Source organism: Zalophus californianus, chromosome 2 (assembly GCF_009762305.2).
Source record: "Zalophus californianus isolate mZalCal1 chromosome 2, mZalCal1.pri.v2, whole genome shotgun sequence".
Classification (NCBI taxonomy): domain Eukaryota; kingdom Metazoa; phylum Chordata; class Mammalia; order Carnivora; family Otariidae; genus Zalophus; species Zalophus californianus.
Window position 1 is genome coordinate 58,970,582 of NC_045596.1, and position 288,358 is coordinate 59,258,939.

The following is a 288,358-nucleotide window of genomic DNA, read 5'->3' on the forward strand; positions in this document are numbered from 1 at the left end:
TAACACATCACATAGTGATCGTAGTTGATAACGTTGTGCTATATAAATAAAATTTGCTAAGAGACTAGAATGTAAATGCTCTCACAAAATTGAAAGAAAAAGATACATATGTGAGGTAATGGATATGGTAACTAACTAAATAGAAGAAATTTTTTACAATGCTTACATATATCAAATCACCACAATGTACACTTTAAAAATCTTACAATTTTATTTGTCAGTCATATCTCAATAAAGGTGAAAACAAACCCAAAAAAGCCATTATGTTCTTAATCCAATAAATTGTTTTAAATTAAAAAAAAAGAAATGGTTCTCATATATATTTAAATGTGCTCAAAAACATCTCCTCTGGCCCAAAAAAAAAAAAAAAAAGTGGTTTTCTCTCAGTCCAGTGAGAACCAACTCCTAAGAATCTTCTGTGCCTGCAAGTTCTATAAATAGTGAAGCCCAAGAAAAATCAAGAATGAAAAAGGAAACCAACTAAAGGGGGGAAAATGTCCAACGGATCTCAACAGAGGGCAACTGGATAGCAGAGGCTATAGAAAGGGGGAGGGAATAGGGGAGAACGTTTATACAGAGCGGAGAAGGATTACATGTAGTAGTGTGTTTTTTGAAAGCAGCTTTCAAAAAGAAAGCCCAGATTTGTAGCATCTGCTAATTTCCATGGTGCAAACATTTCCACTATGGCCAAATTTATGCTGCCAAAAATTAACAACCGGCTAACAGAATTTTCAATGATTTAACACTCAGCTCTTAGAATGATATGAGCTGATTTGAGGACAGCAATGACTGTAAGTGACACTGGGAAAGACTCGCTGACTAAGGATGAGCTCCTATGGGACCCTTGGGATGATAACTCTCCAATTACAGAAGACTTTTCTTTTAATAAAACTATGACTATGTTTTACGCTAGGACATCAGTGTGCATATCCTGTGCATCAAGAGGAGTTTTTTGAGCAAGGGATTGAATAAAGTAAAGTGGTTTTACCCCTCAAATGCTGGGCACCTCTGTTCTCTGGTTTCAATGACAACTGCTGTCCATTTAGTGAACTCTAACCACTCAGAGGTGGAAGGAAGAGTGGGAGAAAGAAATGGAATATCAGGGAAAGTGCCCTGTGTTCTCACCCTGCCCTTTCGCCTCACCCCCTCACCCCCCACCCCCTCACTCCCGGCCCTGCTTGTAAAGCCTTGGCCTCTCTGTGAAATAAACACTACTTGGCCCTGTCTTGGAGGAAACTTGGAAGAGCTAGGCTCTAAAATAAACTAATTTTATTCACAGTCTAGGACAAAAACAAAACAAAAAAAACAGGAAACATTTGGCACAAAGAAGTTGTCTTTGAGAAATTATTTTCCATGTTGTATTTGCATAAATTTGTCATGGGCCTGCCATTTCAATAGAAGAGGAAAATGGCCTGACCTTGAGTTGGCTGACATCCTGTTGTCCTTCTTCAGCCAACCAAAGTCAGACTATTTTACAATCTGCTTTATTTCTGTTCTTCTTAGTAGACTCAAGCCTGGCAGATCTGACGCTGCAGACTGAATCCTACTGATTTTTCCCCCAATCCTGTGTGCTCTAAGTAATGCATATTGGGCAACAAGATTTCATTTTGCTGATTCTTGGTTTGTTGAGCCATGAGTCGGACAAGTTGTTCAAACCGTGAAGTAGCATTTCCTGTGGCAGTGCCAGTCAGAGAGAAGCTGTGTCCAAAGGTCAAGTACCAAAGATGCACGTGGCAAGACCACCTGACTCCACAATCTTGCTCTAGAATCCAAATTCCTCACTACCCAATATTGTTCCTATGAATTTCAAATGAGGATCAGCCAGCTGACAACATATCCCAAGGCATGATGACCAGTTCAGACTTCTGCCCTAACTGTGAAAGTCCTCCACCAGGAAATGACAATTGCTGTCCCGCTGTTAACTCATGAAGAATTTGAAGTCTCTTGAGTAATAAGAAGTTGAGAAATGAACTTCCTGCTGTTGAAATTCCTACACCTTGGAGTACTTCAATCAATGGAAGTAATTAGTGTTTTTTCTTTAATAATGAAAAGAGATTTGCTTAAAACAAAACCAAACTAACTGTCTTAGTACAAGTGCATAGAATCAGTTAGATTCTCCAACCACTGAAAAAAATAAGGCTGTCTCTCATTGCATAATTTTCAAGGATAGTTTGAGGCACCACTGAAGACAAGATGATAATTCTTTGCTTTTTCTAATAATGCCATGTTGTGTTATGTTATCAAGATTGATTATAGTTAAAATAGCATTTTACTCATTGGTCAAGAAATTCTACTTGAAAGAAAACCATGCATTTCATCACTTAATGTGGCTTTCCCCATCTGGGGTCTTAACCATTAAAATTTATGATCTACACTCCATTTCTCTTCCTTCCCAAGAACATCTTATTTCAAGTTATTTAGCACCATTGCATTCCAAGCACTATAAAATGAACTCTGTGTGTAGAAAACATAGATGGAAAATAAATAATTTTTTTTTCCAAAAAGGAGTAAATCCTCTAGGGGTTACCAAAATAAGCACAAATTTAGATACATTATAAAAATATTCAACTTTTTCCCAAAATTCATCTCCCAGTCATCTGTTTTAGGATGCCTTTCCAAAATTCCTTCCCCAAATGCACACCCCCAATATCCATGAACTCAGGCCTATATCTAACAGTCGTGAGGTCTTAGGGGAGAGTTCAAAGAGAGACCAACATTTCTCTGTCTAAACGTTTAAAACTTTCTAAACAAGCTAACAAAATGTTAAGAGAATATTTCTATCCTCCTACCTTGACAAATATACCTTGATAAATATATATCAATAACATTTTAGAAATACATAAAGCTATGGATTTCTTTAAAGATTTTATTTATTCATTTGAGACACAGATACAGAGAGAGAGAGAACATGAGCAGGGGGAGAGGCAGAGGGAGAAGCATGCTCCCTGCTGAGCCAGAGACCTGATATGGGGCTCGATCCTAGGACCCGGGGATCATGACCTGAGCCAAAGGCAGATGCTTAACCATCTGAGCCACCCAGGTGCCCCAAAGCTATGGATTTTATATGATGAAAGTAAACAAGAGAGGTGTGCCTGGCTGGCTCAGTCAGTTAAGCGTCTGCCTTCAGCTCAGATGATGATTCTGGAGTCCCTGGATAGAGCTCCATGTCTGCCTCCCTGCTCAGTGGGGAGCCTGCTTCTCCCTCTCCCTCTGCTTCTCCCCTGCTTGTGCATGCTTTCTCTCTCTCTCAAATAAATAAATAAAATCCTAGGAAAAAAAGAATAAAAATTTTAATAAAGAAATGAAGAAAATAAGGAAAAGATCGAAGATAACTAAATTTAATTACTCCATGTATCTGGGTGTTTTGTTATTATGAAGGCCATATTTGAATGTGTATAAAATAAAGACATACATACTTTATAATTAATGCTGTATATATGGCATAAAATTCATTCTTCCTGGCTACGTACATTTCAGCAAAATCAATTCTTAAGTTTTCATAATTGAAATTTGTGTTCTATAGACAGTCATGCAAAACTAGATGTTATTTGAATCATTAATCTTTAGATAACTTTATTATTAATTTAAATTTGGGGGCTTCACTCTGCTAAAGTAGTGACTTGAGTTGTTAATAAGGTTCCTAAAACATTACTTAGATTCAGAAATGAACCATGAATTTCACATCATGTTCATATATTGTAATGAGTTGCCTATGACAAACTACCTAGATACTGAGAATAAATGAGAAAACATACAATGGATGGATTCCTTAGGGTTTATTAGCTGTTATTAACTGATCTCTGAATGAGAGGACAGGGAAATTATTGGTCATAAGGGTACATGGCCCTCTTGACTTCACCCAAGCTTCTTAGGTCAAGTCTGCTGTGAATATTCTGGATTTATTGTTGTTGCTGTTTTAAAGTTGTTTTGGTTCTTTTTTTGGTAAAGATTTTATTTATTTGAGAGAGAGTGAGAGAGAGAGGACACAGCGGGTAGGGGCAGAGGGAGAGGGAGAAGCAGACTCCCCGCTGAGCAGGGAGCCAGACATGGGGCTCAATCCTGGGACTCTGGGATCATGAACTGAGCCACACAGGTGCCCCTTGTTTTTGTTTTTTTTTTAATACACCTCCACCTCCTCATATGTATTCCAGGACAGAAGAGACTAGGAAAAAGCCTAACTGCCACTTTTATTTTTCATTAGCCTCTCCAGGGCTTGGAACACTCAGCCTTGGAACTAAACTTTGTTAGTCAAAAGAGTAGATATTTAGGGTTAAGGATGTTTAAGATGTTAAGGGTCATTTGATGCCCACACAGGTCACTTGTTCTTCACGTGGCAGAGGTGCTCTTATGTTCTCCAGTACATTTATTTTTCTACATGTTTGTAATAAAGAGGTCTTCTCACACTTTGGCTAAGGAGAGAGGGTCCTTCTTCCCTAAGTCTAAGGCCATGTAGAATTTGCCTGATACAATTTTTTTCCTCTTTGTCTATTCTGTCTTTAAGAATTTAAGCCCTGAAAGGATGGGGACAGTATTATACCCCTCTTTCTATCCCTATTTCTTTACTTATATAGTATCTGGCATATGTATTGTGTTATTATTGCCTCTTGACTTCCCTATAGCTCTTGAAAAGGAAGGAATAGATATTTTGATTTCTGGATCTCAGCGTGTCCCTCAATTCTGGAAACACGGTCGCTCTTTAATAAATGAGTCCATTGATTAATGTGTGTGTAACCTTAGAACTGTACCCTTACTGTGGAAGAAAGGAGACAGAATAGCCCATGTCCCACATAGTCTTATTAGTTTGGAAACCAAACACCCAAAATAGGCAAGAAGAAAATATAGAAGAAGAAGAACACTAGAATACAGAAGTGTCTCCTATCTCCATTCCACAATTTGGCTACCTTCAATTTCATTTTCTGTTTCATAGTCACCATTCCTGAATCTTTTATTCTCTTTTTCTTTTTGAATTCATCATCAACCCTCCAACTCCACCTAGTTCCCTGCTGGATACCACAAGGATAGAAGAGCCGGAAGGGAAAGGGTTGTCACAGTGTTTTTTACACATTGCCAAGATCAACAATTTTTTTCCTTCTCTCAGCTCTCTCTTTCCAGGAAGGTAACAGGACTATGGAAGAATGGCTGTAATCTGTACTTGGAAGACTAGTAAGCCCTGGTATTACCAACTTTAGCAACAATTTCTGTGCTACAGAACAGAAAGAAAGCTACTCAGTGCTGCATCTCAAATGACCATGCCAATGTTTGTCCTTTTATAGAAAATAAGCTCAAGCCAAAGCCCAGGACATTCCTAGATGTTTTGCTTTGAATAAACCCCTTGCACTATAAAGAAGTACTGTCAAGGAGCCATTGAAATTAAATAATTTTCTCCATGGTGGAATGAAGGCACAAGGTCACATTTAATCAGTTTTAAAGAAAATAAATTTAAATGCTCCTGAACATATAAGAGCAAAATTCAGACTCACCATCCAATGTTTGAAGACTCAAAAAAGTTACTTGAAGAACAGTAGAAAGTGATTTTTTGTATAAGGACAATTGAGAATTTAAAATATAACCACTGACTTTGCCTTTGTTTTAATTGTGATTATCATAAGAATACAACAGAGTAAATTGCCTCTTACCTCATAAAGAGTTGCCTATTTTTCATGTATTTTTATGATGGAAATGCATGCAAGATACAGGAAAAAAATAGCTATAAAGACGTGACAGAAAGAAATTTCATCCTAAATAAACATATTACTAAAGAAATTCTTCTGTAATCCAAAGATTTTCAACTTGTTTCCAATGACAATTTATGTATAATTATATTGACTTTAATAAAGTTCTATAACAAACAGAGAATATCAACATATTTATTATTTTATGGGATTAAAATTTGTCCTGAAGAATTCAAAGCACAATTTAAGCTCAAAAGTAGAATTCTCACAAAGATATTGCCTTAGTGCTGGGGTCAAATTATTCCTTGCTTAAAGGGTATTCTGAATCCATGCTAAGAAATTTAAAAATGAAGCCTTGAAAGTATCAAACTGATCCTTTGTAGCCTAATTGCATCCCAGAGCAAAGTGCAAACATATTTAAAGTAATATAAAAATATATAATTTAAAAATCCATTCCCAACATAAAATTCACAATATTTGACACCCAATAAAAAATTACTAAGTAATCATAGAAGCAGGAAACTATCACTCTAACTAGAAAAGGAGAAAGACATGAGAATGGCACAGATAATAAATTAGTAGACAGAGATGTTAAAACAGTTATTATTAATATAATCCATTTTTCAAGAAAATAGAGGGAAGGATGAGCATAATAAGGAGAGAAACAGAAAAAATAAAAAACACCCAAAGCAAACATTTAGAGATTAAAAATAGCATAGCTGGAATAAAAATACACACTGGATGATTTACCGGCAGATCGGACACTGAAGAAGAAAAATCTAGTGAACTTGAAGACATAGCAAAAGAACCTACAATATGAATTACAGAAAGGAAAGACTTTTAAAAAACAAACACCTTCGGGCGCCTGGGTGGCTCAGTTGGTTGGGCGACTGCCTTCGGCTCAGGTCATGATCCTGGAGTCCCGGGATCGAGTCCCGCATCGGGCTCCCTGCTCAGCGGGGAGTCTGCTTCTCCCTCTGACCCTCTTCCCTCTCGTGCTCTCTATCTCTCAGTCTCTCTCAAATAAATAAATAAAATCTTTAAAAAAAAAAAAAAAAAAAAAAAAAAACAAACACCTTCAGTGAGCTGTGGGACAATATCAAGCAGCCTAGAATACATAGAATTGTAGTCTCAGAAAATGGTGAGGAGGAAAGAGAGCCAGAAAAATTATTTGAAGAAATGATAATCAAAAACAATCTTAAATGTGTAATGACAGTTGTTAAAAATATATTTTTGGTAAAGTCAAAATTAGCTAATGTCATCTATGTAAATAAAATTTCAGTAAAGCTTATGAAAAAATCCACAATTCATTGATCATAGTTTCATTCATATGCAGTGTTGAATCCATCCTATGTTCTTTCTAAAAGCTAAATAAATGTAATGTTCAGTGAAGTTTATTGTGTTTCATCTTCATTTGATTTTCATCCTGAGTATCAGACTGCTCCTGCTGATTAAGCAATGAATGTTACAATCATCAACTCCTATAGGTCTGCCCATATAACTTTCAAATATTTATCCATTCTCTCTATTACTACCCCAGGATAGTAATAGACAAATAGTCTGTGGAAGGCATCGCATATTTACAGAAGAGTTTATCATTCTATGTAGGTGTAATATATGTGTGGGATGGGGCAGAGATATACTGGAGACAGTAGTAATCATTTCTTGAAGAATTTTGCCCACATTTTGTGTTTCCCTCTTAGCATTTCACTTCAATGCCATGAGAATCATCTTGTTAAAATACAGATCCAATAATGTCACTCATCTATGTACAAACAGTCAAGGTTTCTATTTTTACACCAGTGGAAGGTCCCAATTTGTAAGCATGGAACACATGCCTTATTTCCCTAAACTTTGAAATGGGTATATTTTGAATATCTATTTCTTGGGTTACTATAAGGAGATTTTACACACACACATGCACACACACACACACACACACACACACACAATCTCAGCCCCGTGTCATATATAAAAACATATAAAATTGTGTGTTTTTACTGTTAGTGATTATTAATAATTATAATTGTTATGTTATTATCATTGCTATTCTTTGTACTATCATAGTCCGGTGGGTTGAATTAAACATTTAGCAGAGATGTTTCAGTGAAGATCAGCAAAGAGTGTTGAAATTGAAACACAAATATTTCAACAAAGTTTTTGGAAAAGTTAACATAGGAGGAAGTGGGGTGCAAGTGGTAAGGTATTATGGTTTTACTTTTTTCCTTTATCTCTCTTCTGATGTTTGCCACAAACATCTTTAGTTGGATATTATAATCAGTAAGTATGACCCAACAGGCCAAGAGACCAGAACAAGTTCTGCTCACTTTACTCTTTGTTTTAGATTAACTCTACTGAGAGCATTGTTAAGGCTGTTACCTTATCAGCAAGAACATCTAAAGCAGATTTCTGTCGGGAAAAGCACAGGTTGTATTGCAATTTACTGTAGCTCCCTGTTGTGCAAACTTTCAGGGAGTGATGAAATTAAAGTGGCATTGCTTCAAATTTTTTTTTCTTTCTCACTGAAAATTCTTAGCAGATAGTACTTACAAACTAAGAACTTGTGTGGTCACAACCTGGATTAATGAAACAGAATTACTGAAGGGATATTTTTGCTGGCGGAGGTCTATTTCCTATACCTTGTGCATGGAGGATTTAGTTTTATAGTGACCCATGTATATAAGCAACAAAAGCTTCACGAAATAAGACAAGCTGATTATATATGATGCATTATGGTATATTTTTTATTCTATCCTATTGTATTTAATTCTGTTATATTTTCCAATACTAGTTATAACCCACAAGATTGATTTTGCAACCTACGAATGCATCATGACTTATAATTTAAAAGCATTGCTATAGTTTCTTAATGGCAGAGCCAAGCTTTGACAGTCCATGGTAGAGTCGACATCCTTATTAGCACTTTCCCAGATGTTAGAAGAGTCAGTACAGGTAGAATGCTTAAAGTGGCTAGGCCCTTTGCACACCCTGCTTATCATCTACCTCCAGATTATATGATTTGCAGATCCTAACCTAGGGTTGGAAGTCTCTGGGCCCTCCATGGGACAAAGCATTTGGAGCTGAGATGGCACAGTAAGTAGGAGAATCTCTGGGCTGTCGAAAATCTGGTGGCTAGTAGTTGCCATTACCCCAACATTTCTGTTTGGTTCCTAGTGCAAACTAGATTGAGCATTTAAAAATGCACTGTTGGGGCGCCTAGGTAGCTCAGCCGGTTAAGTGTCTGCCTTCGGCGCAGGTCATGATACTAGGGTCCTGGGATCCAGCCCTGTATCTGGCTCCCTGCTCAGCAGGGAGCCTGCTTCTCCCTCTCCCTCTGACCCTACCCCCGCTTGTGCTCTCTATCTTTCTCTCTCCCAAATAAATAAATAAAATCTTAAAAAAATAAAAATAAAAATGCACTGTTTTCCGGGGCTTCTGGCTGGCTCAGCTGGAAGAGCATGCAACTCTTGATCTCAGGGTCATGAGTTCCAGCCCCACGTTTGTTTTAGAGATTACTAAAAAAAATAAATAGATGAATAAACTTAGAAAAAAAAGGACTCATAGGTAAACTTTAAAAAAAATAAATAGAAATGCAATGTTTTCTAAGAGAGTTTATGGAATGAAATACACTCAGTAGACTTAACATTTACGTGGTCTCCTTCTTCCCAATCTGATTCTTTCTTGGTGCAGAGAAAAGCCTGGCTTTGAGCCAGTGTGCTTCTAAGTCAGAGGGTCCTTAGTTTTACTTTTAACTCCACTTTTAAGATCTTCTATCCCAGTTTCCTTGTCTATAAAATGAGAATAATAATATCAACCCCATAGCATTCTTGAGATAATTAAAAGAATATTATAAAGAGCTCACGCACAGCAGCTGACCCAGAATTTGGGCCTAAGAACTATTACTCTTCTTCTCTTCCCTTGATGCTTACCCCCAGAACACATATTTCCAAACAGCAGTGACCACATCCCTGAGCCAACAAGCAACCCACTAAGGGTACACCACAGGCAAGCAAGAATTTTCTTCAACAGAACCACAAGCCCAAAGCCGGGGTGCTACAGTCAGCAAAGAAAAATGTAGCACAATTAATATAAACCACATTTCCCCCTAAATCAAATAAAAACCCTGCAAAATTTATCAACCACTAAATTTATAAGACTATAAAGTATACAGAGTATCTGGTGATTGAGATCTGGTCCTAACTTTCTCTTTGGTGAAAAAAAAAATAAGAAGAAATAAACATAGCATGTAATCATGTTAATTATTTATTTCTTCACTGAGTTAGACACAAAAAGGGATTATAAAAGTATCCAGTTTTATGTGGGTGGCAGTAAAGCTTGAAAGCAAAAGGAGTCACCAAACCTAAACAGCGTTAGGACTATCAAGTCTTAATTATGAACAATGTTGGGTAATTTGTCTTTACTCGATGATTTCAAAGCACTATATCCCAACCTCCATCAGCTCTAACTCCAAAATCTAGTGTAATTATTTTCCTTCTGATTTGTTCCTCTAGAGGAGCAAACTTTATCCCCTCTAGTATATCTACATTCTAGAAAATGCCAACCACAATAAATGCTAAAAACTATTTTTCAACTCTGAATCACAGGGAGGAGAACAATGTGATTACTGTAAAAGTTTTGGAGAAGGACTTTTTTTTATTGCTGAGATAAGCAACTCAACTAACCAAGAATAACACAAAAGTGCTCACTAAATGACATTTAGTTGTATAAGTACATGTTTAATGTAGAGTGTATCATATGTGATATATAACCAAGCCATCTTTCCGTCCCCTTTTCCTCTATATTTTCCACCCATCTGTCCTAACGGGATCTCATGGTGCTGTAACCTCCTTTACTTCAGACCATTCGAATGCCACTAGCTCATCAGCCACAAGCAGAACCTTGTCTTTGTCGTCATCATCTTCAGAACAATGCCACAAGATTATAGATGATGAAAGGCTCTTCTGAGACCACAGTCTTTTGTCCTTCTAATTCTCCTCCTCTCAAACTTAAACTGAGCATGCCCGGCATTCCATGGGGACTGAAAAGTCCCTCAAAAACCCCACCACCATCATTCGTTTCCGTATCTCACACCTTATCCTGTTTCGTTCACCTTCCAGCTCAGCCTGGACTCCATGGCTAGTCATGTCTGCAAATTACTCTCTACATAGTTCATACCAGGTTAATCCCTCATTCTTCTCACTCCCGTTGTCTTTTTCTGCTACAAAATATTGCAGAAGAGATGAAATCCTGTAAATTGGTATCAGTATAATTTAATGCTTTCCAGTTCTAGGTGAGTTTTTCTGATATTTTACAATGCTTTTGTTCCTTAAAGTGAACTACCTTTGGACTTCCACAGACTGTGGTCCCAAACCCTCATCACTTCCATCAAATACCCAGCCCTGTCTTTAGCCCTGGCCACTCAAGAAATGACCTGTCCTCCCACTTTACTATGATGATCCCTAAACTTAGCTCCCTTCATCCTCAATCCCTCTGGATCTTTACCTTTTTCTCCTTCCGTCTCCTTGGTATTAAAGAACGTTAACCCCATCCCGACCCCACTTGCTAAATATAAGCAGTCAAGAATACTAATTACTTAGCCTTAACTATGGAAGTACAAAGTTTTGTACAACTTACTCACTTTACTTTTAAAAGCCACTCTTAATTTTAATTATTTCATTATTTTATTATTTTTTCTTTATTTAACAATATTTTATATAGAATTTACTTTCTGGCACATTTTACACATGCAAACCGATTTGCTTTTCATAATAATCCTATGAGGACTCTTTTCAAGACTTTAAAAGTAGTGCAAATATTTAGGTTGGCTAAGCTAGTGGGAGGCAGAATAGACAAAATATGAAGCAGACACAAAGAGAAACGCCATAATGAGAGATTGCATGGTCCAAGAAAAACAGAGAGAATAAGCTCTATTCCTGAATTTCTACTTCTCAGGTCCAGCCCCATGTAATAATTTGCTATTTCCTGCCCTGGCCAGTAACTGACTGCCTTTTGGGCCTGCTGTTTACACCAAATAAACCCTAAATACCACCACCACCCTGGCACACAGGTTTTGTTTTTTGTTTTGTTTTGTTGGCTTATGTTGGTTTGGTAGGGTTTCAACTACTTGTTAGCAATCACATGTATGTATGCGCATCTCTGCGTGTCTCTATAAAAAATACATGCACAGAGTCAAGAAGAATAAAAACAAAAATAAAAGCATTTCTGGCGAAAAAATACGTGAAGGTGTAGTGAAAAACATTGAAAAAAGTACTATGGACAACATTTAAAAATCAAATTTTTGACTCTTTATTCATATTTCTTCTAGCTAAAATATATTGTGTGACACTGTGTGTGACACTTTTCATAGTGGTTTATACAGTCATCTATCAACTTCCTAAATTTGCTTCCATAATGCTAAAGTCATCATGATGTTTTTATTCTCAAAAAAACATCTTCTGATTACATAAACTATTTCCATGAGGAAGTTTCCCTTTTCCTGTGTTTACTTCCCTTTTGTAAATTTGTCATACCACCATTTCTTCACGTTGCATTATATGACCACAGCAGTATTTACTTAATCAGGATGACTTCCGTAAACATTTACAAAACAATTTTAAGAAAATAGAAGTGAAAACCTAGTTTAGGGCAATTTTTAAAAATCCTTTAAAAATCCTTTTAAAAATCCTTTAAAAATTGCCCAAAGTTAGTATTTTTTCATGTTTCTTGGTGTAACTCGAAATGATTGTAAATAATTGCAAATTGCTCAAATCATCAGGATCTTCACTACATGTGCAGCAACAACAGAAGTTAATTAAGGGAGTATATTGGATAGATATTAAAGAATGTCAAGCCAAGAGTCTGGCATTTACCCAATTTTGCATCTCTTGTAAAACCTGTCCTAGCACCTTCTACACCATGAGTGCTTAGTAAAGGTCTATCGAATATCCACTAGCTCCTCATTTCCTGCCACATCCTCTGATTTCTCATCACTCTGCATCCCACACACCATTTAGTAAATGGTGATTTTGTGCACATACAGTCATGCACACACCTTCAGATGAATTTAAGAGCATTCCAATGGAGGTAAAAACTGAACGGGTTTCTGAACAAGTAGGGTCTACACACAGCCTTCAGTGACTAGGTCCTGCCTCCATCGGTCCCCTCTCCCTGCCTCACAGGTGAAACTCCAGATGTATAAACCGCCGGGTGCTCCCAGTAGACACAATGCTCATTCCAGCCTCTATGACTTTGCATATTTGGTCATGTTGTTCTAGAATGCTTTCCCCACCCTTCAGTCTCCCCATTCACTTGGGGAAATCCCTCCTTTCCGACCCTAGAGAGACTTCTCCAAAGATCTCTGAGAATTCAGCCCACTCCAATAAGAAGCAAGATTAGGGGTTCCACGTCCATGCTCCTATCATATCCTGGACATACTCTATCATGTCATTTACCAGGCTTCTTCATAATATTCTATTTATATGTCTACTTCTCCTATTAGACTGAAAATTTGGTAGCAATACAATGCATCTTATACTTTTTTTGTATTCCTGGGACCTAACTTGATTCCAAATTCATAAATGCTAACTTATAAATGAATAGATGGAGAAACGAAGGGAGGGAAGGATTTAAATAGTGAAGAAATCAATCTGTGGCTGATAATTTTAGCAGCAATATGAAAGATGGGGGGCATCTGTTTGGCTCAGTTGGTTAGTCTTCTGCCTTCAGCACAGGTCATGATCCCGGCCCGGGTCCTGGGATCGAGCCTTGCATCAGGCTCCCTGCTCAGCGGGGAGCCTGCTTCTCCCTCTACCACTCCCCCTGCTTGTGTTCTCTCTCTCTCCTTCTCTCTCTGTCAGATAAATAAAATCTATTTTAAAAAATATGAAAGATGGAAGTATTTTTCAGGACTCTTTTATTCTAAGCAATGGCAACATGACTCCAATTAGCTTAATAAGGAAAGAACATCAACAGCTCTATCACAATGAAAGTCCATGGATTAAGTCGGGCAAAGCTAGATTCAGGTGCCCCAACAATGTCCCAAATAATCCTAGGTCTGCAAACGCCCGTGCCTTCCTCCGTGGCAGCTCCGTTCTCAGGCAGGCTCCCCCAAGCAATGGCAAGACTCCAAGTTTCTATCTTACCGATTTAGCAATCCCAGCAAGAAGCAAAAGCCCCTCGATTCTCTTTTTTCCAGCACAAATGGCATCTTCTCTGACTCGGCCAATCTTAAATCATTGGCTCCACTCTGGGCAAAGGCACAGGCAGGAAGGAGGGACCCACACTGCCAGAAGGTCACAAACTCCCCTCCGGAGCTCAAAAGCCAAGTTATCTCACCTTAATCGTGTGGACTGATAAGGGCAAGGATGAGGGTTCCTGAAGGAAACTAGGGTTCTGTTTGAAGGAAGAACGGGTGCCAGACAGGTAGAAAGAGCAGTTGTAGTAGAGACTGGAAGGGGAGGTTAGCACAGATGTGCAACCGAGTGCCCTTAGGTGGGGGGGGGGGGGGAGTAGCCAATCTCAGGAATTAGTGACACGCTCCCTTCAGAGCAGAATCATCATCCAACAAGCTAAAGCTGTTAGGAAATGGGAGGGAGAAGCGTGGCAATTATGCCAGCACAGCTCTCAAGGCATGCCAGGGTAAAGCAGAGCCACACCATTCCTTCTTGGTGGCTGATGAACAAGATCCGTGCCCAGCGCAGAAGAGCAACCCAAGCTTTTGCAAGCAGATTGCAATGTATTAGTCAAATCTGAAAGATACAGTACCAATTACAGGGTAAAGTGAAATTTAGTACACTGAATATATATTTTAGAGATAACTTCATTGGGTTAGTGATTGCATGGATTTACAGCTTGCACGTACAAAAGTAGCATTCAGCACATCTCAAAACAAGAGGCAGTTTGTTTATCGTGGTGGGCTTTATAACACTGGTGCTCCTAAAATTTTCTGGAACTTAGTAGGGGGTGAATTAAATGAATTAAATAATGGAAAGTGATACATTATGAAAAGAAAAAATACCTTTCTACTCACTTCCTGAACGCCAATAATTCTGATTAAACGAGTCTTAGGAGGAACACTGTAGATAATTCCACAGATAATGGGTTAATTCTTGAATGTGTCATCCTTTTGGCTGCTACTATAAGTAGATTGAAATTCCCCTCTTCCTGCGTATTTGCTAACGTCAGTACTTTGGGCTGGGTCTGGGAATCATTACAGCTAATACTTTCTATTGTTTGAGCAGCCAGCTCTTAATGCCCAAGGCATAGAGATAGTCATAACTGAAATGTTTTCCCATAAGTGGATTGGGGAGAATTTTTACTTTTATTCCCATTTTATATAGGAAACTCAAATTTCAAACAAACACTGGATTTTAAAAATCTGTTCTAAGATCTCGAAAGAATATAGATGCCCCCTTCTTTCACAATTCCTGACTCTGAAAATTTTAAAAGACAAATTAAAAGATGTTTTTCCCCCTGTTTACATAGGGATTCACCACAGAGTGTTCTTGTTCAGGTAAGTGTCTTCATCAGTTCAGGCTGCTAAAACAAAATACCATACACAGGCTGGCGTAAATAGTGAACATTTATTCCTTATTGTTCTGGAGGCTGGGAAGTCTAAGATCAAGATCTGCAGATTCAACATCTGGTGAGAACCCTCTTCCTGGTTTGTAGGTAGTCACCGTCTTGCTGTACCTTCACATGACAGAAAGGGAGAGAGAGATCAAGCTCTCTGGGTGTCTCCTCTCATAAAAGCACTTAATTCCATCCTGAGACTCCCACCCTCAGAACCACATATAGACTTAATTACCGCCCAGAGTCCCCATCTCCTAATACACCATCACAATGGGGTATATGGTTTCAACATTGGAGTTTGTGGGGGGCATATTTAGTCCATAACAAGAAGGTTTTAAAACACTACTTCTATTTTATTTAACAAATATTTATATTCCACAATATGTGCTGATGTTTTACAAATGTTAACACTTCTAGTACTTGTTAACAACCCCGTGAGGCAGGCATTACTTGCTCTCCTTTAGAGAGGAAAACCGGGAGCCCAGAGAGATGAAATAAATTGCCCACAACCAGAAGGTCATGGGGCCAGAAAGGATGTAGCTGTGTCCAATCTTCAGGGCTTTACCACACAGTCTCTGTTCAGGAGGCAGACCAGCTCCCTCCGCCTCCAGCCCTTCTCAGGGCAAGTAGGATACCAGAATATCTCCCGCATCAGTGAGGTCTGTGCTACCCTGGAGAATCTATTGAAACTATCCATTTTAATCCCAAAACAGATATCCAAAACTCATGCTGAAAAGTGAATTGCCCCAGGGAGACGTCCTCAGTTACACAGACTGCAAAGCTTTATTGGCATTCTTAGAAAACTGAAATACTTGGCCGGTGTTTCCCAAGAGGATCAATTCAGGAGGCAGATAAATTCAGATGACTGTGCAGTGGAATAGCCTAGTAATCTAGTATTTACATACTTGGAAACACATCTGTTTGCGACTCAGAGGAGTAAAGGTGGAAGTTCGCCAGGTCCTGGCTCTCTGGTGTCCATGATCCCTTCTGTCAGTCCTAGAAAAGGTGGACCTCCCAATCTCAACACAGCCCTCACTGCTCCTGAATGACTGTCGTGAAAGGAAACACAGTCTCCTAGACAACCAACAGTGGGGCTCCAGGAATTACTAGAGTGTGGGAAGTCCCAGAAAAAAAAGAAGACAAGAAATACGACAGGTTACCAACTGTATCCTAAAATAAACCCTGACTTAGCCTGAGGCGCCGTCTGTCCCCTTACCCTCCCGCCATGCCCCACTGCGCAAAGTGTGGTGTGATATATCTGAGCTGATAACACGCCAGAAATAAGACAAACGTTCTTACAAATAATCTGAGATGACTGACACTTTTAAACAGAGCGTTTATTCCGGAGATGAGTACAAGCTGCAAAACCCAACTTAAAGTGAAAGGATGTATATAGGTAAGAGAGGCTGCCATTCCCGCCTCAACTCTTCTTGTTGCAGCTGCTTAAGTGTCTTTGAGAATCAATTCTCTCCCCTAAAGGATCTAACTAACGGGTTGGACCAAACCTGGGCGCCCATGGTGCCCCCGCGGGGGCAGCTGCAGCGTGACGGCCACTCACGCCCCCTTTGGGGATTCCGGAGGAAGGAGAAGATCCCCGCCTCGGAGGGACACGCGGGGGCCGGGCGGGGAAGGGGGGGCGGGTCCCCTTCACTGCGGGGGCGGGGCCGCGCTGTCCTTTCCGACCCGGGAGCAACCTGCGGAGCCGGGAATTTCCCCGGCCCCGGGACTGCTCACTTCCCCGCGCCCGCCAGGGATAAAAGCGGTTCTCCCGGCTCCGGGAGCCACAGAATCCGCTCCGCCAGCTCGCGCTGCAGCTCGCCAGCTCCAGGCCCCGCCGCCCCGACTCTCCGAGCTGAGCCCCATGGCCCGCGCCGCCACCGCCGCCGCACCCCGCGCTCTCCGCCTCCTCGGCGCCGCGCTGCTGCTCCTGCTGCTGGTCCCCGCCGGCCGCCGCGCCGCAGGTGAGACTCGGCGCGCCCCCAGCCCACGGGCGGGACGGGGGGGCGCTGGGCGCCCACCGCGGGGCCGCCAGCTAACCCGGTCTGTTCTCCCCGCAGGGGCGCCCGTGGCCGCCGAGCTGCGCTGCCAGTGCTTGCAGACCTTGCAGGGAATTCACCTCAAGAACATCCAGAACGTCAAGGTGACGCCCTGGGGACCCCACTGCCCCCAAACCGAAGTCATGTAAGTGATGCCCCACACCGCTGCGGCGGCTCGCGTCCTGGTGGCCCCCAGCGCCCTGATGCCCGCCGGCCCCCCGCCCCGCCCCACCTCCCGCCAACGCGGATTCTGCCTTCTCCCTGCAGAGCCACTCTCAAGAATGGGCAGGAGGTTTGTCTCAACCCCGAAGCCCCCATGGTCAAGAAAATCATCAATAAGATGCTAAACAAGTGAGTTGTGCTTTTTGTTCACACGTGGGACTAGAGTCATTGGTCACTAATACTGGCAAATGCCTCCAGAAAGTTTTACCAAGGAAACCCAGGGTTTAGCTGAAGGACTGAAAATCATTATTATTTCACAATGAAATCTGCTAGTAAGATCATTCATCTGTTCTGGTGCCAGAAGGATATTTCCAGTACCCTCCATGCCCATGCAAATGAGTGTGGGTAAATGTGTGTTCCTAAAAGATGAAGTAGATTTGGCCAATGATGCCAAAGTGCCCCCTACCCATTAAGGAACAAACAGTACTTACCTCCATCCCTGATGGGCTTCAGCCTTGAGAAGTGGAACCCCTGGCTTTGGACAACATGGACCTCTGAAGCTTTGTTGTGGAGAGCAAGGACTCTGAGACCTCCCTAAGCTCAAGTCTAGGAAAGTTTTCTAATGGCTTTGAGCCTCAGCAAAATGGGATAAATAATAATAGCTATTTCATGGGTGGTATGAGGTTTAAGTGAGGTCTTGCATGTAATATTTTAACCCAGTGTGACAGTGAGCGCTATGTTTTAGCTCTTTCAAGTCAATAAGAGAGTTTATTCCACAGCCCCGCTCCACTCCTCCTCAATAAAAGAGCCAGTTCCCTACTGTGCAGGGCAGTGGGTACTGTGGGACCTTGTCTGGGCACAGGGCTGGGCCAGGGTCTGCATACAGAAATCCCTCCAGCCTCAGGGGCCAGTGTGAGAGAATAGCAGGGTTCCTTAGCCCCTGTACCAGTAACCCTTTTCTTTTCATTGGGGCAGCACCAACTGACCTCAGACAAGTAAGAAGCTCGCTGGTGGTGGTTCCTGAAAGACCCTTACAGGAACTGAAAATGAAGAGAACTGGCTTCTGGAGACTTCTAGAAAGGCCTTAAATATGTTTGACTATTATGAGTTCTATTTATTTATGTTTGTATTTATTTATTTTTCAAAGTTCATATTTAATATTTTACATGTTAGTATTTAAAGATGTGAATGTGTTTAATCAAACTCAGTCCTGATTGTTATTTAATCTGAAGATGATGGGTTTTAAATGTCTCATGAAACCAGTGTTTCCGGGAGTTCATCAAATGCCCGGGGTACGTTGATGGGTTGGGGCCGGGGGGGAGGGAGTCGAAGCAGTTAAACAGTGTGTACAGATCTATTTTTGTACTTGTTTAAAAGAATGTCAGTTGTTATTTATTGAAATTATTTCACATTATGTGGTCAACATTTTTATGTTGAAGCTTCCCTTGGACATTTTATGTCTTGCTTGTAGGGCATAATGCCTTGTTTAATGTTCATTATGCAATGTTGCTCTGTCTTGGAACAGAGAAGTTAAAACTACTGTAATGTTTTTACAAACAATAAGACAATAAACGTTTTGCAAAAAATAACACGCCTGGGTTTTGTTTTATTTTTCTCGATTTTTGGTTCCTACTAGGTGCCCAAGGTATTAAACAGTTAGATTGTGGTCACACCTAAATTTATGCCTGCTTCTAGTTTTTACTTTCCTTACCTTTCTCTCATTTAGGGGATATTTGACACACTACTATCCCCAAGCACCTTGAGAATCCTAGTTTTACACAAAATATTGCTGCTTTTCACACTGATTCAATATTCAAAATTTGTTCTTTATAAACTTCTGGATTTTTATAAATATTGTAACAAGAGCTCCTATTAAAGGCTTTGAGTAAGTGGATTTCCAAACAATTATGTAATTCTTTCCATTTTGATGAGGCTGGGACCAAAAAGTGGAAAAGTGGATTCTTCCTAAGAACTTGAACAATTTGTGTAATTTAATAAAAATAGTGACCTACACTAATACTTACTAAAGCAAAAAAAAAAAAAAAAAAAGAAGAAGAAAGAATGATCTACGGAGATAAGTACATGCTATAAAGTAAAATACATAACAAAAATAAAGGATAGGTAGGAAGAGAAATGGATTTAGAATATAATACACGTCTTCAATTGTTGGACAAAGTATTAAGTGAAGGAAAATTGTAATGTGGCAGGAATATAGATTGCAATTTTTAAGGTAAACACTAAAAAGGAAATGAAAATTTTGGATTTAAAAAAATCTGAAAAGGAGATAAAATGGAATAAAAGAAAATATCTGAATTATACAAAATAAATTAAGGAATAAAGAAGCAAAACAGCAGATGGGATAGGGGGAAAAGGGAAAAATCTTCCTTATAGAAGAATGACTAATAATACAAGTCTTTCTCCTTCTGAAGGTGAGTTTTAATTCCCCTCCCCCCATGGATACGGGCTGGGCTTTGTGACTTTCTTCCAAAGAGACTAAGAAAAGGGGGAAAACAACATTATAGTGGAGAATCTGGCAGATCCCACCTTAACCAAGTGATGAAGGTTATTATGACCAGTTGTGTCAAGTGTATATCAGGAACACCTCCCAACATGATATGGTAAGAAGGGCACTTTGTCTCCATCATATTCTTCCCCAAAACCCATAAGCTCAGTAGGATCATGAGAAAATCATCATAAAAATCCAAATTCAGAAACATTCTACAAAATACTTAATAAGTATTCTTCAGATCTGTTGAAGTCATGAAAATCAAAGCAATAATGAGATTCTGTCATAGATCAGAGGAGACAAAGGAGACAGGCTGACTAAATCTAACATGGGGTGTGAGCTCATGACCCTGAGATCAAGACCTGAGCTGATATCAAGAGTCAGACGCTTAGCCAACAGACCCACCCAGATGCCCCAAAGATTAACTTTTTTTAATAAAGATTGATGAATAAGACCAAAAAAACCTATGTTTCTTAAAAGAGACACACTTTAAATATTGGGACCCAGGTAGGGGCGCCTGGGTGGCTCAGTCGTTAGGCGTCTGCCTTCGGCTCAGGTCATGATCTCAGGGTCCTGGGATCGAGCCCCGCATCAGGCTCCCTGCTCCGTGGGAAGCCTGCTTCTCCCCCTCCCACTCCCCCTGCCTGGGTTCTCTCTCTCGCTGTGTCTCACTCTGTCAAATAAATAAAATCTTTAAAATAAATAAATAAATAAATAAATATTGGGACCCAGGTAACTTGAAATTAAAAGAACTGAAAGTGTTATATCATGCTAAAGCTAACTGAGAGAAACCTAGTGTGGAAATACCAATGCATTACTTGTTAATAAGCGCTAATGTATTATTAAGATAAATTTTTAATACATTGGTTAATAATTGATACATTAATTAAGGTTTAATATATTAGGACTTAAGGAAAGAAGTAAACTTAGAGATTAAAAAAAAAGACTGACTCAAAATAAAAAGGAGTTACTTCTACAAGAGACAATCCTAAAATTCCATGAACTTAATATTTATCAAGATATATTAAGAGAGAAACTAGAAGGAGCAATGCATGAAACCATAATCATAGTTAAAGATTCTAACAAGCCTCTTTCAGTACTTAATAGGCACAGCAGTAAAGAATCAGTAACAGAATAGAAGGGTAAAGGAACAGGATCGCCCAACTTGACCAGAGTGCTGGTAATCCGGACATTTCACTCAACAACTGCATAAATCATACATATTTTTTCAACACACAAGGAACATTTTACAAAACAGACCATATGTGAGCCATAAAAAATGTATCAGCACATTTCCAAATGTTGAAATGTTACAGAGGATATTCTCTGATCAAGTTTTTTACGATTTGTCATGTTCCTAGTTGACTATGTATCCACACAGATGCGTAATGTGTTTGCTGTGGTTTCTAGTTCATCTCTTAACTTCCCAAATTTCACTTCCATAATACAAGGAAGCATCAAAACAGGGTCATCATGTTGTTTTCATGCCTGTTTTAGCCAAATGTATTAAATAATACATTTCCTCATTTTCCGTATTTATTTCTTGACATATCCTTTTGTAACCTTGGCATTTCTGTATTTCTTTGATTTGTAGTATATGTAATATAATTTGATAACTCATTACTACTGCCACAAAATTTTTTAAAAAATTGTTAAGAAAATGGGGCGCCTGGGTGGTTCAGTCGATTGTGTCCAACTCTTGATTTCAGCTCAGGTCATGGTCTCAGGGTTGCGAGTTCGAGTTCCGCATCAGGCTCTGTGCTCAGCAGGGAGTCTGCTTGAGATTCTCTCCCTCTCCCTCTGCCCCTCTTCTCTCTCTCTCTCTCTTTAGAATAAATAAATAAAAAAAACTTAAGAAAATAGAAATACAAAGCTTAGATTGAAATCCATTATTTTTAAAGTTTTGAATAAATGCCCAAATCTAACATATTGGATGGTTCTCAGAGTTAATTGAAATGAACTTAAATAATTATAGATGGTTAAAATCATCAGGATGGCCTTACCATGGGGACAGAAGGAAAGACTGACTATGTTGCAGAAGAAAGTATGCAGGTTAGTATTGAAGAAGAACTTCACATTTGCAGTTTCAGTTTTATCCACCATACATCTTTTGCAAAACTGACCACAGTCCCTTGTACCTTGCATGTGCCTAGTAAATGTCTTTTAATTCAATATCTACGACCTTTTCATTTTTTTTGCACATATCCTGAATTTTAGGTTATACCCCACCCACCCTATGGGAGATAGCCAATAAAGGTCATAGTGTGGTCTGTGCAACAGGGCCATGGAAACATTTTGAGATGCCTACAGAGGCCTCCCAGTTGAGATACCATCAATGCCGGATGCTGACCGACAAACAGGGTCCTACCAGCACATGGGCCTCCAGTGTCAGATGCCTGCCACCTCCTTCTACCTCAGTCTTTCCTCAGTCTCTGCTCACGGAGTGAGTTCCAGCTTGCTGCTCTTAAGACTCACCATGCTCTATCCCAGTGCTAGGCCTCTGTTCAGCTGGCCCTCTCCTGAATGTTCTCTGCCCATCAGTGTTCTCTGTTTACCTAGAAAACTCCTCATCCTTAAGAGTCATGTGAATGGTCAGCTCTTTCAGGAAAACTTCTCTCACAAGTTTCATAAACCCCCTCTGTAAGAGTTGAATTAGGTGCTCTTCCTCACTCCTAACACCTTGGGAACAGTTGGCTGTGGTAAGTACAGGCTTTTCTAAAAACTTCTATTTGTACATTCATTTCCCCTATTGCACTGAGAGTCAGAGGACAGCAGAGTATTTTTCCTCTCAATATCCCTGGCCAAACTTCATTCCCACTTTACACATGCTCGGTAAATGATCAATGACAATGTTGAAACAAAGGGAGAAAGAAAGGAATTCAATTCGAGTTGAACCACCCTTTTGGTTGGAAAGGTAATTAACAATAAGTGGAATCAGTAACAAAAGACCAACTCAAAATGGCTTCATGAGAAGGCGAATCATTTGACCTGTAAAAGTAAAAGACTGAGGGGCACCTGGGTGGCTCAGTCGTTGGGCGTCTGCCTTCGGCTCAGGTCATGATCTCAGGGAGCTGGGGTCAAGCCCCGCATCAGGTTCCCTGTTCCGCGGGAAGCCTGCTTCTCCCTCTCCCGCTCCCCCTGCTTGTGTTCCCACTCTCGCTGTGTCTCTCTCTGTCAAATAAATAAATAAAATCTTAAAAAAAAAAAAGTAAAAGACTGACAAGCTGCAGTTCAAAAATTCTGTTTAGTAATTAGTCTCACTCCCGCTCAGGTGGCTTTTCTCTGTGCTCACTTTACAAAGCTCTCCTCAAACACTGACAAGGTTTCAAGTTTCTGTTCTAGTAGTTATAACCCCACAGGAAGCAAAGGCTTGTTTTTCCAACCATTTCCTGACAAAACAGACTCCAGGAAATTTTTCTGACTTGGCCAGGCTTAGGTCACTTCCCTACCCCTGTACCTATCAGAACTGGGCTGGGGGGTTAGACCCAGACTGGAAGGACTGACCAATACTACTTTGGGTCATCAGCCCAGTCCTGGAGCTTTGGAGCAGGGTCACCCTACCTGAACTACCCAGATTGGAAGGAAGAAAGGAAGGTCCCCAATAGAAAACCACAGTTCTGTAACCAGAAGAAGGAGGAAGCTCACGCCAGGTAGAAATGACCAATGTACTAGAAACTGGATCAGGTTTATGACATTAACTCCGGACAAAATGCTCTGGACTGAGGAAGTGGGTGGTTCGAGGGATTTCATGTCACATTCAGACATCTCCATTCTTCTCCCCTTGGAGCCAGAGTCCTTCTACCTGAAGCAGGCATTGCAACAAAATAGGGGTGGCAGTTGTGACGGCACGATTTCCGGAGGCCAGTGGGAACAACAGAGCCCATTCCTGTGGCTCCATCATCTCTGGAAGGCAGCACCAAGCCTGGACTGTAAAGGCAGATTAGATGGTGTCAATCCAATCTGCAAGATGCAGTAAATATGGTAGCTCGAAATGGGACTTAGTCATCGATGTTTTTATTTTAGGGATGCTCTATTCTTTTAAGATTGGTGATTGCATTCGTTTAAAGTTTGGGCATAGAAATCTGTCATTCAGCTCATAAAATGAGTAATTAGTTGGGGAAGATGCTTGGAAAAATAAAGAATTGGATTATTTTTTAGGCTTAGGAATACCACTGCCCTTTAAATTATCTGAAAAAATAAATATGGGACTGTTAGGGATTGGATTAGGAAAATTGATATACTAAGGCAGAAATAAAAGGCCCTTTCTTTTGTACTTCATTTTGTAAGCAACTGATGTTTATCAAGCAAGTCTTAGACATAAAATTATAGATAATTCTATATCTATGAGGCTAATTCTTGAAATGCTTCAACTCTTCGTTCACTGGTATAAATTTTTTGATGCCCTATTCATTCACCCTGAGTATTTATTTATGCGAATACTTTGGTTTGGATCTGGAAAGCATTAGAACAATATTTTTCTGTTTTTTTTTTTAACTTATAAAGAGAGTAACATTCTGGGTAGAGTCTTCTTAATGCTGAAGGCAATATAGTTCCATTATTAAAATATGATAAAATACCCAAACTGAATCAAACAGAAAACTGTGATCCTTATTTCAGCAAATAAGAGCTAAAATGCCCAGTTCCCTTCTGGGAAACTCTGAGTAGAGTGTTCATCCCACTGACCTGATTTTGGAAGTGTAAGTCCATTGATGTGGAAAATCAGAGAAATAGACAAATGTAGATTTTATTGAATTTAAGTATATCTTATTCATTCCACAAAAGAAACTTCTTGCTCTTAGTGAAATAAGATACTGGAGACTTTTCAGCAGTTTGCTATTTTTAAGCTTTAGGAAAGGTGAAGTTTAACTATTTAATCATGAGAATAGCAAAATACTTAAACCAACTAAAACAAAACAAACCTGCTCTCCTGAAACTATCTATTACTTGTCTTAGGGAAAAAAAATTTTTTTAACTTGTGGTGGCTAAAGCAGCACTGGCTAGAGCTCAAATTGTGAATTTTATTAACTTCGAGACCTTGGCAAATTACCTAAATTCCCTGCCCCTTTGTTTCCTTGTGAAGAAAAGCTGTGGAGACAAAGTTGAGAAGATTAAATGGGTTTTATATATACAAAAGGTTTAGAACAATGATTATTAAAGTGCTATATTATAATACTTTATGTTTACTAAGAAATCTTTTAAGCACATAAACACATGTAAATAACTATGGATGTTGAAAAATAATGGGCAGATCTGCTATAGATTGTTTCTTGGATAAAAGTCAAAAAGTCTTCATAATCTCTTCGTGTTTTCTGTCCTTCATAATTTTTCTATAATAAGCAGCTACACAACGAAAATCAGAAAAATAAAACCATATTTTTAATATTTAAAGAACAGCTATTATAATTCTGAGCTACTGATTATCTCAAAAAAATCCCCACAGTATTTTTAATTGAGAATCCCAGAAAAATAAGGATAACAACAGTAGTATCTACACAAATTCTCAATTATTGCTAAGTTACTAATATTTTATAAACTCTAGGTCATCTTTCATTTCCTACTTCTTTTAAAAAATTTAGATTTCTTGGGGTTTTTTGCAGGATTGTACTGATGATTATTAAAAAAATATAAAGACAAATCTTTATACTTTAGTCATTCATAATCTTTTCTAATAAGATGGATCATCTTTAGTTTTAGTCTCATTGTGTAGTTGAAATTAGAATTATAAAATTAATGAACAATTAAACTAGCCAACAAAAAATTCATTCTGAGTTTTCTCTTAAGAAAAAAATAGTACAAAATTTTATATTGGTTGAAGGAGGTGTTTTCTTTTTTAAATTTTTTTCCCAGGTAGTTTCAGTTTGGCAGTGAGGAAAAAGCAATTTCTATTTTATTTAAAAATGATTTAGAGCATATTGTATGTACTGGTGTTTTATAAATGTTAACACATTTATTCATCAGCCCTACCTGTTGAGGTAGATAATAACTTTAATCTCCATTTGACAGGTGAGAAACTAAGGCAAAGACGGGTTAAATGTCTGACACCTGTCGTGGGGAGAACCGAAATTCCTGCCCTGTCTGTGTGGAGCAGAGTGATGCTCTGTGCCTCTGTGCATCTCTACAGCAACTCCTCCCACCCCCTTCCTTCTACACACCGATGCACTGGGTAACTCCCACTCTACTCACAGACCTTCATCCAGAATCACACGCAAATCATCTGAAACCTACACGTAATCCAAAACAAAACAAAAACAAAAAACAAAACAAAAAAAAACAACATTAAAACTAAGGGTGAAAAATGAGCTCCTGAATGACAAACGCTAGCGTTAACAGCTTGACATGTCTTATTAGAAATCAGTAAAAAACAAAATATGACTGCAGTTATTTCTCTACAGAGGGTATCAGGATCACTGGAGACAAGAAAGTCCACATAACATGGAAATGAAATGAGATTTGTGAACATAAAACAAGGAAGTGCGATTAGATTGGTGATCTAGCACTTAAATGTTTCACAGGAACACCTCTTTTTTGCTGTTTCGGCAAGCAAAGGGTGCTACTCACACTAGGTATCAGCTCCTGGTTCCTCTGACCCTTTTGTGTTTGGACAAAACTAGAAACTGTGGACCCCGTGAGCCCAACGCAGCTTTCCTTCCCCACAACAGCTCTTACGTGACTACCCGCGCCTTACTTCACGGATTAATCCACGCCCTCTAGACCAAAAAGATGATGTTCATGGATTTACTCCGGCTCTGGAAGTTCCAAAATTGCATAGAGGAAGGGAGGTATGTAGGGTTAAGACACTTTATCTTAAATTAAACACTGAATTAAACGCTTGACACTGTTCGTCCCCTCACCCCTTCAGGATATGACACAAAGTATGATTTATTTGTGATTGTAAAATACCAGGAACAAGGAGAACATTCTTATGTCTAGTGTGAGATGACAAAGCTATTTTAACACAGCGTCTACTTAATGCAGGCATAAGCAAAATCATCAAACCAGAAGACATTTATGCGTTAAGTAACAAAGAGAAAAGCATGTCACCCCTCTGCCCTGGCCTTATTCCCCCAATCCAGATAACTAACGTTCAAGGAGCCTGTCTCCAGTAAGTGGCACATACCCAAGCAAGGCCACTCACGCCTCCTTTGGGGATTTGGGCGGAAAGAGGACATCCCCGCCTCGCAGGGACACGCGGGTGGCCGGGCGGGTCCCCCTTCACTGCGGGGGCGGGGCCGCGCTGTCCTTTCCGACCCGGGAGCGACCTGCGGAGCCGGGAATTTCCCCGGCCCCGGGACTGCTCACTTCCCCGCGCCCGCCAGGGATAAAAGCGGTTCTCCCGGCTCCGGGAGCCACAGAATCCGCTCCGCCAGCTCGCGCTGCAGCTCGCCAGCTCCAGGCCCCGCCGCCCCGACTCTCCGAGCTGAGCCCCATGGCCCGCGCCGCCACCGCCGCCGCACCCCGCGCTCTTCGCCTCCTCGGCGCCGCGCTGCTGCTCCTGCTGCTGGTCCCCGCCGGCCGCCGCGCCGCAGGTGAGACTCGGCGCGCCCCCAGCCCACGGGCGGGACGGGGGGGGGCGCTGGGCGCCCACCGCGGGGCCGCCAGCTAACCCGGTCTGTTCTCCCCGCAGGGGCGCCCGTGGCCGCCGAGCTGCGCTGCCAGTGCTTGCAGACCTTGCAGGGAATTCACCTCAAGAACATCCAGAACGTCAAGGTGACGCCCTGGGGACCCCACTGCCCCCAAACCGAAGTCATGTAAGTGATGCCCCACACCGCTGCGGCGGCTCGCGTCCTGGTGGCCCCCAGCGCCCTGATGCCCGCCGGCCCCCCGCCCCGCCCCACCTCCCGCCAACGCGAATTCTGCCTTCTCCCTGCAGAGCCACTCTCAAGAATGGGCAGGAGGTTTGTCTCAACCCCGAAGCCCCCATGGTCAAGAAAATCATCAATAAGATGCTAAACAAGTGAGTTGTGCTTTTTGTTCACACGTGGGACTAGAGTCATTAGTCACTAATACTGGCAAATGCCTCCAGAAAGTTTTACCAAGGAAACCCAGGGTTTAGCTGAAGGACTGAAAATCAAGGACTTTGCCGTGAATCCCTGCCCTAAGTGTAATTTAGGCTCCACATTTTATTATTCCTGTAAGCCCAGGGAAAGTACTGAATCTCTTTAAGTCTCAATTGTATGGAAAAATAGAAGTAGCTACTTCCAGGTGTTTGCTATGAGGTTTAAGTGAAGTCCCGAATGTAATTTTTTAGTCTACTGTGACATTACATTCTGGCTCTTTGAGGCTAATAATACAATTGGGATCACAGGCCCCTTATTCCTGATTAGACAGCATCCAGGAGCCTGGCATTTTCTGCCTCATAGGGCAGTGATGTAGGTAGTGACCACATGGCATGGGGCTATGCCATCAGTTTATGGAATCCTATTAACAGCAACCATTTTCTCCTCACAGGGGCAGCACCCACTGAGCTAGAGAGAAGGCAGACGCCTGTGACTTACTGTTGCAGCCTTAGTGAAGTGGGAGCAGAAGAAGAGAAACAAAAACCTCCTGAGACCCCCTGGACTGTGTTTAATGTATTTGACTCTTGCCTAGGAGTATTCTTCTATTTTTTGAAACATATTTATTTATTTATTATTTATTTATTTATTTTCTCAAAGCTAGCACATTAATGTCCTAGCTAATATTTAAAGATATGAATTTGGTAATTTGCTGTACTATTGTCTTAAAAGGTCATTTTTATGTTCCATCAAAGTTGGTTCAGTTCTATTATTTAATTTGTAGATGACAAGTCTTAAATATTCTTCATTCATTAAATTATTATTTCTTGGGGGGATGGTGGGGGAAACCATGCCATATCAGTCACCATGATGAAGGCTGGCGATAAATAGTGTGGGATCCAAGCAAATAAATCCCTGTTAAGGTCATGGGATGTATGTGCACCTCTGTTTTTGTACTGTTGAGAAGAATGCTGGTTGTTATTTATGGAGAGAATTTCACAGTATGTGGTCAACATTTCTGATGTTGAAGCTTTAAAAAAACTCCAATGTTTTAAATATCCCTTGGACATTTTATGTCTTCCTTGTAAGGCATAGTGCCTTGTTTAATGTTAATTATGTGGTGTTTCTCTATGTCTTGGAATAGAGAAGTTTAAATATTTATCGATGTATTTTTACAAATAGCATGAAAATAAAGCTATTTACAAAAGTTCCTTGCTTAGTTTGTGTGTGTGTGTGTGTTTCCTTCTTGATCTGTTGTTCCTCCTGAATACCCAAGCACTGTAAGTTTCTAACGGACTATAGGTCACACCCACTTAGAGACTGCTGCTAGCGGCCATTCCTTAGTTCCACTCCTGTTCACGAAGGCATATTTGATGCTCTTTCCAAATTCTTGCAGCCCCTCACCCTGAGAATCTGTTTCATGTAAAATATTCATTTTGTTTCAGTATAACCAACTATTATTCAATTGGAGCTCTTTAAAATTTTGCAAATGTTTATACATATTTTTAAAAGAGCTCTCGTTTAAGTTATCTTGTGGAATGGTTTTTCAATTATACATTCTTTTCCCTCTTAATGAATCTGGGAGCTAAACTGTAAATTGCATTCTTCCTTAGAACTCAATTGTTGTAATGGGGGAAAGAAGCAGAAAAAGTGAGTTGGCTGAGTGTTTCATCTGCCTAAAGGTCTAAATGAGAAGGTGTTTAATTTCTAATCTCCATGGAGCGATAACAGTCACCAAGTGTAACACTGTTTCAGTGCTTCACAAGTAAGATGGTTCAAATGTTTCTAAACCTACAAATTTGAATTTAAACGGCCCCAGGACAGTGGGAATACATCCAGCTTCCACAATAGAAACAAAGGCTCTCTTCTGATGATGGAAAGATCTGAGCCACCTGGAAGAGAATGTATTCTAAATCTGAAAGGGAGGAGAGTTTGGGCACCTGTGGGGAAGGCCAGGTAGGATGTGTGCCTGTCTCTGATTCAGGACCCATTCCCGGGCACATTTATAGCCTTCAGCAGGAGGAAGAGGGAGGCACATGCCCATATTTGTCCTAAGTTGCTGGGTAACTGCAGACAAGAAACAGCTACTCGGAGCATCTATATCCTCCCCTGAAAATTAAGTATACTAGTCTCTTCATAACTCCAATGGTACTTGCTCAGAATGAAGGAGATAAGATGGAACAGCACTCTTCAAATTGTATCAAGGTGAACACATGCAAACCATTCTGAAAGATCCAGAAATGCCAGCACTGAGTCCTTCCTTAACCCCAAGTCAAGGGCAATATATTTTAGGCTATGGGAAATAAAAATTCTTTGGGTTTCTCAGTGTTCTTGTAAAAGTCCTCGCCTCTTCACATACCATGAGTATTAAATCTGTCATTTGTCTAGTTAATTGCTCTGATCCTAAGAGACGATAGAATTTTTCTAATCTCCTGAAAGAGGACCCAATGTTTACATCCAGGCACAGGTGTCAGGTTAAGCATCAGGGTGGTGGGGAGACTGGAATGCTAGCTCTCCAGGTATTCACATGTCAAAATAGATAAAGCCACAGAATTTAAGAGACACCCATAGGTCCTACCAGTGGAGACCAGGGGTAATTTGGCTCTTGGAAAGATTTACTTATATAACACAGGGTTAGAGCTGGGATTTAGTGTTAGCAAATTACCAAGGAGACCCTTTCAGGAGGGCAATGGATCAAAGTCCTCCTTCCCCTTTATAAGCAGAGACCATTGTGTTTCCCACAGCCCCCCTTTTTGGAGTGGGACAGCTGATCTGCCTTTCATCACATTACCCCAGGAATAAGGCCTGAGGCAAGCAGGAAGTGACACTCACTCACCGGGAGGTAGTTAATAAGAAATCTGTCTGATGCAGAACATCTCCGTGTGCATTCAGGATAAAATTTTATTTTACTTTTTTAAAGATTTTATTTATTTATTTGTCAGAGAGAGAGAGGCAGCACAAGCTGGTGGGGCGGGGGGGGGGGGGGGGCAGGCAGAGGGAGCAGCAGGCTTCCTGCTGAGCAAGGAGCCTGATGTGGGGCTTGATCCCAGGACCCTGGGATCATGACCTGAGCCGAAGGCAGACACATAACCAACTGAGCCACCCAGGTGTCCCCAGGTTAAAATTTTAAAATACGAATATGAAAAGCTCCACATAGGCCTTGTTAACTTGGTGACTGAAAAGAAAGATGCAGAAGCTTCAGCTCGTTCATACGTTGATTGAGAGCACAGGCTGTGAAGAATGAGACAGGTCTGACAGGGGCTTTCCAGTCCTAACACCTTCTGTGTGGCTCAAGGTCAAATTTCTTGATTCATCGAAACCTCCTTGCTCCTTTCATAAAAGGGGAACAAGAAAAGAATCTCCTCTATGTAGCTGTTACTAGAATGGAGCATTATAATTTGAGTAAATTGCTAAGCCGCGCCAAAAAGCTGCCGGTGGCCCCTGCATTTCTGGAGAAGAGGGGGAGCAATCTGACCGAAGGGGGGAAGCAGTGCACCAGTGTTCTGTTGCTGTTGCAGCAAATTATCACAACTTTAGTAGCTTAAGGCAACACAAACTTATTCTCTTACAGTTCTGGAGGTCAGAAGACAGAAGTTAATTTTACTGGACTAAAGTCAAGGTGGCCTCAGGGCTGGTTCCTTCTGAAAACCCCAGGAGAGACTACATTGCCTTGATCTTTCCAACTTCCAGAGGCCATCAACCTTTCACAGCTCCTGGCCATCTTCCCGCAACTTCCTGGCAATCGGCATAGCCTTCCCAATCCCTTTCTTCCTGTCCTTCTGTTCTGTCACCTCCCCTTCTGTCTGATTCTGACAGAATCTTTGTGATTATATCAGACCCACCCAGGATAATCCAGAATAATCTTCCCATTGCAAGATCCTGAATGTAGTCATATCGACAAAGTTTATTGTACAATGAAGGTAAAAGTTACGTACAAATTGCATAGGTTCTGGGGATGAGAATGTGGACATCTTTGGGGAACCATTATGCAGCCTTCTGCAAGAGACCTGAATTTCAGTGTTCAAAGCACTTTTTATTAGGCTAACAAAACACACTTATTGCAGAAGGGGAGTTCGAGATTGTGGGAGGAACCAAAATGGTACCAACACTAACTAATGGTCAATAAATGCAACTATTGTTAATGTTCCTAAGTTAAACCAAAGGAGATTTAAGTCTTTTTCTCCAGACTGCTACTACTGGAAAGTTTCAAAGTGAACCCAAATATATTTATCACACAACTGGAGGGAAGACATGAATGACCGGAAGAGCAAGAGGAGGGTCTGGCTCTGCATTAACCATTGGTCCTCTGGCTTGCTCTTGTGAGACTGTATACAATTTCTGGACAGGAGCAACTCTGCTTCGAAGCTCCATTTTCCTTTCCAATGAACTTTTGAACTGGACAAAGTAACTTTTAAACTGGGCCGGTCAGGGTGATTGTTTTGCAAGTAATTGCTGGTAAAACCAGCAGGGCAGTTGGTGGCCAGGCCATAAAACTGCCAGTTCAACTTTCTGAGAGCAGTTAATTAGTGCATACCAAGAGTGGTCTCATCAGACAACACCGATATATTTGATCAACGTGTAAACACAGATGGCTCAATCTGTTAGTACCAGTCATGACTTTTTTTCCTCTTCCTACTCCCTAATTCAAGTCGTGTGACTGCCCCTCCCCCCACCCTTCTTCCTCTCATAAAATCTCTGTTCTCTTAGCTCAGGTGTGACACTTTCCTGGTTACACTGGTATCTGTGCTCCCTCTGGAATTGCAATTCCGAAACTCTAAGAAAAAAGGCCTTTTTTTTTTTTTTTTCAGTTTCGCCTCCTTTCCGTTGTTGACACTCTCATAGCTATGAAAGCTTTCCTGGAGCAAACTGAAAAGACAAGAGAAGGTATCACATTAAATTGTCCACAGGAAGTTGAGATTTGGAGTACAAGACAGCTTTCCATTGGGAGCATCAAGATAGGAAGTAGAGGACAGAGTATTTGAGGGGATGATCACAGGTTGATGAGGGCAGGAAAGATGTTCTTTCTTCAGATCAGTCTTAGAACACTGAGACGCAGTTGACCGACTGTTGACTTTGAGAAGCCATCAGGAAACAGTAACGGCAGCAGTGCCTGAGGTTTCCTGGGCAAAGAAGCCAGGGCAGAAGAAGAGGAATGATGGATGATCCCACTCTGTGAACATGATTCCTTATTTGAGAGTTCTTCTGAGATATCCCTAGAGAATTCCAGAAACTGACGGGCTGTGAGCCATCCGAGAGATGGAGGTCCAGCAATGTCAATGTGGGGTAATGGTTTCTCTGCTGGAAGAGAAAAATTATAAGATGAGAGTCCTGCTTTATCTAAAGGTTTCCATAAAGCAGAGCCTGAGGCAGAAGTCTTCGTGGTAGTGCTTTATTAAGTTGGCCAGCCCACATCCGGGACCTTCTCTTCCCCTGTGTGTGTGGTGTTCCTGAGGAAATATTTCATCCTCTGCCTTCAGAGTGATAGCGACAGGTGACTAGGATTGTACCTTTTACTTTTAGCAGTCCTCTGAAAAGAAAATGCGGCTGAAACTGGGCAGTTGTGAACAGATCAGAGGGACCCGGACCCGTAGCAGCCAATTAGAATTCAGAGAGGTTTACCCTTTGGACCACAAAACACCCAAGGGCACACACCACCTATCTCAGTGCCCTCAGAGAGATCTAAGTATGAAACAAGGAATGGTAAAACATGAGAATTTGATTATCTTAGAATATTAGGAGTCTAGAATTCATTGCAAATGTACTATCAATCTGGCATTGGGCCAAAGTTCTCAAATTAGAGACCCATATTTGAAAGGAAAGTTCCCTGAAAATCTAACCACAATGACTTTGACAAATTCCATAATAACTAGGTGGGTTTTTTTAAATTTTTATTTATTCATTTGTCAGAGAGAGGGAGAGAGCGCACAAGCAGGGGGAGCAGCAGAGGGAGAGGGAGAAGCAGGCTCCCCACTGAGCAAGGAGCCCTATGCGATGCAGGACTCAATCCCAGGAGCTTGGGATCACCACCTGAGCTGAAGGCAGACTCTTAACCAACTGAGCCACCCAGGCATTCCCCATAATAACTAGTTTTAATTCCATTAAATCCTAAACTGTAATTCCATGTTAGAAACTACTCCTTTATTTTGATTCCTCACAGATTTTTTTATCTTATATTTGTGTATGTATTTTCTTATCATCATGGTGATTACAAACGTTAGTAACCCACATTATAATCACCACTACTTTGACATAGAGAATTGAGACTCAAGATTATATTCGAATAGTGTTTCTGATTCATCAGAGGTGGCTTTTCATTTGGTATAAAGTCCAAGAAGCCAGCAATCAGTTGAAAGTTATAAACTCGTTCCATCTTATTGTATGTGGACACTTTTCCATCATAAGCCATCCCTGTCACAAAGCTGTGCCTCTTGGAGCATGATTCTGTCTACAGTATTTATCAGCTTTTTTCCTGTATGCTGAGGTTTTATCCATCTTTATAGACACAATTCAATGACACTTCCCCTTGATTATTGAGGTTTTGCATATGGTGGTACTGTATCAATAACTGTATAATTCAGTTACAGCATTTGATTTATTGATGCAGAAAATAATGTGCTAAATATGATATAACTAAGCCATTTAACAAAACAATGAATAGAATTTGAGCTCATAAAGCCACTGTCAGTAATTCAATTTTGAGAACTTTGAGGCTTAACATACTGCTCTTGACAGGACAAGAATTATTAATTTATCAACTGACGGGAGATTCCATTAAGACCTTAAACATGATTGGGCAAGTAGACATAAAAGGCAAGGATACATGAAAGCATATTCATTTCCTGCTTTGTGCAAATGTGGTTTTTAAAAAAGATGCACAGACTTTCTCATGACAATATTCTCTAAATCATCATTAGGTGAAAATGGCATTGGATCTGCTAAAAAACAAAATTCAACTGAATAAATTTGAAGATCTAATTGGCTTCATTAAATGATTAATGAATCAAGCAGCATTCCATGCAGCAAGTAGAGGGGAGCTCCACTGAGCAAGACAACAAAAAAGGTTCTTCTTTTAAAAAAAAGATTTATTTATTTATTTATTTATTTATTTATTTATTTATTTATTTATTCATTCATTCATTCATCTTAGAGAAAGGAAAAGAAAGAGAGCGCTCCATCTCACAACCCTGAGATCATGACCTGAGCCAAAATGAAGAGTCTGAAGCTCAACTGACTGAGCCTCCCAGGTGCCCCCAACAGAAAAGGTTCTTAAAGGTAGAGAGAGAGCATCAAAAAAAAGGAAGGGTTATCAAACTCAACACCCAAAGAACAAATAATCCAATCAAGAAATGGGCAGAAGACATGAACAGACATTTTTCCAAAGAAGACATCCAAATGGCCAACAGACACCTGAAAAAGTGCTCAACGTCACTCGGCATCAGGGAAATCCAAATCAAAACCTCAATGAGATACCACCTCACACCAGTCAGAATGGCTAAAATTAACAAGTCAGGAAATGACAAATGTTGGCGAGGATGCGGAGAAAGAGGAACCCTCCTACACTGTTGGTGGAAATGCAAACTGGTGCAGCCACTCTGGAAAACAGTATGGAGGTTCCTCAAAAAGTTGAAAATAGAGCTACCGTACAACCCAGCAATTGCACTACTGGGTATTTACCCCAAAGATACAAATGTAGTGATCCGAAGGTGTATGTGCACCCCAATGTTTATAGCGGCAATGTCCACAATAGCCAAACTATGGAAAGAGCCAAGATGTCCATCAACAGATGAATGGATAACAAATTGTGGTATATATATACAATGGAATACTATGCAGCCATCAAAAAAACACGAAATCTTACCATTTGCAACGACGTGGATGGAATTAGAGGGTATTATGCTAAGCGAAATAAGTCAATCAGAGAAAGACCTGTATCATATGACCTCACTGATATGAGGAATTCTTAATCTCAGGAAACAAACTGAGGGTTGCTGGAGTGGTGGGGGGTGGGAGGGATGGGGTGGCTGGGTGATAGACATTGGGGAGGGTATGTGCTATGGTGAGCGCTGTGAATTGTGTAAGACAGATGAATCACAGAGCTGTACTTCTGAAACAAATAATACATTATATGTTTTTTAAAAAAGAATATAGTAGGAAGGGAAAAATGAAGGGGGGGAAATCGGAGGGGGAGACGAACCATGAGAGACTGGACTCTGAGAAACAAACTGAGGGTTCTAGAGGGTAGGGGGCTGGGGGGATGGGTTAGCCTGGTGATGGGTATTAAAGAGGGCACGTTCTGCATGGAGCACTGGGTATTATACGCAGACAATGAATCATAGAACACTACATCAAAAAAATTAAATAAATGTAAACAAAAAGGGAGGGAGGAAGGGAGGAGGGAAGGAAGAAAGGAAGGAAGGGAGGGGAGGAGGGAAGGGAGGGAGGGAGGAAGGACTGCATTAGGAAGGAATGCATTGTTTAGACAAAGAGTCCTGGAAGGCATCTATCAGTAAATTTCCTAGTATTGATCAGGAGATTCCATTTTGAGTGGTTAAAGGTCACATTCCTCTGGGAATGCAGTTGAAACTGCATTTAGATAAGGTAGTAAGTTTGGTTTACTGATTTGGGGTTTTAATCCAAGCGAGGTCATGTGGGTTTTTTTTGTTTGTTTGTTTGTTTGTTTTTTAACAGATCTTTCAAAGTTGCATATTTCCATTCCCAAAAAATAATAAAGCAAAAAGTTGATATCTCTGTTAACAAATCTATTACACTCTGTACTCCCCAACCCTCCGAAATAAACAAACTAGAAAAATAGATTATACTTCCTTATTGACTTGTAACTGATAAATACCGCTCTGATAATCTTCTCCTTTCATTCCTCAACAGGGAAAGAGAAAGCAATAAAAATTCATCTCCAGATTGCAGTGCATAAAGAACATTATTGGGCTGAATCCACTGAGGTCTGAAATCAAAGGTGCCTACTGAGATCTTACAAACTTTTTTTATTTTTTCCTTTTATCCACTGGAGTGTTTCATAAAAAAGAAACTAGATCTAAAGAGATTTTTTTTTGACTTTAAGCAAAATAAAAACTGTGAAATAACTAAAATTAAACCAGACATACATGCAGATTGTCAAGTGTCAAAGAAGTCTATGTAGAGGCAGAACAAAATCTATGTAAATACCTTGAAATACTGACTACAGTGGTTTGTACTTCTCTTATTAAGGATGATAGTAGTAATATGGCTGCCAGTCAATCTCGGACGTTTATTTTAATGTTGGGTGGCAGATGAAATTATTATATTCATCTGAGATCTCACATTTAATTATCATATTAATAAATTCAGAATGAAACAGTTAATTTTATGCTTCCATAAGTTATATTGATGACAGTGTAGGAGCCAAGGGCAGGCTGCCCCTAAATGTGCCACTTTAGCATATGATTATTTAAATAAAAGTTACTTAGGAGACAGCGTATGCAAGGACACTCAGTCTCTCCTCTGTCCCCCTCAAAGCAGGGAGTAAATCTTCCCACGTGAAACATACCCTCCCTGCCCCAGTAAGTGAAGAGACCTCCTCATCACCAGAGATGGGAAATTCAGGGCCAAGAAGGCTGTATACACATCAACTTCATCAAGCAATGCGATTTTCCAAATGGTTGTACTAACCTAGTCCACCTACAAGCAATTTATGAATGTTCCTCTTCCTCCCCCTACTGGCCAACACTTGTTTTTGGCAGACGTTTAAAATTGTTGACTAATAAAATGGTATCTTAGTGTGGTTTTAATAGGCCTTTCTCTTATTACAAATGAGATCGAATATCTTTTTGCATGATTATGAGCCATTTGTATTCGACCCTATGTGAAGTTTTTTTTTTGCCCATTTGTTCTATTTTGCTATTTGTTATTTCATAAAAGCTTTTAAAAACATGTTTTGTATACTAATCGTTTGTCATTTACACGTGTCAAAAAGTTGTATCTGTGTTGTTTTTTAAAATACATTTTTATACTATAACTTTTTTCTTATGTCTAGTCTTATCAAAATCATAAAAATATTCTGTATTGCCTTCTAAAAATTGGATAGTTTGTCTGTTATCCTTAGAACTCAGAATTGATTTTTCTCTACAATGTAAGGTAGAATTCACTTTTTATTTTTCACATAGGGATAACAAATTGTGCCAGCAACATTTATAGAAAAGTCCATCATCTTGCAGTCTCTGCCATAAATCAAGATAACATATATGTAATGGGTTTGTTTCTAGACTGTCTTTTTCCTCATTAAGGAAAGAAGACCTCAATATGTTTTTATCTACGCCAGTGCCATACTGGCTTAACTACGATAGCACCATAAAAGTTCTTGATAGGACAAGAACTTGGAAGCACAAGCTCCCCAGCATTACTGTTCTTCTTCAGGAGCGTCTTAGCTCTTCTTAGTTCATTTGTATATACCTTACAATCATCAGTTTGTCAGTAAGGGAATTTCCAGTGCAAGTGCATTGAATTTATAAATCGTCTTGGGTAGGGGTCATTGATGTGTCTTTAAAATAATTTTAATTAGTTTGCATCTTTCACATAGGCCATGATGTCATCTGCTTCTAATGGCAGGGTTTTTTTTCCCCGTTCATTAAAAATTTTTATTTATTTTTTCTAGGCTTACTGCAACTGGTTAAAATTTTCAGTGCAAGCTTGAATAGAAGTGATGATAGCAGGTACTCTTGTTTTGCTCTCAACAAACCTCTTAAACATCTTGCCACTAGGTATAATACTTATCATAGATGTTTTACAGCTTTCTGAGGTTAAGGGAGTCACCTGCTATTAATAATTTCTGAAGAATTTCTTTTTTAAACCAGAAGTGAATACTGAATACGCTACTTTTAAATCCTGGAATTTCCACTCTGAGTTCAAACTATGGTGAGACAGTCATGTCTGGACTTAACGAACTTCTGGACTCTGGAGATGCAGGTGGAGCCCCGTGGTCTGTGACCAGGCGCGGAGACCTCAGAATTAATTTAAATGGGAACCTAAATAGGGACACAGAACACATTCCTTGTGATTTAGACAACACAGGCTCTCCTACTCAGTGATAAATGAGATTTTAGTGAGATTCTGAAAGCAGAACAAACAAGCAAACAAAAATAGACCAAAAAAGACTGCTAACCAATATATGGAGGATATTCTATGGTGGCAGCTTGGGAGATCCATGTCCAAATCACCAAACACAGAACCTTGTGCATAGAGCTACATGTGTTATGTGCATATTACATATATAGTGATAAGTGCTTCCTGATTGGTTTATTGCTGAAAGGATTCTATTTTACCTTTTAACTGATATTATTCATAGTCAATGGTAGAAAATTGTGGTAGTACATACAGAACATTGTATCCTAAACATATGGTTGCTGTAATGCCTGAGACAAATTTATTTTGAAATATGTGTATTTTGTCATTTTTTTAAACCAATAAATAATACCAAGTCACTTTAGAATCTTAAATAAACCATTTTTTTAAAGGTAGTACTCTCATTTTTAGTAATCCAAGTGGTCTCCTTTCAGAGTTGCATTGAAAGATGGAAAATTAATTTGCTTGACTCCTGAGGATGTATTATTAGAAAGATTGAAGACAGGTACATCACATGCCAAACGTCCTGAGGCAAAAGGTTTTCTTCTTAAGCAGATTGACATTTGAATAAAAGCTGTGCTATAGACTTGAATGAATCGTGACTGTACCTTTTATGTAATGTGGAATGTCCTGTTATAATTATCCCTACTAAACATGGAAGTGATTAAAATGGCTTATGTTATCTTACGCAGATGAAAGCATAGTTATTTTAGCTATGAGGAATTTTGAGAAAAATTTCCTTTTTTTCCTCCCCCTTGGGAGGAATTCCTTTAACTACAAGAAGTGTTGCCGGAAGTCCAACTTCAAGCACAGTTGACAAATCCCTGGGGAGAACTGGGAAAATGAGGGCAGCCTAGGGTTGAAGTGCAAGTACGCATTTGGGGGGGTGGGGTGGGGCAGCGGAGAAGTGTAGGAAAACAACAATGAGACACGAACACCACCAATGAAAGGTACACTGTTAAGCCAGCTGCCACCCTGAGACATCGACTGAGCTCCTCCAGCAGGTGCTACTGGACGAAGATCTGAGTGATGCACCCCCATGGTCATCAGACAAGAAGCACCAGATTCGGGAATCCCAGCAAATCCCAACCAATCACATGCAGGACAAACAAAAATGATTCCTAAACTTACCACGTTGTAGCAGAACATTAGAATATGGAGGACTAAGAGAAGATCTTATAATCAATGTGTGTAATCTTCTGTGGATCAATGCTCCAGGGAAGAGGCACAGACAGACCAGTTCATCCAGTCTCGGCATAGTACATAACACAATCACCCAACTGCCAAGTCCATTATAAAACTGGAGTGATCTGGATCTGGGTTTTATTTTGTTTGTAAAATAAATGCAACTACTGTGACTTTTTAGAGCTCATCTTCTATTTAGTGAGTGGTAAGTTTACAATAGAAAACTGATCATCAAAATCTTGTGTTAGTCACAAAATCCGTTTTGAGATGGTTTCTCTATTTTCTGGAGGACTAGAGTGGAAGCAAGGGTTAGTAGGCTGTTGGTTGAATTATTTGACTAAGTTTAGCTTACTTGCTTTTGTGGTGTAATTCTGTATACCTAATGATCCTTGTTCTAACATTCTCACCTGGATTTTTCTATTTAAGCTTAAGTACGTATTCACTCTGTAACTTTCTAAACACGTTAAGAAATATTAAGCCTGTATCACCCTTGGCAATGGTCTTCTTTTTGTATAGTGCTATAGGGAGGTTGTATAGGATTAATAGTTTAAAGACTTATTTATTTATTTGAGAGAGAGAAAGAACCCGTGCTGGGGAAGGGGCAGAGAGAGAAAGAGGAAGAGAGAGAGAGTTCTCAAGCAGACTCCCAGCTGAGCGTGGAGCCTGATGAGGGGCTTGATGTGGGTATCTATCCCACGACCCTGAGATCATGATCTGAGCCGAAGTCCAGAGTTGGACGCTTAACCGACTGAGCCACCCAGGCACCTCTAGGATTAATGATTTAATTGGTACTGGCATGCTGGTACAGGAATGCTGAATTCACAGATCAGAATTTTAATTGTTATGTGACCTTGAACAAATTACTTAACTGCTTGCAATTTCTGTTTTCTCACTTCGTCCCGATGGAACTCCATGCTCTAGATATATCAAACCACTTCTTGGTTCTCTGAAAATACCATTTTCTGTTCGGGCTCAGGGTCTTATAGATGGTGCTCCTTGTCACTAGAACATCTTTCACTCCACACCTCCTCGCCATTTCTTCTGGTTCCTTTTTTACTCATTCTTCAGCTCTTAGTTTATAAATCATCTCCAGGAGGCTTTTTCTGAGGCCTCTAAGTATTAATTAGCTAATGATTTGTCGTAATAACGATCACTTCATTTTTACCCTGATTTGCTAGTGAAAGGAAAGAGAAGTCAATTGACTTGCCCAAGGTTATAAAGCCTGTTTGGGGCAGAGCCAAGGCATAGTGCCAGGATTGTTCCATCCCTTTCCTGTCATTACTTCTGCTTCAATTATCATGGCCAGCTCCACCCTGATTGCACCCAATCTGCGGAATGCCGAGCCTTCCCTCTACAAAGAGACCCTCTGTGTGTTTCTGGGTGAGGTGCATTTCTACTCCATGACATGGTAATTCATCAGGTGCCTCAAATATCCTGACTGCTACCCCTTGCCAGTTCTATGAGCCTTCTTCCCTCACTGGGTCGTCAACTGCTTTGATCTTAATCTGGATTGATGCCTATCTCCTGGAGTTTCTCCTTGCGATTGGTGTTAACAAGTCACCACCATAATTCAGTTAGCTCTCCCCAGAGTTCACATGGGGAGCCCACTGCTCCTTTGATTTTCTATTTTGCTTTATAAACAATTTACTTAGGGGCACCTGGGTGGCTCAGTCAGTTAAGCATCTGCCTTCAGCTCAGGTCATGATCCCAGGGTCCTGGGATCCACCCGGCTTTGGGGTCCCTGCTCAGTGGGTTGTCTTCTTCTCCCTCTACCCATTCCCCCTTCCCCCACTCGTGCTCTCTCTCTCTCTCAAATAAATAAATAAAATCTTTGAAAATATATATAAACAATTCACGTAGCTGCCTAAGCTAGGGACATCAGTTTCATCACAGACTGACCCTCTCTCTCTGCTTTGCATCCAACTGGTCTCTGGGTCCCATAACTTCTACCCCATTAACAATTCTCATATGTAATTCTTCCTCTCGCTTCTCTGTGAAAATGCCTGAATTATGCCTCTCATCAGCTTTCACTGCACCATTGATATAACTTCCTAACTAGTCTCCCAGACCCCTGGATATCCCTTCCAATTGATCTTATTCACTGCAAAATCATTGTTCTAAAGAGCAGATCTTAAAAGGTCATTCTCCTACTTGAGATTCTTCAATGGCTGCCTATCACCTGCAGCCAATATCACTGAGCTTAGGTTGAGTATTACTTTGCTGAGGCTGCCATAACAAAGTACCACAGACTGAGTGGCTTGAACAACAGAAATTTGTTTTTCTTACAGTTCAGGAGGCTAGAAGTCCAAGATCTAGTTGTCCTCAGGGTTTTCTTCTGAAGCCTCTCTCCTTGGTTTGCCGATGGTCATCTTTTCTGAGTATGTTCACATGGTCTTCCCTCTGTCCGGGTCTCTGTCCTTAATCTCTTTTCTTTTTTTCTTTTTTTTAAAGATTTTATTTATTTATTTGACAGAGAGAGAGAGACAGCAAAAGAGGGAACACAAGCAGGCTTCCCACTGAGCAGGGAGCCCGATATGGGGCTCGATGCCAGGTCCCTGGGATCACGACCTGAGCCAAAGGCAGACGTTTAACAACTGAGCCACCCAGGCACCCCCTTAATCTCCTTTTCTTATGAAACCACCAGTCATAGTGGATTAGGCCTACCCTAATGACCCCATTTTAACCTTATATACCTATTTATTTATTTATTTATTTATCCCACTGAGGCATTTTATTTCCACGTATGTATTACATCCTTAGAAAAAGAATCCCAGGATTTTCCCTCCTGTGGGTTTCGTCTTGCTTCTTCACGGTCCATGATGCCAGCTGAGATTGTCAGTACAGTGAAACCAAACTGGTGGGGTGGGAGCTGGTTATTCTGCCATTTTTCTAGATCTTTCAGTTGTACATCAAATCTGGGGCTGATCACTCCACACTTGTTTAACCATCCCATGAGGTTCACAACAATTTTCCCAGCTCTGTGATCATCAGTGATTTCAAATTTGCCAATGTAACATGCTTCATCATCACAGTGAGAAACTGGATGATGACTTTGGAGCATGCAAATAAGAACCTGGCATTTGCCTCTCCTTTCAGGAATGTTAACGCTCTTGAGAACATCTGCTGGGTCATTCATGCGCACCATTATGGTAGCACGGAGAGATGGCCCAAAGAACCTTCTTACCTTTTTAAAGAGCTTATCTCCAAATAAGGTCACATTCTGAGGTACTGACAGGACTTCAACCTATAAATTTTATCAGGTTCAAAATAACAAGTGGCTTACTCATCTGATTATAAAAATTCTTATTATTTGTACTCATGATTGCCTTAAAATACATAAAACACTTAGTTGGCCCAAAAACTGGCCCAGTCTTCCTTAAACCTTTCAAAATTTAATACTCCTCTGGCAGAAAGAGATCTAAATTCCAAACCACTTTTATAATCATTCCATAAATACTTTACTCAACATGCTGTTCATCATTCAGAAGCTAACCTTTACATCATCGAGTAGGTAAACTGGTTATACTTAATTACTGAAGAAAAATATGTGCATGTTATAAAAATGCAACGGGTAAAAAGGGTTACACAGTAAAAAACAAAACAAAACAAATCTCTCCCTCCTACTACAGATCTTTGTTTCTCCTTCCAAGAGCCTATTAGGATTACTAATTTTCTGTGTGTGGATATCTTGGAAAAAAACAGTCTTTACCAGCATACATGTGTGAATGATGTACATATGCACATACACACACACACACTTCTTTTATGATACACATGGGGAAATACCATTTATACTGCTCTGCACCTTGTGTGCCTTATGTAAAAAATGTTTTGGTGTATGTTCAATTTCAGTGAATATTTTCACATATTTCCCTACAGGTAGAGAGATGTGAGACATGGCGTTTTATTGTTGGAATGTATCATGATTTGCTTAAAAAGTTTTATATTGATATAACTGTGGGGCTTCTAGTCTTTTGCTTCTTTTGCTCTAATTACTATCTCATTTCTTTTCCTTGTCTAATTGCATTGTCTGGTCGTATTATATAATAATGTGTTCTAGACATTTTTGTCTCAATTTCAGCCTATTAGCCTGTTTCTTCTATTGTTCCATCGTTAGGCATGATGCTGATTTTGACTCCTCTTTGTTGTTTTTTTTTTTTTAAAGATTTTATTTATTTATTTGACAGAGAGAGAGATAGACAGTGAGAGAGGGAACACAAGCAGGGGGAGTTGGTGAGGGAGAATCAGGCTTCCCGCGGAGCAGGGAGCTGGATGCAGGGCTGGATCCCAGGACCCTGGGATCATGACCTGAGCCGGGGCAGATGCTTAACGACTGGGCCACCCAGGTGCCCCCTTTGACTCCTGTTATATGTGTAGGTTGTTACTATCATTTTTAATATTTTAGAAATATCTATGGGAAGAACACACTTCCAGCCCCATGGTTCTTTTTAAATTGAACTAGCTCAATTTGCATAACATTCCTAGTCTTTACTTGCCCTATTTTATGATTCTCTTGGGAGGATAAATCACTTATTTGGAAAGAATGAATCAAACCTGCTTAGTTCAGTACTCTGGTTCTCCCCTTGGAAGCAAGTCCTCCATGTGGATGAAACCCCTCTGGTTCAAAATGTGCAGTTGACTTAGTGGTTGCTGATTTGTGGCATTCAGTTCGCAGTCTATTTGACTCATACACTAAGCTGCATCTTCCAAAGTATTTGTAATCAATATTATATTAAATACTGGTTTCTTATTCCATACACCACTAATTTCCCATTTCACTTTTTTCTTTCCTTTTTCTTTTTTAAGTGTTCAGGTGTTTTCTTGAGTTCTTTAGATATCCCAACAACAAGTTTGTGATCATATTTTATTAAAAGTTTTAAAAATCTAGGGGTGTCTGGGTGGCTCAATCAGTTGAGTGTCTGACTCTTGGTTTTTGCTCATGTCATGATCCCAGGGCTGTGGGATTGAGCCCCTCTTTGGGCTCTGTGCTCAGCACAGAGCCTGTTTGAGATTCTTTCTCTCTCTCCCTCCCTCTGCCCCTCTCCCTGCCTGGGTGCTCTCTCTCTCTCTTTCTCTCTAAAAATAAAATAAATAAAATCTTTTTAAAAAAGTTTTAAAGATCTAGAATGGATGGTTAATCCATTTTTAACAATGACTGTGGACAATTTAATTAATTGCCCGTTTATTGATATAGGCACATAGTATGTGCTGAATAAATAATTATCTAATTACATTTTAAATCACTGTATTCATATATTCATAAGTAAATGCAACACTGTCTTCATGTTATGTGCTTTCAGGTCTGATTCCCCAAATTATTCATTCTCACACCATATCAGTTAAAAGCCTTCAATAAAGAGCATCGTGGGGATGTGGATTATTCTCTTCTAGTTTTAGAGGCTAAGAAAGGGTTTCATTTCCACTCAAATATGGTACCAGAAAGCTGTCTTATAGAACAAATTAATATACTACAATTATCTGTGTATACTAATAATGTTCCAGCTACCAAAATATAATAGCCTGTAGACAATGAAAAAGATAAAAATCGTAAGTACAAGAGCAAACCACTCCTCACATCGTTATTTAATAAAGTAGTGAATTTAAACCAAGAACCTCATCTGTGGTTTGTATTAGGAGTAAAATTGCCCTTTGGAGTTCTTTTCAGGGACTGAAGTTCTATCAGTTCTTTTAAATTAATTCTTTAGGGGGGTGCCTTGGTGGTTCAGTCGTTTGGCATCTGCCTTCGGCTTGGGTCATGGTCCCGGGGTCCTGGGATCAAGGCCCGCATCTCATTGGGCTCCCTGCTCCCCTGCTCGGCAGGGGGCCTGCTTCTCCCTCTCCCACTCCCCCTGCTTGTGTTCCCTCTCTCGCTGTCTCTCTCTAAATAAAATCTTTTAAAAAAATAAATTCTTTAGGCAGAAGTTTCTTTGAACACAACATGATGATGGTAATAAAGTACTTTAAAGTAGAAAAAAGAAGTCCTACTTTGAAAGGTTTTATAAGTGAAGTTCCTGGAAGGAAGAGTATTAGGGTTAAGGGTGTGGTTATTACAGCCAGACTATGTCTTTACGAACCTCAGCTTTGGCACAGACTAGCTGTGTGACTTTGAAAAATTTACTTGACTTCTAAGAGCCTCAGATTCTGTATCGGTAAAATGAGAAGGAAAATAGTAATTCCCTGTAAACCCTTATGAAATTATTGTAAGGATTAAGTAAAGGTAATGCATGTAACAGTACCTACAGTAGCAGCAATATAATGTTTTCAATAAATATTAGTAAATACTATTTATTTTAAATATAATTATTGACATTCACATTAACTCTCTTCCCTTTATCCCTTCCATCAGTTAAATCTATACACAATTTTACCATCCATTTAATTGTCCTTTCTACTTAAACATGAGCACATTATTATGTGGCAAGGAAAAGCTGAATTGGAATGTATGTACAGTTTCTTTTTTCCTTGGAAATGTACCATGAACACAGTGCGTCAATAATCCAAAAAAATGTTCTTTTCACCTGAGACTTTTTACTGTTCATAGATTACATATTTTTCCGCTAACAAGTTAAGTGGGGATTATTTGCGATAAGGAAAAAAGGATTCTGCTATCCAATGTCCACCCCTTTGCGGGTGTAATGACTCAAGTAGATTTTCCTGCATAAGGGAGATTGAGCCACCAAAGAAAAATGGACAATTTTATGGGACTACCAAATATTAGTAACATTTTATTCTAACCTTTCTAGTTGAGTACCATTAAATTTTTGAACACTTCAAAGGAACATAATTAATTATGAAACATTCTACATTTTAAGTATTTAATTTATACTTCATTTTCATGGCTAGAGATCAAATAGTGGTTAAATTCTAACATTTTGTTATATGTGATTACAATCATATAAAAATAATATATAAATGAAATCTCTGGGCCCGTATGCCCAAATGTTGACAGCATTCATGACAATAGTGGCTCCTCCTGATTCTTCTCCTCTTCCTCTGCTTCCATTCAGTTTTTCTGTAACTTCCACATTTTCTATAATGAGCATGTAACCAAGAATATAACCTTTATTTAAAAAGAATTCCAAGGTTATGTCTAAATGACCCACAACATCTAGATGAAAGTCAACCTTGAGTCCACTATTTAGATACACTGATGAAAGAAGCTTCATCTCTTCCACAAGCAACACTTTTATTTTCTGTATTATTACGGCCAAAAAAGGTTTTAACAAATTTTATTACTAAATTCTTACAAACCTAATGAAAAATTTTCATATGTATTATTCTTTTCTGTGCATTTACATCCATAAATGCTATTTATTTTCTTTCTTTCTTTCTTTTTCTTTTTCTTTCTTTCTTTCTTTCTTTCTTTCTTTCTTTCTTTCTTTCTTTCTTTCTTTCTTTCTTTCTTTTCTTTCTTTCTTTCTCTTTCTTTCTTTCTTTCTTTCTTTCTTTCTTTCTTTCTTTCTTCTTTCTTTCTTTCTTCTTTCTTTCTCTCTCTCTCTCTTTCTTTCTTTCTTTCTTTCTTTCTTTCTTTCTTTCTTTCTTTCTTTCTTTCTTTCTTTCTCTCTTTCTTTCTTTCTTTCTTTCAATTCAGTTAGCCAACGTATAGTAGTACATCATTAGTGTCTGATATAGTGGTCAATGATGTGCTTTTTAAATCATTGCCAAGCTTTGAGTTCATGAAATATGGGTGCCCTCTAGAGGCTGAATTACTTACAGAAAAAGTGATACACAGTACTCTTAGAAAAGGGGCTTCTTCATTAGAGAGGGATATGGATTACATCTAAAGAGAACCAACAAATGTTTCAGTCCTGTGTTTTATCAATTTTGATTCAGTTTAATTTACATAAATAAAACATACTTGTTTTAAGTGTGTAATTTGATGCGTTTCACAATTGTATAGACCATGTACTATACCACGATCAAAATATGGAACATTTCTATCAACCTCAAAAGTTCTTTTGTACCCCTTTTAGTCAGCCCCAGATGAGCAGTGCAATATGGAATAGAAATGGTGAGAAAAGACATCTTTGGCTTGTTCTTAATCGTAGGGGTCTTTCATCATGAACTAGAAGGTAAGCCGTGGGTTATTCCTAGATGTCCTTTATCAGCTTGATGAATGTCCCTCTATTTCCAGTTTTCTGAGAGTTACTTTTATCATGAATAAATGTTTAATTCTATCAAATACTTTTTCTATGTCTGTTGAGATCATCACTGTTTTTTCTTCTTCAATCTGTTACTATGGTGATTACATTGATTATTTAATGTTGAACCAGACTTACATTCCCAGAATAAACCCCTCTTGATCATGATGTATTACACATATTTATACATATTGCTATTAAGTTTGCTATTGTTTTGACGATTCTTGTTACTACATTGGTGAGGGATCTTGGTCTGTAGTTGACCTTTCTTGTAATGTTTTGATATCAGGGCAATGGTGGCCTTATAAAGTGAGTTAGGAAATGTTCCTTCTTCTATTGTCTGAGAGATTTGCATAAGATTGTTATTATTGCTTTCTTAAATGTTTGAGAGAATTCATCAGTGAAGCCTACTGCCTGAAGATTCTTTGTCACATGGTTATTAATTACTAATTTGTTTTTAAAAATCTATAGAGTTATTAAATTTTTAAATTTTGGGGGTCAGTTTTAGATGATTTGTGTTTTTAAATAAACCTGTCTATTTTATTTTAATAGTCAAATATACTGCATTAAAGCTGTTTATATTATTATTTTATTAATATTTTAATGCCTTTAGCATCTGTAGTGATATCCCCTCTTTTCATTCCTTATCATGACCATCTGTGAGCTTCTGAGGGAGTTAATTTTGCCCTACCTACTTTCTGCTAAGTTAGCCTTCCACAGTTTGGTGAACACTTACAGAAGACATGAGACTCCTGGACAGAGACAACGAAACTTGTTATGGCAAAAGTAGTTGCTAAAAATGACCAGTCCAGAAGGGAAATGAAGAAAATAATTTCATTTATAATGGCACCAAAAAGTTCATATGAAATACATAGTAATAAACCTAACCAAGGAGGACTTATACACTGAAAACTACAAAATGTTGCTGAAAGAAATTAAAGACACAGATAAACGGAAAGACATCCTGTGTTCATGGATCAGAAGACTTAATGTTACTAAGATGCCAATATACCCAAAGCAGTTTACATCGCTAGATTTAATGAAATGCCTATCAAAGTCCTAACAGGCCTTTTTTTTGCAGAAATAGAAAAACCCATCCCCGAATTCATATGGAATCTCAAGGGACCCTGAATAGCTAAATAATCTTGGGGGAAAAAAAAGAACAAAGTTGGAGGTCTCACATTTTCTGATTTCAAAACTTATTACAGGGCATATTGTTAACTTGGATTTGTGTATATTGTTTTATATTCCAATACTGTGTTAAGCTATTGAGAAACTGCTGTTCTTATCTACATTCCTCTGTACTTAAAGTGTTTTTTCCTCCTCCTGGCTCCTTTAAAAAATTTGTTTTCACTTTGTCACTGGTTTTGAGCAATTTGATTATGATATAATTTGGTATAGTTTTCTTCATGTTTCTTCTGCTTTGGGTTCACTGAGCTTCTTAGACCTGTAGGTTTATACTCTTCACCAAATTTGGAAAATATTTTGCTGTTATTTCTTTAAAAAGATTTTTGTTCTCCATCCCTTCTCTTTGGGGAACTCCAGTTATATTTGGTGCATTGAAGTTGTCCCAAGGCTTACTGATGCACTATTATATTTTTTAGCCTTTTAAAGAAAACACATTTCACCTTTGATAGTTTTTAGTGTTTCCTAATCTTTATTTCTGCCCCATCATTTTGCCAGCTGGAGGAAGGGACAGACTTATGGCCATATAGACAGCCCATACAAGAAAGAAGTGGAATTGTAGATAAGGAGGAATGAATAGACTAGTAAAAAGTGCTTTTGGTTCAACTGGTTGTACATTTTTTTTTAAGACTTATTTATTTGAGAGAGAGAGAGAGAGAGAGAGAGCGCACCTGAGCATGAGTGGGGGATGGGGCAGAGGGAGAAGGAGACTCCCCACTGAGCAGAGAGCCCCGATGCTGGACTTCAGACAGAGGATAGGGCAGAGCAATGACCAATGTATCTCCATATGAGACAGTTACATATTCTTCACAAGGCCAGATGACTAAAGAAAGCTTTGAAGTGATGTAGTTATGTTTTGAAATGTGGTGGTATAAATGGATTCCTTATAAACCTTCATAAACTACTTTTTAAGAAATTACTGAACACCCACTCTTTGCTCAATGCTATGCTAGGTACAATGGGGATATAAATGAAGTGGACTAAAGGGCATGCCTTCCTCCCCCATCTAGAGCACAGAATACTGCCTATGTTGCTAGACTGATAACTACTCCTGGGCTGGAATCCTTCCTATAGGGTAATCACTCCTGGCTGCTATCCTAGCCTAATCAGACTACAACTACCAGGGACCAACCTATAGCAAGACGAATGTTAGGACAACTGGTTCCTTGTAATGAGACTGCATACCAGAGGAACCCAGAAGTGTCTCATCAATTAGAGAGATATAAGGTTATTGTAAGATTTGGGGAAGGGTAGAGGTTAGGTGAAATTTACATAAAGCAATATTTTGGTAGGCTCAAAGCAGAAAAGAGCTGTGTGTAAAGGGGTCAACATCAGGTTGGACTGCAAAGTGGACCCAGGGGCCTATTCCTTGGAATTGATAAAGGTAAGATGGATGTGGAATGTGTTCAGAAATCCCTCATCTGAAGCTTTTTAGGTAGGTTGGAAATAAAGGCTGCTTCTTTTTTGAAATTGACTTAGATCATGCAGAATAGGATGTTTCATTCTTATTCATTTTTTTTAAACATCAAATTTTCTGACAGTTACGATTTTAGAGAACAAGGATTCTAAGTAAGAAAGCGGTGGTCAAAGGGACTGTGATGAAAATCACAGCTGCAGCCTGATCGTGAGAGAAATATTCTTTCCTTTCCCCTCGGCAGCTGGTTTTATCTGTCTCTTATCTGTGTCTGTTATTTGTAAAAAAAACAAGATAACAGGTCCAAAATGGAGTTGCTTATGCTAAGCCCCACTTCACCAAACTGAGACTTAATGAGTGTAGAGGCCAAGTGTCGGCCAACCCAAGATGGGCCACTTGGGCATGAACATTATTTTGCCTTAAAAACAATCCAAACCCAGCAGATTCAGAAAAAATTTTTCACTTCCCCCTCAACTGCCTGCTTTACCAGGAAGAGAGCTATTAATAGAGATTCCTCTTTACCTAAGAAACTTATCTGCATAATAGGGCACCTTTGTTTTCCAAACATCTCCTTTCACCTTCCTGTTAGTGGTCTCTCTCCCTTTGTATCCTCAGACCCCTACCCCTCTCCTTAGCTCATATAAGCATCATGTTACCTGTCTTTGGAATTTCCAGGTCTGTGTGGATTCCCCATATGTATGCTATTAAATTTGATTCTGAGTCCCTGTACATAAGGTATTAAATTTGATTTTCTCCTGTTAATCTGTCTCATGTCAATTTGGTTTTAAGTCTGTCTAGAAGGACCTCCCTAACTCTTCCTCCCCATTAGTTTCCTTTGTCCTAGATATGGAATCTTAAACCAGCAACCAGGAATCACCTGATCAGCACTAGTTAGGTATTGTGACTGATAGATCCCTGCCATCCCCTAAAGGAAAGTAATTTTGCAATAACAAACCCACTTTTTTTGCTAGTGTAACTTTCTTGTTCTTCCTCCCTTCTGCCCAGAAAAGTCTTTCATTTTGTACAGCTCCTCAGAGAGCTTTTCAATCTGCTAGGTTGGATGCTGCCTGATTCAAATTGATTTTTGCTCAAAGAAACTCTTAATTTTTAAAAATATGCTTCAAATTGTCTTTTAACATATTCCAGCATAGTGAATCGTCAGTCTGACTTTTACTTTTTCAGAGGGAGTTGATATTTTGCTTCCTCCTTCGTTGTCAGTTCACCACACAATGCAGGCTCCTAAGCTGTGTTAACTTGGTCATCAACTCTGGAAAATAAGAAACATTGGTCATTTTTTTCCTTCCAAAAGGGGAGATAAGGTAGAGCCATAGAAATCCTAAAGTTCACTCACACTCACACCTTTGTTTCTCTCTCCAGCTCCCAGGTATCCCAAGATGGTACTAAAGGTGTAGGAAGCAAAGCGGTTAACCTGCTTCTGGCTTTAAATCAATTCCACGTAGCCTCGGAGGTGGTAGGACATTTCTGGCTGGGGTAAAAAGAGGCATGCTGCTTGGACTGATTAGTTTAGACACCTTACCTGTGTCCTCACTGTAGGAAGATCAGAGGTGTATTGGGTGGGTGAGAAGTCGCACCGCTAACAGCCAGTCTCAGGGACGCACCCTTTCCCGCACCCAGGAGTCCGGCTCCCCATCCACGATCCTTTGCTCAGCCAGGGGCTTAGGTCCTGGCCCCGCCCCTAACAGTCCCGGAGTTTCTTTGGCCCCGCCCCCGACCGGCTCAGAGCTCTATTTCTGGCCCCGCCTCCCGGCATCCTGTAGACCCCGCCCCCAGCCCTGAGCTCGGCTCCCGGCCCCGCCCCGGCATGGCGCCCAAAGCCGGCTGCGGGAGGGACCGGCTCTCCGGCCCGGCCGGGTAGGGGCGGAGCTCAGTGTGCAGCTGCGACTACGGCAGCTGCGGAAGGTGGAGCCTCCGCCCGGAAGCCAGCGATTCGCGGCCATGGCAGTGCTCGCCCGCGGCTTCTCCCTTCTTGGTGACTGTGTGAGCCGCATGCTAGCGCAGGGCGGGAGCGCCGTGCTGCAGGGGGTCCCGGGAGCAGTCAGGCGCGTGTTCCGGGGCTTTCGGAGCAGCGGCGTGAGGTACGAGCGCCCGGGACGCTCGCTGTTCTCGGGTGTGGGTGCCGACGAGTGCGGAGCTGCCGGCTGCGGGAGGGGCGGCGGGGCGTGGGCCGCTGGGGCCTGCCGAGCTTTCCCGCGTCAGGCCAGAGGCTCGGGCAGCCGCGCGGCGCGGCCCGGCGCGGCTGGGGGCGAGGCCTGCCTAGGCTTCGAACTGGGCCTTGCGGGCAGGTCGCGTCGACCTCAGTTCGGGCAGCCCGGATGTGGTCTGCTTTGGGCTCTGGCGCCAGAATATTCCCGTTTTGCAGGAGGTACAGTGGAGTGGTTTAGGAAGACATTTGAGGCCCTCAGGAAAGGCGAGGTGGAAACAGGTGGTCTGTGTGTTTCAAGTAGTTGGTTTTGTTTTGGTTATTGTTGTATTTCGTAAACAGGAGTGAGCGTTGTCTGGATGGTTTACTAGTGTTTGAATTTCTGAATTCCTTTGTTGATGGTAATTCTGAGGTCTTTTCCAACTCTAAAATTCGTAATGATTTCACAAAATCAGATACTAATCTTGATTTCTCAGTTTTTTTCTGTATGGCTCTTCCCAAACCTCTTCAATCTAAGATTGAAGTAATCAGTCTTAGAATCATTGCATCTCTTTGGACCCCATCGCTGGCTAGTACATTACACGGACAAAACATGGTATGGTTTTAACTTCTGCACAGTGGCGCCCCGAACTCTTCACTTTTCCGCCATCTACTTGTTGAAGTTGCAAACTCAAACCTAAGCATCTAAAAATATATTCCCTTGACCCAGAGCCAGTGAGTCCAGAAGAGATTCTGTTTTCAAGACTTTCAGGACTTCCAGTAACACGTCTTCACTGCAGTTCTACGCGCTCAGAGATTGTGTCTTTTTCATCTTTTTGTATCACCAGTGAGCAGCACAAGTACCTGGAAGAAAGTAATAATCAGTAGCGGGGACATAGCTACTGCTTATTTAATTTAAATTGGTTGGCTCCTATTTTATATATGTATATTTAGTTCTCAGTCTTGAGTGACTAAAATAAAAAGATACCTATTTCCAATAGGGTTTACATTAGATGTAGTTTCTGTTGATTAGGTCTTGCACGAAGATATGTGAGACTGTAAGTGATTCTGAGTTCTGGTTAATGAAGCTCTCTGGTGTTTGAAAGAATTTGCCAATTGGTTTGGAATAACCAACTGTACTATCTAGGAAAAGCAGATTGTGTAAAATTCTATTTGAATTGCAGAATTAAAGGTATAATGTACTATAGTAACAGTATTTTTTGGATTTCAGTTGTTTTAGGGCTTCTTTCCAGAGTGAGGATAGCCTTTTCCAGATTGTGTAAGTTGACGAATTTCCCTTTGTCAGCTTGATGTAAAGAACCCATCACCTCATCCTCTCCATATACTTTGAATGGGAGTCAACAGTTAGAACCCAAACATCTCCTGGTAGCCACTTGCCTCCTACGTACGTGGCACAAGCAAAGGGATAATTCAGAGCTTTTAAATTGTATTTCATGGTCTCTTTATAATTTAAAAGATGAATGCAACTGTTTTGGAAAGCTTTTTATAAAAGATTTTATTTATTTATTTGTTAGAGAACGTGAGCGTGGGCAAACAAGCAGGGGGTAGCAGCAGGCGGAGGGGGAGCAGGCTTCCTTCTGGGCAGGGAGGCTGACTCGGGACTCCATCCCAGGACCCTGAGATCATGACCTGAGCTGAAGGCAGATGCTTAACCGACTGAGCCACCCAGGCGTCCCTGGAAAGCTGTTCTTAATATAAAGAAGTATTACTTTCAACCCAGCTGCTTTCAGCCCCATTTGATATAGGTTATGACTATAAAAATAAATAATACTTTTGGTAGTTTTATTTTCTTAAGGCAATGCTAATCAAGTTAGGTTAGGATGGTGTTTTTGACATACTCTTGGCACTGAATACCACATATAAAGGTGAGGTTGGCTGTCAGGTTGAGAAACACCTGTGGACTGTTGGGTCTCGGGTGGGGAGGAACTCGGACAGTGTGTTGATGCTTATTGGTGTCTCTTTTCTCTTCTAGGACCAGCAGAGAGAAGAGATTCCATCTTCCAGAGGTCGCCACTGTCTGCCTCCCCACTTGTCCCCATCCTCAGTCATCTTTTTAAATAATGTAGTTACACATTAGTTGTCTAGTTCTTCATAGTGAATGTGGTTTAATCAGACATCAATCCTGTTGACTTGAAATTGAGCCTTAGTGTTGGTTTTTTTTTTAAAGATTTTATTTTATTTATTTGACAGAGAGAGACACAGCGAGAGAGGGAACACAAGCAGGGGAAGTGGGAGAGGGAGAAGCAGGCTTCCTGCGGAGCAGGGAGCCCGACGTGGGGCTCGATCCCAGGACCCTGGGATCATGACCTGAGCCAAAGGCAGACGCTTAAGGACTGAGCCACCCAGGCGCCCGCCTTAGTGTTATTTTTATTGAAAATTGTCTTGAGTTTGATAAACTCTTTTAAATTAACAGATTTATTGTCAGAGCCTTAAAAGAAAAACGAAAAAGCATTTTTGATTATTTTTCATATTTTTGACTAGATACCTATAGTAATGGAACATATAAGTACTTCTTTAATGAAATATTTAATTGGAATTTCAAGAAATAATCTTTGGCAGAATTTGAAAATTACAAAATGTTGATGTATCATTTAAGCTTTCTCTCATTTTTAAGATTTACAGTGAGTTTTTTTCTTATTTCCTCATGAGAAATTAGATCTTATTAATTGGAAGAAAATATATTTACTGTCAAAGAAATAAATAAGCCCTTATATTTGTTGCAGCTTATTGTTTTTTTTTTAAGATTTTATTTATTTTTTTTTAAGATTTTATTTGTTTATTTGAGAGAGAGAGAATGAGAGATAGCACGAGAGGGAAGAGGGTCAGAGGGAGAAGCGGGCTCCCTGCTCAGCAGGGAGCCCGATGTGGGACTCGATCCCAGGACTCCAGGATCATGACCTGAGCCGAAGGCAGTCGCTTAACCAACTGAGTCACCCAGGCGCCCCGCAGCTTATTGTTTCTTGAAATGAATTATCTAAATAGCCAAAAAGTTAAAAATAAAAAAAATTATAGTGATTAAATTTTTACTATTTTTGCTTTTTTGTGTGAGTTTACAAATGAAAATGTCACTGGATTATAAATATCACATGAATCTTTGGCCCATTGTTTTCAGTGTATGGAGCTAGGCAGCAGCATTTCCCATTTGGAGGGGATGTTACACACTGTATACGTTAATGCTGTGCTCAAAGCAGATTTGCAGATATCCTACAACAGGGACTTCCTAAAGCTGCATCCTACCTGAACTTATTTTCAGTAATTAAATGGATATCCTAAGCGTTTGTTCCATGTTTATCCTGTTGAAAAGTGATTCCCAAAGTTGTTAATTTGGCAGATTCTCTTTGTCCCTTCCTCCTGATATGATGCCTTTTAGTATTTGTAAAATTTTGTGTCTGGCCTACAGCTCTTGATGGAAACCTTCTCACCTTTCTTTATGTCTCATTGACAATGGCTGTGTAATTTTTGCAACTAGACCAGCATTTAAAGAAAGAAAACAAAAAACTACAATTTTGGAGTTATTAAAAAATACTGATTTATGTTAACTATTCATGTCTTGCAGAGGGAGTAGTTGGAATTTTATAATTGAAAAAAGACCAAATTTCTTCAGTAAGGCTGTTCATTTTTATTCAAACTCTCCCCTCTAGTAGTCATTCAATATTTCTGTCTCTGCAACAGAGTTATTTGATGTAAAGATCCTTTTATCCTCATGTGAAGCTTGAAGGACCCAGACTCCAGTTAGGACCATTACTAAAGCTGATTTTTCATAGACTGATTTCAACTTGATACGAGTTAGTTCCGATGACTAACAAAAGCAGTTTCTCAAAATCATATTTTGTTGGGAAATGTGATAGTGTGGTTTTCCTATCTTAATGCCTTACCTATCTAATGAGATAGCTATCTGGCTACAATGTTGATTTCTAAGCAGTTCTTAATGTCATTTTAAGTATAGAACCTACATATTTTGCCACTTAGTGTTTCTGTATCTGAGTTTTATGTCTGTGTCCCAGCTGTTCAGAAATAATGGGTTCTAATGTAATGTCTCCAGAATCAAGTTTTCTGATTAAAATGGGTCAATAGATGAAAAAAGACTAGTATTAGATGAACCATGAGAGACTATGGACTCTTGAGAAATAAACTGAGGGTTCTAGAGGGGAGGGGGTGGGGGGATGGGTTAGCCTGGTGATGGGTATTAAAGAGGGCACGTATTGAATGGAGCACTGGGTGTTATATGCAAACAAATGAATCATGAAACACTACATCAAAAACTAATGATGTAATGTATGGTGATTAACAACATAAAATTAAAAAAAAAAGACTAGTATTAATCTCAGATCTTGTTACTCAAGTCATGATGTTAGGAATAATTAAGCAGTTTCTTTATGACCTGAATCTTTGTTTTTCATATGTTATCTTTTCATGTTAATACCTTGATTGGATGATTAAAAACATCAGGAAAAAACAAAAATGCCACATAATTTTCCATGGTAATATACTCTCCTGGAATTCTGTGGAGCCCAGTGACAGGTTTGAAAATAGTTTGGCTTGGAGATGATTAAGTTGTGGAGGGAGGTTTAAAGAGCTTGGAATTTGGGAGAAAATTGAACTGTCAGTGAGTGGGATAAATTAATGATTAATAATAAATGAGATTTGCTATTAGGTGCCTTTTGGACCAGATAAAAAATACTTAAAAGATAGAAAACTTTGTGGTCAGAATGAAGATAGAAAATTTTGTGGTCAGAATGGAACATAATCTAAACCTAAATTAGTGTCAGAGAACTCAGGGTTGGGTGTTATCCAAGAATGCTTATCCAAGCTGCTCCACTTAACATTACATCATGTCCATTTTCTGTGTTGCTGTTGTTTTTACTAATATTTTATTGGTTGCATTATATTACATTAAGTCAATTGGTCATAACTTACATAACCGTCTTGGTATTGTTCAGTGTCTAGTTCTTAAAACATGAAATAATTTACTCTCAGATTTAGGTCATGTTCTTGTCAACATCATACCAACAGGGTTTGTTCACTTAATGATCTGAAAATGATCAATGATCTATGTAGGTTTCTGTAATTACAATAGAGTGCCTAGAACCAAAAGACTAAAGATTCATAATTCTAAAGTTAGGGCATATATAGTTTAAAATAGATGACCCTCTCTTCCCCTATGATCCTCTGTTTTGTTTCTTAAATTTCACAAATGAGTGAGATCATATAAAACAAGAAGAAATCAGAGAGGGAGACAAAACATAAGAGACTCCTAATCATAGGAAACAAACAGGGTTGCTGGAGGGGAGAGGGCTGGAGCGATGGGGTAACTGGTTGATGGGTATTAAGGAGGGCACATGATGTAATGAACACTGGGTATTATATAAGACCAATGAGTCACTGACCTCTACCTCTGAAACTAATAATACATAATGCATTAATTAATTGAATTTAAATTTTAAAAATTAAAAAATAAATGTCCCCTCCCTACTTTGGTTACTTATGAATAACTAATGAATATCATCTTGCCTTTAATACACTTGTGTGGTTGAAAAATAAATTCTTACTAGTATTCAGTGAACTTTACTCTGTGCTAAGCACTTTGCTGAGGTTTTTTTGCATAAGTATATCCTTTTATCCTCACAACAGCTGAAGTAGACTATTACTATTCCTAATAGATTGGGTGATTGAAGCTTAGAAAAACTAAATTTAACTTTCCCAGGCTAACAGTAAATAAATGGTGAAGACAGGGTTTGAACCTTAATGATCTACCCAGTGCTTTGCTCTATAAGCAACTTATAATTATTGACATATCTCACTATTGTTCCTCTTCTTGAAAACATTTATTAAATCTCATAGAACTTTTGTGAATCAAGAAAGCTAATTTTGCATATAAATCTTAAAAATTATATTGTCAGATTCCCTTAATGAAGGGTATTTCTTTTTTTTCTTTCTTTTTTTTAAAGATTTTATTTATTTGACAGAGACACAGCGAGAGAGGGAACACAAGCAGGGGGAGTGGGAGAGGGAGAAGCAGGCTTCCTGCTGAGCGGGGAGCCCGATGTGGGACTCAATCCCAGGACCCTGGGATCATGACCTGAGCCGAAAGCAGACCCTTAACCGACTGAGCCACCCAGGCGTCCCATGAAGGGTATTTCTTAACCTAAGACTTTATGGACAGATTTTAGGGGATCCATAAACTTAGATGGGAGATCACTATCCTCTAACAATTTTAGCATTTTCTTCAGTTGTAAATGTTGGCAACAAAGCACAGTAATATTAGCAGTATTTGAGATATTGCCAGTAAAACCTCAGATACTTAAATATTACAGTTGATGCAGAGATTCAAAACATCATATACACTCATCATTACTTTATTATGGTAGTTATTAGACCTGCCACTAGATGCTGTTCTTTAATGCTTTAAAAACAAAAGTGATAGCCATATTTAAAAAAAAACTGGTTTCCTTGTAAACCTGTGTATTTTGTATGAAACATTCAAAAAGATTGTTCTGAGAAGCTCTCCAAGGGTTCTTGTGGTACAAAACTTAGCATCTAAGATTCTGAAAAAAGCATGAATGTTGTTTAAGTAGCTACTGATGTTCTAATTTACAGGTTAGGGACCTGAAAGAGATGAATTGCAAAATTGAATAACAGAATTACGCAAAATGAGAAGAACTTGCTTTTAGGTTTTGTTTATATTGATTTACAAAAGTATAATTTCTGATAAAATAGGGTATAAGTGTAGTATTTAGGATGTGAAATGAAATGTTTTTAAAATTACATAAATTTAACACTCCTAAGTATTCATTCACTTTCAAAAAATTTATTTACTTCAAAAGGCTTCCTAGTACTAGTAATTGGTTTTATTGGATATATAATTTGTGCTGGTTCCCTGGGGTTTCATTTCTGTTGTACTAATTCAAACTCAAAATCTCCAAGTGAGGCCCTAAAATACACAGCAATTAAGCTGTATGACCTGCAGAGAAATCTGAATTGCTAATGATTGTATTAGGCTTTTTTTTATCTTTATAGATCATAAAACAGTCCATTGCAGCCCTAATTAAAGTTGTGGTTGAAAATGAGATTGAAAGCTAGATGCAGAAGTGGGATGCCAAGTATACAAATTAAATATACTGCTGATCATGGGTAGATTTTATTTGTTATTTTACTATTTTATAAAGGAGTATTTTAATACCCAAGAAAAGTAGTGATTTATTTACTACTTTGCTTTAGATAATTAAATACTACATTTTGTTCTAGTAACCATAGGTTAGGATGGTTACAGTTTATTTCCTGGAAAATACAGAGAAATAAACAAGCTCATGGAAGCAACACTAAATGATGGCTTTCTGGTCTCATATTGCTTCTTGGTTATTTGATATGTCACCATCTGTCACTTAAAAGAGCTATTTTTACAAATCAGCCAGTCAACTTTTAGCCAAATCCCTTTCTGTAAGTTAAACAGAGAACATTCCCATTATGTGGATAAGGAAATTGCATTCCTTTCAGAGCAGTTACGTGAGTCTCAGATTCAGGTAGAAATCTGACTCCTGTTCTGAGGAAGACAAAAAGGGGACAGAATTATAAAGGCTAAAGTTCACAAGTGCAGTTCTCATTTAGGTCCTCAATGCAAAACAGATTGAAAGTAGGTTAACTGAGATTGGTTGGGTTAATATGCAAATGAGGGATTCAAGGTAAGGCTAAATCTAGGCTGAGGGTGTGTAGCTGGCAAAAAGTTCAGAGTTCCTCCAACGAGGACCTGCATAATTTCCTTCCTACAGCCTTTGCACACAATTTGAAGAGACTTAGGCTTGCTTGCTCCATTTTGAAATCTCCTTTTACACTATTAATGGTGAACCAGGGCTGTTTTCTGGCTGGGGATAAGTAATTTGTAATGTATTATCCTGCCCTACTACTGACCACCCCCACCCCCACTGTGATTTATTGCTTTTTAATGAAGCCACATTTAGTGCCAGCCCAGCAATGGGAGGAGAATACTGAAAGGGAGAGCTCTTTGTCCTGCCTTCTTTGGGGGTCACTTGCAACATTACCTATTCAGGAAATTACACCTGAGCAAGTAATGACAGGGTGCATTGTGTGAAAAATATCTTAGGGGTCAAATTGACTGCACTTTATTAGTGGCAATGGGAATATATAAGTTTTTGACCAAACCACATTTTTAAGAGTAAAAAGAGATGTTAAAATAAAATTTGATGGGGTGCCTGGGTGGCTTGGTTAAGTGTCAGCCTTTGGCTCAGGTGATGATCTCAGGGTCCTGGGATCCAACCCTGGGTAGGGCTCCCTGCTCAGCATGGAGTCTGCTTGTTCCTCTCCCTCTGCCCCTCCCCTTGCTTGTGCTCGCTCTCTCAAATAAAATTAAAAAAAAGAAAAAATTACATATTTGGAATATTTTACTGACTTATAAATATTTTAGGACCTATAAAAGAGTCCTGTTCAAAGCTGTTTTCAAAATTAATATTTTAAAAGGTAATTTATATCCTTATACATTAAAACAATTGAAAAATTTTGATCTTTATATTAATATACTCAATTTTTTATGTTGATTATGGGACTACTAACTTTCAACACATGCTGACTTCTTGGTACATATTCTTGGATCAGTTTCTTAGCCATATCTCTAATACCTTGACACGGATCATTTTATGGAAAAAAAAAAGATGCTTAATTTAAAAATTAAATTTGTTGCAGTTTTTTTAAAAGTTGCAGATTATTCTTTTCTTTAGACATTGTATTTTTAGTTTTCAATGTACTTTCTCTACAGATGCTAAAGCACCTGTTAAGCTCAGAGCCAACTGCTAAATGGAACATAGTCTCAATTCTAGTTTTTTTCATATTGAAATGTGAAGATATTTTAGTCTAAATATTTTCACAGTTGCTGTCTTTGTGTCTCCTTTCAGAGTACCTTTCTTTGACAAATACTTATGTTAAATGTCATCACAGAAGTTGTTTCTGTTTAGGACTTTTAAAATATTTTGCCTTATTTATTTATCCATGTTTAGGTGCAGTAAAATTATAGATCTTTCCAATTATATGCCATTACATTCCAAAATATAAATGTAGTCAGTGAAAAATAGCTCCATCAAAAGATTCTTCCCACAAATTGGAATATTATAAATTAGGATTATAGATTTGTTTACTAAGGCTGCCACAAACAAAGTACCACGAACTAGATGGTTTAAAACAACAGAAAATGAGCCTCACACTTCTGGAAGCTAGAAGACTGAAATCATGGTATCCGCAGAGCCTTGCTCTCCTTAGTTTTCCTTGGTCTGTAGCTGCATAACTCCAATCTCCGCCTCTGTGGTCACGTGGATTATTGGATTAAGGGCCCACTCTACTCCAGTGTGACCTCATCTCATCCTACATCTTAATTATATTTGCAAATACCTTATTTCCAAATAAGGTCACAATCACAGGTGCAAAGAACTAGGATTTGGGAGACAATTCAACCCACAACAATAGACCTTCAGAATTGCTTTTATATTGTTTAAGCCATTCTTGCTCAATTAGTTCTTATATTGTTTCTCCTGCTTTTAAAGGGATAAATTTCTTCCTTTGCTTTTGAAGGGATACGATTTCTGTTTGTAAGTTTGGTTTCAGTGACTGCAATTCACTAAAAGCTTCAGATCCCAAGTCCTCTTTCCAGTGTCCTTAGTGTATCTTTTGAATGTGTTGATTAGCAATTTCCAACAGATTTTGAACAAAATGCAACAATTTTAGGCCTTTTAGGCTAATTTACAAAATAAATTTTCAAACATTTATTTTTAAAATCTGACATAGGCAGTGAGGAGAGTACATTCTGCCATGATAAAATATTTTTTTTTTGTATTCAAAATAAACCTAATAAGGCTTGCAGTTGAGTTACAGTAACTGGGTTTATGTGTGCATTATTTGCTAGTTTTGTTTTTGATTCACACTTTAGCTAGTAGTAGATTATAGCTTGTTTGCACACCGCTCTAAGGATTTCGGGCACATATGCTTCACAGGTTTCTTCACACTGAACGGGACTGACCCCTTGTCCGGAATACTAGAGTGGGCATTCCTGCTCTGAGAGTGATGGGGGCCTAAGGAAGTGGTTCTTCACTGAGGCTCGAGAACTACTTTACACGTGCGTGAATACAATACTGTGGGATTTTAAAATCTAGTCTATAAGAGAGTGTTCCTGGCAATTTCTTAGCCAGTTTGTTTCAACAGCTGAGTCCTGTTGTATTCTATGACAGGAATTTTGTCAGAGTTTGCACTTTTTGTGCAAACCAGAGGCAAAAATGTTTGAGTTTTTCATTAGAATTAAGAACTTTTCATCCCCTGTAATCATAAACTAAGTGAAAACACAAGCCACATAATGGTGATAGCTGATACACAGACCTAACTGATGATATAAGATTAGTGTTCAAAACGCATAAATAACTACTCCAAGTTAGACACAGACTAATAATTCTTTAGAAAAATGGTCAAAAGTGATGAACAGGCATTCCGTCGAAGAGGAGCTCCAAATGGCCAATTAACCTGTAAGACGTTCAACCTCTAGTAAATAGGGACATGGATATTACAAGCACAATTAAATGCCATTTAGCTAATTCGTTTAGTTAAAAATTTTGACAATATCAAGGAAGTAGAGCAATAGAAACTTTTATACACCATTGGTGGATTTGTGAACTAATGCAGCAGCTTTGGAAAACAAGTTGGCATAAATCGAACACCCATGTGTATCCTTTAATCAGCAATTCCATTCTGGTGTATATACCTTTAAGAAACGTGTATATATTTTATTTTATATATCATGTATGTTATAATATCTTTAATGTTTAGAGTTACAAACATTGGATGATAAAGAAGAGCAATGGAATTATAAGCCCACATTTCAGGACAGTGCTCAACTCTGGGAGAGGAGAGGGTTTGGGTAGAGGAGGGTTACAAGATGATTTTGGTGATTATGGTGATACCATAAACTGGGTGATAAGGTTGTTAATTATTATTTTTCCTTTTTATATGTTTTATACATATTTTCTATCTGTTCTTAATATAGTTCAAGAAGATCTCTTCTGATAACATTTAAAAAACATTTTAAGATGGGTAAATATCCAGAATACTGCCTGTCTCACCATTTTATGTTACATATTCCTTTTTAATCTTTAGCCATATGCAGGCACGTTTTAAGTTAAAATTATGTACCTACAACTTTTCATCTCACTTTTTCACTTAACTTTATGAAGAATATTTTCACATATTGTTGTTTTTATAGTTACTGTTTTCAGTGGCAGCATAAGAATTCCAACAAATTATAATACAATGAACAATTTAACTCTGATAATTCCACAGATATTTAGTAAACATATACAATGTGCAAAATACTCTGGTATTAAGGACATTGTAGTAAATACAAATTTCCTGCCCGGCACAGCTTCCATTATAGTGTGGAGCAGTGGTTTCGACAAGGATTTGCCATACCACAGCAGGGTCAGAGTGGGGTGCTCTGGGGGCTCATAGCAGAGGCAGTTCCCCAGGGAGAAGGGGTCAGACAACATTTCCCAGGGGTCCTTCCAAGCTGACACTTGAGAAATGTGTGGGAGTGAAGGAGGAACAGACTTGCTAGGACGTTGGGGAGGTCAGAAGGAGATGGAAGAGTGTTCCAGGAAGAGGGAGTAGTGTATGTGAAGGTCCAGAGCAACAACCTGGCCCAGTGGATAAATTGAAATGCAGCTGCGTGTAATGTGGGACTTGGCGAGCATCGTGTTCCTTAGCAATGAGGCAAAGTAATAATAATATCTTCAAGCTTGTAAGCTTCAGGAAATTTGGATTTTAGTTAGAACTCCCTTTTCTCAGTTTTTCTGGCCAAAAATTTTGGAGTCATATTTGACTTCTTTTCCTCATCCCCTACATCTAGTCTCAGTAAATCCAGTGGCTTCATCCTCCAGATTAACTCAGAATCGGACTACTTCACGCCTCCACTACTACCCTCTTTGTCCAAGCCACCCTATCTCTTGCCTGGGATACCACACTAGCCTCTTATCGGTGCCCCCACTCCCTCCTCGCTCCCACAGTCTGTCCTCCACATTTTCCCCGGTGATTGAATAATGAAAATTGGGTCATAGCCCTCCACAAAACCACCAGATGGCTTCCTTCCTCCCAGTAGAAGCCAACATCCTTTTGAAGGTCTGCAGGGCCTTAGGTGGTCTGATGTTCCATGACTTTTCCGATTTTGTGTCCTGTTCTGGTCCATTTGTTTCCACCACAGCCCCTGCCCTTCTTGCTGTTCATCAACCATACCAGACACACTCCTGCCTAAAGTACTTGCTCTGCACTTCCCTTGGCCTAGAATTATTTTGTCCAGATAGCCACAAGACATATTCCCTTCTTTTATAATAAAATATCACCTGATTAATAAGAAAAGAGACACCTAACCCATCCATATAAAATGACAACTCTCTGGCGATGCCTGGGTGGCTCAGTCGGTTAAGCATCCAGCTCTTAGTTCCAGCTCAGGTCATGATCTCAGTCTTGAGATCGAGTCCTGCATCAGTTTGTGCTCAGCACAGAGTCTGCTTGAGCTTCTCTCTGTCTCCCTTTGCCTCTCCCCCTGCTCATACTCATGTGCACATTCTCTCTGAATGAACGAATGAATGAATGAATGAATGAATGAAATCCTTAAAATGACAACTCTGGCTTCCAGATATGCCCCTTCCCTCTATCACACATGATACGTTAAATATTTGCCTTTTAAAAGTTTGTCTTCTTTAAAAAAAAAAGCTTATGTCTGTCTTCATCTAGAATATAATTCCCATAAAAGTGGGCAGTTTGTTTTGTATACTGTTACTTTTATTTCCTAGAATAGTGCCTGGTAGATAGGAGGTTTTCAGTATGTGTTAATTAAATTAATAAACAATGAGCTTGAAGTGAGGAGTTTTAACAGGGAACTGGCATGATTAAATTTGGAAAATCACTCTGGCTGCAGTGTGGAAAATGGATTGGCAGAGATTGACGAGCCAGGGAGAACTCTTAGGAGCTGTATGTTTCTATGCCAGAATACTTGCACTGTTATGGATATTTAATATTTTTCAACAATACACATGTTGAAAAATCTCATTTATTTATGCACTAGAGACTATGTGAGCTAGATAATGTGTGTGTTTACTGGTTCATCCAGCATATGGACTGATAGGGGCATCCACCCTTTGGGCCTCCACTAATTCCAGGCTGCTTCATTTCCCCTTATATTTTATCTCCCACAGAGCCAGGCTAGCTGAGGCTCTGCAGGGACTGAGTGAATTGATGGGCTGAGCCTGCTGCTACGAAAAATCCTCAAAGTTCCTATTTATATTTGGGTGTTTACCCATAAACGCCAACTAGGCCAGGCTGTAGCATCTCAGCTATAATTAGCAAGCTCACTTAGCACATCAGTGCTATAAAATAAGCCCTGTCACTCTCCCAGATCCCAACATACAGCATGCAGTCAAATTTAATCTGTATATAAATTGTCTGTCTATGGAAGCCAGGATTCTGTTTATGCCACTGCCAACTCTGACATTCTCAGGGTCCCACAGCTTTGTAATATCTAAGGCATAATTATCCTGGATTATGTTCAGTGATTGCCAGTTTCACAGTAGCCTATGAACAAATTATTGTGTGTGACAGATAATCAATTAACAAAACATGTCAGCGGCAGCATTTCTATGCATATGCTATAAAATGTAACATGGAGCTCAGGTGATTTTATAATTTAAAATACAAATGCATGTTTTTTATTATGAAAGTGAATTCTAGTATATTAGCAGGTAAACCTGCTTCTATAGTATTTTACCCTAACTGAATATTGTTGACATAATTTAATTTATGGAAAGTATTTATTTTTTGCCACCTCATAGAAATGAATCCTGCTGGAATAAGTTGCCATATCTGCAGCCTGTAGTATTTTCTAATGTAAGAGGACCTTGTTCTCTTAGAATTAAAAGATCACTTAAATGAATTAGTAAAATATGGGCACTGGAAATTCAGTTCCAAAAACATTTGTTATCTAATCTTGAAAGATAAAATTTAAACTCAGAAGTATTTTATCTTGATTTAGTCTGTAATTATAATTGTGTACTAATCATTAGAATGTACAAAGACACAAACTATAAAAGCTCACTCAAGAAATAATAGATAGCCAGAATAGCCCTCTATATTAAAGAAGTGAAATTTGTAGTTTTAAACCTTTCCACAGTGAAAGCTCCAGGACCAGACATTTAAGGAAGAAATAATACCAATTCTGCACAAAGTCTTCTGGAAATTTGAAGAGGATGGGTTATTTCCTAACTCATTCTATGAGGGCAGCATCACCTTGATACCAAAACCATACAAAGACATTACAAGAAAACTACAGACCAATACCTCTCATGCACAGAGATACAAAAAAATTTAACAAAATTTTAGATGAAGTCCCCAATATCTGGAAAGGATAGGCAATGAGGTTTATCCCAGAAATGCAAGATGGGTTTAACATTTGAAAATCAATCAATGTAATTCATCATATTAGCAGACTAAAACCAAAACCATGTGATCATATGATTATCTCTGTAGACACGTAGAAAAGCATTTGACAATATCCTGATATAAAGTCCCATCAAACTAGGGATAGAACTAATCATAGAACTAAATGTGTAACCTGAACCCATAAAACTTCTAGGAGGGAACATTAAAGAAAACCTTTGTGACCTTGAGTTAGGCAAAGATTTCTCATACACATCACCAAAGACATGCTCCATGAAAGGAAAACTGAATGAAGAACATCAAAATCGAAAACTGATCTCCCAAAGACACAATTAAGAGAATGAAGAGGCAAAGCACAGACTAGAGAAAATATTTCAAATCATATATTGATAAAGGACTTGAACCTAGGTTGTATGAAGAACTCTCAAAACCCAATAATAAGGAAACAACCTTTAGAACAATAGGCAAAACATGAAATCACACAATTCGCAAAAGAATAGAGGCAGATGATAAATAAGCGCCTGAATAGATGCTTAACATTATTATTTATTATGGGAATGTAAATTAAAAGCACAGTGAGATACCACCACATAGCCAGTTGAATGTCTGAAATTTGAAAGACTGGCCATACCAAGTTATGGCAAGTATGTGGAACAACTGGAACGCTCATATACTGCCGGTAGAAATGTAAAATGGTGCAACCACAATGGAAAACAGATTGAGAGATTCTTAAAAATGTAAACATACCGATCATATGACCCAGCCATTCTGCTCCTAGGCATTTGCTTAAGAGAAAATGTACCTGGCTTGTACATGAGTGTTTATTACAGCTTTATTTGCCATGACTAAAAACTGGAAACAACCCAAATATCCATCAACAACTGAACAGATAAACAAATTTTGATATGTCCATGCAATTGAAAACTACTCAGCAATAAGAAGGAATGAACTGTCGATACATGCAGCAACATGAACGAATTTTAATCATGCTGAGTGAAAGTAGCTAGATAAAATGGAGTAGGTAGTGCATGATTCCATTTTTACAAAAGTCGTGGTAATACAAACTAATATATAGTGACAGAAAGCAGATCAGTGGTTGCCTGGGGATAGGGAAGGGGGTGTGGCAAGGACAGCAGAATGGTGAGATTACAAAGGAGCACCAGAATTCTTCTGAGGGTTTCATTTGCTTGATTGTGGCAATAGTTTCCCAAGTATATGCATATAATAAAACATCAAAAGGCACACTTTAAATATGTGCAGTATCTTTTATGTCATTTATACTTCAATAAAGCTATTAGAAAATTAGGACAGTGGAGTAAGATTGATACACTGATTTGCCATGATTTTCCTTGTCTTGAAAGCTGTGAAATTTTTGGTGAAAAGTAGATAAATTAGAAACAAAAGTTGAGTTTACTTACAGTTATAAAGTTGTACTGTCTCATCAGTTTATTTCCTCAGTTAATTGTTTACCTATGGCAATGATTATTTTTAAAATATACTTTTATGTTGAAATGAAGAAGTGGTTTTCGAACATGGTCATGCACAAGAATATCTGTGGGGATTTGTTAGACATGCAGATTTCCAGGCTGTTCTGAATCATGGGGGTAGGAAGCTACAAGTTCGGCAAGCTTCCCAGGCAATTTTGGCGTATGTAGCCATAGACCACATTTCAGAATCTTGGTAGAACAATGTTCATGTCAAAATTGTATGAAGTGGGATGGACACTATGGACCACCGGTGCCAGAATGAAATGGAATATTCTTGATATATACACGCATATACACCAACCTCTTAGAAAGGGCAGTTGACTTATTCGAAAGGGGTAGCAAATTTGCATTTTGTTTGTGTTGGTTGATATTCCCGATGCCTGCCCCCAGGTGCTAGAAAGAATTCAGGTGCTATAAGGTTTCCTTTTCTCCTTTTTCTCTTCTGCTTCTTCCCTCTCCTCCTTTTCCTTTCTTCATGATAGTCAATGACCTGCCTTTGGTGTGTGTATAATAATCATGTGCTACATACAAATACTGCTTTCACTAGTCCTTTCAATAGTGAAAGGACAGGGGCAGGAGGAAGAAAGAACCATCTTATACTTTATCGGGTACCTTAAAAAAATGAACACACAGTAAGAGCAACCTTAATTCACCACTTTTAACTTTGAGATCATGGAGAGCAAGAAAGCCTTTTCAATACATGCATTTCTTTGTGCCTTTCTAGGGACTGATTGATGGTCGCTCACTTGGACAATCATAGATGTGTAGCTCACACTTGGACCTCGTACCTTTACGTGACTGAATGTCCCTTATTGTCTTTTTAGTACTCTGCTTATTCTTTTGTTTTCCACAGACATGATGCCATTATTATCTCAGGAACTGAAATGGCCAGACAAATCCAGAAAGAAATACAGAGAGGTGTGGAATCATGGATTTCCCTTGGGAACAGAAGACCTCACCTCAGTATCATTTTAGTGGGCGATAACCCAGCAAGTCATACGTACGTCAGGAAGAAGATCAGAGCCGCCTCTGCTGTAGGTGGGGATGCGTTTTAGTTGTTCTTGTTACTAAATCATGTGTTCTGGTTTTACTTCAAAGTGTGGTCTTATCCGTGATAATTGTCAAATAAGTGCGATTTGAATAACATTTATTATTATTAGAAATTAGTTACCAAAGCTTATGTTCATTTCTTAATCTTTGTCTTCAGCTTTCTTACTGAATTAACTCAACGTGATTTCAGATCCTATGGTGACATGTCAGAGGAACACTGCACATTTAAAGGGCCCATTTTTAGGCACAGCATAGGGAATGTAGGCAACGGTGCTCTAATAGGGTTGTACTGTGACAGGTTGTAGCTACACCTGTGATGAGCACAGCAAACAGAATAGACTTGTCAAATCACCAGGTTGTACCCTGAAAAACTAATGTAATATTGTATGTCAACTGTATTTCAATTTTTTTAAAAAGGCCCATTTTTATTATATTTGCTCGAATCAGATAATAAACCTGGCCAGTTCACTCTGCTGAACTCGGCCTAATAGCAGCGGCAGTGGTATTGGTATCTTCATTCAACCCACTAATAGTAGCTTATCACAAATAAATGCAATGGGATACCGGCCCAAAAAAATGCACGTGAATCATGACAAAACATCTGTGCTATTCGAGAAATCCCTTTGATGTTGGTGATGGTGCTTTGAACATCATTTTTGTAGGAGGGCCTTTCCTTCCAGTGGGACAGGAGCAGAGGAAACCAATTGCACACCCTGTAAGACACCATGAATGAAAAAAACCACATCTTTGTTAGTCCAGTGACTTTCTGTATTTGTTTTTCTTCCAGGGATCTGTAGTGAGATCATTCTAAAACCTAAGGATGTTTCACAGGAAGAACTTTTGGACATAACTGATCAATTGAATATGGACCCAAGAGTCAGTGGTATATTAGTTCAGTTGCCACTGCCAGGTACAAAAGGTTCTTCTATATGTCTGCTTTGGCTTTAGGTTAAAGGGCATCTTTTGACATTGTTTCAAAACACCACAAGTAATTTAGAAAATATGTTCATGAAGGGACTGTTAGACTGGCATGTCATTGTTGACAAATCCCAAATGACTTATTGCTTACAATGACTGAAACTTGTGAAAGAAAAATTTAGGCAAAAATTACATGCAGTCCTCACTTTACACAGTAGTGCAAGACCATAAAAATGAGTGTGTAAGGCGAAACCTGATAAAGGGATCCTAAAAATCAATGGGAAAAATAACAGTTGTAATGTGACCTTTAAAATGTTCTCCTCAAACATTAAAAACTCTTACTGTGGTTCATAAATATATAGGGAAATGAAAAAAAAAAGTAAAACTTATATTTGTTCAGTATACTATAATTTAAAACATTAAAAACAATGAGGGGCGTCTGGGTGGCTCGGTCAATTGGGTGTCTGACTCTTGATTGTGGTTCAGGTCATGATTTCAGGTTTGTGAGATCCAGCCCCACGTCTGACTCCCCGCTGCGCATGGAGCCTGCTTAAGATTTTCTCTTTCCCTCTTACTCTGCCCCTCCCCACTCCCTCTCTAAAACAAACAAACAAACAAAAAAACTTAGAAACATTGAGAATTAAAGTTATTTCTTGCAAAAAACCTTGATCAGAGGAGTTTGAACAGTAACTTGCCTTCTTCTCATCATATAACTTACAATATGGCACAAGCATCTTTTCTGTGCCTTGGTGAATTGAATTATATATTCCTTTCTAAGTTTGGATCAGCTTCCATTTTGTCCTTTGTAATCATTTGCTGAGCAATCTTCTTGTGGTTTGTAGTTTTTTCAAAGTTGTGAAGTATCCCTGAGAGTTTCTTTAACGTGATGCTTTATGCGGGTGCCACTTACTCTGGGATGTTGTCATCCTTTTTGTCACAAGAACCTTCTTCATTTGTGTGAAACAGTTGGCCTTCACTAATCTTCTGCGGCTCACAGCCGCATTGCTCCAAAGCGCACAGCGTCAACATTCCAGGGTCACCTAGTTCTTGGACAAGCCGTTTCCATTCAATCAGAATCCTCCCATAGTGACCTAATCTTGTTTTCTGCGTTCATAGTTCTTACCTTCCCGCAGGCCCGGGCTTCTGCTGTCTTTGCTTTGTTGTCGCCGTTTTCAGACCTTCTGTTCACATCTTAATTTCACTTCCAGAGTCACCGCATTTTCTTTGCTGCCCTGTCACCTTTACAGGTTAATTCCCTTTGTCAGTGATCTACTTTGGTGAAATGTCATGTGAGCTGGTCACTGGGAGACAAGGAGGAAGGATGATTTGCCATTTATGTTTGAGCTGAATTAACGAGTGTGCAGTGACCAATCATCCACAGACTTGTAAAGAAATGACATGTTGCTCACTGATCCTGATGCTCATCTTTAATTACATAGTGATTTGTGGACCAGAGGGCTTGCAGCTCTTACATAATTACTCACAGTGAACTGACACCATAACTGACATTTGAACTGTGTTGTTGGACAGCTGGGGTTATTTAACTAAATGGTGGCTCTGAAATTCATGCCTATTTCAACTAAGTACAGTGAGGACTTCTGGCTGAGTATAGATGACAGTAGTTTTGAGTTCTGTAAATTTTGCAGAAAGCAAAAGCTGAATGGTGCTATTGCATGGGTTCTTTGTATGGTATTAATATGATACTTTATCCAGCAAAATAACTTAATGCCTTAGTATATAACTTTTGCACTGTCTAAATTGTACCAAAAATTCACATTTCTAATTCTCTTAGGCATTTATTAACATCCCAAATCTGTCCCCAGAAATTTGGCAGTGGGCTTAAACCCAGTTGTTTGGCTCATTTTTCTACTGTATTTGCCAAGCAATCTTCTTGTGGTTTGTAGTTTTTTAAATTTCTCCCACCTGTATTTGTACTGAATTTAAATAGTTGTAAAAAATGTCACAAATTTATAAATTTACAAATCTAAAACATTAGATTAAGTTTGTCTTAAAAATTAAGTTCCTATCTGTAGAAATTTTACCCTTTTAGGGCAACCTTTCTCATTTGGCGAATTTATTAGAAAATTGCCACTAGATGGCACTGTTGATCTGTCTGTACTAAAATTGCTTAGTTCTGTGTTCATTTTAGACAGTGAGACGCGTAGAGGCAAAGGGACTGTGGTAATAACAAATACCTGGATGCTCTAAGAAAAGACAAGTATCTATCTTGCTGAAAAGCCAGTAATATACGAAATAATACTGGCTAAAACTTATTACATTAAGGATTTATTATGTCTCGGGCACTTTACATTTATTACTTCATTAAGTCCTCACAATAATCCTTGGGGGTTGGAGCTATTTATGTATATTTTACTAATGAAGGATTTGAGGCACAAAGTGGTTAAGTAACTTCCCTTAAGGTCACTGGAGCTAGTAAGTAATTGAGCTGGGATGTGAATCCAGGAAGACTGGTTCCTCATGCCATTACTTTTAACTATTATGTTACCCCTCACCAGCACATCAGTGTTAGTTAGTGAGTAATGTATCATACTGTGTGGCAAGTATTCCTTTATATGGATGGTTTTATCTAATCCTCAAGGCAGTCTTATGAGTAGGGATTATCTTCTTTATTTTATATATGAGGAGACTCGTCTACATTATTTACCTACTTAATCTACATTATACTGGGACATACGGTTTGTTGATTGATAGAAAAAGTCGGTTATCATAAAACAATGCATATTTACCTTAAATATTGTATTATAACGTAAATCATTTAAATATTCATTCATCAATCTTTTGATGGGGATCCACAGCTCTTTGGAACCTACTGATTAGAATTTTGAATCATCTTCTGGCATTAATAATACCTGTGATTCATTGCCTCTCATTTTCAGTTTGAGATGAAACTATCTCAGTGAAAATTCATATTGATTTTTAAAATATCTCCCAATCTGGGGCACCTGGGTATCTCAGTCAGTTAAGCGTCCAACTCTTGATTTTGACTCAGGTCATGATCTCAGGGTTGTGAGATTGAGCCCTGCTTCAGGCTCTGCACTCAGTGTGGAGTCTGCTTGGGATTCTCTCCCTCTCCATCTTCCCCTCTGCCTGTTTGTGCTCTCTAAATAAATAGATAGATAAATAGATAGAGAGATAGATAGATAAAATATTTTTTAAAAAATCTCCCAGTCTTCATGATTGTCTTGTCCGTATCTAAATCCTTACTAACTCGGGCACCTGAGTGGCTCAGTTGGTTGGGCGACTGCCTTCAGCTCAGGTCATGATCCTGAAGACCCGGGATCAAGTCCCGCATCTGGCTCCCTGCTCAGCGGGGAGTCTGCTTCTCCCTCTGACCCTCTTCCCTCTCGTGCTCTCTGTTTCTCATTCTCTCTCTCTCAAATAAATAAATAAAATCTTTAAAAAAAAATAAATCCTTACTAACTCATTTTAGTTCTCAAGGTCTTTCCAAACATTCATTGTAGTTTTTATAGAAATGGCTTCTTCTTCTCACACTCCATTGTTATTATTATATTTTCTTGTATTTTATTTATTATATAGTTTGTTTATACCATTTTTAATTAAATTACGTATTTACTGTGAAAGAACTAGCAAAAACGTTTAAGAAATACACACAATTATCTCTTGAGTATCATGAAAGTCAACTGGTATGAGCAGGAGTAGTTTTTTTAACTGCTTTCTGGTTTCTTCAGCAAGCCCTGAGCATCAGCTTCCATGTTTTACAGAAGAAATGGAACTCCTTTAGTCATTTTGGTAGGTTGGCATTGTGGAAGTAGGTTGAGATAGCCCCTCGCATCCAGGTCTTAATAAGATGGTTAGGACAAATCAGTGAAACAATGAGCAACTTGACAAATGAGATGATTCTAGTTGATCACACCTCCACTTGTCTATCATTCGGTTAAAAATTTGGATTCCAAATTATGTCATGATTAGAAATGGGAGATTATTTCTCACAGTTAGGGCAATATCTTGAGTAAAAGAAATTCTGACTTAGAATTATAATTCTGATGTTGCCGGACAAGTTTGCATAGGATTAATCAGAGCGTACAGACAGCTTCCATGCATCTCATTTAGATAAAAACCAAGGAAATGAGATAGAATTCTGCCCTATTTGGTGGTAATGAGTCTGTCTCAGCCCAGACCCCCTTTTGTGTTCAGAAGCTGTGCAACTTTGGTCAGGATTGGAAGCATTCAGGATAGAATTGTGTGTCTGCAGTCATGCGGCCTAGCTGTTTTTCCTGAAGCTGATCCACAAACTACAGAGAAATAAAAACAACCACATGTGATGCTTCCCTACTCCTATCCTGACTGTATATCTGTCAGTATCAGTAAGTGGTCATTTTGTCAAGGCCAGAAAGATGTCTGCTATTTGTGTTCTATATATTTTTTCTCCTAATCAGGTATTATTTGCTTTTAGCTTTTATTGAGTTATATCTATTGAAGTGATATTATATTAAAAGTTATATCATTTGTAGAGTATGTATCAGTATGTAATGTGAAAAAAAGGGTGAAATAATGAGCTTTAAAAAGTGAGAGCCATTCTTTTCTAACTAAAACAAAGAAAGAGAAATTTTAATGTCTACAAGCTTAAAGTACCCTGGAAATTTGCTGTAAATATTTGTTATAGTAGGGGATTTGGTACAGGAGAAGTTTGGTTTCAATGGATTTCGATTATATGAACTGTATGAAAGCATTCAGATGTAAGCCTATAAAACAGCAAGCACTAAATGATCTTTTAATGTGGTGTCTTACTATTGCTTTATGACAACTTCTATTACTGGTATCCGTAATTGCAAATATTTACCATTTACTATTGCCAGGCACTGTTCTAATGTGCTTTCTATGTACTAAATCATTTAACACTCACAACAACTCTTGCCAGAAGGTGCTATTTTTTTCAATCTATGGTGTATAGTTAAGGATATTAAATGAGCTGAGAAACTTGTGTAAGTTCTGGGAGGTAGTGAGTAGCAGAGCAATGCTAGGAGAAGCAATGATACTGTCCTTTCAACCATAATCCCCGTCCTACAACAGAGACTGCAAGGCAGGTGCCAAGAGAGATGCTTGCTCATCTCCTCATGTTTTCTTGCTTTCTAAAGTCTACTTTTCATCTATTCTAAAACAAAATTATTAGGTAGAATGGGAAAACTTATTCCATCTTATCTATCTTTTTCTAAAATAGTTTTCCAAATGTTTCCCTTTAATTATCAAGGTTGAAGTCTTTGAATATTAACATCTTCTAATTTATGTAAGGGGATTAAATAGAGAAATTAGACTGAAATATAGGATTAAAGGATGAAATCTGGAGGGATTGAGTAAGAAGAGTTAGAGTTTACTGTGTAGATTTAACAAAGATAAGCTTTTCTAATAATTAGTAGGCATAAAAATGGGGATATTGACCTAAGTAATAAGTATATAGATATATGCATTGCCTAAAACTTAATTCTTCATTTGGAGAAAAAATTTCTTGGCCATAATTGCTTTTCCTAAGAAATTATGCAATTTATGTATACAGAATACTTATTGCTCTATTTTTAATGTTCTTAACAAGAATGGGAAATTTTCATCACCCTGGACTTCTTCATGTTTGTAGAGCCATTTATTCTGTTTATTTCTAACTGATTTCCAAATTTTGACCTGACCTTTGTTACAACATCTTCCCCTCTTTCTTTTTTTTTTTAAGATTTTATTTATTTATTCATGAGAGACAGAGAGAGAGAGAGAGAGAGAGGCAGAGGGAGAAGCAGACTCCCAAGGATCAGGGAGCCTGATGCGGGACTTGATCCCAGGACCCTGGGATCATGACCTGAGCTGAAGGCATACGCTTAACCATCTGAGCCATCCAGGCGCCCTCTTCCCCTCTTTCTCTAGGAAGAAAGCCCAGTTCTGTGTTTGAGGCTTCATAAAATATTCCATGTGGAATATTTTATAGTAATATTTCCTCCACTAGACTAATAGTTCCACCAAAGTAGGGAGAATTGCAGGTAACATTTTATTCTGAAATCCACTCTGTATCATGGTAGACTTTTAGTAAATGTTACTGATGGAATGAATGAACTCTGTAGTTTCCCAGCGACTGCTTTTTTTGTTTGTTTTATTTCAAGTCTCATCCTGCATGTATTCTAAGAGTGGTGTTTAAGTTCTGACACTGAGGATCTTCTATCTCTGTACTCCCTGAAAGCTTCCTACAACTATAGTATTTATTTATTTGCAGTATTTATAGTATTTATAGAAGACATGCCAGGATAATGCACATTTTATTATTTGAATGGGGCTTTAGCCTCTGACCTCTTAACTATATTATTCTTTCTCAAACATGCCAGATCTCACTTCTTTCTACCTTTCAGGTCTTAGCTTCAATGCCATGGCCTCAGAGACCTTCCCAGCCCACACCCTCTGAAATATTTTAATTCTGTTATTCTCGGTTTTAGTGCTTTTTCTGTGGCAGAAGAAGTTCTCCAGTATCCACATGCTCCCTCTCATGTCCCAGCTTCTCAGAGCAACGAGGTTGGGGCCATGTGACTACTCTCCACTGGATTGTAAGGGGAAGTGACTTTTTTTAAGCCATTTCTGGACTGAGAATGACTAAAAGCTATTGTGCTCCATTGCCACTACTCTTTTTGTTGCAGTCATCATGGAAGCAAGGTGTTATGAATGATTTCAAATTATAAGAAGGAGGGAAGTGGGATTCTTGTGGAGCTTTACATGAATAAGTATTAAGTATCCTTTCATAAAGTGACTCACATTTCAGATTAAAACACATATGCACACACACACATGCACACATGCATTTGATGACAGCTATAAACCCACAGATCTAAGAAGCTCAACAAACTCCAAGCCAGTGCAATATGAAGAAAACTATAACAAAAAACATCATAATCAACTTGTTCAAAAACAGTGTGATAGAAAAATATTAAAAGTAGCAAGAGGGGGAATAATCACATTAACTTATAGAGGAACACAAAGAAGGAATAGAACAGATTTCTTGTTAGAAACAATGTAAGCTAGAAGACAAGGGAATAGCTTGATCTTTAAAATATTGAAAGAAAAAAACCGCTGTCAATCGTGAATTCTATACTCAGTGAAACTTTTTTTCTGAGTATATCTTTTTATTTTATTTTATTTTATTATGTTATGTTAATCACCATACATTACATCATTAGTTTTTGATGTACTGTTCCATGATTCATTGTTCACATATAACGCCCAGTGTTCCATTCAGTACATGCCCTCTTTAATACCCATCACCAGGCTAACCCATCTCCCCACCCCCCTCCCTCTACAACCCTTAGGTTGTTTCTCAGAGTCCATAATCTCTCATGTCTTTTAAAACAAAGGCAAGATAAAGTATTTTTTTCAGAAATTTAGGGAGGGGAGAATCCAGACAGAACTGAAAACAATCACCAGCAGACCCATACTGCAAAAAAATGTTAAAGGAAGTCCTTCAGACAGAAGGAAGTGATACCAGATGAAAATATGTATCTATCCAAAGGAATGAAGAGCACTGGAAATGGTAGCTACTCGAGTAAATACATATGGTATTTTTCTTATCATTCAAATCATCTTAGAATAGAATTGATGTTTAACCAAAAACAAAATCCATGTAATGTGTGGTTTGTAACATAAATAAAAGTAAAATGTATAACAATAGCATAAAAGTTGGGAGAGAGGAAATGGTAGGGTATTAATGTTAGATTCTTATACTGTATGGGAAGTGATATATCACTTGAGGGTAGACTGAGATAAATTAAAGGTATATATAATAGAACCACAAGTGACCACTAAAAAAAAAAAAAAAAAAAACACAAAATCAAGAGTTATAGCTGGTAAACCAATTAAGGAGATAAAATGAAATCACTAAAAATACTCAATTATTCTAAAGGAAGGAAGAAAAAGGGGGAAAAGACAACAGTGAAAACACATATAAAAATGATAAGTTTAATTGCATAAAATGTAATGTTGTAAATAACCAAATAAAATGTCAGAGGTTGTCAGATTGGCTAAAAACAAGAGCTAACTGTATGCTACATATGAAAAACACACTTCAAGTATAAAGGCACAGAAAGGTTATTAGCAAGGATGGGAAAGGTATACCATGCTAACACTAATTAAAAGAAAGTTGGAATGGTTATGTTAGTATCAGGCAAAGTGTATTTCAGAGCAATGAATATTATCAGGAATAAAAAAGGTCATTCCATAGTAATAAAGGGATCCATTTATCAAAAAGAAATAACAATCTTAATCACTTATATACCTAAGAAGAAAGCTGCAATAAAAACTAATAGAATTGCAAGAAAAATAGACAAATCCAAAATTATAATCATAGATATCAGTATGTGTCTCTCAATAATTGAGAAAATAGAAAATCAATAAGGATATAGATTTGACTTAATTGACATTTGTAGAACACTATCCCAGCAAACAACAACAGAGTACACATTTTTTTTCAGATTTACACAGAACATTTACCAAGAAATAATGTATTCAAATAACACACTTCTAAATAACCCATGCATTGAATAAAAAAATAAAAGGGAAGTTAGAAATTATTTTTAACTTTTTATGAAGACATAGCATATCGAAATTTATGGTATGCTGCTAAAGCAGTATGTGGGGGAAATAAATAGTACCTATAAATTTAATAATACCTACCTTAGAAAAGAAGAAAGATCCCAAATCAACCTCAGCTTCTGAGAAAAAAAGAGCAAGTTAAAGACAAAGGAAAGACAAGAAAGAAAATAATAAAGATCAAAGCAGAAATTAATAAAATAGAAAACAGAAAAAATGAAGAAAATGAATGAAACAAAAGCTAGATTGATCAAGGAAAAAAAGATACAAATTACCACTATCAGGAATGAGAGAGGTGACATCACTACAGATTCTAAGGCAATTAAAAGTATAAAATGGAATATTTTGAACAACTTTATGCCAAGTAATTTGACAACTTTGATGAAATGAACAACTTTCTTGAAAGACACACACTGCCAAGGTGCATTCAAGAAGTAGGTAACGTGATTAATTCTATTAGAAAGTTGACTTTGTAGTTAAAATTCATTCCACAAAGAAAGCTCCATGTTCAGATGGCTTCACTGGTGAATTCTACCAAATATTTAAGGAAAAAGTAATGCTAAAAAGGAAGGAATACTCCTGAACTCATTACATGAGGCTACCATTACCCTGATATCAAAAACCAGGCAAAGACATTATTAAAAAGAAAAGCCATAGACAGTATCCTTTATGAACATAAATGTAAAAGATATTAACAAAATCTAACAATGTATAAAAGGGATCATTCATCATGACCAAAAGGGTTTTATTCCAGGAATGCAACTTTGCTTTAAAATTAGAAAATCAAACATGTAGTTAATCACATTAACAAAATAAATATGAAAAATCATATGATCATCTCAATAGGTACAGATAAAATATTTGATAAGATCTATCACTGATTTCTGATAAAAGGCTGTCATATAACTAATAATAAAAGGGAACATCCTCAAGCTGATTAAGGGGCATGTATGGAAAACTTACAGCTAACATAGTTGATTATGAAAGACTGAATGTTTTCCTCCTGTAATCAGGAAGAAGTCAAGGATGTCCACTTCTACCATGTCTATTTAACATTGTATTGGAAATTCTAAGCAGCACAATAAGGCAAGAAGAAGAAAAAAAGCAGATAATATGACTGTCTATGTGTAAAATCCAATGGAATCTAGGGAAAAAAAAGACTACTAATACCTAATAAGTGATTTTAACAAGGTTGGAAGATATGAGATTAATATGCTATTTTGTATATTAGCATCAAACATCAGGTATTGAAATGAAAAAAAAATAATATCAAAAAATAAAATCATTAGGCATAAATTTGATAAAAGATGAGAAAAACCTGTACATTGAAAACTGCAGAACATTCCTAAGAGAAATTAAATAAAACCTAAATAAATGGTTTTTATAATATATATTATATATATTGATTTTATGTACATAATATATACACATATGTATATATAATATATACACACATATATAACTTATATACAGTTTTGTATACAATATAATATTGATTTTATAATAATACACTATGTTCATGGATTGGAAGACTAAATATTGTTAAAATGTCAGTTATTTTTACATTGATTTGTAGATTCAAGGCAACCTCAATCAAAATCCCATCATACTTTTTTGTAGCAGTAGACAAACTGATTGTCAAATTCATATGGAAATATAAAATACTTAGAATAGCTGAAACAGCTTTGAAGATGAGTAACATGGTTAGAAGATTAACACTACTCAATTTGAAAATTAATCAAAAATCTCAAAATCAAAAGGTACAAACTTCCAGTTATAAAATAAGTAAGTCATGGGGATATAATGTGCATCCTGTCCTAAAATTAATAATACTATATTGTATATTTGAAAGTTACTAAGACTTTAAAAATTCTCATCGTAACAAAAAAAATGGGACTGTATCGTGATGGATGTTAACTAGATTTGTTGTGATCATTTTGCAATATATGCAAATAGGAAATCATGTTGTACACCTGAAACTAATATAATGTTAGAGGTTAATTATACCTTAATAAAAACAAATTTTATTTTATATATATTTTTTAAGATTTTTTATTTATGTAGTTGAGAGAGAGAGAATGAGAGATAGCACGAGAGGGAAGAGGGTCAGAGGGAGAAGCAGACTCCCTGCTGAGCAGGGAGCCCGAATGTGGGACTCGATCCCGGGACTCCAGGATCATGACCTGAGCTGAAGGCAGTCGCCTAACCAACTGAGCCGCCCAGGCGCCCTAGAAACAAATTTTAAAATAGACGATAAATCTCTAGTAATCAAGGCAGTATAGTATTGAAATCACCAGATCAATAGAAAAAATTAAAAGTCCAAAAATAGATTTATATCCATATCAAGATCTGATTTTTGACAGGGGTGGGAAGACAAATTAGTACAGAAAGAATGTGTTTTTCAACAACTGGTGCTGGAAAATTGGACTACTTATGGATATGAAACAACTTGATAAATTAGACTTTATCAAAATGTAAAACTTGTCTTCTTCAAAAGATACTGTTAAAAGAATGAAAAGATAAGACATAGTCCAAAAGAAAATATTTGCAAAGCATATATCTGACAATGTATGAATATACAGGATATATAAAGAACTCTCAAAAATCACTGTCAAGAAAATAAAACAACCCAATTAAACAAAGCCCAACTTCTAGCCAGAATAATATAAGTTCTTTTGTCTTTACAAGAAAAAGCTGAACAAACTGAAAACCAATCCGTTTCTTGACCTATCAGAGAACTGAGGTTGTAGGGCAAACCACCATCCCAGAATCTGGAGAGAGGCAAATCCAGAGAGTCACAACCAAGATCTACTCACATTGAACAGAAGCTACTGGAGCTATAAACTGATAAACTGACTCTTAAATGGAATTTTGATGAGTTTTTGGAGGCCAAAGGTATGCTGGCATAAGAATGAGAAACTCCTGGGCCCATAGTTTTGGGTGTGGCAACAACAAAAAAAATCACAAGGCATGACAAAAGGCAAATGAAAACAGTTTGAAGGGACAAAACAAGCATCAGAACCAGATTCACGTATGACACAGATTTTGGAATTAGTGGACGGAATTTAAAATAACTGATTCATATATTAAGGGCTCTAATGGAAAAAGTAGATAACATGCAAGAACAGATGGACAATGAAAGCAGAGAGATGGAAACTCTCAGAAAGAATCAAAAAGAAATGCTAGAAATCAAAGCTACTCTAACAGAAATGAAGAATGCTTTGGTGGGCTCAGTTGTAGACTGGACATGCCAAGGATAATATGCTTGAGAATATGCCAGGAGAAACTTCTCAAATTGAAATGCAAAGAAATAAAAAAAGGGGGGGGAACCCTGGAGCATCCAAGAGCTGTAGGATGTTTTCAAACGGTAGAACCCCCATGCAATTGGAATACCAAGAGAAGAGAGAAACATTTGAAGTAATAGCGGCTGAAACTTTGCAAAATTAATGACAGACACCAAACCACAGAGAACACCAAACAGGATAAATACCAAAAATGGTCAAAAGATTTGAACAGACACTTCACCACAGAGGAAATAATTATGAATAGATAAATAATTACGAATAGAAGAAATAATTACGTGAATAGATACTCAACATAAATGGAAACTATAATAGGATACTATTGCACACCCGTTAAAGTGGCTGAAATTAGAAAGACTACTGACCATACCATATATTGTTGAGGATGTGTTGCTGTTGGGAATGCAAAATGATTCCCTTTGAAAATAGTTTGGTCATGTCTTAGAAAGTTATATGTATATCCATTGTATGGTGCAGCCATTTCATGTCTATATATTTACCTAAAAGAAAAGCAAACACATATTAATATGAAGAACACATACTAATATGAAGACTTGTATATGCATGTTCTTATAAGCTTTATTTCCTTATAATTTCTGGAGGCTAGAAGTCTGAAATCAGAGTGCCAGCATGGTCAGATTTGGAGAGAGCTCTCTTCCTGGCCTTCAGACAGCCCCCTTTTTTTCTGTATCCTCACAAGGTGGAGAAAGAGAGCAAACTCTCTGGTATCTCTTTTTATAAGGGCACCAATTCCATCCTGAGGGTTCCATCCTGATGACCTCATCTAAACCTAATTACTTCCCAAAGGCCCCATCTCCAAATACTGTTACATTAGGAATTGAGGCTTCAGCATATACATTTGGGGGGACACAGTTCAGTCCATAGCAAGTGGTTATTGGTGATTGGAGGTTTTATTGCATTTACTTGTATTCCTAATACAAATAAATGCAAATCCATATTAGGTTGGAGCAGGGAAAGGGATGGCTTAGTGGATGTATTGTGCGCTTGAATAGAGATTATTATCAAGGCCATAACTTTTGTTTTGGGTGGTGGATTTGCATCTGCCTAGCTTATTATGAAAAATAATTAATTGTTTAAAATTTGACTGTGCTTGGACCAATATTGAAATTGTGTCACAAGCCATGAATTATGATGTAACCAATTTATTTGAGGTTTACTCAAAGAAAAAGAGGCCATATTTCAAACAGAATATTTTGTTCAAATCCTTTGTGACATCATTTGAGTGTTTACACAGAAACAAAGCCATCCCTGTGATAGCATTTTCCCACTTTAAAAAAAAATTTTCTCTGACAGGTAACATTTTTATCAAAGAATTTTTATTCAAGGCGAACAAAGTGGATGATGATTCTCCTGCATGTGGTTATGTTAACCAAGGGGTGGCAGCACTGAGCAAGCAGTTTTTTTTGTTTGTTTGTTTGTTTTTTAAGGCTAATGGTTTATAGTGGAAGTTGAGTAAATTACTTTGATATGGTTTACATATTAGTAGGATTGGTTGGTCCCTGTAGCCCCGTATGTCTCTCCCTATTTATTCCCAAGTGGAAACCATCCCAAGGTCACCGAGATCTATAGAATTACCTCTTTTTGAGCAATTGCTCCCATAAACAGGTTATATCATGTAACTCAAGATGCCTGACTGACTACTCAAAGTATCTTCAAGATCCAGAATTTCCTGGAACCACAGTGATTACTTCTTTTCCTTTTCACCTTTTTTCTTTTTCCCTTACCATGATGTCCTAATCTATTTTTTGAGTGCATTCTGCATTGATAAAGAATTTACCAAAATCCAAAGGCCCTTCAAAACATCTGACTATTTCTTTGTAGAAAGTCTTTTAAAAGATCTGTTCATATGGTTGCCTTCTGACCCTCTTTATTCATTTACCAGTTCAAACAAGATTTACCAATCTGCATATAACTCTCTTCCAGGCCCGAGGGGAATGAGGTCGTTAGGACACAGTTGAAACTAACTGTCCTTGGAAATTTGCAGTCCCCCAAACACAACATCTCTTCTTTTCCCTGTGTGTTAGAGAAGCTCATTAGGATAGACATGCTTGCTCATCTGAGGGTTCTCCTCTATAGAATACACACTGCTTGGAGTGCAGTATAGTACATTTGACAGAAGTCACTGAGTCTAGTGCCTAGGAAACCAAGGGCTTAATAAACCAGGATATTTTCAATACTCTTTCTGAAGAATAAGGCAACTTTTAGATCTCCATGTACTCTTTAAGTCACTCAAGAGAATTATGAAGGGCAAAAGCAGCAACCTTTGTGTTATGCGTAGGTCCCTACTTCCCATTAATTTGTTTTTTTCACAGCCTTTAAAATAGGTCTGCCTAGGAATGTCCCGTGCAGTTTCTGTGGCTACAGGACAAAATGGCTAAGGAAGGGTGGAGGGCCAGATCCAGCCCTTCCTGGCCTAGACAACACCTCCTACTCCACCTCCAAGCTCTACTAATTCTCAAATTTGGGGGTGGAGTAGCAGAGTGAGATTAGACTCTCTTCCCATTCCTTTTTTGTCCCCTCACTCCTCGATGATGAAACAGCTCTTAAATGATGTTGGGCAAGTAATAAGCACCTGGTAAGTATTTTCTGTCTCAAAACCTTGATGTAGAACCCAAAGGGTGTCATTTAAATATTACTTATTGGCTTGAGAACAGGAGACACAGCTTCCAAAAGTATCTCACTTATTTACTCCTATAAAATAATTAACTCATTAAGAGACTATAGCTGAATAATTTGATTAGGCAGACATTTTTCTCCCATTTTTCTGAAATAACGATTCCATTAGAATGTAGGCTCCAGAGGGTAAAAATTTCATCTGTTTGGTTCACTATGTATCCTAAATCTTTAGAACAATACTGGGCACATGGTAGACACCCAGTAAATATTTGTTGAGTGAATAAATGAGCACATTTTCAAGGGCATGTATTCATGTTCAGAGTGTGGACTTTAACCTATAAGCATAAAGCTTTGCGTTAAATTTCTGACTTTTCAAGTCCTGTTTGAAAAACAGACAAACATGAATCTTTTACTTCAAATTTATATTGGAAGACATAAAAATGCCAGATATATAACAATATAGATGCACAGATACTGACAAATAAAGATTTTAATGAAAGCCACCTTTGGTTTTTCATTTTATTTTTAAAGGATGGATGTCAGAGGTTATATAGAAGAATCAGACATCTTTTCCTTATGGTGGCCTCTTCTAATTATTTCTGGTTGTCCACTGATTTTGTCTAGTTTCTTCATCTATAGGCCAGGGGTAATAGTAGTCATTTTCCAACAAATATTTATTGAGTCCCTCCTGTCCCAGGCACTGTTCTTTGTGCTAGGAATACATCAGGGAAAAAAAGACAAAAATTTCTGTCCTTGTGGAGTAACAGGAGACACAGACAATAAAAAATAAATGTAATAAATAAATGTATAAATAAATAAAATAAATGTATAAATACATTTATATTTATTAGAAGTTGATGTGCTATGAGAAAAAATGTAGAGCATAGTAAAGAGGATCAAGATGTTGGGGGACAGGTTGTATTTTTGTTTCTTGAACATTTTATTATGAAAAATTTCAAACATACAGAAGAGTTAAAAGAATGGTACAGCGAACACCCATATAATCCCAACCAAGGTTCCATAATCATTAGCATGTTGCTGTTTTGCCTTGTCACATATCTATCCATTTATTCATTCATCAGTCCATTTTGTTTTTGAGGCATTTAAAGGTTAGAACATACAATGTATCCCTAAAACTTCAGTGTGCATATCATTAACTACAGATCAATATGTATGTTTTTAGGTGAAATTTATGTTGCATTGAAATGCACATATCTTAAGCCTACTATTACATAAGTTTTGAAAAATATAAACTCTCATGTAACTTAAACCCCTATCAGAATAACGAGTGGGTTTTGTTTGTTTGTTTGTTTGTTTGTTTTAAATCAATTTAGAGAGGTTTTTTTTTCATGTTCCCTCCCAGTCAATCCCTGTCCCTACCTTCATCCTCAGGGAACCATTGGTCTGGTTGGTTTTGGTTTTGTTTTCTGCAGGCATATTGCCCATTTGAATACCTTCCTTTGTAAAATACCTGCTTATATATTTAGCTCATTTTTAAAAACTGAATTATTTGTCTTTTTAAGATTCAGTTTTGAGAGTCCTTTATATATCTAGATACAAGTTCTTTGTCAGATATGTGTTTGCAAATATTTTCTCCCAGTCTTTGGCTTGGTATCCATTTTGTTAATGGTGTCTTTGGATGGGCATAAGATTTTAATGTTTCTGAAGTCTAATTGATCAGTATTTTTCTTTTGTGCTTTATGTTTTATATTCTAAGAAAACTTTGCTTGTATCTAGCACATAAATTAAAGTTTTCACCCAGAAACTATTCAGTTTTAGCTTTATGTTTAGATTTATAATCCATTTGTAATTGAATTTTCTGCATGCTATAAAGTAGAGATTATGGTTCACTTCCCCTCCCCATGGCTATCAAGTTGTTCAAGTACTTTCTGTTGAAAAGATTTTCCTTTCTCGATTGAATTGCTTTGGCATGTTTGTAAAATACCAGATGACTATATAAATGTGACTCTAAAGCTGGGCTCTTTTTTCTGTTCCATTGATGTATTTGTCTGTCCCTACACCAGTACCTCACTATCTTGATCACTGTCGCTGTATAGCAAGTCTTGAAGTCAGGTATTGTGAGTCCTCTAACTTCACTCACTTTCAAGATTGCTTTGGATATTCCTGTGCCTGGTCATATAAATTTTAGAATCAGTCAGCCTCCAGCAAAAAACCTCATAGAATTATGATTGAGATGATATCGAACCTATAGATCAATTGGGAAGAATTGACATCATAACACTATTGAATCTTCCAGTCCATGAACACAGCATACCTTCCATTTATTTAAGTCATCTGTCAGCAGTGTTTTCTAGTTCTCATCATAGAGGTCACCCTCAAACTTTAAAAAATTAATCCTAAGTGTTTTATGATTGGTAAACTATTATAAGATGTATTTTTAACATTTCATTTTCAAGTAGTCGCTGCTTGTGTATGGAAATACAATTGATTTTTTTTAAGATTTTACTTATTGATTTGTCAGAGAGAGAGAGAGAGAGAGACAGGGTACAAGCGGGGGGAGCAACAGAGGGAGAAGTAGGCTCCCTGCTTAGCGAGGAGCCTGATGTGGGGCTCAATCCCAGGACTCTGAGATCATGACCTGAGCTGAAGGCAGATGATTAACCGACTGAGCCACCCAGGTGTCCCAACAATTGATTTTTTGTATTGATTTTGACTTTGTACTCTGTGGTCTTGCAAAATCCACTTTATTAGTTCTTTTGTTGTTTTGTAAATTCTTTAGGATATTCTGTGTAAATAACCATGCCATCTGTGACTAGTGCATTTCAATTCTTCCTTTCTGATCTTAGGCCTCTTTTTTCTTTTCCTTGTATTATTGCATTAGCTAGGATCTCCAGTAAAACACTGGATAGAAATGGTGGGAGTGGATACCCTTGTCTTCTTTTCTTAGGGAAAAAGATTCAGTATCCCATTATTAAGTATAATGTTAGCTGTGAGTTGTTTTGTTTTGTTTTGTTTTTTCAAGATTTATTTGAGAGAGAGAGAGAGAGAGAGCAAGAGAGAGCGAGAGCAGGGGGAGGGACAGAGGCAGAGGGAGAAGCAGGCTTCCTGCTGAGCAGGGAGCCCGACGCAGGACTTGATCCCAGGACTCTGGCATCGTGACCTGAGCCAAAGGCAGATGCCTAACTGACTGAGCTACCCAAACACCCTATAAGTTTTTTTGTAAATGCTTATCATATTGAGGACTTTAAGCTTTGCTTTGCTTTGCCTTTGCTGAACCACAGGTGCAATCTCTGTGTAGTTCTCTGAGCCTTGGATGGGCTTCTTGGAGTTTTTCTCATGTGTGTTTTTCAGGGGTCAGAGAATTGGGCAGAATTTATAGATACACTTTGAATCTCCACTCTGTGGCTTTCTCCTTTTCTGGATATATCCCTTCAATTTTCAGCTGCTGTGGTAACCTCAAACTTTGTGCCTTGATTCCTTAAGCAAGTAGGACTGCAGATGTCTACCCAAGTTCTAGCTGTCCTGTGTCTAGGAAAGCCTCCAAAATGAGAAACTCTTTGAGTGACCTTCCTGTCTTTCAGATGTTCACTGTCCTCCAAATCTGTCAGTGTATAGTGACTCTCCAGTGTTTTTCAGATAGCTTTTTTTAAATAGTAGTTATTTAAAATTTTTTTTTATTGAGGTATAATTGTCATATAACATTGTATTAGTTTCAGGTGTATAACACAGTGCTTCGATATCTGCATATGATCACCACAGTAAGTCTAGTGAACATGTCACCATACATAGTTACAAATTTTTTTTCTTGTGATAAGAACTTTCAAGATCCATTCTCTTAGCAATTTTCAAATATGCAACACAATGTTATTAACTATAATCATCAAGCTGTACATTACATCAGTAATGTACATTACAACTATAGGTCATTGTTTTTTATGTATGTTTTCCAGTGTTTACAGTTATTGTCTGTGAGAAGTTTGTCCAATATAAACTACTTCATGATGATCAGAAATGGAACCTACTTTAAATAATGTGGTCAGAATAGTCCTTACAGATAATGTAGAATTTAAACAAAGATTTGAAAAAAGGGAGGGAACTAGCTGAAATGACTGTTTTAAAGTCCCCAGGCAGACAGAAGAACTATAGCCAATTTGGGAAATGCCTGATATGTTTGAAGGACAGCAAAAAGAGCAGAATAATGCCAATTAGAATAAGATGAGGGAAAAGTAACCAGTGATGAGATCAGACAGATAACTAGAGTTTTGGAGCAGTACAGATCATGTAGGGTCTTGTTTGCCATTGTAAGGAAATAGGAAGCATTGCAGGGTTTTGAAAAGAAGACTTTTGTGATGTAAAATGCATTTCAAAAGTATAACCCTATTGCTATTTTGTAAATAGATTGTATGGGTGCAAATATACGGATGCAAATGTAAAAGCAGGGAATCAAGGAGGAGGCTGTTGTTAGAATTCATAGGCAAGACAATGGCCACTCAAACCAGACTAGTATCAATGGACACGGTGAGACTATTGAAGTACTAGATCTATTAAAAGAGGCAATTCAACAGATTTTCCAATGGAGTGGATGTTGCGTGTAAGTCAGAATGGCTCCATACTTTTTTGGCAAGCAGCTCAGAAGGATGGAATTGCCATCAACTGAGATGGAGAAAGCTATGGGTGAATCGGTTTAATAAGAAAAGATCTGTGCTCTAAAAGGTTCACACTCATGAGTGAGAGAGACAGTTAAATGGCAAATGTTGTCAACTAACTGAACTAATGTGCTAAGTACTTTTTATAGCAGTTTTGTGGAAGAGCAGAGGAGAAAAATAACATTTCAATTTATGATGAAGGAACAGGTAGCAATCAATCAATGTGTTAAGGAATGATTAGGGTGGGAAAGAACAGGGAAGAAGGAATTAGTTATGGAAGAGTCAGCATGCATTTCATGAACAATAGCACAGAAATGCAAAGTTAATGTTAAGGGAATGAGGGAATGGGACACTGCTTGATATACTGGAGAGAAGGCGATGTGATGATGGTGGATGGGAAAGGGAGGGAGCGCTTGGAGAGGAGACTATAGGAAAAAGGTATAACCAGGTTGAGGACAGTATTATTTACTACGCTAATGAGCTTGCACTTTTCCAACAGCCACTGAGGCAGTGGAAGGGGGTACTTTTAAACAGTAACAGAAAAATCTTTGGATGGAAAATAAACCAATAATTTGTTCTTTTTTTTTTCCTGTTCTTTGTCCAAAGGCAATTAAACATTAACTATATGTATATATATATATATATATATGTATATATACACATACACACACACACACACACACATATGCACACACAAACATACATACAATCATACACACAGTGGAGTAGTTGCACAGAGTGGTCTCTCAAGGCATTCCCTGCGCTGTTCTATTGCAATGTTACGGTTATAATTTGAAGGCTTTTTTTTTTTTCTGGCATGATTTAATGACCTCTCAAGATCATAAGTAGAGGGGCAACACAAAGTGAATAATGCCAGTTTTCCCATTCATTTGGGTAGGATATTAACTGGTTATTTATTTGCCAATGTATTCTGTGGGTCAAAAATGTTTTATAACCACTGTGAAAAAATTGATGCTACTGAGTCTCGTGATTATTTCTTCAAGTCATGGCCCCAAGAGTGAAATTTCAGGGGACTTTCAGTAGCAGTCAGTCATACGCACAAAATGTATTTATTTCCCTTACTCATATAAGAAAATATGCAGTGCTTTTCTGCACGGATTTGGGCATGTTTTAACCTAGGAATTGTGTTGTATTTGGAGGCCTAGAAGAAACAGTGCATTCCTTGGCATATGTTAGGATTATCAAATGTCTTGATTAGAAGGGATGGGGGGGCCCCTTCTGATTTTAGCTTTTTAAAAAAATATTTTATTTATTTATTTATTTAGAGAGGGGCGAAGAGGGAGCATGAGAAGAGGGAGGGGCAGAGGAAGAGAGAGAGAGAATCTCAAGCAGCCTCTATGCTGAGCCCAACACAGGGCTTGATCTCATGACCCTGAGATCATGACCTGAGCTGAAATCAAGAGTCAGACAGTCAACTGACTGAGTCACCCAGGCACCCCCAGTTTTAGTTTTTGAATGGTATTTGAGATGATTGATATTTATGACTTCTATATACAGAAGGAGAAACTGACTTTAGGGCAAAAAGATGTAGATTTTAATTCTGGATCTTCCTCTTAGTAGTGGTTTGAGGTTGGCTGCATCTCAAATTCTTTGAGCTTTGTCTTTAAAATGGAAATGATAATACCTTTTCCATTTTAGCCCCTAGTAACTATGAATATCAAAAAGGAAATGGATGTGCTAGTAACATGAACATTGTAAAATTCCCTGTAAATGTAAGTTGTGCTCATTTGCATTATTGCCATTCACTGTACATTACATAATAAAAGGTATATCTTTCGTGGCAAAGGATGCAAGTGAGATTTAATTCACTGCTGAGATAACATAGAATTATATAAAAATGTATATATGTACATATGATACATGAATTGGTTTCCTTGATTCTTATGATCTTAATTTTTTTAAATCTACTCATATAGGTTCTTTTCCTTTTAGACTAAATAACCTCAGTTTTCATGGACTCTCTATGTCACACCTTTGTATGTCCACACATCTATCTTTTAAACACCTATTACTAAAGTGGCTTAATTAAGAGAAAATTGTTTGGAAATGGTGGCCTGATTATGAACTGTGCTGCCATTTAAGAAGTACCTAAGAGGACAGGTCTATAATCACCAGTCTCTAGTGCTAGCCTCCACATTCTCACATGGCTTACAAAGCTTCTTAAGAATTTTAGTTGTGGGGGCGCTTGGGTGGCTCAGTTGTTAAGCGTCTGCCTTTGGCTCAAGTCATGGTCCCAGGGTCCTGGGATCGAGTCCCACATCGGGCTCTCTGCTCAGCGGGAAGCCTGCTTCTCCCTCTCCCACTCCCCCTGCTTGTGTTCCCTCTCTCACTGTGTCTCTCTGTGTCAAATAAATAAAATCTTTAAAAAAAAAGAAGAAGAATTTTAGCTGTGGGGCACCTGAGTTAGGTCAGGCATCTGCCTTCGGCTCAGGTCGGGATCCTGGGATCGAGTTCTGCATCGGGCTTCCTGCTCAGCGGGGAGTCTGCTTCTCCCTCTACCTCACCCTACTTGTGCTCTCTCTCTCTCTCAAATGAATAAAATCTTAAAAAAAAAAAAGAATTTTAGCTGAGATTTGTTACAACTGCAGTGTTATTTTAGTGAATGGAAGAGCACAGACCAGTAGATGGTGACATTCAGTGTAGCTCAGGCTTATCAGTAAGAGGATGGCTCTCCAAACCTGCGTTCTTTCCATCAGTGGCTAGTCCATGCATACATTAGCCAATTTTAAACCTAGAAATGAATTAATTTAAGCCGTAGCTCAATAATGGAGATCTCAAATGCAATTGTTTTTCTTTTCATTTACAAAGCTTTTGATCAACTATAAAAATATCCTTGGCATGAAGCTTCTGCATGAGTGGTCAATGTCTAACAAATGAATTATCAATATCGTCCAGATTAAAAAAGAAACCACTGTTTTTGTCCTCAAATAGTAAATTAAACATGTGATTTTTAAGAAGTTTTACTAGAACCTATACAATCATCTGGTTTCAGAGAAAACAGATGGAGACTTACTCTGCTAGAACATTATAGAATAAGCACAGTTATTGAAAGTGAACAACTGTTGATTGGAGAGACATTCCAAAGACCTAATTTCTATATGAACATAATTCAAATTACTACTTGTATATATGTAAAAGACTTTGGTAGTTTAATGCTGGCAAATTGGATTTAAAGTAAAATGGCTGTAGTATTCCATTTAGAATACAAAAGATCTAAGGTAAAAGGCATAGCTCTTTTTTTTTTTTAAAGATTTTATTTATTTGACAGAGAGAGACACAAGCGAGAGAGGGAACACAAGCAGGGGGAGTAGGGGAGGGAGAAGCAGGCTTCCTGCTGAGCAGGGAGTCCGAAGTGGGGCTCGATCCCAGGACCCTGGGATCATGACCTGAGCCTAAGGCAGATGCTTAACAACTGAACCACCCAGGCGCCCCAAGGCATAGCTCTTTGAAAGCAATTTGGACTTGGGCTTTGATAATGTTTTTAAAAATTATATCTAAATGACATCCATTGTGTGATGAACAAAGAAACTTTTATGTAGCAAATAATACCTTTATTTCAGTATATTAGGCACATGGGCTAATCGTTGGGTTTAGGGGAAGTCTTATTATTTTTACTTATTACCTTTCAAAATGAGATGATGATTGGCATCTCCTATCTCTTTTGATTAGTTTATTACTCTTATTATGTTCTTTTCCTTCCAAATAGAAACCAAAATGATATTTTAGATATCGATGTGCTAGTGCTTCAGAGAAAGGAGTGTGTGTGTGTGTGTGTGTGTGTGTGTGTGATTTGCTTTTTTGTTATGTCATTTGGGAGGAAGTTAGCCACACTAATGATGTTATAATTATTTTAATACCAACAAAGTCCTTTTAATCTATAATGCTGGAAATATTTAATAGAAGCCGAATTGTGGAAATGTCTTATATGGGAAAAACATAGATTTAAACTACTAAGTAGGTAAACTTATTGAGGCAAAGACTTAGGACCTGGCTGTTTCCAGGTCTCATTGGCATTGTTTTATTTCACACATTTTTCCCTTTCACCGGGCCAGCCATTTCCGGCCCTGCAATTGTCTAAACTCTTATGGTGGTTAATTATAGCCATCATCCAAGAGCACTTTGACTATTTTGGTGGAAAGAAAAAGGACAGAGTAATGATTTTACACCTTTCCTGAAGCCGAATCATAATGTAGGTCTGCAGATTTCAAGTAAAGACCTCCAAATAAATGACCATTTTAAAATTAGACCAATTTTATTTACTTTTCAGACCATGTGGACGAGCGAACAGTGTGCAATGGAATTGCTCCTGAAAAAGATGTAGATGGATTTCATATTATCAATATTGGAAGATTGTGCCTTGATCAGCATTCTCTCATACCTGCCACTGCCAGTGCTGTTTGGGAAATCATCAAGAGGACAGGTTGGTAACTTGAGGTCCATGGGACGTGGGTGCTGAGGGCCACACTGAGCATTTGTGCAGTGCCCTGATGGAACCATTTCACTACTGAGTGAAAGAAAATGATAAGCCATAGAACTTCAGTCCATAGAAAGTTGTAAAGTTATAGAAGTCAAAGAATAACCCAAAGTAAAATAAAATGAAAAATGCATGCCAGGTACAGGTAACTGCCGTTGCACCTTGTAGGAGTGAATTTTCCCAAGAGTAGGTTTGTCTCCCTACTTTTAAATTATACACTTAATGTGCATTTTCCAAAAATGAATTGTAGTTTTCCTTACCTTTAAAAACAAAATGCGGTGATCATATTTGAGCCATCTCTAATGACCTAGTTTTTTTACTATAGACATTTACATTTGAATTGTGCTCTAAATACAGTAATACTCTCTTGAACCCTTGAGGTGTATAGAGAAATGTTTATCTCCACGTTAATCAATTCCATACTGCTTTTATGTTTGTGATCATCCTGCCTCCCTGACTGTCCCTTCCATTTCTGACAGCATCTTCTCCTTTCAAATCTGCTGTTTTCTAATGGAAGGAGAAAATTTCCAAGAGAAAGCAGATCCTAGAACCATCCTTTTAGGATATTACTACTTGTAAAAACCTTAATTCTAACTTCTTCATTTTACTTATGAAGCAACTGTGCCCACACAAAGTAGAGTGTGTTATATTTGCAAATTTTATCTTTCAGACCTTTTTGAGTCCCTGAAATTCAGCACCTCTTTCCTATGGGGTAAAGGGCATGAGCTTTGTAAAAAAATACACTTTTACCCACTTCATTTTGTTCCAGATTTGCTAAAAGTTTGATTGCCAATTAAGCTCGACATTGTTGTACTTTGCTTACTTTATAATTAGTAGTTAATATATTTTAAGTCTTTGCATGTCTAACTCTTCATGTGAATCTCCATGTTTACAAGTAATTTAATGGCAACTTGAAAATGTAGTTTTTTAACAAGGACAATTATAGAGGAAGTGACAAAGCCAAGAAGTGTAAAAAGAATATTTATAAATAATGTGGGCACATTATAGACAAGCCACACAATAACTCAGATTTCTTTTTTTTAAAGATTTTATTTATTTATTTATTTGAGAGAGAGAATGAGAGAGAGAGAATGAGGAGGGGAGGGTCAGAGGGAGAAGCAGACTCCCCACCGAGCAGGGAGCCTGATGCGGGACTCGATCCAGGGACTCCAGGATCATGACCTGAGCCAAAGGCAGTCACTTAACCAACTGAGCCACCCAGGCGCCCAATAGCTCAAGTTTCATTAGAAGTTTTTAAAGAATGCTTTAGTTGGCTGTTCAAATGTTTACTCTGCTTCTTGTTGTTGATTCTTCATTTAAATCAAACTCTGTGTTTTAAGGAATTGAAACATTTGGGAAAAATGTGGTTGTAGCTGGAAGATCCAAGAATGTAGGGATGCCCATTGCCATGCTTTTACACACCGATGGAGAGCACGAACGGCCGGGAGGTAGGTTGGACCTTGATTCCATATACTCTTGCGATTTTCTTCGTTCTTAAAATCATCAGGTCAGGATGCTTGGAAATGCGACTTGGTATATTCATGGGTTTATGCAAATAAAAGCTTCCCTTCTTCCTCATCTAATGACATGAGCACCTTGAAAGTGAATAAAGAATTGCTGGAAATACATGGCCCCTTTGCCCCTACCACTATAATTTTAGCCATATACACTTCCTTTAAATAATTGACAGTATAAACATTAAGAAAAAAGTGGAAAGCCACTAAATACATAACAGTCACATGTTGATAGACTTCTGCATGCTCACACCCACACCCACACCCACACCCACACCCACACCCATAGACACTCACAAAGCCCTATGGAAAAAGAAACCCAGTGATGACATATCACTTATCTAAAACGATGAATGAGATTTTTGAATATTGCTTTCTCCTTCCTGGGCCTAAGAATTTAAATATTGCCACTAATCAAAATGTATGTGTGGATCATAGTAAATTAGGGCCTGATGATGACTCCAGGTAACTTTAAAAAGCCTTAGTCTTGAGGAGCTCTTTGAAAGGCCAAATCTAGTAATATGCACACAGTTTTCATAGTGAACATCTACAGTTCTAGTGTTACTATTCACTTGTAACTTAATCTACTAGTGTTTATCTGTCTCTTAGGATATAATATATTGATTCATATTTGCCTTTATGCAGTAATTTCTATGTTAAGCAAGTTAAAATAACCAGAAATGTTTACCTAGGTATACCGTTTTTGTTGGAAAATTTTGACTTGGTGTCAGTGTGTAATTTTTTTCTTCATTTTCAGCATTTTATTTTCTTATCTCATCGATAACATAACAACCAGCATTATGTCACTCCACGACTTGCATGGTACTTTCTCATAAGCCATCTTATTTCATTCTCAGTCATTCTGGCATATATTAATATTACTTGCATTTTGCAGCTAAAAGAAATGATCTTTAGAGAGTTCAGGTGACTTACCCAAGGCCACACAAGGAAATGGTGAATCCAGAGCTGGCAGCTGGATGCTGACTGTGTTTAGGAGGATAGACTTGGGGCTCAGACCCCTCTCCTGCCATGCCCTGTGTCCTTGGATGAGACATTTATGCCATGCTAGTCACCTCTTCCCATATCCATAAAGTGCAAATAATATTAATATCTCCTTCACTGGGTTATTGTGAAAATTAGATGAAATATGGACGTAAAGCTCTAATTATAGTGCCTGACATATTAAATTAAGTAAGTGCTTGGTAAGTGTGAACTGTGGCTATTACTATTATTTCCATTATATGCTTAACTTAATGATCTATGGCCATATTAACCATAAGGTGTGGAATAACATGATCCAAGGCTGATGATGTATTCTTTACCTTCATTTGAAATTTTATTGTCTTTTTCTGGTGGTTTTATGTTTGCTTTTTTTGGATTAAATCTAGTCTTTGTTGCAATAATTTGCATAAACATAGAATTTATGAAGTCTGTAAAATATTTGATTAGAAATATGATGTCATAATATTCCAAATCATACTTTCTGTTGTACTTTTCTTATAGATATCAATATATTGTATGCTAATTTCTTGATAAGTTTCCATTGTCTTAAGTACCTAAGTCTAAGAAAATCAATTTATCCCTTCGTTATGCAATTTTAAATTAGACATCCCTATGTCATAATACATATTAATTTTGTAAATATCTTACACTTTGTATTATAAAATATTCTCATGAATGCACGTTAAAAATTAAATAAAAGTGGAATTAGTTATAATACTGGTCACTTAGAGGTTAGGTAGTTAAATTTCCATTTATTATAGCAGCACCTAGGTGCCGTTATAATTACAGTATCTAAAAGGTAATAAATTATATTAAAAATGATGTTGAGCAGTTTGCAACATGAGTGGTGTTTAATCTCATGCATATTTAATGGAAGTGTGGTGACATACATGATTAATATAATGAATTGTTGAGAGCTGCTTACTGAAGATTTGGAGTCTGTGGGAAAGTTAATATTTCAAACGTCCCCGTCTGTTAGAGCAGTAATTATGTTCAGTGACTACATGTGCATTGTTAGCTAATGGAGATAATGAAGGGGGATTAACTCGGCAAATTCATATCTATAGAACTGTTCTGATGACACTCACAATGTTGAGCATTCAGCTCATACTGTATTTCTTTGCCAGAAGAGATTCAGAACCCTAATGATTCATTTGTGTCTTAAAGCCAAAGATAATTGTGCTAGAAGAAAAACGGCCATACTGTAATTTAGCTTGATTAATATGTGTCTTACTCTTGGCTAGCTTTTAGTCCTGATTATTTAGGACATAAATTCCAGCTGTTTGGTGAGAAAGAGCTTCTTTTAATTCCTCAAGGGCTTGAAATATTTAAAGGACTGAGAATGTGCTAAAATCTTGAGACAAAAGGTAGTGCTGATGCTCAACACAGCAGGATGCTGCAGGGAGATTATGTTCTCCTGAGGACATGTCATCGCAGAAGGCTTTGTTGCGGACATGGCATTTGAGCTACTCTGTAGTTTCTAGAGAGTAGTTGAGAGATGGTTCTTGTCTTTCAAGAGCTACAGTGTTGGTGGTAAAGGCGGGGGGGTGGCGTAGATACAGAGGCACATGATATACAAGTATGGGTGTTTTAAATTATAGATAGTCAATGGCACAAAATAAAATCTGGCATCTCTAAGCAAACATTGCATTTGCTTAGGGAAGCCTGTGATTAATTGAGGGGATGTAAAGATACTGACAATGGAGAATCTCTTCTCTTGAGCTCCACTCCTTTTATGGATGTTTGAGGGCCATTGTGACCACCTAGAGGACACTGTGTATTCTTTTAACTTCTTTGTATGTGGTAACCTACCCAGTTTCACCTTTTTTCAGAATGGAAACTGAATACCATTGGTATCAGCCCAATGTCTTTATTTTTAGCTTTATCGTGAGGAAGTAAGAGAGAAGTTCTTGAGTTTCTCTAAAACAGAAATTCCTGCAAGATAACAAAGTACCATAATGACCAGGTGTTAAGATTATTACTTGTCATCAAAAGAATAAAGAATCTGATTTTATTTCAAGTTATCTTAGAGTAAATGTCTCTTCATATTTTATATTCTTATGTAGGACATCGCATCTAAACAGATTCCCCCTAAACGGCCACGACATGGAGTTACACGCTTCTCCTTTAGCTGAAAGGTTGTGGTATCATTGTAGTCCCTGCATTGATGCAGGGACCTTTTCTTTTTTAAAGATTTATTTATTTATTTGAGAGTGAGTGTGCTCACACATGTGTTAACGGGGGGGGGGGGGGAGGGCGGGAGGGAAGAGGGAGAGAGAATCCCAAGCGGATTCCCCACTGAAAACAGAGCCCAACATGGGGCTCAATCTCACAACCCTGAGATGGATCATGACCTGAGCCAAAAACCAAGAGTCAGACACTCAACCAACTGAGCCACGCAGGTGCCCTGGTGCAAGGACTTTTTCAAATAGCATTTTGAAAAGGACAGCAACAAGGTCTATGGGTTCAGGGATCTTCTTGAATTCACTCAGACAATATGCATTCAGTACTTAATTCTCTGTGAAACGCTGTGGGGAACAGTGGTAGAAAAGGCTTAGTTCTCTGTTTCTGGAAGATGACTGTCTGCATCTGACCTCTACAGAGGTCATCTTTGGACACAGTTTTCTCCAAACACTGCTTCTGCATTGGTGTTCAGCTTTTGAATTCAAAGCTACCCTTCTGCCATACCTTTCTGTCTATCAGGTCATTTTTATTCAAGGGGCAACCTATCTAAATGGAAAACCATAAGACATTTTGCCAAGAGAATGCCCTTCCTTTGAGAAAATTGGCTCCAGGTATGAAAACACTTTTGCCAGACTGGGAACATTATCTCTCACCTGCAGGAGGTGCTGTCAGGAGGTAACACAGGAGTGGAGGTTCCAGGTAGTGCAACGTGATCTGAGTGGTATGTGTGATTAAGCTCAGCCCAGTGCCAGGTTGGGCCAGGCATTCTCGGGTTTCAAAGAGAGGAGCCAAATAGGAACGCCTAGGAATGCAGGAGTCATGCAAAGGCTCACGCCACAGGGCCTGAGACTTAAGTCTTGTTGGCAGCAGAGTGGAGTGGGATGTTTGCTACCTCCATGGAATGAACCATTGTCAAACTGGGGCAGGGAGGACGGCAGGCATTTCGTCGCTGTTCCTCCCATCCCATGACCCCTAAGTTAGAAGGCCCCCAATAAGATATTGGAGATATTATGTCTTATGATGCCTCCGTGTCCATTAGACCTCACTGAATTCCAGTGCTGAGTTTGCATAGTGGAAAGTAATAGAAAAAAAAAAATGCTTGTTCTAGTCTCCTTTTCTTAGCTGAATAATAAGAGTACTGCTTAATTTTTTTTTTAAGATTTTATTTATTTGAGAGAGAGCACGAGCTGGGGGAGGATCAGAGGGAGAGGGAGAAGCAGACTCTTCATTGAGCAGGAAGCCTGATGTGGGGCTTGATCCCAGGACCCCTAGAACATGACCTGGGCTGAAGGCAGACACTTAACCACCTGAGCCACCCAGGCACCCCCAGTACTGCTTAATTTTTAACATCTCCTAAATTCAGCCAGCTCTTATCTGGAAAGCACTGTACCTGGAAAATAGCATGTATTCTTACACCAGGCAGCTGGGACTATTACACTCTTGCAACTAACATTAACCATTATTTAAAATGTAATGTGACATCTAAGCCTTTCTCTTTCCTTTTCATTTTCTCTCTTTCCCCATGACTTCAGAGTACAAGGCATTTGTTTTATTACTGGCACAGAGCATCCCTTTTCTAGTGTCTGTAAGCCTGTGCATTCGAGGTACCACTCGTAAGGTTATTGTGGTCTGCTCCACACTGCCCTTCAAGGCATTCCTCCTGCCTCTTTCTTCCTGGGACCTGATGCTGAAGCTCCATAGAATCCCATGCTGGTCTTCAAACATGCCATGTCTTCCACGCCTCCTTGCCCTCATGTACCCTGTTCCCTGTGCATGGGACTCAGCGTCCTACCTCCCACCCGTCTTTCCAGATGCAGCCCAAATCTTCTGCTTTATGCATGTTGCATATGCTGCGATCGCAATACTAATCCTCTCACATGTTGATCACCTACTTGTTCTTTCCTACACATGCATAGTGAACTTGAACTTCTCAATGACAAATATGTGTCTGGCTTTTTTGTATCTCTGAAATCTAGCACAGGGCTTGGCACGGAGTAATGCAACCAGCCAGTCCATCAATAAAAGTTTTTTTAGTGTTTCCTATGTGCCAAGTACTGTGCTAGTATTGTAGAAAGTGAGACTACAGGCTGGAAATTTAAAATAAAACTGTCACTTACTGAAAACAAAAAATGCCTGTATATTGAGAAGGAAGGGGAAGAGGGAGAGAGAAGTAGCTAGGTGCTTATCACACACTAATTCCTTCATATTTTAAAATTACAGGCATTTATATAAAAGTATAACTTAAGACTCCCCTTTCCCCAAGAATCAGATCACAGGTGAGGAGGGTGGCTCATGATTGTCAGAGGAAGGGGAGAGGAGATCTCAGGACACTGGGAATGGAGGGGAGGATGCTGCTGGCAGCATTAATTGAAAGAGGTCACAGTGTTTTCCCAGTAAAATGCTTAGGATCTCTCCTTTTCTTTAGGCTAACTTTGTTTTCCCCTCAACCTGCTGATAGATGTGGGTGTCTTGTTACAGAGGGGCTGATTTCTTTTTCACTAAGCGTGGGGACTATGATGGTGAATATATCAGCTCTTGCTCTGTTCTCTTGAGCCCACAGCCTAGTAGGAAAGACAGCCAGCCATTAAACAGTTAGGTAGGAAGGATTAATCACCACAATCGTGCAAAGAGCTGCAAAAGACGTAGAGCTTTCCGTAATAAAGAGTTTAGCTATAGGAAGGAATAGTTTCTAAATACAGTTATAGATGAATGTTATGCCTTCCTGTTGCCCACGTCCTGTTACTATTCTTCACTTCAGACCAAAAAAATCCCACCTAATAGGCAAAAACAAAACTATATTCTACTTGAAATTATGAAAAATTCTATCTACGGCCATACCACCCTGAAAGCGCCTGATCCCATATGAAATTATTCGTAATTCCTAAAATCTGGAAGAAAACATTTCACTCTCTACAAAATAAATAGTTCATACCATAAATATAAATGATGATTTAGTGATTTAAAAAAATAAAGTCAGGGGCTCCTGGGTGGCTTAGTCGGTTGAGTGTCCAACTCTTGGTTTTGGCTCAGGTCATGAGCTCGGGTTCGTGAGACAGAACCCCACTGGGCTCCACACTCAGCGGGGAGTCTGCTTGAAGATTCTCTCTCTCCCTCTCTCTTACCCCTCCCCCTGCACACTCGCTTTCTCTCCAGAATAAATAAATAAATCTATAAAAACAATAAATAAAGTCAGTGCCAAGAGTGTTATATATAAAGGTACTAAATGTGCTTCAGTAGTGTCTGAAGTTTCTTCTATTTTTTTTTTTCTTCTTATAATTTGTTGCTTTTCTTATTCTGAGGTCTTTTTCTATTTCCCATTGTGAATATTTCTGAAGACCTTCAGGACATCCCAGTGCTGCTTCTCTTTGTCCCCTCCCTCGTTGTTCTGTTTTAACCCCTCACCTGTCATCCTACAGCGTTGTAGATAGGAGTGTTCCCTCTTACTCACGTCTTATATGTCAGCTCAGATATAACTTCTCGAGCAGGCTTCTCTGATTGCCTGTCCCACCCTCTCACACACACCATCACGGACACACTGAAGAACTTTTCCTTCACATCATTTATCCACTCGTGATTAGCATTTCTTAGTGTCATTATTTGATTAATGTTCATCACACTCACTGGACTGTTAACCCCACAAAAGCAAAGACCACATCTGTTTATCTTCCCATTTTATCTCCTGCACCTCACACAATAGCTGTCCAGAGAGTCTTTGTTCAACAAAGGAATGGGTAAATTTACTTGTCGACCAAGAGTATCATGAAAGATTTAATACAACTGTTCATTAGCAACACCAATGTACCACAAAATCTTAAGTGGGTTTGATTTAAAAAGAAAAAAATGGGAGAGGAGTTGTTCAAATAAGTTTGGGAAATCTGGATTAAATAAAATTGAACCTATAACTTGACTGTGATATTTCTCAGACTTTAATGTAGTATTATAACATAGCCTTTAACACGGGAAGCACTGTGAATCTCTGAGAGGGTAATAATATTTAGTATTTGACTCTGAAAGTTGGTTTTTGATTTTTGTTTTTTCCCTAACAAAATACATATATTTGTATTTATATTTGCTCTATTTGCATCTAGATATTTGCGGTTTGTACTAGCATATCCCCAGAAGTCTAGTCTTTTTCCACAGAGAGGATGAATAGAAGGGCAGTAAGCAGTACAGTGTTCTTTGAGAAGTCTGCATATTTCACTCTCAAATGCAGGCAGAAACCTTGGAAATACTTGTTTAGTATTCATGTATGATCTTTTAAGCATGTTTGCAGAATAAGACTTTGTAGTAAAGTCCTTGAGTTTATTTTCCTCTGTTAATCTTGGAGAGCAGAAAGTAAATGCAAAAATTATATAAAGCTGTAACAAACAGACCCCTTCTGCACCAACACACACACACCCCTTCTAGCCAAAACAACTAGAAAGGAAAAAACAATACTTTGGCTCATGTCAGCACCCCTTGTCCCATGCCTAAGCTGGCTAGCTCATTTTGGCTAGGATTTGGAAGGGTCTGATTGCTTTAGTCTTTATAGCTTAAAATCTGTTTCACAATCAGAAATTCTGTCAATCCTGATTTGGCAATTTGGTACCATGGGGAATTTGGTCACCTGAGGAATTGATTCACGTAGATGACTTAAAACATTTCATCCCCTTAACAGGAAAATAATCCTAGAAATATAAGGTTTCAAAACCAATATCTTATTTATGATTGCCATATTGTTCACACCATAGCTGCAGTCTTGAATGGTGAAGATTGACTCCTAGAGCAGGAAAACCTAGTGTCAATGAGCATAGACTCTTTGGTCCTATTGCCTGAACACACATTCTCTTCCTGCATGTCCCTGTGAGATCAGGGCATGCGTGGTTGTTAGGAGAATTAAGTGAGCTGATCCCTGTAAAGGATTTAGTATTCACACATGGAGAGTGTTGAGTACATGTTACCTATTACAGTATATTTATTCTAAAAAGTATTTAAGGTGGGCCACAGCAATAGTTGAAACACAATGCCAATGTGAAATAGTTAAAAGGGAGAAGCAAGGCCTCGAACTAAAACAGAGCCAAGAATAAGGCTATTAAAAATAGGCATATCATTAAATCCTCATGGATGTATTACCACTGCCAAGCACATTGCTTTTCATATACTAGTGCTGAATATATGTTGGGTGAATTTGTTTGAGTCTAAACTATACTTTATGATTGGGTCACTAATTTCATCTTGAGAGCTCTTTCCCCAGAAAAAAATGATCGGTTACCCAATTAAGTGTCTTTAGAATTAAAAATAAATAGGGCGCCTGGGTGGCTCAGTTGGTTAAGCGACTGCCTTCAGCTCAGGTCACGATCCTGGAGTCCTGGGATTGAGTCCCGCATCGGGCTCCCTGGTCAGCGGGGAGTCTGCTTCTCCCTCTGACCCCCTTCCCTCTTGTGCTCTCTCTCATTCTGTCCCTCTAAAATAAATAAATAAAATCTTTAAAAAAAAAGAATTAAAAATAAATACATGCTCGGGATAAATAAAACATTTTTTGGTGTTAAAACTGAAAAGTAATTTCTCCTGAGGGTTCATATAAGCAGGAAACTATGTAATGAACTGAGTAATATTCATAACATGCTTTTTAATTTAATGAAATGGCCACATCATATAGGGCTATTTCTGTTATTGCTTAAGCACGGATTAAAGCTAGCACTGGTATGCATTTCTTTTATTTCACCAGCTATTTCTTCTCATTCTCTGTTTCTGGGTCATTCTAGTCTTCCCAACTTCTAAACCAGTGGTTCTCAACCTTAGCTGCCCACTAGAATCATTGAGGGGCTTTTAAAAATATGGTTGCCTGAGCCCAACACAGAACAATTAAATCAGAATCTTTCAAGTTGGACCTGAGTATCAGTATTTTTTAGAACGCTTCATAGAAGATTCTAATATGGTCAAGGTTGAGGACAACTGCTCAAAACATTGGAATAAGCCCAGGGTTTCACTTCTCATTCCAGAACCATTTCTAGGTCATCTTTTCTAGTCCCAAAGTCTTAAATATAACCCTCTGTTTTTCCTAGGTGTTGAGACCCCTGGAACCACTGTCCACTTGACAAGTCCACTTGGATGGCCAATAGGCACTTCAAACTTACCATATGCAAACCTTCAATCTTAATTTTACTCCCCATAGTCTGTCCTGTCTTAGGAAGTAGCACTGTCAGTTCACCCTTGCTCTGTTGTTCAGGCCACCCTTGACCTCTCTTTCTCTCACACCTCATATCTTACCCATTAGCAGTCTGTTTAAAATATACCCATGCTCACATCCACCAAAAAGATCCAAGTTGAGACAGCCATCGTCTTTCACTCGGAGCACTATGAAATTTACAAGCCAGTTTCTCTGCATCCACCCTTGTCCCTCTCCCATATGTTCCACACGGTGGGTCTCAATCACCCATGGCTTCCCATAACACTCAGCACAACATTACATCAGAATAAAGTCCAGATTCCTTCATGTGATATGCAAGACCTTACAGGAGCTGGCCTGGGCTGCATCTTTTTACTCGCTTCCTACCATTCTCACCCTCCATCACTGCCCCCCAGCCATGGCTGCCCTTTGCTTCCCTAGAACACACATCATACGTGCTCATGTGTCAGGGTCTTTGACTTGGTTTTCCTTCTTCTGGAATGCTCTTTTTTGAAGTTATTTACATAAATTATTTTTCTGATTTCCTTCGGGTTTCTCTCCAAATGTTACCTCCTCGGGCTGTCCCTCGCCACCTTCTCAAAATAGCACCCATGCTATTATTCTGTATTCACTGACTCTGCATTCCTTTCTTCATAACATTTATTACTACATAGAATTTTATTCTATGTGTATTTTTTTCACTTGTATATTCTCTTTGTTGAATAAATGAATCTGTGACTTCAATAATTTTTGGCCAAATAAAGGGGCAGATTTTTAAAAATACCTAGAGACACTGGTGGTGAGGACTCAGTCCTCCCTAATAATACTCTTTGTCTCAAAGGTACTTTGAGATAGTTGTTTAAGAGGAGTGAGCTTGAAATGGTATTTGACTAATTAAAAATGAAACCACATTCCTTAGTTGTCATCCTCCTAGTGGCTCAAGTTGTTTGGAAGATAACTGAAGGACTGATCTACAGCAAATCAGACCAGCCAGGTCTTGACCAGATACAAACGCATTTAAAGCCTGGCCCATTTTAAGCATGAAAAGAAGGCTTAGCTCTGAGTGCTCTATAACTACCTCTGTTATTTAAGCGATTTAATCCAGAAAAAGCAACTCAAGTTGAAATAGAAAACTTACAGCGGCACCTGGGTGGCTCAGTGGGTTAAGTGTCTGCCTTCAGCTCAGGTCATGATCCCAGAGTCCTGGGATCGAGCTCCACATCGGGGTCCATGCTCAGTGTGGAGTCTGCTTCTCCCTCTCCAGACTCTGCCACTCCCCCTGCTTGTGCTCTCTCTCTCCCTCTATCTCAAATAAAAAAAAAAAAAAAAAGAAAGAAATGGCAACCTTACAGTAAATGGAATTCAGGAGTCAGGAGAATGCAGTACTATCCTGGGTGGCTCAGTCGGTTAAGCGGCTGCCTTCGGCTTAGGTCATGACCCTGGGGTCCTGGGATCGAGCCCCACGTCCGGCTTCCTGCTTAGCGGAGAGCCTGCTTCTCCCTCTCCCTCTGCCTGCCACTCTGCCTACTTGTGCTCTCTCCCTATCTGTCTGTCAAATTAATAAATAAAATCTTAAGAAAAAAAGATCTGGGAAATGGCCTCTTGATCATTTCACAAATGGTAAAAACTAAAGCTAAAATCGTCCTTTTTGTATTAGAGGCACATGTGTTTTCTGCCATTAGCTGGCCTCTTATCAGTACTGCTGGTGTACGTCAGATGGGGTCTGAAGGTAGAATGTATACCAGAGGAAAAAGAAGTGTCATCCAAGATCCCTCAGTGGCTTCCTAAAAGAGGCAGGGCGATTGTCCAGAAATGCTGTTCTGCCAACTGACGTGACAACATTGTGGTTGCTGGCCCTGAATTTGTAACTCTGAACCCGGGCAGTGCCGCTTCTGACTGCCCAGTGTGGACGGAGGCTGTGGAGCGCCATGATTAGGAGCTTGGGCTTTAGAGCCAGACTGACTTAGTTTGAATTCTGGCTCTTAGATGGTTTGTATGACCTTGGAGAAATTACTGGACTTCTTGTGTCTCTTCAGGTTCCTCATTTGTAAAATGCAAATAACATTAGTTTCTTTTTTTAATTGACTTATTTTTTTTGACATAGTGTTCCATGATTCATTATTTGCATATAATACCCAGTGCTCCATTCAACACATGCCCTCTTTAATATCCATTAGTTTCTACCTTATAAAAAATACTCTCATGGTATCTTGTGAAGATTGTGTGATAGGAAAATGTGTGATAATATGTGTAAGGTGCTAGAACAATGTTAGACGTGTAGTATGTTCTTACATAAGGGTCATCTTAATCACGTATGTTTAGGCTCTGTCCATTTAGCTGCTACAGAGAATTTCTCTGTAGAGAGGTTTTTGTTTGTTTGTTGTATGCTACAAGATGCAATCACAGCTTACAAAGAGAATAAGAAACATATTCCAGTCCAGAATCTTTAGACCTCTGGAGGCATTTGTCCAAAACCAGAACTCAGGCTGCTTTTCTCCTTTGGATGCTGTTCTGGTGATGAATACAGAGTTTTCCTGCCTGTGCTTTCCTCAGTGTTTTGCCTTTATCTTTATCTCTCTCTCTCTCTCTTTTTTTTTTTTTTTTTGAGAGGGAGAGGGAGGGGGTGGGGCAGAGGGAGAGAGAGAGTTTTAAGCGGGCTCCACACCCAGCACAGGGCCCAGCACAGGACTCAGTCTCACAACCCTGAGATCATGACCTGAGCTGAAATCAGGAGTTGGATGCTCAACTGACTGAGCCATCCAAGGGCCCCTCCTAAACCAGACCATGGTATGAGTTAATGTATCAGGAATGATTCCGTTTTCTCTTATCCAGAGAAAGTGACAAATCAAACGCCTGTATGTGAGAGTCTACCTCCTATTGGATTTGCCATTTTGCTTCATCCGCAAATGCAGGTTCAAGCTGGCATTTAAAGATTTGCCTCATGGAAAAGGAAGTTGAGACTTGTTCTATGTTGCTGTCAAAGACAGATGTAGAATCATGGTAAAAGTTGCAAAAAGGTAGACTTTGGCTCTTGCAAAGAAGTTTCTAACTGTCTGGGCTAAATAACATGCCCTTCTCACATTTTTATGGAAAATATTTTATCGTTGGGCAAGGATGGTGAAAGCATAGGGGGATTGAAGCGGAAGCAAAATAAATCCTACTCACATCAAGAATCTTTCTGCCCTAAGACCTTTAGCTGCACATGCGCTGTTCTCAGCTAGAGGAGATGTGGTGCTGTCTATACCCACACTGGGACTTATACCGCCTTTTAACGTGGACCTGACCACACTGTATTCTCATCCCAATTTACATATCTGTTTCTCACGTGAGAGTGTGGAGTTGTGTGTCTCCATTGCTTAGCATGGTTCTGGGATTATTTCTTGCTTATTGAATAAATGAAGCCAGGGATGACCTCGAAACACCCAACAAAAATAAACTCCTCATTTTAAGTCATTTAAACCAAAAAAAAAAAAAAGGCTACTCTAACATGAAGCATATAGTGCTGTTTGTTCTAGCGTCTTTTTAAGTAGCAAATATTTTTCTCCTCAAACTGGCACTCTGTGTTAGTTGCCAAAACTCTTTGCTACAATCTGCAATCTTGTGTAAATTACAGTATAATAATAGCCTAGAAGACTGCTCAGACAGCTCCCAGTAGACAATTCTTGATTGACTGTGGACTTTTATATAGCAAGAAGCATATCTTGCCCAGCAGTTAATTATTAAGTTCTAACAGAACTCTCAGATTCCAGGAGATAGGTTCTAAGTTTTTTATTCTTGCTCTATCTTACAAACATGATGTAAAGCACTGGGCACCATGAAGTTGCTTAAGACTCTGCTTATAAAAGTTTTTATCTGGGTCTTTGTGATAGTTAGAAAAATTAGGCCCTCGCCCAGGCTGGTATCATGTGCACAATAAGAGGGTAAAGCCGAGTGTGGGAAAAAGTCAGCTGAGGGTCAGAGATATGCATCATTCTGCAGAGTAGCTGCTGTGACTTGTTAGTTCTGGTTACCCCAGGGAAGCGCTGAGGAGTTAGAAAGGATTAGGTGCAGCAAGCCAGAGGATTCGCGGAAGAAAAGTAAGAGGGCACCAGACCTGAAAACAGGAATGACAAGAATTTTCACAGGTTAACTAAGCAGATGTTTGCAGGATAGCTAGCTCTCAGCAGCAGGAACAGGTATCAAGGTGCTCATCAGCAAGGGGCAAAGGCAGAAGAGACTGAGGCATGATTTGAACACATTTGCCTTTAACTCCCTCGATGTTCTTCTTTTTTGCTATCAGCCTCTGGTCTCCTGAATAATAGACTGAAAGCCTCTCCATGGGTTGATATCATTATAATAAGAAACTTATCAATCAAGTCTAAATATGACTTTGATATTTCCCATGGGTTTCACGAGTCAGACTCACTGAGGGGTAATAACAAGTTAACTGGATATTGAAGGGAGGGTGGAGTTGCCTAAAAGAGCTCTCTGTGCTTATTGAAATTCATCTTAATATTTTTTCTTTTGCTCTAAACTTTATAGGTTATGTGTATATACAACTCGGTGGATGATTATGTATCTCTCAATTCCGTGCTGAAATCATCAGTGCTGAGGAAGTGGGAGGTTTTTGTTTGGTCTTGATTTTTGTGGGCGTTGGGAGGCTCTCATTCAAGAGAACATACTCGCATGGGTCGCTAATGTCTAAGGGGACCTTTCTGCATATGGGGGGACTATAACTAAGGTAGAGATGGGAGGATGCTTTGTAGTTTTGCCTTGGGATAGTTCCAAACATATACTCTACATTTACTGATGGTGTATAGCAAGTGAAAGAAAGAGGAAACAGAAGGGAGACTCTTGGACTTCTGCTCTGTATAGCTGGGCAGAAGGTGGTACCGTTAACTGAAATAAGACTGCTATCAAATACTTCTAGGTCGGTTGCGTCTCATTGTTCTTCCTTTTCAAAGCTGTCCTCGTTATTGTCTTTTATTTGCCCTTACTAACTTTAGGATGAAATTATATTCTTCCAAAAAATAAAATTCACATCTACCAGTTTTTATTGGAATTGTATTAAATTTGTAGTGAACATAGAATTGTTAATCTTTATGATATGGAATCTTTTATCCAAGAACATGGTTTATCTTTCTAGTTCTTCAGTCTTAGCTATGTCTTTTGGTGTTGTTCTGGAGATTTTCTTTTATCAGATAGACTTTGTACATTGCTCATTAAGTTTGTTTCTGAGTATTTTACCTTTTGTATTTACCTTTTATAATGGAGTCTTTTCTTTCACTTTTTCTTCTAATGTGTTGTTATATATGAAAGCTATTTATTACTGTTTATTTTTTATACTTGGCAATTATTGAATTCTCTCACTGCTTATAATATTACAGTTTTTAGACTATTTAATATTAACACCTTACCTTCTAATTTCTTTTGTTTCCTTTTTGTTCTTTAACTTTTTAAAGTGATTGATTTGCTTATTTTCTTATTTTTATTTTACTGATACAATAATTTAGATCTGTGAGTTTTCCTCTGTGCTTTACCTTTATTTTATAGATTCTAATATGTAGTAATTTCATTATAAATGTTTCTAGAAACTCTGCACAGTTATTTTATGTTTTCTTTTTGACCCAGGAATTATTTATTATTTATTTATTTTTTAAGATTTTATTTATTTATTTATTTATTTATTTATTTATTTGAGAGACAGAGAGGCAGAGGGAGAGGGAGAAGCATGCTCCCTGCTGAGCAGGGAGCCCAATGTAGGGCTCTATCGTAGGACCCTGGGATCATGACTTGAGCTGAAGGCAGACACTTAACTGGCTGAGCTACCCAGGAGATCTGACCCAAGAATTATTCAAAGTAGGGTTTTAAAAAAATTCCAGTGGAAGAAACTTGTAATTTCTGATTTTTTTCAGTAATTATAACTTTATTGATTTGTGATCAAAGAAAATATCTCAAGTTTATGTAGCTGTCTATTTTTTTGGTATTAATTAAAAATTTCTTTGTAGTTAAAATCATACTACTTCAAAAATATTCTTTGGTCACATGAAAGAAAATATATGTTCTACTTTCAAAATGTGATATATTACAATCAGGCACATACCATTAATTATGTTAGTACATTTTCTATATCTTTGATCTGTTGTGCATTAAGAAAGGCGAATTAAATTCAGCAAATACAATGTGTTTCTTTTTCTATTTGTAGTCCCTGTAATTTCTGCTGTATGAAGTATATTTCTCTTTTATATGTTACTTATATATTTCTCGTTGTGCGCTCATTTGAATCATGTCTTTGCATTATAATGTGTACTTCTTTGTCCTATTTAATGCTAAATTTCTCCTTATTTGACAATAAGAACATCTTATCTTTTTTTGTCATTTTCCTGGTACACGTTTGCCCATTTTTTATTTCTAACATTTCCAAACAGCTTTGTTTTAGATGTACCTTACATAAAGTAAAGAATTAGATTTTGTTTTTGCTTTGTGAGCCAATTTGAAATATTATTCTTATAAATAGGTAACTTAGGAAAATTTATTATGATTATAAATATGAATGAACTGAACTGTCTGGCATATTATTTTCTGTTCTGTTTGTTGTTTTTATCGCTTTGGTTCATTTTTTACTTTTTTTTTCTTTTTGTATATGGTTCTTCTGATACTTAGGAAGGTTTGTTGTTACTCTAATAGTTTTAACTTTACACAGTACTCTTAGTTCTCTTTTCTTCATATGGTATCTATGATACTTTAATAAAAAAACGATAAAAATGCTTTCTTTTCCTTCCCTGATTTCATTTCTTTTGTCTCCTACTTAATATTTGCCAATAAAAATGATCTTTTAATGTTTTTACCTTATAATGCTAAATATTCTTATGCTTCTATTATTTGATTGATCAGCTTTAAATGTTTTCTACTGATTCTAGTCATAGGATAGTAGGTGATCAGCAAACTTTCTCGTCTTTGCCCTTTCCATTCTAATTTTGTTAGTTGTACCATTTCTCCATAATCAGAGCAAATAGCACTTACATTTTGTCTATCATCCCAATCCTCATATTTTTTAAGTCTTAGTTTTATGACTAAATATATTCCAAACTCTTTCCAACAGTCGTTTTGCTAGTTTCCTCAGGTATATGATATTTAATTTATTAAAGTTAATCATTTAGCAAGTTCCTCAGGAAAAACACATGGGAACAATATTCCCTGAGGCCTTACAGTTTCAAAATTGTAACCTTTAATTTTGGAGGATGATTTTACTGGATATAAAATCCTTCCCTCCCAATTTTTTTTATATGAGCCTCTCATTCTCTGTATTTCTTTGCTGCCTTTCTTCCTGTGTGGTATATGCTAACTCAGCCAGTCCTGGGTAACTCTCACATATTTTTTGGAGTCTATGGAAAATATGTCTTCTAATTTTGCTAAAAATGGAGATCATGGAGTTTTTGTTGTTGTCATTAAGAGTGTAGCATTTGTATGTTACCTAGGAGGAAAAGAGAGAAGGCCCCGTCCCACACAGCTGTGGCCTCACGGGAAGTCCTTCTCTGACTCCCCTCATTCCTGCCTTTCTTTCACTCCTCTTCCTTGGCTCACACTTGAAGCACTGCAGACCCCTCAGGCTGCTAACTTCTCTTATTCATACATCAGTTCCTTAAGACCTGTATGAATACTTCCTGTTATATCTTACACCTCTTTGTCATTTCTTAAACACATAGCTTCAAAATTAGTCCATTTTTTTCCTGTTATTCTGTTGGTTTGGAATGCTCTTTACTTCTTTCCCTAACTAGTATACCCTTGCTCATACTTTGAGACCCCAAAACAGTATACTATCTCCTTTAGGAACCCTTCCTAGACACCCTCAAAAGAGGAGACAGAATTAATCTCTCAGCTGTGATCCCACAATACATTGCCCCATTTTGGGTGCACTTATCTTGCTGTTTTCAGTATTTATATACCTTGTTATCAGGCCAATGAGTATCCCCTGCATTTACATATTAACCCGTCAATACAGAACTTTCAAATGCTGGGTTTCTGGACTCTTACTTACAGCTCTTTTATGATGGTCAGCACATACTCTCATTTGGTCTTAGTTGATTTTCCACTGGTTAATTGAAGGGTACAATATTCTGGGTCATCTAGGTTTTCTTTCTTTTTTTTTTATTTGAAAGTTCTGATTATTTTCTTATCTGTAAAATGAAAACAAAATATTAATGTCTTCCTCATAACACTATTGTAGACATTAAATGAACTAATGCAGGTGAAGTCTTAAACACAATACCAGGTGTGGAACATGCAACAAACTTAGCTATTATATTTTGATGAGCTGTGCCTCTGAAAAATTGAAGAGCCATGAGAAGAAATAGTACCATAACACCAGTAGAATTCTTTTTTTTTTTGATGTAGTGTTCCATGATTCATTGTTTGCATATAACACCCAGTGCTCCATTCAATACGTGCCCTCTTTAATACCCATCACCAGGCTAATCCATCCCCCCATGCCCCTCCCCTCTAGAACCCTCAGTTAGTTTCTCAGAGTCCATAGTCTCTCATGGTTCATCTCCCCCTCTGATTTCCCCCCTTCATTTTTCCCTTCCTACTATCTTCTTCTTTTTTTTTTAAACATAATATATTATTTGTTTCAGAGGTACAGGTCTGTAATTCAACAGTCTTACACAATTCACAGCGTTCACCATAACACATACCTTCCCCAATGTCTATCACCCAGCCACCCCATCCCTCCTACCCCCCACCACTCCAGCAACCCTCAGTTTGTTTCCTGAGATTAAGAATTCTTCATATCAGTGAGATCATATGATACTTGTCTTTCTCTGATTGACTTATTTCGCTCAGCATAATACCCTCCAGCTCCAACCATTTCATTGCAAATGGCAGGATTTTATCCCTTTTGATGGCTGCATAATATTCGATTGTGTGTGTGTGTGTGTGTGTGTGTGTGTGTGTGTGTGTGTGTGTGTGTATACACCACATTTTCTCTATTCATTCATCTGTCGATGGACATCTTGGCTCTTTACATCATTCGGCTGTTGTGGACATTGCTGCTATAAACATCGGGGTGCACGTACCCCTTCAGATCCTGTCTCACATTTAGGTCTTTCAACCATTTTGACTCTATTTTTGTGTGTGGGGTAAGGAAATGGTCCAGTTTCATTCTTCTGCATGTGGCTGTCCAATTTTCCCAACACCATTTGTTGAAGAGACTGTCTTTTTGCCATTGGATATTCTTGCCTGCTTTGTCGAAGATTAGTTGACCATAGAGTTGAGGGTCCATTTCTGGGCTCTCAATTCTGTTCCATTGATCTATGTGTCTGCTTCTGTGCCAGTACTATACTGTCTTAATGATGACAGCTTTGTAATAGAGCTGGAAGTCCGGAATTGTGATGCTACCAGCTTTGCTTTTCTTTTTCAACATTCCTCTGGCTATTCGGGGTCTTTTCTGCTTCCATACAAATATTAGGATTATTTGTTCCATTTCTTTGAAAAAAGTGGATGGTATTTTGATAGGGATTACATTAAATGTGTAGATTGCTCTAGGTAGCATTGACATCTTCACAATGTTTGTTCTTCCAATCCATGAGCATGGAACATTTTTCCATTTCTTTGTGTCTTCCTCAATTTCTTTCATGAGTATTTTATAGTTTTCTGAGTACAGATTCTTTGCCTCTTTGGTTAGATTTATTCCTAGGTATCTTATGCTTTTGGATGCAATTGTAAATGGGATTGACTCTTTAAGTTCTCTTTCTTCTGTCTTGTTTTTGGTGTATAAGAATGCCACTGATTTCTGTGCATTGATTTTATATCCTGCCACTTTACTGAATATCTGTATGAGTTCTAGCACTTTTGGGGTGGAGTCTTTTGGGTTTTCCACATGAAGATGATATGATCTGCAAAGAGTGGGAGTTTGACTCCTTCTTCGCCGATTTGGATGCCTTTGATTTCTTTTTGTTCTCTGATTGCTGTGGCTAGGACTTCTAATACTATGTTGAATAGCAGTGGTCATAGTGGACATCCCTACCATGTTCCTGACCTTAGGGGGTAATATCTCAGTTTTTCCCCGTTGAGAATGATACTCGCCGTGGGTTTTTCATAGATGGCTTTTATGATATTGAGGTATGTACCCTCTATGCCTATACTCTGAAGAGTTTTGATCAAGAAAGGATGCTGTACTTTGTCAAATGCTTTTTCTGCATCTATTGAGAGGATCATATGATTCTTGTTCTTTCTTTTGTTAATGTATTGTATCACATTGATTGATTTGTGGATGTTGAACCAACCTTGCAGCCCAGGAATAAATCCCACTTGGTTGTGGTGAGTAATCCTTTTAATGTACTGTTGGATCCTATTGGCTAGTACTTTGGTGAGAATTTTTGCATCCATGTTCATCAGGGATATTGATCAGTAATTCTCCTTTTTGATGGGGTCTTTGTCTGGTTTGGGGATCAAGGTAATGGTGGCCTCCTAAAACGAGTTTGGAACTTTTCCTTCCATTTCTATTTTTTGGAACAGTTTCAGAAGAATAGGTATTAATTCTTCTTTAAATGTTTGGTAGAATTCCCCTGGGAAGCCATCTGGCCCTGGGCTCTTGTTTGTTGGGAGATTTTTGATCACTGCTTCAATTTCCTTAGTGGTTATAGGTCTGTTCAGGTTTTCTATTTCTTCCTGGTTCAGTTTTGGTAGTTGATACATCTCTAGGAATGCATCCATTTCTTCCAGGTTATCTATTTTGCTGGCATAGAGTTGCTCCTAATATTTTCTTAGAATTGTTTGTATTTCTTTGGTGTTGGTTGTGATCTTTCCTCTTTCACTCATGATTTTATTTATTTGGGTCATTTCTCTTTTCTTTTTGATAAGTCTGGCCAGGGGCTTATCAATCTTAATTCTTTCAGAGAACAAGATCCTAGTCTCGTTGATCTGTTCTACTGTTCTTTTGGTTTCTATTTCATTGATTTCTGCACTGATCTTTATTATTTCTCTTCTCGTGCTGGGTTTAGGCTTTATTTGCTCTTCTTTCTCCGGCTCCCTTAGGTGTGGAGCTGGTTGTATATTTGAGAACTTTCTTGTTTCTTGAGAAAGGCTTGTATTGCTATATACTTTCCTCTTAGGACCGCCTTTGTTGCATACCAAAGATTTTGAACAGTTGTGTTTTCATTTTCATTTGTTCCCATTAATTTTTTTAATTCTTCTTTAATTTCCTGGTTGACCCATTCATTCTTTTTTTTTTTTTTTTAAAGATTTTATTTATCTATTTGAGAGAGAGAGAACGAGAGATAGAGAGCATGAGAGGGAAGAGGGTCAGAGGGAGAAGCAGACTCCCTGCTGAGCAGGGAGCCCGATGTGGGACTCGATCCCGGGACTCCAGGATCGTGACCTGAGCCGAAGGCAGTCGCTTAACCAACTGAGCCACCCAGGCGCCCCGACCCATTCATTCTTTAGTAGGATGCTCTTTAGCCTCCATGTATTTGGGTTCTTTCCGACTTCCTCTTGTAATTGAGTTCTACTTTCAAAGCATTGTGGTCTGAAAATATGCAGGGAATGATCCCCATCTTTTGGTACTGGTTGAGAGCTGATTTGTGACCTAGGATGTGATCTATTCTGGAGAATGTTCCATGGGCACTAGAGAAGAATGTGTATTCTGTTGCTTTGGGTTGGAATGTTCTGAATATATCTGTGAAGTCCGTTTGGTCCAGTGTGTCATTTAAAGTCTTTATTTCCTTGTTGATCTTTTGCTTAGATGATCTGTCCATTTCAGCGAGAGGGGTGTTAAAGTCCCCCACTATTATTGTATTGTTGTCAATGTGTTTCTTTGCTTTTGTTATTAATTGCCTTATATAATTGGCTGCTCCCATGTTAGGGGCATAGATATTTACAATTGTTAGATCTTCTTGTTGGATAGACCCTTTAAGTAGGATATAGTGTCCTTCCTCATCTCTTAGTATAGTCTTTGGTTTAAAATCTAATTTGTCTGATATAAGGATTGCCACCCCAGCTTTCTTTTGGTGTCCATTAGCATGGTAAATGGTTTTCCACCCCCTCGCTTTCAATGTGGGGGTGTCTTTGGGTCTAAAATGAGTCTCTTGCAGACAGCCTATCAATGGGTCTTGTTTTTTAATCCAATCTGATAGCCTGTGTCTTTTGATTGGGGCATTTAGCCCATTTACATTCAGGGTAACTATTGAAAGGTATGAATTTAGTGCCATTGTATTGCCTGTAAGGTGACTGTTACTGTATATTGTCTGTGTTCCTTTCTGGTCTATGTTACTTTTAGGCTTGCTCTTTGCTTAGAGGACCCCTTTCAATATTTCTTGTAGGGCTGGTTTCATGTTTGCAAATTCCTTTAGTTTTTGTTTGTCCTGGGAGCTTTTTGTTTCTCCTTCTCTTTTCAATGACAGCCTAGCTGGATATAGTATTCTTGGCTGTATATTTTTCTCATTTAGTGCTCTGAATATATCATGCCAGTCCTTTCTGGCCTGCCAGTTTCTGTGGATAGGTCTGTTGCCAATCTAATGTTTCTACCATTGTAGATTACAGATCTCTTGACCCGAGCTGCTTTCAGGATTTTCTCTTTGTCTCTGAAGACTTGTAAGTTTTACTATCAGATGTCGAGGTGTTGACCTATTTTTATTGATTTTGAGGAGGGTTCTCTGCCTCCTGGATTTTGATGCCTGTTTCCTTCCCCAAACTAAGGAAGTTCTCTGCTATAATTTGCTCCAATATACCTTCTGCCCCACTCTCTCCTTCTTCTGGGATCCCAATTATTCTAATATTGTTTTGTCTTATGTTATCACTTATCTCTCGAATTCTGCCCTCGTGATTCAGTAGTTGTTTATCTCTTCATTTGGTCTTCTATATCACTAATTCTCTCTTCTGCCTCATTTATCCTAGCAGTTAGAGCCTCCATGTTTAATTGCACCTCATTAATAGCCTTTTTGATTTCAACTTGGTTAGATTTTAGTTCCTTTATTTCTCCAGAAAGGTTTTCTCTAATATCTTCCATGCCTTATTCAAGCCCAGCTAGTATTTTTATAATCGTCATTCTGAACTCTATTTCCAACATCTCACTAGTGTCTGTATTGATTAGGTCCTTGGCAGTTGGTACTGCCTCTTGTTCTTTTTTTCGAAGCGATTTTTTCCATCTTGTCGTTTTGTCCAGAGGAGAATAGATGAATGAGAGAACCAAATGCTAACAGGGTAACAACGACCCCAGAAAAATACACTAAACAAATCAGAAGAGATCTGAAACCGGGGGAAAAGAAAGGGAAAGAAAGAAAAAAGAAAAAAAAAAGAAAAAGATTAAAAAAAAAGAATATGATCAAATATGATCAGGCTGGTGCATAGATCAGTGCCACACACTAGATTTTGGGCATATTTTAGTCTGTTAGAAGAAAGTGCCTCCCAAAATTTTAAAGAAAGAAAAGCTTATATATGTACAAAAATAAGGGTAAATACTATGAAGGGATGGAATATGACTGTAAAGATGAAAATTATAAAAGATTTTATAAAAGGAATTGATAAGATAAGAAGTTGTTTGAAAAAAGAGAGAAGAGGAATTAAAAAAAAATAGAGGAGAGAATGTGACCAGGCAGGAGACTAGAACAAAGCCATTCACTAGAGATTTAGGGTATATTTTGGTCTGTTAGAAGAAACTGTATCCCAAATTTTAAAGAGAGAATAACTTATATATATATATATATATATATACAAAGAATAAGGTTAACTACAACGAACAGATAGAACATGACTCTAAAAAATGAAAAACAAAAAAGATTTTTTAAAAAGGGATTGATAAGATGTTGGTTGAAAAAGGGAAAAAGAAAAATTAAAAAAATAGAAAAAGAAAAAAGAAAATTAAAAAAATTAACTTTGAAAGACTGAAGAATCATGGGGAAAAAGCCATGAATTCTATGTGCAGTATTCCCCTAGCGCTAGAGTTCTGCTGTTCTCATTGATCGGTAAACTTGGTCTTGGCTGGCTGTTCTTGCTGATCTTCTGGGGGAGGGGCCTGTTGCCGTGGTTCCCAAATGTCTTTGCGGGAGGTGGAATTGCCCCGCCCTTGCCAGGGGCCAGGCTAAGTAATCTTCTCGGGTTTGCTCGGGAGCTTTTGTTCCCTGCAAGCTTTCCGTACAGCTTTGGAGGAGGAGAGTGAAAAAGGCAGCCTCCCAATCTCCTACCCGAGGAGCCATGAACTCGGGGCCCCACTCCCCAGCGAGCCCCCAGAGAAAAGCAGTCAGTCACTCCCATCTCCCCGGTCTCCGGCTGCACTCTGTGCTCACCCGGCCTGTGACCGAGCGTTTCTATGTCTGGCACCCGACCCCCTGTGGAGTCTCCAAACCCAGCAGATCCCTGCCGTGCGCTCCCGCGCCACTCCTCCCAGGGGAGGAAGGGGAGTCTCCCCGGATCTGCCACTTGTTGGGTCCCTGCTGGAGGAGCAGTGGCCTGACTGTGCCGTGGATCACAGTTTATGGCAACCTCGAGCTGAGAGCCCACTCCTCAGCTCCATCTGTATAGCCAGCTTCCCTGCTCCGATACCTGGGAGCTGTGCCACATTCAGGCACCCCCGGTCTTCCTGTGACCCCGAGGGTCCTGAGACCACAATGTCCCAGTGAGGGTTCCACTCCCCCCCCGCCTTAGCCACTGGAGCAACCTCCCTCAGCGGAGTCTTCTAAAAGTTCCAATTTTGTGCTTCACGGCTCTATCACTTGCCGGTAGCGGCTGATGGAGGCCTCCTCCCATGGTCTATCTTCCCAAATATTGCCTTGGATTCACTTCTCCACACATCCTACCTTCCAGAAAGTGGTCGCTTTTCTGTTCAGAGAGTTGCTATTCTTTTCTTCGATCTCCTGTTGCACTTATAGGTGTTCAGAATGGTTTGATCCCTATCTAGCTGAATTCCTGGGACCAGACGAAATTTAGGTCCCTACTCCTCTGCCATCTTGCTCCTCTAAAACCCTCATCTAGGTTTTCTTATCTTGCTTTTGTTCTTCATTTCAAAGCAATTTTCCTCCTCTTACGATGTCACTGAATCTCCTCTAGAATTGGAGCATTCATAAATTTTGGAAAAGCTCAGTAACCATTAATGGAAGTTCTTCTCCATTCCAGGTGATGCAACGGTGACCATAGCTCACAGATATACTCCCAAGGAACAACTGAAGATCCATACTCAGCTGGCAGATGTTATCATAGTAGCTGCCGGTAAGTCTTTAGTGGCTGTTATTTGGTGGAGTATCATCAGCAGAGTAATTCCTGCCCCAATTGCTGACATGTCTGTAAAGACAACTGCTTGGGAGAGTTAGGTATACCTACGACTCACTTCCATCAGCTGGATCCTGTCTCTTGGCAATTATTATATTGGCTCGTTGTGCCTACGTCAACATTTGTCACTTCATTATGGAAAACCCAAACAGCCTTTGGAATGACAGATGAAACACAGGAATGAACATGTACATTGCCACCTCCTTCACAGACACGGTTGATTCGAAATATGAATGAGTTATGGGGAGATGGGTAGGAAATGCTCTTGAAGAGATAGCCAGGGCTAGCTCGTGGAGGAGCTTGGGAAGGGCATTGATAGAGGCCAAGGACAGCTGAGAGCAGGAGATTGACGTGGCCTGGCTTATGGTTTTAAAAGAGTGCTTAAACTAGGTCAAGGAGTGTGGACTCCAGAGCAGTGAGAGGAGAACAGAGAAGAGATACTGGGTTTTCATTTATGGGATCTAGGATTTGTCCTAATTTGTTTTATATTCGAACATACAAAATAATTCTACCCTTTACTTCTACCTCTCCTCTTGCCACATAGTATTTCTACATTGCAGACAATTGTGACTCTTCTTGCTTTATTCAAGGCTTGAATGAGAGCCTTTCTCATTTTGTTTTTCAATTAGATATTATTGGTAATTTCTAGACTTTACATTTGAATCGCTGGGTGGTTACAAACGGTAAAAGGAAGAGTCAAAGTTCCAGAAGAAATTGAGTTTGATGATGAGAATAATGATAGTTTAAATTAGTTTCAACCAAATTTAGTTTACTTTCTTATTCTGATATAGGCCCTTCTCTGGAACTGAGGATATATATATATGAAGACTCCAGGTAGAGTAATTTGCCTCCTGATAGAGTAAAAATACAAATGCTCCCTTTTCTGGAAGTCCCCAGTAAGCTGGTACGGCTAACCACGTTTCCGGTTTTTCTGAGAAATATATTCAGGTGATATTAAATGCAAATTTTTGAATGGGATTGACAGAAGGAGACAGACATTTAGAGAAACAATAAACTTTTTCAGACCAAAATAGGAGCCAGGAGGTACTCGGGCCATAGCAGCCATCCCAGGCAGGTCATCCTGTGACCACCAGAGGGCACCAGGCAGGTGACAGCTATGGTAGACAGCCACACTCCATCCCCGTCCTGGAAGGAGGACATTTTGAATGACAGTAGTATGAACAGGCCTTGTATTCCAGCCCTAATGCCTGTAACTAGACACAAAGGTATGCTGAATGCTGGAAAACAGCCCTGTAGATAACCCTGCAGTCGTCCTGAAGAAATAAATAAATATTTGGATAATGGGAAATTTGGGGGGAGAGAATTGAGAATTTATAAGAAATAACTAAAGATTGCCCATTTCCACGTCTTTACTAATCACCTGGAGAATTTAAGGATAAAATATGTCGATATCGGTAAGTTACAGTGAAATTAAATGGACAAATTAACATAAAAAAGAAATTCCGTGTCACCAGACAATAGGACTGAAATCTTACTAAAATGAACCACATCATGCATTCTGTGTGGGAAATAAACAAATACAATTAGCAGTGGGTATTAAAGAAGGAGATAGTGATCTAATGGCAGAGGTAGCTGGAACAGGGAGGGCTGGCTCGTTGGCATAACTAGAATGTCAGCATATATGGAAGCAGTCCCATCGAGGAGTCAGGAAGAGTAGAAGGAGGAGTGGTGCATGATGTATCCGAAAGATCGATAATGTCTTTTGATAATGTCTGAGGGATGACAATGAAGAATGTAGTGATGAAATCTCAGAATGGGCTTGCAGAAGAAAAAAGTAAAAAAGGAAATCATTGTGTAAAGATCCTGAGGCATGAATAAAATTAGCTTATGTTAATGTTCATCTCACCCCTCCAGTTTCTCAAATTCCCATGGTCCCATTCTTGTAAGTTTAACTATGTATTGCTGCACATTCAAGATTTAGATTAATTTAGAAGCTCAAATCTGAAAGTAAGATCCTGTCAAACTACGCATTTAGAAATAAGAAATTCAAGTTTCTCCTCAAAACTACTCTCTGAGTTCACAGAGAATGAAGCTGTTTCTGGGGACCGTGGTTATGGCCCTTAACATCTGTTTATGACTGTCCATCACCTTCACTAGCCTATAGCAGGAACGGGACTGATATATATATATTTTTTAACATGGTATGTAAGTGCTTCAAACAATATCTGACAACATAGTGAGTATTCAATTAATGTGTGTTGTATTCATTTTGAAATTACAACTGGGGCAAGGACTTCACATTGATACAAATTTAGCTGATGAATTTTTAAGCATATAAGTTTATTAAGATGGAACCATTTTAGTTATTGGTTGACATAATGGTACATTATTTTTATAACTACTAAACATTCCTAGCTTGTCACTGTAAAGTACGTTGAAAAAGTCATAAAGGTGAAAGGTTTGTTCATACTAGAGTAGTTTGTATCATTAAGTAGATGATTTAACTGCTATGATTTGAAATAATAAGGTTAAGAAATTCTGAGCAGGGTGATGAAAGAGACTGTTATAGACGTCTAAAATACAGTAAGAATATTAAACAGTTGAATTGAAAGTAGTTTCAGGGAAGACTGCGTTGGCTTTGTGTGAGGCTAGTGATAAAGAAGGGAAAGCTAGGGACGCCTGGGGGCTCAGTCAGTTGGGTGTCTGCCTTCAGCTCAGGTCATGGTCCCGGGGTCCTGGGATCAAGCCCCACGTCGGGCTCCTTGCTCAGTGGGAGCCTGCTTCTCCCCCTGCTTGTGCTCTCTCTCTCTCTCTTTCTCTCCCTGACAAATACATAAATAAAATATTTAAAGAAAAAAAAAAAAAAGAAAGAAGAGAAAGCTAGCCAGAATAGGGCACCAATGCTAAGAGTGTATTAGAAGACCCTTTGATTGACTTCTGTCTCATGTTTCCAGGACACTGGGGGAAATCCTAAGTCTGTAAAAGTTCTAGGAATCTTCATTATTCAAGCAGAATAGGTAGGTTTTTTTCCAGACACTGTCTGAAAGACCCTCCACCAATATGAGTGAACTGTGGAACTAGCTTCCTTCAGAAGATGAGCTGCTGAGTCAATGCCACTTGAATATTAACCTGTGGGTACAGGGTGTCATAGGTGGTGAAAGCTGCCATTTTGTCCACTAAGCCATCCCCTCCAGCAGGATGAATGGACCTTTACAGTTGCAACTCTAGCGTCTCTATTGCAACACTTTTAATGATAGACACTGTAATATAAAACAGGATAAATAGGCAATTCAGTAGAGTAATTTGGAGTATTCATACTTACTCGTCATAAAATAAAGGTGACCAACCAACTTCTTTTCGTGACCTCTCCCATCATATCGTCAAGTTTTGGATACACTCCCATCAAACATCATCTTAGGTTCTCAATAGTTTTCCTTCTGGTGGATTTCCTCTTTCTCAGAGCGAAATGCCAGGACACTGAGAAATTCCCAGGGGTGGGGCCTGGAAATCGTCGGCTCCACCGTCCACAGCTCACGCAACCTGGGAGTGGAACTTGCTCCCTTACAGCCCTGGGTGCTCTCTGAGTGGATGCCAGCACATTTCATGGTTTCGCTAATGCTGTTGTTCTTTGCATATCCTATCTCTTATTTTTCATCTTGTCCCTTTGGCCTCTGTTTCTCCACTTAGAAGTCCTTCTTGCCTTCCTAAATGTGTCATTTGTCTCAAATTTTATCAGTTATTTTATAGAGTAGTGTAAATACACAGCCCTTGCTAGAGCAAGAATCCCAGAATTTAAATTCCAAGTCTGCCACTCGCTGATTGTGTAACCTTGGTCAAGTCATCCCATCTCTGAGCCTCAATCTCTTTGATGTGAAGAATAATAATCTCTAATAGAATTGGTAAGCCCGCCAATCCAGGCAAAGAACATGGCACAGTGCCTAACACATTGCAAATACTCAAGAAATGTTATATGCTAATATGTAATATGTTACTCCTTCTTAGGCCATTGCAGGTGAATTTAAACAAAAATTTTGAAACAATACATCAGTTGATAACTAACCTAAACCTTCGATGTAACTAAAGGAATATACTTTTGGTGACTTTTGATATTAACATAGTATCAAAGTTGACTGGTCATCATAAACATAAATAAATAAATAAATAAACAAATATATAAATAAAGGAAGGAAGTGACTTACAGGTAAGAGACCAACTTCATAAAAGCTTTATTTTTACTTAAGATTTGTGGTTTCTCAGGATGACACCCACTTTTGTTTATAGCTGTGTATTCTCTTGTCCCTGGATGAGTCCCTCGTTGCCACTCTCTCTTTTGAAACAGTCTGACTTTGTGAGGGGTGAGGGAAGGGAGAGGTACTTAGGTGAAGCAGTTTGTTCTCACCTTTTCCCACCCTCTCAGTCTCCCTCTTCCTCTCTCTACCTCTTCCCCCTCCCCCACTGTAGCCCCCACAGTCCATCCCCAGAGCCTGATCCACAACCCATAGGCTTCATCGGTGTATGAGAGGGTGCTTAACTATTGATTATTTTCCTGACTATTGGTTATTTTCTACATCCCTACCATAAAAACCTAGCAAACATGCACAATAAGCCAACCAAAGCCAACCACAGTTAACAGTTTGATGTTGGGCCTTCCACTATTTTATATTTACATGTAAATATACATATATACACATTTCTTTTCATCCTATGCAGACTGTTTGTGTTTTATGGCTCCACACTGTTGTACGTTTCCTCATAAAACGCGTTCTTCGAAAGTGTGGTCTCTACTGACTTCGCAGTAGTCTAGGCTGTAGGTATCATTTATTTATTCAGTTCTTGATGGTTGGACATTTAGGTTGTTCCCAGGTTTTTACCCTATTATAAACATTGCAGTAAACAACTGTGGACATCTTTGTAAACACCCATGATTATTTGCACAAGGAACCTATAGTATTTATTAGATTGGTCTTTGGTTCTTTATTTGCTAATGAATGGTTACTTGTATTCTCAAAAACAAAACTAATATTTAAAGCTTTGCGCATAACACACATGGGGCTCCCTGCTCAGTGTGAGTCTGCTTCTCTTTCTCCCTCTGCCCTGCCCCCACTTGTTCTCGCTTTCTCTTTCTCTCTCTCCAATAAATAAAATCTTTAAAAAAAAAAAAGGACTCTTTTCCCCCTCCCTCTGCTCCTCCCTCCTCCCCCAGAATAAATAAAATCTTTAAAAAATTTTTAAAAAGTAAGGAGGATCTGGGTACAAATTGAGTTTTACTCTTAAAAATCACATTTAATTCTCTGGGCTGCATTTTCACCTATTGTAAAAAGGAGGTAATAATACTAATGGTACAGGCTGCTGTAAGAATTAAGTGCCTAGCACATAACTGGTATGAAATAAATATATTTCCTTCCCTTCAGTCTGACATTGTATTGTGACCCTCTGACTAAAATTACAGTATGTTTTAAATGAAAATACATGAAAATTTGTCATCTAGCACCAATAGGCTTATTTAAGTTGCCAATAATTGGATATATAGCCTGTAAAAGGTGCATATGAACTTGTACATTTTTCCTTGATCTGTGTTAACCTCAAATAAGCAAAAACATCCCCCTCTTCCCCCCGCAACTGAGCACCTAAGAGGCATCCCAAGGCTTTATTTCTTTTTCTTAACTTGTTATGTATATTTTTTCTTATAACTGCATGGACTTGTGAAAAAGGGGTTCTAATCTTTTCGTCACCAAGTGTTTTTACTTGATATCATTATGTGGGAAGCAGAGATTGATTTTTTTTCTTTGGCGGGTCTTCTCTTTACACATATATCTACTTCCTTTCTTGAGTAAAACAAGTGTTCAACAGCAGTATCCAAGAGAACTTCAGTAAAAGGCAGTTAGATCAAAGATCTGTCTTTATTATGGGGGAAATATAGATTTCCTTTGAAATATATTTTAAATTGTTAAATGACATGTTAATTATGGCTAATTCTACTTGGTTGCATATGTGTGTATCACAGGGAGGAAGAGCCCTTTCAAGATAATGTCTCTAGCAATTGGCTTTATCTTTGTGATGTTTTTATGGCCAGATCTTTAAAAATTTACATGACAAAATATTAAAAATGCACATACAAGTGAGCCAAAGAAGAGTTACCACCTACACACCTACCAACCAATTTGTCAAATCTGAATATCATTATAGATATTTTTAATTTCTACACGCTGTACATTTCTGCAAACTTATTTTGTTCTGATTAACATTATGTTTTAGGGATTTGTTTATGCAGATGCATTTAGCACTAGCTGTATAATACTCAGATGACTGAGTGTCCATTTTCTGTTGATAGATACAAGTGTTATTTCTCATTTACTGCTGTTATAAGCAGTGCTATAGCATGTAAGTGTGATATTTCAACAGATATTAATTTTGCCACCACTTATATTAGGCCCTACATCGGGTGCTGGAAAACAAAAATATATAAAATATAGTTCCAGCTCTTGAGAAGTTCAGAGTCTAGCAGAGAAGAAGATGATATGCAAACCAATTAGTGTAATATGGTTCACTAATACAGTATTAGAGGTGTGTGTGTGTGTGTGTGTGTGTGTGTGTGTGTGGCTATTTATCCATCATCTAGAAAGAGGGACAGAGAGACAGAAACCAAGAAGGACAAAGACAGAGAAAGAAAACAAAGACACAGAGACAGAGACCAAGAGAGTTGGAGACTGAGACCAAGAGAGATAGAGAGACCAAGAAGGATGGAGACACACCCAGAGAGGGAGAGAGACAAACAGAGACAGACACAGAGAGACCACGACCAAGAGAGACAGAGAGCGAGAACCACAGAGGAGGGATGACCGGCCCGCTTCACTGCCTCTGAGGATGAAATGGTGGAGCTGGGTCCCAGCCCACAGAATGAACAGAGTCACTGGACAGAATCCAAGGAAAGGCGACTTCTGGCAGCTTAGAGCTGTAAAACACTGCTCACGTACCAGAGAAAATATTAGACGCCTGTCAAAAAGATAGATGCCTGTCTGTGGGTGGTGAATGATTAAGCTGAGTCTTTAGGAAAGGCCAGGCAGCAGAAGAAATGAAGAGATTTGGATTTTATCCTGTAGGCCAGGGGCAACTATTTTAAATAGTTATAAGCATTGGAATAACATGATCATATTTAAATTCTAGAAGGGTTACTCTGGTAGCCTCTGGGCAGGGGTGAGGCTGGAAGTAGCACTCACGTGGCTCTAAACTAATACAGGGGGAGTCAAAAGTGAGACGGAGAAACAGAAAGTAGACTAGAAAGACTTTCTGGCTTTGCATCCTGGGTGTATGGTGTGAGCACAGACAAGGAAGAGCCCAGAGAAAGGAAGCAGGTGTGGGAGGAGTCGAAGATGGGTGGGTACAAATTTTGAAGTGTAAGAAAATAATAAAAGAGGAGAAGCAGGATGGAAAACCAGAGGACCTCGATGAGATATGTGAGAATTACAGGGACAGCATGGAGGCGACAGCTTTGACGTGACTCCCACGGCACTGTGACCTCCAGTAGCCAGGACCGCGTCTTATTTACCTTTGTATTTTTGGAAGAACCTGGCACTGGGGACTAGAAAATGCTCTGAAAGAACACGCATCCTTCTTTAGACTGCAGGTGCTTATCTTGGGTTCAGGCTTTTTTCCTGGAAGTTGAGGAGGGGCCTTCCTAGAAGCAGATGATCTCTTTCAGGTGCCCTCAGCCTTCGACTCTCCTTCATACCATGTTTGGAGCTGTACCACTTCACGAAGGCTTAATATGGCATTGCGTCAACATCATTGACTCAGACCTCACACCTGCAGGGTTCGGAGGGAAGGCAGGGAGGCGGCAGAGAAACAACCGAGAAACGATGACTGTCTTCAGTGAGAGGACAAGAAAATACCATAGCTCTCCTGTCTAGTGTGGGTAAGAAGATGAGCCCTCCTTTGGTGAAGTCATCATTCCTGCGGTAGATTCAGAGCATGTGGTGCTGTGGGTTGCCTCTTCCAAGCGTGTGTTGATTGGCATGAAGTGAAATATTTCATTAGATCTGTAGCCAGTCATTATTGGTTGCGGCTTTGCAATAACATCCATGCATCTCATTCAACTCCAGGAAAATTGAAAATTAAAAAAAATGGGGGGATCAAAATGTCACATATCAACACTTGTGTAATAATCTGCACAGAGGCGGTGTTTGCAATGCGCCGTGGAGACTCTGACTGTGCAGCTGGCTAGCTGCGTTAGGTGTGGCTCTGGTTCTGAAGGAGAGCACTGAGAAGTAAGGTGTGTTGGCATAGATCTCCTCAGGCAGCTTTCTATGAAAGTCCTTTCTTTTTACCCCTTTCTTATAGTCAGAGAAAGGTTTCTGGCTCTGGCTCTTCATCTTACGCATCTAAAGTGCATTTCCCCCAAACTGATTTCTGATTTGGCTAATTAAATTGCTTATTTTAGAATGACTTACCTTTGTTACAAAACCCGAGGATTAATGAGTACTATGCATGAATGTGGGCTTTATGACTGTGGTTGGAACAAATTCAAATAAATCATAGTTCTTCTCTGAGTGTGCACATTGCAGGCAGTTCACTCTTAGGAGCCTAATATGTGCCCTTTAAATCGAGATGGTGATCAATATCGGGGATCAGATATTTCACTGCAAAAAAAGGCAGGTGCATTTCAATAATGTTTCTGTTGAGTTTCTGTTGTGTTTCATAATTCACACTTACACTTATTTTTAAAATAACAAGGATGATTCCTTTTCTTTAGAAAATACACACACAGCACATAGACACACACACAACAAAGGATACATTATTTTTTTTAAACATTTTATTTATTTATTTGAAAGAGGGAGAGAGAACACAAGCAGGGGGATTGGCAGGCAGAGGGAAAGCAGACTCCCCACTGAATAGGGAGCCTGATGCGGGGCTCGATCCCAGAACCTTGGGATCAGGGCCTGAGCTGAAGGCAGATGCTTAACCACCTGAGCCACCCAGGTGCCCCCAGAGGATACATTATAATATACATTCTTCTCAGGGTAGTTGGTCGGGATATTTGTGGTAAAATAACGTGGCATACCATGTCAGAATGAATGAGAATTGCTTTTTATATATTAAGAGTACTATAAGTTCTTTTAGGTCACTGAGATATCACCCCAAATTTACTTTATTTGAATAAAAAACTATTTGAAGGAGTTTCCCCTTCTATGATAAATTTTCTGGCTTTGTAGTGGAAGATCCATGAAGGAGTACTGGGTGGCTTGGAGAGAACTCAGAAAATGGCATTCGTTTATCATGGGTGCTAGATTAGATAGTAAACTGGAGTAAATTTCTTCAAATACAAATAAATATATTTAAAAACTTGTTTTGGATATAAGCTTGTGAACAGACATTATCTCAGTTCCCAAAATACTGCATATAGGAATTTATCCTAAAGAGAATTGTAGGGCCACCTGGGTGGCTAAGTTGGTTAAGCGTCTGACTTCAGCTCGTCATGATCCTGGGGTCCTGGCATTGCCCCCTGCCTTGAGCCCCTGCATCAGGCTCCATGCTCAGTGGGGTGTCTGCTTCTCCCTCTCCCTTTCCCTCTGCCCCTCCCCCCACTCATGCGCACGCTCTCTCTCTCTTTCAAATAAATAAATGAAATCTTAAAAAAAAAAAAAAAGAATTGTGGGGCGCCTGGGTGGCTCAGTTGTTAAGTGTCTCCCTTTGGCTCAGGTCATGATCCCAGGGTCCTGGGATCGAGCCCCACGTCGGGCTGGCTCCCTGCTCTGCGGGGAGCCTGCTTCTCCCTCTCCTACTCCCCCTGCTTATGTTCCCTCTCTGGCTGTGTCTCTCTGTCAAATAAATAGATAAAATCTTTAAAAAAAAAAAAAGAATTGTAAGGAGGTTTACAGAGACCATATTCAAACCATCACAGATTCATCTATGATAGCAAAAAGTTGGAAACAGCCTAAACATCCAACAACATGGGAACATTTACTGTGAATGATGGTGTAGTTATAAAAAGGAATTCTATGGCTAATTGTATTTGAAAATAATTACACAAGATTCCATCTGTGGTAGAAATCCAAATAGGAACACACACACACACACACATACACACACACACACACACACACACTGACAAACAGAAAAACAAAGGGGGGAAGGAAAAATACAACTTGAGAGGAGTAGTTACTTCTGGCTAATGGGTGATAGCTGATGAATGTTGATTCCTTCTTCATCTTCCTCTGAATTCTCCAGGTAAATTCTCCAGGAGATATTTTATAATTATGAAATGAAATAAAAAATATTAAGATGATTCATTCCCTGTTCCTGGCAAGATTTTGCCTGCTGTCCATTTGTCTTCTGAGGCTGTTGACCTTTTATTATGGAGGAGCAGAGGAGTGTGGGACAGGTTTACTAAACTGAAATGGCTCATCTCCTACCAAGAACCACATATGCTAATTAAATGGCTGTTCTTTTTTCCATTGGTTATTTTTCCTGGTTTGTCAAAGATTAGTTGACCATAGAGTTGAGGGTCCATTTCTGGAGTCTCTATTCTGTTCCATTGGTCTATGTGTCTGTTTTTGTGCCAGTACCATACTGTCTTGGTGATCACAGCTTTGTAATACACCTTGAAGTCAGGCAATGTGATGTCCCCAGCTTTGTTTTTCTTTTTCAACATTCCCTTGGCAATTCGGGTCTTTTCTGGTTTCATCTTATACCATACACAAAGATAAGTCAAAATGGATGAAAGACCTCAATGTGAGACAGAATCCATCAAAATCCTGGAGGAGAACAGAGGCAGTAACCTCTTCGACATCAGCCACAGCAACTTCTTTCAAGACATGTCTCCAAAGGCAAAGGAAACAAAAACAAAAATGAACTTTTGGGACTTCATGAAGATAAAAAGCTTCTGCACAGCAAAGGAAACAGTAAACAAAACTAAGAGGCAACCCATGGAATGGGAGAAGATATTTGCAAATGACACTACAGACAAAGCACTGATTTCCAAAATCTATAAAGAACTTCTCAAACTCAACACTCAAAAAACAAATACCCCAGTCAAAAAAATGGGCAGAAGACATGAACAGACACTTCTCAAAAGAAGACATACAAATGGCTAACAGACAAATGAAAAAATGCTCAACATCACTAGTTATCTGGGAAATACAAATCAAAACCACGATGAGATACCACCTTACACCAGTTAGAATGGCAAAAATTAACAAAACAGGAAACAACAAATGTTGGCGAGGATGTGGACAAAGGAGAAAACTCTTGCAGTGTTGGTGGGAATGCAAGCTGGTACAGTCACTGTGAAAAACAGTATGGAGGTTCCTCAAGATGTTAAGAATAGAGCTACCCTATGAACCAGGAACTGCACTACTATTTACCTCAAAGATACAGATGTAGTGAAAAGAAGGGGCACATGCACCCCAGTGTTCATAGCAGCAATGTCCACAATAGCCAAACTGTGGAAGGAGCTGAGATGTCCTTCAACAGATGAATGGATAAAGAAGATATGCTACATATATACAATGGAATATTACTCAGCCATCAGAAAGGATGAATACCCACCATTTGCATCAACATGGATGGAACTGGAGGGGTTTATGCTAAGTGAAATACAAGTTAATCAGAGAAAGACAATTATCATCTGGTTTCACTCATATGTGGAACATAAGCAATAGCACAGAGGACCATAAGGGAAGGAAGGGAAAACTGAATGGGGCGAAATCAGAGAGGGAGATGAACCATGAGAGACTGTGGACCCTGGGAAACAAACTGAGGGTTTCAGAGGGAGGGAGGTGGGGGGATGGTGTAACAGTGTGATGGGTATTGAGGGCAGGGGTCGAGATAAGCACTGGGTGTTATACGCAACTAATGAATCATTGAACACTATATCAAAAACTAATGATGTACTATACAGTGGCTAACTGAACATAATAAAAAAATAAAAAATAAATGGCTGTTTTGAGGAGAAAAGAAGAAATGAAAAGAGATGTGACTAGTTGAATTGTATGGGGTATAAATAACGTCTCAGTAAAGCTTATTTTAAAAAGAGAGATGGGAAACGGAAAGACCTAGGTATGCTGAAACTGAGGGCAATTGCGGCTTTTGAGTTCATTTTCCAAAAATATAGTAGAAACAAGTCATCTAGATTTCAGTTAGCACCAAGAGGATGGAGTGGGACAAGAATATGAGGGAAAGAGATAGGAAAGGGAAATCTCTAACTGCTTTCCTTTGAGTTCCTGACCTCCACCTTTGCCCTTCTATCTCGAACATTCCTTGCTGTTGCTGCAGCTCTTCTTGCCTCACGCCCCAGGGACTATGCACGGGTCATTAGTGTCTCCTTCTGCTACAGTCAGCTGGGGGCAAGTCCAGATTTGAACTGTGGCAAGCTTTGTAAGAAATAGGAGCACATTCATTGTTTTGTTTTGTTTTTTTTTTGCCCTTACATAAACATTTTAAACATTAGGAAAACCTATTTAATTTCAAATTTATCTGATTTATCTCCAGCACTAGCTAGTTCTTATTATCTCTTAAAAAGCATGTACAGGGATATTAACAGGTTTTTTTTTCTATAACAGTAAAGAATTAACACGTTCTCATTTCTGAATATGAGATTTCTTTAATGTAGTGATTATCAAGCAGATTTAAAATAATCTTTGAATAGAGAGTTTTCAGTATAGGCACTTCATTATTTTATTTATTTAAATATCAGTAGTCCTATTATTTATTCTATTTTTTTTAAGATTTTATTTTTGAGTAATCTCACCCAATGAGTACACCCAATGTGGGGTTCAAACTTACAACCCCAAGATCAAGAGTCACGTGCTCCACCAATTGAGCCAGCCATGTGCCCCAATGTTCATAATATTTATTTTAATAATAATAATGACAAATATTTATTTAGCATTTCTGAAACATTGTATTATTTAAATCCCACAGAATCCCTAGGAGGTCAGTAAGGTTATTATCCTTATATAATAGATGCATACAGTTAAGCCTTAAAGTGAATTGATTTGTCCATGGTCATATAATGAAGGGCTGAACCAGGACTGCAAACCATGTCTTACACTAGAACGATTTCTTGGTTCTGCTTTTGGCCGTTCCTGCCATGATTTGGGGAAGGTGGGATGTGCTTTTATCTTGCTTGTTTATTTGCTTTATCTTATGTGCAAGTGTTATAATAATTGAAAGAGCAGGCATCAAGCATGCATAACTGTTCCTCAAGACTTTGTAGTTATGTTCATCACATTCCACATTTTATTAGTAACACTTTTTAATAGAACCAAAGGAACATATTTAAGGAAGACAAAAAACTAGCATGAGTTTAAATTTGCAAAGCTTGCAGAGTTGTGACTACAGTTGTAAAACTCTCCGCCAGTAAATAACATTTCACAGTCATGTATTCATATAGCAAAAAAACTTGGCATTTTCCTCAGCTGAGTAAGGTATCACTATATTTTTATTCTGGTTCTGCTTTTCTAAAACACAGCCTACCATGTGTGTCCCTTTCATAATGTGTGACCATGAAGAGCATACTCTCACAGAGTGATGCTGACATTCTTGAGGAATTAATAATCTGTTTTAAAAAAGGCAAAATTATCCCTTCATCTTCATTGTTTTTGGTCATAGACCCATATTTGTTTCTAGCAAAATACATGTTTCAATTGGAAAAACTTAAGCTCCTGGGACATTTTTTGTATGATTCTGATGGCCAAGGATTTAACTTGTAAGTTGAATCAAGATTTTTTTAGGGTGCCTGGGTGGCTCAGTTGGTTAAGCCACTGCCTTCGGCTCAGGTCAGGATCCTGGAGTCCCGGGATCGAGTCCTGCATCGGGCTCCCTGCTCAGCGGGGAGTCTGCTTCTCCCTCCGACCGACCCTCTTCCCTCTCGTGCTATCTCTCATTCTCTCTCTCAAATAAATAGAATCTTTAAAAAAAAAAAAAAGATTTTTTTAAACCTATTGTTTATTTTTGCATATTCATTAAATATTTTCTTATCATCAAATGTGTCTCATTAGGGATTCTGGTCTATAAACTCTATGTGAAAACTAGTTGGTACTCTGCTAATCCTAGAATAATTATGTAAAGAAAAGAAAGCTTCCCCCTCAACACTCAAAGAGACAGGTAAAATCAGAGCAATTTTAGTTCATTTATATGTGATCCTTTCAGCCAAATTTGTTTTTTACCTTACAGTAATAGCTAGAGATATTCATAAACTAAAATGAATTGCTAAGATTGCCAAAAGGAGATTAACAATGACATTTATTTGTGAAAATTAATTATACCTTGATTTTTTTGGGGGGGATAAGAAGAGGTTTGAAGTGACTTATACAAAAAGACAGACATTTTAGTTACATAGAAAGAAGGTCACTTTCAGTAACTTATTAGCAAAACTGTGTATGACACAAGATTCCTATTGTGTTTGAGATTTTAATTAGAAAACTGAGAAACCAAAGGCAATTGTCATTCATCAAATGCTACTGTATTCAATTACCATGCTCTGTGCCTTCCTATATTTAATTTTACTTCTACAGCAAACCTAGGCCAAGAGGTAGGAAGTGTTCTTGTGTTTGTTTTTGTAAATGTGGGATATAATCTTACTATTAGTGTAAGATCACACAATTTATAGTTGTCAAGGTGGAGATCTGTTTGCCTCCAGAGTCCAAGTTCTTTCCAGTGAGTCAGATTGCATGCTTGTGCAGACCAAATGGCAAAGCTGCCTACCCTATGGGGTAACTGCTAATTCCCAATGTAGAGTTGTCAATATCATTCTGTTCTCGCACGTGAAGAATTACTCAGACCTTACTTAGTCCTGTCATACCACACGGGGCAGAATAACTGGTACACATGGGATTTGGAACTCTTGGAATTCCTGCTCACTTCTCTTTCCCCTCCTGCTATCCTTGCTTCTGTGGCCAGGTCAGACACTCCCAAGACCTGCAGGTCCCAAGACCTTAGGGCCATGTCGAGCCTTCTTGTTCCTTCTTTGCAGCCCTGCGGTGCCAGCCAAGTCAATTACATTATAAGGCACAAATGAGAGGAACTTTCAGTGTTCACTGTTCTCTTGGAGGCTCTTTCTTTTGCACTACCAAGAAAAAAGAAACTTATCTCACAAAGACTATTTCAGATCCATTGATCAGAATTGTAAGGATTTATCTGTTATCTGAAGATGTCCAATATGTGATTATCAAACTGGATTCAATTGCCTTCTCATATTAACTCCTCTTCACCAAGTTTGAATATAGAGGACAGAAGCCTTGATAATTCTCCTATTTTCCTATGGGACTCTTCCTTTTGTCTTTCTCCCAATTAGATTAATGTGCCACCTCTAAGGATTGACACATCAAGCTGGTCTAAAGCTACATACTACCTCCCTCCCTTTATCAACCTCACACATTTATTGAGCACCTGGTAGTGTCAGTAACTGGGTTAAGTGCTGGTTGTACAATGAGACTTACTTAGTTTCCACCCTCATGGATCTTATGGTCTAAACACATATTAATCAAGTAATAACATGCAAATGTAATGGCAGAATTTGAAAATTGGTAGGAAAGTGCAGGGCCATGGACGCATATATAGAGAGGGACTTGACCTCCTATCAGGATTGGTGCAGCCCCCGATGACCTCCCAGAGGAAGTGGCTGTTTGGCTGCCATATGCTTTTCAAGGGTTTGTAAATAATTGGCAAGAAAGACCTTTGCAGTTTTTTTTCCCTTTGTGACTTTTAGCGAGGCACCTTGCATACATCTGGTATATTTTTATGACAGTGCATTTCAGTTTTACAAGTCTGTTCCACACAGTGCATTCGAGTTCCCCAAAGACAGGGGCTCCATCCGTCAGTGACCCTCAAACTCGCAAATGTCAGCAGACCTCCTCCTTACATCCTGTTAGACCACGTGCGGAGGGGTCGTGATGGCAGGACACAAACTCTACCAGGAAGTCTGGAAGCTTTCTCAAACCCACTTTTGTGGATTTTGTTCATTTTTAAAAAAATATGCATTGGCCTTTTTTGGTATTTATTGTTTTTTTTTTTTTTTAATGAGCATTTTTTTATAAACATCAAACTATTCCTGTGATTTCCCTGCTTTCATCTCAGGCCTCTTCAGAGTTCCATGCTCTGAATACTTTTGGTGTTTCCAAATGAATATGAATGTGTTGCCCTTATTTTTTGTTTGGTTCTTAGATTGCGAAGCATGTTATAAACAACTAGTAATTCTCCCAAAACAAAGCTGTAGGCAAGGTAACAGAGCCACCCGTTAAATCCCTAAGAGAACAGAGAACTTTCTTCATTCCCTCAAAGTGCCCCTTCTTTCCTGACTTCAGCTTACACACTGAGCTCAACAATGGCAGTAGACTCTATGAGGTTTGGCCTTAATCATTGTTTAATAATACTGTTTTAATGATTTATGGAGGACCAAAATTAAGAAATAACACCGTTCAGTTTGTTGATAGGTGTGACAGAACAATCCTCTTGTTACTATTTGTTTCAACGGTTGTTACGTGATTATATGTTCAAGGCCACTCCTTATTTGTGGGGGGTGGGGTCTCAAGTGAAGAGTGAGATCATTAGTTCTATTTATCACAGTCTTTCCAATCTGCTGGGAAGTGGTGTGATCTTTAGACCAGAGTGATCGATGGCATGGAGAGGTCTGTGCCTACTGGTAGGGGTAGATCCTTCTGTTGGCTTTGAAGGAAATGAATCAGAGTGCTCATTTTGGTCTGCTTTTGTCAGTGGAAAAGAAGATCTCAAAACAAAGACTGGTAGTGGGTACAAAAGGCACCTGGGTAAGTTAGGGTAGACATGTACTAGCCCTCTGGGTTAGGCTATAGTTTGATTTCAGTCAAACAGCTTCCCAGTACTAACGTTTTGTTTTTTTTTTTTTCTCATGAGATCAATGGTGATATTAACAGATATGATTTTTTTTATTGTATAATGATAGGTGATAGCATTTGGAACATCTGCATAACTCAATGAAGAGATGTTTTCCAAATAAGCAATGCATGATGTCACCAAATCCGTTCAAAATGCAAGACAGACCAATATTGGACTTTATCATTGACATGGCTTCGAATTCCACATTTTGCAACTAATCTTTGAGAAATTATTGCTTGTCAAGTTTTGGTGTAGATTCAGAGAAACATAACCCCATTTTTTTAGAAGGCTAGTACAGTACTTCTTCCTTTTCCAACTATATATGTGTGTGATGCTGGATACAGAAGCAGATTTGAGAATCCAGCTGTCTTCTAGTAAGCTGAACATTAAAAGATTATCAAAATTGTAAAACAGTGCCTCTCTTCTCACAAATTTTTTGTTTTTGTTTGGAATATATAAGTATTTTAATTAAATTGTATTTTTTAATTTTAACATGTAATAGGTTTTTTATTTTTTTCCAAAGAATTAAATAGATATTTAAACAATCTATCAGTTTTAATTGCTTATATGGTAAAATCAATGGATATAAGTTGCATAAGCAAAGCTCTTTTGGGTCTTCACTAATTTTTAAGAATGTAAAGTAGTCTTGAAACCAAAACGTTTCTTAAACCACTCATTTGCGTAGTAACTCTTTTTCATTCATGTCTCTAATCAAATGGCCTATGTTTAGAAAGGCCTATCTAAAAATAGCAGCCTTTTATTTTTCTTTCTGAAAAATTATTATCAGACATTGTATTATGTATTTTTTTACTAGCTATCTTCTCTATGAAAATGTAGGCTGGGGGGTTAGGAAAGAGATTGTTGTCTGTCTTGTCCATTACCTTATCTCCTTCACCTACTATAGTACCTGGCACATAGTGGCTATTCAGCAAATAGCTATTGAAATAATGAAAATATTTCCTATGTGGATATTTTCCCTGCAGTGCGAAAGCTTTAGAGATTCCATGTGGAATTCTTTTTAATTATGCCTCACACTTAGGCTATTACTTTTGGGTCTCTCATGGGTTTTTATACTACCTACCACATCCAGTCAGTTTTCACATGGTGTTCCCCAGCACACTCTCCCCACAACATATTCATATGGGTATCAGATTCCATATTTCCTGCCAAGAACAGCCACCACCATGGCCGGACACCTTCACTTAACTACATACCCCATCCTAGATGTCCTGGAGCCCTCAACAGAACTGCATGAAGTTCTATTGTAAAATGGGAAAGAATGCCCCTTCGTGGTATTCTCTTCTTAGAGGGGCACAAAGCATGCTCTAGAATTTTTAAGGAAAGCCCTTGCCATTGTTTATTTGTGACTTCTCCCTCTCCAGTGACCCTGAATGGACTCCATGGGAGAATGTAGAGCCCAATCTGAGTTGAGAACACTAAGATCTACAAAGACTTTCTCTCCCCTAACAATGAATACTATGCTGGTGTAAGCTCCTTACATACACCTGACCTCTTTCATCAGAGCAGGGTCTCAACCTTGGCTACACATTTGAATCCACTGAGGCACTTCACAGAAATTCTGACTTAGTTGATCTGGGATGCAGTCTAATCAGTGAGAGTATTCAAAGCTCCCCAGATGATTCTAATGTGCAGACCTGGGGGGAGTTTTCCCTCAGAGACTCCTCAGTCCTCCCCACTGGGATTTCTGTCATGCCCATCCCTCCAGATCATTGCATATACCCAGCCTTCATTTTTTCCAAGAATTGAATGTCACGTAAAACTAAGCTATTTCTGATTTTTTTCTTTCTTTCTTTTTTTTTTTTTTAAGATTTTACTTATTTATTTGACAGAGAGACAGCGAGAGAGGGAACACAACTGAGCCACCCAGGCACTCTTATTCCTGATTTTTTCAATGGAGGAATAAGTCTCTTGTAAATTCAGGATGTATCTGAACTGTAATGTGATCAATTGATTGAGAATCAGGCTTTCTCTTCTCCTAGGTGCACAGTGGGAAATAAAATATCTTCTCTATCATTTGGTGGTTGTATTCAGACTCCTGCTCCATCTCCAGCTGTTGCACTCAATATGCTTCCTAGACTAACAATCTCAAACTCTTTTCAGTTTCCTTAAACCTATGAAGTTAATTGGAAGTCCGCATTTCTTTGTAGAGCTGGGTTCCCGTATTTAGAACAGCTTTTTTTACCCTTTTACCTTACACATTTCAAGGCATCTAAGAATCATCACAGTCCTCTAGAAAACAAGCCTTCACCACCACAAGCCGGGTTAGGTGTGCCGTCCCTGATTGATTCCCCTCCTCATCCTGTACATTTCTACATCACAGTGTCATATTCTGTTATGGTTGTCTGACTCTCTTGTTTGATCATGAACTCCGAAAAACAGACCATGTATTTTTCTTAATTTTTGCACTGTCAATACCCAGACAGAGCATAATGCATAATAAGCCATCAATAAGTGCCTGTTAAGCAGATGAATGGACAGATGGATAAGCCTATTATGTGTTGGGAAAAGTTAGTGAATATTTTATGAAATATTTATATTTGAAGTGTTCTTAGGGAATAGATACCCCTAACTTTTACTTTACATGTGATGTCCAAATCGTTGTATGATTTATCTTGAATCATACTCCTAGTTGTTGTGTACCTAGTCCTAGAACTAAGAATTCCTGTCTTTAATTCAGTGCCCTTGCTGTTTAGAACTTTCTATAGGTTTTTTATTGTAGGTTGTGTGCTTGGCTTTGATTTTGGTTGATTAAGAATGGTTTAGGTGCGGGGCACCTGGGTGGCTCAGTCGTTAAGCGCCTGCCTTTGGCTCAGGTCATAATCCCAGGGTCCTGGGATCAAGCCCCACATCGGGCTCCCTGCTCAGTGGGGAACCTGCTTCTCCCTCTCCCACTCCCCCTGCTTGTGTTCCTGTTCTCACTGTCTCTCTCTCTGTGTCAAATAAATAAATAAGATCTTAAAAAAAAAGAGAGAGAGAGAGAATGGTTTAGGTGCTGCTCGTGTGAGAAAGCACTTTCCTGAGTATAAGTCAGATATTTGGGGGGAGTGCTTAAATTCCTAAGCTGCTCAATTACCACAACTCATGCTGTGCTCTAAGGGTTGAAACCATGGCCATTGACATCCCATGGTAAATACTCAAATATTCCCTTTGAAATACATGAGATCATTGATAAAGCACAGCATATGGTAATGTGAATTGCGTAGTATTTGCACTTAACCTAGATAAATTTTTAAAGCAACAGTAAGAGTAAAAAACAAGAGTGAGAAAGGGTATTTTAAATAATGCAGGCTATGTTACTTGACATTCTGTTTAATTAGGTATGCGCAAGAGTGAACATAAAATAGAAATATGAATATGCTCTACCTTCAGACAGTCTCAGTTCCTACATGTCTCTTGGAACTCACACATCATGCTGCAGTGTGTGTGAGTCTGGAGATGAAAGATAGGATTTATTTTTCATTCAGCATGGCCCCTAAACTGAGCCAGCTACCACCTCTGGTATTAACCAGAGAAGTTGATCTGATCAAGTAATGGAGAGGAAGCCAGCCATGTTGGATTCACTGAGAGGCAGTGGATTGTTCTCCAGCATGGGACCTTCAAGAGCAATTTTCACAGACTTTAAAACCTATTACCCCATTAGGTAGGATTTTTCTATTTCTCTATGTATGGGAAAATGGTATTTCTGCAAATTTTAGGATATATGTTGTATATCATATATGCTGTACGTATTATATTATTGATAAAAAGAACATTTTATATAAAGAAAATATTTGTATGATTTTCTGGTCAATAATGGTGAATTGTACACATGCTGAAACATACCCTGTCCGATCTGCTACAAATTCAGACATCAGAGCAAAACGGTTTTTAAAATTAATAAACATAGTTGTTCTAGAAAACAAGAGAGATCTCTGTGGATCGGAGTAAGGATATTTCCTTAAAAAAAAAAGCAATGGGGAAACAAAGTTCAGAACAGTCTGAGCTGTGAAGTCAGTCCGTAGGCAGGAAAGGGTTGGGACCCAGGTGAATGCTTGGAAAAAGGTGCTGGCATCTTTATGCCCACACAAGTTGTGTACATAGCTCAGGGCCACATCTGTACAACTTGTGTAAAAGTGGGTGCTGGGAAAGATGCTACCTGCTTCTACTCTAGGCTGAGCCAAGGACAGCAGTATCTCCTGCCATTTGGCTTGAGGCTCCTGCAGCATGGCTTGTACAGTTATGGGAGTCTGGAGCTGAGCCGTAGCAGGAGCAAGTCTGGAAATGGAACTGTGAGGACTGTAGCCCTTCATGCCAGGCTTGCAGAGGAGCCAAACACCCAGCCCATGCAGAGGCCACCACAAACTCACTGTAAGAGATCAGGACACCCTCAGAGGAGATACCCTGTGGAAAATGATTACGTAGGCACTTCATAGAGACAATAAAGGACAAACAACAAGCTTGGTAAACAGAAAAGCTGACAGTGAGAAAAAAAGGGAAAAAAAAGCTGACGGTGAAGAAAATAGACATACTAGTACAATCAAAAAAGTACTCAAAGTAAACACTTTTGATGCCATTAACAAGATAAAAGATTACAGCCATGAGAGAAGAATGGAAGTTTAAAGACAAGCATATGGGGTTATACCACAAGAACAGATAATTATGAAAAGTAATTAGAAACATTGGCAATGAAAAATATAGTTATTGAAATTAAAAAATAAAACCTTAAAAACACACTGAATAGCAGTGAACATGGCAGAAAAATAAACCCATTGGAGTGATAAAATGAACTTATCTCAGAATTCAATACAAAGATATAAAGAGCTAGAAAATATGGCTTGGGATATGGACGATAATTTAAGAAACTCCTCCAGGAGAGGATAGTAGGCACAATGTAGACAGCACCTTAAAGGAGGATCACTGACAATTTTATGAAACTAAAGAGAGATATGAGTTTGAAAAAATTCACTGTGATGAGAAATATTAAAGCAAAATAATTATATTTAGACACATAAATTAAAAGTTCAGAACATTAACAATCCTAAGATTTACAAGGGTAAAAGGAAGTATCTGCAAATGAACAAGGATCAGAGTGAAGACTGATTACTTATCAATGGTTTTGGATGCCAGAGGACAATGGAGTAATGTCTTCAAAAATTTGAGGGAAAAAAAAAATTAATTTAGAAGTTAATTCCTAGCCAAACTATCACTCAGAAGTGGTGGTGAAATGAAGACATTTCCAGATACATAAGGACTCAGAAAGTTTATCTCCTTTAGAATGAGTCCCTAAAACAGTAGTGTAGAAGGCAAGATGTAAAGGTTAGCTCTCCCCCAAAAATGTGTGTCTGCCTGAGTGCAGACTGTATAAAATAACATTAGCAATTCAATTCAACATGGTTGATAAGTTGGAAATAAAATTTTCAATCAACAATACTATAGAATCTATGTGAAGAAAGATTGTGGAGGGTGAGTAAAAGTGTGGGACAAAGAAAACCACATCAGTTCAAATCTTCAGCTCTTCTTTGAAAGTCATTAAAGCTATGGGCTGAGGTCCCCACCCTCAGGCCTGGAGAAGTCACCTGGGGTACAGACAGGCTGTAAGAACAATGTAGCTCTTTCTAAGGCAAATGACTTTATTCGGAGAGATTGGAGGGAAGTTCCAGCCTAAAGGCACTTTTAAAAATAATGGAGATTTTGGTGGTAGACAACTAAGAGGGGGCTAGTCGTCCTCGAGAGCAACGTGCTAAACCAGATCAGCTATACGTTTAACAGAAACAAGGAAAAATAGAGCTAAGAAAACACCTCCTGGGAGTGGAACAAAAGACTGGCCTCAAAGACTATCCCTGTAAAGAAGCTTAAATCTAACTGATTGAGACTGCAGAGTACGTGGAAACAATAGAGCAATCAATTGACAATTAGAGCATACCCTAAAAGCTGGGTATGATACTAATAGAGGAAGACTGACTAAAATAAATGGATTATCTGTACTAGAATACACGAAAATTTTCATGGAAATACGTTGTCATTAGGAACAAGTTTGGGGAGGGGGAGGGAAAAAAAGATGGCACAAAAAGTAACATCAGAAAAATTTTAATTGCATGTAACCATGAGATTGTGGAACATTTTACAATAAAAAATTATATAGATAAATTTTAAAATCTAGATAATATTTTTAAACCTAAGGGGGAAAAATGACCAAAACTAACCCAAGAAGTAGGAAATCTGAGTAAGATATTAAATATAAAATAAATTGAAATGGTGGGGTTCTTCATATTAAAAAAATAAGTAATAAATAGTTTTGAGATAATTTCTATTAATTCTTTAAATAATAAATAATTGTGTCTTATACAAACTGATTTGTGGGAAGAGAAGAAAGGGAGAGAAAGGGAAGAGGAAATTTAAAAACCCAGAAACACATACATATGTATGTATGAAATAAGGTGTTGTCATTAAGCATTGAAGGAAATAACAATTCAATATATACGGTTAGAACAATTGACTTTCCATTTAAGAAAAAACAATTCCAGTTAGATTCCTACCTCGTACCATACATAAAAATTAATTACAGATGGAATAAAGAGAATAAAGTAAAAATAATAATAATAAATAAAATTTAAATTATTGGAGAATTTAACAGAAAAATATCTTCCTGAATTTAGAGCAGGTAAAGCTTTCTTAGAAAAGATACAAGCACAGAGATAGAAACACAAGTGAAAAATCAACAAAAAACTTGACACACTTCAACACATCAAATTTATTTATTATTTTAGAGGGAGCATGAGCAGAGGGCAGGGGGAGGGGCAGCAGGAGAGGGAGAGAAAGAGAATCTTAAGTGGGCTCCATGCTGAGCGTGGAGCCCTATGCCAGTCTCAATCTCACAACCCTGAGATCATGACCTGAGCCAAAATCAAGAGTCAGAAGCTCAACCAACTGAGCCACCCAGGCACCCCTGGCATATCAAAATTTTAATAAAACCTATTAACAAGGTGCCCATTAAAGTTAAAATACAAGCATTATATTGGGACAAAATGTTTTCATTATATCCAGTATATATAAATACATTTTAAATTTTATTTATTATGCAAACAAAAGGTCTCACATATTTACCACTGAACCAACCTACTAGTGCAGAAGCATAGAAATGGAGGAGAACCGTTTTCCCCGTAAAACATGTCTATTCAGGTAGGCATGATGTTACAGCGTGATGTGGTAGGAGCAAGGGACCTTACAAATACGAGTGCCATCCATGTACGATTCCTCATAGACCCAGCCTGGCTCTTCTTCCATGTCTCCTCTTAGAGTTGCACCTCATCGTATCACCAGTTTCCATCTGAATGCACTGAGGAATGTAAAGATTCTGTTTTTATTTCTTGGCCAGGAATCGAGTGACCCTGCAAGTCTTATGAGAAGACAACATAATGGGTGGGGCCAGTGAACTTGAGGAGACCTCAGGTCTCAGAAGGAAGGCACCCTGGAGCTGATTGTCCCATCTGACTGGCTTGAGGGTTTCGAGGCTGTGCTGTGGGATGGGGGTGACCCCAGCAAAGCACGATGGACTTTCTGAGCTGAGGAGAATGAGCTGCGAGTCTGGGAAGACCATAATGGCTGAAATTCACAGGACAAGAATATGGAAGAGGAGAGGTGGCACAGAGAGACTCAGATTGCAGGGGGGGCACTCTTGAGTACTCAGGGTGAACGTGTATAAGGAAACTCTCCATGGCAGAGAAAGAACCACCTGAAAGGAATAGAGATAACAGTGCCCAGCGCCTACACCGTGCCAGGAATAGTGCCTATTTCTACTACCCAGACCAGAAAAACTCAAGATTCACAGGGCTTTGGGTAGAATGCATAGAAAGAGTATGTACTTGACATACTTCTAACCCAACTGATTTGGAAAAAAAAAAAGAAAACACAAATTACCGATATCAAGAATGAGAGAGTGAATATAATTACAAATTCTACAGATGTTAAAAGGATTAATAAAGGAGTATGATGAAAAAATTTATGCCAATGTATTTAACAAGTTAGATGAAATGGACGAATTTTTTGAAAGACACAAAGTACAAAAGCTCACACAAGAAGGAATCTAGAACCTAAAGAGCCCTCTATCTATCAAAGGAATTACATTTATAAAGTTCCTCCCACAAAGAAATCTCGATGTCCAAATGGCTTCACTGGTGAATTTTACCTAGCATTTAAGGAATGCTAGCCAGTTAAGGAATGTTAACCAGTTCTACACCAACTCTTACAGAAAGTTGAAAAAGAAGGGACACTTCCCAATTGGCTGGCATTACTCTGACACCAAAACTAAACAAAGATGTTACAAGAATAGAAAACTATAGGGGCACCTGGGTGGCTCAGTTGGTTAAGCATCTGCTTTTGGCTCAGGTCATGATCTTGGGGTCCTGGGATCGAGCCCCGCATTGGGCTCCCTGCTTGGCTGGGAGTCCGCTTCTCCCTCTCCTTCTGCCCCATCCTCTCCCCCTCCGCTCATGTTCTCTCTCTCAAGTAAATAAATAAAAAAGACTATCGATTGCTATCTCTTGTGAATATAGATGCAAACATTCTGACTAAAACTTATCCAAATTTAATATATTGAAAGGATAATGCATCATGACCAAATGGAGTTTACCAAAGGAATGCAAGATTGGTCTAACTTTAGAAAATCAACCCACGTAATTCAACATTTTAACAAACTAAAACCGACCAAACAAAAATAATAAAAATTAAAAAGAAAATCTCAGTAGTCTCAGAAATCACATTTGACCAAGTCCATCATTCATCCCACCAAAAACTCTCAGCAGAGTGAGAAAGGGACTCCCTCATCCTGATAAATAGCATTTATGAAAACCTTACAGCTAACATCATACTTCACCCTCTAAGAGGAGGAACAAGACAAAGACTGCCCTCTGAGCACTTCTGTCTAACATTGTACTGGATGTTCTATATGGTGTAATCAGGTAAGGAAAGTGACAGAATGTATCCAGGTTGGGAAGGAAGAAGTAAAATGCTCTTTATTTTCAGACAACATCATTATCTGAAAATCCGGTAGAATCTACAAAACAACTGCTAGAATTTATGGATCAGTTTAGCAAGTTTGCAAAATATATGGTCATTATAATAATATAATCACGAATACTAATGTACTTACCCCTTCCCAAGAAGTAGAATATTACCAGTAACTTATATCTAGTATGTGCCTCTTATTCCCTCCCCATGTTCTAAAAACCCCTCAATGTTTTATGTATAGTTTATATGCATGAGCACATAAATGTAGACAAAGGAACAAGAAAAAGGCTAGAAGATTAGGAGAATACACACCAGTCTAGCAAGAGGATGGGAATGGGGATTAAGTTTGAGCGATACTTTACCTGTCCCTACAGTTCTAATATTTTAAAGGGCAAGAAAATATAAACTTAGAAAAAAAACTTGTGGTAAATATGCCAAGTGTTGATACTTGTTGACTCTGAGTGGTGGCAGTATGGGGGGATTTTCTTTTTTTTTTTCTACTTTCTGTGTTATTTGTTATTTATATATCTTTCTATGTTACTTCTCTCTGTTTTTTAAATTTCTAAAAACGAAAAGGAGGTGATTTTTATATAATATCATAAATGAGAAGTTCTGATGTACAATGATTTGAAGGAGTAATAAAAGACCTTTCAAATTATCGTACATGGAGATGTTAGGGATCCACTGGAAAACAAATTCAGAGCCCATTATAACTGGTAGAATATATGGCAGTTTCTAACCTGCGTCTTTCAAGTATTTTAGTTATGACCAATTTGTTTGTTTTACTTTGTGAGGTAGCACAAACCATGCCAAAACTCTGTGGCTTAAAACAACAGTCATTATTATAACTCACAAGGCTGGTTTGCTGAGATATCGATCCACTGGGCTAGGCTGAGCTGATCTCAGGTTGATTCATTTGTGTATTTATAAGTTGACAGGCTTACTTATGTGTCCGTGAGTGCACTGGGGGCTCTACTCCTCTCTGGGCTTGAGTGAGGCACTGTAGCTCTTCCCTGTGCATCTCCTTAACCTGGGATTGGCAAACAGGCCCTGATGTGACCTTATCGTGATTGCGGGGCTGCCAAAGGGCAAGGGGGAAAAAGCAAGACCCTTTGAGGGGAGGTTTTGAACTAGCATATTGTCATTTCTGCCTTATTCTATTGGCCACATTGATTCCCACGTTCAGGCTCAGATTCAAAGCATGGAAAATAGGCTCCATCTCTTAAATAAAGGAAGTGCAAAGTCACATGGTAAGGAGTTTGAATACAGGGGGAAGGGAGATAAAGAATTAGGGCCTTTAATGCAATATATCATACATTTCTTGACTTAATGTATACTTAATATACATACATAAGGTAAGATGAATTTTTGCGAAGGATTTTTTTTACTATGTGTCTTGCTCTTTTTTTTTTTAAAGATTTTATTTATTTATTTGAGAGAGAGAATGGTAGAGAGAGAGCATGAGAGGGAAGAGGGTCAGAGGGAGAAGCAGACTCCCTGCTGAGCAGGAAGCCCGATGCGGGACTTGATCCCGGGACTCCAGGATCATGACCCGAGCCGAAGGCAGTCGCTTAACCAACTGAGCCACCCAGGCGCCCTGTGTCTTGCTCTTTGACTTATGCTGTGCTACGTCTTGCTATGCTATTCCTTTAAAAAAAAAATGCTGATTGCTACTGGATTGTTTCATGACTCATTAGTGGGTCACAACTCACAGTTTGAAAAATACTCTAACCGGTGGGAGAGAACTGCGTTGTGTGAATGGAGGTTTCAGTTCCTGGATTCCTCACGATTTACATGAGGATTTGCACTCATGTAAAGACAGCCAGAAGGAAAGTAGTGAACACAAAGCAGTCTATTAAGAATAGTTCACACTGAAGATGGGAGAGCGGGCAGCCCAGAGGTGGCGACACCCTGAGGCCATAGGAATCCTTTCCTTTTATGTAAGCAGGGTCCTGCGTCTTGGGAAGGCTGCTTCCAGTCATTTGGGGGCGTCCTCCCACAGGTTGGGAAGGGGAGTTTTTGATCCTACAAGGTTTGTACTGGAACCATCATGGCGGTCTTCCCCCATAGTGGGGGGAAGACACTAAAACCGCAATGCAAATGCCTTATAATGATTCTAAGGGTTACCTTGCGCTGGAGGTGAAAGAGGAGAGCACGTGTTCTGCCCCTATGGCTCTTGATCTGTTAGCCCTGGAGTCTTGGAAGCCCCAGTCAGGGTGTTGTGCTCCCAGGCTTCTAAGGTGTGATGTTGTGCTTCTCATGTGTAACCTGTTTATCACCGCCCTTGCCTCTGGCCCCTGTCTAACTCACTGCCTGCTCTATCAATACATTATAACATAACGTGTGCAGGTACAGTATCTCTCACTTCTTCCAATTTGTTTGTTCAGGGTAATATGTGAATGACTGTGGCATATCCTGAGCAGGTATTGGGTATTTTCTAGATACCGGGCAATGTGCTAAGCACTTTATATACATCATTTCATTTATTTCTCTAGCCATGTTTACAAAGTTGTTATTATTCTACATATATAGGTAAAGAAACTGAGACTGAAATAGGCATTTCTCCAAGGTTACCCAGGTTTTAACTGTACAGCCTGAGATTTGAACTGGAATCTCAGATATTGACCAAGGAACAGAGGAGGCTAGACAAGCACTTAAAATTTGCCATGGGTAGTATTTTTGTCATGGATAATCCTAACTATATAGGTTAGTAAAATAGTAATTTGATATAGCATACAACCTGCCAAGTTTAATCTCTTAATCAACATTTGTCTAGCAGCAAGATTTCTAGAGCAGTCCTTGTCTATTAGAAATCTAGACAAGATTTCTAGTCTTGTGTGGCAGATGAAGAAGAAATGCAGTTTACCTAATTTGCTTATGTGGAAGCTTTATTATTTTCTTTTCTTTTAAGAAGCAAAACACTGTTAAATTGTCCTTTCAAAATACTGTAAACATGAAAGATTAAAGTCAGTTATTTATGCTTGAGATTCTGGTAGTTGTAGTTCTAAAAACATTTCAGTTGTTTGGTGACCAGTAATCTAGACCACTGTATCCTTAAACATCTGTTAGCCTACCCCCCGCCAACCTTTATTGACTTTTTCATTAATATCTTTGACAAGTTAATTCAAAGTAGTAGAAACTCGACCTTCATCTATTTAGACTCTCCTTCCATCTTCCCTGAGGGTGCATGTAAGTACCCAGGCATGGTGGGGCATTTAATTCTCACTGTTACAAGTTCCTAACCTGGCATCCAGTGAGATAGCCTTCATCTCATCAGGTCCTTGGCCAACTGTCTACACATGCACTGGCCCTTTTGTCTCCAATGGCTTTATCACTCTGCGACAGGAAACTCTAAGAAAGTGTCTCAGTCATCTGCCTAGGCTCTCCTTACATCCATTTAATTATTTGGGGCCATGACACCTTCTCAATCTCCACCCAGACAATGAGGAAAAGATCCCTTTGTTTTTGAACATCCCAAACCAATACTGGGTTTTTTGCCAACTCTCCAAGACACAGCCCAAGGCACATTGACTAGCAACCTCTCCCTGGGAACCTCTCAAGTTGAAGCTCTCACCACCTCTTCCAATGTCCTGACTTTATATTTAGCCCTTTCGTTTTCTAGCTTGAGTCCCTCTGTCTTTCCTAAGTGTTCGTCTTTTGAAATCCAGGAGTCAGGGAGTAAGTTCTTTCTTCTCTGTTCTCTTTCTTGTCTGTATCACTTCTCTGAATCAATAAGCACCGAGAGTCTCAGCCACTGCTTGAATGCTTAAAGGAGATGTGTAGCATAAGCCCTGACAGCTGGCTTTCCTTTTTGTAATACAACTGCCTAATAAATAGACCTAAGAGCTTTGATTACAGAGGCATCCATTTCAAAGATGTCTATCTCCAATAAACATCTCTCCAGCTGCTAGATATAAAGAGCCAGGCTGCCCCTCCCTGCCAGACTTCATTGTTTTAGAGATCTTGGTTGTTTTGATAACTGAGCACTTGGGCTGCTTGTGTTTTCTCTTCCTGTGCCTTAAATTCCCACCCTGAACCACAATAAAAGCAGAATCCCAGGCCTGAGCACTCTCTCCCTACCGGTGGGGACCTCACTGGGTGCTCCCTGGTGTGCTATGTAATATCCCAGTCATATAAATAATAAACTTTTCTCTTTCTTAAAGTTTCCTGGTGGTTATTGCGGACGCTGTCTTACAGTCATAATAAAAACCACAAGGGCCAGTCCAGCCACAATATTGGTTTCCAGTGGGCTGAGACCAGCACACAATGAGGTGGGAGAAGGGAAGGTCTATGACTATAGACAAAGGGAATTACAGGGATTATCAAAAAATAGTTTGTGTTTCCTGAATATCAGGTCTCATTAGTATGCATTTTCTAGACTATCTGGCCTTTAGGAGCTATATCCTTAAAGCAGAGGAATTGGACTCACTAATTTTCAAATTTGACTATGGGGAGCCTAAGGGGCTGTTGGCTGGCTGTACAGCCATCTTCTCTTTACAACGGGTACACTTCTCCTTGCTTTGATCATGTTACATACTGAGCTTGGTAAACATTTTTCCTTTAAAGAAAGGGTTAAACAATGTTTGAAACCCATTCCATTTGACTTTAATACTCTGTATATAGCATGGTGGTTAGTTACATAGACCCTTGCCTATTACCCCCACTGACCTCCAACCTCTACTCATGCCTCAGATACACCAATGTCTTTTTGAAGGGAACAAGGTTTGGGTGATGAGAGGAAGAAAAGAGAAGCATGCATCCAGCCCCCACAAGTTCACTGGATTTTGCAGAGGAAAGATTCAAGGCAGAAGCTGATAGAACTACCCAAGAGTGATCCTGTGAATTTCTGAGAACAAAGGGATTCCATACTCCTAAATGATCCAGTATGGCACAGAGCAGGACCCTCCTGGCCCTCAGCTCTGTAAGGAACCTGGCACTGTTCTGGCACCCCAAAGATTAGAAGCTTTGGAGGCATCCAGAGATTGTCCGTGCTATGGACAATATATTCTAATGATACGCATCATAGCCAAACAAATACCTGATAGGAACCAAAGAAGCCAGAGAAAAAGTAGATACGCTCTGTAGTCATTGCCACTGACTCACTGGTTTATAAATACTTCTTGAGGATTCCTAGAAATAACAGGGGGACTTCTAGGGGAAGACCCTGCAGTATAGGTTCTATTTAGCTGGGATACATTTAGCCATCATAGGACTGTCTCCAAAGCAAATAAAGCTGAAGAAAGTTTTTCTAATCTAGAAAAAAAATACACATTCATACAAATTCCACTGCAATTACTCTTGTTATTTATGTAGTAGGACAACTTCCAGGTGAAGGAGTAATCCACCTGAATAAGCATTTCCATGGTGTTACTTTTATATCTGAACAAGAGTTCTGGTTTTGTTCCCAGCCTCACCTCTGACTCATCATTGTGAAACTAAGAAATCATTTAGCCTCTCAGCACCTCAAAATCTCTCTTCTGTGAATGAGGATAATGGGTAAACCTTCTCTTGCTTCACTGAATTGTTGTGAAGTTTAATTAGATAATGTTTGCACAGCCCTTTGAACTCTACTAATTAAATTGATGTGTAAATATGGTGCTTCCTTTTATCAGGATGCCTTGACTGAGCCATTTCATAAAGACTTAAAGATGACCATGATAGGAGGATTCATAGGGAAAAGATTTTTTTTTTAATTCATGTGAACTCAATTCTGAGATCGTCAAATAGGCATCTGAAAATACCCAGCTGGAGTTCTAATTAATAGGGGTAAGGATATGGCCTCATACTTGCTCAAGGGGTAATGGTTACACCTTCATATCAGGGGAAACTTAGCACCTAGACTGAACTTATACTCTGCTCTGTGTGTGCTTTAGGTATTGGCATTGTTTTGTTTTCTTTTTAAGATTTTATTTATTTATTTGAGAGAGAAAGAGAGAGAGAGACTACAAGTGGGGGGGAGGGGCAGAGGGACAAGCAGATTACCCACTGAGCAAGGAGACGATGTGGGACTTGATCCCAGGACCCTAGGAACATGACCTGAACCAAAATCAGACGCTTAACTGAGTGAGCCACCCAGGCGCCCCATATTGGCATCGTTTTTAAGGTGTTATGTTTATTCATTATATTTTACTAAGACAACACTGGTGATTTATTACATACCTGTCATATAAGGAATCACACAATAACAGGTTTGCAGTCACCTAATAAGAAAGTCATAACTTTTGAAGTAGCATGATTCAGTGTAGCTCACTCATGGGTTAGCCTACTTATCAATCAGAGAGATTTCCACCCACAACAGAGAAATCTTAGATAAATCAGAAATCCTCTTACTAAATTTTCTGATGAGAATAGTTCACCCTAAAATAATTATCCCAATTATTTCTGAATATGTGTTTTAATAATAGGTCTTTTTTTCTGTCAGAAACAAATTCGTAGATGGATTAATTGGCTTGGGGAAAAAAACACAAGCCTTCCTCTATAAACCTGCCTTGGACTTTAGTGTGTAATTATATTTGTGAGCTAGGATTTTTTAATGATGATATCATAATTATGTAGCAATTAAATTTCATATGTTACTGAATATCCCAGAATATAGAATTGAAATGTTTGATCAGGAACTTAGACAACGGATATGAGAGTTTTGAAAACTATTAAATATCAAGGTGGGAGTTCACAATGGCAAATACTTCTGTAAAATCTAATAGCTAGTTTATTAAACTTGTAATGTTTCTTCTGTCGTGTATGTACTTCAGGAATATATCCACTGATGGACCAGCATAACATAAAAGCACTTTGAAGGGTTAGAAACTTCAAATTCAGCTTCTGATTCCTATCTTCTGAAATGGATGTTCTGCCCTGAATCTTCATCTGAATGAAAGAGGGGGTTCCAGGGATTCTTTAGGCCCTGGTTGAGGGCTTATGAAAAGTACAAAGTGCCTTCGTAAACTCTGGACATAAGGACCCAGATAGGTATAGTGTTGATATTTTCAGAAGAAGGCAAATAAGTATTGATTATTATGATCTAAAGGGACACAAAAGAAAACAAAATACAGATCTAAAACCAAAATATATTGCCTCAGGAGGCACAAAGACAAAATAGAATTTGAGCTTGCTACTATAGGGAAAGGGAATGAATATTCTTTTTATGCCTCTAAAATTCTGAATGAATCTATATTACCTCACCTGTTGGGGTTTTTAACTAGGAGGATAAATGTTCTAAGAATCAGTCAATTCTCTATTAGTTTTAGTCTAACTTTAGCTTATTTTAGAAAACAAACCTTTCCAGGTTTTGGAAGATCTTTAACACTGGCTTTCAGCTCAGAATAAGACTAGGTCTTAAAACCAAAGCAGTTTTCCCTGTTCTGAGGGAGATTTAACTTTGCAAGGTAACTGCACTCTGGCGGGTTTTGGCCAGTCAGGAGGGAAAGGAACAGCTCAGAAAGAAATGGCGGAAATAGTTGAGGGAAGAGGAGTAATAGGATGAAGGCTATTAGGGTTATGCTGAGACTTGGAGGAATCTAGAAGAGAGACCATTTTTAGGTTTTTATCTTTTGTTTGCCATGGCCAAGACATCTTTTAAGGGAACAGTTTTGGAATATGAATACCTTTGAATACTTCCTCAAAAACATTAAAAAATGCAGACCACTGGATGGGTAGAATTTTATTCCTTTAGGTTCTAAGATACCTCTCCAATGAACACTTTTGTTTACCTCAAAAGTTCTTCAGAATGGCTATTAAAATTCTAAATTATCCTTGGTGAAATGATGCCATCTAGAAAGGTAGTTATAAGAATCTGGGATATGGTATAAACACATGTAAAGAGCAGGAGTCTGTATCAGAGGGGAGAATGGTGTTGGTTTTAGACTGAGGCAAATCCAGGAGTCTGGGACCGGTCAGTTGAAAGTGCTGTTTGTATACTTTATGCCTCACACCCCCACGTCTAATGGCTGGCCCATCTCTAGTTGCAAACCTGACCAATTTGTGGTTTTCCCCAGACAAAAAGGTTTGGGAATATTTCACAGACAAAACAAAGCTCTTGTTTTATGAAGAAAGTTCTCATAAAATTTTACTTAGTGACCTGAGGCACAGTTTTTCTATAGGATTTCCCAAAGTTCAGAAGATACTCTCTGTATTTCTCAGTTCTTAGGGCCAGTTTGAGGAATGGATTTATCCAGGTTTACTCAACATCTTCTCCCTGTGAACTTCTCCCATATAGATACACAACAAAAATGACAGGGACATGGGCAAATTTCGTTTTATGTAGTGAGACTGATCTCTACTAATGATAAAAGATTTTTAACTGATTGAGTAATCAAAGGATTCCTAAAAAGGGTTCCTGATTCATAGAAGACAAAATAAATTCAGCATTTGGGGAGCTTTAATAAAAGAAACCAAAGTTCAGACTCAATACAAGACTTACCTCATCATTCCAGTGTGAGAGACCAATAATAACTCCCTATCCCAGCAAAAGGCTCAAGGGACCATAGAGGTACCCATGGTTTCTGAGATGAGATCTTGTCTTGAATCATGGCCAAGAGTGGTTATTGATGAGATCTTCATGGATCTCTAATATTGTCAAATGCTGGCTCTCCTTAAATACCCAAACAATCCATTGATAAAACGATCTGAGCTTATGGTTACAGAAGCATGGGAAAACACTGTCTTGGCAGCCTTTTAGGAGGAGTGGTATCCTGGAGCTTCCTACAATCATCAAGTCTGTGAAGGTTGATTCTGAGCATCTCTTTCTAATTCTATGTTCATTTGATGTCACTTGCTCTCTTGAAGTCCCATGGTAGGAGTATTTATGCCATAGAAGAGTATTTATACCACAGAAATCACCAAATTCCACAAATCAGAGATTCCCCCCCAACCCCCAGAGAGCCAATTTACCTTAGTAGTGTCTTGAGGTATAGAAGCAAAGTTGGGATATTTAGATGTTGGAATTTGTTTTAAGGCAAGTCTTTTAATGTGGAGGCTTGCTTAGGTTTGGGTAAGGAGCATAATATAAAAGTTTAGGATTGGTGGGTACAGCAAGGAGAGGATTTTGAAGCAAGGATTTTCAAGAGTCTTGGAAAACAAACAAGTCATTTGATACCTATCTACTGAAAAGTCAAACAATTAGATGTTAGTTAAAATGAGTTTTTAACAACTTCCCAAGACAGTGAAATTATTCACAACTTCTATCTTTCTGAGCAAGAGTTTCCTGGAATAATAGTCATGTTGATGAAGACAGTGGAATAGTAAAGTCATATTAATGTATACAGTTGGCTACGTGGGTGTGGATGGTTTTGGTTCTCACATACGATGCTTGAGCCTTCAAATTATATAAGAATTAAGGATAGGTTTCCATGGAATTATCACAGCAAAAATAGATAAATAAAATAAATAAATAAATAAAGCTCATAGGAAATAGTTATTTGAAATCACTATTCATGTTCAACTTTAACAAAACATAAAAAAACCCTCTGACTCCACATCCTAATGGCATTTAAAACCTATTGGTGTTTAAATATTTACCAGATATTTAAATAGCTTTTAATTCTATTCCACTGTTATCAAATAATAAGAATTTAAATATATTCCATTTATATATGTGGGGAACTAAATAAATCATGTCTAAGGAATTTCTTTTCAGTGTCTTTAAAAATATAATTAATGAACAACTTTATACTTCCAATCATTTACCTCTACAAGACAACAATGTAGATGGATGATTTAGAGTATTAAGATATTTGAGACAGATTTTGTATGTCCATTTGTTATAATTTCAGCATTAAATACAGTTTGTATTATTTCTTTCTTTTCTTTAGTAGAATGATAGGATCAGAAGTCTGCAAGGATCAGAAATGAAATAGTTGAGAGAGAAGGAAAAGAACATTTAATTTGACGATGCAAAAGACAGTGTTTAAATCATAGAAATGGAAGGCATTACTAACCTTCCCAGATCCTTCTTTACCCAATTGTGAATATTTCTAGTGAGGAATAGGGCAGTATACAGTTTCTCTTTGTGGAGCATTTTCTTATTCTTAAAATATTCTCTGTAATGAGCTGAAGGCTATTCCCTGTGTTCCTTCCTTCTTTCATTCTTCCTTCTGAAAACATTTCAAGTAAATCTACTCTATTCAGTCTAGCATATTGATGACACTACCACAATTATTGGGTTTTGCTTTTGTTTTCAGTTGCTTTGTTTGTTTGTTTTGTTTTTCCTGAGATAGGCAGCCTGAGTTTATTCCATCATTCTTCTATTTCAGAGGTATTCAGTGTGGGGACCAGTACTGGTCCATGACTCTTTCTTATATATAGGTCCACAACAAGATAAGGTGCTGAGCCAGAATATAAATCAACATACTGCTTCCTTCACTGAAAAAAACCTTGCTATGAAAAAAGAAAGCTAGCTGAATTAAACAGTGTGTTTAGTGAGATAGTTGTTTTACAGTGTGGCATGAGCTTGTTTACCCTATTGCAGGCTGGTAGTAAACAGTTAAACCAACTAGTTTGATAGTACTTGCCCCATATGACATGAGTTCTAGATCCATTCTAATCATTCTTCTCTAGACCAGCCCCTAGAATACAACCAGTGCTCCCAGAGAGACTCTGCCAAAAATATAGTGGGAAACATATCCTTATATATGGACACTGTCATCTTAGAGTAGCCTAATAAATGTATTTATTTATTTATTTATTTATTTATTTATTTATTTATTTATCTTTTAGAGAAGGAAGCGGGGAGGGGCAGAAGGAGAGGGAGAGAGAGAATCTCAAGAAGGCTCTATGCCCAGTGCAGCACCTAACACAGGGCTCTATCCCACAACCCTGAGATCATGACCTGAGCCAAAATCAAAAGTAGGATACCTCACTGACTGAGCTACCCGGGCGTCCCTAGTTTTTAATGAATTTTTAATCAAGTACAACTCCTGGTCAGAATCACACATTTATCTCCTCTTAAATTCTTCTTGCTACTTATAGTCCACCATTCCAAAGTGGGCTACCTGTTAACTATTCTATCTGATTTTGCTCATTTATACATAGAGGCTATGCAGCTACTGCTGTGTTAAAAACCAAAACCAAAACATCTCAATCACTTTAAACAGCCATTTTTTTTTTTTTTTTTTTTTTTTTAGTTTCTCATGAGTTTGTCTTCATCTGGTCAGTTATGGTGACCTTGGCTCGTTTCTTCTGATTTTGACTGGGCTTGCTCTAGCATCTGCCTTTAACTGGTGGTTAGCTAGAGTCTAGTCTAGGATGGCCTCAGCTGAAATGACTCAGCTTTCCTCCACAGGATTTGTATCCTCCAGTAGGCTAGCTTGAGCTTGGTTCTCATGGCTGTCACAGGGTTCCAAGGGATATAAGAAGAACACAAGACCTCTGTAAGGATTAGCCCCAGCATAGGGTAGAGCAGAGAAAGGCAGAAAATAGACCCGGAGGAGAACAAAGATGAAATAACCATCATAGTGCCAGTGTGTTCTTCCAACTTCTTTATTAAAAAACTTGAAAATGGCACCAACAGATACTTTTCATGGAAGACCTCAATAGACCTTCTTAGAGATGCATTGATCAACAGTTTTGGAAAACATTATTTAACTATCCATGACTGTACCAGTAGGAGCTTTTATCCAACCCACATTTTTCCATGATGTTAATAAGGGTTTAGTGAAAAATTTTGTCAAATTTGATGCTGCAATTAAGAAAACATCCATAGTTTTCTGAACATAAATGATCATCACTGCATTTAATTATAATAGAAAAATATTAGAAAGAGTTCAGGACTATATAACTTATTATGGTAATCCATATAATAAATAATTTCATGTGAGTTTTAAATTTCAAATAATTGATAAAATGGGGAGATGCTCAAAATTTAATTTTAATGATAAAATGGTAGGATACATAAACACAATATTAGCAAAATTATAGGTATTATATTTTATATCTAATATATAAATATTTTAAAGTCCTAGAAAAACAACAAAAATAAACTTACTATCTTTGAATGGCATGATTATAGTGATTTTTATTTTCATCTTAAATTTAGATATTTTCTAGATTTTCTGCCATAGACATATGTGATGGCATCCTCAGGGGGAAAAAATGTATTTAAGATTTTTCCATTTTGTAATGAAAATCAAGCATACATTTCCCTCTATTTTGAAAATTATACATTTGTTTATTGCCAGTCTGATATTCTCTGAGAAAACATAATGAACAACTACAATTGGGAGGGAAATTTGGATCTTTCTCAAAGCCTAGTAGCTGGATTTTAATAACTATTTCATCAACATTTTTATCTTAAAAATATTTCCTGCAGCTATAATCTATGTATGTTTCCTTTTTTTTAAAGAAAATATTTCCTTTTATTAACCATCTATAAAACTTCCATCTAGATCACTACCCTTTCAGAGCTCTTTAGTAACTAAGAGCAATGGATAAAATCCATATAACTTCAGAAAAGTTCCCATCACCATCAGTTCAGAACATCTGTTTCACAAGCTTAGATTATTTAAAAAGAATGATTAGAAATTAAATACCACAAATAAGATTTTTTATTTGTCACCATTAAAAGTCTGAATTTTAAACAGATTCTTGGACTAGTGGCTCATATCCATCAGCTCATTCAGTCTTAGCACGGGCCTCATCCCAGTCACTTTTCCAGAATGACTACCTTCACCATGAAGCTCCATGAGTTTTCCCAATTCAAACTTGGGCTTCTTCAGCATTTTTACTTTTCTAACAAAGAAAGACATCATGGAGTGAATAAATAGACTAACAAGGCTTTTCTGTGTCTTTTCTGAGGCTATCTGGAATCAATTTATTGGCCATTTCTTTCAAGTCATTTGCCTGCACTTCTTGGGTCATGGTTTCCATCATCTTTTTCCGAATTTGGGGTACCTATTGGTGCTGAGCATAAGAGGTCTTCTGAATCTGATTGTTGTGTTTTTTAGTAAAACCAACACAAAATAGATGAAGCAAATAACCATCGGTAGTCTTGACATCAACATGAGCTTCAATCATGGTCTGCCAGTTTTCGACCATGGAGCACATTCTGTTACGGGTAAGATCCATGCCATGCAAATTAGTCAGGCAGTTTTTGCCCTGAACATCCTCAGTAATTAGCTTGAATTTTCTGAATGCAATTTCATCATTCTACAGATCAGCAAGCCTCGCTTCAAATGCATGGCCCTTGAGGCCATCAGATCCTATTTTGGTTCTTCGAGTTCTTGTAACTAATGTTTTTCCAAAATTTCTTGTGTTAAACATAGCTGGTGCTTTCACATCATACCAATCTTTCCTCGAAAATGGATCAACCACTTTCTTCTTGGCTCCCTTTTGCCACCTTTCATAAGGTGCTTATTCTTGCTGACTGCCATGGCGCTGCTCAGGGAACCAAAAGGCTATGTTTTCTTTTTCTACTGGGTTCCAAGAAGAAACAGGATTATGACTATCTTTAGAACAATACTCAATATCTATGCTAGACCTGCTAAAAAGGAAGAAGTTCTGTGGGCTAGGTAAGAAAGCAAGAGAAAAACCATATTTCAAACATTGATGCCTCATTGGTTATATTATTATGTGGCTGGGGAACCTATCAGATAGCTGCATCTATTTTAGCACTGACCATTTCTTTATAGCCTTTAAATTCTTACTTGTCCTAAAAATCATATATCAAGAAGGTGACATTTAAGCTATCTGGAATGCATAAATGGATAGTTTAAATGTAGAAGAAAGCCTCTGACAACACAACATGTATCTTTTTCTTGCAAGGGATGCAAAATGTGAAAATGAGTAAATCACCTCCTAAACACAGTGGTGGGAGAGTAAAGATGGCCACAAAATCTTTGATTTAACTCCCACTGAAAAGTGGACTCTCTGTCCTCTTAAATCCAAGTGGATTCTGTCACTGCTTAGCCGGTAGAATAGGACAGAAGCCATACTGTGCCAGCTTTCAGGTTCCAGCCATGAGCTACTGGCAACTTCTGCTCCCCGTTTCTTGGAACTCTCATGCTTGGAAGCCAGCTGCCAGGAAGCCCAAGCCACAGGAGAGGCCACACCTGTGTGCTCCAGCTGATAGTCCTAGCTGAGCTCCACCAACCATGAGCAGCAACTGCAGCCATGTTAGGGAGCCATCTTGGACTGTCGCCATCTTGGACAGTCACCCTAGCCACATCTTGGGATGACTCCAGCCTCAGCCACTGTCGGATTCCAGCTATATGAAAGACCCAGGGAAGGTCCATTCACTGAGCTCAGTCAACCCACAGAACCATGAAGTGTAATAATGAAGTGTTGTTTTAAGACACTAAGTTTGGGGATGGTATCTTAATAATTAACAAAAATAATTGTACATTAACCATTGTTAGCTGGTACTGTTATACTTGAAATAAAGTGTGAAAATCGTTGTAGAAAATGAATGGTGACATAAGATCTCTGTAAAGTTATCTTTCTAACTGCAATGGAGAAATAGTGAATAGAGCTTAGTATATCTTATGCCTTTCCAAGTCATATACAAACATAATGAATCAAAGAAACCAAGAGAAAACAAAAAGAAAGCCCAAGATAACACTTCACGTTTAGAGTTGATGTGATACCACCATGTGTATGGTACTTTACCATTTACCGCAACCCTGAGAATGTGAATTATTCTCACCTCATTTTTTTTCTTTTTATTCATCCTCCTTCCACCCACCCAACCCTTCCTTCTCTCTACCTCCAATTTCCAAATAGTTTTCATTCCACCAAACCTCAACAGGAGCCTGTTTCATATCCATAATGTCCCCATGCCATTTACAGTGCATGAAACACAAAAGGATGCTACTCCAGTGGGTACCCATCAGGAGAAATCTGGTAGCAATCTCAGAGGTGAAAGGATAAATCCACGTAGGATTTTATGCACAGAGGTCACCATGTGCTGCCTTTGTTCTTCTGCTTGATCAGAAATGATCAAGTGCAGTTGGTCTCTTCCTAGAAACAGTGTATTTTGTACATTTTTTTAGAGCCATGACAACAAAACTTTAGATATATAAACCTTTGTTATGCTCCAAGGATGAAGTTGAAGTATTTTCCAACTGTTTTGCTTTCAGGTATTCCAAAGTTGATTACGTCTGATATGGTTAAAGAAGGTGCTGCTGTAATTGATGTGGGTATCAACTATGTCCATGACCCAGTGACGGGAAAGACAAAACTGGTTGGAGATGTGGACTTTGAAGGTATTAAACTATATCTCTTTTGATGAGTGAAGAAAAGGAAAGAATCTACTTTGCATGTTTTGATGGTAGAAAGAGAAACTTTGTATTTGATGCAGGCATTATTAAGTTATTGATCATTACACCTCTTTCCTCTGAGGGAAAAGAGTTTAATCACTCACATATTTCTAACCTTCCTTCCTCCCTTTGCCCTCCCTCTCTCTTTCCCTCCCTCCCTCCCTCCCTTCTTTCCTTCCTTCCTTCCTTTTCTCCTCTCACTTCTTGGGAGGAAAATATAATTACACCATTAATATTTAGTTTTAAGATTAAATTCCTTATAATGCAGGTTTTTAGTGAAAGAATTCAGCTGGCCTTCTGTACCAGGCATTATTTTGATTTTTTGAAGTGTGTCTCTATACTTCGCCATCCATGCTATATATTCAGCCATTCACTCTTAAAGCCAGAAGGCATCTTGGGGTGTGTTTGCTAATCCTAACAATATGTCAGATCTAGAGAGTTACCCGGTTAATTCAAGTCAACATTCTTCACTTGTGTTTTAAAGAGGTTGAAGAAGAGGAGCTGGGTTAACATTTCTATGGCCATTGAAGGAGATAAGGCAGCAAATGTGTAGTAACAAACAATTCTAACTCAAATGCCTTATCTCTACTTAGCCCCTGCACAGATAGTTTTAGATGCCTTACTCCTAATCCAATTTTACTTCCAGTATCTTTATCAGATACTTAGAGGCATTCAGGTTTTCAGTATAATCTCGGAATCCTAGATGTCCAATAAGATATGAATTTAGTAAAGTAGATGGAGATATTTTCATATTAGAAATATGATATATATCAGATTAATCATCTGGCCAAAAAAAGCAATGCCATGTCAATAACTTTATCAGCTATAGGTGTATCTTTATAGACAAACTGAAAGGAATAATAGATGATGCCCTCTTTAAACTAATTCCAAATTTTACATTTCCTCTTGGAGTCTGGTCATCAGCCCATGGTTTACCCAAGTCCTAGCATAGTATTGAATGAAACCAAACACGGAGGCACCCAAGTGTTCTAAGGGCATTGGCCCTATGTTTGTGAAATTCCAGGGTGCATCAGGTAGGCAACCTGAGCCTGGTGCTAAAAAGAAAAAAAAGAGAAAAAAGGAAACCCCAAGGACACTTGTGCTGCAATACATTGTGGGGACAGAAGGGCGAATAAGAGCAAAGTAGGGAGAGCACCCCTTTGTCCTCGCAGGGGTTGGAGCTTCCAGTGAAGAAGTGTGGCTCTCCAAGTAACCATGGGCATCTGTTTGTGTATATGGGTGTGTCATGTGTATGTGCTGAACTCTTTAGGAAGTGACCCCGTTTATTTCATTTGTCATGTCCGATCAGCAATGTGAGGTATCGATAATTTATTTGAATTTCTCAACGCGAAAGAGTAAGGAAACATTTCATTTTAAAACCTGACCTTATTTTATTTCTTATCCTTGCACTGTCATTCTGCTTCTCGATGACGTTACAGTTACCCTGCGTTTATTGCAAAATCACCATATGCTTCTGATGCACCCAGATGGCATAGGCAGAACCCAGCTTGAGGCAAGAAAAGCAGAGATATTTGCAGTTCACAACCTTGACCGTGCTGGTAGGGCAAGCCTCCCCAGCAGTTCAACACATCTTTTAAGACCCTTCTCTTGGGACGCCTGGGTGGCTCAGTCAGTTAAGCGGCTACCTTCGGCCCGGGTCATGATCCCAGGGTCCTGGGATTGAGTCCCACATGGGGCTCCTTGCTCAGCAGGGAGCCTGCTTCTCCCTCTCTCTCCCTCTGCTTGTGCTCTGTCAAATAAATAAAATCTTTAAAAAAAAAAAAGACCCTTCTCTCATGATTGTCCATGGGTCTCGAACCATTTCCATGCATTCTTAGATGTAGCTAAGAATGTAGTTTTGCTTGAGGGGTATTCTACAAACATTAAAAAAAAGTGGGCATTTTGGGGTGTGTGCAAATGCTCAGTCACACATAGATAATATACCTCAGATTGCACACCACTCCAGTTGGTAGAATCTATTAAACTGAATGGCACTTATGTGTATCTAAACATATAATGAAATTTTTTAAAAGAAAGTGGCAGAAAGAAACAAGGATATAAGATAAACAGGAAAGAGCATCGGGCTGGGAGACCGGGAGGTGCTTTTAGACCTAGCACCTAGGGGCCCTTTCCAGCCCTAATGATTGGTGCAGCTTGGACGTTTAGCTGAGTGCCACCAAACGATCACGTAAAAACACAGACACCTTTGGAAGGTCAGGGTTTTCTGATCCTGTCATAAGGTATGCCCATCTGCTGGATTATATTACTCCTGCTACACCCCCCCATTCTCCCCCCCACCCCCGGTTCGTAGACCCAGGACCCTAAGGAAAAGCCGGACTTGGTAAAGAAGGCCTTGTGAGAGAGGCCATGACTCAGCCACCCAGAGGAGCGGGCGAGTGATAGGTTTTGACATGTTGCTCTTTGGGTTGTTCATCAGGACTTAACCTGAGGTGAGGGATGATTGCTCGGCTGAGGGGGAGGAACTTTAACTTGGGTTATGCCACAGAACTTAGAGGGAACACTTGGCTGCAAACTGCCATAGGGAAAGTGTGGCTGCTTTGTGAGTATCGGCGAGCATTTCGCTCTAACCGTACAGCCAACAGAAACAAATGGATGCCAGTACAATCAAATGCTAAAATAAATCGTCCTTGCAGAAATGTTCAGCTCTCTAATAAAGGAAAACAGGATGGCCTTTGGCGGGAATGTTTTTTAAAGAATAATTTCATTAACTGACCCCCCTTTGGGAAATAGCAGAAATAGGTGAATAATTGCAAATTCAATGATTTGTAAAACCAGGAGGCATTTTATCTATTTTCTTTCTAAGAAAATGTGGATGCCTACTAGTAATCTGCTTTATTATTAGAAGTTTTGGCTTCAGTTTTGAATCAGGCTCCTCATTTATGGGTGATATTTTATATCAGACACAGCATGAGGATTGCCTCACCCCTTACTATAGTTCTTGACAAAAGGCAACATAAATCACCCTAAATATCTCTTTTTGATGTTCATGTCAGGGTTTTGTTTTAATTCAGCTATGATTTGCTCCAGACCACATCTTCTTTCATCTATGAGGGTTTCTCATTCTCATTTTTTTCTCTGCTCCATTTTCTGCTTCCTTCTCTCTTTGTTCTCCTTCTCTGGAGCCTAGAATAGAATTGAATAGCCCTTCTTGAGCTGGTGGCCTGGTATGGGGGTCAGGACTCAAGGTGGCCCAGAGAAAGGACTGGCCCTACCTTCACCACAATTCCCTGACACCTTGGCCATAAAATTGCCAATATTCCTAGAGAGGAGACAGGCAGATCTAGTAGGAAATTATATTGAAGGTAAGGAAGGTAGGAGAAACTTTCTGACAGGGGGACACCCTCTTCTCAGGTCATTTGGAATTATTCTTAATTTAGTAATAATAGTAGTGTTTGAGAGGTGCTTACTGTCCTTAATCTTTTACCTGAATTGTTCATTTAATCCTTATGATAGCCCTATAAGGCATTGTTATTATCCCTCATTTTACAGAGGCACACAGAGCCTGGGCATCCTCCCTGAGATGACACGTGATGGGGCACTGTGGGTTCAGAGCCAGGCACTTGGAATTTCTACTCTGCGTTGTCGCCACTATCCTGCATTTCACTGGGTGAATACTTTCCTTTTGAGACATGAAGTTATTTCTTTTATGTTTACCCCAGGATATATATAATAGCAAGTTCTCAATTCCCTATACATGTGGAAACCATGGGAAGAGAGTTTTTAATGTTTTGACAAACATTTTTACAAGTCATTGAACAAATGTAATGTCGTCCGTCGATTATTAAAATGGCTTTGCACTGTTTCAGCTTCCACAGTGATTTGTATGGTCTTTTCTGCTACTGTGGAAAGTGAGCACTGCCCATATTTATCTCTATGTCCAGTGAAATTAGTGGGCAATGAGTCCTAGAGTTCAAATTCATGTCCAATGCCATGATCACTTCTACTATGTGATCATTCAGTTGTGTTTGCTTAGCACCTTTCCCAGGGAATCCGTACTGGTGTTTTTCCCCAATACAGATCCAAGTGAGGCCTTCCCTGCAACACCATTCCTCTCTGGGTACCTTGAGGAGTTAATAGGGCCTTAAAGTTATTACTAAACTGAAATGCTATTTTGGTTTGAATTGATCCTTAATTATAGAATTCAAGATAGTTCATCATTGCTTCCAGCATCTGACAAATGCTTACCATTCATTCCCCTTCTATTACCTGAACGAGCCTCTCCCCTCTAATTTAAGGCATTGCAAGAAGAAACAGTACTTAAAAGCATCTGTGGTAAAATTATTTTGTATGTCTAAGAATTGTTTTTCCTTACTAACAACCACACAATAAATAATCTATCTTGAAAAATTTAGATTTGTATACAGATTAAAAAACAACAACAACAACAACAAAAACTGTGGGACCAATCTACTTTCACCTGGCCATTTTCTTTTAGTAGCTCTGAAAGAAACTTCATACATTTCTAATGAAAAATGTATCCTTATAAGGGAGAAACAAGAGATTATGTGGCTTGAGTTGTAATTCACTTCTTCTGACTAGAAAGCAGTCTGTAGTGCTGGGCAAGCTCATAATTACACTGCTTTTATGACAGCAGTTCACTGAATGGATTTGGTGAGCCGAACAATCTAATGACTTCCTGTGCTGTTAATTCAGCTAACCTTGTTCACATTGGCGAATTCTCAGGCCTCATTTGCATCTCGTAGCTACCACACAGATGTTTCTATGATCTTTTGAAGCTTTTAATAGCTTTGCTTCCGTTTTATGATGAATTCTTCAGGGACTGCAGTAGGAATGAAAGGAACTGGAATGTCTGCTCCTTTGTTCCCTCCACCTCTCCTCCCTGTGTTCCATCCCTAAGCATGCCTCTCCACTCCTTGGTCTGTACCAAAACAGGGAATAAAATAATGCTGGGAAGAACCACTGAAAAGGAAGTAAAGAGGCAGGAACAATGTGTGGGCGCTTTTCTCAAAGTCAAAATAGGTGGGGCTAATGTCTAAGAGTGATTCTCTCTGCTGACTTAAAGTTACAGGAATACATAGAAATTACTGAGATAAGTCTAAAGGTACATTACAGTGTTGATGAAAGTGATTTAAATTATAAAAGTAGAAAAGCCACATTATTTGGAAAAGAATGTCTACTCTGACACAACCAATTTTTTTCTAACTGTAGTTGTTTCCAGATGTTTCATGTATGCCTATTTTACATAGTTTGAGGAATATGTGACTTATACCCTTAGATTTTTATCACCTATTTTCCATGTGAAACTCTGGTTCCTGGTTATGTTTAGTGAATACATCATAGTTTGCCTCACTCCGTCTCTTTGGTTAAATGCTGTTCCTATTCCCCTCCCCCGAGTATCATGCTAGAGTATAGGTTAAGCTGCTATAACAAAGGGACCCCAAAAGACATGAACTTGAACAAGGTAGTTTAGCTGTCTCCCACCAATGTCCGGAGTTAGACAGCTCTTCTTCCTCCAGGGATAATGCTCTCATCTAACTGTTTGTATTAGTTTGATAAAACTGCCATAACTAAGTACTAAACACTGTGTGGCTTAAACAACAGAAATTTATTTCTCACAATTCTGGAGGCTAGAAGTCAGAGATCAAAGTGTCACCAGGGTTATTTCTCTGTGACCTGGAGATGGCCGACTTCTCCCTGTCTTAGTATTGTCTTTCCTCTGTATGTGTCTGTGTCCAATTTTCCTCCTCTTACAAGGACACCAGCCAGACTGCATGAGGGTCCACCCTAATGGCATCATCTTAGTTACCAAATATAGTGACATTCTGAGGTGCTGATGGTTAGGACTTCAGCATCTGAATTTGGGGGAGACACAATTCAGCCCACAACACTGTTCCACTTGAGCATTCTTCTTATCCACACAGTTGAAGTTGAATTGCCTCCTCATCCATATTTTCTTCCATTGAAAGGTGAAACAGAGATGAGGACAAGTGACTTACTTCTGTTTAAGAAAATTGAACTGGAGTGGGGCTCCTGGGTGGCTCAGCTGGTTAAGTGTCTGCCTTCGGCTCGGGTCATGATCCCAGGGTCCTGGGATCAGGCCCCGCATCAGGCTCCCTGCCCAGTAGGAGGCCTGCTTCTCCCTCTCCCACTCCCCCTGCTTGTGTTCCCTCTCTTGCTGTGTCTCTCTGTGTCAAATAAATAAATAAAATATTAAAAAAAAAAGAAAATTGAACTGGAGGATGTATGCACCACTTCTGCTGGCCTCCTGTTGACCTGAATATAGCCACATGGCCACTCTATATGGAGTGGAGTGAGAAGGATGGGGAATCCCTAGTCTCTAGACGGGAAGCCACGCTTGGATGAACAATGATCCATTCTGTACATAAGAACTTAAAAACTGGTCTCTTACTTGGAATAGAGAGAGAGATTTCTTCCTCCAGCCCCCACATACCATTCTGTCTACCCTTAATTTATTCCGCTATGAAAACCTCAGTATACAATCTCATTGCTTGCTTTTAATTCAGTTTCAAAGCCGGATCCATTTATTAACTCTTTCCTGTGGGGTAGGTGGAAGCCTAATGTCAGTGAAGTCATGTCTTGGCTCAGATCTTACAGTATTAACCCTGAACTCTGCAGATAAGGTATATGTAGATTTGCAATGTGTAGACCATACAATCTCACCAAAATGTGTCTTCGGTTCTAACTATACTAATTTTTATTATTCAGTCATTGGTAGAGACTAGATACTTATTTTTTATTTATTTTTTGAGAGAGAGAGAGAGAGACAGAGCGTGCGAGCGGGGGGGGGGGGTGAGCAGAGGGAGAGAGAAAGAATCCCAAGCAGGCTCCATGCCCAGTATGGAGCCTGACATGGGGTTCAGTCTCACAACCTTGAGATCATGACCTGAGCCAAAATCAAGAGTTGGACGCTTAACCAACTGAGCCACCCAAGCGCCCAAAGACTAGATACTTTTTGACAACTTCATGCAATGTTGAAAATTATATCAAGTCCCTTTGTAGTTTTCATTTTTCATGTCACTTTACTGACCTTACTTTTGATCTCTTGATCATCATTGATATTTTCTGTGTAGCCCTTCAAATTCACTAAGCCATACTTTTACTGAAATGCATGTCATGCCATATATTCAGGAGTTGGAAAAATAGCAAGGGGAACAGATCTAGATCTCAGCCTTGACTCAGCCACCATCTGCAATCGGCCCTGAATAGGAAAAGCATATGAATTACTCCTTATTGTGACCAGACAAGAAAGATAAACCCATGCAGTGAGATGTGTCAGGAGAGGGTGAGGTCTGCTTAGGGCGAGCTCCTGGGAGGGTAGCCAGCTGGGGTAGTCCCTGAGCTTCCTTCTGCCCCTACTGGTCTTACTGTGGCACAGACTGGCCCCAGGTGACCTGCCTCTTGAGAATGGGTTCCCAGAGTGTCCAAGGATAGATCAGAGTGGGTGAGGTGAGGATCCCAGATACATAGAATAACAAGAGGGCAGGCCAGCCTTGACTGAATTGGGTCATTTGACCAAGAAGTGGGCCGGAGGCCTCAAGGTGGGAGTCTGCAGTGAACGCAGGGCCCCCAGCCTCAAGAGATGGGACTATTGCTGCTGCCATGAGGCTCTGCTGGAGACCGAAGTCCTGGGCCAGACACATCCCAGAGAGACTCTAGTAGTGAAGACAGTGGTACTTTTAGGCAGCTTTAGGTAAGTAAACTTGGTCAAACCTGCAGGAACTAGGGACAAGCCTATGAGAAAGCCCCGTCTGCTAATCCCCACACAGACTCTGCATGTCTCCTGGTTCAAGTACTGAGGTTTTTGTGTGTATGCCCTGCCAGGCATTTCCCTGATGATGGGTGATGCTGAGCATCTTTTCATGTACTAGTTGGCCATTTAGATGTCTTCTTTGGAAAAATGTCTATGTCTTCTGGACATTTTTTAATTGGATGTTTTTCTTTATTAGTTGTTTTACATTCTTCAGGTATTTTTTATAAGGTATTTTGGATAATAACCCCTTATGTGATATATGATTTGCAAATATTTTCTCCTATTTTATAGATTGCCATTTCCTTTTGTTGATCGTTTTGTTTGCTGTGCAGAAAGGTTTTTTTTTGTTTGGTGTAGTCCCACTTGTTGATTTTTGCTTTTGTTTCCTTTGCTTTTGGTGTCATATCCAAAAAATCATTTCTAAGACCAATGTCAAGGAGCTTTCCCCCTATGTTTTCTTCTAGAAATTTTATGGTATCCAGTTTTATGTTTAAGTCTTTAATTCATTTGGACTTAATTTTTGTAAGTAGAAAAGACAGGGGTCCAATGTCATTTTCCTATGTGTAGTTCTTTAGTTTTCCCAGAACCATTTACTGAAGACAGTACCCTTTCCCCATTAAGCATTCTTGGCTCCCTTATCAAACAATAGTTGACCTTACATGCAGCACTTTATTTCTGGGCTTTCTACTTTGTTCCATTGGTCTATGTGTCTGTTTTTATGCCAGTACCATAATGTCTTAATTACTATAGCTTTGTAGTATAGTTTGAAATCAGGAAGTGTGATGCCTCTAGCTTAGTTCTTCTTTCTCAGGATTGCTTGTGACTATTCAGGGTCTTTAGTGATTTCATACAGTTTTTTGGTTTTTTTTTTCTATCTCTGTGAAAAATGCCATTGGAATTTTGGTAGGAACTGCACTGAATCTGGAGATGGCTTTGGGTAGTATGGACACTTTAACACTAGTAATTCTTCCAGCCCATGACCATGGGATATCTTTCCACTTTTCTGTGTGTCCTCTTCAATTTTCTTCATCAAAGGCATGTAGTTTCCATTGTACAGATCCTTAATTTCCTTAGTTCAATTTATTCCTAAGTCTTTTATTGTTTTTGATGCTGTTGTGAAAGGGATAGTTTTCTTTATTTCTTTTTCATTTATTTCATTGTTAGTGTTTAGAAACAAAACTGATTTCTGTATGTTGATTTTATGATCCAGCAATCCCACTTCTGGGTATGTATCCAAAGGAAATGAGAACAGGATATCAAAAAGATATCTGTGTAACCATGTTCATTGCAGCATTATTCACAATAGCCAAGATATGGAAACAAAAGTGTCAGTCAATGGATGAAGGGGTAAAGAAGTAAAGAAGTTGTGGTATATATATTCAGTTGAATATTTTCAGCCGTGAGATAGAAGGAAATCCTGCCATTTGTGATAACATGGATGGACTTTGGGAGCATTATGTTTAATGAGATAAGTCAGACAAAGACAAATGCTGTGTGGTACTACTTATATGTGGAATCTGAAAAAGCTGAACTTGTAGAAGCAGAGTAGAATGGTAGTTTACCAGGGGCTGGGGGTGGGGGAACTGGGAAGATGCAACTAGAAAGTGAATAAGTTCTGGAGCTCTAATGCACAGCATAGTGATTATAGCCAACAATACCATATATATTTCAAAATTGCTTTAAAAAAACTAGATCTTAAATGTTTTCCCACAAAAAAGAAATTACAATTATGTGGTGTGATAGAGGTGTTAAATAAAGCTAGGATGGTAATCATATTGTAATATATAAATGTATCAAATCACCAGGTTGTACATTTTAAGCTTAAACAATGTTTTATATAAATTATGTCTCAACTTAAAAATTTAAAAAGTACAGTGTGAGGGATCTAGGTTCAGGCTGGGACACAGTGGGTACTGGGGCGAGGGTAGGGCCTTTCCCTCCTGGTGTTATTTGTTTGCTCTCTGCTCCTCAATGCCCTGCTTGCTCTTTGGAGCCTCCTGTGGGGTCCTGTGTGCACCCTCCTGTGGATAGGGTGGCAGAGCAATGGGGCCAAGTGCCATCCTGGAGCTAGGTTACCTCACCCTCTAGGCTGCAGAGGGATGACACAGGATTAACAGCAGTTCATTGAACTACTGGGGAGAACAATTTTCATGAGAGTCTGTGCTTAAACTTGGAGAGGAATGTGTGGATGCAGAGAGATGGTCCTCGGGAGGGAGGGAAAGGGGACCCCTAGGCCAACTGCCCTGGACAGTAAGGGAAAAGACAAGGCTCAGATCCCGGGCTTACAACCTGCCCTTTTCTTAAACTACACCAAGGATGGTCTATACCAGGCTTGCAGGGGTCCCAACAGCTGAGCCCGTTTCCTGCCAGTGATTTTTCTTCCTGGCCCATGATTCCCAGCACTGTAGTCCGAGGGGCTTCTCTGGTCCCTCACAACAGCCCTTTGCAAACAGAGCTGAGGAGCACAGTGGGAAGGGAAGGAGCCTCCCTTGGCCCTCTCAGGAATTCCTGGAGGCCAGAGAAAGGCAGAGGCTGGGATGCAGGAGAGTTTGGAGCAATGTTACGTGGCAGGCATTGTGATAGGCACTCGAGGCGCGACAGTGATCTGAACAGGCGAACTCCTAACCCACAGGTAACTTACATCTGGTGGGAGAAGACAGGTAATAAACAAATACATACATATCCATGTAATATATTAGACAGTGTTGCTGTTACAAAAACAAAACAACATAAGGGAGGCTAGAGAATTATAGAGTAAGGTCGCTTAAAAAGGGTGTTCAGGGAAGGTGCACTGCCAACCCTGAACAAAGTGAGGGAGAGAGCCATGTGGGTATACGAGAGGAATAGTCCACACACATGGAGCAGCAAGCAAGTGTGAAGGCCTTGAGGATCAGCATGCCTACTGGCTGTCATGGGCACAGAGTAAATAGGGGGAAGAACTGTGGAATAAAGTCAAAGAGGTAGCAGCAAAGGTGCCACATCATGTAGGGCTGTGGAAAGAAATTTGGATTTTACTTAGAGTGCAGTGGAAAGCTATTAGAGGATTTGGGGCAAAGAAATGACATTTGACTTGCGTTTTAACAGCATCACTCTGGCTACTGATGGCAAATAGACCTTAGAGAGGTTAGGATATAAATAGGGTACCTGTTAGGAGGCAATTGTAATTATCCAAGTAAGAAATTATCCAAGATGGGGTGTGGGCCAGCACGGTAATGGGTGAAGGTGTTAACAGGTGGTTAGATGGTAGATATAATTTAAAGGAAGAGTTGGAAGGATTGGCTGAATGATTAGATATAAAAGAAAGAGAAGAATCAATTATGACTCTAAGAGTTTTCAAATAAGCAAGAGTAAAGATGCCAGTTCTAGAATCCTTTTGAGATGAGTTTTACCTAATGTGTATGTGTGTATAGGGTAGAGAGTGGACAGAGAGAGAGAGAGAGAGAGAGAAGAAGGGGCTCTTTCCAAGTGAGAAATAGCAGACCAAAGGCAAAGAAGAAAAATTGCAGGTCTTTTGTACCCAAGAGTCGACTCACCATTGTTGAACAAGGAAAATAGGACATTGTAAACAATCATGAATTGTGCCCCAAGTAGCTGGAGGCTTACTTTGCATTCTTCAGAGCATCTCTACTTGACATGAAATCCCTCCTACAACAAAAGGGACTCTGTAATTTGGGACTCTTATCTGGTCAGAATTATTCCTCAAAATTCTAACCCAGTAGTCAAAATATGAGGACAAAAGAGGTCTAGAATTATTATAGAAGCCCAGTACCATTTTCTAAGAAACTACTAGATGTGGAACTCAAACCTGTGGAATGCTTTTTTTTTTTTTTTTTTAAGATTTTATTGATTTGACAGACACAGTGAGAGAGGGAACACAAGCAGGGGGAGTGGGAGAGGGAGAAGCAGGCTTCCCGTGGAGCAGGGAGCCTGATGGGAGGCTCGATCCCAGGACCCTGGGATCATGACCTGAGCCAAAGGCAGACGCTTAACGACTGAGCCACCCAGGCGCCCCTGGAATGCTTTTAAAGCAGCTTTTAATGTCTTGTGAATGCTCAGTATTTCACCTTTGAAACCTGAGAGTTACCTTGTCACTCCATGGTCTTTGTATATTATGTCCAGTCTTAAAAGATTATAATTTGCAGTCAGCTGACTTAGGTTTGAATCCTAGTTCTATTGCATAAAACAATTATGATCTTAGGCAAATCACTTCACCTCTCTGAGACTTGATTTTATCATCTGAAAAACTGAGATAATAATGGCTATCTTATAAAGCTGTTATGAAGATTAAATGAAATAATCACCTCACATGAGCTAATGTATGTGACTTGCTGAGCACAGTGCCTAGCAGAAGACAGTGTGTGTATGTGTGTGCACATGCGCGTGTGTGTGTGTGCGTGTGCGTGTACGCATGCATGCGTGGGCGCACGCTCCCATCACTCATCTCCCTCTCCATGCTCACTTCAGTACTAATCCAGAAATACGTAACTTTGCATTGCGGTTACCACCCTGCCCCTCATTGCTTTTCTAGCCTCAACTTTCTTCCGGCCAAGTCTACTCTTCACCCCAAAATCATATAAATCCACTTGAAAGCACTCATGCTTATCCCCACCTTCTCCAAGCTCCTATAGTAGGTCCCTTCTGCTTTGTTCATTTTGTTCTTAATCCTATACTACCTTACACTTCTACTCAGTTGTTGTCTACTGAATTGTATGCCTCTGTAAGGTGAGCTTCTTGTCCTATATTTCTTTTGTCTCTCCATCCCACAGCTGGTCTCAGCCTTCTTAGTCATACCATTGGTCAGGTGTATGATCCTCCTCTGTACTTATAAATCTCTAATGTGACTCTTACATTACAGAAGTAATTCCTTAAAGTTGCCTTAATGGGAACAAAAGCTGCCACTCAAGGTCGCATCAAACATATTATTAACCTACAACAATCCAGATCCAGTAATAATACATCCATTGATTTACTCAACACATATTTCTCATTCAGCATACCTTCAAGGTACTGGGGATATAGCCATGCATAGGATAAAGTTTCTGCTTTCATGGAATTTATATTCTCCAGATTACATGTTAAAATAAGTTTCTTCTTTTTTTTAATGTTTCAAGCTTTTATTTAAATTCTAGTTAGTTAACATATAGTGTAATACTAGTTTCAGGAGTAGAATTTAGTGATTCATCACTTACGTAACACCCAGTGCTCATCACAAGTGCCCTCCTTAATCCCCATCACGCATTTAACCCATGCCTCTGCCCACCTCCCCTCCAGCAGCCCTCAGTGTGTTCTCTATAGTTAAGAGTCTGTTTTATCGTTTGCCTTCCTCTCTGGGAGTGGAGTGTTTTCCATATTACCTCCTGAGTCATACTATTTCTTTTTTTTTTCTTTTCCCTTTGTTCATCTGCTTGAGGTAAGCTTACTTGAAGTAAGCTTCTTTTGGAAATGATTTTGGCACTGTTTACTTCCAAGTATGTGTTCTACAAGATGGGAAAGTAAGGGAGTATTACCAGTTTCTAAGGAAATGGTACTTTCTTTGAAGTAGATCACTTATACAGAACTATTAATCTGTGATATTGTAAAACAAACAAAACAAACAAAAAAAGTTGAAGTGACTCCCCACCAACTCAGTGTTCAGCGTTAATCATTTAGTTTGATGGTATGTGTCTTAGTTCAGACTGCTATAACAAATTACCACAAACTGGGTAGCTTAAACAATAAGGGTTTATTTGCTATAGTTCTGGATGCTGGAAGTCCAAGATCACAGTGCCATCATAGTCGGATTCTGATGAGGACCGTCTTCTGGGTTACAGACAGCTAGCTTCTCATTGTATCCTCATATAGTGCAAAGAATGAGAGAGCTCTATGGGGTCTCTTTAATAAAAGCATTAATCCCATTCCTGAGGGCTCCACCCTCATGACCTAATCACCTCCCCAAGGCCCCACCTCCTAATACCATCGCATCCTAGGTTAGGATTTCCAACATACAAATTTTGGAAGGACAAAAACAATTCAGTTCATAACAATATGGCCAATCTGACTCAAAATATCAACTTTTTGTGGTAGATGATTACAAGGTGGCCCAAAAGTCCAGCTTTAGGATAAGGGAAGACTCTAACTCTTTAACCCAGAGGTGATTTCTTCCAATCTTTTTTTTAAGATTTATTTATTTATTTGAGAGAGAGAGAGAATGAGCAAGAGGGGAGAGGGAGAGGAAGAGAGAATCTGAAGCAGACTCCATGCTCAGCATGGAGCCCGACGCAGGGCTGGATCTCACTACCCTTAAATCGTGACTTGAGCCAAAACCAAGAGTTGGACACTTAACCGACTGAGCCACCCAAGCTCCCCTCTTCCAATCATTTTTAAAAAGTGGATGGAAATTTGCAAAAGTCTCTGTTAGAGAGACTGTGACAAACACCATGATCATAGTGCCTCTACAGGTCATTTCATAAAACAAGTAGTCATGGTCACTATGAGATCCTTCTCAGGAAGCCAGCTACCCCCACTGTGACTCATCACACACTTACATTTTACAACACGGTGCTCATTGTGAAGTCTAGGTCTTTGAAATCAGGTCAGCTTTAAAGACATTCTTTGTGGAAGAATGTATTTGACATTGAGCACTCTACCTTCACAGAGGAGTTAAAAGTTGAAGCACAGAAAGGACATCCATAGGAACAAGAGAAGGGCTGCTGCCTCTGCAAGTCTTTCTTCTTTTACACCTAACGAGATTTTTTTGTAGTTGTTTCCCAGGGCTCCATGCTAAAGTACAAATATCTGTGGAAGGAGATTTTATCTCCTAGTATTTTGGGTTGATGAAGACAGGCTACCGACATCCACGCTTTGCCAAGAGATTTGGAGGACACTCCAAACAGCCAATCTAGTTTACAGATTTCTCACTGTGTGATAGGAATGTTCGGTGGCTTGAGGAAAAAGGACTGGGGAGAATGACAGGAATACATGATGGTTATGTTTCTTCTCAAGAAGTAATGAAAGGGAGATAGTGTTAGCCTTTTTGGTAGAGTACTAGAAATACACATGGCGGTAATCCTTACTCCTGCCTACCGAAATGGAAACTGGCACTGGTAGCTGATACCATCCGTGGTCAGGAAGGAGGTTCCACAGATGGGTCATAGAGTTCACAGAAAGCAGTTTCAGATTTTCATTTGGTGATTGATTTGCTGTTTGGCTCCATTGAATTCATCCTGAGTGGTATGAGCAGTATCTTTTGGTATTCACATCTATGAGGCAGGTAGCTGGAAATGTGGAGATTTGATTTAATGTAAGGTGAAAAGTAAAGGGAAAAAAAGGCTTAGCCACCTTACACGTACAGATAGCACAGTAAATAGGTGAGGGATGCATTTGTAAGTGCAACTTAAATAAAGTTAATAAAGCCAGCACAATCCATCTAGAAATGTGGATCAGAGTCTCACTCTTTTACCCCATTAAGGCATTAATCCTGTCTGTCCCATTACTGCCCCAAAGGGTGCTGAGATAATGAATGTCCTAATATATATAGAAATCTTGTAGAAACTCCAGAATCAGGCAACCAGATAAATGCAAGAGGAAGCATAGTGAATTTCCTTTGAGGTATCTGATTCCTTGTTGCCTTGCAAGAGTTCAGTGGTGAGCCATTCACTCGCCAAGGAGCCCTTTACTCTCTCTGGCTCAACATGCTCTTAAGTGTCATTTTTATATCAACCATATGAGAAAGTGGAGTGTTTTCCATATTACCTCCTGAGTCATACTATTTCTCCAGTCCTATGCCAGTCAGGTTTTTCTGGTTGTTATTCATGTACTTCATTTTCCTGAAGCTTGTCTCCCCTTCATTATAGGGGATGTGTTTGAGAGGTCATGTCTAAATGGCCTGCATTTAGAAGCATGGGAAAATTCTCCAAACATTTAATTTAGACAATTATACCTATATACTAGAAGGCTGAAATTCATATGAAAAAAACAGGAAATTTTCATCTGCTATCTTGCCACAACTAAGGAATCATTCCTTTTCCTTTTGGGGAAGGAAGTTGGCTTTAAAAATTAGTTGTAGCCTTGTTGCAAATCTGACATGGGTCATGGAGTACTTCCGTAAAAATGGCAGAGAAGTGGACAAAATACAAAGAGAAATACAACAATATTACAGGAACTTGAGACATGAGTTCCTCATCCTCCACCCAAAAATACATTTATAAAGCACAAATATATTGTTTGACTCTGCCAGAATATACAACTTCCAAGCCATACCAGCAAAATCAATTGTGTAGGTACATCTGGAAATTCCATTATCTGGAGACTTTGGAGTAGTATGTAATACACCAAAGCAGAAATTCACTATCTGCCAAAGAATTATTAAGTCTTCCTAACAAAGATCTTAGGCGAGAGTTTGGATTATTAAGTCCAGAGCCTAGGAACCTGGGAACATGAAGTTTCCAGAGGAAATAATGACAGAGAACATACCAGCCAGAGACACCCTGTCATGAAAAATGGGTTGCTGGTACCAAAGATTAATGGCCACATACATTTTCTTTCATTCTTACCTCAGTTGTTGAAGGACATTTTGATGTCTCTTATGTTGCTATTAGTATCCTTCATGAGTAATCACTCCACACCTTGTGATCATGTGTCACCCCTGGATTTTTTTGAGACACACAGACCGGATACCTCGTTTCTTCCATCATCCCTGTCATCACCTCAAATTTTAAACATGAAAGAACCTAATAACCTCTGCTCCGCACTTCTTGTTCTAATCCTGACCTTGAAACATGGTTGTCTTCAAGTAAGAATAATGGAAAAGATGTCAAGCCATGCCCATCTGAATTCTTTGCTTTAGAAATCAAAACAAAACAAAAAGTAGTCATCCACAGAGTGGAGAAAAGGAAACGTGACAGATTAGAATCCAGATTTCAGGCTAAGAAAGGATTTCTTGGATAGTAATTTAATAATGTTCAAGGACCTGAAACTTTGAGAAAATACAACATGAATTTCTCTGTCATTTTCTGAAAGTTATTAAGCAATATACATTTTTCGGGCGCCTGGGTGGCTCAGATGGTTAAGCGTCTGCCTTCGGCTCAGGTCATGATCCCAGCGTCCTGGGATCAAGTCCGCATCGGGCTCCCTGCTCAGCGGGAAGCCTGCTTCTCCCTCTGCCTCTCTCTCTCTCTCTCTCTCTCTCTGTCTCTCATGAATAAATAAATTAAAAAAAATCTTTAAAAAAAAAAGCAATATACATTTTTCACTCCCAGTTTCTTATTTTGCAAAAACTGGCTATTCCTACAGATAGAAGTAACCAAGTTTATTCACAAAAGACTTTCTTAAAAGTGTATCCACCTGGACACAACAACTACAGCTGCCCTTACCCCACCTAAATGTCCTGCCCCTCCCCCCCGCATCTCGTTCTACTCTGTTTTCCTCCTGTACTTTGGTCGTAATGAACTTCTGTTGGCTCCTCTGTTGCTTCATCTTCATTGTCAGATCAAACCTCCTTTGCCTGTACTATTTCCTTATATCCGCATTGTATTGTGTCCTTTTTCTTACCCCTCTGGCATCCATCAGATCTGGAAGCTTTCTGTCACTTTACACATCTTTCTCTGATGCCCGTATCTGATTCCTGTTCCTTCCTTGAGCCGCTCGCACGAGAACCAGAATTTATTACTGTCTTAGCACACCTTACCTTACGTTCTTACTTTTTGTTTATCTCCCTTTCCTCTGCCCCAGATGATAAACTTATTTCATTAGAGAAATATGCCAACACAAAACCGACAGCTTCCCCATTTGATCTTATCTTGCCTCAGAATGTGTGTGTGTGTATATATATATATATATATATACTCCCCCCCACCCCGTTTTAAAAATACTTTAACCATTGCTCTTAGGTTAATCTCCAGAATTGTTAACGTTATCTTCTGGGCCCCACAGGGGCAGGACTCTTCATTTCTGCACGGACCTTGTGCCCCCCTTACCAAGCACACTGGCTACTCCCCACCGCTTTGTTTCACATGGAAAAGTTGGATTTATCTTTCACGTTTCTGGGCCTGGCCTAGTAAACATCACCAATGTGTGCAGGGCTCAGTGAGGGCCTCCTCATATTTCACACATGTGGCACATTTCCTAGCCAGAGTTCAGTTATTATCTGGGTGATTATCTTTTTAATATCCATCTCCTAGCTATGCTATCAGCTCCAGGGGACAGTGGCTCTGGCTCTCTTCCTCAAGAAACATTTGTGGTGACTCTATCTGGGCCAAACTGGAGCCAGTGTGGGAACGGTGAATAAGTTAGGAAAATATGCAAGGGTTGGGAAATAACGCCAGACCCGGGTGGAGGGCAGATCCTAAAAGATCTTAACTGCCACGAGTATAAACACTCTATACTTTATCCCGGAAGACAGTGAAGATTCATCAAATGTTTCAAAGCTGAAGTGATCTAATAATCTTGTGTTTGAAGGAATGAATCTGGCAGCAGGTTAGAGATTTCATCTCTAAGCAAAAAGACTATTATAGTAGATTATAAAAAAGAAAATGATTACTTATGTCTTCTGTCCCCATGTGCACATCCCTTTGGCTCTGTGGCTTTACCATTCTTCTTATCCTAAGACTTTCAATATGAGTTTGACCACGTGACTTGCTTTGACCTATGGGGCATTAGCAACTGCGACTCACGCATTTGCATGCTGGCGTTTGCCGGAGGCCTGGCTGGGAAGCCAGAAATCCCCAAGTGAGGTAGCTTAACGAAGCAGTGAATTTCACCCTTGTATTAAACTTTCTCTTTGCTGCTGTTAACATGCATAACCCCCTCCCCCTCAAACCACCACTATTAGAAATCTCACTTTAGCAAACAATCCTCAGCGATGTGCCCTAGAATCTAGAGGTGGGAGGAGGCATATGTCCTGTGACTTCATTTCTCAGGAGGTGGGTTCCAGCATGCATTATGGCTGCAGATTTGAGAATCACTATGCTAAGTTTCACGGATCAGTGAGTGAACAGTTCACTCAGCCTGGGGAGTTAATGAGCACCACGGAGGAAGTGACATTTAGCCAGGTATGCAAAGGAAGAATAACTATTCATCAGGTAGAAAAGTGCAGGAACGGTATGTCAAACAAAGAGTAGAATGTGCCAAGTCAAATATTGCATCCCAAATGACTCGTTTTAAATGGTCATCTCTTTTCTTTTTATACAACTGAACATACTCTCTGATATTCTAGATCATGCTGGCAGAACCCTATCACCCTCAAGGAAATCTATAGAATTTACTTTGCGGTGTCTACAGTTTATAGAGAGATCATAGAAATAAATTGGCAGGATAATCATTGCCTTTCCTCAAAATAGTCTTCATTTTCAGAAACCAGCCTGAAACATGACGAAGTCATTTTCCTGTGAATCTCATGCCCCAGAGCAGGTCTCATGCAGAAAACAATAGGCTCTGATGGTTGTTTTATTTGCATTCACCGTCAGTTTCAGTAACTCTAGAATCATGTTAACTTCATGAAATTGAATCTAATTCTGATTATGCAGTCCTGTTCCTGAGCCTCTTGTGAAAATCCTGATATCGATCAAGATCTAATGCATGTTCCCCTGCTTTTTGAAAGTTCATGTTGCCACTTTACTTTTACCGAAAAAACATTAGTATCTGTTTTCGCTAAGTGAAAGAAATCCAATGAGGATTTTAGCTTTTCTGAAAAAAAGAAAGAAAGAAAGAAAGAAAGAAAGAAAGAAAGAAAGAAAGAAAGAAAGAAAGAAAGAAAGAAAGAAAGAAAGAAAGAAAAAGAAAAAAAGAAAGAAAAAGAAAGAAAAGGTGTAAAGCAAAAGAGCGTTCAGCATTTGCTTCGCAGTGAGCATTGCAGAGGCAGTGCGCACCCTCAGCAGAGAGAGGGGCCCCGCCACACTCTTCCAGGGGAACTGCACTCAGCATGTCAGCATCCAGCCGCCAGAGCTGTGAATGGTGTTTGTGAGCATATCTGTGAGCAGATAGATGGCGGCTGGATTATCCCCATTTATTTTGTGCATTTGTTAGCAAGAGATGCCCTAAGATGTCAGAAAAGCCAAAGAGAGGTTATCTTTTAGGTCTGGGCATGCTCAACCTTTTTTCCCTATAAATTAATGGCATATGCTTCTTCAGTTATACCATTTTGGCTTATGGAAGGTTTCCTAGGAATGCTCTACTTCTGGATAGCAGGGGGGAGCCTGTACCTGGTTCTCATCCATACAGAATTTTTGGCATTTTCCTTAACGCACACACGTACTCCCTCACACCTAAACACAGAGTAAATAAGTCTCTGAAGGAAATTATTGCCTTAAAGTGCTTTTGTAATTCATTTCAATAGAGCATATGGAACACTTTTCCCCACACATAATAGGATTAATCTTTAAAAGCATCATCTTCTACAAGCAGGTGCAAACCTTTGTCTGCCCTCAGGGAAAGACCAGCCAATGAGAGATTATTCTGGTGAGGTAATGCTTGTTAACTTACTCTCTTGCAGACATGATTGGGGAAGATGCTTTTCAGAGCATCAAACATATTGAATTTAACTCTTTCTCACATGACTAATTTTAGCTCACAAGCCACTTCCGACGCTTCGTAAACATGTCATGTAGGACAGCCCTGAGATAGTTATGCAAAATCACTAGACTAGAGAATTTCTTTTGAGCACTGGCATCTGTACCCACTGGCATTTGCCAATGATAATTCCCTACCTTTCTTGAGAAATCAGTACTTCCACATCCTGGTTCTTATGTAAATAAACGATACATTAACCCTAGCCAGTGGCAGATAAACTTATATTTCTTTCTCAGATATAGATTCTCCTGAAAATCAAATCAAAATGGATAGAGACTTTATAGGAGTTTTTTTTTCCGTCATACTCATCACAGTTGACTTCTCGTGACTGTATACAAACTTAATTCTCATATTCACCCACTTTGTTTCAAAGATTAAAAAAAATATTTGAAACAGTGTTTGAATAGCCAGGTATGTTCATAGTGATATAATCTTCTGCTTAGTGAGTAATGTACGGGGCTCCGTTGATGCAACTGAATGCTTGCGAATGTCCAGGGAAGCCGTAGCCGGGGCTAGGGCAGCCACTACCCATCACATAGTGTATTTCTGTGAAGTGGTGGGCAAGACAAGATAAATGTGTGTTACTTTCTAGCAGTAAAGTGTGCAAAAAAGCAGGCCCAAGCTACAGATTTCAGACAGGTGTGGTTTCATGCAACAGCTCATTCATTCCCCATCCCTCTCCCTTCATCCCAAACCTCAGTTTTTTTGAGCAAAAGAACACAAGAGTAAGCATATTGTGAAAAATCCTAATTTGGAAGAGGAGTGTCATGATACCTGAGCACACCAGTGGTTTATCTGATCTGACCCCCGGGAAGAAAGCAACTCAGACTGCTCAGCCAGCTGTGCAATTTGAGGTGCTGTATGTAATTCAGAGATGATGAGCTGTGAGTACTTGGAGTAAAAATGTAGGAAAGTTACTTTATTAGAACTTTCTTCCTTGTTTCTTTTTTCAGACTCTCCTCCAAACCCTTTGAGAAAACTGCATTAATTTTTGGCACATGAGCCTTTCTTGGGACTTTTCTACTTATTCGGGTCATGGTAATACGGTTGCATTGGGATGGGGTGGAATTCTGGAGCGGTAGAATGTTTCAAACATGGCTGTAAATCGTGTCTCTACCATATAAGGGAGTGGTAAGTCACTCTAACTTCAGGGAGACACACTTTCTCCATCTATTAAAATGAAATAACAATCCCATAGGAATTTTTAAAATCATATTTATAAAGTTCTCGGCAAATAGCAGGTATTCAACTGATAGTGGCTATGGTTATCACTATTTTTTTTTTCTTTTGGTTATCACTGTTTTTTTTACATATGCATAATTCCAAGCCACTTTACCTTTCAAAGTTGAAAACCACATTATATAAAATGACTATTTACCCATAGCAGATTCCCTGACATGATGAATTTTATCTACCTTTTGATTGTGAAATGAACCATTCTGTTTTCCATTGAAGATTGAGTTCGTACTTGGTTCTGCATTTACCATAACATCCAGTCGTCTTTTATTTTTACCCACTGATATTTCAAAGTCAGTACTTTACAAATATATGATTTTAAATACTATCAGAATAAAGAGTAGTAGCATAGTACATTTCTTCTAGAGATGCGTTGATATTTTAAGGGCATGGCTTTTCCAATTCTATAGTAAAGATCCTGGAAGGTAGCTTGAGGTTTTCAGTGAATTAGCTTGAACGAAATTGTTTGTATCCACTGACACGTTCCTGCAAATTGATTTTAGATTTTAAATTTCAAGGGCTAGGAATACCTGGGTGGCTCAGTCGGCTAAGCGTCTGCCTTCGGCTCAGGTCGTGATCGCAGGGTCCTGGGATCGAGCCCCGCATCGGGCTCCCTGCTCCTCGGGGAGCCTGCTTCTCCCTCTCCCTCTCCCTCTGCCTGCCGCTCCCCCTGCTTGTGCGCTCTCTCGCTCGCTCTCTCTCTCTCTGATGAATAAATAAAGAAAATCTTTTAAAAATAAAAATAAAAAAATAAATTTCAAGGACTATTTAGTTCACTGTATCAGAATTTACTGAATGCCTGACCTGTACATGGAGAGACTCTAAGGTTAAACCCAGTGGTGACAGCCCCAGCTGTGAAGTCCTGGCTGCTCCCATCCAGGTGCCAGTGCCAGGTTAACAGGACAGACACCACAGTGTGTTCATGTTCATAACAGAGTTATGTAGAAAGTTACTGGAAACACACAGGTGGTGGGGCTTTTAATTCAACATTGGAGGGGTGAGTTTTTGAGAAAAATTATAGCCAGGTAACATTTTATTGACTTTTAAAGAATAATAAGGATATTCTTATTTGGATAAAATAGAAGAGTATTCCAGGTAGAAGGAATAGCTAGAGCAAAGGAGGAGAGGATTGCTAATTCATAGCTATTTGTGGAATGGCTAGTGACCTAGCCTAGTGTTTGACATTGGATGGAAGGGTGGCGAGGGAAAAGGAATGTTCGTGTGCAGAGGGGCTTTTTGGAAAACTAATCCGTTACTGTCCGAATCATAAGTATTCTTTATCTTGTCTCTTTTACGCACCATGAGAGGATTGATAATACATACTAGCTGGATTTTTTTACTTTTTTGTGCTGTCTTTAAGCTTACTTGTACTTAAGCAAAAGAATACTCTTCCTTTGCCCTTCCTGTGATTAAAAAAATTCTAGTGTACTATTAAACCTCAAATAAGGTAAGTGTGAATTTTACAAACCCTATTTCAAGAAGGCAATATAAATGGTACAGAAAATAATCCTTGAGATCTAGAAAACATCTGTTAGTTTTGCTTCCTATAGAAGCATACCTGAGCAAACTTGTAAAAGGCCATCCATCTAAATAACGTGTGACAATAATGTCAGAGTATGCATTAAAGAAGTATTGTCGATGCTAACTTTGTGAAAGAGTTATCTGAGAAAACGTCATTGTTCATATTCACATGGTGAAACATAAAACCAGCCCGTCAAAGCATGGGGCCATTCACGTGTAATAATGTGGGTGTGAAAACATTCTTAAATAAAACTTCCTGAAAGTTCTCTGTCATTTTCTTTGAGTCTACTCACTGAATAAGAAGTCTGCATACCTTAGAACAGGACTATGTGTATATGCTCAGTAATTCAAATATGTTTCGTGACTTTTATTAGACGTGCACTGGAATGTGTTATCCACACATAAGTGACGCTGTTGTTAAAACAGGAATTTATCAATTTAACAAATGGTGTGTGCTGAACTGTCTATATCTTGTTCCCCCTTTGTGACGAGTATCATGTATTTCAGAAGTAGTTAACTGGAATTACAGGTAGTGGGGTCCCTCATGGGTTATAGATTTTCATCATGTAAAACCAACTGCATGGAGATTCAACCTACTTCTTAGGCTGATTAGATAACATACACAGGATTGTTTGCCTAAGTGTGTGAGTGTTTATAGGCTACCTCATTCTAAAAATGCTTTGAGGTTCTTGGATTTATATGTGTAATGCAGAAAAATCCACTATATTCCCTTAAATTCATTAAACAAAGAGGCTGTTAGACTCCTGGGGCTCTCACGCCATGGCAGCCTGTGTAAGCAAACCAAAATCTAAGCCTATAAATGCCCCAAGGTTACAAAATCAAAACCTGAGGACAACCAGTCACATACAGCCAATTAGGCTTTAAGTGATAGCCGATCCACAATGACCTTGCTTTGTTTCCACCTCTTAAGAGTCTCTCGCCAGCTCCTCGTTGGTGGAGCACTGCTGACCACTTCCAGTTCGCTGCTGTCCAATTCAGATTGATAAATGCCCAAATAAACTCTTAAAAACTTGTGGGGTGCATGGCTGGCTCAGTCGGTAGAGCATGCGACTCTTCCTTTTTTTGAAGATTTTATTTATTTATTTGACAGAGAGAGAGAGAGAGAGAGACAAGAGAGGGGCAGAGGAAGAGGGAGAAGCAGGCTCCCCGCTGAGCAGAGAACCCGATGTAGGGCTCAATCCCAAGACCCTGGGATCATGACCTGAGCCGAAGGCAGACGCTTAACCCACTGAGCCGCCCAGGCACCCTGAGCATGTGACGCTTGATCTCAGGGTTATAAGTTTGAGCCCCATGTTGGGTGTAAAGATTACTTAAAAAGAAATCTTTAAAAAAATGTTTTATATGCCTCAGTTTATCTTTTAACTAGTTATTTAAAAATACGAAATTCTCAGAAAATTGTAAAAATAAAGACGGCTTTCTGTTTTCTCCATCAGCTGTTAAGAAGAAGGCTAGCTTTATCACTCCGGTTCCAGGAGGTGTGGGACCCATGACGGTGGCAATGCTTCTGAAGAACACCCTTCTGGCAGCTAAAAAACTCATTTACTAGGTCACATGAAAGAATAAGGCAAAATGAAATCATGCTATTTATTTATTTGACAAAGGGCAAACACCTTTATATTTTACTACAAAGCTATTTATTTCTACATTGTATTTATTTTTTCATGGATGGAATCGTTGTGGATCAGATGATTCATACAACCTGACTCATTTCCTGCTAACAGATTTTGAGTTTTAGGGGGAAAAAAAGGAAAAACAAACAATTCCAATGAGAACTTTGGTAGCACTGGTTTATTTTGTGAATAGTATTTGTTCGTAATGTTAAACAATAAAGGGCTCATAATAAATGAATATATTTTTGACACAAATATCACACACAGTATGTTTTCAGCAAACGTCTTGTGAGCCAAATGGGCGCCCTTGTAAAATGTAATTTAGGTTTTGACATAAGCAGGCTCAATTTTTATATACTTTATGTTTATCATATGCTGATAAAATATTAAAAGTAAAATCTTGATCTCATGTATCTCCCAAGTGGACCCTACGAGGCATCTTAATGAGAAATGACACTCTATTCAAGGAAAGAAAAGTAAACAAAGAAGGCAAAAAAAAAATGCAGTGCTGCTTAGAAAGGTAATGATCATTTCAAATTGTGAATGACTACTTGCCATAGTAAAAATGTAATAAGAATATGTTAGGTTTACATGTGATTTCTTTCTTCTTCTGGAAAAATATTTGGATAATACCTTTCCCTTGAGGAATAATGGAAAGGCCAAAACCAATCATATAAAACAAAACTGTGGTTGTGTTTTCCCACAAATATTAGAAAAATATGGTATACTATGAGCAAGGATTTCATTAAAGAATGAATTTTAGGTTTGTTCACAGATTCGGAAATTAATAGGAAAATATGACACTTACAATGTGCCAAAGCTAAACCTTAGGCTATAACTAAAAATCTACTGCATTTTTGCCCACAGTTCTTCCCTCTTCTGTTATGGCAATTGGCTCTCAGAGTAGATGTCATATTTCTAACACAATCTAAACTAGGAAATACACATGAATGTCAGTTGAAGGCTATTTTGAGACTACCCTAAGTACTTGATTGTATTGTTTTCATGCCCAATCCCGGTGTGTGTTTATGTACCAACAATGATTCTTACCCAGTGCATGTTTTTACCAGTGTGTGCTCCCGATCAATTGTGTGAAAATAGACTAGATACTTATAATTAATCATATTTTAACTGTATAATAAAAGCAATTTGAAGAATACCTGTCTTCTTTTTTCCTTAAGATATTTATAACTTTTTTGTTCATATATTTGTTACCTATTTCTTTTTTTTTTGTGGTTTCAAGTTTTTATTTAAATTCCAGTTAGTTAACATACAGTGTAATATTAGTTTCAGGAGTAGAATTGTTACCTCTTTGCTTACTGCATGCTGGGGAAATGTACTAGTTTCTTAAACATGCAGGAAAAGGTTCTATAGCCCATTTCAAATTCAGTCCAGACCAATCTTTGTCTGATAACCCCGACAGAAGTTTAAATTCAAAGCTCCCAAGCAAACATTTCAGAAAGGGCCTATTTTATTCTTAAGGGCCCCAAATTTCCCAAACAGACAAAATGACCCAAAATACATGTGCATGGAAACGGTGAAGTCTGCAGTTTTGAGCCCACCATCCCCAACCCCTCAAAGTACAGGAGGAATTATTTTGGGAAGGTTTCTGCCCTTTGGCTAGGCTAAAATTCAGGAGGGAATCTTTCTAGAGACTAAAATACTGGAAAAGAAAAATTGTTCTGACATTTGTTAAAAATGATAAGGAAGACTTTATCCAAGATCAAGACTATTGCAATAGAGAAGATTGAACTTAACTCCAAATACAGCAAAGACAGCTATGGATCTACATCCAATGAGCAGAGTAAGGGGATCAGTAGGTAGAAAATTAATATAGAAGGAAATTGATTATATATCAAGGGTAGGGGGGATTCTTGCTAAACTAGCTTACCAGGATTCTTGCTGAAGACAGGCCAGATATCAAGGGTGGGGCATGGGAACATGATCAGATATGGGGGGGTTGGTCTCCATAAACTGACTTAGCAGCATTCTTTGCTAAAACTGGGCTCAGCGGGCCTAGTCGAGAAGAAGACTCAGAGGAGTCTGACTGGAGTCCAGTTGAGAAGGAAGCCTTTGTCAACACATAAAGGAGATAAAATTGGTTCGTTGGTACCATGACTTTATTTATGGATATTTGGGGTGAGTCAAAGATAGACATATGACAGCCATGCAGAGGGGCTTTGGAGAAGTAACTTTCCTTCTCCTGCAATTATCTATAAAAGGGACCCTGAAGAATGAAGGGGGATTGAACAATAATACAAAGGTATGGAAGTGAGAATGAGTTTGGCATGTATATATGAAAGCAAGAGTCAGACTAAAATGAATGGTGTGTGTTGGAGAGTGGTGGAAATCCAGCTGAATAAGTATGCAGAGATAGATTTAGAGAGTGCCTGGATAATTCAGACCATGTTTGGTGAATTAGGAGAATTGCGGTTAGAGCCTAGAAGATATTATCATTGATTAACATGAGAAAGTTATAAAGCGGAGCTGATTTTGGAGAAGAGATTATGTTCAGTTTAAGAGTGTCAGGTGATGACATAATACATGAAGTCCTGATATAACATCAGTCTGGGAAGAGACTAGTGATGAAAATCTAGGACTCAGTACCGTGTACTAACCACTAAATCCCTGACCTTGTTGACCATTCTTCACACCCCGTGTCTTTCTACTCTTGCTCAATAGCAACGGCTGTCCTTAAGAGAGCACCCAGCGTGTGCTACATGCTTTATTTTTTTGTTGTTATGGACAATCTCCATTTGAAAGATGAGGAAATTGGCCCTTGGGGTTATTAAAAAGCCTCAGCCAGGGCCAAATGGATAGTGGACGTGGAATTCAAAACAAGGTCTGGATTGCTGTGAGCCAGAGCTCACTCTCTTGTCATTACACCACGCTGCCTCCCTCAGTGCCTTCTCCCACCTGGAATCCTTTCTCTTATTACACATCTAAATCTTCCTTGTTATTCCAGGTTCACTTCAAATGAAACTCATCCATGAAAACTGGCATGAGTCCCACCCCTGAACTCCCACAGCCATTTCTGCACACATTCATGGCCCTTCTCAGTCCCTACCCAGTTCTGTATGTGCTTTCCTTAACTCCCTTCAGTACCCTGAAGTCAGGGTCCATGCATGATTTGTCTATTTGCCTTGCTAACACCACATCCAGCCCAGGGCCATGGATGTTGCAAGCGTTCAATACTGAGTGAGTGAATGAATGAATGGCAGCTGCATCCATGAGAATTACAGAATAAGTTTAGAGAGAGAGAAGGCCATGGACTGATGACCATTTCCCACCAATATCTAGCAACAGATTTTTGTTGAGCTAGTGAGAGAGCAAGAAAGAAGGCAAAGAAAGAAAGGGAAGGGAGGGGAAAGGAAGACTTTCAGAGATGCTTATGACAAGAGGAGAGAGACGAGTAAATTAAAGAGACAGAAAAAGTGGCAGAAGGGAAGAATGACGGTGGAGTGTTCTTAGCCTTCTTTCCCCTTTCTCTTTCCAACATGCTCCAGTGTGTACCAAGAATGAGTGAAGATATCAGTGAGGCCACCTTACAATGCCCCTTCCCCCATTCCTCAGGACTGGGAAGGGACTTTTTGTGAGAGAATTGAGGAAGGGAACGCAGGCGACTCTCTTAAAGAGTTTAAGTGGGATCCCTTAGTATGAGTCCCAGAGGAAAGACGCATGTGGGCTGACTAGAGCTATTTTCTGGTATAAGTCTTTATTAGGAAAGTGGTAGGTGAGTTTCTGTGTTATGTGGCCTAATTCACCAGAGTGGGGAAACATCAGGAAAGAGCACAGGCCATTCTTCTCAGCCCAAATGTGAGTGAAAGCCACAGTTGATTTAATATTTAGATTCTTAGGATAGAGGTAATGGATTTAAGGTTTGATTTTAGGAGATAAATCAGAGAATTCCTCTGAGATCAGTGTACGGATTCCTCCTGGAGAACACAGCTGGGGAAGTAGAAAGGACATGTGACCTGGAATCCAAACACAGATTCAAGTCCTGACTGTAGGGCATATCCTTTAGTGCGTCACTCTTTTGAGTCTCCATTCCTCAGTTGTCATAAGGGAAGAGAAATAAGGCCTCTTGTTTATTTCTTTATTCACTCAAGATGGATTCATTAGGTATATACCATACGTTAGGCACTGGATTTGTTGGGGCCAGGATTACTGAAGAAATAACTGGGAGGTGATTGAAAGCCTTCTGCAAAATGCAAAGCAGTATGCAAACTCTAGTTAACAGTTAACAGCCAAGATGGCTGTTGTACTATGTACCCGTCTTACAAATAAAGATATTTAACATTAGTCCTAGTATGTCCCTCCAACGATTGCAATTGGTCATAATGGTTTATTTAATCCTTTGCAAATGTTTTTCTTCTTGAATTCACAGCAGTGGTGCAGAGGATGACTGTTTGACTTATAATTCAAATATTATTTTCCTGGGAAAAATATTATCCAGAAATTGTCTTAATAATGAACAGTTAAAAAAAAAACCCACAAAAGTAGAAATACAAAATGTAGTCTCATTTAAAGTGAGCCAAGTGCTGTATATTCTTTTAACTTTAAAATGATGACTCCTGTGGTGATTGCCCAAGTTATAATGAGTTCAACAAGCTCATTCTTGTGTGATTTCTGAAGCCAAATTCATATTTCAATAGTGAAAGAGATCCTTTCTGGTAAACCAAATTTGCTGGATGGACACAAGGCAAATGATAACCTATCTTGACTTAAACAGGTTTTCAAGGTCCAGAAAATATGAGCAATTGAAATTCCTGGTAGAAAGGCAGGACACCTCAGTAAAACATGTTTATATAAGTTCTTTATAATAATTTGGGGCAAGTGAAAATTTATGGAACCTTCTACAGTCACAAAATCTAACAGCAATAATCACATCTTGGCCTTTAAAATGGCATTTTAATAATCATAACTAGATTAACAGTGAGAAAAATTTGAATGTCGTGTTAAAACTTTCTGTTCGTTAGACATACCAAACCTAAATACTTTCATTTTATCTTAGTGGAGATGGCATCATCATCCTCACCCTCATCATTTTGGTACTTTACTGGTTCTTTCTAGCCAAATCGCTGGAGCACAGACTGAAGCATTGTAGCTCTAAGGAAATGGGCAGCCGGTTCCATTTACTCGGAAAAATCTTAAATGGCAGAATGACATAAAGGCAAATGTTATGCTATTAAAAATAATTATTTTTACAGAACTGGTAGTAGCAACACAAAGTAGCAAAAAAAATAAAATGGAATATGAAACCTCTGCTGTTACCCAAATTTCATTTTCTCCCCTGCTGTTAAACTACAAATTACCTTGATTCACGTGCAGTCCGTACTGAGAAGTGGTGTAACTGAGGGCAGTTTCAGGGATGTTTGATTTATTGCCCGGTGATGCTGTTTCCTGGTTTGCAAATATCAGAACTCCCCTTTGCTGGAATCCTGTGTAGGTCACTAGCCACTTTGGAGCTGGTACAAATCTGTTCGCAGCAATGGGGCCTTCCCTGAATTTAGATTCTTTTTTGTTGTTTTAAGTACTTTTACATACACGATTATGCCCACAGGTAACAGGAAACCAGTGTTTCAAAAGAAAACTTGATCACATTGCTAGATAACACAGGTATCCTAAACAAGTGTGTGAGCGCCTCGAGGGTTCTACCTACAGCTGCTGCCAGAAGTACATATTTTTTTGATTGGTAAGAACTGGCAGATGACGCTTCATGAAATATAAATGCAAGAAAGACTCGGGAGAGCTCAATAAAAACCTTCCACCCGTCAGTCTCGGAGGATAAGAAAGATACTGTTAACAACAGCAGGAAATGGCCTTCGGAGTTTCAATATCAGTCTATCTCTTATTCAAAGGTAGGTAGTTCCTTTTTGTCTTGTTAATTTTGTATCCTTGTAAAATATGAACAGAATTTGTTTTCTCTGAATTAATGAGAAGTTGGCTTTTACCGCCGTTCTTCACGACAAAGGACAGAGCAAGGGATCTGTGAATTCATTGAGTTTCTTATGTAATGCAGGTTTGGCTCCTAACAGATGGTGATACCCCCTTTTCTGAGACCTGTCTGCTGGCTTGATGCAACTGAAGAGCAGTTGATACATTTTAACTACTGTGTCACTGCATCCTTGTGATTGAATTAGTATACGCATGTATCCACTTTCTCGTAAAAATGTATGTGTTTCTATTTTCTGTAATTATAAAGTAGTCCCTGGAATTGGTATGGATGAGAAACTGTCAGGAAACTGCCCCGGTCAGGTTTTGGATTTCAAATGTAAATGAATTGAAAATAGAACACCAGTGGGAATAAGTAGACTAAGAAGGACTTTTGATCCGTGGCTTGCACATAACTTTCGGTCTGTCGCTTACACATAAAAGGCGGCTCACCTGCTAAAGATGCCTTTCCCCCCCCCCCCCCGACCCCTCCATATAGCAATGACAGCCCTGACTACAGAGGCAGCCGTGCCGGGGACACCCCCAATCACAACCCAGCCAAGTAACTGGACAGTGAACAAAACAGAAGGTATTTTCTTCACACTTGTGTATTTTAAGTGCTTTTTTTTCTTTTTACCGTTTGAGAGATATTTGGATTGTGATCAAAAGCAACATTGGAAACTTTGAAATATATATTTTATTATTAGATAATCGACTCTTCTGTTAAATGGAAGTGACAGGTAAATGTGCCAGCAAAGAATTGCCTTTCTAAAGGGGGCAAATAAATGAGAGATACAGAAGTTGTCTTCAGTTACGGTCCTGAATGTGAGACACACCACATTTTCTGCCTGACTCCTGCTCAGTTCCCAATAACCCATGTGTGTCGCAAGGTGGTTTGTCCCTGTTTTGGCATTCTTGACAACTGATACTTTGATGTCACCTTTCATTCTGTGACCATGACTTTGCAGCCAAAGAAATTATGACATGATGAAGCCTTAATCCATCTTTGAAAAGACCTTTTCTCTTGTTTTGTTTTGGGGGGCTTTTGTTGTTGTTTTAGCATATGCTATATTTATTTCCTAACCACTTATACTTAATTTTGGTTGTTGATGGTGATGATATATTATCACTATTACTATTATTATTGGAATAGCTTCTTGCTGTTGTTGAGCATCAGTATTTTTTTAAGCCTGTTTGAACTCTGGGAGGTGAACTTGGAAAACTTGTTACCTGCCACGACCTGTGTACCGGGTAGTTAGGATTCTCACACAAATCACTATCTCCTCTTGTGAAGATTGGTGATAGGACATAGGACAGAGAAAACAACATGTCTTGCTTTCAAAGCCAGGCAAATAAAAGATCAAGTCAGATGGTTTGTTTCTGAATATGAAGGCTAGTAATATTTAAACATTCCTCATTTCACCAATAATTTTAAATTAAAAAGAATTTACTTAAAATATTTTGCCCATTTGAGTTTTAAATATCTATCCATTGGCAAGACAAAATCTGTGTGAGCTTTAAAATAATTTTTAGCCAAACTTCTTTATGTCTTCTGAGCCTTTGAGCCAAGAGAAAAGATCTGGGAGATGATAATGTAGAAAATTCAAGAACAGTTTCCCCTCAGTGACTGACTTCGTAACAGTGCACCCAGCACCACCTTTTTACTTCCTTAATAGTGAAAGTCTTCCAAGTTACAGAGAATAATAGAAAACAGGGGACTGAATATCTCATCTCTACAGTTTTCCTTTGCTTTCTTGATGGAGAGCTTCAGTTTTTCCATTTTTAATTTAATTTAAAAATCTGCATCCAATATCTTAGGATATTTTTCATAACCTTGTAACTAATATTCTTCTCCTTGGGGAAAGATGAGGCTCTCTAGTATACTCTTTCCTTGAAGATGCTTTCTTTCAGTTCTCACATTTTCTAGCAAATCCTGGTTCAGGCTTGGCTAATTCAATTGATTTAGTCTTGAAGCAGGAAGAACCCAACACAGTTGATAATGGGAAATTCTTACGGGCTTAGAGTTAATTATTAAAATGAGATACTAGATTCACAACACCACATTCAACAAAATGAAGGTGAATCTTAAGGTAATATTGTGTGTTCTCAACCAAAATGAAGTTATATAACACAGTATCTTATTGGTGGCTTAGTACCTAAGATTTAGTATTTTCAATATAAGAAAAATACACCTTTTTAGATTGTTTTCTTCCCTAAAAACAAATAAATAGGATTCTGTTCATCTACTTAGCAAAGAAAATGTGGTGTAATATGATAACTAAAGATGGGGAAATACGTTTATTCATAACAATGACGAAATAAAATGCCACTCATTCTGCTTGGGACAAGTTTAAGAATCGGTAATTAGATTTTTACCAAAAAGGACTCAATTATGCAGCTTTACCCAAGTGTCATCCTCACTGCATATATCCCAAGGATGGCATAAGTATATGTCTTCAGTACATCAGGGAACGAGGAGTAAGCATCCTGAAATGTATATATTTTGCCAAAATACAGTTTACCAAAGGGAAGCTTCCAGTAGAGACTTCTGGACACTTGACCACAAAAGTTTTGCCAGATGCGGTCATTCGCATAGTGTTAGACTTCAAAACCCAGATTTTTCTCATTCTGTCTGTCTCGAGGGCTTTCCCCATTATCTCATAATGGCTCTTAACTGAGTAAAATTTCCAATTAATATTCAAAGGTGTTGTCTCAACTATGTGAAGCTTGAGCCATAACTTGTTTCTGGCTTCTTGTATAGATCATGACAATTCCTCTTCTGAAATCAGGTACAGGGCTCCCTTTACCATTACCTTCTCAACTGGTAGTCCGCAGAAGAGGAAGTGGGGAATTCTCATCTTCTCAAGTTCATTGTCTCTGTAAATCCCAATTTCCTAAGTGCTGACTTCTCAGGTGTAAAGGGGAGAATTAAAAAAGGAGAACCAAGGCTAAAACGAGAACCAATGCTGCCACCTTTTGACAAACTGGTATCTCTGCCTTATTATGTAGCTTCTAAAGAGCAGAACAATCATCAATCTGCCTCCACCCCCTAATTAGTGAGTGATATGTCCAAATAATATTAACCTAAACTTTGTGACTATAACCTGCCGACGGAATCAGTCAATAGTTTAAAAGGCAGAGCACCCAAAGAATATTCTTAAAATTAAAGATCTCTTTACATACGTGTAACAAATCTACTATAAAAGTGTGACCCACTTCATCTGTTAACATTGTATGTCCTTTTCCTAGTTGACTACACAGAAGGACCCATAGCCTTGAAGTTCTCACATCCTTGCCTGGAAGACCACAATAGTTACTGCATCAATGGTGTTTGCGCATTCCACCATGAGCTGGAGAAAGCCATCTGCACGTAATTGCAAAGAACTTTCCAAGTCCTAGAGATGGGAGGAGATGAATTTATGTTTCACATGTTTCTATGCGGTTCACATAGTCCCTTTCCACACACCTCTCTCTTATCTAGTAAAAAGTGTACATCATCTGAACATGACTCACTGTATTTGAATATCTAAGGAGTCTTTTTCTAGACTACCTAACCCTCATTACTCAAAAACAGGGTTCCCACATTAGCAGCTTCTATGTAACCTGGGAGCTTGTTACAGATGCAGAAGCTTATGCTCCACTCCAAACTACTGAATCTAAATGTGAATTTTAGCAACATGCAAGGATGATTCTGAGTTTTCACGGGGTTGATTATAGGATGAGATGAAATAGATTATAGCAAACACACTTCAGGAATATAAAGTTCTAGAGCAATTAAGTACTATTTTTATGATCATTGGTTTGCTAGGCATTCTCCTATGAAAGACTAGATTAACAATTTTCTAGATCAACTCATGCAAGCAGACTACCTTCCCCTTCTACACATGAGGGAAGTTACATTAATATGGGCCCTTAATGAATTGATTATTTTGTGAAATACATAGCTTCTTCAATACATTTAACAGTTGGCTTTCATTTGGCATTTTCCTCTTTAATTTACATTACTTACTTTCTATTGAAATTTTTATTCTTTGAAATTGGTCATTTCTTTGTATTTCTACCACTATGAGTTTTAAAATTATGCCTTCTTTTCTTTTTTTGAAGGTGTTTTACTGGTTATACTGGAGAAAGGTGTGAGCACTTGACCTTAACTTCATATGCTGTGGATTCTTATGAAAAATACATTGCAATTGGGATTGGCGTTGGATTATTATTAAGTGGTTTTCTTGCTATTTTTTACTGCTACATAAGAAAGAGGTAGGAAAAAATGAAAATATGAAGTCACTGGGCACTTGTTCACTTGATGAATATTTATTGAGCCCCTACAGTGTACCAAGCACTGACATGTGTAATTTTTTAGTGAAAAATAGCTGCAGATCTGGCAATTTCCTACATATTTGTTTTGATGCTTTTTCTTATAAACACAGACAAGCAGTAAAAATTTAGCTGCAGTTGCACTAGAATAGCTACAACTTAAAATTTCCCTTCATCCTCATCTCTGTCTGCCCACATCAAAATTACAAGGTAAGCAGGACAGTAAACCCCACAAGAGTAGACAGTGTTATCTTGTTCACGGTTATATATTCAGTGCTAATTACAATGCCTGGCACACAGTAGACACTCAGCTAATATTTGTTGAAGAACAAATCAAGAAATGATTATTAAATGAATGAAAATGTATGGCAAACATTTTCTTTTTAGACTTCAGCTGAGGGTTTTTTTTGGGAGATTCTGTTTACTGCTAAAAGCCTAAGAAAATAGGCTTGATCCACAAATATAAATTACTTGTGTTATCCACACTGGTGATTTTTTCTTAAATCCATGTAACTAGGATAAAGTCAAGAAATAACGTGAGATACGTTAAAGAAAAAAGTGCAAATACATTTCCTTTGCTGTACCCTATTAACTAAGTTGCCATTTTTTAAATGACCAAGACTGACTGTACAAAATAAAAGTTTGTTTGCTTAATAACTGCATCGTAGAAGAACATCTGTTATGTCAATTGTAGGTCAATTGGTATAAAATCTATTCTATCAATTGATATTGTTATATCAATTGCCTAAGAGATCAAGAAAGTAAAAAAAAAAGGGGGGGGGAAGTAAAAGCTTTTAATGTTAACAAGACTGCTGGGTGAGGTCAGGTTCCTCAGCAGCCAAACCTAAGATGGGGATTCTTGTGCAAGTCAATGGCCAAGGGAATTCTCTAAGGTGAACTCTGCAACGGAGTAAGAAAAACTAGAGCAGAGTATAAAGGTGAGCAAAGACGTGGCTTTCACCAACGTCTAGCCTTGGCCCAGTTCCATAGGGAGATCTAGAATATGAATGGCATGGCAGATGTCTCCGATGAGGGCGAGGGATCTTGGTTTCAGTGCCCTGTGTCATCAAGCATGGGTGGCAGGATGCTCCTGGTGGGAAAGGGGGCAAGGGCTTGGAATCTCCCAGGAATCTTCAGGCTGAGTGCTCTGTTGGCCAAGTGCGGTCCTCTGGAGAAGGATGCAACTGTTAGCCTGTTAACAGGTGTAGCCCCTGGGCGGTGGGTCCACCCCATGGATTTGGGGTGGGGCACCAAGAGCAATTGCTATACCAGAGCATATATACCATTCTCCATAAACTATACAAACAGCTGTAAAATTTACATGGAAACCAATGTTCTGTTTTAGGTGTCTAAAATTGAAATCACCTTACAACATCTGTTCCGGAGGAAGACCACTGTGAGGCCTTTGTCAGAAAGTTTCATGAGGCATTTATAAAAATCAGCGGGCCCCAAATTGAAATCTTCAAATGAAACAACAAAACTTCCCAAGCTGACTGGACTGGAAAATAATGGAAGTTGGGATCATGATGAAATGAGAGAATACCCGGATGGGAGAGAATAAATTTCAACGTTGGTCTTCGGACTTTGCCATCGTTAGGGTGCCACGGGAGCCAAGTGAACAAGCTATGGTGACAGAAGTCAAGTTCATAGTCCTACTCTGGGCTGGTTGCAGTTGCTGTTGTGTGGTTATTGTTCTTACTGCAGAAGGACCGAGTTTCAGGCCTCTGACCGTGTCAGATGTGAAGTTTCATGGAAATAATTATCAACCTTGCAGCAAGCCAAAGCAAAGCCAAGCTTGGGTTTTTCATGTGCTTGCTACCACCAGTATTTTGGATCACTGCTCTATGGACCTGGTCCCAAACACGCTGCTTTCCTGGTGTCTAAAAGAATGTGACGTCAGCTGTTCGGATGAGGTCAGTGTTATGGCACCTCCAGGGACGCAAGCATGTGCCTGAAGTCTAAACCAGGGAAAAGAACATGGAATGTCCAAGGCAAACACGAATCATGCCCAGCTTGTGACAACACTATGTAGCCTTTATCTGTGAAATATGGAATAAGCTAAAGAGTTTTTGATGACTGAAAGCTATCTGGATATCGAGTCCTGAGTAGGTAAAACATTTCTGTTTCTGCATGGATTATAAAACTTTGTGTTGGACTCATGAGTCCCCTAATGTTTATGCTCATCACCTCTTCCTGATGTTAGTGGAACTACCTGGTGATTATCCATTTTGACTGAAATTCTAGAATTCTACTAATAAATAAAATTTGACCATTGGCCCTGACATAGAAACTGAAGAATTGGACATAGGAATTTTTTCACCAGCCAACAGCATGTGGAAACTTTCTTTACCATTTCTGAATACTTGATAGCGGATTTGCACAGAGCGAGATAAAATGGAACAATGACAGAAATACCTACTTGGGAATTAGGGTCCTTCCTCTTTAATCCTATTTCTTCCACGTAAGTCGAATAGTCTTGTGCAGGTCCTTTAATTTCTTTGGGCTTTGGTTTTATTTTCTACAAGGCCCTGATAGCTTCAAAATTGGACAGTGGGTCAAGAGAAGTTTTTCCGTGTTTGTCCTGCAAGTGGGATTATTCTCAACCCCAGGCCACCTCTAACCCCCAAACACACCACTGGACATCCTCTTAGGTGTATAGTTTAATGTGTGGTTTGTAGAATAATAAATTAAAAATTTGTTTTTCAAGGAAGTGAAACATGAAATTAAAGAATAATGATATCTATCAAATTTTCTTTTGGATTCAATCTAAAACTATGGACTTTCTTTTCTCTATCATGACATAGATAGGCAATAAGTGAAACAGCTCTGATCACAAGACGGGTTAAAAGAGAATCAAACACGAACGTTCTTACAATGGTAACAAGACTTTCACTTCTAGTGACTTTCCACTCACTCCCAAACAAAACCTTATATTCTGCTTGCCTTTGAGTAGAAGGTATTTCTCCAGCTTCGTTTTTCCTCCATAAAGAATTTCATGCAGATGAATCGCGTGTGTCAGCACTTTCTGCTTGTCCTCACAAACTATGCGAAGGTTACATCATACCAAAAAGTGGGGAGGTGAAGGATCCTCCCAGTGACTCCAGCGACCGCACCTAGAAAGCTATGCTCTTCCTGGGCATTTCAAAAAGGTGTTAAAAAGCTGGGGAGAGTCCAGGAAGAAGCAATAAAGCTTAATTACGGACTGCCTTTTGATGAAAGGAAAGAGGAATTAATGCTGGAGTCCAGGGAGGTGATAACCTACAAAATTATAAATATCTGCTGTCTATAAATATTTCTAAATTGTAAGCACGATATAACTGAAATTAAATAACACCAGACAGAGAATTAAAATTTCCAGATTGCCAAACCGAAACAGAAACCAGTTGGAAATCAGACTTTTTGGAGAATAGGATGCACGAAGAATAGAAGATCCTCCCACCCCCCATGAGAGGGCAGAAATTTAAAGTGTGGCTTATGAGAAGCCATCTGTTCGTGGTCCATCATGCAAAATAATCTTCCGGTCCCATGATGCCTAGAATTGATTTTGCAGGGAGGGATGAATCTCGGGCATTCCGATGGCAGTGTTTACGTATGTAAGCGGGACTCCAGTGAGAAAATGCATACGTACAAGATGTTCTGCAAACTCTCGGTCTTTTGTTTTTTTCCCCGTGTGCAGTAAGACCCCGAGAAAAGTCTGCCAGGGAGGCCCTGCATCAGCACTGCATTTTCAGCTCTCAGTCATGAATTATTAGGTGAGGTGGATCATCTAGGAAAGGAACGGAAACATGTTTCTGGCATCTTTGACTAAAACAAACTGGATAAGAGTTTCATCGATTTTGTTCAATTCCCATTTTGTCTTCTTCCTGTGTCTATCCTTCCATCTTTGAGGACACATTCTTAAGTCATCAACATTCATAAGTGCTTCGTTAATTAGCAGATTGGACCATGTTAGGGGTGGGAGCAAACACTCTAACTTCAGTCATATTTGAACCGGTAAATTTACCAAAAAAGAAGTATAATTACTTGTTATTGTATCCTCTGTCCCCAAATTACTTAAAAAAAAAAAAAAAAGTAATCTCTATACCCAGCATGGGGCTCGAAATCATGACCCTGAGATCAAGAGTCACATGCTCTACCGTCTGAACCAGCCAGGTGCCCAATTCCAAATGACTTTTTGTATATTATGCTTTTATAATATGTTTGAAGTAGATGAAATTAAAACATAGATTATCTTTTCGTGTTTCCGGGCACACTACAAATCTAATCCTTTAATTTTGAATTGTCCATTTTGGTGATGTCAAGAAGATTTCCACTCATTATATGTAATTGAAAAAATGTCTTAAGAAAATAACAAGGCAAACATCAGCAATTTAAGCTTTTGATGTTGGACATAAGGACAATTTTTGTCTGCAAAAGGCCATGAGTAAGCCATCTAACTTCTGGTATTGCAAAATGTCACAAAGTCTCCGTAGTGTGATGTAAATATTGATATCCTGCAACCCACATTCATGGGAAGGGTTACCAGAATCTTTCTATTGCAAAATACCACTCTTTCTGGCTTACATCATGGCTGCATGACATCAGCTCACTAGCGTCTGCCAAGATGAACTGGAAGTGTTGAAATTTAATTTGTCAGAGTCTGGCACTGCTAATCTGGGTGAGTCCACGTTTCTGCCCAAACCTTGGTGCGGCCCTGTTCAGTAGCACATTCAGAAGCAGATCTTCCAAATTCAGCTCCTGATTTCTGTGAATTATTCAATCCATGAGCGCCCAGCTCAGAGCACAAGAGCTAAAGCTGTTCATTTCCTCCAAATGCAAAGGCTAGGTCCCTGGAGAATATCCACGTGAATCAATGAGTCCCACCATTCTATTTCACTCCTCTGACGAAACCGAACATGATGGCTATCCAGATTGTGGGCAATACCAACAGCCTCCAAAGAAACATCCCATAAAGATTAGGAGTGTGATTATAGGGTAACAAGGAGAACTGAACTGTTTAGTTGGCTCTTATCTATAATATATCTCATGACCTTTCTTTATAATTTTTATGTCTCGGGTGTTGTTGGAGCATAAATCACTTGGATTGCAATTCAGTTAGGACTGCAGTCAGGCAGGTATCAAACTAGCAGGGCTTTTGATCTTTAAGAGGATGTTAATTAGGCTTCACAGCTTTCTGGAAAGATTGGCATCTATAGATCTTTAAAATTGCATGAAAATATTGATTCAGTATTGAGTCTCCTCACAAATCAAAGTAATAGTGTAATATAGCTACCACTCACGAGCACTTACAGTGTTTGAAAAGCATTATTAGCATTATTTTAATTAATCCATGCCTGTGTGTAATTGAGGCTTAGAGAAAAGGCTCTTCCTTTGTCAAGGTCACTTAGCCTTTTAGCAGCAGAGCCTAGACCTGAACCAGGTAAATGCCAAAGTCCCTCATCTAAACTCTGTATGATAATGCTTCCCAATATTTTATGGAAAATATTGGTGTTAGGGGATTTGTTTCTTGATGAGCTTAGAGATAATATCCAAGTGGTTTGTATGCAAATGAAGAAAAGTCCCTTTCTTTAAAATATATAAAATAATAACCTTTGTTATGGATCAGCCACAAAAACTGCCCTGCTGTCATCTGCTAATTATTAAGATATGCATACCATCCTTCGGGTGGGGCCAGAACAGGGTTCAAGTGCCCACTGACGGACGAATATACATTCTGGGGAGAGACTATAGACTGTAAGTAGACCCCAGTTTATCTTCAGGACTCCGGGGATGAGGAGGTCACTTGGGAATGCTTGACCCCAGCCTGTGAACAAGGGTTCTCTGGCGCTGTCCCCTAACTGGGACACACCTGGCTTAGTGTAGTGAGGGGATGGGGAATGAATGGTTTTCCCATCTACAGAAAGATCGAATCAATCTCATTCCCACCATGTCACTCTCACAATCCTACCCTGAGTCCCACGTACACTTTAAAGAAAGAGGCTCAATGGTGGTTGTCCAGCGAGGGGCAAAAATTGGAAGCAACACTAAAAAAATCAATGCAAGGGATAGACACTTGAATGACCTGAAATCTAGTCCAGCTGCGTAGTTATTTAACTTCGTCGGGGCCCTTCTCACACGATATTCTCATCTGTTAAGTGGAGAAGTTATGTTAGGGAACCTGGACTGGATTGCTGGATGGAAGAACCAAGCGGCACTCGGAGATCTTGGAGGATAGGAGGTTTATTTAACTCCTGCAGGCTCAGAGGAGAGGGATCTCCAAAGGTCTGGGCCCTGAGCACAAAGGGGGCAATTTATACACTTCTACTTCCGCATACTGGGCACTTTTGGCGCCTGCGCGAAGCTGGGCAGGGAGAGGAACACGGATTGGCTTGGGAGCAAATCGGGGCAGGGAGAACCTGGAAGAGCCCCGGGGCAGGGGCTGGGACTCTCTTGCTGGCTCAGTAGGTCATTTTAGGACACAGATTTTCCTTATCAGTTAGACTAAGGATGATCTCTACATTCCCTTCCTGGTTGAAAGTCATGTGTGGAAATCATGCAGCTTCTACAGCAGATCCAGCCTGCAGATACAGTTCCTTTGACCTTCGTGGTGTTTATTTTAAAACAAGCTCACATTTAGAAATCTAGATATTTTAATATATTTTTAAAACTCTAGCTTCTTTTGGACAATAGATCTAGAGCACCGGTCCTACATGCTTGTGTTGCTTTGGTTCAGAGCGTGCTCTCGATGCCTAGCCCGCTTCTGTTGAGGGTTTCCAGGGGCCTTTTTAAAGTCTGCAACCTTGCTTCTTTGACTGGATTGATTTTAAGACCCTGCCTCATCTCAATTCCCCTGAGTCTAGCCATCAGCTTGCCTGCAGAGGGCCTTGTTGGACTGCAAACTGCACCAACCATAAAGGAAGAGCAGAGGCTGGGTTGCCTAGGAATGTGCGCTTCGGAAGAACCCACACTCACCTGGAAGCTGGCAGGGGCGGTACCTGATGACTCAGACACTCTGCCCTGCCCACGCCCTCACTGCCTCTCTGCTATAATCCTAACCAGATTTGTTTTCTCAGAGCTCAACCCTGCTTCTGTATTCCTGTCTGTGGCAGGGTCTCCGCTGTTCACGCCACATGCGTTACCCTCCTCCATCTCTGTCTGCCTATTTACAGGTATCATGTTTCCCTCCTCTGAACTCCCTGGATATTTATGCCCCCTTGTCCCTGTGCTTTTTAATCTCCCAAACACTGTTAACAGTGTTTTATAATGATTTTTGTTCTTGGCTAATTTCCAGTGTTAATAATAATGGACTCCACTGACTGGGTTTCTACTTTCGACTGGGCACAGTGCTAAGTAATTTATGGAGAGCCTCTCTTTCAGTCTGCAGAGACAGCCAGGAGAAAGGTATTATCGGGGGTTGTGGCAAAGAGGGGTTCAGGTGAGTCTTTGGAGTTTAACTTACTGAGGTTAAATCCCAGCTCCACCTCTTACCAGCTGAGCCACTGTGATCAAATTTCTTAATTTTTCTGAGCCTGAGTTTTGTCATTTGTAGAAAGGGGATATTATTTATCTTCTAGAGTGTTTTGAGAGAAATTGTAAGTGCTCAACAAATATTAGCTATATTATTATGATTGCCCTCCATTTTTCAGATTAGGAAACTGAATTTAGATTGTTCAATGATACACATTTTGTAAGTGGTGGAACCTGGATTTGACCTCAAGGCTGTGCAGTTTCAAAGCCTGATTCACTTGGCACAGTACTTTGACCATGGCTGTTGCCTGGCCCTGTTGTTTGAAGCAGGATCTGCAATCTCAGAGAGCTGGGTTTTGAATCCCAACTGTTTATTAATTCTGTGATGGAGAATAAATTATTTAACTGCTCTAAATCCTATTATAAAATGGGGACAATAATTACACCTAACTTAGGGTCATTTTAAGACTAAGTTAAATTTGGGGCACCTGGGTGGCTCAGTCAGTTAAGCCACCGACTCTTAATTTTGGCTCAGGTCATGATCTCAGGGTTGTGAGATCCAAAGCTCTGAATTGGCTTCCTGCTGGGCGTGGAGACTGCTTAAGAGTCTCTCTCTCCCTCTCCCTCTGCCCTGCCCGCCTGCTAATGCGCAAGGGCATGCTCTCTCTCTCTCCTCCAAAACAAAGACTAAGTTAAATTACATAACTAATATATATAAAAATCCAGAACACAGTGCTCATTCAATAAATATTACTTATAATTATTTAATATTGGGAACTTCTGGTGAAGAAGCTTTTTTTGACATTCAATACAGTTGGTTTTATTATAATGTGACATATGCCTTCCTAAATATCATTGCCCTGAAAAACTGAGCAATAAAAACCATAGGGCTTACAGGAAAACTGGGGTTAGGGATATCATGTTCAAAAACTGTCAGTGATGCGTTAAAAAAAAAAAAAGAAGAAGAAGAAGAAACCTAACAAAAACCATAGCACAGTTTTGTACATTTTAGGCGGTTAAGAAATAAAACAGTTCTGTGTAAGGGCGCTCTAGAAGAACACATGCAGTTGCTCATGCAAGTGAGTATCAGAGTGTTGATTGTGAATTATTGTCAAGTGATGGAGGAAGCATTACAGAAACAGGATGGAGAGTTGTACCAACAGATGTGGATGGATGTAGCTCATAACCCAAATGTGAACCAAGGTGGCTGGTTTATGTTTGAGACCCTGGCACGTGTGTGAGTTCTGAGTGGCCCACGAAGCTCGCTCAGCAAGCAGCTCTACGCGTTCACCTAGCAGTTCTAGCAGCTGCAATCATGTGGAAGCAAACACAAAATCCTCATTATGCTCAAATCGTCCCTTTGTGTTGGAATAAATTGATGTTTTCAAGCATTTTTAAAAAGATTTTGTTTACTTATGAGAGAGAGAAAGAACATGGACAGGAGGGAGAGGGAGAAGCAGGCTCCCCACTGAGCAGGGAGCCTGATCCCAGGACCATGGGATCATGACCTGAGCTGAAGGCAGGCGTTCAACTGACTGAGCCACCCAGGGCGCCCCTAAACTGATGTTTTCAAAATAAGCTTTCAAACAGAACTGACTGTACCTTGAAGTTATCACAACTTTTGTCTCTCAACCTAAAACTCAATTATAATTATTAGGCATTTGAAGTATTCTGCTTATATTAGGCACTAAAGGGGGATTATGATAACCCTCATTTCCCCAACTAATTTTAGCAGGAATGTCAAGGACATAATTCTAAAGACCCATGTTACTGTGGATTCAAGTTCTCTCAGGCAAACTTGTTATCATAGTGTTTGCTCCCTTGTTAAGCTATAAATGGATAGAAAACCGCATCCCTGTGTTTTCCCTTCTTAAATTAACACTAAGATGGCTTTCCTCCAAATATTATTGGCTTCCAGTACGAATGGGAAGAGATCCAATTTTTCTTCCTTTCATCATGATTTATTCCCTTCCTCTTTTTTTCTCACTCTCTGAGGAAACTGTTGCTCTTGTTCAAACATCTTAAATGGTGCAGAAGGGGGAAAAAAATTTGCTTCCATCAGCAGTCTATATTAGGCAATAAATTATGCCAAACTGCAGACCTTCCAGCAGCAAGAACTTGCTTAAGAATTAACAAAACCACAAAGAAGGGGCCCTTAAGCCAAAGGAAATTCATAAGAAAGAAAAGTCACACTTGGCACATACTGGAGCCCTCAGCTTGAGCCTAAAGCATTCCGGTTCAGGGTTCAGGCCTCTCTGGGTGGGCTGGGCAAAGAGAAGTGTCTGCAAATCGGGGCTCTGGGCAGGCTGATAGTCCATGTGCTTGAGGGACAGGAGGGCCTCCCTGTGAGTGAGCAGACCTTCAGATGCTCCTCAAACCTGATCAGGGTTGACCATCCTCCAGTGGTTTGTTTCCAAGGCTACGGAAATATATGGCATGTAGAAGCATGTCATAAAAATTGTGTTTGCCTTGCTAGCATCCATGCTGCTTGTGTAAACAGCACCCCAATTGTGCTTGGGAGTACCATCCTCCTTCACCTTCCCTGCACCTGGTTTAACTGTCATTATCTCACCCCCAGTCCCAGGGCCACTCAAAGCACCCACCACCCCCAATACGAGCTACTCACTGAGAGGCAGGCTTGTGACCTAATCCAGGTCAATGAAAATCAGCCCTTGGGTGTTTGTTTTGTTTTGTTTTAAGTCATCTTTACACCCAATGTGGGGCTCCAACTCATGACCCCGAGGTCAAGAATCACATGCTCTACCAACAGAACCAGCCAGATGCCACACACCTGGGTTTTTATTGGAACTCTCTGGCGTCAAAGTTCTCTCTTTGCCAATTGTATTGCTAAATTAACAGAATGAAATCTTGGATTTCTGTCAAGGCCATCATGGCTACCATAGGACAATAGCCTGCCTGAGAAGGACAGTACAACAGAGAGAAGCAGTGAGAAACAGGAAAGAGATTTCCACCCCTGATTTGAGCCATGGTTGAGGTTCCAACTCTGGTCCTGGACTTTTTATTTTTATTTTATTTTATTAAAGATTTTCTTTTTAAGTAATCTCTACACCCAACGTGGGGCTCGAGTTTATAACCCTGAGGTCAAGAGTCACATGTTCTACTGACTGAGCCAGCCTGGTGCCCCCCCGTGTCCCTGGACTTTTTAAGATAAACTAGTCAATACATTTCACTGTTAGCTCACTTTACCATCTCCCCAAAGCATCAAATTTAATCAAAAATTACTGTAGTAACTACCGAACTTTTTTGCTCCTTAGAGTTTTTATAAGATATATGTAGTCCCACTTTTCCATGCAGACCCAGTCACTTTTTTTTTTTGAAGTTCATTTAAATTTTCAGTAATCTCTACACCCAATGTGGGGCTTGAACTCATGACCCCAACATCAAAAGTTGCATGCTCTTCTGAATGAGTCAGCCAGGAGTCCTACAACCCACTCCTTTTTAAAATGAAAGCTCAAAGACCAAAAAGTTTGCACATGCAATCAGTGACAGAAAAATATGCCACTTTTTTTTTTTAAGCTTGGAAGGATCTGGATATTAACATTGTAGCTAGTAATCCACATGACTATGCTGGAAAGGGTGCTTTCTAGACCTATCCATCCAGGAGTCTGCACAGATTTTTCTAAAAAATTAATTTGTAACTTTATACATTAATGGCAATCTAAAACTTTTGATTACATAAACCACTGGTTTCCCTATTTGCCAGACTTACCCTATACCAAATGCTTTTCTTACTAAATGTACAGAGCTCCACTGTTCTGCAGTAAGTTCCCAGATAGCACAAACTTAAATCGTTTTTTTAAACATCTTTCTTTATGTAAAACAAGAAGTTTAACTCTTATGCTAATAGAAGACTATTCATGATAAGAAAAATTCAGAACAACCTGCAATCGTGAGGCATGTTGAAAAAGAGTAATTGGCCTTTAGGCCTCCTACACTGAACTTGAAAGTGAGGCAGCTGAGAGAAGGCCCTCAACCACAAATCATGAACCAGCAGTAACAAGCTGCAGCAGCAGATCCACACATTTTTAAGAGGTACTTAGATGCTTAATTAAAGGTCAGTTTTATTGCTGTGAAGCTCCAAATGATCCAAAATATTGGTGTCTGTTTGGTGAGAAAACCCAAAGATATAAATGCACGAAATCATCCATCTTCCTATGTATTTTGAAACTATCCTGCACATTTGAAAAATATCCTCAGTCTATTTTGCAGCTTCCAAGAAAGAAGTCTTAACCAGGGAGAATAGAAAACCCAATCAGAGGGCCAAATTACAATTGCTTAAAGCTTCCTTTCGAAGTCAATTTCAGAATCACCTTGGATAATCAATTGGATATCACTGAAGAATATTTTATGGAGCCCTGCATTGCTCCTGCAACCACAAGCTAAAGCCAAGCTGAAGAAGATGCCTTGATAAAGCAACTCACATTTTAATAGTAAACAAATGACTAAAAGATTGAACTCGATCCAATTTTGCTTAATCTTACAACTGGATGAAAGCAGAGAATTTAACTACTGTAAAATATGTTGTTACTAAATTTGTGGATGATGTTCGTAAAGACATAAATTTGTGAACTGCCTAATGATAAAACAACCGAAGACATTTTAAAGAGTTTTTTTGGTGTCCTTGGTATTGATTGGGGGAAAAAAGCACAATGTTTACATCTACGGATAAAATTTATGACACACAATTTCATTTCTGATGGGAGGGTCCACGTCAGAGCCATTATGGACTGTAGCTGGACTCTCCTTGTCTTAAAGAGTTTGCTTCATGCTTTTCTCTGTGTGTCTAATGGGTTTGTATAAATATTAACATTTATTAAAACAAAACAAAATAAAAATGACAGTCATTTAAATGTTTTTGTTTTAGACAAATGTGTAATACAACACAAATTAATTAAGAAGCAATAAAACAAAAGGGCTTTGAAAACTTGTTCTATTCATATGCTGGTATAGAGGAGCATAAGTGGTTGTCTGTTTTCAAACCGAAAATTGAGTAATTGTTTTCTATATTAATAATGATAATTAAAAAGTAATAATATTGCAACAATGAATTTTTTTTAAAGCTAAAAAGGGAAAATGAATTCATGGCTTATCTTAATAACATTAGGCTTAAAAGCTGACTTCTTTAACAAACAATAATTTTAAGACTACTCAATCAATTAATGTAAATGCTTTCATGAATAATAAATTTGATTGTGTGTAACCTTAGCTTTTTACTTTATGGGTTAATTTCTGCCAGTGATAATCTAGTAATCTGATTACTTGAATTCAAGTAAATTATAAATTCTAGTAATTTGTGTATTTTTTTTTACCTAATCCATCAGAAAATTATAAGTAATTCCCATCAGATATATTAGGGTTGATTCATTATCAAAATCCCTATGGTTCAGACATTCTTCTTTTTATTCATTCACATTTTAATCACTTCCCTGGTGCCATTTCTCCCTGAAATTTTTTCTTGGTATTTTCCTAATTTAATTTGGCAGATTTAGTGTATAGTGTATGAACTTCAAACTGTAAGATGATATATTTTGTTTTTTTTTCAAGTTTTTATTTAAATTCCGGTTAGTTATCATACAGTGTAATATTAGTTTCATGTGTACAATATAGTGATTCATCACTTACATACAACACCCAGTGCTCATCACAACAAATGCCCTCCTTAATTCCCATCACCCATTTAACCCATGCCCCACAGCCTACCTCCCCTTCAGCAACCCACAGTTTGTTCTCTATATTTAAGAGTCTGTTTTATGGTTTGCCTCTCTTTATTTTCTCCTATGTTCATCTGTTTTGTTCCTTAAATTCTGCATATGAGTGAAATCAGATGGTATTTGTTTTTCTCTGATTGACTTATTTTGCTTAGCATAATACTCTTTAGCTCCATCCATGTCATTGCAAATGGCAAAATTTTATTCTTTTTTTATAGCTGAGTAATATTCCATTTTATATATATATATATATATGCACGCACACATATATATTTATATATACACATCTTTTTTATCCATTCATCAGTTGATGGACATTTGGGTTCTTTCCATAATTTGGCTATTGTTGATACTGCCACTATAAATATCAGAGTGCATGTGTCCCTTCAAATCAGTATTTTTGTATCAAACTGTAGTGTGCCCAGGAATCATGTGGGAGGGATAATAATTAAAATGCAGATTTTTGGACTCCAACACAGATCAAGAGAATCAGAATTCCAGGAGACAGTGCCGAGGAATCGATATTTTTAATGGTACTGTGCATTCTCCTCCCCACTCCCAATTAAGTCATAGAAACACACTATTGGAGGTCTTGGATAGCAGAGATGAAAAGCAAGCAATACAGTCATTTTCTTTGCGAGGAGAATATTGCTTCTAGCTCTGTCATTTTTTCCTTTATGTTTTTAAAAGATAGGAAAAATAGTCTGAAATATTCAGCATCAGAGATTTTCAAACAGATTGCTTTTTTTATACTTTTTCTATTTTTTTAAGGTTTTATTTATTTATTTAGAGAGAGAGCACATGAGAGGGGGGAAGGGCCAGAGGAAGAAGCAGACTCCTTGCTGAGCGGGGAACCCGATGCCGGACTTGATCCCAGGACTCCAGGATCATGACCTGAGCGGAAGGCAATCACTTAACCAACTGAGCCACCCAGGCACCGTCAAACAGATTGCTCTTAAAACCTCCTGTTCAAAGTATGTGGATAGAGATGTTTATGTAAAATTTAGCCTCGAGATTTTTTTGGCTTCAAAAGTATGTGAGTACATTTGTTCTGGCTTGTTAAGCAGAAGCATGAATAAATTAGGAAATAAATCTCAGTGCAGTTAAAATTACATGTCATGGCTTTTCCTATGTGTCATCCATGTAAAATTTTTCATATGCTAATTCTTATTAATGTCAGACAAAATAAAATTTGATTAGTGTCACCTTCACTACAATAAATGAGGAGAATTTTTTCCTTTTTAGGATAGGTCTGAAAATGTTCTGACATGTAAATTGATACTGAATCTTGTTGTGCTGGCCCTGAGAATGTTCTACATGTTCTTTTGTGTTGAATTGCTACCTTTCAGCACATTCATTTTGATAATTTGCCTTTCATTGCCTATCATGTTATCCACGCAATATCTTTTCAAAAGTAAGACGGCCTTTCAACTATCAGTCTGTTTTGAAGTACTTTGAAAACTCTGAAGTACAAAGTGAGACAGACTGAACTTCAATAATCTCACTTTGGTGAGAGTGATCATTTACCATTAATACAACTTTGTCACAACAAAACTATGAATTATAGATCTGCCATATGCCTCACTTGGCATAACTGCTGGCTCTGATGCCATCACTGGGGTTCAAAACATAACTTTGTAAAGTTCTTTTTCTATGCTTTCTGGTATCATCACAATTGCATCATTTTTATGCTTATATTTTAACCTGGAAAATGATTTAAGTGTCAGAAATTGCTGTTGCATGACTGAACTCAGAAGAAAGAAATGGATATCATTATATATCAAAAAGAGAGTGATCCCAGAGTCATAGAGCAGAAGTTGAAGCTATATGGGAAGAAAGGGGTAAGAGGCTGGAATTTGTAATAGATATATGTGTTAGGGCTGAGGATGTTAAGATCTTCCAGGCAAATGCTTAGAGCCCTGAGCTAGAAAAGCTTTGATCTATTTATGTACAAGGACTAGAAAAGTTCCACCAGACAGTCAAGATCTCAGTCGATGGAAAAATACGCAACTTAGGCTATGAGTAGAAACAGAATCAATTTCAAGGAAGCAGAGCTTGAAGATATACTAAATAAGGATACAGGGGCCTAAAATGACAATACTCATGTAGTGTAGGAATCCCAAGCTGAGAAATTGAGTGTAAGGCAAAAGAGAGAAAGATTCAAAGCCTATGATCCTAACTGCACCTAAGCAGAGTTCATCACAATGATTTATAGTGAGGTCTACATAGCCAATGATATTTGATGGCCTTTTAGAGAACATAGTTCCCACTTAAGGTGACCTCATGAATAAAAATTATAAAGCACATGAAGAATATCAGAGAGGAGAGTCCACAGACCCAAGGAATGTGGAATTAACACCTAAGTAATCAGAGGACATGTGATCCAAAAGGCTTTTTAAAATGTGTAGCTTAAGTTGTTTGAAGAGATAAAGGAAATCATAAAAAAGAGCAGGGAATTGAAAAATAGACAAGACAAAATCTTAAATAGAGTCTTTGGGATTAAATAAGATCCTGTAGCTAGATTAATCGGTAGCTTAGGCACAACAAAGAGAATCAGCAAAATGGAGGGAAGATCTGAAAAAATCACCTAGAATGTAGCACAGAGAAATAAAGAAGTGTGAGGCATGAAAACTTCCAAAGTGAGTCTAATATGAGTTCCAGAAAGAATGAATGGGTTAGAGGAAATATTTAAGAAATAATGGCTAACGGCTTTCAGCATCAAAGCAGGACATGAACTTTTACTTCGGAGACGTGTGCCTGCCGTTGAGATAAATGAGTAAAAATAAGTCTACACCTAAACAAATCACAATCACACTGCAGAACATGAAGGACTAAAAACTCTTAAAATTTGCCACGAAAAGAAGATAGGTTGCCTGGAAAAGTCAATTAGAAGAGCAGCAAATTTCCCATCAGAGATACAGATTATTATACAATGGAATGAAACGAAATGAAATATTAAAAATATTTAGGTAGAATCAATGCTACCATGGAACCCTACCCCATTTAATAGTGAGAACAAAATAAAGACACTCAGCCACAAAGGATGTTTACGCTTTCTACAAAGTGTACTCAAGCCACTTAGATGGAATTGCAATGACAAAAAATTAGTGAAATCCGACATAATGGGTCTCTTTTACACCTGTTTTCTATGACAAACATAGTGAATAGTTAGTTTGCTGGAGCAAACATTTTAACAAATATGGTTTTTTAAAACAAACATTTTGGGTCTCTAGGTTACAAGTTAACCAAACCATGCTATATATACTAGTTTTTGTTTTTTTATCTAATGTTATATCTTTTCAGATTTTTTTCATGCAAGTGCATCCAAGGCTGCATCATTTATTCTAGAGCTTCACTGTATTAATTAACTGGTCTTACTTGGTGGACATATACATTGCCTCTAGTGTCATTACAACAAATAGGCCTGCAGAGACTATCCTTGTAACATAAGGTTACAGAGATGGAAACATATGGAAGATATGTAAGGATAAGCTCCCAGATATCAGGTTGCTGGTTCTTAAAAGTGGGGTTGCTAGTTCAGACATACCTCTTCTTGTACTTAAAATATATTAGTATTTCCATTTCTTTATCAGTCCAAGTGCAGATAAATAAGTCAAAAATAAGGCATCATTTATAGAAAGAAAATCAGCGCTTTTCTTTAGACATATCTTGCAAACATTTGTTTGTCTTTAAATTTTTTATGGTGCTTTTTGATACCTGTAACATTACATGTAGTTGAATTTATTCATCTTTTATTTTATGGTTTCTGTTTCTTTTTCCATACTCGATGCAACCTTCACTTGAGGTTACAAAAAAATAAAATTAAATTAAAATTAAAACTAAAGAAAGAAAGAAAAAGAAAAGAAAAGAAAAACAAAAGGAAAGAAAAGAAAAGAAAAGAAAAGAAAAGAAGAAAAGAGAAAAAAGGAAAGGAAAGGAAAGGAAAAGAAAGGAAAAGCTTCCCTGGTGCTAATACTTTTATGGCATAAAACTTAATCCATCTAAAACTTGTTTTAGTGCAAGGAGTAAGTGAATAAAGCCATTTATTATTTAAGTGCCTTTCTGAATTTCTCGACCTTTCTTGAGTAATTTCTGGTCTTATGCACTAACGTGCAATGCTACCTTCATATTCTATTATTACTCCCATAGGGCTTTCTGTCTTTGGATTCTGTTTCGTGTCACTGATTTACCTAGTCTATTTAAAAAATTGCAGTGTTGTTATTTTGTATCAAATGCAGAGCCTTATTTTAGAGAGTATGTACATTATTATGAGGTTGAGTGTTTCTGTCCAAGATTAGGCTACATCTTTCAATTGATTCAAGTCTTCTGTTACATCAAGCAATAGCATTTTAATATTTTGTTCACAGAGATCTTGCACATTTCTTGTTAAAGTTATTCATAAATATTAAAAATCATACTGGTATTCCTATAAGTTGGATCTTCTTCCATTTTATATTCTAACTGGTTGTTGATTCTATATAGAAAGGCCATCAAATTTTGTATATTAAATTTGTTTCAGCCATCTTACTGAAATATCTCTTTGATTGTGATAGTTTATGAGGCAATTCTCTTGTTTTTTAAAAATATAAAATCATTTCTTCTATTAATAATGATAAATTTGCCTCCCACTGTTCAAATATTTTGCCTCTTATTTCTTTCTTATCTAATGCCAACCATTATACTAGCTAGTAATAATTTGACTCATTTCCACCTTTAGTATAAATATATCTAGTGTTTTCCACTACCATAATATGGACTCTTGAGTTCATCTATGTATAATTAAAACATCTTTTCATTTATGTTTTACTAAAAATATTTTTAAAACCAAAAATGGATATTGCATTTTATCAAAAGGATTTTCAACATCTATAGAGATTATTATGATTTCGCCCTTGTTGTATTCATATTTTGAATTAAATTAATAATTTTCTTCATGGTAAATCCTCTTTGCATTGTTAGCATGAATCCCACCTGCTGTTCTTATATCATTCTTTTAATGTGCTGCTGAATTTTCTTTTCTGGGTTTTTTTCAAGACTATTGTATCAAAATTTATATGTGAAATTGGTCTAAAGTCTCATTTGTGTTGTTGGATTTAGGATGCCAATATTATGCAGACTTAATACTGTAGTATGATAATAAAAAGCATGAACTCTGGAGCCAGACTAGCCAGGTTCAAATATCAGCTCTGCTGCAAGTCATTGTAGGACCTTGGGCAAATTATTTAACCTCTCTGCGTATTGGTTTCGTTGACCGTAAAATATGAGGCCTAGTTTATTCTGGTTCTTTCTTACTAGTAGCATGTAACTCTTCAAGTCCCCAATGAAAGGCTGGGCAAGTGGTAACAAGGAACCTCCTTTTTGGTTCTAAAGTCTAATTTTTGTCCTCAGCCTCGTAAGTGTGTCACAATGGCCCCATTCAGCTTTGAAGTTCCTCATCCTCTAGTCTCTGTGTTGGGGGAACATCTTAAGGGAAGAGCAGTCCAAAGTTGCGCTCACCACCCTCCCTCTAGATGGGGATCACCCAATTCCTTACTGCCTGGCCAGCTGTCTGATGCCTTCAGATCAATGTCTTCTTTCATTTTGCTTCAGTTTCTCTATCTATTCTTAGTGTAGAGGTTAATTCAAAATACCGTAGTCTCTCCACTTTCTGTCATTACTGTAAAGTTTAAACTAAGATTTTCTGCTTAGTAATTTTGTTTATGTGCACGATTTCACTTATGTTTCTCAATTCTGTTCTCTATGTCCCCTATGTGTTTTAAGCATACTGTCTTTTTTTGCTATTTCAAAAAGGTGTTCATTTCTACAAAAGTTTATTTTCTTCTATATTTTTCTTGAGTGCTGGTGATGTGCCTCCAGTCATTCTGTTGTCTCATCACAAGTCCTGAGGTCTTCTGTGTTATCTGCATGAACTTTGATTATTACTCCACCATGCAAGTTTATGGCAAGGTTTTGTCATGGTTTTTATCTGCTCAGTGGAAATATTTTTCTTACGAATGTTCTAAACCTGTGTTTTTTTCTCTTTTTCTTTTCTCCTTTTTTTCTATCATAACTTATAAGTTGCTTTTGCTAACAACATACTCAAGTAGCCAATAAAATAAATATGTACAACAAAAATATGGTTTTAATAGCATTGTACATAATGAGCAGTGAGGGAACAAGAAAGCTTGGAGGTCAAAGACAAGGCTCTGATTTTTTACTGCTGGCTTCAAACTCTGGTTCCTGTGCTTAATTGTTGGTTGTTGTTTTTTTTTCTATAAAATAACAATAAATTAAAAAAATAATAGCTCTACCTTCCTCCTAGGGGTTTGTAAGAATCAAATCTATATTAGTTTGCTAGGGGTGCTGTAACAAAATACCACAGAGTAGGTAGGTTGAACAGCAGAGATTTACTTTCTCATAGTTCTGGAGGCTGGGACATCCAAGATCAAGGTATTGGCAGGTTTGGTGTCTTCTGAGGTCTGTCTCCTGGGCTTGCCTTCCCGATGCGGTCTCACATGCTTTTTGCTCTGGGCAAGTGGCTATATCTAATATCATTCTGTGTCCACGTTTCCTCTTCCTCTAAAGACTCCAGCCAGATTGGATTAGCGCCCACCCGAAGGGCCTCATCTTAACTGAGTCACCTCTTTAAAGACTCTATTTCCAAATACAGTCGCATTCTGGGGGCCTGAGGCTTAGGATGTCAACCTATGAATTTTGGAGGGACAAAATTCAGCACGGGACATAAATCATTGTCCATTCAGTTTCAGATGATATTGTGTTTTATCTTGATAGTGCAAAGTTGTTCTCGCTCAAACTAATGAAACCAACACAATTAGTTTAACTAGTAGAGATAGTAAAGGTATGAAAAAATAGCGACTTTGTAAATATAAATAATTGTTTATAAAATTTGTTATATTTTAATGCCAGCAATAAAGTCCTGTGGTCTATGGCTAGGGTTTAAGTGAATAAATAATGTAAGGAGTATTTGTAGCCTATTTAGTTAACCTGTAGTTTTATAGATAACTACAGAATTTATAGATTACTGAATCTTTCAGATTGCCTACAATGTTGCTATTGTTTAGGATGCGTGTTTATAACTTTTATAACTTTAGATAAATATTGTGCTTTCACGGATTCTCTACTCTGGATTTTATTTGTTCTTGTTTAATAACTTCATATGTCCTTGAACAAAATAAAACTTCAAATATGCATATTTCAAACCTGTTGTGATGGTTATCCTTTCTGAAAAAAAAATTCTAAGGAAAAAATTAAGCTCGGGCTTACAAAATTTATATTATAGCATATACAATATAAAATTGACGTTAATTAACAATGAAAATGAAGATAGATGTCACACTTACAAGTAAACAAAACCAGAGAAAGAAATCATATTGAATTAATTCTTTTTGTCTTTTATATTTAGATGCTTAGGGCAATATAAACAGCTGAAAATAAAATTAGTTCACATATTGTTCCTGATGGTAAATATACTCCTATTTTCTTCATTACTTATTTCTCCAAAGTTTAGACATTCAAAAAAATGTCCTATTATTCAACCCTCTTTTATAAAAGGAGAAGATCTTCCCACTCTAAATTTTGAAGAGTCATTGTTTATAATTTAGTATCCTTCTGATATCCGGTAACTATGCATATGTGAAAACGTTGTTTAAACTGTCACAGCATTACAACACTCCCCACAATGAGGAAATTTATATCTACTAAACTTTTGTTTATTTTGGAATAAAATTAAAGGGCCCTATCTGACATTTTGGAGTATACTATTTATCTGTGACATTCATCATGGACAAGGATTGTTTCTTGGTTACCATGTGTGTGTGTGTCTGTGTGTGTGTGTCTGTGTGTGTGTGTGTGTGTGTGTGTGTGCATTTAGGGGGAATTGACATATCATTTCTTGAATATTTTTATGGGTTAGGAATTCTTCTGAATATGAGAAATTATTTCAATTCAAAAGTATCCCATGTTGCATGTTGTGTTAACTCCATTCTACAGATAAAACTGATTTGAGCTTGTTAACTTGATGCTAATATGTGTAGGAGGTGGAGTTTAAGAGTGAAGTTTTTAAAAAAGTGAAAATCATCAATAGCAGAGTCAATACCATCAAGAAGTTATCTGATCCATTCTGCTGTCTTTTGACAAAATTGCACTCCAACCGTAGATAGTAGTCTGCCTCCCCAACCCCAGCTCCATCTTCAAAGGCAACACGGCACCAGTCCTTTGTGATCTAGTCCAGTCCCTATACTTATCAGCCAGAGTACCTCCCGGAAACATCCTATCATTTGAGAATATCCCAATTTGTCTCGTTTTAGCTGAGAGAAAGTCTGGTCACCACCACTCAAAACTTAAAGATTTCTTTCCATTCAACACACCCCATTCCTGTGGCTGTTCTTGGCTTTCTGCTTAGCCCAGAAATTCCAGCACAGACACTGATCTGAGTCTGTTCTCAGGTTTCATCCTGGCTTCCCAGGGTGATCCTGCCACCAACTCACAGTTCTGGTAAACTCTCGGAGTCCATCTGGTACTTACATGAACAGGCTAACTGCCAGCCTTAATCCATGTTTTTATTTCAAATGGGAATGACTCTGAGTTGGGCTAGATCTCTTAGGGCTTACTCAGGCTATCCTAAATACCTGTATGACCGAGTACTTAAACAAGGAGATCAACAGGAATAATAGGATGAGTTTAAATATGTAAAAATTTCCCCAAATAGATAAATGAAAGAAATCCAATGAGTTTTACCTGTATTTTTTACCAGGATATTTCTATAACCATATCCATGACATAATTATTGTTCATTCTTATGTGACGATGATAATAATAATAGTTATTACATAGCTTCTTTGCATGTCCAACATTGTCTTGGTTTCCAGGTATAAACAGTAGATTCACAGGCACTTCTTCTCTGGAAGTTGTCTTTATCTGGTCTCTGATGTTACTATACAATTTTATCACACAATTAAAATCATAGGTTCCATTTGGGATGGAAGAGGGCCCAAGGGGAAAAGAAGCTCACAGACAGAAGATAAATACACGTAGTCTTATATTCAATGGCAAAATTGTTGTGTCTCAGATTATTTTAATGGATTTTTTTACAAATTAGAAAATGTATGAGTAGAGCTTATTTGAGGAATGCTGTTAAGAATGAGGTTAATCTATTTCAAGTAAGAATGTAATTTATGACTAACATCTTCACTACTTAAAAAATGATTTGATGGGCGTCTGGCTCCAGCTCCAACATGTAAAGAGCTTAGAAGGTAACACTTCCATCCTGACAATAAGAAACAGTTGAACAAACTAAAAATCAACAAATTTTCTTGGCTCTATCAGAGAACTAAAGTCTTAGAACAAACTGCTACTCCCAAATCTAAAAAGACAGATGAAAAGACAGATGAATTTAGAGTCACTGCTGAAATCTGCTGCTTCTATCTGAAGCAGAAGCCCCTGGAGCCATACACTGATAGGTAATTTTGATGAATAGGTAATTCATCAAATGTTACTAGTAAATAGGTGGTAATTTTGATGACTTGTTAGAGGCTGATTATGGAAAACTGTGGGAGTGAGAAACATCTGGGGGCTATAATGTTGGTGGGGGGGCAAGGGGGGCTCGGTAATTTAGTGGGTTTTATCTCCAGGAAGCCATAACTTTCTCCTGGTGAAGATCTAAGAAAGAGACCCTCCTGGCTCTGACTGAGGACAGGAAGCATAACCTTATAAAATATGCATAGAGCATTCTCCATAACAAATGACTATTTTCCACTGGAAATACTTTACCAGAGCCTTATCCCTTCTGGGGCAAGGGCATTTATATGACTCCAGCTCCCTCCAGTCTTCTTAACTCATCTGAAGAAGGATAAAACAAGCTAAGGAACACTGGTCAAGCTCACAGCCCAGAGACAAAGACTCATGAAAAAACAGATTTCATCATAAGATTATAGAACACTTCTCTTCCCACACACCTTATAGCAATACAATAGGATTCCAGTATAAAAGAGTAGATTATAGCAGAAAGAGCTGCAAGATATGCAGACTCTCTCTGAGGAAGAGTACTTAGGGAAGCCCAAAGTAATGAAGGAACATACACACACAAAGACTCTAGAGGAATTTTTAAGCCTCTTAAACCTACCACTGCAACAAACATTACATACAGCCCAACTCCTAGCCAGATTACCATAAAACCTCACACAAAAAGCTTTTTACCTCAGTTTCTATTACCTGATACATAATGTCCAGCTTTCAACAAAAAATTACAGGGTATGATAAAAGGCAAGAAAAAACACATACAAAGCAAGCGGCAGAAAAATAGTAGAAGTCAAGAATGGAAGCAAGGAACAAATACAATGAATGGAAAAGAGCTACAAGCATGGTTGATATTAAACCAACTATATAAAAAAATCATTTTAAATGAGAATTGTCTAAATACATCAATTAAAAGACAGATTATTAGAGACCCAACTACACAGTGTCCATAAGAAACTCATTTTTTAAGAAACTAATTTTAAATACAAAGACTCAGAAAAGTTAGAAATATAGGGATGGAGAAAGACATACCATGTTGACACTAATGAAAAATCGCTGGAGGAGATGTAGTGATGTCAGAAAAGGCACACTTCAGAATACGGAAAATTACCAGGGATACAGAAGGCATTAGGTAATGATATAGGGTTCAATTCTCCAAGAAAACAAAACCATCCTGAATGGGTATGCATCTAGTAACAGAGTATTAAAAAATTTAAGCCAAAATTGATAGAAGAAAGAGGAGAAATAGACAAACTCACTATGATAGTTGGAGACTTCAACACCTCTCTTTCAGTAGTTAATAGTTCAAGCAGGCAGAAAAATACAGTCTCCTTGAAGAGCGTATCAACCAACATGACCTAAATGACATTTATAGAATACGCTATCCAACAGAAGCAGAGAACACATTATTCTAAAGCTCACACGGAGCATTCACCAAATAGACCCCATACTGGGCCATATAACATACCTCAACAAACTTAAAAGAATAGAAACCATACAAAGAATGATTTCAGAGCACAGTGAAATTAAACTTCAAATCAGTAACAGAAAAATAGCTGGGAAATCCTTGATATTTTGTAATTAAATAACACACTTCTAAATGACACACAAGTCAAAGAAGTCTCAAGTGAAAATAAAAACATTTTGAACTAGGTGAAAATAAAAATACAACTTACTAAAATTGATAGGATAAAGTGCCTCTACAGGGAGCCGGGAAGTTCTGTTGATTTTGGATGGGCTCCTTCATGAGTCTGGAATCTGGAGGTACGTTGATCTTGACTGGTTTCAGCTCAGCTGAGGACTTAGCTCTCTGTTCCACATGTCCTTCATCCTTCTCCGGAGACCAGTGGCTAGACCAGCCATTGATATTCATGGTAACGGCAGAGGTGTGAGAAAGCAAGGGTATCTATGCATGTGCTTTTCAAGCCTCAGCTTGCATTGGCTCACATCCCATTTGTCCTGGCAAGTCATATGGCTGAAAGCAGAATCAAGAGGTAGGGAAGTATCTTCTACACATGAAAGTGGGGGTAGGGGAGTGAATGTTTTGGAATAATAATCTATTACAATAATGGTGTTAACTTCAAAGGGTTGTTGTATTGAATGAGATATTAATTGATGTCAATAATATAAGCTCTTAGCATAGTAGCTGCCACAGAGTAAACATACCATATTTTTTAGTTATTTTTATTATTGTGTTAGGCTCTAGAAATAAGACCAACATCATCCTTGTTTATAGTGCTTATTAGAAAAATAGATGACTATGTAATTACATGAGGTGTCAGGTGCTGAGGGCAACGTTTTGGGGCACACTCTCCAGAGAAAAGATTCATCTAGCATGCCAGACTAACAGCAGTGGCGACTGACATTCATGAGTCAAAATACAAATTACTCCATGTTACAACCTTTGGGACTGAAAATAAACAGTCAAACTTAAATTAGGAAACAATCGGATGCCGTGGGTTTACCATATCACATTAGCCTTTTGTCCAATCTCAGTCATTGTAAAAACAATGAAAACCTTCTATGGTTTATAGTTTCCAAGTTGCTAAATTCCAAGTGGCTAAATTTTACTGAACTCTTACAAGGAGCCAGGCACAGTTTTAAACACTTCATGCTTATTGAAGACCCACAACATTTTAAAACACTGGTAATACTATTATTTCTACTTTATTTTTTTAAACTTTTTTTAAAGATTTTATTTATTTACTTGACAGAGAGAGAGAGAGCGAGCGAGAGAGGGAACACAAGCAGGGGGAGTGGGAGAGGGAGAATCAGGCTCCCTGTTGAGCAGGGAGCCCGATGCGGGGCTCGATTCCAGGACCCTGGGATCATGACCTGAGCCGAAGGCAGATGCCCAACGACTGAGCCACCCAGGCGCCCCTATTTCTACTTCGTAAGTAGGGAAAAACTGAAGCACAAAAAGTTAAGTGACTTGCCAAAGTCACACTACTAGTAAATGGAATAGCAGGATTTCAACCCAGGAACTCTGGCTCCAAGTCCATGCTTTTAACCCTCCCCCTGCTTCCATGCGTTCACATGTGTCATCCCATTTAATGCCCGACCCATTCGTTCACCTGAAGAACACTGATGGGGGGCGCCTGGGTGGCTCAGTCGTTAAGCGTCTGCCTTCGGCTCAGGTCATGATCCCAGGGTCCTGGGATCGAGCCCCGCATCGGGCTCCCTGGTTGGCGGGAAGCCTGCATCTCCCTCTCCCACTCCCCCTGCTTGTGTTCCCTCTCTCACTGTGTCTCTCTCTGTCAAATAAATAAATAAATAAAATCTTAAAAAAAAAATTGATGGAGCATTGATTACACTCCAGGCACGGAGCCAGGTGCTGCAGGATATAAAAAAAGCACAAGGTATGGAGCCTGCTTCACCCTCCAGAAAAGGACAGACACTTTAAAAAAATGTTCCTCGGGCCTTTTTAGTGTGGCTTGGGGAAATTCAGTCCCCTCCCCATGTCCTTCTCTGATCTACACAAGAGGAGATTCTTTTGGGAATTCTATACACCAGAGTTCTCCAGATGGTCAGTAGGGTTCTAGGTGCAACAAACCTCCATTCCTGAGGATCTAGACTTCACTGGAAGAAAGCTCTTCATTGTTTTCTTTTACTCAGGCTGAAAAGCAAGGAGAAATCCCCTTTCCCTCAACAGCATTATAATCTGTTGTTATGTCCCAAAGGAACTATGTCCATATACTCTCAGTTTTCTACAGAACTGGATGCTATAGCTTTGTGGTTGACTTACTCACTATTCCAGCATTTTCTGTTTAGCCTCTGAAACCATTCTAGAAAACATTCTGAGTTTTCTGCCTTCTATGCTCCCAGCAGTGTCTCACCCACAACCACCAAGTTCTTTTCCATTTCAAGCAAACGACACCCAACCGTCATCCCCTCTGAATGACCCTCTTCATTGCCTGATATATGGCTTGGTGTGAGGGAATGGGGTGACTCTCTGCAGCAGAGGGCTCACCCCTCTGAGTTATGTACCTCAAATAGTCTGTTCCTTTGGGCCTCTCGGTTTCCAGCTCCTCTAATTCTCATGCAAATAGACCTTCAAATCTTGGACCTAAATATTTTCTCACCAAAGCCTGAGTTATAGTGAGGTGAAGTGTCTGCATACGTGTTAATCCTCTATTCTTGGAGGTCGGGCATAAGTTGAGGAGACGTGACCTTCTTGTAGGAGGAATTACCCAAGTAGGGCTCTGGTACTGCTTTCAACCAAGAGGCATAGTAACCCAAGCTAGTCTTATGCTGTGTAGTCAAAAGTTAAAGCTAAACTGGGGTTAAGTGGAAGCTAAGGAACAAGAAGGCTGAGTCTGAAGGGTGGGATGGGCCCCCAAATGGGAGGAGGAGCCACAAAGGGATTGGCCATCAGAGGACCAAGGAGAGGGAGAGCAGGGGGAATGTGGCTCAGGGTTCAGACCTTGATCAGTGAGAGAGCCTGTGCCCGGGCAGGAGGGAGGGGGGTGACTTAGGGAACCACGCACAGTAGACTGGTCTTGGGAAACAAAGGAAATACCAGGAAAGACCAGGAATTTGAAATCTAACAAACCTAGCTCCACCACTGCACTACCTTGGAGGTGTTATTTGAGTCTCAGTAAACTGGTGATTATTCCATCTACTCAGTAGGTTGTTGTAGGATTAAAAGTAAGAATATGTGTCATGCTCTTAGCTTAATGTTTCACACATAGTGAATATTCAGCCAGTACAAGTTCTCTCCTTTCTTTTGCTTCCTACGCCTCTCTTCTCCCAACTCCATCCCAATCTTGAGTCATCTTTATAAACTGGTTTTGTGTCCTTGTTCCAAAGACATGTAGTTTTAGGAAGTTCTAATAACCATTCTAAATTCTTTCCAATTAGTTTAAAACTGTGGGATGTCACTTTTGTGCTTGAAATATCATATACCTTTCTGGGAACAATCTCTCCCCATTTTTGATGAACTGATAATGTCTAAAGAAATATTAGAATTTTCCCATTGACTGAAACGAAATACTCTTTATCTGAAAAAGCATGAAGAATAAAGCAATCAGTAAACGATCCTAACCTTTAAAGAATAACATATAGTCACTTGTCAGAAACAAAAACAGTGACCACTCAAAATTTAGCAATGAGTTTTGAGCAAAGGGATTGAAATCCATGTAAATTATCTAACCAGAATAACACAAGCTAATAATATAAATTCCAAGATCCTGATGCCAGATATAAAATGTCAGGAAATGTAAGGAAAGTTGCATTATAAAAAAATTCTAAGGACCTAGGCAAACACTTGAGTTTACTGCAACTTTGTGCCTAGAGTACTTGAAGTATTTGAAGTAAACAGAACATCATATGGGAAATCTTTTATTTTTTATAGTGATTTCAGAAGCAGTGATTTTTGTCCGAACAGAATTTGACCTATAAGTTAAGGAAATTATAATGTACAGAGGTAATTGCCAAACCTTTTAACCAATGATATGTTTCTTTAAATGAAATTTTATGTGGAAGACCTGTATACGTAACAAAACGTTATCAAAAGTGAGAGTGAGAACATAGAATCCATCCACTCCAGGATCATATGGTCTTTCTCTCATCTTTGACCACCAAAGAGACTCTGAGTCCCCCACCCCCTCACATAGCTCTTGGGCTCCAGGGTCCACAGGAAAACCACCACTGATTTACTTGTTTTTCTTCCAAATTGCATATTGTACCCAATCAATGTGTCATTAAATAAATTTTAATGAGTCTCTGCTATTTTTTAAATCTTTCACATAAAATAAAATAGAAGACATAGCCTGGTGATCTGAACAAGAGTGCACCTGAGCAAGATAAAGTATTGCTTTTGAAATATTTATTTCAGATATATATATGAATATATATTCCTGGGTATGCGGCATCATAATGTAAAATGATTCACGTCTCAGTCAAGAAAGTCTACCTGCTTCGTGAGGTTGAGAAACCTCATGAAAATGATAACATTTTGGTAAAATGGTTTTGCGATGACAACTCTTTGTAAAATAATGGAACTCTAGTTAGAAAAAACATTTATGACTGAACACATGTATAGGCCAATCGGTGAGGAAGTTGGAAGCAAGAATCTTTGTTAGCAAGAAAAAGAAGTAGCTGGGTCAAAAAAGCAGTATGATTTATTTAATTTTTAATAATTTATTAATTATAAGTGCCATCCTAAAATGGTTTCCTGTCTATCAAAAGAAGTGTTTTAATGTCAAGCCTAAGATTGCTGAAGAATTTGGGCTGCCTTATGCCCTCTATCAAGGTTGCTAAGTCCCTTGTAAATCAGCGAGGGATGCAGACACTTCAAATGGAAAAAGTGGCAATAACAATAACTTAGTTAATCCATGGAGTTGGTGATGCCACTTCTCTTAATGACATTGCAGATATATTCATCTTTCAGGTCTCAGGATCATTCCTGTGTTCATTTTCGTAGTAACGGGCATCCAAATGTTAGCAGGTCTTTTTTCACATGGAGCACAGGGTCTTGGGTTGGTTGAACTCCTATTTGGTGGGTTTCCAATAGAAGGAAGCTGCAGTGTTTCTGAAAATGATTCATTTCATCATCTGACCGGTTCTCAGTGAGGCTCAAGATATTAAGCATATTCTGAAGATTGCTTAAAGTATTTCTTCTGATCAATAGGCTTTTAGTGGTCCACCCCAAACCCATCATGGGCATTGTGACTTGCGAGTAGTACTGATGAATGCAGAGAAGTAATGCTAAGAGGGCTGTTTAATGGACAAACCTTCCTCACCATCAGCCCTAAATCTGATTCATGGGTGTCTAACAAACCTGTCTAGGAGCTCGTTGAGATAATATGCCCATCATTAATATAATAGGAATTACAATGGCAATAATTATTAACATCATAATGTCTGATCACTACCAAATCTAGGACAACTGAGTCCCAACATAATTTCCTTCTCTTCCTATAATTTATAATATGGAATTCAGCTTTGGTAATCAACAAATTCATTCAACAAGTATGTATGTGGTACCGACTATATGCAAGACACCAAACTAGAGGCAGCGGTTATCCAAACAAAGTAAGGCATAACTTCAACCTCAAGAATATTTGAATTTGGGATTGAGAATTCTACCTTTAGGGGCACCTGGCTGGCTCAGTCCGTAGAGCATGCGACTCTCGATCTCAGGGTTATAGGTTAGAGCCCCAAGTTGGGTGTAGAGATTACTTAAAATAAAAATGACAAAAAAAAAAAAAGAGAACACGACTTTTAAATCACCACTCACAGTTAACAATAGTCAATACCCATTGAGGAACTTCTATTTGCCAGGCACTGTTCTAAAATTTTTAACTTCGTGCTTTAGAGCATGGCCCAGCATATACATTACTCAATAAGCATAGTTGTTGATCCTCTCCTCATAGAATTTATCTCTTAGTGGGAGAAGCAAAGAAGCAAATGCATGAAGAACTGGTAAGTTTTATGACACAACAGATATTGTAACCAAGAGCAGAAGGTTTCATCTTTGGGGCCATAATATTACCTGTGAGACTGACCAGCACAGGGTAGCTGCAAACCCACAGCAGCATATGGGTGATATGCTTTCCAAATCCAAAGACACACTCTGTCATATAGGGAGGGTACGGAAGGCCCCTGGGAAATTGGCTCAAGATTCATGTAAAACTCGGGTTTTCTTTTGGTGAGAGCTTGGGTTTTATTTAACTTCATTTTTCATAAAGTCTAAGGAATGCAGTTGCACTAAACCAGGAAGAATTGATCTGAAATACTGTTTCCTCTGGTACAAAGGTAGAATGATAAGTGGATTTCACAAAGAGGTATGTGTTAGGAGATGCCCTTAGAGGAAGGAAAATTAATCCTGCACCAGGGAGTTTGTGGGGTTGATTGGTGAGATGAGAGGAGTTTTGAAGGATATTGAGTCTGGATTGAGAGTCCAAGAGCCTCAGGAACTTGAGAGTAGCGTCGAGGAATGATAACACTGATATTCTTTTCCTGTCATCATTTTTCTGATTTTATGTTGGAAGTCCAAATCAGTGTATGTTCCACAGCACTGTATAAACACTGAGGAAGTTGACTCATGCCTGATTCTCCAAAGTCAGCTATTGCCCTCACTGAAGACACAACAGAATACTATATATATGTGTAAATATTTATGTGTGTACACATACATGTATGTATAAAAGATCTGTTGTTTGTATCACACACACACACACTAGCATCTCTATTACGTGAGTTTTACACTTGGTTTTGACCATTTATGAGAGGCCTGTGTTGAGGCTCACAGAAGACACCTTTCCGATGGTAATATTTGGTATTGACTTCTGTCCTATTTGACTGAACTTTCTCCCGAAAGGTTACCAGTGACCTCATAATTGTTAAATCTCTTCCTCCATTCCTATTGTCTTGACCTCACTGTTTCATCTAATGATGTGTCTGCCTCGTCTTTGGGACTCCCACTTCCTCTTTCCGCTTTGGAATGCAGCACCAGCCTGGCTGTCCTCTAAACTTCTTTGACTTTGTTAGATATCCAGGCACTAAATACATGTCTGATATTTATTAATATCAGCAATCAATATCACAGGTTTACTAAGCATTATCTCATTTGAGTCCCATGAAAATACTGAGCTGAATGAAAGACAGAAACAATTTTCTCTAAGTCTTACATTGGTTTTCCATCAGAAAGTGATACTTCCGGGGCGCCTGGGTGGCTCAGATGGTTAAGCGTCTGCCTTTGGCTCAGGTCATGATCTCAGGGTCCTAGGATCGAGCCCCACATCAGGCTCCCCACTCCCCCCTGCTTGTGTTCCTTCTCTCGCTGTCTCTCTCTCTGTCAAATAAATAAATAAAATCTCTAAAAAAAAAGTGAAACTTTATGAATATGGTTTGGGTTCTTAATAATACAGTCCTCTTTATCTGCAATGGGACCTAGATTTTCTAGTTTCTAATTTCCAAGGTTTGTGTGTGTGTGTATGTGTGTGCATATGTGTGTGTGAAATTCATGATTCTTAAGTTGTGAGCAAAGGGAAGAATTTTATTTTTTATTTTTTTATTTTTTATTTTATTTTTTTTAGTAGGCTCCACATCCAGTTTAGAGCCCAACACGGGGCTTGAACTCACAATCCTGAGATGGAGACCTGAGCTGAGATTAAGAGTTGGACGTTCAACCGACTGAGCCACCCAGGTGCCCCAGGAAGGAAATTAAAACAAAAAAAAAAAAAAAAAAAAAAAAAAAGGAAAACAAGGCCTAAGCAAAGATCCAGGGGAGATTGAGGCAAGATTTTAGAAAACTGGAGAAACCTGTTTATAAGATGAACTACTTTTGCATATCCTGAGGACATTATCTCTGTGATCACTCTGGGATATTTAAGCCAATGCCTTTACACACTTGCTTAAAATTGCTCAATGCTAAAAGGCACACTTGAGAGATAATAAAGCTGTGGTTCCATCTTAGTACCATATTACAGAGGTCATACAAAGCCATTCCATTAGACATCGGGTAGTTCAAACCTGCATTTTAAGGACGAGAAGAGCCTGGCTCAGAGAAGTTAAATGACCTATACAAAATCACCCACCAACTTATTTTCAGTCAGGACTAGAACTTGAATCTAAAATGTGTGTGTTAGTATTATTTCTCTTCTTCTGTATTTTAGCTAAAGCATCAGGCTGTCTGTTTGTAAAAATACATTTACTTGAGGCCTTTTCAAAACCAAATGAGTCAGAATCTCTGGGAAGGTAAGGCGCAAGTGTCTACTTTTTCTGAAGCTGACCAAGTGATTTTGAAGTGCAGCCATGGGTGAGAACCTGCGTTTTGCCAGCCAAACAACAAAATATTAACAATTTACATAAATAATTCCTTATACAGAGGGTGCATTGCAAGATACAGTATAATCTTATTTATTTGTAATTTTATTGGCAAGATTTTCCAAGTCAAATATTACCAGTAATATACAATACAATTAACATAAAGACTTTAATAGTTATTGTTTTGTTGCTTTTGCTAGCAATTTCTTACTTGTTTGTGAGTGGTAGTGCTAAACAAAGAAAAGAGTATCAATCATAAAACCCTCCCAGGATTTTTGTGGCATTCCATTCTGTCTTCTAGATATTTTTACCCCTAGAGTCTTCATAAAGTAAAGTTTATTGAGACTTAAATTTAGAAAGCAATTCAGGTAACTTTGGGAGATTGAAAGACAAGACAGTTTCAAGTTGAAATGTCTGATGTGTATAGTTTCTCCTTTTTCCACACCTAAGAAGAACATTAACATTCAAAACTTCTAAAACCATGTAAATCCATATGTAATCCTACAATGATCACACAAATGTGTTAGCAATACAATGCAAAGTTTCTCAAAGACCGATTTGTGATGGTATGAGACATAAAATGTTTGTTGAGTGACCAAACATGAGATGATCATTGAATCAATGACTCTGTGAAAGTTAACATTTTAATGTAAAATGTTGAAGGAATAGCAGCAGGGATGCGGGGCACGATTGGTTGATTACAAGCAAGTAGGCGTTAGCTCAATGTGAAACAGCAATGCTTTAAATAGGGATAGCTGCATTCCTAATTCATCATCACTACGTGTGTGATTAATGCTCTGTGGGCACACATGAGTGACAGGAGGGGAGGCTCTTCTATTATTAGGGCACAACTCAGGGCAAGTCCGAGCAGCAGCAACCTCAGCATCAGCAGCTCCTCAGATCATATCGTATCTGGATCTTTTTACATTCTGGGATTCTAGAGTGATTTTTCGGGGGATTCCGTTGCTAGATTCACAGATGCCATTTCAATGTGACATTTTTAGAATAACATGTTTTCCATAAGCACAATGAACAGTGAAAAAGTGAGATTAACAAGTGCTTTGACATTGGAAGCTGGAAGACTGGCACCTGTGATTTTCTCCCTTTGTGTGTGTGTGTGTGTGTGTGTGTGTGTGTGTGTGTGTGTGTGTGTGTGTGTGTGTGTGTGTGTGTGTGTGTGATTTTTCTCCTTAATAGGAAAATAACATAGATGTTCTTCCTAATAAAAGGGTATAAAAACTATCTGCAAAGGGACATGAATGCTCTTTGCAAGTAATCGGAGACTAGAGACCCCCAGAAACGTGGATTTTAATGAAAATATATGACAGAATGGAACATAGGGCAAACCCTGCACTTTCAGCACACTAAATGTTACAGATCAAACCAATGGAATGTGTGGCGAGGAGCGTAGGGCTGGCTGTCATCAGGCTGTCTGATCTGAATCCTGTCTCTGTTGTTTATGAGCTGAAGGGCCTTGCACCAATTTCTTAATATTTTTTGCCTTAGTCTCATCTGTAAAGGGGGAATAAAATATAGGGTTACTTTGAGGAATTAGTAAGCAAATGTATCTTAAGCTCCCAAGTGAGTTAAAAATGTTAGTTATGAATATTATTTGCTATTAGTAGTAGTATTATTAGGCTCATCTCATTTAGATTTAAGAACAAATATCAACTACTTTCATGTTCCTTTCCACCTATAGTTCTGTATCCAAATTAAACTACAAACAGAAGATACTGTTTTTAGTGACTCTGCTCATCTAATCAGCGAATTAGCCATCCACACCATTCATTGAACATTTAAATGCTATGTAAATTTTTAAATCTGTTGGAATCACTCATTCTTTTATAGATTTTATTTTTAAGTAATCTCTATACCAACGTGGGACATGAACTCACAACCCCGGGGTTGAGAGTTGTATGCCCTACTGACTGGGAGCCCCGGAATCACTTTTAATTTAAGAAAAACCTCAGATTATCAGGTCAATCAATGAGAAAATGTAATTTACTATTTAGTAGACATGAAAACATTCTCAATTTCTATTTTTTTCTACTTCTTTAATTATACACTGAAAGAAAAACAAGGGAACTTTCCATTTTGAGTTCACTTTTTTTAAAGATTTTATTTATTTATTTGAGAGACAGGAGAGAGAGCACAAGTGGAGGGGGAGGGGCGGAGGGAGAGGGAGAAACAGACGCCTCGTTGAGCAGGGAGCCAGATGCAGGCTCAGTCCCAGGACCCTGGGATTCTGGGATCATGACCTGAGCCAAAAGCAGACACTTAACCAACTTAGCCACCCAGGCACCCCTCCATTTTGAATTCTTAACCTACTTCTCAATTAAAAATGAATTAATCCAGAGAAAAAGACCCTTTTTAAAAAGTCTATGATGGAGGCTATTTAAATAAAAGAGACTATCACTACATTCAATATGTGTTTCTCCTTTTCTCTGTTTTATCTCTAGGTGGATTAAAAGTTCTTTGGATTCAGGGAAGTAACTGTATATCTCTATTGACCTATATCAATATAATAATGCCATTACAGAGACATTCAATAAATATTTGCTGAACAAATGAATAAATGAGACATGTGCCTAAATAGCATTGTATTCTGTTGATTGTTGGTCAAGGAGAAAAGCAAAACAGTCACTGTGCCATGGAAGTTATGGGGAAATAGGGAGCCCAGAATTTTGCTTGGAAATTTGTGCTTTATTTGTATTTTATATGATATTATTAATTTAAGCATATATTTAAACCATTATCATAAAAGACATAAATTCTTCATTCAAATGGAACTTGTTAAAAAGGCCCCATATGACTAAATTTAAAATAAAATCCGTTTTTTCAAATGTTGGCAGCTGACAGAATAGAATTCATGTTCAAGTTCTCATATTATTTTTTTAAAGATTTTATTTATTTATTTGAGAGTCAGAGAGAGAGAGTGAGAGAGAGCAGGGGGAGGAGCAGAGGGAGAGGGAGAGAATCTCAAGCAGACTCTTCCCCCGAGCATGGAGCCAGACTTGGGGCTCAATCCCAGACCTTGAGATCACAACCTGAGCCAAAGTCAAGAGTCTAATGCTCAACCGACTTGAGCCACCCAGGCAGGTCTTATATTTTAAATATTAAATTTAGCAATCTGATCTTGGACACTTTCCTGGATTTGTCAATGCCTTCCCTGTATTAAAGCAATCCAAAACCATTCCACCTCTGTGGTTCTTGTGAAGCACTAGCTAATAAAAGACTTTAAACATTTTGTATCATATAAAGCTAATTCACCAAAGTAGGTATGCGTAGTTGTCAGTTTGAAAAGCAGTGATTTCATAATAAACAAGTGCCATCTGCAGTCCCAAAGAGCGCTAACTTTAGGGAAAAAGCAAGAGATGAAAGAATTGCAAACTTTCTCAGTTCTTGTCTGAGGCTAGATGCTGGCTCTCTGGTCAGGCCCCAGGGCCCGCTCTGGCTGCAGTCGGTCGTGCTGATACCAGTTTGGGCCTATACGTGTACGCTGCCAGTCTAGGTTCCTCACAGGCCTTATTTTTAGGACCTATCCTCCCCCGCCCCCCCATGGTGGTTACAGGTTAGTTGTGTATCAACTGAAAACCATACGCCACCAAGGCACCTTGAATTCAGGATCAATTTAAAAGGAATATATTTTAATCATCACAATAAAGGCTCAATACGTTAAACCAGCATTAGATAGATATATTATGTATTTAGTCTATAGATATTACTTAGACTTACTAACCCCTTGGAAAAATAATTGCAGTGCAGCGTTGCTCAGATTGGGAACTACTGATCTAACTGATGTCTCTAAGTCACTTCCTAGCTAAGAAATTCCCTGTGACTTGATTATTGTCTTCTTGAACTGTCCTATCTTCAACTATGTTTTGTGCCTTTAAGAGGAATTATGATTGTACTTCAGACTATGTATATGTATATTTAAATGAACGATTAATGAAAATTGTATCCAATTATTAAAAAAAAAAAAGAAGAAGACTGTTTTGCAGAGGCAGCGACAAATATTCCCTGATGTGTCATGACGGAGTCATTCTCAAAAACTAATGGCTAGAAAATTGAGTAAACATAGAACCAATAAAGAAAAGATTTCTTCACACCATGTGAAATCAGCACAGAGGAGAGCACACTGCCATGGAAAATTTTGGGAGAAGCACAGGGATTTTTTCGTGATGACATCTCATGCTTGCAAGGTATCAGCTACAAAGTGAAAAAATTCCTCCCCACGTATCAATACCACGGAGTTGACTGTTGCACCCTGACCCCATTCTCCCCAGTGCCTTCCCACCCCATCCTTCTTTTGAGCACAAAGCACGACACCGTATTTGATGAAACAGGATATTAATCGGGACTAATAAGATCCTTCTTCCTGTCACTCCTTGCAAGTATCTGACAGCATCCTTGTGCAGAATAAGGAAACATTTCCAGCTGACACCCCATTCTTAAGAATTCTGCTCCAGTTTTTGAGACCCTTGAGCTCTTTCTTTTCCCAATGCGATCTGTGAAAAGGTATTATGTAGCCAGTGGTGGGTCCCTTTTCCAAATTCGAATTTACCAAACTTGTGATCCCTATCAATGCTCCAGAAAGCTAATCCATGACTACGATCATCTTTCCTGGCTCCACTAGTTCTTTTACAAAAAAGCAGCTAAGTGAGAAGTTGCTTACTGCCTGTTTTCTGGGTAGATTCAGAAGCTAGACTTAGGAACTCAAAATCCTATCTCTAACCTACCGTTCATTAATTCACTTAACTCATGAATACTGACCAAGTACCATCATCCTATGCATCAGTGTTGATGTACAATAATAAGTATTTTTAATGCATGTGAGCTTTATGCTAGGCACTATGGTAAGCACTTTCATTATCTTCCTATGAGTTAAATACTATTATTATCCATATTTTACATATGAGGAAACTGAGAGAGATGAAATAAGTCATCCAAGGATTCACATGCAGACAAGTCTAGATGTAAAACCCATGATCTTTGCCACTGAGAGGACGAAGTAGTTGTTTCCAATGTGAGAGTTCTGGACATTACCAGGCACCCCTTGGGGTGAGGAAGAAAAAGGCCAAGATTAAACAAACAAACAAGCAAACCAAAAAAGGGAAAGAATTAATAAGAAGAAAACCATTAAAACATAGACAGGTAAGGAGCTATCATCACCCAGCAGATTCTACTTTCTATTCAAGTATGTTTTCATTACTGTTAAATTGACTCACTTCTTATGCCCTACAGGAAATACAAGAAAAGGTAAGACAATTTATGTATTCATACAGATCTGAACATAAGGCTTACAAACAAGAAAAACAAAACAAAACAATAGAAAGGGGTTTCATCACATGTGAAGTACCAGATCTAGAATTCTATAAGCCTAGGGGGCAGAGCAAGCTGTAAGAGGTCAGAGTGAAAAGAGATCCCTGTGGGCTCAAGAAATCCAGGCCCTTCGGGAGAAACAGCAAACTGAGAAGGATTTCACTAGCGCCAGGAAAAAGCAGCCATTGCCCCATCCGCAAAGGCAGGAGAGCGGGAGTAAGCAAAGGCATAGAGTTTTCCGGCCTGGCTGAGGCCAGTGAGACCGTTTGTCTGGTGAACTAGTAGTGGGAGCCGAGGTTGAAAAGACTGGTTTGGTCCACATCTTGACAGGCCTTGTTTGAAAGGCAATGGAACGTCATGGGAAGATTCTGTACCGGGGAGAGAGAGGAATACGGCAACATTCGGCGAAGCAAAAGCTGCAGGCTGATGGATGGCAAACAGGACAGAGAAAAGCTAATTTAGGGCTTCTCCTTATGACTACACTTTGAAGCCATAAATGCCTGCCCCTAGCTGGAAGCCGAGCTGCTGGGAAGGAAGGCGTAGATGGGAAAGACAAACTTCCAAGTCCCTCACGCGCACGGCTCTCCAAAAGCGCCTACTGGATTGCCAACCCTGGCTGGTAGACGGACGGATTCAAGTTAGGCCTGTCACCCAGAGCAACTAAAGCCACCCACTCCAGGGCAGGTGACCCCACAGAGCAAACCGATCCGTCTGGTCCACGCTCGCCACCTCCTTCCGCAGAGTCGGAGAAGCAGATGGAAAAGTTTGGGGAGTAGTCCCCGGCTAACCAGAAGGGCACTTTTTCATTCCTCAAGCACTCTCAGGTGTTCAGAAAGGGAGGATGACATCCGGACAGTCTCTGGCCACTCCTCCCACGCGGGCCTATTACGAAACTCTGGGCTCTTTGTACCTCACCCCGCTACTATGTCCCGGGGCCGAGGCCCCTCCCCGGAGCTATAAAGGTCGAAGCGCCCGGCCGTGGAGCTCACTCGCCGGACACACCGGGTGTCAGAGGGACGCGGCCGTCGCGTGGCCCCTCCAGGCTCTCTCCGCCGCGCTCCAGCCGCCGCGCCGCAGCCCCGCGCGTTTCCGCCCCCGCCGGTGCGCCCGCCGCCCGCCGCCCGGCCCCCGGAGCCCGCGCCGCGCCGCCGCCCGCCGCGGGAAGGAGGATGGAGCCGCGCCGCGCCGGCCGCGTCCCCGCACTGCTGCTGTGCCTGGGTAAGAGCTCGCGCGCCTCGCCCCGCCGCCCCGGGCCCGCACCCGCCCGCCGGCCTCGGTCGCGACAGCCCGGAGCTTGCCCCCAGGCTGAGGGGGCCCCCAGTTTCAAACGACGACTCTGGTTCGGCGCGTGCGGGTGGCCCTCTAGCCGGGGATGGAGTGCGGTGGGATGGGGAAGGGGGGGAAAGCGGGGTTACGAATGTCTTTCATTGAAAAATGAACTTTTGTTATGCAGCAGGAATTAATGCAGCTCCGTAATAGGCAAAATAAAAAGTTGAAAAGCCTTTGTTTCTTTCTTTTGAAGCTGCCAGTTCTAGAAATCCCGAGACCGGGGAAGCACTGTTAACATTTCAAGTTTTGTTCTTTCTTGTTGCCGGGAGAGGGAAGGGGGCGGGAGTAGAGACCAGAGCCACCTCAGTTTTCTCCAGCAAGTCTGGTTAAGTTTCTGGGGGCGCTGGCGCACGCGGGTGGCAGCTTTGCGGGAGCTCCAGGAGCCACAGAATTAAAACGTTGTCCTTGCCTACCTGGAGCTGGAGGGGCCGGGGCGCCGCCTGGCGCTGCTCCCAGCTCCCGGACCCCCAACACCTTGAGGCTTCCGATTTCCTCCCGAAAGCCCGCACCCAGGGAGGCTGGGCCGGCACTTTTCTCTTGCAGCTTATTGCTCCCCATCGCCAGTAATTGATGAGTGCATTTTAATGCCTGCCTTTCTATTTGAGATGATTTAGATATTGCGGACAGGAAAAGAAATCCTTCGTGAGCCTTCTGGTTTGAAAAAGATATCGTTTCTGTCTAATTCCTCAAATGTCTATAGGAAAATTTTAATAAGGAAATAAAAGTTGCCAGCCTCACATTCCTTCTGGGGTTGCAGTGGGGCAAATTCCCCTAACAAATTAACTCTACCTATGCAGGATGTGACAGTTAAATTATTATTTCGACACGCCTTATCTCAGGGCTTGGAGACCTAATGACATGCATACCCTGCATAGTTGGAACTTACTTATACATGTTTAGGAACAGAAGTAGAAACTGGATCTGTGGTTTCTGCCAAAACTGTGCTAAGAATGACTTGCTAGAAGATTCGCAGTAAATAATGTGGCTTTGCTATCTTTGTTTTGAAGGCTCCGTGGAAAGAATACAATTGGAAAGGGTGACAGTCTTCCTAGAGTTAGAAATTAACCTAGAGGTCAGAATGGCTCAGTGCTTTTTTTTTTTTTTTTTTTTTTCTTTCTACCTGTAGGGTTGCATCTGAACAATGCCAGTGTGGGTTCTGGGCCACTCATTGAATATTCTAATTTGAGACAGCAAGAGCCTATGAATAACCTGGTTACTACCCACCTAGAGAGTGTGTTGTGTGTGTTTTTGTTGTCATGAAAGAGTTTAACTCCTTTATTGCATTACTTAATTATAGTTCACCTATTTCATCAGCCGCCAAGCCCATTTCCAAATGAGCTAGGTCAGTTTCTGTTTTCCCAGTTTGTTTAGATATTTCTCTGCCACTAGGAAAGTTCCTGTTTGAAGTTCTCTATCAGATCTCTATACTCTGATCAGGTCTGCAAGTCCAGTAGCTTTATTCCAGAGCACATGTAAAAAAGACAAGGCCACCTGGCATTTCTGAAATTGCCTCCCCACGCCAAACAAAAGATTACCTGGAAATACTTTTCCCAAATGTCTGTTCTTCAAAAGAAGATGTTTATTTCAGATTTCAGCAAATATTTTGTTATGGCTTTTTTTTGTGTGTGGAATTTATGTCTATTTATGACTGGAAAAAATGTAGATGCCTTCAGTTTCATCCTCGGTCTCAAATACATTGCAGATTTAAATTGCTACACATTCATATGATCACTTGGTTACTTTTAAATTTCGTAAATATTTGATATTGACGTTCTTGCTTTCTGTAATGGGAAAGTATGACCCAAGTTGCCCTAGAAAAGCAGGCCTAAACTGAGAAAGTTCACACCTGGATTTGCTGGCACTTTTAGTTTACTGAATTCTAAGTAAAAGGATTGAGATTCCCCAAACTAGAGAACACATTTATAAGTAATCTACAATTTTAGAACTGAAATACCATTTCTAATCTTGTGATTGGTCCAGAGCAAAGACGAGAAATTTTCATCTTAAGTTCTGCAATTAATGTTTAGAAAGGCTCTCTATCTAAAAGCCAACATTTTCATTGATACCCAAATGGGCTTTTGATCATGTTCCTGAATACCATCTCCAAGACAGTTTAGTCCTACTTCATTGTACAATGACAGAGAACTGAGCAGAACAAACATTCTTTCCTGAGAATATGAGAAGCACAGGTCTCAATGAGACATTGGCTCAGCTCAGACCTTCTCTGTTGGCCCTGAGAGTTTATGAATTGCCTGAGTGTTGACACCACCTAACCTGCCTTCCTCCATCATCTTACCATGTGAACAATTTGGGTAATTGAGGTGTGTGGTTCAGCACTGGGGCTCAAATCCAGGAGGTGGGAAAGAAATGAACAGTTACCAAATGCCTACTGTGAGCTAACCATGTTGTGTGTTAAGTGCTTTATATGTATCATCTCATTTATTCCTTAAAATCACTGTATGAGGGGTGCCTGGGTGGCTTAGTCGTTTCTGCCTTCTGCTCAGGTCGTGATCCTGGGGTCCTGGGATCGAGCCCCGCATCAGGCTCCCTGCTTAGCGGGGAGCCTGCTTCTCCCTCTCCGTCTGCCTGCCGCCCCCTCCCCCGCTTGTGCTCTCTCTCTCTCTCTCTCACTCTCTCTCTGTCAAATAAATAAATAAAATCTTTAAAAAAATTATCACTGTATGAGGTAGGTATGATTAGCCCTGTGACAAATGAAGAGACTAACCCTAAGTGAAGTCAGATACTTAGAGATGATAGTAAATGGCATGGTTGTTCTGGAATAATGTGTGAGGAGCCAAAGGGTCTTAGGATTATCAGAAACATAATAAAAATTACAGGTTCTAATGAAGAAGTTTCAGGGTAGTCTGGGGGCTGCCCCAAGGCTTTGAACCTGTTATGGGGACAAGCATATGTACAAGAATGGTATCTTTATGGTATCACTCAAAATCAGGCACAGAAAGGACATGACTGTTTTCTTAAGCTGTGCTAAAACATGTTGAACTTTTACTTAACCCATATTCGGCATTTTTAATCCACACCGTTCCCAGGATAGGACTTTTATTCCCAAGTAGTCATTACATCATTTGACTGAGGCCTTATTTCTGCATTTGCCTAGATGTATATTAAGTAAATCAATCAAGGAGAAGGGTATCTATGTCTTTTTTATTCCTTGTAGCTTTTTATAGTATTGTGAATTTAATGTAGTATTAATAAGGGACTGAGTTGGAATCTACAGCACATTTTTAAAAAAGATTTTATTTATTATTTTTTTAAAGATTTTATTTATTCATTTGAAACACAGAGATACAGAGAGAGAGAGAGAGAGAGAGAGAGAGAGAGAGCATGAGCAGGGGAGAGGCAGAGGGAGAGGGAGAAGCAGGCCCCCCACTGAGCCAGGAGCTGGGACGCGGGGCTCGATCCCAGGACACTGGGACCATGACCTGAGCCGAAGGCAGACGCTTAACCATCTGAGCCACCCAGGTGCCCCAAGATGTATTTATTTGAGAGAGAGAGAGAGAGAGAGAGAGAGAGCACAGCAGACAGGGGCAGAGGAGAGGGAGAGAGAGTCCTAAGCAGACTTCCCACTAAGCCCGGAACCCACATGGGCTGGATCCCACGACCCTGAGATCACCCCCTGAGCTGAAACCACGAGTCAGACGCCCAACCCACTGCACTATCCATGCACCCCTATAGCATATTTCTGTTAAGAGTGAGAAAATAAACATGCTTCCTTGGTTAAAAAAGAAAAAAGGACAATATTCACCTAGTTGCTTTGGAAAAATTGAATTTGAATGCCTTCTGTCCGTTTTGCCCAAGAATCTTAGATTTCCTGGTTAATGATGGTTAAGAGATGCAAATGGCATGTAAGAAATCCTCTTCAAAGAGACTGTAGGTTAAGCTGTGGTTCCCACAACTGTCAGGCTTCACTCTGAATATAGGCCTATGCAAATGGTCTAAGTAATAGGGCTGTGACTGCTGCCTGGAACATTCCTTTGGAAGACAATGGGAAGACTCCCCAAAGCCCTAACAGGAGAGATCCTTAGGGAGGAGCACCCTGACAGCCATCGCCTTGGTATGGCAATTCTGGAACCTTTGAAAAATGAAGTAATGTCACTGATTCAGTGTCCTCTGGCAATGCAGTTTATGTAAAGCTGGGTGTTTAGTTACAGGGCAAATAGAGATTTGGTGACATTCTAGGTTAAAGCCATGATTTCGTTAACATGGATACTATTTATAATAGTACTTTCTTTTAAAGATTTATTCATTCATTTCAGAGAGAGAGACAGAGAGCAGGGGAATAGGGTGGTGTGGGGGGTTGGGGCAGAGGGTGAAGGAGAGCGAGAATCCCAAGCAGACTTTGCACTCAGAGCTGGTCCCAGGGTTTGTTCCCACGAGACCACCACCCCAGCCGAAACCAAGAGCCAGATGCTTAACCAACTGAGCCACCCAGGCACCCCTGTAATAGTATTTATGATACACAAGACGATTTGATAATTGTCCTGAAAAAAATGATATCCCTTAATTTCTTAGGTCAAAAATCCTGAATTTTAAATTTGAGGCATGAAAGTGAGCTAAATACAAACCCTCCTGAAAATAGCCTTAGGAAAAGGGAGGGGGGGAGCCCCCCACTCATATTTATATATAAACACACACATGTTTATATATGTCAAACTTTATAGTTTTGAGTCAAGAGACAGAGTGTAAAGAACACAGATTCCATACCTCTGTTTCTTTATTTTATACTTTTAAGAAGATTTATTCCTCTTTGAGTCTCAGTTTTCTCATCTATAAAATGAAGATCATAGCTAGGTTGTCAGGTTTTTGTATATAGATATGATAAACATGATGCTATTATAAAATAATAAAAAAGCACTTTTAAAATTAGAGCTATTATCATCATCATCAAGTACTGTCTTAGCCTCATTGGATCTTTATAATAACGCCCTTTTAGCTAGGAAATGTATTGTCATTCCCATTTTTCAAATGAGGAAACATACTTACAAGGAAGTGAGTAACCCAGCGTGTAAGTTTCCGTGTCCGAATACACCGGGCCCCCTACTGTGCGAGCTGACACTTCACTTTTAGTGCAAGCTCTACTCATCCGTTAAGACCGAAGAGAAGTATGAAGCCTTCTCAGTTACCGGCCTCCTCCTTTCTCCCACCACTCCAAAGTAAACTTGCAGCCTGTCTTGGTCTCCTTTGCAACGCTCGCATCCCGGGTCCTGCCCTCTTCACATCCCACTGTGTGTGTCAGCCCTGCGTCTCCTGAATCCTGCCATGTTCCTCTTTGACCATCCGTATTGACTAAAACACTCTGCGTGATTGTTGGATGGATGATTCGAATGGCACTCTCTTCAGAGTCTTCACCACCATGGGTAGACTTGAAAGCTGTTTTTTGAAAATGTGCTTGAGAAGCAAACTATTTCAAGACTAAGCAATAGTTGTTGAAAATTCAATTCTGTTTAATAATAAAGTTTAACATTTTTTCTTCCTTGTTTTTCTTATTTCTATCACTTGATATAGTTTGTATTCGCTGATGGTATGCCTAATAAAATTTAAGTATATCTGCACTGTGCATATGTGTGTGTGTGAGAGAGAGAGAGAGAGAGAGAGAGAGAGAGAGCGCACAAGCAGTGATATGACTGGATGATGGATAGTCAGTAAGAGAAAGAGAAGTATTGTTTTAGAAATGAAAGGAACCTTAGAGTAATCTAATCTAAATTCCATTCCCCCCCCACCCCCACCCCAGTCTACCCCACTCCTTAGGTCTGTTTTCAGAGATAAGAAAACTCAGCTGCAGGGAGGTGAAAGTATTACCTGAACTAGAAGTGGACTCCGTACCTCGGGTCTAGTGCAGGTTTTTCCAGCCTTAGCTCTGTTTACGTTACAGACTAGATAATTTTTTCTTGTGGGCTCTCCTATGCATTGCAGTGTGTTTAGTAGCAACTCCGGTCTCTACCTGCTAGATGTAAGTAGCACGTACCCAGTCGTGACAGACAAAAATGTCTCCAGACATTGCCAAGTGTCCCTGGTTGACAATATTACTCCAGGTTGAGAACCACTAGCTTCGTGTATTTTCCATTGCCATAACACATCTCCACTCATAATTCACAGTTTGAATGAGTGCTCAAGTTGCCAAGGCAAACAAAATTAGTATTACTGGTAAGCTGGATGCAAATACAAAATCAATGCTAGTGTTTAAAAAAAAAATCAAGTTAGCAATTTTTATGGCTGATTTTAGTGCCAGTTGCCCTGAATAAAGATGAGTCTTTACACATCTTACGGTCATTGTGTTGCTAACCACTCCACGCCTCCTTTTAAAACTCAGTGCTCTCTTGGATCCCACAACACTGAACCTCCTTTTTCCTTCAGTTTCCGTGGCCATTTCTATTCATTCCTCATCACTTCTTTCTCCAAGCTCTAGTATTTTCCATTCCATACTATTTCCCTTGGAACATGTGAATGGCCCCTATGCCTTTAATGGTCGTATTTCCACATATGACTTTCAAATGGACTCCGTAAGTGCGTTTTTATTTCTTATTCAAGAACTGTATTCCCAAATGCCTCCTAAATATAAACAGATCAAATAGGAACTACAAACTCAAATTCCTTTACTCATTCCTGTCCACTAGCTGCAAATGCCACCCCAAAACCACTGTGTTGCCCATGTCTTTTACTCTCCTCATGGCACCATCGTCCTTGGTATTTGCAGGAACTTGGCATCACCTATGAATTCTGTCCTTTCCTCTCCACCCACAAGTCTCTAGCCTATTAACTCTATTGAGGACAGGGACTCTGTCTTTTGCATTAATTTGCCTTTCAGATTTTGTTCAATCTCTTACATATAGAAAAATCTCAATACTTATTGAACAAATACAATTTGAGACATGTGGTTACTAGAAGTAAGTCTAGGCTATGCTACTCCCCTTCTTTCCCATTTATGGAGTATAACTAAGCCCTTTCCACCCTCCTATCATACTACAGAGGCGGATGTGTTTCTCACTGAAGTCTCCCATGTTAACCAAAAAATATGTTTTCACAAAATAAAATTTCTTAGTGCTTCCAAAGTGCTAGTTGCATTATACAGATTTCTATGAATGAAAAATAATTAACTTTGAGGCTTTTAAAATTACTTTTTATGTACCCATGTTTTTCATGCTCACTTATTTAAAGCTATTTTTTTGTGAATTCATTTGCGGCAGTAGGCTTCTATAAAGAATGAATGATATGATTGGCAATATAGTTTTAAAAATACCATTAAGTATTCAAAGCTTCAGTCCACAATATGGCCATAATTAAAAGAAGGCAAATGGCAAACATTCCAGACTGTTGCTGTTTAGGAGATTTTTCTTTCAAAACAGTAATGTGATAGTAATTTAAATTTCTGAATTGGGTCAGTAGGGATGGGTGTGAGAAGCAAGATGGAAGGGAGTGAATGTGGAAAGGGTTGTAAAAAGACTCCCCCATGGAACAGCTTGAAGAAAAAAAATATTTTTGATAGCACATTTGAAATAATACTCTAGAGATGAATCTTTAGCTTTTAGGGAATGAGAGTCCTATATTTAGAGCTCTTCATCAAAAAATTCCAAACACCCAGATTAATATAAATTGTACACTTTCCATAAGAGTTGATATGCATTCTCTTATGAGAACGCTTCCATTATGAATATGATATGCATCTTTAAATCCATTTTTAGGTAAAATAAACTATATCCTCACATTTTAACTTACTGATTTCTTGATTGAATGGCTTTAAGTACGGTCTTGTAGGCTGACTAAAATATATGAGCACATTGAAGTATGATTTAGGAATTACTACTAGAACTGAAGAGTATTATTTAATGCCTATGAATTAAAAAGCATGGCCTATTAAATCGTTTCTTGCCATTTGACAAGGAAGATCCTATGGCTACCTTTTAAAACTCAAAATTAAAAGAAATACTTATTTGTAACATACCAACTTCTGGTTTCATCCAGTTTTATTTGAAATAGTTCTAGTTTGTTTTCACATTCATTATTTAATGAAGCTTAGTTAGAAGGTTAACACTGAAAAACCGTAGAAAGAGGATGGTGGCTGGAAAAAGGCAAGGTTTATATTCTCTCTCTCACTCTGTCTCTCTCTAGTTCTCTGGAAAGTTAGGCTGTCACTAAGAAGCACTGACAGTAGTTCTTTTCAGGATCTGATGATGTGCCAAGGTGAAGCCAGACCTTTTCTAATAGTGGATTTTAATTTTAAATGAGAAGGCATTTGGAAATGTTGAAGGCATATTCACCCACAAGTCCTAACAAGCCAAGCTTACTCTGTCACAGACAAATCCTCAAATTATAGACTGCCATGGAAGAAGGTAGGAAACTAACAGTCCTTGAGCAGGGGAGGCATGTGACCACACCAAAAGCGTGAACAAAGTGGATTTTGCTACCTGTTTGGGCTGGGCAAATATTATGATTCATTATGAGTTTATAGTTCTAGTCTAAATATTCTAAAAGTTTAAGATGGGAAAATAAGGTGCATTCTTTTCATTCTGTAACCTATCTCATTTTACCTGGGCTCATTTTGATTTGCTTCATTGTTATTCACGAGAGCCATTTTATCCCTGAGAATTGCCAATTGACTTTGCAGAATTGGCCTGGTCAGCCAATCACCGAATCCCAGCCTCCTTCTAGATGAGCCCCTCGGTGTAGTTGTGAGGAAGCAAGGTCAGAGGAAACCATGTGAAATAAGGACATTTCCTACTGCTGGCATTCCTCTTGATGGTTGGGCAAGCACTTCTGAGTGCCTCGGGGCCCATGGCATTTAGTGATACCCCCATTCGGATGAGGATCCTCAACCTCTCCCACGCACAGTGCCCCAGTATTGTGTAAGGACGTAGGCTTGGCCCTGACTCACAGAGTAGAGGTGATTTGTATCCTGTGAGTCACCTGCGCCACTTCCTGCTGGCACATTTGAGATTTCATTGAAACACAGTCTCTGAAAGGTGAAGGCAGAGAGATGAAGAGGTGTGCTTCGAATTCCTAAAACTCGTTTGGAGATTTGACAGAAATAATGGCCTCTAAAGGAATTTTGAGTTTTATAGCATTACTGAAACAGAGTCCCAAAAGCCAATTTTGAGTTTACAGATCATCTACCCCATACCATCTTGCACACAATTCCTCTATACTTTATTCATTTATTTTTGAAAGATTTTATTTATTTGTTTGTCAGAGAGAGAGAGAGCGTGGGCAAACAAGCAGGGGGAGCGGCAGGCAGAGGGAGAAGCAGGCTTCCCGCAGAGCAGGGAGCCCGATGCGGGGCTCGATCCCAGGACCCTGGATCATGACTTGAGCCAAAGGCAGATGCTTAACTGACTGAGGCACCCAGGCCTTGGGGTACTTTAGTTACCAACGTAAAGTTTGCCACCAGGTCGGTTTTCTGACACATTGACGCTATCCCAAATCCTTAATTAATATCATGGTGAATTATTTTCTTAGCAGGGACCCATGGTCAAGGATCAAAAACTCAGAGATAGTATTTGCAATTGAATCATAGACCATCATTGTTCAAATAACACTAAATCATGAAAAAAAAAAAAAAACCCTGTAAGATTAAGGAAATATATGTATAGGACTTTAGCATCCCTTCCTTCCCTGTATGATTTTAAAATAGTGAGTAGTGATTCTTAAGGGTGACAGGGTGGTGGATATCAGAATTCTCCATGGGTTGACTTTTTCAATATTTTGATCAGCTTCACCTACTGTTCTGCTTGAGTTTGCAAGGGTGCGGGGCAGACATGAAGTTGACGGAAGCAAGCTTTAAAATCACTCCTTTAAAGCACTAGAGCTGTGTGGAGGGACAGGAGATTTAGCAACAATTTTGCTATTTTATTGGCTGTGTACGTCCATGACAGAACTGCAGCCTTTCATTTGAGAATATTTAAAATTATTTACAATTTCATCTGTAGGAGACCCGGATGTTGAATTCATGCGGTGAGTCTCATAGAAACCATCCCTGAGCCATGGACTATGTCCAAGGGAGCGTCACAGGTTAGGAGAGCCCAGTTTTTTGTGGAGGCACACCCTGCACTGAACATTCTTTAATTCACAAAGACAAATATTTCACCTGTGGCCTGACCAGGTGGAACCAGTGGAAAAACTAACAACTACTAAAAACCTTAAGAAAAAAAAAAAAAGACTAAGGAGCAACATCCGAAAACAATTAGCTGAATTCTGTAATAGTCTCAGGTTGCTGTTGTAAACAGATCCAAACAGGAAAGGCTAGTCTTTGATTTCCACAAAAGATAGAGAAACGAGCCTCAAATGTATGTTTGCACGGTGGCCCGGGCTGTTGGAAGAATTTCTTGGTGGGAGAATTGGGAACGTTTCTGCCAAAGCCCTTCTCAGTTGAGGAAGCTTGGAGGCATAGGAGTGTCAAGGATGTAAAAACACACATCTAGAGCAACGGTTTGTGTTGAGTGGACTGTGTACGCTAAAGGGTTTAATTCTTTGATAGAAAAAGTGCATGGCAGAATTAAATTGAAAAGGAGAACAAAATTGGCTTGTATGAGAAGCTAGCCCACTCCCCACAAAAAGCTACGTAGACAAAGTTATCTTTTTCTATCTCTGTTTGCATGACAGTGAAATCCGAACTTTAGCCATTTTTTGTTGTCATTTAAGAACGATGATTTATGTTTCCTTTAAGACCAATGGAAGCAGTATTTATATTGTAGGAGAAGTATGGGGTGGGAAGGAGATAGTTCTAAATTTTCCAAACAGTATTGTCAAATCATTGAAAGATTATGAGTCTTGCTGAACAAAGAGAGATTCCTAACTCTTATTTTTAAGGCCACTAACTATATACTCGGTCTTGGACATTTAATTTAACTGCACTGAGGTTGTTTGGAGCTAGTAACTACTTAATAGGATTGTTCTAAGGGTCAAGTTTGAAACATTATGAAACATTATATGAAACATTATAAGCTATGATCCTGATGTGTAATTTCCTTTTTAGCACCTCAATGATATGCAATATACTTAACATATACACGTCTCCTCTGATTGAGAAAAAGTAAAATAAAATCCTTTCTTATGTGGATTAAATAAAATACCTAATTACAAAGAGACTTGTAATCTTGTTATAGACCAGTAGAGGGCACTACCCACATATGGTGCTAAAACTAGAGGCCAGATCAAGAGTAGCATGGAATATTTGCGGGAGTCTCTAGTGCGCTAGGCATTTTGGAAAAATATCATTTCATTTAATTCACCCCCAAACTCCGTGAAGCAGAGGAAACTAAGATCCGGAGAAGCTAATCAATTTTTCCAAAATCACATAACTCAGGCTTTCTCCCGGGATTGCCTTTCCATCATACTTTGTTGTCTCCCTATGGGATTAAAGGCCCTGCTTCAATTATATTTGCCCTGATTTGTCTGCGTGGTGGTCACTATCTCCTAGTGTCATTGCCTGTTTCCAAGTTCTATAAGGTGGCCCATTAACAACATTGCTCTGCACTCTTGGGAAAGTTACTTAAACTCTCTGTCTCAGTTTTCTCTCATGTCTAGCGGGGATAACAGTAGTATCTTCTTCAAAGAGTCACCGAGGGGATGGAATGAGATAATACAGATAAAGACGATAAGAACCACGCCTGCATATAGTCCACGTTCGAGAAGTGTTAACTGCTGCCAGTCATTGCAACTAATGGTCTCACCGCCCTTCGTATTGACTATGTAACAGTTACTCATATCGACTAGAAAGAAGGGTGAAGTGCAAACGCCCAACTCCTCAACAGAAGCAGCTAAATCCTCTTCAGGTGCAATTAAAAAGATTCTTCTTAGGCTTTCTATGCAATTCAGAAACTACTTGAGTCATTCTGGAGGCTGTTTTCCAACATTTGTCTTTCAAGTGGTAAACACACAATAAAAAAACCTCAGACTTTTACTGGGCTGACGGAAACTGGCTTCTGGGGCTCCATGGTTCATGTAGGATGGACGTTCATTCCCATATTAGATAAGATATGTTCTGACTTTCCTTAGATTACATTTTATTAATCAAAATCTACTTTTGCGCATAATACAATGCAAAGAGTAATGTAGGCACTTAAATCAACAAGGAACATATCTAAGGTTGAGAGTCTTGTTTTGTTGTCACCGGCAATAGAACCTGAGTTTTATTGAAGCCTTCTTTTGTGATAGGTTCTACCTTGGAGCATTGCTCCGAACACATCGTGGGGCAAAATAATGAAAATCCTACAGTTTCGATTGCTAAGCTTCTTAGGAAATCAAGCTTCACAGTCAGGTCTTTGACATGTAGAGCTGGTCAGACCTGTAACCAGGAATGTCATGCCAAGGTTTTCACCCTTGGACAGGGAGCTGGGGGCTCATTTATTTTCAGTTATGTGCCTGTTTTCACAAATTAGTTTCTCTTATGGTTTTGATGGATCGAATTTGAATTCTTGAAATAATTAAAACAACCCTATAGTACTGTGGTTATGTGGAAATCTGATCAAGGTTTCTTTCCTTGAAGCACTGCTTATATATTTGTTTCCTCCCCACCCCCGCCATAAATAGGTCTCCATCTCCTCCAAGCAGTTCTGGGCACCACTGTGATTCCTTCCTGCATCCCGGGAGAATCCGAAGATAACTGCACAGCGTTAGGTAAGCCCAGCTTTGCCAACGTGACACCAGGGCATCACGTGTTCATAAGAGGAATGTACTCAGAAGACGGATATATGACAGTGTAGAGGAAAGGGGGCCGATAGCTGCTATGTTAGAATCATTTTTTTAACACCCTTACAAACTAGTGGTCTGGAAAAATTATATAAAAGGATCACTAGTGGGAGAGGGACAAGGCATCTAGTTATATAGAAAGATTGGATCTTAAAGTGATAGGAAACAATGAAAATCAGATTCTGATTTCATTTGGCTTTGCTGTAAAACCGTTGTTAGAGGTTGGATCCCAGGCAAAACAGGAAAATTTAAACTTTGTGCACAGTAGATAATCAATACATTTTGTTATTTTTTGTGAAAGGAATAAATGATGTCCTTTCTTCCTAGTTACAACCTTCATTCAGAAATAGTTATGGAGTACTTAATACATGTCAAATGCCGTGCGTAGGCATGGAATACAAAAGAGAAGTGATGCATAGTCTGTTTCCCTCAGGGACCCCTGAGGGCTCTGGATGTGGTTCAGGAGAGATCTGCTTTAGATTCAGTCTGAGTATTGAGCCGGGGGTTATCCTGAGGAACTAGCGTATTTCCAAAACGATGTCGCCTTCTCTCTTGTCCTCCTTTGTGTTATGACTCCACTATTTAGGGTTTTCTTTTTGAGTTTTATTTAAATTCCAGTTAGTTAACATACAATGTAATATTAATTTCAGGTGTACACTATAGTGATTCAGCACTTCATGCATCACGCAGTGCTCATCACAAGTGCACTCCTCAATCCCCAACATCTAGTTCACCCATCCTCCTGCCATCTCCCCTCTGGTAACCATCAATTTGTTCTCTATAGTTATGAGTCTGTCTTGGTTTGCCTCTTTCTCTCTCTCTCTGTTTTTTCCCTTTGCTCATTTGTTTTGTTTCTTAAATTCCACATATGAGTGAAATCATATGGTATTTGTCTTTCTTTGGCTTATTTCATTTAGCATAATACTCTCTAGCTCCATCCACGTCATTACAAATGGCAAGATTTCATTCCATCATATACATACATATATATATATGTATATACCACTTCTTTATCCATTCATCAGTTGGTGGATACTTGGTCTGTTTCCATAGTTTGGCTATTGTAGATCATGCTGCTATAAACATCGGGGTGTAGGTAACCCCTCAAATTAGTATTTTTGTTCTCTTGTCCTCCTTCATCACTGGGCTCTCTAGAAGTTTGATCTGCCTCCCACTTTTTGTTGTTGTTGTTGTTGTTGTTTTGTTTGTTTGTTGGAGCAGAAATATTACAATCAAGATGCTATTGTTCGATTATTTCATAAGCATCCTTCACATTTTAGTAACTAAATCATCCTAAAGTGAATTTTATATATAGGTTGCAACACCATTTCTAATGAGGCTCCTATTTCATTGTTGTGTTTGTCTAACCCAGGCATCTGTAAGTCAAGATTTGTCTAGTTTAGTTCTCATGGTTACAGATGTTGGGGAGGCTTTGACTGATTTCTTTGACGGTAGCCTCAAAAATTTGGGAATGCACACCAGAACATGCTTCCTGGCTTAAAACCATTGTAGAATTTTGGTCTCTTGAATCAATTAATGGATTCAGTTTGCAATTCCTTTGGAATAATGAACTGCAGAATTATTTTGAGATTTGAAAAAAAGTCAGGCAAACTTGGAGTAAATGAATAACTGTAGAGGATAATGATTTTTGTGTCTTAAACTTGCCTTTTCTATCCTTCAGGATTCTCATTTGTGAATTAAAGCCCCAGGTCTTATTTTGTTTGTCTAGTCTGTTGGACATTTTCCTTAGGGGGTCAAATGTTTGTTTATTGGTATAGAGAATATGATAACTAGAGGGACTTCCTAGTTCTAAAAATTCTCCTCGACTGATTGGCACCTGACCTGCTTTGCTACAGTAGCTCAATGTTTATTATAGGAAAGGGTGATTAATGTGTTAAAGAAAGCAGCAGAATATATCCAACTTTCTGTTCCCTTCACAGTTCAGATAGAAGACAATCCACGTGTGGCTCAAGTGTCAATAACCAAGTGTAGCTCTGACATGAACGGCTACTGTTTGCATGGACAGTGCATCTACCTGGTGGACATGAGTCAAAATTACTGCAGGTAATATGCCAAAAACAAAAACCAGTGTTTTTTTTTTTAACTTATATTCTCTATTTTTTTTTTTATTTTTTGAAGTTGACCTATATTTCCATGGGCTATTGTTTATACATACTATTAGCATGCAGTTATACATGCTATCAGGAACTTTATTAAGTGAGTTTTTTAGAGTTAGGGAACAAAGAGTAGCTCTCAAATCATACAGATACTTCAGGGGTGCAGAGTGGGGAGGGCGTCGATGCTTCCTTCTCATACTTGTCATGATGGTGGTTCCACTGGGCCTCTACATCAGCCCCTGTTTTATGAGTTCATTGCACTGATTTTGACAAAAAGCACCTCAAACCTACAAAACTTAAAAACAGCATTGGAGATTGTCAGCCGCCCTGGCAGGTGAGCCAGCCCGTCCCTTTACCACCAGGGTTGAGCTGAGAGCTGAGAAACTCTCTTTATCAATGTTGGCCCTGCTCTAACGTCAGTCTTTGAATTCCTCTTTACAACTTTTGGCAAACCTTGTTGATTTCTTACATTACAGTGTGAGATGAGTTCTTAAGCAACTGATTCATAACAATAATTTCTTTTTTGAAGTAACTGATCTTTTTCTCGTATTTTCCTTTAGGTGTGAAGTGGGGTACACTGGTGTCCGATGCGAGCACTTCTTTTTAACCGTCCAACAGCCCTTGAGCAAAGAATATGTGGCTTTGACTGTGATTCTCATTATCTTGTTTCTTGTCATAGTCGCTGGTTCCATATACTACTTCTGCAGATGGTAAGCCAGTGTTTTTTAACCCTGCTTCTACAAATTATTTTTATACAATACAGACTTATAAACTGGGTAGAACTATGGACCAAGTATTATTTCAAGGGATAAGATGGATTCTGTAATGATGGTACTTACAAAGAAGTTTCAGTGGTGGGACATACGGATTTGACTCTACTATTAGCTCTGCTATTTCTTTTTCTTTCTTTCTTTCTTTCTTTTTTTTGAGATAGAGAGCAGAGCAAGAGAGAGTGAGAGAGAGATCATGAGTGGGGGCAGGGGCAGAGGGAGAAGGAGAAGCAGACGCCCTGCTGAGCAGGGAGCCTGATGTGGGGCTCTATCCCAGGACCCTGGGATCATGACCTGAGCCGAAGGCAGACTCTTAACTGACTGAGCCACTCAGGTGCCCCAGAAATACTGCTTTTTCAGTAGGAAAGAAAAAGGAAAGAAAGAAAGAAAGAAAGAAAGAAAGAAAGAGAGAGAGAGAGAGAGAGAGAGAGAGAGAGAGAAAGAAAGAAAGAAGGAAAGAAAGAAAGAAGGAAAGAAAGAAAGAAAGAAAGAAAGAAAGAAAGAAAGAAAGAAAGAAAGAAAGAAAGAAAGAAAGAAAGAAAGAAAGAAAGAAAGAAAGAGAAAGGAAGGAAGGAAGGAAGGAAGAAGAGAGAGTGGGAGAAATGGAGAGAGAGAAGGGAAAGGAAGGGAAGAAAAATGAGAGAGAAGGAGAAAGAATGAAACACCTAGGCTTAAATTTGGTCACATGCTCTCCTGGAATTTTGTAATTTTCATGACATGTTAAAGTCTCGGAGAAGTCCTTTAACTGTGTTTCTCCATTCCCTCCCCAAATTGTTTGACCACAGAACACTACCCCTTTCTCCTTCCTTTTTTTCTCTGGTCCAGCCTAAACCTGTTGACCTTTGTCATTTTGGAAACGCTATGCTGATGTACCTTTTGAGTCTGTATGTTGGTTTATTTTGTTAGCATACTTTGTTTTTAATACTATTAACTACAGTGCTAACAGTTTCATTTCTGAATAATTCTAGGTACAGAAATCGAAAAAGTAAAGAACCCAAAAAGGAATATGAAAGGGTGACGTCAGGGGATCCAGCATTGCCACAAGTCTGAATGAGGCCATCAAGCTACCGGCAGGGATGGTTATGCACGCCTGGTTACGTTAATATTCCTATTTTATTAATAATATTTATGCTGGATCATGTGATAAGTCGACAATGGTGCACTTTTAATATATTTGGACAAGTTTTTTTTATTTTTGTTTTATTTTTGACAGACTATTTGCTAATGTATAATGTATAAGAAATATATAATATAGAAAAAAAGTCAATATTTTTGTAAGAAATAATTTCCTGGACTAAATGCTTTAGCTCCAAAGCTTAGTTGCTGGCTACCGCCATGTTTAGGAGTGAAGGATGTCCAGTTTGTTGCTCAGGAAGTGTCACAAATGACAGGTTTCTGTTAAGCCTAAGTATATGGTCAAATCAACTCAAATAAGTGTTATTTTCCTACTCCTCCAATTAGCGAAAACTGGTTTGACTATATTGTAGTTTGATGTATGACTTGGCACGATGGTGTTATGTATTAAAACACTAATGTGATGGGAATTGGCGCGAAGCAAATCTGGATCCTGTGCTAAACGCTACATACTGGGAACAACCTAAACCGGGGAGGGCTGTGTCCCCCCCCCATCCTCCTCTGTGGCTCCGTGTTTAGTGGCCTGGAAGGGAGGTGGGCAGTTCCTTACTCTACCCACAACTCCTGCGGATACGAGTCACCCATCTGCAGCTTCCCCTTGCATTAAATGAATTGACAACTTCATTTTATACCATCTTTCATATAAATTGCAGGCATTTTATAGCTTCGTGATGTTTCTTTTCTTTTCAGTACAACATTTATGTGAGGTAACTGTCACTCATGAGACAATTAAAAAAAAAATCCACACTTGGAGCCCGAATTTGGGCTTCTTTTCAAGGGTATTTCTTTTCATAGGGAATTTGATTAAGAATCCTAAGATTAAGTCTCAGTCCAAAATTTGAGGGACTAATCACCATTTTAAAAAATAAGACAATAATTCTATCTATTGTCAAAAGATGGTAATACAGTTATTTCATCTTCTATGCAAAAGAGTTTTAACTTAAGACAATGCAGTTAAGTAGCTCCTTCTGCAATTTAAAATTATATGGTTAAAGTAATCTCCTGATGTAGGATGTAGAAGAAATAGATCACAGTGTATTTTCCCAAATGAACAAATTCATTTGAAAACTTCTGAAATTTAGAGACTTAACCATGGAAATTTAGAGACTTAACCATGCCTTCTGTTGGAGACTGAGATGAAACCAGGGCCCAGTTTTCTGTCTTTTGTTTATTTTGGGGGGAAGAGAAGAAGGTTTCTCGTGTGCTTGAGCCCATGGTCTCAGTGAGTTAATAAGGGTACCTGGGGCAACCGAATAAGGAACCGTGGCTGTCAACACCTTCCAGCCTCAGGGGAGACTGCCTCATTGAATACTAGACCTGTGGGTAGAGTCTCTCAGCATCACACATCTTGTTAGGGAGGGTCTATTCTTTTTCCACCTTTTTTCCTGGCAGGTGCTAGGGCGACAACGAGAAAAGAAACCATGGCTGACTTCTGAAGTGCCAGGTGCCAGGGTTTGTCTCCATATGGATCCCTTCTTCTTTCTTCCCTTCATTTGTGCCCTGGTGCTTTCGTATGACTCTTCCCCAAAGTGTTGGATCCGGTCCCTGACTATTAGGGGAAAAACACACTGTGTGTGTGTGTGTGTGTGTGTGTGTGTGTGTGTGTGTGTGTATAAAATATACATATATAAAATATACATATTCATATGCAAAAACACATGTACACATGAGCTCAATCATAGAATTATAGTCATTTGTTGCTCTTTCAAAAATAGATGAAATCTAAAAACAAGATGAAGAGAAATAAAATAAAATTCAGTGAGATCTAAAAGGATATTTCTGGCTCCCATTTAATATAGCTGAAGTCAAATGTGCTGTGTAAGAACACATCTTAAGTCCTACGCATTCTTACTGACACCTACTAGATGTAAATGAAGCCTATTTTAAGTGATCTTGATGGTGTCAAAGAAAATTGACTTACTGAGAAATCAACAGCAATTCACTTATTTAACTTACAAAAAGGGAGTTACATTGGTTTATCTTAAACATCTCAATTCATATTATGTAACTAATTGTAAGTAGTTTGAGGTGTTTTTAATCTTAAGGATGCTTAAAAAACTAGCCCCTGTAAAAGCTAAATCTATATTTATAAATGTATATTAAATAATAAAGAGATATGACCCAGATTGTGTCCTATGGGTGAAAATAAGTCAGAAATAATTGTTTTGATGAGGGTAATTCTGAGCAGACAGCAGATGATTGCCATCAGCTCAAATTTCCTACAAACAATGGAAAGATTTGGGCTCATATTTATCTGCCTTATTTTACAGATTTCTCACTATATATATTTCTAGAAGAGGCTATATATATCCAGCGTACTGAGAACAAATGCTGTCAGGCATTAAGTCAATTTTTAAGTTGGAAATACACGTACTAGTTTCTAATTTCTGTTGAATTCAGTAATCTTGTTTTGAAAAGCTCATGTCCGATCTGCATTGTCATTTTTGCTCCAATATCCACTCTGTAGACTTCGGAGGGAAAAAATGTGTTTAACTTGCTACCCAATATTTTCTGATTTTTTTTCCTACTCTTATTCATATGGGAGAAAGGGAGTAACAACTTGCAAAGCAGTGTATGTTTTAAATGTTTTAGCAAAAACTAATTTTACCTAAAACATGTCCATTATTCAAAATGGATGATGCTAACTGTAAGATAGCGTATTTTTCTCTTTGCTGTTTTTGCACTCTTAATAATTGCACTTTTTAAGTTTGAAGAGCCATTTTGGTATACAGTTTGTATTGAAGATGCTATGGAACATAAAGTTGTGTTGCATGCAGTTTAAACTAACTTATCTGACAATGGATTTTATCAGAGTACTGAATTGTATCAATTTGTTTGTGTTCAATATCAACTTTGATAATTGTGTACCTTAAGATATTGAAGGAGAATATAGATACTTTACAAGATGTTGTTAATGTTTATTTATTTTTGTTGGGAACTGGAAAAAAAACACAAATGAAAAATAAAAATGCATTAACTATCGTACATAAAAGTTTCACTGATAAATGAAGTTTCTCTTTTTTCTTTTTTTTTCCATAATAAGTAAAAGCAGTAACAGAACTACGATGTGTTTAGATATAAAGACTTAGAAAGATAGAAAGATCATAGTCTTAGTTTGGGAAAGCCTCATATAAATTTATTATACTTCTGACCCACCATCATGAAGAATTTCTTTGAAATGAAAGGAGCTGCATTCGTTATAAAATTTTAGTTATTATTTTTTAAAAGAGTATTTTCAAGGAGTATTCAAAAAGAGTATTTCTAAAAAGAATTGATATCTACTGAGCAGTAATTTATGAGAGGACACATCAGCCAGAGTGTGTCTCATGATTCCCTCAGCATCGGCTGACCAAGAGGCTTGGCTTCCCTGGGGCTTCACAAGCAAGAAATATTGGTCCCTCTGAACCTCAGTCACAGTGATGGCATCCTTGGTACATACTCCAACAATGTGCAGAGTGCTCTGTCCACTCCGTGGATCGTTTCATCAGCCTATGCAGAGGGCAAGGAGGCCTAACTACAACCATTTGTTAGGGAGGGAAAGGCATTTGCCCAGAGTCCCGATGGTAGTAAAACATGGAGCTGGCATGAGAAGTAAGGTCTACTGATTCCCCAGTTCTGGCCACGTCAGGCCGCAGAGACTTCCTGTGAGTTAAGTCTCAGATGCAGTTTAGAATTTTCTGAGGAGAAACACAAGTTCTTGTAAAATGAAATCTTGGGATCACACAGAACCCTCAGACTGACTCTGTTCAAAGTCTGAGAACCCAGAGGGTTAAGGAAAAGGGCTCTCTGAAACACTGTTTTCACTTGGCTTCGAGGACATGACCCTCACCTGGTTTTTCACCTGCTGCTCAGTCTCATGCGGGATCTTCCTGAGTATCTCCTGTCCCCTATCGCTGGCATGCCCCCAGATCTCCATCTTGGGAATTTTTTTCTGTATATAGCCACTCCCTATTTTATTTCACAAAGTCCTGTGCCTGTAATTATCATCTATATACTGATTCCTCCCAGCCTAGATATTTCCTCTGAGTCCTAGACTTCTTTTTTTAAAATTTTTAAATCCAATTTAGTTGACATATAGTGTTTTATTAGTTTCAGGGGCAGAATTCAGTGATTCATCAGTTGCATAGAACACCCAGTGCTCGTTACTTCAAGTGCCTCCCTTAATGCCCATCACCCAGTTACCCCATCCCCCACCCACCTCCCCTCCAGCAACCCTTAGTTTTTTCTCCATAGTCAAGAGTCTCTTATGGTTTGCCTCCCTCTCTATTTTTATCTTATTTTATTTTTCCTTCTCTCCCTCTATGTTCATCTGTTTTGTTTCTTAAATTCCACATATGAGGGAAATCATATGGTATTTGTGTGCTCTGACTGACTTATTTCGCTTAGCTTAATACCCTTTGGTTCCATCCATGTCATTGCAAAGGGCAAGATTTCATTTTTTTTGATGGCTGAGTAATATTCCAGTGTGTGTGTGTGTGTGTGTGTGTGTGTGTGTGTGTGTGCGTGTGTGTGTGTGTGTGTACCACTTCTTTATGCAGTCATCTGTTGATGGACATCTGGGCTCTTTCCATATTTGGCTCCTGTAGTTCTAGACTTCCTTATCCCACTACCTATGTAACATTTCCACTGGATATCCACTAGACATGCAAAAGGAACATGTTCAGTAATTGATATTCCCCTAACATATTGTTCCTTCTAAAACGTTGCTATCTTAGTTCAATTTAATTTCATCCTTCCTGTACCTTAGGTTGAAAACCTGGTATGATCCTCTAGAGGTGCCAAATGACTCACTTTCAAGAGATTTCAGAGAGGATTACTCTCAACTTTTTACAACAATGTCAAAATTGTTCATTTTGAAGAAATTATGCAGAAAGAAGAAAATTCCAGGAAACGAAAGTTAGAATATCACAATTTTCTAAAGAAGAAAATTATAGGCCCTTAATTTGACTTTGATCAATTCTAGAACATATTTCTTCCCAAATGGTCACAAGACATTATAAAACATAAGTGCTGTTCATTAGGTTCTAACATGGATTTATTAAAAAAGAGACATAAAACATGGGTCTCTTTCCAATATCCCATCTGGTCACCAGCTAGTGCTAACTACTCATCATAGGAAACCAAACACAGATAGCCCATTCAATTTCTCTGAATTTCAGAGATATATTTGGGAAAAGCCTTCCAAATATTTCCTATGAGCCTGAAGTGCAAAGTACCTATTAAGAAAATTCTTAATCTCAGGAAACAAACTGAGGGTTGCTGGAGTGGTCGGGGGTGGGAGGGATGGAGTGGCTGGGTGATAGACATTGGGGAGGGTATGTGCTATGGTGAGCGCTGTGAATTGTGCAAGACTGTTGAATCACAGACCTGTACCTCTGAAACACATAATACATTATATGTTAAAAAAAAAGAAGAAGAAGAAGAAGAAGAAGATAGCAGGAAGGGAGGAATGAAGAGGGGGAAAACCGGAGGGGGAGACAAACCATGAGAGACTATGGACTCTGAGAAACAAACTGAGGGTTCTGGGGGGGTGGGGGATGGGTTAGCCTGGTGATGGGTATTAAAGAGGGCACGTCGTGCATGGAGCACTGGGTGTTATACGCAAACAATGAATCATGGAACACTACTTCAAAAACTAATGATGTAATGTATGGTGATTAACATAACATAATAAAAAAAGTCATAAAAAAATAAGCACAGCTTAGGCTCATTTAATGCAGGTACTGTGAGTGGACCGTTACATGCTAAACAGATGGAGGCCGTGTGACCACATTATAGAAAACACTGGGGATGCAGAAAATAAACAACAACAAAAAAATACAGTTAGTGGAGGGATGCCCTTCCAGTCCCTCTATCAGGAGGGAGTAATGCTTTTCTATTTCTCCTTCTGGGGATGGCAGGATTGATACCAAGGAAATACATGTCATGTTCCTTGCCCTCGGCTTGCTATCAAGAGTAATTCACACTCTGAAAAAAAAAAAAATCAGTACTTTTTGAATTACTCAACCAATATCTATTGAAAAGCATTTTTGTATCTAGTAATATACAAGGGCTTGTGGAGTTTTTGGGAAAAAAAAGCATGAAATATACTGTAGTTAAAAAAGAACTTGAAGTTATGAATACGTTTAAAGAACAAGGCAAGGCTTTAGCAGTTGGGGTTCTTTGACTTTTATGAAACAGAAAATGATTCGGGCCTAACCAAGAAAAAATTTGTAGGAAAGATATGGGTGGTTTGATAGAATTAAAGTAAAAGCCAAAGAACCAAGAAAGTTCCCGTTATTTTGTTAGCAGTGTGCTGCTTCTGGAAAGTGTGAACTCCAGCCATTTTTACTTCTTGGGTGCCTGTGGTCTAGAGAGATACATGTGATGGCTTAGCCAAGATCATGGACTCACCCCTCGACCAGGAGGGCAATTCATTTCATTTGAGAAGCCACCAAGTTTTTAATCTAATGGGAAATTTTTTCCCGCAAAGGAAAACCAGTGTGCTATTACCAGAGACAGATTAAATGAATTCTGAGGAAACACAAACAGCATCATATCAAACAATTTAGAGAAAAGGTGGCATCAACTGGGAAGCTTTTCCTGAGGGGGTGGATTTGGAAAATTGACAGGACTTTGCTAGCAAAGGAAGGAGTGTAAGACATGTCAAATGGAAAAATAATTAGCAAGAACACTAGGAAAATCATAGCATATCTAAGGTATGTCAGGGAGACTATCCTGATAGTAGTACAGGATCTCTATTTTGGAATAGCTAAGAATTTAATTTGAAGGATCTTCAAAGCCATACTGAGAAGATAAACTTTACATTAGTGGGTAATAGGGAATCATTTAAGCTCTTGGTCAGGGGAGAGACACCATGAAATTGTTGTGGTAAGCAGAATAATACCCCTTAGCCCCTGAAAAAGTCCATGTCCTCATCCCCAGAACTTGTGAATATATTATCTTGCATGGCCAAAGGAACAGTGCAATGTGATGAAGGTCAGAGACTCTGAGATGAGGGAGATGATACTAGATTAGCCCATTGGGCTCAGTCGAATCACCTGAATCCGAAAAATAGGGAACTCTTCCCATCTGTGGTTAGAAAGCTATGATCCAAGAAGGACTTGACCCATAGTTGTTGGCTTTGAAAACAAAGCAAGGGGGCCACAAGCCAAGAAATGCAGGTGACCTACAGAAATTTGAAAGGGCAAGGATATGGATGTTCCCTCAGAGCCTCCAGAAAAGAATGTAGCACTGCCAACACCTTGATATTTACCTGGTGCCAACAACTTGATATTTACCTGGTGCCAACACCTTGATGTTAGCTGGGTGAGGCTGGGTGAGACTTCTGATCTACGGGACTATAAGACAATAAATTCTGTTGTTTCAAACTGCTAAATTTGTGGTCATTTGTGACAGCAGTAATAGAAGTCTAATACAATTTTGGGAAGATTGAAACGAGATTATTTGAGAAGACTGATTGAGAGAAAGGCTGGGAGTGGAAAGACCAACTAATGGAGTGTTGGAATGACCTACCTAGATGTACACTGAAGAAAGCTTAGAGTAAGATTATGTCTGGGAGAAGAGAGAGCAGGAGGCAAATTTTAGACACATCACAGAAGGAGAATGAAAAGTGCCTAGTGATGCACATGACAAATGGGAGAAAACAAAGTCAGAATCCAGTTTGGGATAAAGGAAATTAATCTACTTGAAATATGTTGAATCTAAGATAGCAGCAGGGTATAGATATATAAATAGCATATTGGAGGTACTTGGCAGCACCTCAAAATTATATGTACCGTTTTACAGTTTACAGAACACTTTCACTTTTATTAACTCTTTCTTTCAATGCACTGTCTAAGATGGAAGGTAGAGATTGGTAATTATTACCTACAAGAGAATATAATCTCCAGAAAGGTGGTGGTTTGCTCTGAGTCACAAAGCAAGTAAAGTCACAGGAAGAACCCCCTGTCAGGTCTTCCGAGTCTCAGGCCAAATTTTCTTTCTTTCTTTCTTTCTTTTTTTTTTTTTTAAAGATTTTATTTATTTATTTGACAGAGAGGGACACAGCGAGAGAGGGAACACAAGCAGGGGGAGTCGGAGAGGGAGAAGCTTGTTTCCTGCTGAGCAGGGAGCCCGATGCGGGGCTAGATCCCAGGACCCTGGGACCGTGACCTGAGCCGAAGCCAGACGCTTAACAACTGAGCCACCCAGGTGTCCCATCAGGCCAAATTTTCATCCACTTAGAGCTGCCTCCCCAGTGTGGAGCTTGGCCATATGGTCTGAGCTAAAGATGTGATTGTGGGAACTCCCATCACAGAAACTATGGCTGAAGCCTGAGAAACATTTCAAGTTAAACACTTCAAAGGAGTGAGGGTAGAGGAAAAATGCCAAGGAAACCAGTGATCGACTCCGAAGAATTGTCTTCACCCAAGAAACTGGTAAAAGAAAAGGAGCTAGTGAGGGCAAAAGAAATGGTTAAATATTTTCATTCTTTCATTTATTCAACAATTACTTCCTGAAGGCTTAGTCTATGTTTTACTATTCTAAATCATGAGAATAAGTGAAGAACAGACAGATATTACCTAGAATTTGTATTTCTAATGGGAAAAGCAAGAAAATAAATAAATATTAATAACAATAATAGTAGTAAACACATATAGGGCTTACTCTTTGCTATTAAGCCTCTAAAATGTAATGACATTAAGTCCTGATAACAACCCTATGAGGTATGCAACTAGTTTTGTAAGACTCACTTCTCACATGAAACTGAGGCACAGAGTAACTTGTACAAGGTCTCATGGGTAATTTCAGCATAAGGTAGTGATACACAATATACTCTGGTCTCAGGGCTGCTGTAGCTAGAGTGGTCAGGGAGGCATCTCTGTGGTCATGTATGAGCATAGATGTGGAGAGATGAGGCGAATGAACTCAGCCATATGAACATGTGGAGCCAAAGTATTTTTGACCTGGACAGGAAGTACAAGGACTTTAGTGTTCAAGAGACAGTAAGATCAGTGCGGCTGGAGCATGCTCCATGGACAGTGGCAGGAGAAGTCAGAGAGGTAGGCAAAGATAGAAAATTTAGAGGGACTAGGCTTTGCGTTCTGTTAACAATGCAATAAGCCATTGGAGGGTAAGGGGTGGGGTGGTGATATCATTTGTATTTCTAAAAGACCAGTTGATCGGCTCTGTGGAAGATAGACTAAAGAGAGGCAAGACCAATCTGGAAGGTAAGGTAGAGGGTAATTCTAATTACCCACTTCAATTACAACATGGCTAGGACAAAGATGGTAGTAGCAGCGGTGATGAGAAGAGCTTGACCTTGGGCTGTTTTTAGAACTTAATATTAACAGGACTTGCTGATGGCAACTAAGAGAACACAATGACATGAAAGTCAGGAGACAAAAAAGCCAAAACCTACAGCAATAGTCAACACTGTCTAGTACAAAAGAAACCTAGAAAAAACCTGAGAAGGAGGGAAAATGCCGCTGGTTTTGACTTCTGAATGTCGAGAGGGGTGAAAGAGTGTTTTCAGTGGATGGTGAAGATGGAGGTCAGATTGCACTAGATTAAAGGAGATGGTGGTGGCTGCTGGTAGAAAAAAATTTGTCTAGAATCTTGGCTGTGAAAAAGAATGGAAATGATAAATGCTCAACTGTTCAATGATCATATGGTTTTTTTGATTTACTAGACCTTATGCTTTTCTCTGTGGCCTTTTTTGTGTTCATTAAAATCAGTAGTAAAAGAAAATTGAGATCATAGAGAAAGTTAAGATTACTGGTTAAAATGAAAGTCGGGAATCACTGATGGATTTCCTTTCTTCCTGTCATCTCTGGCACTCATACCACAGATAACTGAGAGCTGGCTCTCATCCCAAATTCCAGGAAAGGGACCAATGCATGTGAGGCATGTGCTTACATAAGATGAAGTCGAGATTACAGTGGGAGAATCTGGTTGTGGGAATATAAAAAAGCCCCTTATCACTGGGTAGGGCCTCTTTATAAAACATGGGTTGGGCTATGGAGCAGAAGGTTGGGCTGAAGAACATGCACAGGGGATATATTGAGAATTTATTCCTCCCCCAATACGCATGATAGCTCCTGATCTGTTGGTAGTGTCACATAGTTGAAGAATCATGAGTAGGAGGTTTTAGATGAATGGCTACAAGTCATAGTTGACTTCTCAGAGGTACCAATTTGCTCTCCTTCTTGTAACAAGAAGGGAACTGGGAAACCTAAGGAGGGCTTGTAGTTGAAATAAAATGCCACCTTACGACATTGTTTCTGCCTTCTTAATCTGTGCTTCAGAGTCTCTGACAGACCATAGCCTCCATTGTACTATTCCATAGATTGGGACCCAATCTCCAGTAGCTTATATATTTAATATATATTTGTTTTCTGGCCACTTGTCATTCTGTGGTACTTAGTAGAAGGGTTCAACATGTGTTACTAATAGAGGAATGTAAATAGTGATTTCTTCTTAGGACCAAACTAGATTGTAAAACAGCCCCAAACCAAGACTATAACAGACACAGTGTCCACTTTTTTAGGCGCACGCACACACACACACGGGCACATACACAAAATATGGATAGTTTTTATAGCAATATGCAGATAAAACTACAAACAAATACATCCGGAGTTGAAAGACAAAGAAAAAAATTTTAAAGATCACAGAAATATTTTCTGATTCCAGGCCTATACTATCTGAAATGTAGGGCCTACAGAACATGAAAGGAACTAATTTTGGAAATCAAATCACAAGAGAAATAAGTGAATTTGGACTTTCACAAGGACTTTGAAAGTACTTGATATTGAGAAAATGCAAATTTAGCATATAAGAGTGTGCCTTTTTCACAGATCATAATAAACCATATTGCATTTTCTTTTTTTTAAAGATTTTATTTATTTATTTGAGAGAGAGCATGGGGGGAGGGGCAGAGAGAGAAGCAGGACCCCCCTCCCTGCGGAGCAGGAAGTCTGACGCCGGGAGCGGGGGGGGCTCAATCCCAGGACCCTAGTTTTGCAATCTTTTATGTGTATGGGATTGTGGGTATATTTGTATGTACATCTACATGCAGAAATGGAGTCATTCTGGGTGTACCATTTTGCATCTTGTTTTTACCACTTAATGGCACTTTTACATGTCATTAATATTCAATAGCATTTTAATGACTGGGAATAATCTTAAAACAAAGCTGTATCATTAGATGTGTAATTTTTTTCCAATTTTCCAAAATTGTATACAAATTTTGATGAATATCCAGTGACAAAGCCATTGTGCCTCTCCATGATTATCTCTTTAGAATGAATACCCAGAAGTGAAATTATTGGAATAAAGTTAAGGATTTATAAAATTTTCCTTTAAGGGCAAAAGAGGGCTTCATCATAATATTTCTGGACATTATCTGGTGAACCTCTGGTCTACAGGATGAGCTCATAGTAGAGGTTAGATTTGCATAGATCTCTGGAGTATGAACTGGTTACACTAAAACAATGAGTGTGTATCTGTATCTGTGAGTAAATAAATAGGCATTTCCACACACACACACACACAAAATTTCCTTTAATACAACCCTCAGCAATTATTTTTTAATTTCAGATGATAAAATAAAAGAAATTTCTTAATGCCAATAAAAGACTTTGGCAAGTGGTTCAGTCATGAGTTAACCCATGAGCTTTTCATCCCCCTTCTGCCATCATTCCTTCTCTCTGAACAATATGAGAAAAGTTCCGGATATCGTGCAGCTCTGCCTTTAATTATTTCAGTATTTATTTCCTAAGAATAAGGGTATTCTCTTGCATAACCACAGTCAAGTTATCAAAATCAGGAAACTTAATATTGATGTACTATTATCTGGTATCCCTGCCATATTCAAATTTCATCAATTGTCCTACTAATGTCTCCTATGGTTTTTTTTCTTTCTCTTTTTAGTTTTTTGGTCCAGAATTTAATACAGGCTCACACATTGCATTTCATTGTCAAGTCTCTTTAATTTACTTCAACCTGGAACATTTCCTCAGCTTCTTGATCTTGACATTTGTAAAGATTATAGTATAGCTATTTTCTAAAATGTCCTTCATTTTAGATTTCTCTGCTGTTTGTTCGTGTTTAAATCCAGGTTGTGTATCTTTGGAAAGAATATGCTGGAGGTAGTAGTGTGTTTCTTGTAGTACATTAGGAACCACATGATATTAATTTATTTCAATGTTCATGATGCTAACTTTGATCATTTAGTTAAGGTACTATCTATCTATTAGATTTTTTCACTGTAGTTGCTATTTTTCCCTTTATAATTAATAACTAGTTTGTGGGGAGATATTTTTGGACTATGTTAATATACTGTTTCTCATCAAAATCTCACCCACTAGTTTTGGCATCCACTGATGATTTTTCTATTCCATCATTTCTTCTACACTTATTATTTAGCATTCCATAGTAAAGAAGAACTTTGCCTAAAGCTTTGTTTATTTATTTTTAATCAGTATGAACTTAGGAGTCTTTGTTCTATCACTGTTTTTATAAATTAAACAGAAGTGGCCTCTCATGCCAATTCAGCAAAGGGACAAGGGGGCACGCTCATGATCTAGACTAACTGAGATCCAGTCAAGGCTCTGGTACCTTGGGCATCTTACTTAACCTGTGAGCTTGGCCGTGTTACCAAACCTCTCTGCCTCCATTTCTTCATCTTTACGGTAACCCCACCTCATGAAGTTACTATAAGGATTAATGGAATTAATCCATATGAAATGCTAAGCATAATACCTGGCAGATACTGAATGCCCCATAAGTGACATCTGTTATTCCTGTTTCAAAAAAGAATATTTCATCATCACTGGGGGTTATTTGGGAGTAACTTCAAATTTAAATAATTTCTTCAAACCACATCTACTTACTCCTAAATTACATCTGGTGTGAATAGTTTTTTCTCATCCATATAACTAAACCAGCTGTGCTTCTGTACTTTGGGTTCCTGGGAGATTTTCAGCCTGGCTTTCTTCAGAAATCCTCCCGGGCAGGAGAAAGCAGAGAAACGGATAGCTTTCCCAGGTCATCCGGGGCGGGTAGAAGGTGGCATCACGGGAACCTGGTAGATGAAGCATTTCCTTTTAGTGAGACACTGGGTCTCCTTGGAATCCCCACGGTTGCAGAAGAACATATTGACGTCTTTCTGAGATGCACTGTCATCAAGTGCAAGTAGAAGAGACTCCGTGCCACCTCCGAGGGGTTGTTTTCCGCTTTTAGAGGTTGGGGTTGAGGAACGGGGAAGAGGAAGTGCAGGTTTATGCAACCTTCTAGGAAACCCCACAAAAACAAGAACTGGAGGGATTAAACATCAGGAATGGGAGCAAAGAGTTACTGATAAGTGATTTGTTGAAATGCCATTTTAAAGAGCACCAACTTAGGTACCACATAAAGTTTCAATTAATGGCGAATACCCTTGTTAGGACATATGTTTGTAGTGTCCTCTTGAAAATCGGTTTTGCACAGCAAGCTTAAGCTGCTAATTACACTTTGAGGAATCCCTTCTGGAGAGATAATCTCAAATTCATGTAAAGACTCTGAACACGATGCCCCTCATAATATTATTTATGATTGCAAATAGTTGGGAACATTCTATACAATGAATCCATAAAATGGAAATGATGTTTATGAAAATACTCTACTGCCATTGGGAGATGCTCACAATTTAATATTAAGCAAGAGAAAGAAGATATAAAACTGTGTTAGTGGGTTCTCTGGGAAGCACAGACTTGGGGGCAGGATAATGTCTGTGAAAGACAAAGGAGAGGATCTAGGGGAGCTGAGGAGAGACTGCAGATGGCAGTGCAGGTCTGGTACCTCTCCTGAGAGGGAGGAAGGACTGGGTGAGAGGAGACTCAGCCTGTGGTTCCACACTGAGAAAGTCTCTGCCAGGCCAACAAGGGGCTCTGGCCCCAAGACTGCTGGTGGACCAGGCCCTCATTGAGCCAAAAGGGCAGGCCCTCGCACCCATTGCTGTGCTCGGCCATGGCCAGCCCTGCCTGTGGAGAGTGTCCCTCTCCAACACCGTGGCAGATGTCAGAGTCTTCTGTTTGTCTGCTGGCTGCATGCCTTGCAGTGGATCAAGATGCTCTTTCTTGAAGCTGCATGCCTTGCAGTGGATCAAGATGCTCTTTCTTGAAGGGAGATCAGCTTGGTTATCTCCACGCTACTGTAAAAACTATTCAGTGTCATCCCATTATTGAGAAAGAGAGAGAGAGGAAATAAGTAAAAATCAGGTTGCTATTGATTATCTCTGGACTGTGGGAAGATGAATTTTGTAAAAAGTCATTTACATATTTTACAAATTTCTACAATAGGCATATATTACTATTATCCTAAGAAAATGGATTCAAGAAAGAACTCACATGGAAATTAGTGTGAAAGGGATAAAATATCCCTGTGCCACAGAGACTCCCAGCTACCTTTGCTACTCTAAGAGCGGTGTAGAATCCTTCCATGAATTAGCAAAGAAATCCTAGTTTTCATTAAATGTTTCCCTGTGAACTCATGAGAACTTTCAGCACTATTTAAAAAAAAATATTAAGTCAACATTTATTACAATCCAATGGCAAGTCCTTTTTCTGTTCTACCTCTCCCAGTAAGGGAAAGAACAACACCCTATAACCTTTATAATCTCACACTTGCCTACAAAATCACTTTGGAAAGGTTGACTGTGTGGTCAGAGTCTAGACAGGGAGCAGGCGGATGTGGGGTCTTGGACTGGTGAAGCAGGCAGACGAGTTAGGACCTTATGACCATAGTAAAGATTCCATACTGTCCCGAGGGCAACAATGTACCACCAACAGTGTCCTCCCTCACCCAGCACTTTTTTTTTTTTATGTTATGTTAGTCACCATACAATACATCATTAGTTTTTGATGTGGTGATCCACGATTCATTGTTTTCATATAACACTCAGTGCTCCATGCAGTACGTGCCCTCCTTAATACCCATCACCGGGCTAACCCATCCCCCCACCCCCCTCCCCTCTAGAACCCTCAGTTTGTTTCTCGGAGTCCATAGTCTCTCATGGTTCATCTCCCCCTCTGATTTCCCCCCCTTCGTTTTTCCCTTCCTTCTCCTAATGTCCTTCATACTATTCCTTATGTTCCACAAATAAGTGAAACCATATGATAATTGACTTTCTCTGCCTGACTTATTTCACTTAGCATAACCTCCTCCAGTCCCATCCATGTTGATGGAAAAGTTGGGTATTCATCCTTTCTGATGGCTGAGTAATATTCCATTGTATATATGGACCACATCTTCTTTATCCATTCATCTGTTGAAGGGCATCTCGGCTCTTTCCACAGTTTGGCTATTGTGGACATTGCTGCTATGAACATTGGGGTGCATATGGCCCTTCTTTTCAGAACATCTGTGTCTTTGGGGTAAATACCCAGGAGTGCAATTGCTGGGTCACAGGGTAGCTCCATATTTAATTTTTTGAGGCACCTCTACACGGTTTTCCAAAGTGGCTGTACCAACTCGCATTCCCACCAACAGTATAAGAGGGTTCCCCTTTCTCCACAACCTTTCTAACATTTGTTGTTTCTTGCCCTGTCAATTTTTCCATTTTAACTGGTGTAAGGTAGTATCTCAATGTGGTTTTGATTTGAATTTCCCTGATGGCTAATGATAATGAACATTTTTTCATGTCTGTTAGCCATTTGTATGTCTTCTTTAGAGAAGTGTCTGTTCATGTCCTCTGCCCATTTTTTGACTTGGTTATTTGTTTTTAGGGTGTTGAGTTTGAGAAGTTCTTTATAGATCTTTGATACCAGCCCTTTATCTCTAGCGTCATTTGCAAATATCTTCTCCCATTCTGTGGGTTGCCTCTTTGTTTTGTTGACTGTTTCCTTTGCTGTGCAGAAGCTTTTTATCTTGATGAAGTCCCAAAAGTTCATTTTTGCTTTTGTTTCACTAGCTTCTGGAGATGTATCTTGAAAGAAGTTGCTGTGGCCGATGTCAAAGAGGTTATTACCTATGTTCTCCTCTAGGATTTTGATGGACTCCTGTCTCACATTGAGGTCTCTCATCCATTTTGAGTTTACCTTTGTGTATGGTGTTAGAGAATGGCCAAGTTCCATTCTTCTGCATGTGGCTGTCCAATTTTCCCAGCACCATTTATTGAAGAGACTGTCTTTTTTCCATTGCGTATTTTTTCCTGCTTTGTCGAAGATTCTTCAACCATAGAGTTGAGGGTCCATAGCTGGGCTCTCTAGTCTGTTCCATTGGTCTATATGTCTGTTTTTGTGCCAGTACCATGCAGTCTTGGTGATCACTGCTTTGTAATATAGCTTGAAATCGGACAACATGATGCCCCCAGCTTTTTCTTTTTCAACATTTCCTTGGCGATTCAGAGTCTTTTCTGATTCCATACAAATTTTAGGATTGTTTGTTCCAGCACTTTGAAAAATGTCCTTGGAATTTTGATCGGGATGGCATTGAAGGTATAGATTGCTCTGGGTAGCATAGACATTTTAACAATGTTTTTTCTTCTGATCCAATCGCCTGCTGCTCAAAAGCTACAATGACTTTGATTGTTAATCTTTTTATTTTCTTCTTTGGCTCCCAGACTTGCTCCAGATGAAGAGGTTTAGGTTGTCTGTTCAGACAACTAGCAAGATTCTAATTTGTGCCCAGCTCTAGAAAAGAAAAATTCATTTAAGGAGAAGAAAGAAAGTGGGATATCAATGGACAATGAAGCTTTTCAAACTTTCAGATAGTAGAATATATGACACATACTTTTTTAAATCCCTTGATCCAAGTATGTTTGACTTTACATTTGAGGTTTGTATTTGAGTCTAGTCTTTCAGATTTTCTTTTTTTCCTATGCCTGTACTTTTTTTCAATGCCTGTAACTCACTTAGCTGACAAGTAGTTTAATTGGCATGGGATCATCCGAGTATCTGAGTACAAACGAATAGTCTAAAATATAGATGTAGATTTTTTTTTCAAATTACATATTCACATCTATAAAATTAATATGAAAAATTTTAAAAACATATATTTTAGTCATTGCAAATAATTTTTGTTTTCTACCCTTTAAAATCAGTATAATTCTCTCTCTTTATTTCTAAGATTGTGGTGAGAATTACAGGGATGACATGTCCAAGGGATATCTAGTACATGTGTGTGAACTTCCCTTCTACCTAAGCAAAGACTGTTCTCAGGAGAAGCTAGGGCTGACCAGGAGGAGCTGACCCATTACATCCAGCTTTCATTTTCCTCAGTCTACAATATTTGAGGCTATAATCAGAGGATAAGCAAGGAAGTTGAACAAAAGCCCCAATGAATACGACAGTATCTTGGATGCCATTTCTCAACAAAATTGCCTCCTCCAAAGAAGATCTTAGTAGTCACAACTCCACAATAACTTGTTGGATTTTGTCCAGGTGGAGCTGACCTGGAAAAAAAAAGAACGATAAAAATTCTAGCAAAATAAACTGTCCTAAGCTATCATTCGTGTGACTCATTTGAACGGAAATGTGAAATTATCTGAAGGCATAAGAAAAATTTTATGTTAAGTGATCTGAATTAAATGAGTGAAATGCCAAGGGATGAGTCAATTCTTTTCTCCAAAAGCACTAGAATTTCTGCTGACATCATTTAGAATCATCTTCCCATAATTATTCCACCTTTCCTTTACCTTGCATTTAGTCCTCAGTTCTACCTTTATATCACACAAATTTTCTCAAGATTGTAAAGCTGGCATACTATTATTTACATTTTAAAATTAAAGATGGTAATTTTGCCTTTGATGGATGGTATCTGAGTTTTTCAATAAACAGTCAATTTTGCAACTTTCTTTTTATAAACACATGATATGATGTATCAGAAGGATCCACCTATACAATAGTTCTGAGAAACTGATAATCCAAGAAATCCCTAAACTGTATCATGCATTACATAATAGGAGTATTTACAAACAAGTGATAGCTGAAATACACAATGTTTTGTTTTATCCATGTAAGATATGCAAAGGGTAAATAAATTTCCTTTCCAGATGGTGGTTTGTATAGGTAGTGACATCTGTGTTGAAATGATCACACACGCTTGCACGCTATTCATGCCCAGACTTCTTCCATCAAAGAGGGATGACTAAGAGTGACCATGCCAGCTCATAGGGCCAAGAATTCCAGGATAGTCTTCTTGCTTGCCCAGGCCCAACCTGTCAAAGGTTCAGGGATAGAAATCCTTTCTGACTGTTCTCATAACCACTTACAACTGGAAAAAATTAGTTAAGCAGAGTAGTCTCTTAAACTGGATATTTCTTAGTTCTTACAGATGACCAGCAACAATAACTAATGACAAAAACCATATTTTCTCCACAATTAGAGATAATTTCTTGCTATTTCTTAACTCTGTACATATCAACCCTGGGTGCACATTACTATCAAATTTAAGACCTGAAACCATAACAATCCTAGAGAAGAACACAGGCAGTAACTTCTTTGACATTGGCCATAGCAACTTCTTTCTAGATATGTCTCCTGAAGCAAGGGAAACAAAAGCAAAAGTAAACCATTGGGACTGCATCAAAATAAAGTGAAGGAAACAATCAACAAAACTAAAAGGCAACCTACCAAATGGGAGAAGATATTTGCAAATGACATATCTGATATGATATATCCAAAATATATAAAGAACTTATCAAACAACACCCCCAAAACAAATAATCCAATTAAAATATGGGCAGAAGACATGAATAGATATTTTCTATATCTACATAGACATATAGATGGCCAACAGACAAATGAAACGATGCTCAATATCACTCATCAGGGAAATACAAATCAAAACCACAATGAGGTATCACCTCACACCTGTCCCAGTGGCTAAAATCAATAAGACAAGAAACAATAGATGATGACAAAGATGTGGAGTAAGGGGAACCCTCTTGCACTGTTGGTGGGAATGCAGACCGGAACAGCCAATGTGGCAGATAGTATGGAGGTTCCTCAGAAAGTTAAAAATAGAGCTACCGTATGACCCAGCAATTGCACTAGTAAATATTTACCCAAAGATACAGATGTAGTGATCCAAAGGGGGACATGCACCCCAGTGTTTATAACAGCATTATCTACAATAGCCAAATTATGAAACAGCTCAAGTATCCATCAACTGATGAACGAATAAAGAAGAAGTGGTGTATACACACACACACACACACACACACACACACAGAGGAATATTAGTCACAAAAAGAAGGAAATCTTGTCATTTGCAAGGACATGGATAGAGCTAGAGAACATTACGTTAAGTAAAATAAGTCAGTCCGAAGAAGACAAATACCATATGATTTCACTCCCATGTGGAATTTAAGGAACAAAACAAATGAGCAAAGGGGGAAAAAAGAGTGAAAGAGAGAGGTAAACCAAGAAACAGACTCTTAACTATGGAGAACAAACTGATGGTACCAGAGGGGAGGTGGGCCGGGGGAATGGGTGAAATAGGTGATGGGGATGAAGGAGTGCACTTCCGGTGATGGGCACTGGGTGGTGTATGAAAGTATTGAATCACTACATTGTACACCTGAAACTAATATTACACTGTATGTTAACTAATTCGAATTTAAATAAAAACTTTAAAAAAAGCAAGATTAGAAAATATGTCTATGCTTAGGTCCTACTCCAAACAAATTAATCAACATTTCTTGGGGTGAGATTTGGTTTTTAGAAGCTCCTTGGGATGCTTACCGATGAGGGTCAAAGGTCTCAACCAATGGGATCACTTGGTGAACTTTATAAAGTAGGGATGCTTGAATCCCACCCCCAGGCGATTTAGTTTTAATTGGTCTGGGGTGCAGCCTGAACACTGGGAATTTTAAGAACTCGAAGGTGATACTAATGTGCAGCTAGGTCAAGATGGTGATTTTGTAAATTGCCTACCTCTTCTATTTAGAGCACTGTAGAAATCTAGGAGGAAGAAGCCACTTTCAGTCGTGGCTCCAACATTGGATCTCTTCAGAGACAACGAAGTCATTTACAACTATAACAACTCTTCACATTTATTTAGCATGCAATACATTTCAGAGTGTTTTCCAGGGTTTTAGATTATATTAAATTGGTATGGACATATTTTGAAAACAATTAAAATATACAAAGCCAATACGTCTCAATATTGCCTATCATTATTATCATTTATTTTAACCCTTACTTAGTTCCTCTAACAAACTAGAAATTCCTTAAGGTTAACTTTTGTATCTTATTTATCTTTGTGTTCTACACAACTGCTCAATGAATGTTTTTACTCGGTAACTGTTCAATAAATTTCTCTTGAATAAATGATTGGATAATCCCGTTTGCTTCGATGAATATCATTGAGTATTTCTGTGCCTGTCTCTCTCCAAGCCTTCTATATATATGAACCCTGTGCCCACAGCTCCTGTTTTCATGGAGCTTACATTCCACGGAATGAATAAGAGATGAAGATGTTAACTTCCAGGACTACTCCAATGTCTTGTGTCACTACTGACATGCCACAACAGAACTCCAGACTGGGACAAGCCAAGAAACTCAAGAGACACGTGCCTTTTCCTTTGCTAACAGGAAGTCAAAAATCAGACTGTCTTGGATCATTACAGCTTCCTCATATAGGGGACCTAAAAAGCACAACCAAAGGAATGCTTAGCAATGCTTAGAACAGAAACCCAAAATCCTAACGGGTGATAGAAATGCCTCCTGTTGCCAGGTAATCTATGTTTTAGTTTCCCCATTGGAAGGACTGCGCCTGAGGCTTCCATTTGAACTGGTGATTTACACCTGTGATGTTTGAAACCAATATATTGCTAAGAAGTCTTGGCCTGAGAAAATGTTTAACATACAATTAAAATAAAATTAAATGTGTGTATGTGTAATGATCTCCCATGGACAACACTGAGGAGAACAAGGGTGGCTTTTCCCTAGGTTACGTGAAATTGAAGAAGTGAGTAAGAAGAGCCTCAAAATGCCTGCTGTTGATATAAATTCTCCCTCTTCCCAAACGGCTCCAGTGTCAGAGGCTAGTTTATTATCCTCTTAAGCAAAGATGAAATCCCATACTCCCCTTCAAGGGCAATGAGTGATCATCATCAGAGAGGTCATTGGGGCTATAACATAATCTGAAGACAGGAGATTTGTGAATCAGACTCACCGGCCCTTCTCATTTCAAAGGTGCTCTGGGCAAAGAGGAGGAGAAATGAAGGAAAACCATAAATGCCCTTACTTTACTCAGAGTTCCGTCTTAATTCACTGGCGCCTCGACTTCAGGGTGCTGCGTGAGGCTCTGCCCAAAATAAATTTGTCTGCATCTGTGAAAATTTTGCTTAGGACTTTAGAATTTGAGCTCATTGGATTTTGTGATCAAATGTCTTTTAAGAGAACTGGCAGGTTGAATGGGGCAATGGCTGTGATCCTGTTCAAAAATTCTGTGTGCTTAGGGGCACCTGGGTGGCTCAGTCGGTTGAGGACCCAACTCGATTTTGGCTCAGGTCATGATCTCAAGGTCCTGAGATCGAGCCCCAGGTTGGCCCTGCACTCAACATGGAGTTTAAGACTTAATATTAATTAATTAATTAAGAATCTCTCTCTCCCTCTGCCCACCCTTCCCCTGCTTATGCGAGTGCTCTCTCTCTCTCTCTCTCTCGCTCTCAAATAAATAAATAAATAAAATCTTTAAAAACAACAAATCCCCAAAATCCTTGTGCTTAAATTGGGGCCAAGAAAATATTCAATGCAAACAACTGATTAAAGAGTTACCATTATCCTGGGGTGTGAGGTGCGTAGGTGGGGTGGGGAGAAGAGCTATTTTGAGTTTTGAGTCCAAATATAAAAGTGATATACACAGATGGAAAAACATTCATCTACTTTCAAGTTCAACTTCCAACTAAAATTATTTATCACAATAATTCTAAGTATTTTAAAAAGTACCTTGAAAAATGCACAAATAGTGGAAATCATCTGAAGGTCAGAATCTCAGAGTCTGATCTAAAATTAGGGTTTTCTTTGTTAATACACCTTGTTATGTTTCTACAAATGTGAATCTCAAGTTTATGTTTTCAAAGACAGTAGATGTGTCCCAGCCCTTATTATTCTTTTGAAATGAGGTAATAAAAAGAGCTAATAATTACTAGGGAAGGAAAAAAACTCACTGCATATCCAAGCAGTTGACCCATATTAGGTATCACTTTTACTTTTCTTTCCTAAGGCAGAACAACAGTATAATGATCCAGTAACTTTTTTTAAAGATTGGAAACTTAACAGGATATGATCATTTTGGCATGAAGCTTGTGTAGAAAAGACTTTGTTACTACCAAGTAATTAAGCAAGATAAAAATATCAATTGATATTTTATATGAAGGCCAGGGAAATTTCTTTGAATGCACATTTCTATGTTGCAAATATTAATAGTTGTAGGAAGAAATATAGGTACTTCAGTTTTCTGTTACCTAGCATTCTATTAACCAGAATTGTCTATTAATTTGCACTTTTGAGCACGGATAGTAATTATTCATTATTACAACACTGGGATATTGAAATATTGTGAAGAATTACTTAAAGACCAAACATATTTTATGCTCTAATACTTGAAAACAAATGATGTTTATGTAAATCATGTTTGATAGATCTTAATTAACCATAACATTATTTCCTAGGGATGCCAGATACCAAAATTTTGTAAATAACATTTGAAGGATTTTTCCTTAATTTAGTAGAAAAAGATTCATCAGTGAGGCCAAATCGAAAGCTGAGTTATATTGAAGAAAAATTATTAATGCATCATTAGTCTCATACTTCAAGCGACAATGAATTTGAACTCACTGATTTCACTTCTCCATCAGTTTCCAGTTATTGGATGGTTTCTGATTAAAGTTGGTTCTTCTTGACTTGTCTGTCACTTTTGCCATTTGGAGAATAATATTTTAGGCCCCCATTATTGAATTTGAACACAGATATGCAATGATGGCAGTGATTAAGAACTGTAAGAGATATGAAATCTCAATCACTAAAAAACATTAAAATGGCACTTTGCACAGCACAGTCCTTGGACCACTTGCATCAAGAAACTATCTAAGATGTTTGCTGCACATGTGACTTCTTGGACCCCACTCTAAATCTAATAAATCAAAATCTTGACCCAGGAATGGGCATATTTATTAAGTGCCTCAGTTGACTCTTATTCCTGCTGAAGACTGAAAATATCTCAAAAAATGACTTCTTTTCCAAACTTAAAACCAAAATGTTGTAAAACCGGGGAGTAATTGAACTTTTGATGAACTTTTGGCGAACTCTAAGCTCTGGTAAGACTGTCTCTGATTGAGTGATAGCAATAACATGCCCTATTGTCAACAAAAATCATTCTGGAAGGCAAGGATTTGGTCAGAGGCAAGGAAAAGCTTTATTGCCTTGCAGTTTGCAAACTGAGGAGATACAGCATTTGCTTATAAACAAAAAGTATGCTCTGAAGGGGGAAAGATTGGGCTCCAGGTTAAATAGGCAAAACTCACCAGTTTTGTGCCCTTCCCATAATTTGGTCAGACTCAAGTTCCAAACTCTAAGTTTCAGGAGTGGAGTAGGAAGGAGGATACAGTTCACTACTTGTGGTGGCAGTTTCAGGAGGAGAGCTGTTCGAGGGTATGACAGATGTGTTGCAGGTGTCTTTTTGCCAGTTTTGCTGAATTTTGGGCAAGCTTGTCATCTTAGGCTGTGCGGCTGATTTTATTCCTCATAATCATTCAGCCTCATTAAAATTTTCGTTTCTCTCCTTTGACACGAGGGCACCCATCTTGTCTGTCAGTTATTACTCTCTCATTATTGGGTCTTTGGTTCTCACTATGAAGCCTTGAGGAAGATTTTCCAACTTACAGGATGATGATAATGATGGCGGTGCTGGTGGGTTGGGGTGGTGAGGAGGAGAAGGATGGTGGTAGTGGTGGTGATGATGCAATCACATTAATTTTAGCCAAAATTCCAGAATGTTTCTTGACAATATTAAGTGTAACACTCCTCTCACAGCCTTCGTGCTTATTTATGTTCCCCTGCCTGAAATGATCATTCTCTTAGATTCTAAATAGCCTAATTTTCTTTGTGCTCAAGAATCACTTTATCTGGGAGATCTTCCCTGGCCACCCTAAAATTTCACCACCCTCCCTTACTCTGTTGTCTCACTTGTATTAATTTTTCTTCATAGGTAATATCATATTCTCTATTATATATTTATTTGTTTACTGGTGTAAGTTCTTCTTCCACTAGAATGTAAGATTGAAGAGAGTAATGTCTTCATGTGTTTTGTTCACTGCTCTATTCCCAGTACCTAGGATGGGAACTAGCACGCGAGAAATCTTAACAAATATCTGTGGGAAGCAAATGAACGGACATGCACAGTTGTTAGTTAATCCCTCAGCAAACTCATGCTTTAAAATGGTCTAAAAGAGAACTCTAATATGAGCTTGTAAAGCCCCAGTGAGCCTCATGTTTCTCACGCTCCGGCAAAGTTGCCTACACAAAAAACGTGCGAAAGGTAAATTTATGTTCCTGTATTTGAAGATACTTCCGTATTCAACTCATCTCCCTGCTTTCACTATTGTCACATCTAATTCAAACTCCACATTGAAGCCAAGGTGACAGACCACATCATTCATCTATTTAAAATCCTTCAACGGCAGCCCATTGTGTCCAGGATAAAATATCCCTAGGGCTTTGCACAGTTCAGCTTCATCTGGATTCACACCACTCTGCCGGATCAGCTAGCTCACCCAATAGCGCAAACTCTGCCAAACTCAAAGCTATATCCATGCTGACCCCTCTACAGGGACTGCCCCCGACTCCTTGCCTTGGCCAACACCCTTACTCATTCTTTGGGTCTTAGATGAAATGCCATTTTTCCCCCCCTCAGAAGCCTTTTTTAACCTTGTGATCTAAGTTCTTCTTGATGTCTATTCTGATAGCATCCTATGATTCACTTCCATAATATTGATCACAGTTCGTATAGTTTTTGATGGTATGACTATTATTTTAAAAAGAACCCACTTCTTTCCAGTAAACTCTAAGTTCCATTTCACAAGATCTCTGTGTCCTTTCGTGTCCCTAGTCATTGGCACAATGCAGTGCCTACTCTCAATCAATATCTGTTGACTGAGTGAACGAGGCATCCACAGATACCCTCTGGTAAGAGTGCTGTTAAGATACAGCTATTTCATACCACTGTGAGCACTTGGAAGTTCCTGGAAAGCTGAGTGCTTTAAAAAATAGTCTCAATTCTAGAGTCTTCTTTTTATTGTTAATAGTGACTCTCATGCATTATCCAGACTCAGTTGAATCCTTTAAATCTTTTCCGAGGTAATGATTATCATTCACTCATAGATGAGCCTCAGTACAAATGATGGGCGCCAGGATTTGAGTCCAGTCCTATGGATTCGTCTAGAATGTGCTGTCTCAGCAACAGTAGCACCTCCACAGGTCTCATGTTCCTTTCTGAAGCCTGGGACCCTTGTATTCTTGTGGAGTGCCCTGAATTCATATTCACTGAAACTTAGTTCTCTGCTCATTGAAGTATTTACACAATTGAAAGGAAGTGAGCTCAGGCTTCCTACTTAATCCATATCCACTGCAATCAAATACTCTCTTTAGTAATTCATGGATGGCCTTGTGTTTTTAGGTTCTGAATTTGGGGCCTTATAAGACAAATTTGTACTTCACCTTGTTTTTTCTTTCTTTTTTTTTTTTAAAGATTTTGTTTATTTATTTGACGGAGAGAGACACAGCGAGAGAGGGAACACAAGCAGGGGGAGTGGGAGAGGGAGAAGCAGGCTTCCCTGCGGAGCAGGGAGCCCGATGCGGGGCTCGATCCCAGGACCCTGGGATCATGACCTGAGCCGAAGGCAGACGCTTAACGACTGAGCCACCCAGGCGCCACCACCTTGTTTTTTCAACACTATGAGTCAAAAAATTTTAATGAGTGCAACTCTATATATAAACTCTCTATATTAAGATTTTCTTAATATGCAAGATTCCTATTTGGCAGCTAGCTACCTGGCATGTTAAATGCTGAACTTAAACATGCCGTAGCTTGTCAGAATGAGTTTGCTCTCTCTGCTCTCTTTAGGACATTCAGGCTGATAAAGAAGGCTCCCATGTCAATGAGAATACCGGATCATTTATGGAATTTATAACATTATTTGCTTTGAATCAAAGTTCATTTGATTGGCCCTGGCATTCTGGCTATTGGCCGGGCTCCTCCTAAATTGTCCTTGTTTATTCTAAAGTAAACCCCAGTTGATATTTTAAAATCTTGATTAACAGGAAATCAATGGACTATGTTGAAATAAGTAAAAGGCAAAAATTCTTTTTGTGTGAAAGTCCATTGGGCCTTTGAAGACATAACATAATTGACATGTGAGTCACTGCTGTGAATGAGTTTATGATGTATCGTTATGATTTTACCTTTAATCACTAATTATTTTATGTGAGACAATTGTACTTACGTTAAAACCATTCTAAAATTTCAAAACTTTGTGTACCTTTATGTTTATTTTAGATTAGATCCCATATCTGATTATTCTTGCTTAGATTAGGACAACATGCCAAGACAGGAAAACCCAGAAACTTTCTAACAGAATTATGTATTTTGTTATGAGATTTACATGAAAGTTGAGAGATACCATTTAAGAAGTTTAGAATAATTAGCAAAAATTTCACTCTTATTTAAAGTAGGAGTTGGCCCATTTGGTAAATCATGAAGGTTGCTTAAAAGTGAGAAGAATATAAATAGTCATTTGGCTTCTTATTTTTCCAGGTTTGTTACATAAATGTGTACTCAGTTAGTGCATTTAGACTTTAATATACATTTGGGATCACCCGGGTATCTAGTTAAACAACAATTTGTGATTTGGTAGGCTAGGACCTGAGATTCAGCCTTTCGAATAAGCACTAGATTCTGATGCTGACAGTTCCTGAATCACTCTATTCATGCCTCACACAGAGTAAGAATTCAATAAAGGCTGATTTTAATTGAATTCGTGAAAATTGATTTCCTGAGGCCATGCTATAACTTTGTCCTTCTTGTATTTATTGAATAAATGTATTGAGCGCCTACTCTGTTCCAGACACTGGTAGGCACAGGGTATGCGAGGTGAGAAAACCAGATCCATAGCAACTCTTACAGGCCATGGTAGTGAGAACCAACTGAATGCCCGTCCTGCCCTTGCCCTGGCTTCAGGGTCCTTTGGGGAAGACTAATATTAAAGAAATAAATACATATGCATACACAGCATTACAAATCATGGCACATGCAATGAACAGTATAATGAAAGAAACTGACGGGGGCAGGGTGGGCAGAAGCAGATTTGAAAGATGCCTAAGTGTTAACCACATGAGGAAGGAGAAATGCATTTCAGGCAGGAGGAGGGAGGATTTGGGCAGTGACCCTAAGGCGCGAAAGAGTTTAGCTTCCTGGTGAAACCTTATTTTTGTCTTTATCTTTAGATGGCCAGTGTTAACTAAAATAGAGAAAGAGTAGAAGGGGCAAAGAAATGGGTCATAATTGAGTACCACTTACCTAACTTATTATCAAAAAATCTTTCTGAGAGTAAAAGAAGGCATTCTTAATAATTACTTTAAAACAATTGGGTATAAACCAAAGGGTAGGGTGACCACCCTAGTACAGACAGGCAGGCAGAAGCCAAATCACACAGGCACTTTGGGCTATGAAGTTGTTGGGAGTTTTGGTTTTGGTTTTTCCTCCTATGGAAAGAACTCCTAGTCATGGGAATAACATAATCCCACTTATGATTTAAAAGATCACTCTAGGGGCGCCTGGGTGGCTCAATCGGTTGAGTGGCTGCCTTCGGCTCAGGTCATGATCCCAGGGTCCTGGGATCGAGCCCCACATCAAGCTCCTCCCTCAGTGGGGAGCCTGCTTCTCCCTCTCCCTCTGCCTGCCACTCCACCTGCTTGTGCTCTCCCTCTCTCTATCTCTGTCAAATAAATAAATAAAATCTTTAAAAAAAAAAAAAGATCACTCTAGAAGCTATAGGAGTGTGATAGTGAAATCAAAGTCTTTTTACTTTCTTTCCAAACATGTTTGGTTTACTTCAGAAGAAGCAGTGTCAAAAAGATAGAACATGAATTGGAGAAAGAGTAAGGTCATATTTTAATTTTGTCCGTTACTTCATGTGGTTCCATGAGATTTAATTACTATAAAGGCATATGAAGTTAAATAGTTTCTATTTGTTTAATTATAAGTGCCTAAACACCAAGGAAGAAATTCCCAAAAAGAACTTTAAGATCTTTGGGCTATCAAGTGTTACATACATAAATTCAAAGAATTTTTATTGATGGGAAAGTAAATATTATGAACAAGATATGATTAAAAAAAGAACTTGGAAAAAAATATCAGGTGTACATGTTAGCAGCTTGAGGCACAGAAGTGGAGGTTCACAGAAATGATGTTCCTCCCACATATGTGACCACCCAAAAATTAAAATACCTCACACAGATGATATAGAGAGACCTCAGGGGTACCTTAAAACAACTAACTCAATGCCACCAGCTTTCTCTACATTTCTTCTCTTCAAGAAGTGATTTTAATATACTTTGTTTTATTGCTTTTACATACTAAAATCATTTATATATCTAAAGTGATTTTATGTGCTTCGTTCTGTGATCTCAACTATAGAAAACTGAATATTTCACCACTTTGAACCTTTTACAGTCCTCGCATCATAAAATCTTTCTCGTACACCCTTGTCTCCTATCCACACAAAACTCCCTCAGAGAAGTTTCCCACACAGTGCTTGGTTATATGTGCTGAAGCATTGAAAGGGGAGGGAAAAGATTAAGGAAGGTTGTGGGACTGGAGTTAGAGCAGAAAGGGAAGGAAGGAAGGATGAGGAAGGGATGGAGGGAGGGAGAGGGAGCAGAGGAAGAGATATTGAGAGGAAGAAAGTGAAGAGAAAGAGAGGAAGGGAAGGCAGGGGAGGGGAGGGAGGAGACAGAGGGGAGGAGATTGAAATAAAGAAGAAGGAAGGAGGAAGCGGAAAAATAAGAATTAATGAGTTGGTTGAAATAGAAGAATACAAAGATTACAGTCATACCACTCACTGGTGACCCAAGCCTGATTTTTAAAAAATATCTATCTATCTATCTATCTATCTATCTATCTATCTATCTATCTATCTATCTATCTATCATCTGCCATCATCTATCCAGCCATCCATCTATCCAGCCATCCATCCATCTACTGGGCAATAGATTTTTTTTTTAAATCATCCTGTTTTGGGAAAAAGCACATGAAGAGAAGACTGAATTCTGCCCCAAAGTCTCCAAGTTTCTCGTTTTTTTGTTTGTTTGTTTTTTGTTTTTATTCCTTCTACAACCAAGGAAATTCTGAGCCACCCAACTGGACAGAGTCAGTCTTGTTTCTCACAATCACAAGTTCTTGTTGCCCTTGGAACATGTGGCTCTTAATCCACAGCGGGCTTGTAGGAGCATAGGAACAAAGTCCACCTCAGTGCTGGAGAGCGACTTCCCAGGCTAGCTCTCTTTTGGACAGTTCAGCAGACAGCCACTCCATCTAGACCTGCTGGCGGAATTCAGCTGAATACGAGATAGTCTCTTCTCTTGTTTTCATCAATGGAAGAAACAAAATCAATCTTTCTTATTAGTACTTTTTTTTAACAGTTTATGATCAGCATTGTTTATTTGCTCTTCTGATTACCTTTTTAAAAACATGCTTGGAAAGGCTGTGCTAAACGAGTTCTTCCTGGTCCTGAGATATTCCAAATGCATGTATACATTAAAACATTGTTTCCATACATGAATGAAATCTAGATTTGGACCTATAAAATCCTTCTGATAATAACTCAATTTTGTAGATAGATCTGGAGCCGTAAAGAAAGTTTCAGAATTTTTTCTATTATCAACATTAATGTCTGATGACTGATCAAGGAAGCATACTCAGATTCATTGATTAAACTTATAAGAAATATGCTGCAACCATTGATTCACGTTCATGAGGGAGGGAGCATTTGGGCACTGTTCTAATGTCATCAGAATTTATACTGATCTGGCAAACATTTATACAGTCACATTAATCATTAAAATCTTCAATGCTTCTGAACTACTTGGTAAATACCTGCTCCTCTGAGCCCCTGATGCCCCAGCCGCACTGTCCACTCTTTCAAAATTTTTGCACTATCTAGAAAAAAAAGATTTTTCATTTCCTTCCCAACCTTTCTAAGTAGAAGACCGCAGCGCCAACAATGCACAAAGCTCTTCTATTGCAATGATTCTTCTACTTTCATCACCCCGCGAACTGTGGTGTGTCAGACCCTCCCCCAGAGCCAAGTTAGTTTCTGGCAGCGATTTGGTTGCCGGGGGAACACAGCCACTCTCTCAGGACACTGACTGTTCACGTACCCCAGGGGCTTGGTGTGTGTACACGGGTGTGGGAGGGAGGTCATTCAAAGGCCCCACTGCTTCCTTTCTTCCCTCTTCCCCAACCCCTCACTGCACGCCCTCTGATGCCGGTTGACTCATTCATTCTCCATGACCCATCGCCTCCTCTGGAAGCAGTCCATGTTCTCCCCGCCTGCCCATTTCCTCTGCCTGCAGCTCTAAGCACAGAAATGCTTTCCTAAAGAGATGAGTGATACCACATCCTTTTCCAAACTGTTTATCTTATCCCCCGCTCATACTACACCCAGTAAGCTTAATTCCCTTTGTTCGAGAGATGTCCTTAACATTTGTTACGGAACCAAATTTATTTTAAATGCATTCTGACATCTTTGCTACTGAAAATAGTTCTCTGAAGAATGCTTAAGATAAAGAAAATGAAGTAGGTACTCCTATCCACCCACTGTCATTTATCTCTCTTATGAGTAAAGATTTTCACTGCTTCTGTTTGCCCAAAGACGGGTATGCCTGTGGAAAACAAGGCTGCTCTGGTATCTCAGGTAATTAATGCCTCTCCTTCAGCATGTCACGGCTGGAGACCACTGTAGTTCCCGGGAAAAATAGAGGCCATTTTCTGATATTAAGTAGTTTAATGAGACAGCATATATATTTTTGAGACAATATATTTAAAAAAAATTTTTTTAACTATAACTTTTTATATTTGTTGCAAAAAACAATTGAACACAGAAGAGGACAAGGAAAAAAAATCACCCTTAATGTAACCACCCAAGGATAAGCAAGGTTAGCTTTGGGGACCACTTAGATCACATTTTCCAAATGAGTTTCTATGTTCTCATCTGGGTAGGTGGGGCTGGAAATGGGGGTGGGGATGAGAGAAGGACAATTATGACCAATGGCACCAAAGTATTTCTAAGTGGGTGGTAGGAGGCATACATCATTTCCTTGTCCATGCGAGGTGTCACAGCTGCCTCTGTAGAGTGGGGTAGGAAGGTAAGCGTGAGAGCAGAGGAGTGTATGTGATCCAAACTCTCCCCTCCCTACATTCCCCTGGACATTTCCTCAAATGGTCAGAAAAGTCAAAGAATAAAATTTAATACAACTCACTATATTAAGTAATTCACCAAGTCTCTTCTGGGAATACACGAATCTGGTTCTCTTTGTGGATATGATGTGATCGTGGATTATTAACTTGGATACCGAAAGGATCGTAGTCCTTTCTATGCAGTTGAACCTGGGTGGCTGGATATGTTTGTAACTCTACTTTTTCACAGATGACACAATTCCGTACAATTATTAGTCCTGCTTTATGATTGTTCTTAAGGCTAGAACGATTCTAGCCTCAAGGGGCTTTGTGTTTGCTATTCCCTCTGCCTTGAACAATGTCCTCCTAAATCTTATTTCCTCATGATTCATCCATGCTCAAATGCATACCAAAGAGAACTTCCCAGACCCTTTCAGTATACAGTAGCCATGGTCAACCCACCCCTCTCAAACTCATTTCCAAATGTTTTACCAACATTTGAAAGTATTGCCTTTATTTATACTTGTTTATTGTCTGTGTCCCTACATTACAAGAAGAGCGGGGACTTCCTATGTCAAGTTCACTGCTCATCTCCAATGTCTAGAGAAGCACCTGGCACACGGTGCTTTTAAACATATTTATATTAAATAAACATTCATTAAATAATGAATGAGTGAAACAATATACGATACATTATACTAATAAAAGTAGTTTAATGAGACAGCATATATATTTCACTGAAAGCAATGAATAAAGCTTAAATGTTTGCAACTCTCTAGGCACTTGAAAGCTGAAGCAAACAGAAGTAGAAAATTCTGGGTGACCATATATGTGGATTACCCAGAAGATGAGTAGGTTCCGAGGGTTCTCTTTCATCTGCTTACTCATTTCCTTTCCCCAGATCCTCTCAATTTACACATGTGAAAACACTTGTACACTGTGAGGTACTTTATAAACATAAATGTTTTTATTTTTATTACCAAGAGTCACCGAACATTTGTCCTGCATCTTTGTTGAAGAGGACGACGATGGTTAATGTTGGGGAAAACCGGAAGACGTAAATTGTCCAAAGGTACAGCTCACGTAGGGGAACCGACCTTCACTGGATCAGGGGCAATTGGATCAGGGGCAATCACAGGTCTCAGAAAAATCCTGTGAAATACTCCTTGACATCTCCATTTGTCAGATGAGGAAACTGAGATTAAAAGGGTTTTGAGGGGTGCCCGGGTGGCTCAGTCATTAAAAGTCTGCCTTCGGCTCAGTTCATAATCCCAGGGTGCTGGGATCGAGCCCCACATCGGGCTCCCTGCTCTGCGGGAAGCCTGCTTCTCCCTCTGCCAGTCCCCCTGCTTGTGTTCCCTCTCTTGCTGTCTCTCTCTCTCTGTCAAATAAATAAATAAAATCTTTTAAATAAATAAATAAATAAACATATTTTTCTAGTCTTTGGCTTGCCTATTCATTTTCTTAGTGGTGACTTTTGAGACTCAAATTTTGAACAGGTCTAAAGTATTATTTTTTTTTTTATGATTTAGTGTTTTTGTGTCCTATCTAAAAAATCTTTACCTATGCCAAGGTCTTAAAGATATTTTCACATGTTTTCTTTTAGAACAGCACGATCTAAATAGAACTTTCTTGGATGATTGAACTTTCTGCCATAGCTGCCCTGTTCAATACAGTAGTCTCTAGGCCTATATAGCTCGTAAGCACTTTAAATGTGCCTAGATGGTTACCAGTGGAAAGGGAGGTGAGAGGATGGGCAAAATGGGTGAAGAGGAGTGGGAGACCCAGGCTTCCAGTTATGGAATGAATAAGTCATGGGAATAAGATACGGCATAGGAAATATAGTCAATGAGATTGTAATAGCATTGTACGGGGACATAGGGTAGCTACACTTGTGGTGAACGCAGGCATAACATACAGACTTGTCAAATCACTATGTTGTAACCTGAAATTAATGAACATTTTGTGTCAACTCTGCTACAGTTAAAAAAGAGAGAGAGAGAGGGACAAAAAAATGTGCCTAGTATGATTGAGGAACTGATTTTTGGATTTTTTAAAAATTTAAATAGACATATATATTAGTGACTACTAAACAGAGCAATTCAAAAAGTTTTTAGGTTCTGCATTTTATATTTAGATCTAGAATGAATCTAGACTTAATCTTAATGTGTGAAGTAAGAAAGAATCCTAGTTCATTCTTATTTCCATGTGGATATCTAGTTATTGCAGCAAGACTTGTCAAAAAGATTTTTCTTGCCCCCTTGGATTGATTTGGCACCTTGGGGAAAAAATCAATTGACTGTATAAGTGAGGATAAAAAAATTCTTTTTTTTTTTTAAAGATTTTTATTTATTTATTTATTTGAGACAGAGAGAATGAAAGAGAGAGAGAGAGAGAGAGCGCACATGAGATGGGGGAGGGTCAGAGGGAGAAGCAGACTCTCTGCCGAGCAGGGAGCCCGATGCGGGACTCGATCCAGGGACTCCTGGATCATGACCTGAGCCGAAGGCAGTCGCTTAACCAACTGAGCCACCCAGGCACCCGATAAAAAAATTCTTAATAAACTGTATAAATATGTTTTTTCAGCACTGTTATGCTCTAGGCAGTGTTGTAAGCCCTAGGAAAACAAGGAGTCCTCTATTAAGTATCAATCAAGATGTTGTTACCCCGTTCTTATTAAGATCTCAGTGCAATCAGGAATGACAGTCACAGAAATCGGCAATATGGTGGTACATGGTAGGTGAAACACAGGGGGCTTGAGATACATGTAGAAGGTTCGTGCAACCTGGATTTGGGGGGCAAAGTCATGGGAGGTTACCTTAGAGGAATTAGTGTCTAATTGAAGGCTGAAAAAATGTATCGTCAAATAAGAAAATATATATTAGGTAAAAGAAGAAGAAGAAAGCATCTAAGAAAAAAAATAATGCTTGAGTGCTTACAAGTAGTCTTTGCTTTATTTTAGTTAACTTTCACGATAATCTATTGAGGAACACTAACACCACCATTTTGGAGACAAGCAAATTGAGGCAGTCAAAGATTAAATAACTGACCGAGTTATATATGTAGTAAGTAAAAATACCAAGATTCTAAAACAGACTGCCACCCAGAAGCCAGGCTCTTAACCTGCACTCAATAATGCTCATATTATTTGATACTTATTCCTTTATTCTGTATTATTTTATTTTATTTTTTAAAACCATGCTGTTTATTAGAGCTCCAGACCTTATTCATCTTATTTTTTTAAAGATTTTATTTATTTATTTGACAGAGAGAGAGGGAACACAAGCAGGGGGAGTGGCAGAGGGAGAAGCAGGCTTCCCGCGGAGCAGGGAGCCCGATGTGGAGCTCGATCCCAGGACCCTGGAATCATGACCTGAGCCGAAGGCAGACGCTTAATGACTGAGCCACCCAGGCGCCCCCCTTATTCATCTTATAACTGAAAGCTTGTATCCTTTGACCAACATCTCTCCATTTCCCCCATTCCCCCCATACTTTAGCAACTACTCTATTTCTGCTCTACCGTACTCTATTTCTGAGTTCAGCTTTTTTAGATTCTGCAAATAAATGAAAGCATTTGTCTTTATCTGTCTGACTTATTCTACTTAGCATAATGCACCTCAAGGTCCATCCATGTTGTCATTAGCAAAATAGCAGGATTTTCTTCTTTTTTATGGCTGAGTAATATTCCATTGCATGTATTTATAATGTATATATATGTGTGTGTATCTGTCTACATATAGATAGATAGATACACACTGATATACATTACATACTTGCTTTATCCATTTATCTATCAGTGGACCCTTGGGTTGTTTCCATGTCTTGGCTTATGTGCTGCGCTAATGTGGGCAGTGGAGATACCTCTTCAAAATAGTGATTTCATTTCTTTTGGATATATATCTAAGAGTGGGATTGTTGGATCATATGGTAGCCCTATTTTTAGTTTTTTGGGAAACTCCCATACTCTTTTCCATAGTGGCTGCACCAACTTACACTCCCACCAATGGTGCACCAGGGATCCCTTTTCTCCACATCCTTGCCAACACCTGCTACCTGTTGTGTGTTTGGTAATTATCATTCTAATAGGTATGAAATGATATCCCTTTGAGGTTTTGATTTGCATTTCCCTGGTGATTAGTAATATTCTATATTATTTAAATAAATATATATATTAAAGAAGAATAAGGAATATAAGCCTCCCCCCTTTTATTTTAAGTAGGCTCCATGTCCAGCATGGAACCCAATGTGGGGCTTGAACTCATCACCCTGAGATCAAGACCTGAGCTGAAATCAAGAGTTGGATGCTTAACCAACCGAGCTAC

At 38.9% G+C, this 288,358-nt stretch overlaps 4 protein-coding genes, 1 long non-coding RNA gene and 1 pseudogene across 11 annotated transcripts; 4 read left to right on the plus strand and 2 right to left on the minus strand.

Moving 5' to 3' along the window:
- Window positions 1–15,238: 15,238 nt before the first annotated feature.
- On the minus strand, window positions 15,239–16,839 carry LOC113924856. The gene is made up of 3 exons (XR_003520830.1): window positions 16,748–16,839; window positions 16,148–16,348; window positions 15,239–15,362 (listed from the first exon to the last, which is right to left on the minus strand). It is a non-coding gene; the product is annotated as an uncharacterized LOC113924856 (long non-coding RNA).
- Window positions 16,840–17,014: 175 nt separating this feature from the next.
- On the plus strand, window positions 17,015–19,029 carry LOC118356741 (growth-regulated protein homolog gamma-like). Its single transcript, XM_035726320.1, has 4 exons — window positions 17,015–17,203; window positions 17,300–17,423; window positions 17,546–17,629; window positions 18,416–19,029. Exons 1-4 carry the CDS (start codon window positions 17,104–17,106, stop codon window positions 18,423–18,425), a joined length of 318 nt encoding a protein of 105 aa, XP_035582213.1. The 5' UTR covers window positions 17,015–17,103; the 3' UTR covers window positions 18,426–19,029.
- An 8,259-nt stretch (window positions 19,030–27,288) lies between these two features.
- On the plus strand, window positions 27,289–29,151 carry LOC113924854 (growth-regulated protein homolog beta-like). Its single transcript, XM_035726321.1, has 4 exons — window positions 27,289–27,472; window positions 27,571–27,694; window positions 27,817–27,900; window positions 28,395–29,151. Exons 1-4 carry the CDS (start codon window positions 27,373–27,375, stop codon window positions 28,408–28,410), a joined length of 324 nt encoding a protein of 107 aa, XP_035582214.1. The 5' UTR covers window positions 27,289–27,372; the 3' UTR covers window positions 28,411–29,151.
- Window positions 29,152–42,993: 13,842 nt separating this feature from the next.
- Window positions 42,994–43,382, minus strand: LOC113925554 (annotated as a pseudogene).
- A 9,412-nt stretch (window positions 43,383–52,794) lies between these two features.
- MTHFD2L (methylenetetrahydrofolate dehydrogenase (NADP+ dependent) 2 like) lies at window positions 52,795–187,671 on the plus strand. Of its 3 annotated transcripts, XR_003521091.1 has the most exons (9): window positions 52,795–53,073; window positions 69,951–70,135; window positions 70,935–71,057; window positions 94,489–94,641; window positions 96,036–96,143; window positions 120,628–120,720; window positions 161,670–161,795; window positions 165,360–165,477; window positions 186,357–186,468. XR_003521091.1 is itself a non-coding variant. In XM_027600648.1 (8 exons), exons 1-8 carry the CDS (start codon window positions 52,934–52,936, stop codon window positions 186,467–186,469), a joined length of 1,041 nt encoding a protein of 346 aa, XP_027456449.1. In that variant the 5' UTR covers window positions 52,795–52,933; the 3' UTR covers window positions 186,470–187,671. The 3 variants fall into 3 exon arrangements, 2 of the variants coding, with proteins under 2 accessions (XP_027456449.1, XP_027456450.1); XM_027600648.1 differs by lacking the exon at window positions 165,360–165,477 and having other exon boundaries at window positions 186,357–187,671; XM_027600649.1 differs by lacking the exons at window positions 120,628–120,720; window positions 165,360–165,477 and having other exon boundaries at window positions 186,357–187,671.
- Window positions 187,672–192,291: 4,620 nt separating this feature from the next.
- On the plus strand, window positions 192,292–199,329 carry EPGN (epithelial mitogen). 5 transcript variants are annotated; one of them, XM_027599772.1, is made up of 5 exons: window positions 192,292–192,394; window positions 192,967–193,056; window positions 195,717–195,837; window positions 196,572–196,724; window positions 198,127–199,329. In XM_027599772.1, the coding sequence occupies exons 1-5, from the start codon at window positions 192,352–192,354 to the stop codon at window positions 198,179–198,181; spliced, it is 462 nt and encodes a 153-aa protein (XP_027455573.1). In that variant the 5' UTR covers window positions 192,292–192,351; the 3' UTR covers window positions 198,182–199,329. The 5 variants fall into 5 exon arrangements, with proteins under 5 accessions (XP_027455573.1, XP_027455574.1, XP_027455575.1 ...); XM_027599773.1 differs by having other exon boundaries at window positions 196,572–196,598; XM_027599776.1 differs by having other exon boundaries at window positions 192,352–192,394; window positions 192,967–193,029; window positions 196,572–196,598.
- The last annotated feature ends 89,029 nt before the right edge of the window (window positions 199,330–288,358 follow it).

Excerpts from the sequence above, each read along its gene's own strand:
- LOC118356741 (XM_035726320.1), top strand. The coding sequence starts at position 17,104 with ATGGCCCGCGCCGCCACCGCCGCCGCACCCCGCGCTCTCCGCCTCCTC. Across the intron at positions 17,204-17,299 it reads CGCCGGCCGCCGCGCCGCAG|GGGCGCCCGTGGCCGCCGAG; the intron begins GTGAGACTCGGC and ends TTCTCCCCGCAG. Across the intron at positions 17,424-17,545 it reads TGCCCCCAAACCGAAGTCAT|AGCCACTCTCAAGAATGGGC; the intron begins GTAAGTGATGCC and ends TTCTCCCTGCAG.
- LOC113924854 (XM_035726321.1), top strand. The coding sequence starts at position 27,373 with ATGGCCCGCGCCGCCACCGCCGCCGCACCCCGCGCTCTTCGCCTCCTC. Across the intron at positions 27,473-27,570 it reads CGCCGGCCGCCGCGCCGCAG|GGGCGCCCGTGGCCGCCGAG; the intron begins GTGAGACTCGGC and ends TTCTCCCCGCAG. Across the intron at positions 27,695-27,816 it reads TGCCCCCAAACCGAAGTCAT|AGCCACTCTCAAGAATGGGC; the intron begins GTAAGTGATGCC and ends TTCTCCCTGCAG.
- MTHFD2L (XM_027600648.1), top strand. The coding sequence starts at position 52,934 with ATGGCAGTGCTCGCCCGCGGCTTCTCCCTTCTTGGTGACTGTGTGAGC. Across the intron at positions 53,074-69,950 it reads TTTCGGAGCAGCGGCGTGAG|ACATGATGCCATTATTATCT; the intron begins GTACGAGCGCCC and ends TGTTTTCCACAG. Across the intron at positions 71,058-94,488 it reads AGTTCAGTTGCCACTGCCAG|ACCATGTGGACGAGCGAACA; the intron begins GTACAAAAGGTT and ends TTTACTTTTCAG.
- EPGN (XM_027599772.1), top strand. The coding sequence starts at position 192,352 with ATGGCCTTCGGAGTTTCAATATCAGTCTATCTCTTATTCAAAG. Across the intron at positions 192,395-192,966 it reads AGTCTATCTCTTATTCAAAG|CAATGACAGCCCTGACTACA; the intron begins GTAGGTAGTTCC and ends CCCTCCATATAG. Across the intron at positions 195,838-196,571 it reads CTGGAGAAAGCCATCTGCAC|GTGTTTTACTGGTTATACTG; the intron begins GTAATTGCAAAG and ends CTTTTTTTGAAG.